The 288,358-nt window shown below is 39.1% G+C and overlaps 2 protein-coding genes across 3 annotated transcripts; both read left to right on the forward strand.

Annotated features, from left to right (window-relative positions):
* Positions 1-24,621: 24,621 nt before the first annotated feature.
* On the forward strand, positions 24,622-200,833 carry PDE10A (phosphodiesterase 10A; the record flags this gene model as incomplete). 2 transcript variants are annotated; one of them, XM_080617046.1, is made up of 22 exons in its annotated part: positions 24,622-25,513; positions 98,132-98,260; positions 130,689-130,717; positions 140,343-140,463; positions 142,387-142,436; positions 150,998-151,138; positions 153,529-153,684; positions 156,420-156,470; positions 158,466-158,524; positions 163,381-163,432; positions 167,145-167,287; positions 169,583-169,675; positions 170,322-170,508; positions 171,916-172,058; positions 174,128-174,211; positions 177,593-177,743; positions 180,181-180,336; positions 183,398-183,570; positions 185,247-185,358; positions 189,632-189,712; positions 193,108-193,196; positions 200,716-200,833. In XM_080617046.1, 22 exons carry the CDS (start codon positions 24,622-24,624, stop codon positions 200,831-200,833), a joined length of 3,210 nt encoding a protein of 1,069 aa, XP_080473172.1. The 2 variants fall into 2 exon arrangements, with proteins under 2 accessions (XP_080473172.1, XP_080473173.1); XM_080617047.1 differs by having other exon boundaries at positions 24,622-25,468.
* Positions 200,834-219,923: 19,090 nt separating this feature from the next.
* Positions 219,924-220,812, forward strand: LOC308220089 (uncharacterized protein C6orf118; the record flags this gene model as incomplete). Its single annotated transcript, XM_080615878.1, is given in 3 exon segments — positions 219,924-220,319; positions 220,441-220,449; positions 220,453-220,812. Coding segments are annotated over 3 exon segments (591 nt in total). The 3' UTR covers positions 220,639-220,812.
* Between the last annotated feature and the right edge of the window lie 67,546 nt (positions 220,813-288,358).

A 288,358-nucleotide genomic window follows, 5' to 3' on the forward strand; every position in this document is an offset into this window, starting at 1 on the left:
CGCCACTATTTAACTTTCTTCATATTTAACTGGAAGTCTAGAACTCGCAACTCTTTCGAAATTCAGTGTTGTCCTTTCTGTTCTCTGTAGAATGGCCCAATGAGGTAGTCAGTCACCTTATATAAAAATTGTCACTGTTATTGAGCTGCTTGGAAAATGTGGCAGTGCATTACCTGAAATACTTAGTTGTCTTAAGAAACAAAACCAACCTGCCTCTCTGTACTAGCTATTCCGCTGAGCCAGACAATAAGCAAAAGAAAAGAGTTGCCCAGGAAGGGAGGCTCTCGGGGTGAAAGAGTTGGATGACATGTAAAGAATGCACTGTCTCCTTGCCACCCTCTCCTTGGTGTCTTGTGGAGAGGGGCAGAACGGGCCACCATGTCCCAGAACTGGGCAGGGACTCAGGAGATTGCACGCTGCTGGCTGCATCTGTGTGGGGTGTGCAGCCCCATTACCCTACAGCCTGCAGAATCCTCTCAACGTAGGAGTTGTGGAATCATCATTTGTCTGGTTAATGGGATACACTGCTGGGACCACAATCTAAGTATTGCCAGCCAAGAGGAAAGAACATTAAAGGTTAAGAGTGCAGAAAATAGTCAGGTCACTTGCAATTTAATTTGTTGCAGAAAGGGAGAACAAAGTCCAGAAGTTTCCAGGCTGGAAGCAATGGTTTTGCCATTGTTATGGGCACGCTCAGATTTCTGAGGTATTTATTTCTTTCTTTTTTTTTAGTTCCCTGATGCAGTATTTGCTGCTGGTGGTTAATGGTTGTACTTGTATAACCACTAAAATGAATGAAACCTCTTTAGACTCTGTACATTGAAAGTATGGGAAACCAGAATCAGTCATTTAGGACGCAGAGCTGATTCAAAAAGATTGTGGGTTTTGTTTTGCTTGTATCGTATACGTAAAGAGATAGGTGCATGTACTCTGCTGCCAATTGTCACTCATTATGGAAGTTGCTGAAACTCCCAGTCATCACCAGATCTGAGTATCTGTAGCAGTTGAGGCTTAGCCCTAACATCATTCTCACAAGGTCGAAAAGCACCATTATCTTAGTTGTAAATGGTGTCAAAAGAGGGATTAAATTGTATTGGAAGTCTCTTGCAGAGCCATTAACTGGTCTAGTTTGAGGCCTTAGGTGTCAAACCTACCTTCTCCTCCATGCCCTGCCTTTCAGCTGAATTGCTTCTGAACAACTTAACCACTTGGAACTTTTAATGACATGATCTCTCTACCTGATGAAGTTGGTGAAATCACCTAATGAGGATGCAGGGAAAATGGAAATGCTAACCAATAAATACATGTGGGCATAAAGCTGGAAGACATTCTTTCTCCCTCAAGCTTAGAGTTGGCCATCCGAAGAAGGTCATACATATGTGCTGCTCCCGTCCCCACCACATCTGGGCTGCATAACTCCTATAGAGCGTAGAAATCTGCAGTATAATGCTATCCTCATTATTGGCCATGCCTGCCTTGCCAGAGTATAGGAAGCTATTACTATGGGCTTTGGCTCACAGTTGATTTACTGTGTGCTGATGAAGACAAGATAACCCCTTGTGCCTTTACAAATTCAAAATATATTGCCTTTACCTAAACTACTTCTGCTGTTTCACCTGTAAGCGTGTGTGTTTGGTAACCCTTGGTCAACCAGCGAGTAGTATCTTCCCCCACCAATGCAGCAGGACATGATATGTGAGCACTAAGAAGAGTTCAGGGAACCTAAAAAACCTTCTGCATGTCTCACCAGGAATATAATCTTGCAATGTGCTTGTCTGCTATAGGCTGAACTTGTGCATACATCCTTAAATTCATTTCACTGCAACAAAAACATTCAGAGGAACTGAAAAATATAGAACGTAGTCTCTCCACAGCTCTTTATTAAACACGGGGATCTCCAGTGATTTGTTTTAATTTGTTTAATAGTTTTGAGATAATTCTGGTATCTTCTACTTTTTGCATGTGAAAATACCTTGGGGATTCTTTGCAGAAGCTGCTTTTGAATGCTGTTGGTTTAGTAATGTGTGGGGTTTAGCTGGCTTCTAGCATGAGACTATTGCTTAGAACTTTCTCATTCTTTTGAGAGCAGTGATTGCATAGACTTAAGACAAGACAGTGCCATCTTAGCTGGGGCCTAGCATTTAGCTGCTGAGGTTTTAATTTAGAACCTTGGTTTACAAAACTAGTCTGACACGAACTATTTTCAAGTCTTAATTTTTCAGGTAATGGGGGAAAAGCCAGAAAGCAGGTTTAAAAACTTACAAATGTTTCATTTGCTAAGCTGAACACAGGATCCCTGTGCTGATACTTACTCTCTTGTAGCCAGAGAGTAAAGTGAGCCATCCACAGAAAGTCAAATTGTCTACAGCATCTCTGGAAGGAAGATCACAGAAACTCTGTCATGTGAAATATCCCAGAGACCAGGCTGGGCTGGGTGGTAGAACTGAACAGAAGTTGCTAAATCCACATGGAAAGCTTTTTGCTTTTGTGCTTCCAGCAAGTATCTTCTTGGTGCACACCATATTGTACTCCAGGTTTCGTATAAAAATGTGCTGCCTTTCGGCTAGAGATGTCAGCTTCAGTTACTCACAGCTTGGTGTAGAACAAGAGTGTTTTCTGGGGGTTGTTTTGGGTTTGGGTTTCTTTTTGGTAGGATTTCACTCAGATTGCATCCCAATATCCCTGCCTTATGCTCTGGACAACTTCCTTTGGATCACCAAGTTTAGCATAATTTTAAAACTTGACTGTTTAGTTTTTTAAACTGCAGCTCAAGCACTGTTACTATGACTTTAAAACAATAAAAAATTCTTCTTAAAATGTTTTAGAATGTCTCTGCTTATGGACAAAAGAAGAATACATAAGCATATAACAGCTATTGTCAGCTGCATTAAGTGAAGAAACTGAACAATTAATGACATTTTAGAGCAGTTATTTCATTCTCAGTTGCTGTAGTCAGCACAAAAGTTTCAAGTAGACACATGTGAAAAGCTGAAATAACCCTTTCCTTGTTCAGTTATTTCATATACCTCCATTTTTGATAGCAGATAACCGCACAATGATATTGGATACTACTTCTACGTTACTCTCATAAGTACTTGGTTTTGTCAGGCATGCTTTCCCTGTTGCAAACAAGTATCTGCTAGCCTTCTTTAATGCTATTCTGCTCTGAACAGAGAATGGGAAGCCAGAATCATCAGATCAGGGATTGACTTGCATAGGGAGGTGAAAAGTTTGATGATCACAGGGAATATGGGCACATCACAGAGATGAGTATTTCTGACAATGAAAGCAAGAACACATGATTCATTTTTTTTTCCACAGTAAAAGGAGCTAGAAACAGGGGAGGGATTTGAGGAAGAAATTCTGCAGCTGCAGTAGTAGGACTGATGCTAGCAACAGCACTCAGCATGACCTTGATAGAAGTGAGCCCATCTTTGAAATCCACTGGTGGTTTGTTCTCATTGGCCAAACCACAAGTGCTTCTCCGGCATAGACCCAGACACTTGCTGTGTGACTTGAGATGAGTTGCTGAGCCTATACCAGCTGTAGATGTCTGTGTGAAACAGCTGCCTTTGGGAAGTGCTGGGGGAGCCTTGCCTGGAGATTACAGTGAAAGGGACAGTGGAGTTCTTGTATTTGATGTAAATGGTCAATGGAATGATAAGGATAGAGCCCTCATGGCACTCTGCTCTTCACTAGCTCTAGGACAGGGTATAAACCCTGGAGATTTAGATCTCTGCCTCCTTGCTCCTGTTCTTTAAATAGAAGGCTTTCCCAACAGTGATAGTTGATGGGCTTTTTAACATGCTGGGTACAGAATCAGGCTCATTTCTTGAAACTGCTGTTAATGAATGAAGTGGATTACTTGGCAATCCAGTCCACAAGGAACATGATTAAAAAGCAAATATCCTTGAAGATCTGTTATGTTGGATCTGTTGGTTCCTTGCCTGAACCAAGACCAGGAGCTAATGCATAAAAATGAATTTGACCTGATTCACGCTTCATAATTCTGTAGTGACTCACTAATTAAATTTCACAATTCCAAGTGCACCCCCTGGCTACTCATAAATATCTCAGAGGGTTTAAAAAAATGTAGGTGTTAGTCTTTTAGGAAGATAATGTCAGTCTATCTGTCTTCTAGAATCTTTATTTGCTAAATTTTCTGGAACCGTGGTGTCTGTTTCCAAATACTTGGAAAATACTTCTACAAATAGTGAATGAGTCATGATTTTCATCTTGCATCTCTAGGTAACTCATGCTGTCATAGTGCTTCATCTCCCTCTGTCCCTAAAATATGCTTGCTTATCCCTTGTTCATGACTGTTTTTCTGCTCCCTGTGCTCTTTAGTTCATTTGAAAATGTTGTCATCATTGGTAATATTTATTTCCTCACATACAGAATAAACTGGTTCTATCTTCCACACTTTCAGATTAATGCTTGCTTTGTTATGTCTCAACAAGCCTAGTTTGCTCTCTTATTTTTCAGAGGTTTGTTATGTTTATTTCCCATGCTGTTATAATCTCAGTGGTCTTAATCTACCTTCTTTTAACTTCTTTGTTAGAAATTCCTTCTGCTGCTGCTTTTGGAAGGTTGGATAGGGCTAGAAGAAGAGATTAAGAAGTTATAATTCTACCTCCGAGTGTGATCTTAGCAAATGCTTACCGTGTAAGTTTCCCATGTGGTGTATTGAAGTCTGAAGGTGGCAGCTTTACTTGGCATTGAGACCGTGCTTTGTTTCTGTACTCCATCTTTCCATCCTATTGTCTTCCCCCATTTCCTTTCTGGAAGACATCCTTGTGTTAAAGTCATGCTCCAGGGCTCCAGCTGGCTCCCCACAGGGGTAAGAAAGGGTATTTCCCTCTGATGTATAGTTAGCAAGATGTGTCCTGAGGGTGTTTTTGCCTTCTTTCGACTACTCAAATCAGGCCACAGTTGTAGATGAGAGACCTGATAGGGTGGATAGTAGAGGGAGCTCACATTTTAAGATAACTGTCTAGTGTCTGATATTCTTATACCCCATGTGAAACTGCTAATCAGATTTGCGTCAGCCAGGGGAAAAAATGATTCTGCTGGTCACTCAGCTGAGACCTGAGAAACATCTTGATTTTCTCTCAGGATAGGCATGTGGATCACCTACAAGAAATATGCAGTCGCACCACACCTGTTTTTGCAAGGATTTGAGTTCCATCTCCCCTTCCTGCTCATGGTTTCACAGCATGGAGATAGCTTTCTTGGCTGAAGAATAAATTACTGTATTATAACCAAAATCATTATTCTCAATAGAAAGGGCAGTAGTGAAATTTAATGGCCAGTGACAAGCAAGAGGTCATGGTAGATCATCTTGTAGAGTCTTCTAGCTTTAAACACTATGAAATCTCCCTCTAAAACTGATGCCATTATTACTCCATAGGTTCGCTGGCAAGGAGAGAATTTGAAGGCAAGCATCCAGCACCCACCCACAGATTGTGTTGGCTTTGAGCCTGGCAGCTTGAGTCCCTTCCAAAATGTATCCAGGATCTTCTAGTTAGGAATGTAGCATATTGTTGGTTGTGACACAGATACAGCTGAGTTTACTCCGTGTCTTATCTGTAACCTTTTAACGTTTTCACATGGCTTACTCATTTGCAGAAGCTTTTGTAAACCTGAAAACAGAAAACAGCATGGGCTTTATGCAGCTACTGCTGTTTTCCCTGATTTAAGATGTTCCCAGTGTTGCCTCTGGGTATCCTTCATGTTACTTTCAAACCTCCAAGGGTCTGCTGTTGTTGCTTTCTGGCCCGCGCCCTTCATTTTTCTGGGCAAACCTCCCTCCAGCCTGTTGATGTCGTTCCTAATTGCCCAAAGGAATCATTGCTGAGCAATGTGAGGCATTTCCTTCCCTCTTATTAAAAAGCACCAAAATAAAACTTAGTCTTTCACAGCAGTGGCTAAACCAACCACATCTTAACACTGTGTTATGGCTACAGCATCTTGGACTGTTACCGTGAAGTAACAAGGTGTTTTAAATCAGGTTTTCATTAATCTCTCCTGTTCCCTGACATTCACGTACACTGTTTATACATGCACGGAGGCTCAGTGAAGTCTTTCTCCACACCAGTGTTCCACTCTATACTGCTTGTGTCAAGGTTTTGTGACTATGGCACTGTAGACACTGGGAGGAGACCACTGTGGTACTCTTGGCATTCCAGAGGCAGAAGTTGCTGCTAAACTGCAGTGAAGAAAGGTTAACTGAAAATGGTGCTTTTAAGGTAGTTTTCTGTGTCTCCTGTGCAGACCACTTGCTGGTTTGTTTTTCCAGAATTGCCTTGGACTAACCCAGAACAGAGGTCTGTTGTGCTAGTTTGTCATACTGCTCACAGAACAATAGACTGTCCTTGCTTCAAAGTCCTGACAAGCAAACTGGTAAATACATAGTCTAAATTAAGTCAAAAAAGGAGGACTGTTCCTGGGGTTCTGCTGGCCTAGCAAAGAAGAACACTCAGGGATGCATTGTTGGGCTACAGATTTCTGTAGTACTGTTAGAAAGCCGTATGACGCTTTGCAAGTACTTGAAATTAGTTTTCGTGGGTGTTAGCAGCTCTTTCCTGAAGTCAGATGCTTTGATTAGTTAACACCTTCTCATGACAACTACTTAATAACTGAAGATCAGTAATCTGAAAGGAGGAGTCTTGAGGTTCCTGTCAGGGTAATGGTTAGTGATAATCAATCTCCCAAAAGTTAAAGTTACTTTTCAGGTGAGAGTTTGCCCTCTGTAATACAAATTCTGGCCCATGAAAATGTCACCAAGATGCTGAAGTTATCCCAGATGTGGAAACTCCTCACCAATAGCTTTGAGACTGGCAGTCCTGGACTGAGATTTAGGTACAGAAGCAGTGTCATGGCCCTGTTTTCTTCTGCTCTGTCTGGAAGGACTCTTACAAATGAATGAAGAGAGTTAAGTCTGCAAGCCATTTCAGTCCTCTGTTTCTTCCTGAAACTACTACTACTGAAACTACTGAGAAGGCTTGTTAATAATTTTTCATTCTAGAGATGTGTTTTCGAAGTGTGGTTGCCCTCTCTTTTGGAGAAAATATTTGAAACCATTAGTGCCCTACAGGCAACTAGAAAGCCATCAGAGCACAGAGAAAGGTTTGAGCTGTACTTGAAAGAGCGCATATCACTTTGAAAGAAATTAGGCCCCTTTTCTTAAGAGGTGAGGAGTGCTATATTGAGTCTTAGGACATTAAGATCTCAGTTATTAGCCTGATCAGCCTGAAGGTGAAATGCTCTTAGTATCCTGAGATACCCATTCTGCTCTAGTTTTGTACCACTGCACTGATTTTGATGCTCTGTCTTGTGAAGGAAGTTGTTTTGATATCTTTTTGCTCTTCCTTTGCTGTTACTGAAGGTGCTAACTCAGTATTGCACTGCCAACATGCAAACGTGCTGGTTTTTGTGTTTGATACTAGTCTACTGTGTTGATGCAACCTATTACGTATTAATTATATGGTTTCAGATTGCCATCAGAGACTGCCCAAGGAATAGGTAAGAGGATAAATTGTGCCTCTCACAGAGAGGACTTGTGGTTTCTTCTACCTTTACAGCAAGTCAGGAGCCATCTTCACCTCTTTTTCTTGTCCCTGGCCTCTGCACTTTCCCTTTCCACTTGCCCAGAGTGTTTTCCCCAGCAGTAATTGCCCTTACTTGGAACATCCATAGAAGGTTTGGGTAACAGACTCACCAGAGCAGGTGTTGCACAGCACCTGGGTCCCCAAAAGCCCTCGAGTTCTACCATTATAAAAATAATCAAGCGACCTATTCTCTTCTGTATGTTAGGAGGGGAAAATAGTCTTCACAGCTCATTTTTGGGTTTATACGTCTTATCTCTAGCTCAATGGGAGAAGGCAGGGCAGACAGATGTGGTTACCTGCCTGCAAAATTTGAGCAGCACAATGGTTTTTGCTCCTGTGTTAGTAGTGAAATTCAGTGTCTGGTGTTTGTGGAAGAGGAATGTCAGATCTGGCATGGTGATGTGGAAAGCATGTAAAATGCAATTTAGAAAAGGCCACCCACTGCAGGTCTGAAGATACTGGGGAGCCCAGTTATGCTGTGTGCTGGAAGACAGCAAGAATTTCCTGGTGGATTCTGTCACGTTCAGTTGGGAGAGCAAAACACCAGCTGTTGTCAAAGAAGGGGTTATCAGTCTTTACTTCAGGAAATCACTTCTTGACACAAGCCAAATCTCTAGTTGTAATTTCTCAACTCATCCTTTCTGGCTGGTGTTTACTAAGACAGCTCAGATGTACCATCTCCAGCAGCATCTGGAGTTAGCAGGACATTTTGGTTCCATTCAGCACAGTCTTCACTTTCATCAACATGCATGGCACTTTCTGATCGAGATAAAGATGCCCTGAAAAGCTTCCATCCCGAGTTTAAAGGAGAACAGGAGGGAAGTGCAACATGGAGTGGGGGTGAGGGGGAAGAGGGGAGAAAATGAATGAAGGCGAGACTGGCAGGCATGATTACTGGAAAAACTAATTCAGCTGACTGATGCCAGTGGGTTTTCCAGATTAATGTGAATAAGCTTAAAGGCATTTTTTTCAATGTAGTGGAGGCCACTGTTTTGAGTCTCATTGAAGTTAATTTTGTGAAGGGCTATAAGGTGGGAGGAAGAGAGAGTGAATGCATGCCAGATGGGGTTTAAAAGGAGAAATCCAGGCACGGAGACAGCATGAAAAGAGCTTGCAAGCAGGCATGTGAGTGGAACACAAAGGGGCTGGAGGGAGGGGGTGAAAGGAGACAGGGAGGGCCAGGCTGAGCAGATGGAGACCAGGAGAGGAGGAGGAGGATGGGCAGGCGGGAAGAGGATTTGCTTGTAAAGAGACTCTGGAAAGTGAAAGGAGTTTGGCATTGGCTAAGAGATGGGGGAAGGGAGAGCACAGGGAGCCCCTAGGTGCTGAATGCAAGTGATGGTGCAGAGCTCTGCACCCTAGGCAAATTTGGGTGAGTCTGGGGGGGACTGAATCCTTTCTTTAGGGTCACAGCCCACTTGGCACACCTGGGGGCCAAGGCCTTGCTCCACAGTTGTGCTGAGTGCCCGGAGAGAAAGGATGAAGGTATTCAGAAGTACAAGGCGCAACCTTTATCCAGGTCTTTCTGGAGGGTCTTTCATTATGCTGCTAAGCATTGCAGCCATGATTCAAACAGTCATAAAGTTGTGAAAATGAAACAAGGCACCAGCTCCTAGAAACTCAAACATGCAGAATCTGGCAAGGGGACAACGCAGAAAGAGGAAAAGGAAAAGCTCCATGCACAAAGACATGAAAGACAATGAGATAGAAACACAAGCTTAGTAAGGCTCATACCTACAGAAGTGGAAAACAGACAAGCCTAAAAGACTTCCAACATAAAGAGCGAGGTGTAAAGAACTTCCATCACCTTTTGCTGAGGGATAGTTCCTTTGTCCTGGTAGAGGCAATGTCTGCATAAAGAATCAGGGTTAGGCAATGCAAATTGGGGTTGTCAATTTTGCCCCATCATTGGAACCCATTATTGAACGGAGGGAGAGTTTGAATGGATGGCTAAAATATAATGGTCCTCCTGTCAGCAGAGAGAGGGGGAGAGAGCAAGGTACTCACAGAATACCCTCTGAGGAAATGAATGGGAAAGACAGGCAGTAGAGAGAAATTCCTGTCCTGTGGATGGAAGAAGATGGACTGTCAGAGGGAGAGCTTCTTAACCCATCCACACCCAAGGCAGGCTGCTCTACTGGGAGAGAAAGTCAACTTTTTTTTCTGTTTTTCTTTTTCTTTCTTCTTTTTATCTTTCCTTTTCTTTTTCCTTTTCTTTCCGTTTCCCTTTTTCTTTTTGTTTTTCCTTTTTCTTTTTTTTATTGTTTTTCTTCTTTTTATTTTCCCTTTTTTCTTTTTCTTTTTTTTTTTTTTAAACCCATTTCAATTTGTAGAATCAAAATCAGAAAAAAGTGTATTTTTGTTTAGATATATCAAGTTGTCACAAAAATGTTTCCAAGTGTGACCGTGAAGTGCAGGTTCTTGAACATGAAGATGGGGTCATTAATAGCTAGCATTTCAAGAGATTCTGGGGATTTTTGTGTGTCCATATCCATGTGCACCTTTCAGTCTCTTGTTTTCATTGTATTATTCCAGACAACTTTAAATTTTATGGTTTTTTTAACAAATTTATTTGGGGTTAAAAAAAGAGCAAGTTGGGGGAAATAGCTGAACTTCCTAAAAGGTGGAGTATTTTTCTCAGCTGAGCTCAGCTGGCCTTGGTGGCCAAAACTGTCTGGTGGTAACACGCAGCTCCTTGCGCTTCAGCCACGTATATGTTGTTTGCAATCACCACATCAAGCAAATTGTTGCTTGGGGAATTACCTTTTGGATGAGTGTTGGGGTGATTCAGAGTACGTTCAGTTTTGTGATTCATGGAGCTGCAAAGGAAAACTGATGACTGGGGCGGGGGAAGAAGCAAGACAGTAAGGCAGAAAATTGATGCCCAGGAGGCATTTGTGAACATGCATGTTTCAGTTTCCAACAATATGGGACAGAGACATTTGGCATCCACTACATTTATGCTGCGTGCTTCAATCTCTACTTTTGGACAATATTTTAATGCTTTACAGAAGCACTATTACTGACATATGAACACTAATATTTTTAGATCACTTCCTACTCTTAGGTACTGCTATACCACACAGAACAAGTCAAAACAACTGTTCCAGCCAGGTACTGTTTGGGAATGTACTCTGTTCATCAGACTATATTCTGAAGTCCTTATTCATCACCTGTTCTGCCAAATTTCTTTCTCATGTGAAGTGCTGCATAGCTTTGGTTAAACTGTACATCTTCCTTTCCCCAGCATCGTGGGTTTCTTTTCCTTTTTTCAAAGTTAGATTTCTAGAAACATACAAGAAGCCATTGCAGATATGGCTGTCTGGTGGTCTTACCCTGTTCTGAGAGGGTCCACTCTTAGAGACTTCAGAATAATCTGCAAGAAATCCCAGTGAAGGCACCTGTGGAATGATCTGCTTGTGGGAGAGGATTTTTTCCTAGCCTCATTCATTGAATTGCCAGCCTAAATTGTGAAACTTTGGTGAACTTCTTCTCTAATTTCAAGCTTAAACTTCTTAGCTGTCTATAAACACCTCATTTTTAAAATACAAGTGATTCCAACAGCACGGTTACACATTGCGTATTCTAAATATTTTTTAACCGGTTATAGAGTTTTAGCATTCCTGGAAAAGAAGCAAACCCTTTAAGTTTTTAAGTACACTACACAGCCTGACTCCTCAAGTTTTTGATAAACAACCAAGTACCTTCATTGTGCACAGGTACTTAGGTATACCTCAGTATTTAGTGTTAATTATTTAGTTCTGTGTGCACAGCCATTTATACAAACACAGTGTTCACAGAGCCCTTAAACACACAAGAACAAAATGTTCCAAGGATTAAACGTGGGCTGAGATGACCTGTCAGCTGAGGATGGTCAATGTTTGTGCTTGGAATATGTAAGCATCTGACAAAACCACGATCATAATGAATGCCGATGGAGTCAAAAAGCCCATTCCTTTGGCTTCTTATGAGAAATACAACACCAAAGATTATGCCAAAAGTAAAGAAGTTCAGAAAAGTTTTTTTGAAGTAAACAAAGTTTTTTCCCAAACAGCAGGACATAGTGGTTTTAAAGGTATCTGAAAGTTGGAATTATCCCCATCACAACTCCGTGACTTACCTAATCAGATAGTGGCACCAGACTAATGACCCTTAAACAATTTCTTTGGTGTATCAACTAGAAATGGGCTTTTATATAGCGTCTGCTCCTTTTATACCACCTGATTTTCTTTTAAAAATACAGTTATGGTGAAGATCTATAAAGAAATCCCTTTCATTCAGTAGTTAATGTAGGGCTTGAAAAATGTACCTTGCATCTAAGGAGCTAGTGAAGGCGGAGTCTACGAATGTGGGCAGTTTGGTTTGGTCTCATGTGAAAAGTCCAGTTGTAATTCTGCTTTCCCTGGCTTTCTGAGGATTTTGTTTGGTTTTGTTTTCAAACATGCTTGGAAGGCACATGCTGACAAATCAGCAAAATATGACAAGTCTTGTTAGCTTTTTAAGTAATTTTCCATCTGGTAGATTCATCTTATTGGAGTGGTGGGCTTAAAATTGTTCACTGCTGCTCATTTCAAACAATTCAAACAGTGCTACCTGCATGGGGGTTCCTAAACTTCCCTCAACTTCCAACGCTCATCGAGAAACAGATCTACTCTTTGTCCTATGTAACTGCAGCAAGCACTCGCCCATAGCATTAGACTTAGGTAACTTCCAGCATTTTTTGCCCTAGAAAGAGAGAGAGAGGTTTCAGGCATAGCAAGCACAGTCTTTCCTGTGGGTAAATGAGTGAATTATCATTGTTCAGGTTGAACTTCTCATCAAGAAGACTATTTTATGGGTTGGGGAGTAAGAACATGAAGGGCCCATTAGACAGGCGTATTTCTGGTTGCCTGCATCTACTGCAAGGGTGTGGTAGGATTTACAATAGCTACTAGTAAAAGAGCTAAAAATATTGCTCTGCTTTTTCAATAAAGATGATGCAGCCTTTCCCTGGTCTACCACTGAGCTCCATGATGGTGACTTCATTTACTTTTTCATTACCTTTCTCTACATTTCCCTTCCTCACAAATTTTAACCTGCCATCTGATAACACAGCTGTTTTTCCTTTCTCTTTTTTATTCTTTCATACATCAGATTTCTAGATCTTTTCCATTCCTTCCTATGTTTATTCTTGCATTTCCTTAAAGTCCTATAGAGAGTTGAGGAAGTAATGTACACTGAGATCTCTTTTCTGTAGAGAAATACCTTTGCTGAAACACAGCTATGCTGATTTTCATGGAAGGGCAGTAGTGTGAATTAACTTTTTTGTGGTTGTTGTTACTCAAAACAAGAACCATTTCAAAATGTCTTTTGAAAAACCAGATCTGACACACAGTGTACACCGAAGAGGCAGCTGTAATAAATCCTGCTGTGGTTGGGTCATTTGTGTCCCAAAAAATGAGTACAGGTCAATGATTTGCATTGCATTTGCAGCTGCTGCTGTGTCGGTTACATTCATATTGCTGCCTGAAAGCCAACTGATCTAAGAACAACTCCAGAAGCACCTCAAACTGTGCACCAGGCTTCGACACAGGTCATGTGAATCAAATATTTTTGCTTGGCAGCATGATGCAGCAATCTCATGAAAGCTGTTAATATTGACAATGCACTAATCTCTAGATGGGAATCTTCCTTCTACACCCAGGCCAGGCCAGATATCTGATTACAGAGAACAAGTTCTCACTTACAAGAAGGTATGTATAACTGGAGAGGTGGAAGGTTTTTTAACATCTCCCTGTGAACAAACAAATAGACCAAGAGGTTATTTTGTTGGGGTTTTTTAATCAAATGAAAGGTCAATTACTGTTGCTTTCTAAATTTATTCTCAGATTAAATGAAATAATTTCTGTACATTGGATTTAATGTTTGGTAGAGTGCTCTTGCATAGGTCCAGCCAAGGAGGGATGGTTTGATCTCAGCAATGAGTGCTATTTGAAAAATTAGACTTCTGTTGAATGTGAGGGCTTGTTTTAAAAACTCTTTAGTGTCACATATAACAAAGAAAAATGGCCATGGGAAGAGGGAGAACAAAAGAGAGCAGAAATATGTTTTTCTTAAAAAAGCAGGACAGCAGGCACTAAGAACAAGCTGTGCATTGTGATCATACTCTCCATGGCAGAGACAGCAGGAGGCTTTTTAGGCATGGCTGGAGCTGTGCTCTTTGGGTGGCTACCCTGCTGGAGTAGCTTGTCTGCTTGCCTTCCTGGAAGGGCAGAGCAGGCAGCCAGGTGCCCTCTGGCAGTCTGTGGTTTTGGGGATCTGCTTACTTTGCCTCTGCCTGAAGCCGTCCCCAGCCTGGACTCCTTCCTCATACATGCGGTGGATGAGAAAACAGAGGGTGATATTGCAGGCAGAGGAACAGAGGGGGAGCGAGGATACTTTTGTGTCGTTCTTTCAATGGTCTTTTATAACTCTTTTTTAAAACTTCCTGCATAACTTTGGGGGAAAAAAAAATAACTTCTGTGTTTTTCCTCTGTAAGGCAGCATTCATAGATAATACTTCCCTGTTTTGCAGAGCTGTCAGGCAATGTCTTGAGTATTTGTGAAGTCTGCAGAAATGCTGGGTGCTGTAGACCCTCAGAGAATGAAGCACTTATAGCTAAAGGAAGGACAGCTGCCCTGCTGGTGTAAGGAAGGTTGCTTGGGGACTGAGTTGGTTTTGTACTTTCTTTCCTGTATGTAAGTAAGGGTGTGTTAGCAGAGCTTAAAGATCATAAAATCTGAGAGGCCATTGTCTGCACAGAGGGGAACTGGAGCGGATTTTGGGATGATTTAGAGATCTCTGAAGTCTGTATTACTGGAAGCAGAATGAAATGTAGCAAGTACAAAGTACACAAACATTCACCTAGGGATGAATATGGATTCTGTCTTTGAGCTCATCAGTTGGAAACAACCAAGAGGAAAGAAATTCTTCATGGCTGTGTTCACCACAAAATGACTTGGGCAACAGTAACCCCTTCCAATCCCCTAGTACTGCAACCATAATATATCAAGCAAAATTCCTCCAAAAGAGCTGGGCAAGCATTTAAGCCATCTCTAAAACCTTAACAAGAGCATGTCTGCAGCTGTAGTCACTGTACTGAGGAAAGATGAATTCCAAGTGGAAGAGGAGTACAGATAGGCTTTTAAGGAAAGACATCAGGAGAGAGGAGTTACTGCTATATGAAAGAACTAAAAGATTGTGCCTTGATTAGTCAAGGAAAATTAAGTCTGAGAAAATACTACTGCTCCTTTTAAACACCGAAGGAAAAGAATTCAGAAGAGATATTTAAAGCTAGAAGAAAGAGCTGGTCCAAAAGAAGTGGCCATGCATTTATTTGGGCTGGAAATAAGGAAGAGTGAGATTCAGAATGACCTTGTTACTGGGGCACTGGAAGCCGCGTAGCTGATATTTGGATGCCTGATCATTCTACGATTGTAGGGACTGATGTCAGGGATCAGGGGATCCCTCACAGGCCTCTGGTTCAGATCTCCGCTGACCTGGAAAAGAGTGACAGGCTCCACATGGTAGTGCCCACAGCCAGAGCCTGGCTGCTAGGGAAGAGAGCTGTGGGTGGGTTCGCCTCCTGTGGCACACGCAATTTCCTTACACCAAAATTCTACCTAATTGCCTCATTTTTGTTTTCTTCCCCCTTTATAGGTTCCTGTGGCTCCCCTTTCATTCAAAGTCTGGCTCCACAGGTCATTTACAGCTGTTTTAATAGTAGACTATTATTTTTGAGCTCCATGGGGCTGAAATAGTTAGAAAATAACTCTGATAGTTTTGCAGGTAAGAAAAATGGTCTCCAGTTTTGAGTCTGTATTGTGATAAGCTGTGTGCAGGACAAGATCTGACAGGCAACAAAAGCTAATGACAGCAAAATTTCCACTTTTCTAATAAAATCCTTTGGATTCTACTTAGTGAAGCCACATCCAATCAAACCACAACTTAGGTTAGAGTAACCACAGGTGCAGAACTCTACACAGAGCTTTGAGTTAAATGGGAGGTTTGCGGTCTCACAAAGGAACCCTTTCTCCAGAAATAAACCCAGAGTTGCTCCTGCATTAATGGCTTGTTTAGTCTGAATGTCAATCTGTACTTAAAAAAAAGGGTAATGGTAGATAATTATATCTGTGTATGTATGAGCCAGCTCAGATGTAGAGACAGTCTGGTGTAACTTGGGTGTTGGGGCTACTGTGGTATTTACTTTTTCTGCTCTTAGAAACTACAAACTAGAGGGCTTGCCAGAAGCTTTCTCAGTAAAGGGATTCTAAGTTACGGGATTCAGTGGGATCCACATTGCTGCTTCATCTTGAAAATAGTCAGACCCACTGACGCAGCATTTACGTCTCTGTAGACTGTATTCAGCAGAAGAAAGCTAAGCTGAGGATACCGTAGAGATTGCTTCAAGTGGGTTATACTGTGCTTTCTCTTCTGCTTTTGTCCTAAAGTGCAGGAGATTTGCAGAAAAAAAATAAATAAGTGTTCTATTCAAGTGAACTGTTTGCAGAAATCTGCGGGATACTCAGCTCTGTGCTTTCCACCCGTGACTGCAATACTTTGCAGTTTACTGCTTTGTATTTATTTTCTACATAAGAAAACAATCAATATTTTTAAAATCCCCATCCTGTTTGGCTAGCACAAATACGAAGCTTCCAGCCTCAACAGGACTCCTGTAAGTTATACCTATGAAATGTATCTTTACTTTCTTCCTAAGGAAAACTGATAAATTATTTGTGCTTGTTTTATTTCTGGGCTGTTTTGAAATAGCTGCTGATCCTGTATTATCATGTGGATAAGATGTGTCCTATTTGTTCTGCTTGAGTTCCATGGTCTGTACTCGATCTCCTAGTCATTCATTCAGGAAACCTGTATCAAGCAGTAGACTCTGTGGCTAGGCTGATAAGGTAAAGCTGCTTCATTTCTACCATCCTAAAGCCTCCTCTGTAGGCATCTCCAGGCTTCTGGTAGAGCACAAGCAGTTTTTCTCTTTCCTCTTACTCTGCTTCACCAGCTGACCTTTACTTAGACCCAAGGCCTGGGGAGAATCGCCTTCCCATAGCAAGTGCCAGAGCTCTCAGTGGGACCTGGGCAGCAGAAGGGCAGGAGAAGGTGTTCCTTTGGGGGAAAGACTTTAAAATCAGCAAAGAGAAAGCCCATGAGGAACTTGATGCAGCTGAGACAACAGGGATGCTGCAGCTTGGAGTATGTTTGCTGAGACATGGCAGATGTGGTTGCGTGGGGGGAAACAGTGAACTGGAAAAAAGGATGGAAGGATGGGTTATGCATGAGGGAGAGAAAGCTGTTGGAGTAACAGGGGCTGCTGGATGATGGCAAATAAGATAATGGGGAATAAGTAAACAGGTAAGAGAGAATGAATAGAAGTACATGGCAGTGCTATCTTATTTCTGGAGGAGGAGAATTGTACTGAATCAAGTAAGCTTGTCTGCAAGGGTCTAGGGTTACATACGTGAGACAGTGTTTGTTCAGGGATGATGGCAGTAATACCCCGGCTTTCTATGTGATGTTTTTCACACGTTGATATTAAAGTATTTTTCAAAGGAAATCTGTATCATTATGTTGATTCTGCAGCTAGAGAAATGCTGTCTCTGTGTGTGTATGTGAAAGAGAGGGTGGTAAAGACAAGTCAAAAAAAAAGAGGGAGAAGTGTGGAAAAAAAAGGCAAGAAGAAGATAGCAAATATGTCCTAGACTGGAATATAAAGGCAGCTGGTACATGTTCATAGTGTGTGCTTGTGTGCTGCTGAAGGGAGGGAGGTGATGTTGAATTTCTCAGTGCCTAAAGTGAGTATGGGATAGAGAACAGTTACCTGGACAATAAACTTTTCTCAGTTTTACCAGCTCACTTGTGGAGTTGAAGGAATGCATGTTACAGTGGCATCAGTCTGAAAGTCCACAAAGGAGAGCTGTGGGTGCACAACAAACTTGAAGAGGTCAAGCTTTCACTTCAAAGTCAAGCTTTCTAGTTTTCAGGACTGCAAAGATAGGCTTCTGCATAGAAACAGAACATGGATTTAAAGCCAGTCTGATTTAGAAAACATGTCACATAGTGTGTGGTTGCTAAGGGTGTGCATTTCTTTGCACTTTTTGTCTCCCTAGGGTGTTAACTCTGAAGGCTAATGATTGCATTTCACTACCAATAGTCTCAGTTTCAGGACTGACTTTTTTAGCAGATGGGGTAGGAGTAAAAGTCCTGTTCTTCCTAGCAGGTAACTTGGTAGTTACTGCAACTGAGCAAAATGGGACTTCCAGAAACTAAAACACAGGAGGAATTCAAATGAAACAGATGAAACATTGTTCCAAAAAGAAACTTTTTTCCCTCCTGAGTGATGCTCAGAAGTCCCAAAAGGGTGCTTGAATTCAACATAAATTTTATTTCTTTGTAGATGATTGTAAAGGCTGGACTCTCTTAATTTATGTTTGCACCTGCTGATAATACCAAAGAGGAATCAGCTGTAGGGTTTGGCTGAAACAAAGACTTACACTTAAACTCAGAGCTGAGATTGCTAGTCCAAGCAAAGAATTTGCCGGTGATAGGACAGTAGGATTTTTCATGAACTGTGTGTGCCATGTTGGGGAAAAGTCTGCTTGTTTTCAGGAGTTGGAAAATTTGGGGAAATGAAGGAGGTTGCAAGACAGTTATGGGGGGAAGCTGGCATCCCTGTTGGGACAGTAGCAGTGCATGGTCTGTGCTACATGCTAGCGAGAGCACAGCTCACAGTGAAGGACTAAAAGATAATTCAATATTAACTACTTCTTTTGGATTTTTCTTAAATTTGTTACATACAAAACACTTTTAATTCATGTAAAGGTTAGAGTTTCTATGTTTCAGTTGAACACACAATAACTGAATTCTCTCTAGCAGATAGCAAATTATAACCATGTTCTTCTGTCATAAAGTAACTCTAGATTTCATTATGAAAACAGAAATATAAAATTACAAAAATCCTGATAACCTTATTTATTTTTCTTGCAATAAAAATCGCTATTCCAATGCTATTAGGTAACAACAGTGCTGTTGCTTGCCATGCCAACTGTTGTGTTGCTGGCTGTTTGTGTTTCATTACTACCTAAGAGGCCCTGGTCCCAAGCCAGGATTCTGTTGTGCTGGATGCAATTCAAAAGATGGTCATTGTATTAAAGAGCTTACAGTGTTTGTGGTGCTTTGTGTTTATAATACAGCATCTTGGTAAAGAGAGCTGTTGTTGGAGTTCTAATTTATCTAGGGGGTGTTTTCTCTGGAGGAGTCCTCACCTTTAACAAAATAACCAAAGCCCAAGCAGCAGTTTCCTTTTCTGAACACCCTTTTAACAAAACAAATAAGTATCTGATCTTTGTGCTTCACAGGACAGCACAAAATGGTAGATGGCGTCATAAGGTTTGCTTTAGCTTCTTTCATAGCCCTTCATAGGACACAAATCTGAGTACAATTATTGTAAATATTTTCCCTTTGTACATAGGGTTTTTTTCAGTACAGTGTAATATCTAGCAATATGTCTGCCTGAAAATTTTGAGATTGAAAAAGCCCTACCTTGCACATGAGATATCTTCTTTCCATAAAGAATTGCAATTTTCCCCTGAAAAATAATACTGAAAACTTTGCATAGAGTTTCTTTGGAAGTGCTATGCTTTGTCATGGATGATGGTGGGTATGTTGATAAAGCTCTGAAGAACATGTCTTTCCTGGTAAATTTTCCATTTTAGAAACACACTTCTAGAGAAACTTTGATTATTTATAGCTCCAGCCCCATAACCTTTTAGCTGTCACCTTGCAGAGAAGAAAATGAAGTGACATAAGCAGAGCTGGACAAACCACTGAAAGCAAACAATATATTTATTTACTTTTTTTTTCTTTTCTATACATCAGTTACCTCTGAACAGACCTGGACTCTTTAAAAAAATACCTTGTTTTGATTTGCTGAACGAATTGCAGTTAATTTTGGATCTCACTCTATTTCTTCTGCATCTGGACTAGGTAATTCCCCAAACCACTTTTAAGATGGTTGCTAGCACATGATTGCATGTTATCAAGACTTGCAGTTAATATTCCTGTGCAAAAGAGGTGGCATGTATGAGTTTTTGTGGGAATCAGAGAAAATGGCTGATATATACCCTTTAAACAAATTTCTTCTCACGTGTATACAGTATGTAAGAAGAATCATTTGTGAAAAGAATCCCTTATGAAATAGGGTTCTCTATCAATTACTCTAAAGCCTTATAGAATAAGGCTTTATAGAATAGAAAGGCTTTATAGAATAGAATAAGGCTTTAGGAAACAATGTCTTTTCTGTAGGTTTCTAATTTGTGATAGCAGTTCAGTAGCTCAGTAATAAGGACTATATTCTGTAAGATCATTTAGCACATAATCTCTAGAAAAAAAAAGCAATTATTTTTATTAACTTTAACGGGACTTCTCCATAAAGGATTTAATTGGGGATGGTATTTACTCAGCTCTAGAGCTTGGGTTTTAGCTGCATGTATCCTTTTGCTTTCCCCACTCCACCTCTGCAGCAGGTTGCTTTCTCTGTATTTCATCATGGCTGCTCCTGCCTCACCCACATTCAGGTGGTTGGTTCCGTCAGCTCCTCTGTTGCCGTCATCCTATGTTTTTCTAAACTCCCTTTTCCCATGATCTGTCTTACTCCTCTTTTTTTTTTTTTTTTTTTTTTAAGGTGTTGATGATGCATCATAGAGGGGACTCTTAGGATATAAAGATGATGAGTTACGTAAGAGGATTTACCAGGCAAAAGAGTGGGACCAGATAAGAGATGAGTCACTGTCACTCTTAAAATGCAGCAGACAAAATGGGGAAAGAACAGGTGTTTGGTTTTAAGCTGTACTTAATACCAAACAACTGTTGTTTTAACTTGATTTTACTTTTTCCCCACAATGTTTTCCTTCAAGAATTTTGATTAATATTGCCAAATTACTGCCAAACAGGCTTACTTGCTCCTTTCAAACCAGGCCAGTTCCTCTAAGTACAATGCACGCTGGCTTTATGGGCACTCTGGCTCCTGAACTCTTGTGAAATCACATTTAGCCATGCAAATACAACCCAAGACTTTTGGTCATCATTGCACCAACACAATGTATTCATGTCAGAACCCCTGCTCCTGCTGCAAGTGGATGCATCAAAGTACTTTAATTTTCATTTCTTTGTGTTTCAGAAGTTTAAAAATCATTTTTGGGATGCTGTAGCAAACCTGTGTCATACACATAATTCCTATTGGAGTGGGTAAGGCTTTTCCAGTAAATGACTTGGGTGCACGATTAGTACCACTGTGGCATCAGTGACATCATTGCTCTGTGGCATGGAAACTGTGATGCTGACTGAGCGATGAAAAACCAGATTGAGATATACTGGGGAACAAGCAGATGTGATTCATCATTAATTTAACCCCAGGTACTGAAATGGTCACCAAGCGTATCTGACTTGGCTACAATTCCATGTATTTTACAAATATATATGTACAGAGCTTGAGAACTAATTTTCATTGTCATCTAACTTTTCTTCTGGAGTTGCTTTTGCTTGCCCAGCCAAGAAGCAGGTGACCAATCAGGTATGAATCGGCAGTGTCTAATGAACAATAACCAAATGAACAGTTTTAAACTAACCCTTAACCTGAAAGCTGCTTGTCTAGACTATCTGATTATTTCTTACAAATCAAAATGTATTTTGTCTGATTTGTTGTATATATACATACATATTTATACATGCTCAATTCATACTCCTTGTATAAATACACAGATATCCAGTTTCAGGCAGTGATATTTGAACAACTGTAGTTTGAATGAACAGCAATTGAGACATTTAGCATAGATTAGCGTAGTCAAACAGGATTTCTACAATTATAGATTGATGATGTAAAGTTTCACTAATTTGATATTGACAGAACAATTTGGGACTAATCTGTCTACAGGAGGAACTTTCATTTTTTTCAGGTGAATAGCTCTTGCTTTTTGACAGTCATTTCAGGCTGATTATCTCTTTCAATGTAAACATTTTAGTGTAAGAGATTTTCTAATGGGAAGTTGTTAATTGCAGAACAAATAGGCTGCAACAACAAAACATAATTCACTGAAGTTCTGTTTCCGTGAGCTAAACTTTCTCGAAGAGAATTTAAGCGTTTGCTGGATCTCCAGTTATCCTGCGGCAATTGTGAGATAAAAGCTATGTATGTAAAGTAAGTAACGGTGAGACTTCAGGAAATAAAAGCATCTCACATAAACAGACATATAAATTAGAAGGTTTTGATAAAGTCAAATATACCAACAGAAAATGGATCACAGAACCAGATGTAGTTTTCTGTATTTTAATTCAGGACTTTTAGGCAACGACAGATGTTAAGAACCACGCAGATGAAAGCAGTTTAGTAAAACCTGCCCACTCGGAGGCTTTTTGTTTGTTTTAGTTTTTTAGTTTGTTTGCTGAGAATCTTTAATCTGTTTCGGCACTTAAAACCTTTTGCGAACTCTGTGGATTGTTTCTCACTGTTATGAAACATTCAACTGGCTGAAAATGCGCTTGAATTTGAAACCGCTATTATTTTCAGAGGAGCATCTTATTTTGCAGCATTCCAGATAAAGTAGTATGCAAGGGCTGTAACTTTGACAGGAGTTAGTGTGTATTCTAGCGTAAAAAGAAGCCCTGAAATGATTTATATAAAACACTTGAACGATTTTAGATACAAACCAAAAGCGTAGGTTTGTATTGTTTTCAAAGCAGGAGTCGAAATTCGAAAGAGCCTAATTTTGCGCTGGAATAGGAAGATCGCGGTAGTTCGGTGAGGATTCCCACGGGCACCTGGCACCACAGACCCGCTAACGCGGCACCTGCAGCGGCAACGGACGACTCGGTGGTTTGATCTCCCGGAAGATAGAGGAAGAAAACAGGATCTCCCGTGTTTCGGGGACCCCGCTGCCAGCAGCCAAAGAAACATCTTCTCCGCGAGTATCCGCAACGGCTCCCGCGGTGCCGGCTCCCAGTGCCCCTGGGGGGGACAGCCCCGGCCGGGCGAGGACCACGGCAGTCGCCGTTTCTCCCCCCGCTGGCGGGCGGCAGCGCCGGGGGAACCGGCCGTCTACTTGAGGAGCGCGGTTCCCTCCGCCCCGACTAGGTACAAGAGGGGAGCAAGCCCCTGCTGGAACGTCCTGCCGAGCTGGGTGTAATTCGGCGTGTGCTGGCCTCACCGCTGAGCACCGGCGGATTTCTCGCGCTAGCGGTCGGCGCCCTAAGGCAGCTGTCAGCGTGGCGGCCGGGCCGAGGCTTTGAGCCCGGTGCCCCTTCTGAGGAGAAGGGGGAGCTCTGCGGCCTGGCCGCTGCCCTCCGGGCGAGGGGAGGTGAGGGCAGGGCCGGCCGAACCCCGCCTTGGAGAGCGCCACCGCCTCAGGGGCTACCCGGGCCGTACGGGCTGCCCCGGGGCACGAACGATCCTCGCTGCGGATGGGGCGGGCCGGGGCGCGCTGCTCGCTACCCTGCGGGGCTGTTACGCTGACAGGCGGCGCGGGACAACGGCTCCCCAGCGGCCGGCACCCGCCCGGCCCGAAGGCACTGCCCGGCCGGGCTGAAGGGAGCCCCGCCGCCGGTTGGTGATGCCTGGCTCCTTCTCCGCTGTCGGAGGTAAGCTCCTGGGGGCTTGGACCTCTCTCCGCCTGCCTCTCGGCAACGGCTGGCGCCCAAGGCAAAGCGACTTAGGGGCGAAAACGAAATACGTGGGGCGGGGGCTTCTAGCTCAGCCCTCGGCCCCGCTCCGCTCCTGGCCCGCCCTTGGGCTTCCCTCGGCCGGGCTTTCCCCTGGAGGCTGCCCCGCTGAGGGCTGCCGTAGCGCGGCTCACCTAGGCGCCGTGCCGCCGGGACGGGCGGACTGCGGCCAGGCTGGCGAGGCGGGGTGGCGAGGCGGTGGCGGAAGGGCCGGTGGAGGTAGCAGGACTCACCTTCAGGGGGAGCGCGCCCCCCCCGGGGGCTGCGGGACGGGACCCTGCCCGCAGGGGGACCCCGCCAGGGCGCTGAGTGCCGGCTCGACGGGCTCCGTTGGCGAACGACGCCGCCTGTGCCTGTGGAGCAAGGCCAGCGGCAGCCCCGGAGCCACGGCGCACCAGAGGCCAGCGTCTGAGGTAGCCCCTAGGTGAACTGGACGCCTCGGAGGGCTGAGGCTGAGCGCTGTGCAGCTGCAGATGCGCCAAGGGGGTAAGGGGGGGAGTGGCTGGAGGGGCGTGTGTGGAGCAAACACGTGTGATGTGGGGCAACAGGGAGGAACTGTGCATCTCCGCATGGGAACGGGGATTTGATGCCCCACAGAAACAGAGGGGCACGCTGGCACTTTCATCCCAGGCGCCGCAGGGCGCCTGCTTTTTGATCTCGGTAGATGGAAATATCTGTTTAAAATAACGAGTTCGCATAGGGAGGATGTTTTTTTACTCGCGTGTCTCTCTGCGTTCCCTTTAGGCAGCTGCGGTGCCGTCGCTCCCTTGTGCGCGCCGGTAAGGAACGGGAGGAAGGGCGGCAGCCGGGAAGCGCTGGCTCCGCCAGTGGGCGTTCTCTGGCGGCCGGGCCGCGGCTGGAAGCGGCACTGCGGTGGTTTCATCTGCCTCTTTGCAGGCAAGCACGGACATTCGGGACAGTATTTTGCCCCGCTCGAAGAAAATACAGATCGTTGCAGTTTTCTTGCTTTGAATGAGAGGTGGGAGCATGAGGAAAAGCAGACTTTAAAAGGGGATCGGAACCGCTTGGCGGTCAGTAGCGCCCTGTCCCCTCCGGCCTAAAGGGGGAACGGAAATGTGAGCATTCCGTGCGTGCGGGGAGACGGGGCGGGGAGGAAATACTGCCCGCGGGTCGCTGGAGGGAACCGAAGACCGAACCGCCGTTGGTTTTGTTTGGCTCCGTCTTTCTTCGGCTTTCCCTTTCGCTTTACTCCGGTATCTCTCCCAGACGTCCTGCCTTAAACTACTGCGAAAGGGAGGGAAGAGCGGAAGCATGTCCAACCCGGAGAAGCGGATCATATCCCGCCCCTCGGCCCCCCTGGCTGCAGCACCCGGGGAAAAGCCCGGCTCCGGCAGCCGCCCGCTCCACTCCGATGGCCAGAGCGGCGGAGGTGGAGGCAGCGGCAGGTCTCATCCTCCTCCCCCCGCTCCTGGAGGCGGCTCGGCTGCCTGCAGCTCCCTCTTTCTCCTCTTAACAACCACCAGCAGCAGCAGGAGCCGCGCTGCAGGGACAGCCTCCTCCGCCGCCAACGCCAGCATCGTCCCCAGAGCGGCAGCGGCTCCTTTCCTCGCTCCAATCCCCTCCTTTTCCTCCGTTTCTCCATTTTCCTTTTACTTCTTGCCGCCGCCTCCTCATTTCCCCTCCTTGTCTTCCTTTAACCTCACAAGTCTCCAAGGGAGGGAAGGAGGAGGAGAGGCAACGAGAGCGGCAGGAGGAGGAGGAGGAGGAAGAGATGTTGGCGGAGCAGCAGCAGCTCACTTGATCGCCCATCCAGGCGGCAGCGGCAGGAGGAGACTCTTCTGTTCTTCCTCCATCCAGGGCTTGCTGCTCCGTTCCGCAGCCGGCGGCCCCCGGCAGCACCACTCCCGGCTCCTCCTCTCTCCAGCCGCCTCTCGTCCGTGGTCCTACAATTCCCTCGGTGCTGCAGCAGCAGCAGCCCGCGGCGACGGGATTCGAGGCGGTGACGGCCCCGGCGGGAGCAGGACTCCTAGGCGGCAGCAGCGGCAGAGAGGCGCCTTCTTCTCCTTCTCGTCTCCCCTGCTCCTAGGGCCAGACATGGAAGATGGATCTAATTCTACAAGCTGCTTTAGGAGGTTTACGGACTGTTTCTTGAACACAAGTAGGTACCAGGGCGCTGTGCCAGGCGGCGGGTCGCGCGTGTCTCGTGGGGAGGCGAAGGGCTGTGTCCGAGGCGGGGTGCATGCCTGAAGGAAAGAGCATTTCTTTGTGAGTGGGGGGGAGACGCAGACACAAAGGGGCCGTATACGTGGGGCGTGCGTGGACGCATGGAGGAGCGGCCGGGTGTGTGCTGAGGATGCACGGACAAAGGGGATGCTCAGTGTAACCGAGTGCTCTTTGTGGGAGCTGGCTGCTAACGCCTCGTGGGTTTCGGCATTGTTTCGGGGTCGGACAACTCTACCTATGTGTGTGCCAGCCTTTTACTTGGTGCATGCTTAATCTGCTCAGGAATGAGACGTACAGAAATGGAGACTCCCCCCCTACTTACTTGAGTAGCAATAAGGAAGCATTATGGTATCGGCAAATGACAGAAAAGCGGCGGCGGAGGACCGAAAAAGGGTGGAATGTATCTCTTCTTCCTGCATCCCCTGTCAGATCTGTCGCACGCGTGCAAATTCCGTGTTTCTGATCCGGCTGTGGTACTGGGTGCCGCCTTTCCCGGCCGTGGCTTGTTGCGAGGCGGGCAAGAAGCCGGAGAGGAAACGTGCTTCTCGCTGGGGGCCGGCGCTGCAACGGCGATAGTGACGGGAGAACGGCACACCGGGGGCGCCGAGGCGCTCCGCGAAGGGCGCTTCGCAGCGAGCCGCTTCCGCTGCCGGCTCAGTCCTCGCCAGCTCCCACCGAGATCGGGCGCGGGGTCGCGCTCGCCCGTATCTGGAGGCGGGAGCTGGGCGAGAGCGGCTCCTCGGCCTCTCGGTGCGGGGCTCGTCGGGTGCTTTCCGCACGCTGGAGCGGGGTGCCTGGAGGTAGCGGGGTCGGCCGGCCCGAGCTGTTAAGCCGGGTTGGGGTGGTGGTGGAGGGTTTCGCATGGGCAGAAACTCCGTGTTCATATGGACTCGGTCCGGCGCCCCCTCGGGTGTCTTGCCCTGAGCCTGCCGCTGCCGCCTTCCCTCTTCGAGTCGTCTCACTGACAGACTATGCTCAGCCGGGTGGGCGCCGCCGGGGTTTGGGGCTGAAACCTCCCCGGGTCGGCGTGCCCTCCCGCCAGCCCTTCCTCATCTCCAGCGGCCCGCCGGGCAGTGTGCTGGGGTTGATGAATGACCAAGACGAGGTGCAACAGGGCTGAAATACTTTTTTCTTTTTTTTTTTTTTTCTTTTTTTTTTTTTTTAATCATGAACTCTGTTTCCTCCCCCCCCCCCCCCCCCCTTGTTTAGTGTGTGATGATGAGGGTGATTTCAGTCAGCCGCGGGGTATTTTTCCTTTGTGACAATTTCTTAAATCATAGTTCTGTGCTTTAGTCTCCCTAAACTTGCATGCAAATCTGTTAGCATACTTTTATTAGGTGGTTTTTTGGATGTAGGTGACTAGTACATAGTGTACACATGTATGTATTTTGGGGGGATATGAGAAGAACTGTGGAGATATCGGCTGAAATCTCATTATTTGTCTTTTTGCCTTACAGCTATCTTTAGCACAATAGCCTGCAAGTGCGGTAGTACTTGTTCTGTTCTCTGATGGGGTGAATAAATATTACTATGTATTTGCTGCATTGTCTTTTTGAAACTTTATTCAATAGTCGGTTATGTTACAGAGCCACGCATTTGTTTAGTTTTGAGGCCTGAAGGAAATCCTAAACTCTTCCAGTTTTTATTTTCTCTGTGTTTGAGAGGGGTAGCACGCTATCATGTGTGTGGTACAACTGATGTTTTAAAATAAGTCGTCTTGGGAACGAGGGACTAAGCCAGGGAACGTGTGTGATGTAGGGCAGTTCACTTCTATGCTAGACCAAGAAAAAGATGACACAGAAAACCTCAGTTCTATACAAAACACCATTTTAAAAGCAGTGATGAATGCAACTTAAGCTATTTTATGAACACTTGAACACAAGAGACTGGGTCATCTTTGAGTGATTATGACCTCTGACTGAAGATTTTCCTGCAGGCAGAGAAGGAGCAGAACGGTTCTTTCCACTGTGAATTTAGTGACGTCTAAGAAGACACGCAGCCCGTCTCTCTGTGGAGTCACTTTTCTGTTCTCTGCAGAATGCTGTCATGAAACTTTCAAGAACTTACATGTCTGATATCTCTACTCCTCTTTTGAATGTGATTGAAACTAGCCAGTAGGCTCAAAAGGTATTAGTGAGGTCAGACAGACATTCACATGTGTGCGTATATACATATGCATACACTTCTCTCCCTCCCTGAGTGATTGCCTAAGCCTGATTTCCTTAGGAAACCAGGCTGAAAAAAGGAGTGGAGAGAAGTCAAACAAGACACTATGCCGTTCCAGTGCAGCTACTCCAAAGAGCACTTGTCCAACTGTTGGAGTACTGTGCACAGTCCTAGATACAGTGCAGCCAGAAGGCTATTACTGTTCTGTAGAGGATGAGATCATGTAGAATAATGAAGATAATGTGCTGCATCTCATAGCTTTTGTTTCCTGAATTGTATTTTAGGTTCTAAATCATACGTATATATGCATATACACTGTCTGACTTTAAAGACAAAAATTCTAAATATTTTCATAGGGAAACCGAAGAATTCTGTAGGGAAGAGAATTGAAGTGAGCTCTCTTGGAAGGGAAATTTAAAAGTGACTGAACATAATCCTTAAAACTGGAAAACAATGAAATTGCTAGAGATGTATTCTTTTTCCTCTGAGCTCTTTTGACTTGCATGCTCTCCAGTCAGGAGTTTGTTAGAAGGTTCTTGATATTATTAAAATTTTGGGTTCTGTAATATTCAGTTTGTGCCATATCTGGCTATTTTTGTTTTTAAGATTCATAATAAAGCCCTGGACTAGACTGAAGAAACTTACATGAACTACATGAAGTGGTGTGGTGTTTTTCATAGCTGTCTACAGTCTGTAACCTTGTGTGTAACATAGTGTTTTGAGGAACTTCTGGTATCTAACATCCAGATCAGTTCTTCAGTGGAGTTCTACCGTATTTAGGATACCGCAAGCTGCCAGGGATTCCACGTTTCTGTGAAATGACTTGCCTTCAGGGGCGAATCCCATGTTCCTTCTACACTCGAGGTCTCTCAAGCTGCACGTATGTAGCATATTTTTTCTGTGTCCTGTGAGTCTGCTCACAGGTATGAGTATTTCACAGGGTGGGGGGCTTTCTGCTTATTAGAGTATTATCAGTATATTGATATTTTATGCAGTTACATTTTTATCTGCCTTTTTTTATTCTTTTGTGATGTTGCAAGTTTATCCTGCACTTTCATGTGCCAGATGCTAAGACTTCCTGATTGAGTCGTACTCTTAAGAAAGAGTAGATGTAGTCAGATCTGTAGTGTTGTGGAAGAAAATAGCAATTAAAGTTTAAATAAAGTTAAAAGTGTTTCTGTTACCTGCACTAATGGGAAAATTAATCCTGGCTTGACTCTCTTTCCTGGTCTGTGTATTCATTACTTGTAATCAGGGTTTTGTCATCCAAATGCTGATCTTCACCAATGAATCCCATGTGTAAAGGTGGACAGGGTTTGGTTTTACAATTAAATCATCCTTAAAATGTAGATGCTGATGTAGAAAACAATTGTTTCTGGTTTTCACCCTAGGGATTCTGGCTCCACTTTAATTGAAAGCAAAATTGTCACTAACACAGTGTATAGTTATCATCATAAATGATGTCATTCAGTGGCTCCCATCAGGACTGATGTTTCATAATACCACATTTTTGCCTTAATGTATAGGAACACCATGTATCCTGGTTTGAAGCACTGCCATTCTATTTAGGGGGATAACGGACTGATACAGAGGGCAAACAGCAGGGAATCATATGGAAAGGGAATGGAAACTGTGGGCACAAGTGAAAAAGGACTTGCTTGCCCAAGTCAGGTATTTCTACAAGCGGTTGCCTATAAAGCCTGCAGTTTAAATTTGAAATAACTAATTCTCTGTCCCTTTGACTCCTCAGCTCAGCTGTCCATGTTTTTCCTGATGGCTTGGGGGTATCTAGTGCTCATAGGCCTCGAGAGGGGAGGTGATGCCTTCACTCTTAACTCAGTAAGCTTGCTCTTCCTGTAAAATGGACTGTGGAAGGTGTGATTATGCGTGGTGGGATAGTGTAGGTGAGTTGGGAAATGGTTTCTCTTTGTCACTTGTGTGAGGAGGATGGCAGCCCATTTAAGATTCTAACATAAGTTTGGCGGCTCCAATCACCGTTTGTGTTCTCCTTCCTTTTGCTCATGTTAAAGTCACGCTTGTTGGTTGGACATGATGAAAACCTGAAAGCATGAGTTTTTATTTCAGCATATGCATAACGCAGTGACTCGATTTTGAAACAGTCCTGTAAATGCTCATTCCCACTATGGATCTAGGGCATATACTTGGCTTACTTGCTTTTAAATCTTCTGTTGTGCGGATCAGTAGAACAGTGCCTTTTGTTCACTTTTAACACTTTGTGCTGTATTCTAATACAAATAGTTTGTATCTAACATACAGTGTACTCAAATCATGAACTCAGTTTTTTATTTGGAAAATAAGAATGAGAGTCTCTGCATGTGTGGATTTATAAGTTGGATATAGCTTATGAAGCTCGTTGGTCGATGTTAACCTTGTGTGTTTGGTGAGGCTAATATGAGCTAATTTTTTTCTTAATGCTACTTTAAAAAGTATTTAGTTTCAAGTCATTATGTTTAATACTTTAAAATTCAGTGGTTTTTACAATATTCTAGTTTTTGCACTTTTGGCACTATGATTCTATTCTAAAAGAAAGCTAAGATCATGAAAAATATATAAAAGAAAAAAGAGCTCTTTGGGGTTTTTATTTTCTTTGTTTTTATGCTCCCTCTGCTGGCTATTTTGCTTACAAGTACCTGTACTCGAACTCATGTTACTAAATCTGCTCTTCCTTTACTTTTTTATTAAATGAGCAGCAATGCGTATGGATTTTAGTCTGTATTTAAAATTTTTAAAAGCCTGTAATTGTTAAGTGAAGAAGCACTATTTGCATGAATGGAAAATGTGACACCTGCTTTGTGGAGCCACATTTTGATTTTTGTTATGCCTTGTATTGATTTGAACTCTGAAAACGACTGAATCTTTTGATGCATTGGCCGCATTGGCCACATTGTCACAAGTAAATATAATAGAAATAACAATTCATATATTGTTCCAAAAGATTCAGTTATCTGTTTCATTTATTGCAACAAATTTATTGCCCAGCTTTGAAGAACAGCTGTGGAAATACCTAAGTAATTGTGCTATGGCTTGTTATGTTAAAAAACCCAATGTAATCTGCATAATTAGCTACAAGGCTGCACTCAAAGTATTCCGCAGATGTAATGGATAATTTCTTAAAATACTGGTTTTAGTACACTAGTATGCAGTAGTGTTAATCCAAAATTTTTGTAACACTCTATAATTCTTGGGAACTTCAGAGATTATGTACAAGGATTGCTGTATATGTTACTGAAATGAAGCCATTGCATTTCCCATGGGTGTCAGTTATGGTAAAGTTGATCAATATTTCTTGTTGATATTTCTGCTAAAGATCAAGACTTTGCTATGTAATGTGTCCTCATTTGTGCTGGTTCTTGGCTTCCCACTGTCAGAACATGAAGAGTGCCACCTACTGATTGACAGCTCCTTGCAGTACTTCATTCCTTTGCCATTTGAAGGATCTCACAGCTCACTCAGCTTCTCCTGTGGGATGTGACAAGCTGACGTGGTTGAACGTGGCAACTGTATTGAATTAAGCCTCAGCTTTTACCTCTTCTATTAAATTATGCTGGTTTTTCTTTCTAATTTGTTTCAAGGTGAGGAACAGGATTTTCATCTTGGGAGGTGGGTTTCCCCTCCACCCCCCATTGTCCCCTTTTTAAAAGCGTATGAAAAAGCTGTGTATTTCTGTGGTTTCATCACCACTTCGTGCCAAGCTGTCATAATTAGTGTGGGAGGAACCAGCCTGGCTGATGTTTGTTAGAAGACTTTGGCTTCTGCTATGCCAGACAACGTATTGATGTGTTGCACACTCAAATGAGACAGTTCAAAAGGCAGGTAACAGACTGACAATTATGACTTTATTAAAAAATTAACATTCTAAAATACTCATAATGTGCTTGTTTTTGCAGGAGAGAAGGACAATCTGGTTAAGAAGTTCTGAATTTCTGTGGTAAATTGATGAATTAATCTTTACTTCTAGTGCACACTGAGAATCCTTTATTTCACTTGGAAGTATGCTAATTATGTTGTTAGGATAAAAAAAACAAACAACAAAAACCAACCCGAACTTGGCAAGAGTATGAATTAGTTCAAAAAGTGTATAATTTACATATTTACAAGGAACTCCTTTATTTTGGAGTTCTTTTTATATATCTGCTTCCCAGCGATTTATTGCCACAGGAAGCTTTCTTAATTCCTCACTCTTCAGCACCTTTTTGTAGGTGGCATTAAGAAGAAAAATACTGTGATTCCAAATTTCATATTCTTTTGAAAAGTACACTGATAGCAAGTTTTAGTCTGGGTGAGTGAGTTTAGGAAGAAAATGTTACATCATTAAGAGATGCCAAATCTCATGGGTCAATAGGACTAGAATTGGGGTCCCTGTATCAATTGAAGGCTTTCCAAAGTGTTTCTGGCTCAAGAATACCAAAAGAGAAGGCTTTTGGATGTTATTTACTGCCTTAGAGAACTCATTCTCATTTCAGCAGTTTCTAATTAAAATAATAATAAACCCCCCTCAACATAGAAGCAGTAATAATCTTGCCTCCTTTGATATTGGGACCCAAGTAAGAGATTGTCAGGATCTGAGGCCAGTTAATCCACCTTCCTTCTGGAAAACTGTGAAGATTTAGTGCTTTCATTAGCACTTATTGATCTGATTCCTTATTTCTGTGTTACCAACCAACTTCTGTGGAGCTCAGCTGTACTTCTCTTAACAAAGTTTATTCAGCTGTTAATAATTCCAACATTCTTCTTTCCTCTTACCAGTCCACTTGCATCAAAAAGAAATCCCCTAATGTCAATCCACAAATAGTTCCTAAAGGAAAGAAAACTTTTGCGTCAGAAGTTCTAACAACTTTGTACAGAAACCTTGCATCTCTAATCCTTCTGACCCTTACGTACCCAAAATAGCAGACATTTCTAGCTGCTGACAAGCATTACCGTGTTCACCTTAATAATACTGTTTACTTTACTTCACCTGTGGAATTTCCTAACTGGCAGAAAAGATGCCCCTTTCTTTACCCTGGATTTAGTAGCATGTCTGCAACATTGGGGTGTTCTGCTACTTCAGAGAATAAAATGCTTTGCGTGAATTATAGTGGCTAAGTGTGCATCTCATTTATTCTTTTGTAGTTTTCCTCAATGCCTAACTTTTATTTCCCCATTTTTTTCTTCTCTAATGTCTTATTTTATTTACTTCCAAACTGATAAAGCTACTATCCTCTTTTCTAATGGTCTTTGACTTATTTGTAAAAAAAAAAGGTATGTGCCTTAGTATTTCACTAGTGATTTTTGTTTTCCCCCTGCACATAGCAGTTAAGTTTATAATAACTCATTCTTTTACTTACACCATATTTTTTTTGTGTTTATATTTTGGTTTTCTTTCATGCATGTACAGATACTTTGGCAACTTCTCCAGAGTGAATTCTCTCTTGGAACATTGCTTTGTCGGCTGTGTTTTCGTTGCATGGCTTTCTCTTTCTTCCAGTTGTATCTGGATTTTTGGCTTAATATTACTTGCTCCTTGTTCACTCATCAGCTTATTTTAGCTGATACTTCCTTCTTGACTGGTAAATTGTGTTGATTTTGTTTTTTGCTGTGGTGGGCCTGGGTCTTACCCTACCCTTTTTACAGTGTTCATATTTTCCCCAACTTCTTTGGTTGTATGACGGCACTGCAGTACTGTTACTCTTCTGGTGTAGTTCACTTCAGCTGTATTATCTATTTTTTTTTTTTGGTAAGACTATATTTTGCATGGCAGTTTGCAAACTCTGTCTTTGTGTTCTGTATTTGCAGTGACTCATTGTATTTCCTAATCTGCCACTGTCTGCCCAGCCCTAAGTGTGATGTCAGTAGAGATTTTTTTCCCTTGCTTTTTTAAAAGCAAACGTAGGACTGAAAGTTACTGTTTGATGTAACAGGAAACTGAACTCATCTGCTCTCAAAACAGGCACTGCCTTAGCCAGTATGCTCAGGTTTCATCATGCCAGGCTCCTGTGTCTCATGCATGTGAGCAAATCACTTTTGTGTGGATGTGTCTCACTGTTTCTGTTTCTTCAGACTTCAGTTATCACCAGAAAAGACTTCTGAGACAACTACCCTCAAGAAGCTGCTTTTTCATGACTTTTGAGTCTTAAATGTAGTTCTGTGACCTTCAGTTCATGATTATGAATGCAGGAGGGTCTTGGGATTACAGGTGTCCTTTTGAGAAGTGCATTCAACAGATGACCTGCAGTTTTCTATGTTTATAGAACAGTGCATTCCCCTTACAAATTCTATCTTAGCTTTTGTGGTGGTAGAGAGAACAGGATCATCTGGCATGCTGTAGGAACTTTCATAGGCTGTGGGTAGGAATGTGCTTGTAGATTGCCTTTCTTTCAGACCTTTTTTGGACTTTATTTGGAGCTATATGGAGTGCTTATACTTCTGAACTAAGCACAGAGAGGGCATGTGCTCAAGCTCCAGTTCTGCCCATTCTGCTTAATTTCCAGTGTGCTTCTTGGTCTAGTTTAGACAGATGCCTAACTGCCTGCATGTGTGTTGGGAGAAAGCAAAGGAGAGCTCTTCCCAAAAGGCAGTGGGAATTGTACTTGTCTCTTCTGACCTTGTGTAAGGAGAAGAGTTTAGCTTTGTGAATGCAAGCAGTGTCATGTCCCTTTTCTTTTTGGCAACAGTAAAGAACAGGCTTTGGGCTCTTTTATTGACTTGTGTAGGGACATAACCATATGGATCAGCAGAGGCATCTTTATACTGTTCGTGGCGCTAGGGCAGGCCTTGTTTCTCCAGACCAGGTTCTCGTAGCAAATAAACCCCAAGTTCTACAAAGTCCTGAGTGAAAGATGGATCCAGTGAATAAGGGCCCATTGCTGGAGGCTTACTGCCTGACTCATACAGTTATTTAGCTTGTCTGTCTTTGTTTCCTGAACTTGCTGTTTTGGAAGGCTTCTTAAAAGCTGTGGCTAAAATGCATAATTGAATATTCATAGGGGAATGAGAAGACACAAAGTCTGCTTGTTGACAAGCATGAACCAAGTCTGTGTGGTGATATAGAATCATAGAATCATAGAATAGTTAGGGCTGGAAAGGACCTTAAGATCATCTAGTTCCAACTCCCCTGCCTTGGGCAGGGACACCTCACACTAAAACATATTACATATGTTAATGAAAAATAATGGAAGTTTATCTATCTATGGCAGTAGTATTGAAGGGGTAGAAATCAGAAACAGAAAAAGAAGATTGGAATGGTAAGAGAAGTTTAACATTTTTATTGCTCAAAGGAATGTGATTACAGCAGAAGAAAATGTTTATCCTTATAGGGAAAGCTATTTGTAAACTCTGAGATGTTTCTTTTGGTGTAGATGAAAGACTTGATATGTAAATATCTCCCAGCAAATGATCAAATTTTGAAATCTTTTCACTGAAATATAAGATTTCACTGAAGTATAAGATTACATTTTGTTTAAGTGTGAGGGTTATTTTTTCTTTTTAATGTCATAAGTACTTTCTTTCTGCTTAACTATAATTTTTTTCCTCTTTTTAGAAACAGCTTGGGCTTAGTGAATCTTACGGACTTTATGAATCTTCTTATGGCTAATGTTTTAGTTTATTTCTTCACCTTTTGTAGCTTAATGTTATCATGTTCACCCCTCAGCCAACTGCTATTTGATAATCTCTTGATTATGCCAGCGGGCCATGTCATCTACCACTGTTACTGTTTGACTAGGTCACTCTGAAAGTTTTATTGTTCTACCTTGTGTATATGCCTTTTTTATGGTTTTATTTTTATTTGTAATTTAATAATTTATCCACCTTGTTCCTGTTTTTTCTAACATTTTTTTAAAGCATAGATTTGGCTACATGTAGAAAGCATGCCCCTTCTCTGTCTCTTAGTACAAATCACAGTTATATTGAGCAATATTGAAATTGTTTTGGTAAAACATAAATTACTAAGACTTAAGCTCTGTTTAAATATAGAAGTGTCCTGTGCTGAACTTCACTTTGTCATGTCAAACTGATCTGAAAGTCTGCATAAATAATTTTATATTGTCTTTAATATAATTTTGGTAGGTTTTAGACCTCTCAGAGATGAGCTCTGGCAGGTCTACTAGTGGCAGTTGAGATACCTAACCTATGCTTCTGTGCTTGAAGTCACTACCAGCTCAGCAGAAGTAGCAGAAGAAAGGCTCAGACACATTGTCTGACTTCCTAACCTGTGATACATGCAGAATGAATGTATGCCAATATATTGAGCTGTAGGCTGCTGTGATTGATGAAGGACTACAAAGGTGGCTGTAGGTTCTACTTGTGTGCTGGTAACCTCTAGAAGCAGGTTGTAAGAGGCTGTTGGGAGCAATGAGGACATAGTTACAGCACTGGCTTAATGTCCTCACACTCTTCTTTACCAATGATGCTGTGACACAGGCTGGTCGAATCCCTTTCCTGGATGTTTTTGAGCGAAAGAATAGAGATTTAGATTATACATTAGGAAACAATGAGGGTGGTGAGGCACTGGCACAAGTTGCCCAGAGAAGTTGTGGATGGCCCATTCCTGGCAGTGTTCAAGGCCAGGTTGGATGTGGCTTTGAGGAACCTGGTCCAGTGGAAGGTGTCCCTGTCCATGGCAGACAGATTGGAATTGGGTGAGCTAAAGCTTCACCTTAAAAGGTCCCTTCCAACCCAAACCATTCTATGATTCTATAAGTTCTCTGTGGAGTCAAAGGATCACCAGTGCTGATGGGAAACCAAGCCACATCAGCATGCTGTTGGGAGTTGATGAAAGAATAAATCTTCTCATCAGCATGTTGTGTTAGATCATCTTGGCTCTGCTTGGTGCAGTTACGCCATAGTTTCATAGTCACTTGAAGTTCACATAAACTAACCCTCCTGTTTAAAGAAGTGGCCTAGTTCTTCCTCCTTAAGGCTGCTGTTTCCTGTACTTCTCCCTTGTGTAGGCACATTTGCGTGGCCTCATGGTGATCAAGATTGAGGAGCTGATCTCAATTAGACCAGAATTAAAAAGGGGGAAGATACATGCCTGAAAGAGTTCATAAACTTGTGAAAATGAATTGGAAGTGCATGTTTAAAACATGTTATTTAAGGTGGACATGTTATTTATTTTCATTCAGAGATGGGTAAATAGCATGATTTATCTAATGCAGATTTTGCCATCTTGGAAGTCAGCTTTGTGAAGGTCTCTACTTGCATGCTCAGTGGCTTTTTTTTTTTGCTTTGATTTTGTTTTGTTTTGGTTGGCTTGTTTCGGTTTGTTTTGTGTTTGTTTTTACCCACCAGCCTTTTGCTTTGCTTGCCCAGTACTTTACCCAGCCCAGAATGTGCATGATGTTGATGTTACTCGGCATCTTCTTTTTTAATTTAGCAAACCCTGAATCCTTCTGATTCTACAGTGAAGGTCTTGCACAGAGCATGGATTTGCTAATTGACTTATGGATTTTTCTACTGTTAGTGCTTGCATGGAAGTTCTGTGGGCATAAAATAATTTTCTTGTACTATGGGGCAGTAATAGACCCTTGTCACTTGCAGATTACTGAAGATTGCGAAAGGGATTAGACAGAAACACAGGAATATTCAGTAGATTTGTGTATGTCAATAACTGGAAATAATGATATTCATCACCCTTACCCACCCCCACCCCCTCCACACCCCAGTGAGTGCTGGGTGAGTACAGACTAATTCTGACACCAGACCTGGAAGTTTTCTGAGCCAGGAGGTTGTCTAAAACTTAGACAACACAGACACCTCTGCCATCTTTCCAAGCAGTTGGGAAAACTGTTTCAAATTATATGATTAGACTTCACAACCTGAATTTTAATCTGGAGATCACGTTGCCAGACAACATTGCTTTAATAATCCAAGGAGAATGTTGCTATAGCTTCTTGTGACTTAATATGTTGTGTTTATCTTTTCCGTAAACAGCTTCCAGACACTGGAGATCTAGGAGCTTTGAATGAAAAACATAATGGTGTATTGTTCTTTTCCAGGCCATCAGTGAAAACAGTTTAAATGTGCTTGTATTAAAACCATGAAGTGAGGTGGTGATTAGTTTTGATTAGACCTACTTATGTTGCTGCAACTTTTCGCTGAGAGAATTGTTGGTTTAGCAGGTACAGTTATATTCATTGACAAATGGTAAGAACAGTAAGGATGACAAGTTTACCTCACCAGTGTCAATAAGACTGGAGGGAGAAAAAAAGATGAAAGAGAAGACAGAAGGGAAGATATCCTTCAGATTCTTCTAGACTGTATTTGCAGTTCATAGTTTTCTGGGAACTCACCATTTTTTCTGCCTCATTTATTGATCTTGAGCATAAGAATTTGTAGCTGTTTTACTTCACCTGTTTCAGAGCATAGTTTCTTCCTTCTGTGTATTTACTGATATACTTTGGCCATAGCTAATTGTGCTGCAGTTAGTGCTGTTCCTTAAAGAGTGAAGTATTAAGCTGTACTGAAGCAGAACTGCAATTCAGTAGTGGTATTTTTTGTTTTTGTTTTTGGTTTTTTTTTTTTGTAGATCTTTTCATAACTCAAACCTGCATCTTTGCATCAGTTGGGAAATCTTTGTGAAACTGTGTCAGAGCTCTTGAACTTCAAAATAAGTATTGGGTTTTGGGAGGAGTATTAGTAAAGGGTGAAAACAAGGGTAAATAGATAAGCATGTTGAAAATCGTACAGTGACTGTAAAGGAATGTATCTTCAGTCTAAATAATGGTTACTGATATATCCCTGTATTCAGCATGCACACTATCATTTCCATGCAGAAGCATGGATAACGGTGACTTGCTGTCTTGTACTGCTGAAGGTTATATGTGGTCCCTTACTTACTGATGTCTTTTATATTGTTTGCCTGTCAACATCTGGCAGCCTAGTCCTTCAGTTTTATCAACGGATCAGCTAATGTGCAGATCAGTGAACTTTTTGAATTTAGGCTTGGGATTTGCTTACTTAGCTTTTAGAGGTTTATTTCTAACTCACACTTGTTCAGTAATAATGCAGTTCTGAACAAACCAAAACCAAGCCCAACAGAACAACCATGTATTTATTAATTATTTTGGTAAAACACCATAATACAAATACTGTCATCTTACTGCCATAATGCTTTCTTTTTTTTTTTTTTTTTTTTTTTTTTTTTTTTTTTTTTGAGCAATATGTAATTTGGGTGCCACCCAAACTGCAGCTCTCCTATTTTATATGTCTTCATATTTTCAGCTACTTCTCTTGCATGGTCTTTCTGCTGAAACACTGGGAATCTGCTCAACTTGCATCTGTGACAGAACAAGTCAAATTAAGAGAAAGACCAATAAACTCTAAACACCAGGCAGTTTGGTGAGCATTGGATCTGAGGACTGGATGTTCCTGCTGCTTTTTTTTCTCTTTTTGCTTCCTCCACCCATTTCTTTCTGCTTAGCATTTGTGCTGCTGCTGAACCTCTGCTATCTCACAAAGTGGATGGAACTTACGTTCTCTTTCAGTGCCACTCATTCATGTCTCTCTGGTCTTCTTAGCTGCTGGTTTTCATGAACTCATCTGATGCATATATTGTTTGGTCAGATTTGTTTGCAATTAGCCATAAAGTCAAAATGTATTTATAGGGGCAAATTTTGTAGAAGGAAAGCCAGTAAGATAATTGCATGTCTTTTTTCTCTTGACCTTCTAAAGATCTGTGGATTTTTGTTGTTGTTGCATCTTTGTTAGTTCTCCTGGTAGCATTGAGGTCTATTAATGCTAATTTCTTTGGATTCCTAAAATTTTTAATGTTTTATGCAGAAGGCAGGGATACATAGCTTCTGGGGGAGAAGTCAATGATGTTTTTAGTAGCTTCTTCCTTCTCAAGTGTAATTTACCAAAGGACTCTGCAATCGAGTCATCATGATGGGAAGTGTATCTCAACTGATGTAATGCATTTGTGTTTCCTGGAAACAGAATAAAATCGCGGCTCCATTCTATTTAATGCAAGATTTGTCATTGATTTCAGTTGCCATGATATTTACTCCTATCATTTGATCTTTTTGTTGTAACGGGTTGTTCATGCTTTATGAATCTGATTTCCTGACATCCGTTCCTTAAAGCAGTGTTGAAAGTTTTTATTCATGAGGGTATTTTTACAAAATATTTTGAAATGTGGCACAGCCAAATCTGATTTCAACAAAACTTACAGTCTCTTCCTCTTCAGGCTATGCTAAAACAGGGAATCAACAGAATTGATACAGCTAGAAGAGCTAGATGCATAAAGCTGGATCAACTTGATAGATAAATTCTTCAACTAGATTAAATATTTATCTAAGGCATATTACTCCTGTCAGGAAAATATTTTCTGATGAAGATGCATTGTTTCAGTCTGTTTTGGAAACTCAAATGCATTAAGTTGAAATAGTATAACCTTTAGCCTCTCTGCTGCAACAGTATGTATTTAAGCCGAATCACTTTGCTGTATTAGACAGAATAGTTAGTGTATAAAACCTCATTTAATCTCAAGTAGAAACACATTGCATTTCATCACTTGCAGAAATGCTGTGCAGTTTTTCAAAGATTCAAACCAGAAATGTTCAATAACTACTTCTGAATGTTATTTTTTGGCCTGTGGAAAATCATAGAATCATAGAATGGTTAGGGTTGGAAAGAACCTTAAGATCATCTAGTTTTAACACCCACCCACCCACCCACCCTCCCCCCCCCCCGGCTATGGGCAGGGATGCCTTACACTATAATATGTCTTTCTCATAATGACAGTCTTGCTGATTTCTTGACAAGGTTTCCACTGTGTTGTCTTCAGAAAAAATAAGTTATGGCAATATATGGAAAAACATGAGCTCCGTGTAATACAAGTGGTTGCTCTGAATGCTAGGGGTGTCCAAATGTCATAATGGTGCTCTGATGGCTCTGTATTATTAAAAATGATGGTAATTATTTTTGTTGTTGATAATTCCCTGTGCTGTTTTATAGCCCATGATGTCAAGAAATTTGCAAGTCATGAGCTAAACCTTGTGGCAGCCTTGATAGGAAGGGAATTGTAACCAGACAGTTGTTCTTTTTGTGTGCTGTAATGCAGAAGACTCAATGGTTTGGTTTTTATATGCTTGACTCTGCATAAATCCTGCTGAGGAAAACTTCTACAAGTGGTTTAAAAACAGTAGGATAAAATGATTTTGTAAAATAAAACAAAGTATATTTTTGTAACAGCTTGAAGGTATTTATTCTGTTTGTGGTCATTTTGTGGCTGTTTGCTTTCCAGGCCAAAGATGTGTTTGCAACTCAAATCTCAATAAAACTCTCTAAACAAGAGTTGGATTCACAGATGAGAATGGTTCATAGGTTATTTTTTTTTTTCAAGTAGACCTTTTTTTTTTTAAAGTGAGGTGATGTGTCTCCAAATGCATTTGTGAATCAAATAAAGACTGGTTTAACTTTGTATTTCAGGAAAATGAACTTGAAAAAACATTATCAGGTGGTGTGATCTAATGAATAAGTTATGTTTAATGAAAGTTCTTTTTTCAGATGTTGGTATACTTAGTTCCTACTTCATAGCAATCTCATCTGAAACAACTGTCATTATTTGTCTTTTTCAGTCATTTAAATCATATTGAACCACTAGGTTTCTCATATGGCTTTTCTGTAAAATCATACATTGGCACAAACTCAATGGCATGAACTGCATTTTGTGTTTATAAAGGAAATGCAAATTAAGGGAAAGGAGGGAATTGCAACTTGTGATGGGTTTTTCTAATGAAACTACTACTCAGCTCTTCTGCTGATTTCTCCTTATGTGCATATCCGACTGAAAACAGAAAACGGCTTTCCTTCATTATCTTCTTCATGCTAAAAAAAAAGGGCCTGTTTCCTTGCTGGCCTGCAGCTTGGAGGGGTGGCGGGGATGGAAAGTCATCGTTTGCTTATGAAGGGATCGTGATGTTTTTTATGGAAGATTTAAGAAGACAGAACATTAAGTAGCTCTTTTACAAAGGGGCAGCAGTCATAAAATGCACTAGAGGCGTGTTTCCGAATCGTAAGTTGTGTTTTGGACTTTAAACAGACTTTTAATTCCCCCAGTGTTTCTGGCAAGTATTAAAAATGAGTGAAGGACAATGCTGATCCTATAACACTTGAGACGTTAGAGCATTGACATGCTTCTGATGGGATGCTGCAAAAAGGCAACTTCCTGCTTGCCCTTCAGCTAGTTGTGCAATGTTCAGGACTGAGAGTCTGTCAATATATTACTTTTTGGGGGGGGCACTTGTGGAAGTAGACTGTGGAAGCTGTCTAACAAACACTGAAAAGCTGCTGAAATAATGATTTGGGTAGAGAACAATTAATTTAATTAACTTAATTTCAGGTTTTGAAGAAAGCACAGTGGAACTGCCCAGAACAGAATATTTGACATCTGTGTATGTTTTAGTGAATTATATTTAACTGATTTATTTTTTCCCTCCTGTCTTGAAAGTGGAAGGCAAGAAGCTGCAGTATTTCAGGAAATGAATATCTGTTTTGCAGCATATTTAAGACCCCTTTACCCTTCCAGTTCAGATCACAGCAGTAGTTTATACTCAGGCACTTGCTATGTTTGACTTCGATTTGGCTGATTTTTCCTGGCTCCTTTTTAAAAGTTACAGTGACTTCCCTGTCTTTGACTCAACAGATGGGCTTCTGACGTCTGAAAATCATCGGGCTTTGTGAAAAGAAATGGTAGTTGCTGTTCTGAGGCTGTGGTGAGGAAACACTGCTGTTGGTTATGGTGAGGAGACTGGAGTCCATAATGTGGTTGCAAGCTAGTTTACCATTCTACAGCTTTTCTTTTAGTATTTACATAATTGTATGTAGACAGCAGTTGTTTTTCAGTGCTGTGGCATTTTGAAGTGAATTGCTGTGCTGGGCAGATGAAATAACCCTTCATATGACTGGTTTAGTGGTCAAAAGGAAGAAAGGAAATAATGCTTTTAAATGTGGCTGTTAAACTGGGAACTGCTAGAGCTATTGTAGTTTCACTTAGTCACCTTCTCCCTTCCCTTGATGATTTGAAGTTATGCATGGTTTAGATTTAGATTTATGGTAAATATACTTCTCTTTACTAATGTGCTGTACCTTTGCCAAGTTCCTATGCATCATTCATGTAGAAGGTGGGCAGCTGGTGGAAGCTAGAGAGGGAAATGGAGTAGTACCAAGTGCTGGGAACTGTGCTTTTTAACAACATAAACTGATCTGTTCATATCCTCCTAAAATACAGAGGTGGAATTCCTAGTGGGATGAGATGATGGCTGTGCCTTCCCTTAGGTTTATCTGCTGAAAGGGTGAGAGAGCTTTCAGTGGCTTTTCCTCCTTCCAAAACTTGCACAGTATGTTTTGTTAATTTATTCTCACCACAGCCACTTAGTAGTTGCAGTGTCTTCAGGAAGAAGGTTTTTTTTTGGCTTGTTGTTTTAGCCCATCACAACTCCGTTTCAGAAGAGACTTTTCTCTGAAAGACCAAACACCTGCCCCCATGTTGACAGCTTTTCCAAGAGAGAGCAGCTGTTCAATGAATGGGATTTGGTAGTTTTATAGATACCCATAATCTTTTTGAGAAATATCAGGAATGGATGTCTAGCAGTTGCACTTCTGTGACTGCTTTAAGTAGCCATCTTGCAGCTATTTATTGTCTTGACTAAAGCATAAAGCTTGATTCTACTGCAAAGTGTACTTCGAAAGATTAACGTGCACAGGGTGTGTTAATAAGAGGAAAACGGAAGACAGCAAGAAGGCATATGAAAGAAACAAGATAGAATGTCATGGTTTCCTTGCCAATTAGAAAATAAACAAAGCTGGAAAGACAATTGGGACATCAAGAAATGGAAGGGGCAATAAGGCATTTTCTGGCAGAAGAGGAAGATTTAAAAAATCCCAACAAAACAAAAATAGATGATGACACATCAGTTCATATTTTTCCATTGAGGAGATAATCCCACCTACTTAAGTTTCTGAAACAAATTCTGCTAGTCGTAGTTATTGTGATAGGTTCTCTTCCTCTCTTAGAAGGATATAGGGACTGCGGTGTTTTTGTTTTTGTTTTTTTTTTTTTTTTTTTTTTTACAGTGTAAGTAAGGCGTGTTCTTTATTGCAAACAGCAGCTAGTTTTCTGGTAGATGCCTTTTATGATGCACTTAGGATTTAATGCTTCCTTAATAATTTCCTTTGTCGCAGCTTAAAAAGACAAAGACTGGCCTGCCACTAAGTTTCTAGGCAGCTGAGCTGACTGTGAGAGGGGTTTCTTTGCGGCATTTCCAGCGTGAAAGAAGGATGGTATTTTTTTCTTGACCATTTAGGAAGTCTTAACCTGTTTGGACCTTGAATCTATTTTTCGTGCAATTTGAAGTATAGATTCTTTGTATGTATGTTTTCTTACTGAAGAAAACGAGTTCAACTTCAGGCTGAGCGTGGAAAGGCAAAACATCTTTACAGACACCTGAGTTTCAGAGGGCAGTGTTTCATACCAATGGTGTTCTTCAGACTTAAGGTTTATACAGTACTGGATTTAAATATTAGCAACAGCAAGGAAATGTCTGAGGCTTTACTGAAAACACAGACCACGGATTTTTCTTGCTTCTCGTTTCCACTCTGTCAGTGTTGCTGAATTTATTGATGAGTGGGTTGGGTTTTTTTTTTTAATTATTATTTTAAAAATACTATTCTTTTCTTCCCTGTGCTAAGCCCGAGGGGCCACAGCTGTCTGCCCTGTAACTTTGACTGTCATCATTAGCACTCTGTTATCTCACAGGGCTGTGTGAGGACTTTAATCTTCTCTATAATTGGTGGTGGCAATTGCAGCTAAAGCTGTAAAGGAGAAGCATCCGTTCACCTTCGTGTGAAAACGGATGATTGACGAACTCATGAATGTTTCCTCTCAGCTCTGAACCCAGTAAGTAAGGCAGAGTACCTCAGGCAGTCTAATTTCCTGGCTTGATAACAGACTGGGAAAAGAGCCATTTGTTGTCTTCGGGGTTGTCCATATATGGACAAATCTCTTGCCGGGCTAAGTAAAACCAGTCATCTTTCAGGAAAGAATAGAATGTTACAGGATTTTGGAAAATGAAGGTTTTATAAGCAGAGGTCTAGTTTAAAATAATGGATGGTTGGTTGCTTCAGTGCACTTCAGAACAGTCCGGGCTCAGGTTTGTATCCTGGAACTGTGTTAAGAGAATTGCACCAATAGATGTTAAGCATGTAAGTGTGCTTCTGCTTACCCTAGTTGTTTGGCAGCCTTTGCTTTGAGAAAGACCTGTGCTGGTGCTGGGGCAGACTAGACCTGCAGGCTTTCACTGCCTTTATATTTAGTTTTGGATTGAAGATTAGGAAGGCATTTAGGATGAAGTTAAATACAAGAAAGATTATTTCAGTCTTTGCCCACATGTGCCTATTGTTAGTTTATCACTGAATAGACCTTTAATGGTATTTCTTGTTCATTTGGAGGATGAAGCTGATCATGATCACATAGGAGATCCAACGACAGCTGAACAATTCTTCAGTTGACTGGAGAAATGTAGTGTTATTTTCTAGTCATTGAAAAAGTTTGAGGTTTATGTGGGATCTCCCCTGTTTTCGCTATGAAATATGGAGTATGTGTGTGGAGAAGCAATGAAACAGTTTTCTCTCAGATGGATCCTAAACCACCACAAATGAGCTTCTTTTAGCCGTTGTTGGAATGCCATTATCTCTGTGTTTCATCAGATGACAGACTTGAGGACAGGAAATGGGGGTGGGGTTGGGTGTAGTGTGTGAATAAGTCAAACTCATGGTTATAGATTTATGTTTTATCTACTAATATAGTTTCACCTGGTTACAATATTTTGTGTGTAATACCTTTGTTCCAGGTGTAGTAGAAAAGACCACGGTTTCTGATGAATAGGGACCACAGAAAGAGTCCTTAATTTCTGATAAGGGACTGTCTGCTTGTCCCAGTTCTTGTGTTGTCAAGCCCACAGGCACCCTGGTTAGGACATTGGTTTACTTCTGACTTAGGGTAGATCACACAGTATACAGAATAGCAGAATATCTTCCCTAAAACTGTGGTATTGCTCTGCAGGTTTGCTTTGAGTTTTTGAAGGTCTTGAAGATGATGACATTTTTTGGCACATTAAAGACCAGAGAAGTTTGCTTCCCCCTTTCCCCCATTCCCCTCCTACCTGTTATACTTGGAAGGACAAGGTATCTAAGAGAAAGTAAGCAAGATTTTGGTTTTTTTTTTTTTTTTTTAAGGGGTAGTGGGAACAGAGGAGCCGATTTGCTTTAGGCATCACTGAATATATTACTTAGATTTGACAGATGCTTGAAAATGAGTGGTCTCTCTTTTTGATGGTAGGTAGGAGTCTTCCCAAAAGTAGGGAAATCTCCTTAAATATTTTTTGTTGTCTTAGAGGTTGGGGCAAAAAGGGTCACAAAATATCTTTGGCTACTGAAAGTATTGAAGTTTCAAGAGGGAGAGGAAGGAATGGATAGAGGAAAAGAGCAGCATGCATCCTGTCTTTGAGACCTGGGTGTTTTAAGTGTTATAAAGGAGCAGTGCTCAGATTGACCGTGTTACTGGGCAGGACATCAAATAATGCAGTTTCCGTAGTCTGTAAATGTGTGGGATTCTGCAAGCTTAACTCTCTTCAATCAACAGGAGATTAATGTGGGTGGAACGCACCATTTCTGCCCTAAATCTTAAACCTCGATTTATTTTTTTTTTCCCATGCTGTAGGGAAAGTGCTTTGCTTTAAGTATTTTATATGTGTATTCTGAGCAACAGTGACTTTCGATGGGGTTTGTTTCTGTTTTGCCTTTTAAATTTAGCAGTGCGTGTTTCAGTTTTCTGGTCATTTTAATGTGCTTTCCTCTTACAGAGTTGACTTAGAACCCTTGCACAGATGTTCAGCTGTTGAAACTATTACTGCATGTTCTTGTATTTGTTATTAAATTGAAATAGCTTAAGCCTTTTTGTGGTTTTACTATTACATTTTTTTGCTAAGAGCAAAAGGCTGTGATGCAAAACAGTGTTTTGTTACTACCTTGTGCTTTCAGAAATACCTAATCACCTGTTGAAAATGATCTATAGCAAACATTGGACCACTTTTTTACTAGGTAAAAAGTTGGGTTAGGTTAGGTTCAACTAAAAAAAAACCAACTGAGCCAGACAAAATGAAACATTTTTCTTTCCTCTTTCTGTATACAAATCTCTTTGTTGAAGGTGAAGTTTCCAGTATTAGTTTGATTTTTCAAGGAGAATATGGAAACATACATGAATAAAAATAAGGTGGATGTTAATTTTATTTTTACATCTCACTTTTTTTTAATGTATAGATTATGCTTTTCTTCATACATTATACTAATACTTGGTTTGCATTAAGTAGATCAATTAAACGGTGTATTAAGCATTTCTCAGCAATCGATTGGTTGCATTCCACCTCCAGCCCAAGTACTGCAACAAGTTCATCTAGCATTAAATTGAAGATTGTATGACTTTTTAGTGAGAAGCATGTTTTAAAGAATTGCATAATAGTATTTCAGATTTTTCAAATGGCAGAAGTAGCCATATGAATGATCTGCATCTGTCCTATGTGTATTTTTTCACTTTTTCTTAGTCTTCTGCATTATATGTAGTACTTTCCAAGATTCATTCTCATTCCCTCCCTGTCACATTTACTTTCTGGAGTCTCTCTCCCCTTCTGTTTTGTGAGATCACTTTCTGAATGTCTTCCTTCTGGTGATCTCCTAACTCAAGTGTAATACCACTGCCTGACTGTTGAACTCATCCAAGGGGTTTTTTTGTTATCCAGACAGCTAAAGACCTTTTTTTCTTTCCAAGCTGCTACCTGCTGACTCTTCCTCTTCCTTATCTATTCCGTTGGCATCATTGCTGTACTTCAGTGTTGTGTGTGCAGGTCTGCTGGAACCTCTGTTGTGGTTTGAAAGAATGAGCTAGATGATTGTGCAGATTAATAAGCCTGCATCAGAGATCACTCTGAATGTCCACTCACAGCTAGTTTAAGGAGAAGAAGAACAATGTCAGTGAGGAGGTTGCTGAGGAAGAGCATTTTGGGATGCGGGCTAAGTGAGAAAACGTAAGGATTGAGGCATGGAGTAAGTGGTTTCAGCCTAAGTCTAAGAAAACATATAATCAACGGAAGAGAATGACAAAGATTTGGAGCCAATTTATATGATCAGGTTATGAAGAACCACTGACAGTTTCTTCCTATTAGAGACTCACTTCTGCCTGTTTTATGGCAACAGGGTACTAGATTGCCCATTGCTGAAGCCTCCCTCTTACGGATTGTTCTTCCCTTGGCTGACATCAAGATTTGACATTAAGTGAAGTGTGACTGGGGGCACGTCCATTAGTGTGTTCAGGTCAGAAGTGTGCTTAATGGCCTAATTGTTTTCATTAATTCTTAGTTCACATCAGAAAATGGTCCAAAGGAGCAGCATCCATCCATTAACTAGGTTCTTTCCAGACTAAACAAAACTGAGATGTGAGCTACAGCATTCTGCTCCATTAACCAGGTTTGATATATAGGGCTAGATTAGATCTAGTTTGAAATAAACCCCATCAAACTGTTAATTATGATTGTTGAGTCCCTGTAATCACCTGCTTTGGTCTGGAAATCCACTCCTGGGCAGGCTGTGCCTATGTAAGCACAGATATAATTCACAGCTAACTTTGCTGTGAAAATTCATCAGTGCCACAGGAATCCTTTACAGTGGTAGAGTGGCAGAATGGGGGACCCAAGGTGTATGCCATGGATTGGCTGCATTTTCCTGGCACCTAAGTGTTTGAAAAATGACTTCTGAAGACCAGGGTCTGCTGAAGAGCTCTAGCAAATCATGGTGGAAATAGTGTAAAATATTGCTTTAAAAATATTTTATCAACCATTGAAAGAAATTGGATGGATGTTAGGTGAAGGATCACTTTACCATAGGCCTATTCAATCTGTTCATGATTAATGTGTTTGTAAAACATATCTAAGGCTTATATATTACACTGTTTTGAGATGCTATCTTGGGTTTTGGTGATTTATTAATGTTATAAATTTGATCCTGCTGAGCTGAGCCTACTTGCAAAGAAAATCAGGATTTTTATTTTGCCGAGAAGAGCATTATGTGCTGTGTCAGAAATAGTTACGGAAAGTTCAAATAAGTGCGGTTATGAAATGCCATGACTCTGAAATAGGAAGTGTAAAAGAAAAAAAATAATGGTGTGCCTCTCAGTATTATTTCTGGTTTATAACTGATTTTGTAGACTGAAGTACAAATCCTTTGTTGCATTTGCTTTATGTATTTATACTGATTCTGATAAAAGTCTTAATTTAAACCATATAATGAGAGTTTTCTTGACAAAATCTGTGAATTTGGTGTTAGGTGTTGTTTTTCTTTTTTTTTCTTTTTCCCCTTGTTTTCCTGTATCTAGCCAAGTGCATTTTTTTCCTAATGTCATAATGGCTAATGGACAAACTTATTCTCCCTTTTTTGCCTATCCAGCCTAGCTTAAAAAAAAGTAGCCTTAGCCACCTTAAGCAGAAAGGTCTGAAGAGCACGTGTTTGTGGACTCTCCAATCCCAATTCTAAGCTGTTACTTCACACATACAGAATAATTCCAATGGGCTTCTTCTCAGGTTCCAGTGGTTTAACTTAATTTTGAATAGATCCCCCCCCCCCCCCCCCGTTAATCTTCAGACTGTCCTTTGTATAAATAAGGTTCACTTTGCATTCTCTTATCTTTTAGTGTTGTTTCTGGCTAGGTAAGCTAAATGAGAATCATCCAAAGCTTACGTTAAAGCAGCTGTTGCTAGAAGGTGTGGTGTTTGTGTAGCTGGATTACGTACTAGAAGCAACTGCTTTGGTCTTCCTAAGCAAAAGGCCAGTTCTGAGCTTCAAAGTTGGCTTCCTATTTAGCAGTGCACAGCGTCACTGGCAGGCTGTAGGCACATCCATATTTGCAATAATAAATAAAACTGAACATCGCATCCTCAGGTGGGGGGCTATGCTGATACCATTTTAATTAGATTTCTCTCCGTTTTAAGACCAGTCTGATTTGATATCTTATGCCATTGATCAGTGTAACATTATGTGTCTAACAGGAATTTATATTTGCTGTCAAGAAAATGTTATGTTTCAGCAGTGAAACACGGAACTTACAGGATGAGCTGTAACTTGCTCTCTCTGAAGTTTATAGAGAAGCTTTCCCTGGGTCCTTGGGAGCTGAGATGAATCCTTTGATGGCTACTTCCAGTTCTGATACACTGGGACCATTCTTATTTCTGTGCATGGCATGGGGAGATGTTTATAGGATGGTGCTAGCTATCTTGCTGGGAATTAATAATGTGTGTTTGATGAGAAGCCTTTTTGTTACATTTGCTGGATGGCCATATAGGACAAAATAATAATAAAAAATAAAGTATGTTGTAACTGATTCTACTCCTCAATACTGTTTTTCTATTTTTATGTTTGTAGTATATCACTGGTTTTACCTTCAGCAGGTGCAGCATATTTTCCTAGTGCTGATGTTTTATGTAACCATGGTCACAGTTACTTGCAAGGGTTTTATTGACTGATAAAAATCACTATTCTATCTTACAATGTAACAAATTTCATTACTAACTCTATAATCATCTGTAGTGCAAGCACTGACTGCACTGACAGAAACACTGAAGTCTGGTGTTATCTTACTTTTTCTTTGAGTAATTGAGCAGATCATTCAGAAAGTATCATGTATGCTGACATACTTACCATGTATTTGGTGCTCCTAACATTAGGAATTGAGTGTGTATGTGTGTGTTGAGGCTTTTGTTGGGTGTTTGTTTTTTTCTTTTCTTTGTTTACTTTTGTTCTTTTAAGCCAAGCATTGTCAGTGCTGCTCTGGCAACTTTAGTGGTTTATCAGTTGGTTTTGATATGCAGAGATTCTGATGTGAAGTTGCTTTAGGAAGTAAGCTGTACAAACACTTGTGTGATAAATGCTGTACCTATACGAGTCTCAGCTAAGTTATCCACGGCTGCCTTAGCCTCCAACAATATAAGCTAACTAGCTAGGCTTTTATGAATTCTAGCAGTGCTGAATTTTAGTAAGTCATAGAGAACACTTAACCACAGGCAATGTGACTTACACTGGTACTGTGCTGGTACTTTTTACTGTCCTTTAGCGACAGGGCAAGGGGTAATGGTTTAAACTTAAATAGGAAAAGTTCAGGTTAGATATAAGGAAGAAGTTCTTTACTATGAGAGTGGTGAGGCACTGGAACAGGCTGCATAAGGAAGCTGTGAATGCTGAGCATGTGTTCTTTAATTTTCTCTTCCAGGTTTGTCAGCTTTATATTTTGTACACACCAACACATAAAACATGTGTTTGATCTTGCATGTCCATTTCTCTAGAGCCCATGTTTTATTTGGTATTCCTAAGCCCTTCCTGAGGAAAAGCACTTCTTGCTGTCAACTGCCGAAGATAGAGCTGCTAGGCTGCACTTGACCATTATCATGAAAATAAATATGATATAAATGTTGTTCTTTCTCTGGAATGTCATTTTTTCATGTTGTAAGCATGATATACATGTTGTTCTTTATCTGCAAAAGGAATAGTCATTGAAACATTAGTTTATTATCTAAGCCTCTTCCCACCATAACACTGATATCAAATGGGGAGCTGAGAAGGGGGGCGGGGGGAGGTTATGTTACCTGAAGATGATAGATACTTAATTCAGTCTGATTTCAGGTCTTGTCTGTTTTGCACATGCTGATTTTGAAGCAGATTGACTATTGTAGGGAGTTTGCAGGAATGATGCTGTAATAAATACATAACTATAACATAGGATGATATTTAACTTGTAGCCTTGGTGATTTATTTATTTTAGTTATTTATATACTTCATGTACTTTCTAATTCTGAAAGGGTATAAAGCTCAGGTGTCTCTCTTCCTAACAAGATCTGAAAGCTCCGCCTGGGATAGCATGCTTGCTTTTAGGTGATGTTTCTAACTGGTAGAAATTTGGAAGCATACACCTATAAACCTTTCGGATGGAAGGTGGACTGCTGTGTTTAACAGTGCTGTATAAATACTACATGTAAAGAAAATAATTTAAAATGATGATGGAATATATGGGAACTGTTTATGACACCTGATTGATTTGCATTTTATGTTGAAATCTTTTTTCTTTCTTTAAACTGAGTTTAAAAATCAAGAGAAAGTAGTAATTCCACATCCCTTGCATTGTGTAACTGTTGCATGTTAGATGTTGAGATCACACTATCAGAGATTAGTAAGTGTGCACAGTCATCTTTTTCCACAAGAAATGTGTACATTGTGTGCCCAGTAAGACAGTCCTTAGGATAGCACAGTGTATGTTCAAGTAATCAGTGATTATAATGCTACCACACAGGCACAGGAAAATGGGGTTGGGTTTGAATGATGAGCCTGAAGTTGGTGTATTCTAGCTTCTGAATTCTGGCATCGTGTGAGTGAGAAATGATGGCATAAAATAGTGGTTTTGTCTTAAATTTCCCCTAAAATCACCCCGAACAACCCCCACAAAACCTGAAGAATCAGCAGAATTTAATTATGTTCCCAGTATAACAAATACTCAGATAAGCACCTTTTAAAACAGGGCCTCTTAAATTAGCAGCATGTGGCACTGCTTGTTAAAAAATGTTGTGAAGCCTCAACCCAAGCAAGTGTGAGGGGAAGCTGAGCAGAGCACTATAAAGTGAGGATTTCAAAGAAAGCATGTTCTACCATGCTGTGAGGCTAAATAACATGCTTATGAAATGCAGAGCTACCAATTTTACCATGATTTCTGTGGGACTGGATGTTTTTCCAGAGACTAACCATGCTTTGGGAACATTCTTAGTGAGGGTGGAACACCAGGACATTTCTGGGACAAGTGTTGAAGTTCTGAGCGTAGTCAATTAAGAATATCCATTGGTTACTGTTTAACCATATGCAGTGACGTCTTTATGCATAGCAGTGTATCACTTTGACTTCTGCTGTGATCCCTGTTCCTATTTTTAATCCCGCAAGACACTAGAACTAATTTAACAAATGTGCAAATGCAAAGAGTTTACTGAATTTAGGCAAGTCTGTACGTTTTCTATCACTGTTTCTTGAAATAATTCTTTACTAGTTTTGTATTCAGTGTAAGTTCCATTGAATTAAAACCCATCACAGAAAACTGTTATTTAAAATCCAGGATTTATGAAGTGATGAGTTTAAAGAATAGTGTTGGGCAGTTTTAACTGCAGTCACACAGTTATCCAGTCATCCATTTTGGAAGATTTATTAACCGTAGATTTATTTGGATAAATTGCCTAATGATTTAGCAATAATTATGAAAATAATAATTAGGTGTGATTCTTGCTTGTGTTCATTAAGTTCTATGAAGACAAGTATCAGTAAGAAAAGAAAAAAGCTAGGCAGCAGTTGGACCACTGAGGCCTTGTGCTTTGATGTTTTAGGGCAGTCTGACAAGTACTTCAAGCCAGCATATGCCAACACTGCTGCTAAAAGAGTCAGTGCTAGCATTTCTGAGATCTTCTGCTTGCCAGCTCAAGTGAGGACAAGGCAAAATATTTCCCCAAGGAAAGGAGTGTGTTGAACAGGGAGGAGGACACTGTGGGGAGAGGAGAGAATAGTTGAGAGAAGGGGAAGGGGTTCTCCAGAGATGCTGATGTATGTTACCTGTTAAGTTAGCCTCAGGCTGGGCAGAGTTAGGGTTGATCATCCCCTGAGTGAGAAAAAAAATGATTAAGTAGCCCCATGAGACTGAACAAGGGGACTAATAAAGCTTCACCCCCTTCTTCTCCCCCTTCTGGTTTTGTCTGGTTGCTCATCCCCCTCTGTAGGTGCTCTTGTATGTTGTAAGGATTTAGCTGATGCTGCAGCCTCTTTCTTAGAGGAAGCACAGATAACGCCCTCTTCTACCAAGTATTAGACAAGTATTCCTTGGAGATCTCTAACAGATGAAATCCCTGAAAGAGATTAATGTTTTTAGTTGCAATTGAACAGAGTTTAATATTTTCTTACATACATGTGCATGTTTGCAGATATGTAGATTATCAAATTTGCTCATTCCTTTTGGAAATCATGCAAAACTAAAATTGTTTCACATGGAGCTAAATTCCATGTTCTGAACTGTGTATCTCTAAATGTACCTCTTCCCCACAGTAATGCTCTTGGCCTGTGCCCCCAAATACTCTTCCTGCCATGGCCCCCAGAGGTCATATTGTGAAGACATGACATGATTGATGGTGTGGGTTGACTGGCTGCCAGTGTGCTGATTGACTATAAACCCTGGCCAGGCAAGAGAAAATCTGAAGCTTTTTTAACCATGGGCATGCCAGTTTATCCAGTTGCCAGTGATCATAAAACTTTCAGGAATGTAGTTATCCTTGGATATCTGTTGTCCTGTGTTGATTATAGTTGAAATTGGCTCATAAGCCCAGAAATTATTAAGGGGCAAAAGCAGTGAGGCTGCCAATCTGGCCAGTCAGACAGGAACTGGGCTGAAGGTGTGAACACTGCGGAGCCTGGGTGTTTGCTCCTCTAGACTCTTGCAGTGGCTCTGACTTGCACAGGATATTTCCAGACTTGCAGAAGTTTAATGGAGTGAACGCAGAGTTCGTTCGTTCTTCTTGCCTCCACTTCACACTCCCATGTTGTGGCAGTTTGTAGCCCTGATCTCAGGTTGCAGGGCAGAATGTAGTCACCGCCTTCCTGCCTGTTAAAGTGGTGAGCTGAACTGTGCAGGTCAAAGGGTGGACTATTCCTGTGATTGGAGCGGATGTGTGTTGCAGTATAACTAGTTAAAAATGCACTTATCCTGGTGTGTGACCCAGTGTACCAAAAGGAGTGCCTAGCATGTGACTGTCTGAGGACTTGTATAACACGTGAGCGAATGGACTGGAATTCTGTTAGCTTGAGAGGTAAGTCTGTCAGCAATCTTGTTTTCATTTGCCTTCCATGGTATCATTTCAGTGCTTTTTGTTGTAAGAGACAAAGCGGTCTTTCAGGCAAAAGTTATTGGTGATGTGCAGTATTTCCCAATACATTGGTGAAGAATGGGAATCACAGTGCTCAGAAGCACTGCAATGAAGTGCCTGGGAGTCTCACCCTTTCCAGGATAGTGTGTAGTGATAACCACAGAAATGGGGAAGTGGAGAAAATGTGGAAAAGAGGGTGAGTACTGTGATGAGAAGTGGATTTGTATGGTAGAACAGTGTCCTATGGATAAAACATTGATGCTATGTGTTTTAGTGATGTTTACTTTCAGCCTGGCTCTACTTCAGTTCTGTGTGTTATTCCTTGGAGTTCCGGAATGTATTTTCTCATGTAGCTCAGCCTGTGGAGCCTCCATGCATCTGCTCCACCATGGGAACCAAGGTGCGGTGAGTGGGGGAGATGAGGAGACTGACTGCAGAAGCAAACTTCTGAGCCTGTGATGTATGAACAACATGCTAGTGAGATGCTAGTGTGGGTACCCACCCCATAGGGTGTCTCTGGCAGTGCTGCTGACTTGCTTAAAAAGCTCTTTGGATACTCCTGGAATCCGCTAGTAGTCCTTTGCTTGGGGTTTCCCTCTGTCCATTGTCTGTGCTGGATCATCTTGTGTAGGCGAGCCTTAGGATGCGCACATTTCATGAAGGCCCACAGCAACAGCTTCCAGAGAGTGCTGGCGGGTTGCAGGCCGGTGGCATGGTGGACCAGCGCTCCTGTCAGCAGGCAGGAGGCAGGGCGCTAGCAGCTCCACACTGCTGCTCCGCCCTCTCCTTTCTCCTGGCTGCCCGTGAAGTGAGCTGAGTGTGGCACAGGCCCTGCGGGGTGTGCAGCATTCATGTCCTCAACCCCTGATCTGCCAGGGTGGCGTAAAGCAGTGTGTCAGAGGGGACAGAAAAGTGACGCCTGGACCCGTGAACAAGATGACAAGAGAAAGAAGGAAGGACAAATGGGTGAGGAACCAAATGCTTGGGACTTACAGCTTGTGTGCAGCACTGAATGGGCAGGTCTGGTCTGTCAAGGGAAAAAAGGATGGAAAATGAGTGCTGGGAGGTGCAGGAGAGGGAGAAGCTTTGACATGTCAAAATTGAGGGCTGTTTTCTGCTTTATATGCATTTGTTGCCTGAGTGGGCAGGCGTAGCTATTTGAGAATCTTTCAGCAGTTGGGTTGGTTTTAAAGTTAATGTGTCTGCCACTGATGAGAAGAGGTTACAAAAGGCTGTTACCTGAAACACATTCATGCTGGCGCTCTGCATTTTCTTTCCCAAAGCTTCTGTAAGTTGTAAGTTGTTTCTGTGAATTTGTAATAAATACTTTCACTTGCCTCATTTAAAGGCTAAAAAAAAAAAAAAAAAAAATTCTTTAAAACAGTTTTCGAAGTACAGTAGCTGTGAGAAAGCCAAAGGTTAGTGTCAGTGGTGGTTAGCCCTCAGCAGTAAAGTCAGTGGACACATCCCAGACTATAAGTACTACACCTGGTGACAGGTTTTGGCAGGTATTTTCAGACCACCAGAAGTTTCAAAGACAAAAGCAGGGCCAAGTGAGGTGCAATTGGGAAAAAGCTAATGAAAGGGAAAGAAAAAACCCCACAGAGCTAGCCAGATCGTGGTGGATGGAAAAGCCAGTCTTCCATGTGAGGAGAAGAGAGCTATTGCTTGAGTAACTGCATTCATGGCCTCGGCCTCTCCTAGAGAGAGGTTAGCTAGCTTTATGGAGAGATGGAAAGTATCAGCGCTTTTGGGGGGGGGGGAGAAAGATAGAGCTGGTGAGCTGAATGGGATGAATTATCCACTTTTCTAGGATTAAAAATTTTGGTAGTGCTTGTAGAGACTGTGGGACTAAAGTGAGAAACCTTTGCTAAGCATGCCTCACTGATTCATTTGTAGCTGACAGATTTTTTGCCTGAAGAGGATTCAGTTCTTGTTATTTTGTAGGAGGCAATTCAATGGCTTTGGAATTTACAGATTTTTCTCTTTCAGTTTCTACAAGGTCAGTGAAAGGTGCATTTTAAAATCTGCTGTTCAAGGTTTGTTCATGTTTCTCCACTTCAACTTTAAAAAATGTGAGAGGCAAATAAACTTAGCAAAAGGGAAAGCCTTCAGACTTTTTCCACTCCGAAAGAGATTTCTGCACTCTTTTCTTCCCCCTGCCTCTGGACAAGATGTGACTTGTCTGTTCACTCAACTGACCTGTCACTTCCATCACTGACATTTGTCTATTTTGTGTGGAGTTTATTTCTGCTGTCAAACCTGAAAATCTTGGAGGTGCGAAGGATGCTATTATTAGCTTGTAGTCATTCAGTTTGTGAACATGGGAAGCCTGATAATGCCTGGAAGAGAAAAGGCATCCAGCTGAACTGGCTGGAACTGGTTGGCCAGTGAGTGGCTTACTTTCACCTATGTCTGTAAGGGATCAGGAGCTTAGTGTAATATTAAAGGCTTGTGTGCTGTTGAATATTGAAATTGCAAAGATAAAAACCAAGGGCTCATTCCACTAGTTAAGAACTGCATTAAGTGTGTTTTCTGAACAATTTGCTTGTACTTCACTAACTTGTGCTCGGTATGCTTCATCTGTGGGAGCTCTTCCTCACTCTTTGCAGCAAATCGGCTCCAGTTGTTGGGTGGTCTCTAGCCAGTACTATGCATGGTGCATAGTGTACCTTGGGAGCCCCAGGGAAAACACCTATTTATACCGTCTCTGTGGTTAAAACACTTCTGTGTTCAGTGTGTTTGAACAAGCTACATTGACTTCTCCAGTTAGATAGTTTGTCATTAGCAAGTGCTGCTACTTTATGGGAGAGTTTTCTATGCTGTAAATGCAGAAATTGTAGAAAACAATGCAAGGAGAGTGGTATTCTGGAGTTAAAAGCCAGTTAGAACTAAAGAAAATATGGAGGAGGAAGGATGACAAGCAGTACAGGGCTGCACAGCTCAGAGAGCAGAACAGCTTGATTATGTTTTTGGAGAGAAACTTGTTGAAAGGAAAGGAAGAAATTGGGATGTGTGATGTCGGTAATCCAAACAGAAACATTTAATAAGAGTTGGAGGAATGGAAAGTTAGGGATTTTTGGCAAGGATTCCCATCTGAAACTAATATATGAGAGTAAAAACAGCAATAAATACCAGTGAAATGTTAAACATTAAATAGTCATTTCCCTTAAGTTCTGGGGCTCTGTTGAAGGTACTTCATGTGACAGCATTTGTTAAACAAAAATAATTCCAGTTTGGGATGTTTAGATCAGGCAGTGCTTTGGCTGTTTGCCTGTCAAAATGAAGCGTTTTCTAATGTTTATGGTTACACCTGTTCCATGCAGCTGGCAAACACGTAGTGTAGAAACTTATGGGTCTCGATTGTTTTAAGTAAAGGTATTTGAAATAAATAATACTTTTTTGGTTTTGAACTTCTGGCAGTGACAGAATGATAGTGGGACCAGTAACTTAGTGGATGTCTTCAGTTATAATTCGTGATTTTTTGGATAGTTTTTTTCTCAGAAGCTAATTAGAGTGTCCACAAACAGGCCTTCCCACATCGGATGCACATTAGGTGGTAACTGTAGATAACTTTTCAAAGGCTGAATGAGAAATGTTATTTTTCTGAGGATCAGGGGAAAAAAAAAAAAAAAGCTTTTAATTTGTATGTCCCAAATCTCAAGCAGGCTTGACCCTGCCTTTTGGCCAAAGAAGTTTGATCAGGGCAGGACCAGATGAGTAATGTTTGTGGTGGTTCAAGTCCCTGGCGACCCATTCTAAGCAGCTGCAGTTCCTAGTTATTGGAAAACTCAGGCTTTGACTAAGACAACAGCTGGGGTCTGGCAGGTTAGTAATAATAAGACAAATTAGCATAATCAACTTGACAATGGCAACAGCATTTAATATTGACTAAGACATTTTAATTTCCTTATTCCAATTTCGTCAGCTATAGACGGGACAAATTTGCAGTAAAATAAATCTTCTGAATACAACTCACTGTTCATTGTGTGGTGTTCAGGAGTAGCACAGTAAAATTAATTGCTACTTTATGTATTAGAGCAGGGAAGCAACTGTCAACCCCCTCCCCATCCCTCCCCCCCTGGTTTGTCCAGTCCACAGAGTTTGTTCCTTTTGGAAGTGTTGCTCACAGAAAAACGTTATATGCTATGTAGAGATGCCTCCTGGGATCTGTACTGCATTCCCAAGGTAAATGATAGAATATAAGGCAAACTCAGCTGTGAAAATAAGACCCCTAGCGTATTATTTTAAGTGATCTAATCCAAAATGTCTGATAATTGAGGGGATCACATAGCATTCTTTTTCACCAATTTCTTGATTGCGCATACTGTTCTGGTTAAAAATGAACACTGCTGGTGTTTTAGTTTAAAATACTGTATTTCATAAACTTCCAGTAACAGTACCAAATATATGAGAAAGCAAATGCTGGATATGGGCAAGTGTAGACAGAGTGCTATTTCACAGGCCAGTTTTAAAATAAATGTCAGTACTTTTGGAAGTTACGCCTGACATTTTGTAATATTTTCATTTGCTCACCTTCTGCATGTACACATGCAAAAGCAGAAGGAAGACTTTATTTAAAAAAAAAATATCCTTGAGGGAACATTTCCAGGTGAGAATTATTTTACACTAAAAAACCAAACTAATTGCTGCCTACAGTATAGGTATAATTTCATTTGTAACTGGAATACTGGAAGAACTTGCAAGGGCTGCACACAACTTTGATACTGGACATCCCATTTCTGTGCCTTACCTTCTACTAAGAACTATGGTGACTGCTGGGCTGTAAAGCTGAGCTGAGCAGGAGAATATATCTAATCTTAAACCCGCTTTTGAGTAATACTTGGTTTATTTTCTGTGTTTCAAGTTATTTTTTCAGCCCTGGTCATATTTTCCATTTTGTTGAGATATCAGAAGTTACCTGCTATGAGCAGTGTCATGGCTCTACTATGATACACAGCAATAGTTATCCTAGTGGCTTCTAAAAGCATAGTGGGTGTCACACAGCTGCAAGAGGAAAAAAACTACCTAGTGTGCATTGAGCAACCAGCGCCAAGAATAGCCCATACCACTTTGAGGTTAGATGGGATGTAGATGATAGATGCCCTTCATGTATGGTTTTAGTTTTTCTGGTTATACTGTTTTGACTGTATAAATGCTCCTAGATGATGCCACTGAGATTAATCATCAAATTATGTCCTCAGTGGCAGTTTGCCACTGCCAGGAGCACTGCTGCATATCTAATCTGATGCAACGGTAGATGTAGTGCTTTCTTTACTAACAAGTGCATCTGTATGAATTCTTGGAACTTCAGTGTTATACATCTTGCAATTTATAACAAAAAAGTAGTAGTGCTATTACATAGAAACAGAATGTCAAACAGTGTTTTCTGAAGCCTTACTAACAAGAGTATTAATACATGGTCTTTGTAGCTTTATGTTTTACTCAGACTGCATTTAGTACTCTGGAATCTACAACTGGAGAGGAATAACCACAAGTATTTGTAACTGGGTTCTTTGGCTATCCAGAGTTAGTGCATTCGATGTATGTAAGAAAATACCTCCTTGTTGGTAGTTTGCGATTCTCTCTTTGTGATAATTTGGAAAGAATCTTGACCACTTTTCACAGAATATTACTTTAAAGCTTAAATGATATGTACATTGTGAAAACTGGGTCGGCATACTTAATTCAGTGCTTTTTAGGGAGGAGGACCAATTTATTATTTAGTCTCAGGTTTTATTCTTAGCTAGTTCCTGTCTAATGGTTCTCAGGATTCCCAGCTTGGTTTGTCACTGTGCTCCAGACCTGTTTCAAAATGGGCTTCAGATATCCCATGACATTTCCCATGAGTGCTGATACTTGCACGGTGACACCTGTGTGTTTGTTATTATTATATTTAATTCTCCTTCTTGTTTTCAGCCTCTGTTCAGTGGTAGTTCCATTGAAACAGTTCATCAAGGGGCTGATTCCACAATTCACTCCCCCAGCATTGCGTCACGAAATTAATTACAGATGACCACAGGTAAAATACTGTCTAAAACTGTCCATAATCTAATAGCAGCCCTGCAGAGGCAGATCCTGCATCTCCAGAGAGCCAAAATTAACTCTGAATCTATGCTTGTGTTATTCATAGGCAGTTCATTGCAAGAACAGTTGTAAATAGTGACCGTGTAGCACTTTCAGTTTACTTACTTTTCAGCAAAGGATAGGGAAGAACAGTAACACTGTTTACATATTGAAGGTGAGATAGGTATAGATGCGTTCATATGAACCTGATGAATATATTGCTGTTTTACAATATATATGTATTTAGCAAGCCTTACATAGTGTAAAGTGTACTGCTAATGTTAATGTTAAAGAAAATAGGAACAATGGAATAGAATAGTTTCTCTTTCCATATTTCTAATAATGTTGGTATATTAAGTGTTCTTAAATAACCTAACGTTTGAGGAATTTGGGCAGTTCCTATTCCTGTCTTTCATTATTATTACCCATATAATGGGATGTTCAAGGCCAGGTTGGACAGAGCCTTGGCTGACATGATTTAGTGTGAGGTGTCCCTGCCCATGGCAGGGGGATTGGAGTTTGATGATTGTAAGGTCCTTTCCAACCCTAACTATTCTATGATTTTATATCTATTAAATGTTTGGGTTTAGCTAGCATTTAATAATTCTTTGAGATGATAAATAAGGTAATAATATGTATTTTAAAAGTTTTTTATTCAGTATTTAAGGAGTCTGAACCAAACATGCAGCTTTTATTACAGAAGTAATCTGTGCTGTAAGACTGTAGCAGTTGATCATTGTTTATTTATCAAAATATTCCAGATTTAAAGGCTAATCTTAAAAAAAAAAAAGAAAAAATAAAAGGAAAAAAAAAAGAGGGAAGCACTGAATTGTGGCAATAAAATAATTCAGCTAACTTTAACCTTCTAAGTATGAGGGATTTTTGCATCCTGACTCAATAGGATGCAGTTTATGTCATGATTTTGAGTGAAAAGAAACAAGACTCAGTCTGCTTTGCTTTTATATTCTCTCGTGGTTGATTGACTAATGGAATTATTCACCATGGATTAATCACAGTATTCAACAGCCACTCCTCCATGTGAAAGAGTTCCAAGAAAAAATTCTAAAAATACGTGAATGGCAGTAAAGATCATAACTGTCTTTTGGGTTGTTATCCACATGTTTTTCTGGTCAAGCTCATTATTGTAGTCTATTGTACAATAGTGCTAGAATAGTGCTAGAAAGCACAAAGGCCATTTTACAGGTGGGAAATTGAGATGTTTAAACGCATATGGTGAAATGCAGCCACAAATTTTGTATTTCTCAGTGTTAGAATGTCTCTCCTCAAAATTCTGGGCTTTTTCAAATCACTTTCATAGCACAGAGTGTACCTAAATAGAAAACAAACTAGCCCTTCAGGCAATCAAGCTGAAGCAGTCTCTGATGGGTACCAGAATGTGACATCTGGAATTGCTGGTTCCTACTGAGTGGTTTGGCCTTTAGAATATCCTCAAGATCTCATGGGAAAATGATGTCAGAAGTGGAAACAGAATTTTGTTCTCTAGATCAAATCTATTTTTATTAACAAAAATGTTATAATTAAGGCTTCATCATGGTTTCCACTCCCAAGTTCCTGGTTTAGATGCTCACTGCTCTCTAAAACTTAATGTTCTTTAGGTGGCAATTCCCAGGCTTTTCTTCTGGCTGAGAGTGATTATTTTGGGAATTTGCAGTAATACAGTTTTCTGAGGGAGAGGAGAAACAAGGAATGGTGATAGTAACCTTTAAAAAAGGAAACAAAAACCTGTCGTCTTTTAGCATAAAGGCCATTTTAAAAGTGGGAAATTTTGATGTTTAGACCAATATTGTGAAATGTGGGTTTGTTCTTTTGGTGTGGTTTTTTTTTTTTTTTTCTTTTTCTGTGGGTTTTTTTTTTGTTGTTATTTTTTAATGAACATTGAGTTGAATGTTGAAGCTTGTACTTATTAAGGAGATACCTTTAAGTAATTTCACATTTTGATTTGACTGCTATACAAACTTCGAAAGCTAATGTATGTGCAAGATTCTCTTTGAAGCACTATTAAGTGTATGATATGAGTAGCTAGAGAGAGTTTGCTGCTTACACAAATGTGTGTTCTCGCGTTTCACATCTCAAGATCATGCACTGGAAAAAGGTAACATTATGCTAATGTGGTCTACAGTTCTACCTTTTTGATGAGTTAGTTAAGGACTTACTAATGGAAAAAACAGAGTAGAGGTAGACATTCTGATTCTTTTTAAAACCTTCCAACTTGAAAAAAATGCAAACCAGATTTCACCAATAGAAATCTGGCTTGGAACTAAAATTCAATTTGTTAATCCTTCAGTTGGGTACTTGAGATAGTGTTAAGTTTGATAGTAGTGGTGTGGGGTTTCTTTGTCCTGTGCCCCTCCCAAACGAATGGCAAGTAAATTTTATTTTGTGATTTCCGAAACAAATTGAACTATTTACCTGTAAGCCTGGTCTTCACTGGCTGCAAATGTTTTGATACACTTGTCTTGAACGTTGAAAATAACAGTTAAGTGAACGTCTTTTTCTGACGTGAGTTATCTTAAGCATTGTCAGTTTGGGATCTAATTTCAAGTTAATGAATTTAAGATAATTTTGGCTCTCGCAAAATACTTTGAAAATACTCAATCTTCCTGCTTATTGTGAGCTTTGTATTTCTTTGTGTTTTTGCCTTCTCCTTGTGGTATAAACTAAGGCCGCTGACTACTTCAAGGATAGGACTTGCAGCAAACTGCAGCCAGAGTGGAGCCAAATAGCCACATTATTTTAATCAAATAATGCTGCAGCTTTTAATTTTAAACGTTAATTGAAAGGCTTTTTCCTCACATGAGCAAAGCCCAACGGATTATTGTTTTTCTCTAACAGTTCTGACATCACTCACACCTAAATTATGAGGAATTGCATTCCTTCTGCTGATTCAGGTTCTAGTGATGCTGCCAATTACAGCAGAGGAAACACTGGAATCCAGAGACCTGAATGCAAATACTGACAATATGTGATGGCAGAAGTTATTTTAATGTTGGTTTTAACGCATTTCTTTGTAATACAGTTTCTGGTTTTGCATTAATAAACAGAAACTTCAAATGAGATCTTGTTTTATGTTTTAAATAGTTCCTAAAAAGCATTCATGCTCATTTTTTTTTGGTGATCTATTGATAATTCTTTACAAGCAGTAAAGAAACTAGCTGTGTTTCTGTATGGGACTGTGGATTTAATCATAACAATATAAATATATGGATCAGAGCAGAAAATGTATTTAGGATTTAAAATATGTCGTTTCCTTGATTATCTCTGCAGATTTTATGCACATCTGATGTGTGTGTGTGGAGGCTTAGGAAAGTCAGCCGAATAGTACTAGTATGTCTGTAGGGAAATTGCCAGTATTTTTAAAGAGAACTTTTTAGTGCTTCTTCCTTCTAATCCACAGTGCTGTACAGTACATGTGTGCTGTACTCTACATGCACAATGTACATTCTTTGCAAAAATGGATGAACTTTGCAAGTCTAAGTATTATTAATCTTAATTTTCCTTTCCTGCATGTAATAGGACTTGTAATACCAAGTTCAAAAAATGAATACTACTCTGAAGTCATTCTTGTGTGAGAAATTTCATAGGTATTTAATGCTGGTTATTTCTATAAGCAGTATGACATTAATGCTTTCAGTTGCAGGACAGTCATTGCTAGATTTGGGGACTGAACATTGTGGTGAAGGTAAAAATGTGATTTGACTAAGTTGAGAACATGTGAGTTAGAGGTCATAATAACTGCTAGAAAAACATGAGTGAAATAAGCCATATTAAGAATGTGGCTTCTGTGGTCATCTTGCTGCACTGTAATATCTTCAGACACCTCAACAGCACTGCTGTAAAGGTGGGCTCCAACTTTGTATTTGTTAAAGTTGTTTAATTATCTTATTAAAGGTGTAACCCCTGAAATGCACATCCACAAAATAGTTAATAGCTAGAGACAAACTTTTTTACTGTTTTATGCTAATGATAATTTTAATTTCCAAACCCAATTTTAATTATTTTTGTGCAAACATTATCAGTAATGCTTTATGGGACTGATTAATATAAGACCTTAAAAGTGCAAACTGAAGCAGAATTGGTGGCAAGTGTAGACTAGCTGAAAGTATAACTTCATGTACATTTTTAATTTTGAAACAGTCCCCTCATTATTAAAATCCATAAAAGCAAATACAGTTTAATTTAAGAATAATCTTTGTCTCTTAACATGCTGTGGGGAATATTTTTTTTGTATGCAAGTGGGAATGTTTGTGTTGATTAAAAGGAGTCTAAAAGCATCTGTGTAGTTAAGCACATATGCTTAATACTTAGTAAACTTACATGTTTGACAAGCAGCTTTTCATTCCTTGTTTGTGGCTGGAGTCAGCCTAGCCTTGGAATTGAAAGTTATTACTTATATTACATAAGCTCAAACTGAGCTATTTCGAATAAAGGACAGTGTTTGCAGTACATGAGTTATGTTCGCATTTTGGGCTTAGGAAAACAAGGAGTGTACAGCTAAAGTTTAAAGTTAGCTATACATCACTTTTTGCTGTTTCTAAGAACCTGGCCTTTGCTTGTACCACATCGGTTCATTCTGTTTGCCTTGCTGTGTTCTCTTTCATATTGATGAAATTTTCAAGGCAAGACTGAGAGATGGCTTTCTTGTGGCTTCTTAAATCATGGTGTAATGAGGATAATCAGCTAAGATAAATCTCAGACAAGTGTGTTGTAGTGGCATCTTTAGAGTTTTTAGAGTTGCACAGAAAATAATCTTTATAATACAAACTTGAGCTCTATTTATGAACAGTTATTTTTGGTGTGTTTCATTTGATGCCCCTTTAGCCTAGTGGGGCATCAGATACTATGTTGCTTACTACAGAAGTATTGGATGTCTCTTCTAGTTCCTCAGTGTTAGAGATGTTGGAATCCATGCTAGACTGTGACTAGCATCACCTGGTGCTGCTCAGTTATATGTTCGCTTTGCCCTCCTTACTAGGTTCCTCTATTGTCAGAGGTTTTCACACTTCCCAAGTGTGAACTTCCCAAACTCTATTTGCTCCATGTAATAGGTAGTAATAGATGTCTATCTGCTAAGGAGGGAGGGGAAAAGGGAGGAACAAAAGGAATATGTACAGCAAAGGAAAGAGAAAACAGGGTTTCAGTCTCTGAAGAGGAAAAATACATGTCTTGTATAATAGGCCATTTATCAGTTTATGGAATTGCTTTGCTCTCTTTTTAAAGTGATGTTAGCATGAATCAAGTATAGGTCTTTTAATTTTCACCCTCTGAGTATTCTTTTTATTCTTTGTGTTACATTTGGAAAGGAATAACCTAAAAATTAAAGCTTGTCTCCTGTGTAAAATCCTGAGTGTTTGAAGTTGAATCCTGTTGTCATTTTGAACCTGAACTTTTCGCTGATTTATATGGAAATGCTGAGTGTTTCTGTTACAGTACTTGGCCTGAATTCAACTCAACTGCCTCCTCATTGTTCACATGGAAATACTTATAGCTTTCATATTAAAAAGTCCTTTGTTAAGATGCAAGACTTTTTTTTTTTTATGTGGTACCCTTGTATTGGCATAGGATTTCTTAGCACAGTGCATCTTCTGCTGTGGTTTAAAAATGGATGAATGAGTTGGCATGTGAAAATCAAGGATGTGACCAGCTTGAAGCACCCCTCAAACATTTCTGTGAATGTTTGGGGTCTCCTTGGGTCTTCCTGCTTGCATGGCTTGTCTTTCGGAAAGGCTCAAGCAGTCACCTGCGTCTGTCTCCCAGAAGAGTTCTGTGTGTTTGTCCTCACCAGACCTGCAACTTGAGTCATTACATGCTACTTTCTCAAGGTCTCAACACATTTCAAAGGATCATCTGGACGCTCTACAAACGTGTTGTTCCCAGCTGCAAACACTTGCAGCTTGGAATCCTTTTGGATAAACCACAGACACTTGAGCCTGCATGACAAATGTGTTGATTACTTGTACCTAATTGTCACTGAGCTTAGAAAAACAACCCACAAATCAAAGGGAAACTACCAGAGCTTTCAGGTCTGAAAGGCTAAGTGTTAGTTTTATTAAAGCTGGAAGGCTGACATCTCTCTATGCTTCTTGCAGACAAGGCCTTATTGTCTAAGTGAAGAAACAGAGAGGTAGTACTGCAGTGCAAGGGGAAGCATACCTTTCAGGGAAAAATCCCTACAGCCATCCCTTGGCCCGGTTTTAGGTTATTTGTCCCTGTCTGATTTGGGAGGGAAGGGCCAACTTTGAAAAAAATAAAGCCAGGTAGAATCACAAGTGTTGCTGTCCTCTAAGAAGTGAGACTGCTTTAAAAACACAAAAGCCCTGATATTGCTACGGATCAACAACATCACAGTTCTGTGGCTAGGTTTCACTAGATGAAGTTCTTACCTTTTCTACTTTAAAAACACTTTAAAAAGCATGCAAGTTTTCTTATTTTAAAGATTGAAAATGAAAAGTCATCTCTGTACAATATTTTTGATCCATTTCACAATTTCAGTGCTGCTGTGGACATTTGTGTGTAGGAGTCACTTAAAATTTCTTAGATATATCGATATGCCTGCTGAAATCAGTAATGCTTAAAATGGACACATACTGACATGTTTGTGGGTTTTAAGTTCTAGGCTTCAGCATTGAAAACACTTCTGAGAAAAAATGTTATTCTGCAAGGTGTCATCTTATGTGCCTTCCCGCTCAAAAGTTGGAGTCTGGAAAAGAAAGCTGTTAGAAGTTGCTGGCAAATCTGCTGTCAGGTTTATGAACGAACTGAAGCCTTTTTCTGATGTATTAGCGCTGGGAATGTTTATGTACCTTTTTCAGTAAAACCCTTTCTCCAGTGATAAACAGGCAGTGCAGTCTCCTTGCACAAATGAATGTCTTGAGTAAATCTTAAAACTCTCAGTCCAGAGGTCACTGTGAACAGTACAATCCCTGTGTGTATTTCAGAAAGGTGAACGAGTAAATTTTAACACTGAACTTTGCCCCTGAAGTGAGCAGCTCAGTGTCGGTTTGAATTACAGTTTGAATGTCATCACTGTGGTCATCCAATAAGGTACTGGATGATGCACTGGAGTTTGCCTTTTCTGGGCAAAAGCCTGTAAATAGAAATGGCAAAAAAATGGTACCAGATCAGCCAGCCACCGAGAACTCGTAAGAATCAGGTAGAGCCATTGTTCCTGCAAAATGGGACTTTAATTGATGTAGTTAGTAGAGAGCAATTAATAGAGTTACTTTACTAACGCCAAAATGCTATTGTCCCTCTGCATAGGGAACGTTTATGTCCATAGACTTTTCTTTGAGAGCTTATAGTTTTGTGTATGTCATCGTGCTTTCCATATCTAGGAAAACAGAGATGAAGAAGTAACTGCTTGAAATAGAGCTTTGTGGAGTTTGACTGCAAATGGCTTCAGTTCCCTGAGAGGGTATAAGCATCTTCTGCAGTGTGCTGCATCAGGTTTAGCTGTCCTGGGAAAATTTCTCCTGAAGGGAATGTTAGCTGGCAGCATGTGAGATGAAAGAATGCCCATAAACAAGGCCAGATCTCTTTAGCTGTGCTGACCTGGTGTTGTGAAGACTACAAGCAAGGGCAGCTGGCTGGGAGTGTTTTGGTGAAGCACTTCAGTTGCTAGCAAGAGTCTACTTGATGGGGTTTCTTTTGCCAAACACTTTAGGGTATACAGGTACTAAGTTTCCAGAAAAGTCCATTTCGGACATGCAATTTGAAGTTAGGTAATACAGAGTGTAAGTCTGAAACCGTATCTGTTACTTGACAGTGGTGAAGTAAAAACAGCATTGTTCATTTTAGAAGAGATTTTGTTAAGGTGGAAAAAATGAGTTACCAAGCAGCTTAACAGCTAATGTTTTTGGTATGAGTGCTCTTTCAGTCCTTCTAAAATTGTCTTGAAGCAAGATGTTTAGTTCAGGCTTTTAAGCTTATGAACTGTATTTGTGTGTGATGAAATAGGAATAGGTGTTAAAACAAGCTGTAATCTCATATTAGTTAGAACTAAAAACGGTGGTCATAATTGTGAATGTATTTATGGTGTTTTCTTAAAAGTAACCCATCAAGGTACTTTTGATGAATTTAGTGGAGGAATAAGCATTTTACCTAAATGGCAATGGATAGAAGATTCGCTGCATCCATGTGTACCTTATAATATGCTTAATTTCCCATACTGATGTCTTGTGGGGCAGTCTTACTAGCTCAGTGAAGATAAAAACGTAAGACTTATCTATATAATACTGATTCTGTATAAAAGGATTTTTTTTTTAAATCTATATTGCTTTATTTAAGGTTTAGTTTTCTGCAGACCTTCACGCAGTCAGTCTTGTTAAAATAATAGCACAGTAGACTCTTTTCTGCTCCATACTCCATGATGGAATGCAAGAAGAGCAAAACATTCGGTAATTCCCTATCTTAGATGTTTTTAAATAATTGAGATTCATAAGCAACTTAAAGTTGTTTAAAGTACAGTTTGGTCATAATAGACTCAAAATTCCTTCTATATGCAAAGAATTTTGTCCTTTTTTTTTTTTTTTTTTGTGCAAACCTACAGCTCTTTGTCTTGCCAAAGCTAACCATAAAATGAAGACTTAAAACCAGGAAAAAAGAAACCCCAAACCCACATTAGTTTTAAAGAGAGTGCACATTTGATTTCTTAGATTGTTGTTATATTTTGAGCACATTGTAAGTTTTTTTTGAGATAGTGTTTGCCTAAGTGCGTACCTTTCATGCTGTGATCTTTTGAGTGATCTCATGCTAAGAAATACTAAGAAATTTCATATGGTTAAGGAAACAGTTCTTTCCTTCAGTCCATGCTGAATCAGTCTTCAAGCTGTGGACACATCTTATCTTTAGATAAGATAACAGTTTGTACTGTATAGGGTTGTTAACATTCTCATGGCACTTCATTAGCTGGGGTATGTTAATCCTTTGTTTTGGTCATTTTAACTCACTCAGTTCTTTTCCTTCTGACTTACATTCTTTGTGCAATTTTGGTTTCCTAACGCTTTCCTATTTACAAACATAAAGCTGTTGAGCTGAATTACATGTCAAAAAACCAGTGTTGATTTATGGTCTGATGATGTTTCTTTAATGAGATAGGCAAGTTTGGGGATCACTTCATCCATCTCTTAAGGTCATTGGGAGCCTTGATTTCATCAACTGTTTGCGTAGCAGTTTGAAAACTGGGGAAACCAGTCATGGGATCCAAACAGCTATACCACAAATGTGACTATCTTTGAGCACGTGAAGAGACTCTTTTGACTTTACTATTTTGAAATTATTTAATTTAAAAATCTATGGTTTTAATCCAAACCCATCACCTCATTGTAAAGTTTGGTAATCTTTCTTGAGAGACTGCAGCTACAAGTAGTTGTCTTGAAAGACTGACAGTGTTTGAGCAGTCCTGCTAGCTGTACTGTGCCTCTCCGGTAATCTCGTCTGTGTGATTCTGGCAGGTCAGTCTCTTAACCAGAGGGCCAGATTTTGTTATTCTTTCTAGTGTTTAGGCCAACATGTCATCAGAATTTCTTTCTCTAGGATAAGGGCTATGATTGGCAGAAGTAAATTTCTTAAGTTGAAAAGGATCTGGCCATAGTAAGAAATACTGAGATACCCTCCTCTGGAGGGCTGCATTGCCTCTGCAGTGGATTCAGAATGTGGATGCAGGGTTCCAGTCCTAAACAGGAAAAAATACTATACCTGTTCTTGTTTTGTATTCTGTGATAGAAATTGGAGGAACTACTTGATTAGTCATATGAACAACATGAACAGTAACAACCCCTTTCCTGTAAATAATCTGATTCCTAGTTTTCTGTTATTTTCTAGAAGAAATAGATCCTTCTTCTGTCCTCTTGTCCATTATTTTCTTTCCTCTTCTTTCTCTCTCTGAAAGCCAAAAGCCAAAAAATCCCCTGAAAATCTGAACACAAACTTTAAAACCTCAGAACAAGAACAGCAGCATTCCTAAACCAACTTTTGTGTGTGAAGCAAGTTAACATCTGAAGCTGAAAATGAAATTGAGGTTCCTTCTTCTCTGTGCGTTATCACAGTACAAACAACAGAAGCTTGGTGGATTAGAATGTGCCAGTCGTGATGTCAGATGCTTGGTAGACATGGTAGCATTTTCATTAATTAGAGTTTAAATACAGTTTAAATAAAATATAGAACAAGACTGTGCAAGAAGTATCCTTTCTGTCATTCTTCAAAACCTATGTTGGTTGCACAGGACTTGAGGAGTGAGAAAAGTGTTATCCAAACATGGCTTTGGTCATCAACTTAATTGTATATAGCTTTGAATTTGCATTATTAGTGAAACAAATAAGCTTTCTTATTTGAGGAAAGCCACATGTGAAGAGTACATAGAGTCACTGTGTAGAGCCTGTGATCTAACAAAGCATTGACATATGACTTAAGTTTAGCACTTAAAGTGACTTTTATAAACTGACTTGGTATTATATATTTACACTGAGACTTTTTTGTTACAAAAAGCAGGGGAGGAAGAAGAGGGGGAGTTGCAAAATGCAGATATAAAGTAGGCCCTTTTTTGTACTCAAGTGGCCATGTAATGTGACAGGTATGGTCTTCAAAGATGACGCATGTTATTTTTTCATGTGTGTCTGTTTGTTGGCTAATGAAGCGCTACATCCAGTGTTTACGTATGTGTGTCATAGATTTGTAACTATATTTACAATTCGTCACTTGTGTTTTTTAATTGAAGTAGGAAGAGTACTATTTCTTGAAAAATCACACGATCTAAGAACCATGTCATCTGTAAGTCACGTGACACATGGAGGCACGTGATCCCACATGAAGTGATCTTTGATCACTGCCAGTAACTTCTGTATTTATCATTTAACTCAAAAGGGGAAACAGCATGCTCTGCCAGCTGCCAGTTCTGTATCCCTGTCTGTATGCACAGGCTTTTTGGGTGAGTACAGTAGTGACTTCATACAAGTGCAGAAATTCATTGGTAGAAGTTAAACTGCAGCTTAATGTCTAAAGGTGACATTTCTCTTGAGGTTACTGATTCTATTTTCCCCTCTCTGTCTCCTAAACCTGATAAAGCAACAACCTGCTTGACCAAAGTAGCAAATAAGAAAACAGAAAAATCAGAATCAGAAAAAGTGTCATGTTGTAGTAATTTCATAGATTTTTTTTTTCATAGCAAACCAAAGTTAGGTAGTATTTCATTCTATAGTCAGTTTTTTAAGCGTCAGGATCCCTGATCATAGATTTTTATTTTGTAAATTGTATTTTTTTTTTTTGTTTACAATGATATAAGAATACATTATTGCTATTTACCTAATAAGTAGCCAGGGCATATTTGGAGAAGGAAGTGTACAACTTGTACTGGAAAAATTCCCAAAATACACTAAACTAGCAGTGCAGATTTTATTCTCCTACTGGTAATGTTGACAGAGGCTTAGGATGTGTTTTCATTTAATTCTTCATTTCTGCTGGTGCATTTTGACCATAAAAGCATATTGCCTCTTCACATGAATGGTTGTCCCACAGAACTACGCAGTATTATTGTGGTTCAGAAAGCTGACACAGTAAGAGGAATGAAACTTAAAGCACAAGATAGTCGTATGCAGCAAAACATTACAAATTTTGATGAAACAATTTATGAAAACAGTGTTTTGAAGTAACAAAACTAGACCCTTCGTTACAGTGTGCAGAAGTCCATGACAGGCTACTGAGTCCTGGTCCTTGGCGAGGAGGTTTTCTCAGAGCTCTACTGAATCCTTAGCAAACAAGGTTTCTGTGTAAGCATTGAGCAGTTCACTTTTGTTCTGTACTGATGCTAGTCTGGCTCACTGCTGTATAAGATGAAGCGTTCTTGTAGGGAAATACCTGCAAGTAATTATAAAGATTGGTCAGGGGTACAAACACACTAATTTCCACAGATCCTTTAACAGCTTCTCATTTGTTATTGTAATTTATACCTTGTGATGCAGCTTTAGAGGTAAAATAGTGCTTAACGAAATTGATCTGAAGGAGGTGACTCTTTTGCCGTCTGATTCATACACATTGTGTAGGAAGGGTAGGGTAAGACAAATCATGTTTTTCTGAGTAATTATAATAATTTTTCAGTTTGAATAAACCTAGAAAGCAGATGCTTTACTTGATGATTGCCTTCCTGGGTGAATGTTTTTCTAAATATTAAATACAAAAGTTCATTTGTGCAATCAAGTTTTAAGCTTGGAGTTGTACTGTATCGTAAGTCTTGTTTGTCCCTGAGAATAATTTGCTATAATACATCCTGCTGAAGCTGTGCATTTGAGGAAATGATTTGGGCTGTTTAAATCTCATTTGCGATAAGAACCTGCACCGGTTCAGAGATTTCCTGGAGGACAGGTTTACCTTGATAAGCTTTTTCATGTGTATATCATGTTCCTCATTTCTCTAGCAGCCCCCTCTATGATCTGTGTGTGAAAGGGAGCATTGTGCCCCTGACCATGCACATTGTTCTGTCTTCTCTGAACCTAAATAAGAAGTTGTTCCTCTCTCCTCTGAGCTTATGGGGAAAGTGGGAGAAATCTCATTTAGGATTTTCTTCAACCGTACATGGCGCAGTAAGCCAAAGTATAATCTGGGCTCTGTTCTGCAGCCCAACCTGGCTCACAAGTCTCCTTTGACCTCCTCCCTCCTAGTTATACACACCTTCCTTCCTTCCTTCCTTCCTTCCTTCCCTCCCTTTTTTTTCCCTTTTCACGCTGTAGAGGTAGAAGTGCCAGACCCTGCAAACTGATAAGATAAGAACCGCATGATGCATTGCCATGAGCCAGGGGTCCCTACTGGGTCCACTGACGCACGCAGTCCTCCCCTGATGTCAAACAGCTGATAAGTAGCACCTTGGCTCTGGTCCCAAACCTCTGTGCCAAGAAGGGAAAAAAAAGGCTCTTTGTCTGGAAAAGGCAGCTCTGTTGAGATATTTTTTTAACATCGTGCTGCTTTTCTTGAATTCAGGCCAGAGTTCTGTCTGTTTAAACTATTTAGTATTATTTCTGAATTGTTTGGCAAGAATAGATGTCCGCTCAAAAAAGTGTGTTTAATTCATCATGCGTGATGTATATTTGACTGTACTTGCAGCATCAGACACACAATACAGCGTGTACTGTTTATAAAGTATGAGAGCCAAGCCCAAGTTACAATGGTGTTTAAAGCTATACTAAGCGTGCTTTTCAAGAACCTCATATCTTACTGTCTAACAGAACAAAACCAACAAAAACAATCACAAATTTAGACTGCATTTATAATAAAATGTCAAGATCCTAAGTATTCTATGATCCTGTGATTCCATAGTAATACATATAGGAGAATAGTACTCTCTGAAGTCCTTCACCTTTTTTATTGTTTCTGTTCATCTTTATAGTTCTTACTGTTTGGCCTTCTGTATTAAATTATAGTTTTAGTACTTCAGATTTTAAAAGATGTGCTCATGGTATTACCTTTTCTCTTGTTAATTTTTCTTAACAAAATAATTTTCTAAATATTGCAAAAGGCTAAAAGGTTTAGAAGTAAGATGGGGTCATTAACTTGCATGACTTCAAAGCTGTAATTGTAGTATTTTTAAGACAGGAAATGGAATGTGTTTCATAATCACATGCTTATTTTTGTATATTTATATAAGCCTTTTGTTTGAAAATAGTACATTCATCAGTCTATAAATGTTTCCAAATTTACATTGTTATTTGCAATTTTTCATGTTTATATTAATTTTTTCACACTTCAGTGTACTTGCAGATGTATTTATAGGAATATACAGTGACAATTTTATTTTACACAGTTGTAAAGCCAAATCCAAAACTGATGTGCCAGGATGACCCAGTTAATCACAGGTCTCAAAGGCCTGAGTAGCCGCTGCAGTGGCTACTGTTGTTGAAAGCTACAGGAGGTGTTGAAGCAGTGGCAGAATGGCGCTCACATGGTTACCTGGGGCCAACAATTGAAACCCTTATCAAGAGCTTTTTGGGAAGCTTTGTGGTCCAAGGGATTATCTCATACAACTGTTGGGGCTCTAATTTCTGTGCCACCTGAAACAAAGAGGATACGTTTGTGTGTTGCAAAGTGCAAGGTTGATGATAACTAAAGTGTCATTTTCAGTGGTGATAAAGAGAACATTAGTGTGTGTGGTATGTGTACCATCTTATACGTAATTTATTAGAATATCTGGACTCATGTTGGGCTACTTTGTGTATAAAGCCACATATCTCACTTGTCGTCCATTTGTAGAACTTCATCCATTTATCATAGACCAAAAATTGCCCAAGAAGTGTGTGTCTGTGTTTGAAATGCCAAATGTAAAAGTCTGCTGCAGGACGGCTTTTTGCAATCACAGAGTGATGCTATCTCAGTGCTGCTTAAAGTTCTGTTCTGCATATACTGCACTTGGGGCTTGCACACCCCTGACTATGTAGGCAGTGCTTGTGCCCAGCTTTCTAAATGGATAGAGCTTACAGGATTTGTTCCTCAGTGACTCTGAGTTGAACTGGATGCACAGCATTTAAATCTAAACCACAAAAATGCTTCATTTCTGTAAGGACTGGATGCATAGGTATGTTGGAAACAATGGGACGTAGTAGTCTTAGTAGTTTCTACAGTTTCTAATTAAGATGAGAATACTAGATACAGTATTCTTTGTTGTAAAAGCCCATGTTACTTCTCAAGTATGTGATTGTTTTAAGAGATACCTAAATTATGCCTGAATTGGGCATCAAGTGATCCATTATGCTTTGGGTTTTGTTTTGTTTTTGTTTTTTCTTTTGTCTACATAAGAAGTCAGAATTGGACAGCAAGGTTTAAATTACATGCAGCTCTCTTCTTGGGGAGTTATTAGTTAGGGATAAATTATGCAGTGAGGTTCATCAATATGCAGTGTTTTTTCACCCTGTACCCTGTTATAGTAGTGGATATTATTTCCTGATTGTATGGGAGGATGTCTCTTAGCTCTCTTCTGCTTCTCAGTCTGGTGGTTATAAACTTGTTTCTCAAGATAAAGTCCACAAAAAAGTGTTTTCTGGATGCTTTCTATGGAAAAGAAGGGAAAGCTATTCCTGTAGTCCTCTGATGCTTCTGGTTTTAAGAGGCTGTATTCATTGTAGACTCAGTCCTATTAAAGAGAATATATTATGAAGCATGATTTAAAAGGCTAGCATTGAGTTAGCTATTGCCAACAAAATCAAAATAGAGATCCAGATATTGTACCCATACCTGTATGTTCTCAAAATTGTCACATTTAGAAAGCCACTTTCTCTCACATCTTTTCTTTTGCTTAAACTTTGCAAGAGGAAGTACAGATAGGTACTGTAATTAATAGAGCCCAAATTTCACCACCCACTCTTGGCAAGATGATGTTTCACCCTGGGGATTCAAGAATGATTATCCCCAGATAATTTTGGAAATAACGACAATTATTAGTTTAAATCAAAACCATATCACAGATCCTCAGTGGACTCTAAATACTTTACACTCACTAAATGTTAATATTTATAAAATACAAAATAACTTAAATTCTCATTTAATCACTTAGCATCATTTTAATAATACCATGAAGAGATAATTGTGTTTTAATATAATTATCTAATTTTGATCCTTTAGCAATTTGGAGGCTGAAATGGATTTCATTATAGTAAGCATTATGACCTCATTGTCTTAAAGAAAAGCACCAGGCTCTGTACTCTTCTGCTTTCGCTATAATGATTTTTGTATTGCTTGTATTACTTAAAATTAATAAAATAATTTTCATCTGAAAAAAGGCAACTTTGATCAGTGAGATTCAGTATCTGCTTTAAATCCCTTTTAGAATAAGTCAGTTATTTAACAAGACAGATTTTTGTGGGAAGGTTGGTTTATTAATATATTTGTGTTTTATAATCTTAATACAGGATGTACAGTGTAACATGGAAGGAGTTGAAAGTTACATTAGGCAGACTAACTGCAAAAATGCACCCTTCAAAAAATAAAATAAAGATCAGAAATGGTGAGATGTAAGTTGAGCTATAGCTTGTGTGAAACAAACTCCACGATGTTCCTTAGAAAAAGCCCCGCCAGCACAGCCGGAGGGAAATGAGCACAGAAGGCTGGATTAGTGACTGTAGAAAGGTTAAGTATGACCAGACAGTTTATACAGCCATATCAAGAGAGCCTAATAGGAACATAACAGGTAAGGAATGTTTCTGGGAGTTGGGTGCAGCTGAAGCAGTAGGATTTGATGGAATTCTTCTTGATCATTTTGAGGCTCTAATTCTGTGTGGCTGCCCTCTCCCTCCTCGTCAGTATGGGGTTTTGGTTGCCTGCTGCTTCTTTGCTCTCCCAGAGCAAGCACTGTGTTCCTGTGCCTTTGCTCAGGTATGTTGTATTGCCATCCTGGGCAGTGGGAATGGCTGCTTACTGTGAGGCAGTAAGGTTGGAGCATGAGATTGCTGGGTAAATGGATGTGCGTTTTCCTTGCATGCGCTTGTATGCTTCCCCTGCACCTCTGAGAGGTACCTCCAAATTCTCATCCCTCAGGCATTCAAAAAGGATGCCAAGAATACGTGTCCATCATTACTGTTACTTGTATGTGGTAGTGGACTCTGATGATAAACTGAATGTTTCTTGTGTCCTTTTTTGCTCTCCTCCTTCTTCCTCCTATACCATTTCAGGCTTTTCTGCTTCTTGGTGTGAGAGCTGCAGTGGTGACCTACAGAACTTTATCTCAACTTCAGTGCTGTTCTGTGCATTTTCAGAAGCCAATATAATTGTAATGGGATACCTTACAAAGAGAAGAGTGTTACTCAAAGAGCAATTATTTGGCTCTTGATATTGACAGCATATGCAAACCTTCTTTTGGGCTAAATTTATATCATGTCTCTCATGGAAGAGAGTACAGTGCAAAGGGTGCATGTACAACAAATCAGTGGATGCCACCAAGCAAGAGAGAAGTTGTGAAAAAGGCATATAATTCAAAAATCGTGATAAACTGGAGTAGTGATCTGTAATGAACCAAAGTATGATAATGATAAATACAACATATGCAAATGTAAAATCAGAAATAGTTAGGTATAAGTACTGCAGAATCAGGTATGGGGATAGTAATGGATAGCAAAACAAGTAAATCAAGAAAGTATGGCAAAAAAATTAACAGAAACATAAGTGAAATTAAAAAAAAACTAATCCCACTCTGTTCACTACCGGTGAGGCTGATACACCAAAGTAAGGTGTATGTTGGAAGACCAAGCTCTGGGTGTACAAATGAGTTGGAATCCAAGGGAAAGCGACAGAAAATAAGAGATTTAGAAAACATAGTGAATTCTGATCCATCTAGAAAAGAGAAAGTGGATTGAAGGGGGCAATATAGAATATAGCAGCCAGTTTGAGAGAACTTGGTATATGAAGCAGGACAGTTGTTTTTCATAGGAGGTCACGGTATCACAAGAGAAGATGTCAGGGAAATGCTAACTAAAGAGTAAGAAATACTTGATAGTAAACCAGTATAAACTGGAATGCTTGCTACCATAGACTTTTAGGAACAGCTTTCAAATGGTGTCTGAGAAGGGATATGCTTAAAAAGTACTTATTTTTTCTTATAAATTCTTATTTACTTATTTATTTTTGTTTCAGAGCAGAGAGAGTGACTTAGAGGTTCTCCCATGTTCTGTTTCTGTGCTGTTTGCAGTGTAATTGCATCCTTTTTTTATTGCAAGTGTTGTGTAATTTAAATCTATAAAAATAAGGATTTAAATCAGGAAACTTTTTAATAGTGAAAATTAAAATTTTGACTTTATATTTTCATTAATAATGAAAAATGAATAAAAAAAGGTGAGTGACCTGCATTTTAGCCCCTTTAGTTTCTCTTCTGAGTCTTGGCAGCAAATAGGAAAATGCAAGATTATGAGATTTTAGAAATCTCCTGGTTTTTTCTTTCAGAGAACAATAGTTTAAACTTCTTTTGCAGTTTTTTTACTTCTTCCAAAACAGAATTTGGTATGTGAACACTGTGCTGTTGTTAAATTAATGTGATTGAGCAGTTAAGTTTGCTTTTACTTTCTGTTCTTTATCAAAGTGTCTTCCAAAATCCATTAGAAGGCCTTTATAAACCAGGAGAGGGCAAGAATTCGGGCTGTATTTACTTAAATGTTACCTCAGATAGGAACCTGTTGTTTACAGAAGGCACAAAATATTCTTGACCTGTATGTCGACTAAAGACAACTTTAAGTTCAGTGTCTGTCCCAAGTTGTAGAAAAATGCAAGTTGAAGACAGAGGAGGAACCGAGACAGAAGCAGCAAAATGAGCAGGCAAAGAGATGGGGTGAATATTTGAATTTCAGAAAATGAGAGATTCGACTGGGGAAAGTCTGTGAACCAGCATGTCATTTTAAAATTGTCACCCTGACAGTGGCTGTGGGAAGTCTGTGCTGGGAAAAGAGTGTGATGGAGGGGGAGGTGATAAGAAACTTACTAACTAGCATCACAGCAGAATATAACCACAGCATTCGGACTTACTGAGAAATGTGTGCATTTAATGCAGTGTATGAGGAATAGCAGAAGTCTGGGCAGGAAAAAAATTATGTGTGAATAAAGGTGTATCAAAGGAACCTGATGTAAGGGATACTGTAGTGTGCATTTGTGGTGCGGTATTGCTTCTGATCTGATGGATTTAAATATAAAGCATGAGCTTTTCTAGAGAACGCTTGTTTTTGCATATGAACTTGGTGGACATAGTAGATAGGCCACCAATGCTTATGATGCAACTGTTCCAAATAGAATGCAGCAATTCAGCAAGATGGATGATGTTTTCGGATGGTTAGTGTTCTATAGAGAGCTTAGGCTAAGTTGCAGCAGCTGAATGTGCTGTCCTGTGCTGACTGGTTTTGGGTTTGTGTGTTTGTTTTTTTTTTCCTGTTGGTGGCAAAACTATTCTTTCTTCCTTTAACAGTACTGAAGAAAATACATTAAAACAAGAAGAAGGGATAATAAGAGGTTTCACTTTAAAAGAAGGTGTGGGGTTGCAGTAAAAGGCAGGCAAGCTCAGACTTCATGGACTGAAGGAATGCAATGTGTGGATTAGAGGGAAGCAGTGATGCGACAGTTGTTTTGTCTCTATCTGTTGTTTTGTGCTGCCTGCATGTTAAAAAGAAAAGTTTTGGACACCCATGATTGAAATAATTTAAACTGACAGTTTTCCTTCTATCGTGTGAAAGCCAGAATGTTATTGCAATACTTTATTATAGCTTGGTATGAATTACCCAAATACATACAATTGGTTATTTCCATTAAGCAGTAGGATTTACAAAAAAACTGAAGGAGGTTGGATAATTGTCATAGAAATAAATGCTGCTTAGGCTTCTACAGGGCTATACCTCCTTTAGTAAGCATATTAAAGCATCTGCCATCTTTATGTGAGGGTATAATCTCTGCAAATCTGGCTTGCTTTTCCTTTACTGTTCTTAAGTCCCAAATTAAATTCCTCAGTTGTCATTCTGTTCTGTTTGCTGAAAGCGTCGGGATACTTTCTTGTGGCTGTGACATCTGTGGGAACAATTTATTCTTTTCGGAAACAGATTTCCCTTTGGTGTAAAGTTTTGATTCATATTCCTTTACCTTGTCAGAGAGGATCTTTCATTGAGAATGTATAACCTTCTGCATATGTAATATTCAATAGTATTTACAAGTGAATTCACAAATTCAGAAACAAACCGGATTTGTACTGTATCTCTATTTAATACAATACGGTTTTAGAAACATTTGTAGAATCATTGCTGTGTTTCAGACTGCATTGATTTTGCTAGATACATGTTTGGGGTGAACTGGAAAGTGTCAAAACTTATGGCTGCTCTCAGACTTTAAAGGTGATCTGAAAAATCACTAAGCTTTGAATATTCTAGTTACACTGGTTTTGGATAAGTAATACTGAAAAAGTAGATAGACTGTGCATTCAGGGCATGACAACATTACAGTTAACTCCCATTGAGTTAAGTGAAAGTTAATGGGAAGGCTTTGCACTTGTGAAAATAAGATTACTTAGATGAAGGGCTTAAAATGCTAGGATTAGAAACATCAGGCCCCTCACCATTTAAAAAACTGCATTCCTCATATGTGTGAGATATGTCATTTCGTGCAGCTCTGTGTAATACTAAGAACTGGTGTCTATACTGATCATTTGACTGGTGTTGAGCTCTCAGGATAGATGTACAAGAATGTGGAAATAAGAAGAAAATGATTGTCTTCCATGACATTTTTTTCTTAAAGGAAGTGAGTTAGTTAACTAAGGGTGGGGAATTGGTGAAGCCTGGACTCAGTCTCACTGGTATACTTGACAGCAAAGCAAAGTAAGAACAAAGAATGAAAATTAATCTCACCATGCTAAATGCCATTACTGGTGCTTTTCACATCAAAGTGAGGGAGTGAATTTTGTTGAGACTTATTCTACCCTCAAGACCGAAGTCAGCACCTACCATTTCTGGCTTGGGGCAGGCTATGCTGTAACTTCGTAAACCAGATGGTTGGTTATGAGCAGCCAGTATTTTAGCTGTGCAAACTATTTGTTTGGAAATACAGAAGACAGGCAGTACTTCAGATGATTAAAGGGACCTGACACCATCTCATTTGAAAAAATTTATGCCAGGTATGTAGAGCAAAGTCATTGTATACAGGAATATAAATACTGTTAGATGTTGTCTTAGGAATTGTAAATAATATATAAGGTTTCCGATAAGAGACATCGATGTTGAAATATTTCTTACTTGATATGAGTGCGTAGCTATAACATTAAGACTAAAATACTGGTCTGAGTTCATCTTTAAGTTTCAGGAATCTTGAAAGCTTTTAAAGCTGTATGAATTTATTTCAGGTAATGAAGTAGGAGTAATTTGGACTTCTTCAAACTTACAGGAAAACAAAGTGCAGGAATCATTTAACCTCTTTCTTTTATATGATTATGAAATTGTTATTTTTGAATGTTGTTGGGTTTAATTAGTTAATATTTATAGGACAACAAGGTGATATTTAAATAAACTATTTAGGCAAACATCGAAAAGCTGTATGTCATTTTTTTAAGATAGGTCTATGCTTTATTTTGAGATAAGAAGGTAGTGTCTTTGAGCCCTAGAAACCAAAGTTTACCCAGTGTTTTTTAAAGTCTGATAGGGTAAAATTATAGGAAATGTAGGAGGACAAAACTTTCTAGTTATTGCATATGACAAGATTCATGTTACTTAAAAAGGAGTGACATTGAAGAGCATACAGACCTCTGCAACACGTTTTTTTGTCTTCAGATGCAATCTGTATTTTTTGATTAGCTACTTCTAATAAGCCAGTCATTACACAGAGACGACACTTCTCTTAACATTAATATTGTTGTTCTGAAGTAGAAAAAACTTTCAGCATCAAGGCACCATGGTATTGGTTGGTTGTTTACCAGTAGTGCAACTGAAATAAGCTCTATGCATTTTTATATGGGTAAGCAGATGAATCTATAAAATTATTAAATGCTGTCTTATTTTGGCAAGCATAACTGTATCCTTAGTGATAGGCGGAAGTTATTCCTTTGGTAGATTTCCATCAGTTTCAGAAAAGTTCAGTTCTAGCATGTGTGTGGAATGGTTGGACGCTAGATGTTTATACAGTAACTTTCTGAAATAGTGGCCTCCTACAGTGAAAAGTTTGAGTTTCTCTTTTTAGGGTGTGTGTGGGGAGGGTGGTGAAGGGGAGCACTAGGTCCTGAAAACAGAGTAGTAGTATCTTTATCTCTGGATTTGCAATGTTTATCATTGTAACTGCAGGACATCTTTCCAGTGTGGGCATTAGATTTCTTTTAGGGAAGTGGAAAGCGTAGTCCTTTGATACAGCAATCTAGTAGCACTTCCTGGTACATGTTTAAAATAAAGGCTTAATAAAAACTGTGTGTGCCTGCAGCATGGATGTGAGTTGTTCTGGGAGACTTACTTGAAACAAAGCAAAAAAACCTGTATTGCTACCTTTTGTGAGTATTGTACAGTTAAAAAGTCACTGAATGGGGACCAGAATAGCTTTAGAAGAACAAACCAGGACCAGGGGATACCCCCAGCTGCCAGCCATATGATGCGGTCCCTGTGCTGGGATGCTGTTGCTTACTCTGCTTCTGGCTTCTTAGTGTCTCAAAGAACTGCAGCCTGCTTCAGGAACTTACCTTCTTCCTTTGCTCGAACTAGGGCTCCTCCCTGTGTGCTGGTTAAGGCAGGTCGCAGAGTTCTGCAAGTTGCTGGTTCAAAAAGCTTTGGCTGTGGAGGGTAACAGTACTACACATTTTACCTTCTCCGCAGGTATTCCTGCTACTGGGTGGTTATATAAAAAGGTCTCAGAGAAACTTCATAGAGTAGACTACATAGACTAAAATAACTTGATGGTATAATTGTTGACATGGAAGCAATGTGTGATAGGTAAGACAGTGTTGTACAATGAGCAGATTTTCAGAAAACTCTTTTTATCCTGCATCTGCTTCGGTTTTTTGGTCTAGAAAGGCTGAACAGCCCATGTGTGTGTGCAGGAAGCATCCAGTAATTTTTGGCATTTTTTGTAGTGTCTTCGTAAAATAGATGCATACTCTGTCAAAGAGTTGTAGTGCAAGTTACTTGTTTATTGAATCAAAAAAATGTGTTACTTGATCTTTTCTGAATGTGTTACATACTTGCACATTATAGATACGTGGCATCTTGGTGTGCTTTCATTCTTCCAGGGTTTTGGGCTGTAATTCACAATCGTTGTAAATCAGCAGAGATTAATAATACTGCTGTATTAAGAGATTCTATCTTTCTTCAACCCAAGCTGCCTATTCCCACCCTCATAGTGCTCACTTTTTGTGATGACATAAGGGATCATGCAGTTAGATAGGGGAACTGGATTGTGGCAAAAGCTGCTAAGGTAATATTTTTGTTTGTTTTCTTTTGTGGAGTTTTTTGGTTCTCCCCCCCCCCCCCCCCCCCCATTTAGTTTTGAACTGGTTTGCTTCCTTATTCCAGTTCTGTGTGATACCTACGCACACAGAAGCTTCATTCCCCTACCGCCTGAATACAGTCTTTGTACTCTTTCTGACCTGTGTTCGTCTTCATGCCCCTCAAGTTTGCTTCTGTCTTCTCTTTGTGCTTTCTCCCGGATTCACTCTGCCCATTTATGTATATTGAAAGAGTGGTCATGGAGCTCTTTGACCTTTTTCTGCTGGTAATATAACCAGTATTGCTTGAGCCTGCCTATTACACGAGAAGACAACTGTGCCTAAAACCTTGGAGTTGATGGATTTTTTTCATTAGTCCTTTGCTTGCTTCTTTCTTTGTTCCCTTCACTACACTCTGCCTTGCCCACCCTCCACCACCCCTTAAAAATACATAGGGATTAAGATTTCCTCAGCTGCTCTCATACTAAGCACACTTAATTATGAAAATATGTTGTGTTTACTGACCTTACTATGGTTAGATATCTTGCAGTGAAGTTACAGTATATGTGTCACTGGCATTTGAACATAAGAATTAAGGATTTGCTGGAAAGACATGCCAGGGGTCTCAGATGAGTTTGACCATCAGGTATGTTCATAGCTCATGAAGTAATTTGAGCAGTGGCAGCACTATTAAGTCCCCCAAACTGCTGTTTGCAAAATTACTAAGCCAATACTGTAACAGTGATACTAAAGGAGAAACAGTAATGTACTGTCATTTATAACTGCTTTTATCATTGACACAATATCCTTGAGAGACCTCCTGGTGCCATTTTTGTTGCAGTACAACACAAAGTCACTTTTTAGGTGTCTTGGGTACACTGGTTTTTAGTCCAGATCATTCGTGTCACTGTCAATTAAATTGTATTAAAGTTTATATGCTCCAGGCTACAGAAGTTTCAGTCTTGGAGGCTTTCTTGGAGTGAATCTGAAGGAGTTTTAATCTCTTTATTTTGTCTGATTTGAAATTTTTGAAGTTCTTTAGCTTACTTTTCCCATTGGATATTCTATGATACAGCTTTTAACTTGATAATTTTGACAGTGGATCAGTCTGTTCATGTGTTATTTTGGGGATGCCTTTAGAATTTTTCTTTTGTCATGATATAGTATTGTAATGGGCCTATTACATTCTCATAGGAACTGTTTCATTCAGTCAGCATGATGGACAGAAATCAAAATCTTAGCCCCCAGGACTGTAACACACTAAAGTGAAAATTTATGACCTGTCTTGTGGAAATGTGCCTTAATTTCCTGTATTAGAGTGTCTGTCTTGTCTGGATGTCTTTATAGTTTTAAAGTGTTTTCTGAATGTAGCCAACGGCCAAGTTCAAGAAGGCTTTAAATAAAACCAGGTTATTACAAAGCTGAATTACATTGAAAGATGAAATGATTCTTCCAGATTTTTTTTTCTGGTTGAGTACTTTATTGTCCTCACCTGTGAAAAATTTATATAAATCATCATAACAAAGGCACAATGCAGAATATGCATCCTTTGAACTCAGGAATGTAGACTGATAAGTTTTGTGGTGTTTTTTTTTTTTTTTTTTTTTTTTTGTGTGTGCGTTTTTTTTTTTTTTTTGTTTGTTTGTTTGTTTTGGTTTTTTGTTTTTTTCTAAGGTGTTTCCCAAGTCCAATACAAACACAAGGTTTTGGTTTCAGTCTCTCCTGTTTTCCTTTTCATTTCTGCTCTTCCCAGCTCTTCTCCCTCTCTCCCTCCCTGCTTTTTTTTGTTTTTTATAAGGATGCTTTCTGGAGGTGAACACATGCTAGTGAGTTACACTGTCTCCAAAACAAACAAAAGAGGGTGGGGATATGATGAGGGGGAGGAGGACCGGGAAAAGATGCAGCTGCTCATTTTTAATTTTTGAAACTTGCATTTAATTCTGTGACATTTGCTTAAGCTTTATAATAAAAACTAAGGGCCCAACTGAAATGCTGTGGTTTTGTTTTATTGTGGTTGCCAAAAGAAAATGTTAAAATAGTAACAAACAGATTATTTAGATTATTTGAATTCTTGTCTAAAATAGTATCGACGGAAGATGTTTTGCCAGATGATGTCATGTAAGTAGAGGGTTGCCACCCCAGTAAGAGCTTGTGGAAAAGCAGCCAATGGCATATGTTGTTTTTTATTCTGTGGTGCCAACATCCAAGTCAGTGAAGATATTTCCATTTATTTCACCTGCTAGGAAGCAGGAATCCCTATAGCATTGGGTCCTGTAATTACTTTCTATTGAACCTGCACTAACAGTGTGCCATCACAGCAAAGGCAGCCACCAGTAACCCAGGCTACATTAGAAAGAGTATTACCAGCAGGTTGAGAAGGGTGATCCTGCCCCTCTACACAGCCCTAGTGAGGCACATATGGAATGCTGAGTGCAGTTTTGTGTTCTTTAGTACAAAAGAGACATGAACATAGTACAGCGAGTCCAGTGAAAGGCTATGATTGGGACTGAGACTGATCAGCCTAGAGCAAAACAGTCTTGAGGAGATCTTATCCATGTGTATAGTACCTTATGGAGGGGACAGTAAAATAAATGGAACCAGGCTCTTCTTGGTGGTGCTCTGCAACAGGAGAAAAGGCAGTGGGCACAAGCTGAAACACTTTTTCCATTGTGTGGCTGTTTGAACCCTGGCACAGGCTGCTTAGAGAGTGTGGATTCTCCACCCTTGGAGATACTCAGAAGTTGATGGGACAGGACTCTGAGCAACCTGCTGTAGCTTGAGCCAGTGGTGGATTCTTGTGTGCCTCTGATTTGGTACTGAGCTGAAATACTGGGACAGTTGAACAAGTATGTTCTCACATATTTTTCTGAATGGTAGCATTAACGAAATGATATTAACACTATTAGAGAAAAACTTGTGGTTGAGGAACAAAGCTTGAAACAACGTGTGGAATGAATTGTGTTTGGGCCTTCGTTGCACAACTCTTCACATGTTAGTGAGCTCTTACCAACGTAAGTAGTCTCATTGACGTCAGTAAGACTGCTCCTAAAACTGTTCACCAGTGCAAGTAAGGGTTGCACAATGTGTCCTTGTCTTTAATGTACAAGTGTATGTAACACAGTATTTAATTATCACTTCAAACTTCTTTTACTTCAGTAGCATACTCATTGAAATATCTGAAATTATACTGCTTTTCCTAGGCCATGTTTTACTGACACGGAGATACCATTACATCCATCACCATAAAATTGAGCAGAGAAAGCATCTCTGAAAAATCATCTTTTTTCTGTTGATTTATAGAAAAAGAGGTTATAGAAAAAGAAGTAACAGAAAAAGAAAATAATTCTCTTCCTTTATTGTGTTTTAAAAAAATTGGAGTGTCTGACTTTTCTGGCAGTTTTATGGAGTGAGTGCTTTAGTTTCAGTGCTTAATTAGTCTGAAGGTAGGCTTTCTTTTCCCCACAAAAGAATTAAATAGGGATTTTTATATTGAAATGTCAGTCAAAGTTTAATTTTGTATAACGAGGCATCTTTGTATCTATATTTTATGGTAATACCTAAAGTAAGGTAAAAAAGCAATTTCCAAGGTTAATTATGGTAACAATTTTTGGTACCAACTTTTGGTAACAAATCTTGTGGTAACAACTTTTCAGATCTCAACTTTATTGCTAAAACATCTGCTGTAGCACTCTGGTTGGGTTGAGAGGAGGTTGTGTCGCACACTATAATGTTCAAGCGATAAAGACAGAATCTCTGTCACAAAAACTGATATTTGGAGACTTTTGGAAGCTTTTATTTTGTAAAACTTTTTTTCTACTTGCAAATACTGGAATTTGGTCAAGGTGCTTGGGTTAGATTAGAGACTTCTGAAACTTCTAAGATAGTGCATATGAACAGCTGGAGTTACATCTGAGGAATTGTGAAGTGTGGAAAGAATACAATGTTAGAATATAGAAAAGTGAGTCTATTCCACTTTGTAAAGGGGATAGATGGTACTCATTTGGGCTAGTGGTACTATCACAAAGAAATGATCTTTAATGATGAACTCTTTAGCAAATACATAAAACATGGAAAAAAAAATTGCTGGAAGCCGACATGAAAAGAAATAATTGTTGATACTGGACTTAGAATATGATGGGTTTTTTTGCATGATTTTTATTTTTTATTAATAGGTACACCCATTTAGTATCCATTAGTAATTTGAAGAGATTAACTGGGAAATGTGCTAACTCATCTATAACTCAAGTCTTTTATTTAAAATAAGGTGTCCTTTAAAGAAAGGTATGCACCAGTTCAGCTTCCATAGGCTTAATGACAGCCAGCAGATGACACTCTTCATGTTAATCAGTAGTCCAGGATCTCAGCAGTACTTTCTCTCTGTCTTAAAAGAAATGAACTCAAAAATATCATGGCTGAGCTTTGGATCAGGTAAGAATAGCACCTTGCAGCCTGCTCCTTGCATCCTTTCTGAAGTCTTCCACTCAACAACTGAGCAGGCTTGTGCATAGTACAGTTACAGAATCTGCAAAATACATCTTTTAAACTGATGTGTATATTTCTCTGCTTTATTTTAGCCATGACGTCTGTAAAAATGCTGGACTGGCGTGATTTGTTTTTGAAGAGCTTGCTTCCCATGAACCAGATCAAAACTTTATGGATGTGGTCATTAGATTTCCTCCTAATAGAGCTTTTTAGTGACAGAATTCTCTGGGGTTTATATCTTCTCATTTTGTAAAGGATGTTGACTGTATTTTTCTTTAAGCCTTCTATGACTGTGAGGTTGGAGAGGATTAAAAAAGAATGATAGATCTCCATCTGTGGTGCTCCAGATACAGTCCTAGTAGTACCAAAGTAGAGAACACTCAGGTGTCTGGTCTTGTTGGTAAGTAGTGTGTTATTTGACTATGTGTAGTTGTTATTTAAGAAGAGTCTTGTGCCCTGGGAAACTGTCCTAACAAGTCTACTAATAGAAGTGCTAAGATTAAGTGGGATACTTCTTGCAGAGGGAAGAACATTATGTGTTTCCTATTTAGTGAAATAACAGTGAGACTTAGCACAGGCATGTAGTATCCTTCAAAGGAAGTTTCATCGTACTGGATCTTGTTTGTGGAATAAGTTAAGTAGCATTTTAGTGAACAGCACTGTATGTTTTTACTGGTAAATAAATTACAGAGGATTTACAGAACTTCATTCATGGGAGCTCATTTGAAGAAACAAATCATCAGTAAAACTTTGGTATTAAAGACAATAAGACTACTCTCGAGGCAAAAGAGTTTACTCAAAAAGGGAGCTGCTTCAGGATCAGGTGTCAGGTGGAAGACATTACATCAGCTAGAAGGTATTACTGGAGAATCATAAATCAAGAACTTTGTACCAACACCTGTACTCAAGGAAAGAGTTAAGATATTCTTACCTTGTCTAATTGTTAGATTTTAAGTAGTTCTTTTACAGCTGCATATGGTCTTCCCAGAGATTACGTATGTGCAAGTCCCGAGTGTCTTGAGATTTTTTCTAATGAGTAATAAATGAACTGTTTTTTAGTACTTGTCACCATTGAGTTGAGTAGTGCTGGTCAGGTATGTTTTGGACAGGAGACAAGGTACCCTGGCTATATGTGTTACGCAAGAGAATAAAAAGAGCAAATAATCATAAATCATGCTGAGACATTTCTCATGTGTTTTTACTTACTTTCACTTACAAATATGTTTTCACTTGCTTCACTTGCTTGTTTTTTATGTTGATGATTATTTTTATCAGTAACCTTAAGCTAATACATAACTTTCTCCTCAAGCAAAGACTTGAAATTAATTTCATGAATGTTTGCAAGTCCTAAAGCATATCTATATTCCTTCTGTTAGTTTTTTGCAACGTGTTCAGTAATTTCCCAAATTTGGTCCCATCATGCACCTGGAAGGAGAGCAAAGCTTTATACAGAGCCCTCAATGTGTGTACTCCAGTATACTAATGAGAACTGGAGGGAAGCTACTGTCAAACCAGGAAAGGAAGTCAGAGATTAAAAAAGCCCCATGCATTAAATGATGGATGGTATTAGAGTGTAACATTATACATGCTGCCCAGCATTATGCCATTCAGACAATTTGAAGTATGTTTTGATACCCTGTGAAAAATGATTATTCAAATTAGGAATACATTCACCCCATTAAGCATATGTGTAATTCCTGTGGAAAGAGTATAGGCTTTTTAACATTGCCTAATGTGAACTGATTTCATCAACACTCTTATATGGCTTTTTGCTTTAATACTGAAGCAGTGCTCAGAGCTGCCAGTACCGTGCAGTTTTTGAGCCCTGGATTTTGGGAGACATAACCAGCTGAGTATCTGTAGATGTCTGGGGTTCAAGCTTGCAAGATGCTGGTAATATCAGAGAAAACACTGTGGAAGCTGGTGGAAACTAAAGGTGCTTATGTCCACATCTTGCTCAGATCTGGCATGTTCATACATCCATGGCTTTTCCATCAGGAATAAGGAATTTGAATTACAAGGTATAAGAAGAGGTGGTTATTGGTGTTCTTTCTGTATGAACGCATTCCAGATCTGTTTGGCTGAGCTGGTATTTCTCTTTCTAAAACTGAAGCGGTGCTGCTGGCATCCTGTCTGAAATGTTGCATTGTGTTCTTTGGGCTGCTGTACTGTAGCTGCTGCACGGGTGACTGCACTTGATTATTGGTGAAACTGTGAAGTAAATGTATACGGAGCCTGCAGTTTTATGCAGTGTCTGGAAGCTGGCACAATTAAGCAGTCATCTTTATATGAAGATTTGAAATTATAATGATAACATTTATTATATGCCCGTTTTAAATACCCAAATCAACAGTATAGTGTCTTTGTGTACCGCATTATTGTTTCTCACTGCTAATACTGTGAATGCTGGAGCTGCGTGTTGCTTTTCCTTTAGCAAAGCTGGTGGGAGTTGTAGGAGGAGGGACAAAAAACATGAATGGAGCTGCTCACGGATGAGGCTATGAACTGATTTTTCAAGAAAAGAAAAATCAAAAAGAAGTTTGACCATTCTGATTGCTTCTCATTAGTGATTATGCTTTTTGACAGACCAGTAACACCAGGTTTCACAGAGTCTGGGCACTTGGTTGCCATACATTCCTGTATACTTAAATGGATTAAGATAAAAAGTCTGACTTGAAAAGGATATTCCAAAACTGACTGTGCCTGTGGTTTTGAATCTTGATGCTTTGAACAAAGAAGCGATTGATTTAATGGGATTAATGCTTAATCCAAATGAAGCAATGTACACACATGCCTTGAATGCTTTTGCAAATAACTACAAATATAATTTATAAGATTTTGTAGAAAGATACAGAGAGGTGGTATTTGTGTAAGAAAGAGATGGGGCCAGGCAGATTTTCTGTGTGGTGCAATATATTGTTACTTACTTAGAGAGATTACGACTTTGCTCATATTTGCTGTGGCCCCTCTAATTTCTGGGAAGAGTTGCTTATTAAAGCCAAACAAGCCAATTGTTTGTTTGTTGTTTTTTTCCTTATTATTTTTAAAATTTATGTTTTATTGTTTAAATGTTAACAGATACAAAATGTATAGTATTTATAGCTGCTTCCTTTCCTCTTTAAGAAAAGCTTTCTTGATACATAAAATCCATCCGATTTCTTATATTGACCCATATATACCCTCACAATGTGTATTCAGAGCATTGGATCCTGTCCAGCTGGGTGAAAGGCATGTTATATGCATCAAACCCTGTTTCAAGGGGTTTGAGGAAAGCAATGACTGCAGTCTTTTACAGTGTAAGTTGTTCTGGGATACAATACTGAGCCTCCCTAAGTGTTAGGCTGGCTCATGAATTTTTATCCATTCTCCCTTGCCTCCCCATGTGCCCCCAGCCTGGGAATCAGAAACTTTAGGTGAAAACTAAATTTCTTGCCTAATCATGAGATTTGATTAGCTATAATGGTTTGAGAAAAAAGGCCAAATACCACAACACTAATGAAAAAATTACAAGAATTGCTAATGATGTGACTGACTCATGTTGCTAAATGGAGCAGATTTTTAAACATAGCTTTAGGCTTCAATTCTTTTCAGCTCATTGACAGTCAGTTCTGCTTTATACTGAGCTCAGTGAAGCTATTCTCAGAGGAGAGTGCAGTATGACATGGATTAAGAGTCAGAGAGTGGAGCCATTAATTGATTCAGTGCTGCACAGGTTATCTAATATCTAAGAAATGTTTTAAATATTTTAGGCACCAAGAAATCTGAAAGCAAAAGTATAATTTTCAAGTGATTTTTGGTGCCTTTTTTTTTTTTTTTTTTTTTTTTTTTTCCTGTGAAAAAGAATGCTGTTGGAGACAGGCTCAAAGGCAAGGAATAATTACTGATAATTGATGTTTGAAGGAGGTTTTGTGTCTTAGTTTATTTTTGAATTCAGCTATGCTATATCTAGGATAGTAAATAAGCAGTGTGAAGGAGCATTCTTATGTACTGCATTTGGTTTTTTAGCTATACTGTTGCATTGTCAGAATGGTTCTTGTCAGGGCATTGGCCAAAGCCAGCTTGGTATGTTCCAGGCAAGTCCAGGAAGTTGCTCTGCAGTAGGGGCAGGCCAGGAGTGGTTCCCAGCAGGCAGTCAGCATGTGTTCCTTTTCCAGTTTTCCTTCATTTTTATAGTCGGAGGTCAAGAGAGCTCAACATTAAGGGTGGAGCAAATTATGAGCCACCTGCTTTCAGGTCAGTGAAAACCCTAGACATACTCAGTTTACTGGTGTAGACAAGCCCACAGTGTTGCCTTGCAGACCATTACAATTTAAAACAATAAAGTGAGTTTCTAAGATGCTGAGTTTGGTATACTTTGTCACATCTGCTCAAAAAGCAGTTTTCCCATTAAGATAAAAGTAACAGTGATTTATGCTTTTTTTTTTTTTATGAAGTGTTGATATTAGGTTATTTTCCAAAGTGTGTTTTACTGGTGTCTCAAGAAGACAGCAACATGTAAGACTGTGACAGTGTTTACAGTTTCTGTCTCTTCTAAACCCTAACATAGACATTATGAAGATTGTGGTAATCAACAGAGTGAATATGAACGCATTTATTACATCAGTCTTACTATTCTGTAAGCTGTGTCCACTGTTATGCTTTATTCTTTACTGCTTGTTCAAAGGTACATTTCCTTTGAAAACTGTCGTCACTCATTTGAGGCTTCTTGAAAAATATTTGTGCCAGTATCTGCAAAATTACATGCTTGCACAGTAGGCTCATCTGCAACAAGAATTCCCTAATATTCTCTCTGAGTATTAGTATTTTTAGTATGAGTAATTAGTATTTTGTACTGCTACAGGTTTTCTTTTTGATTTATGAAGCTGTTTGCTTACTTACACTGGGCATTGGGATATTGCTCTGTGAATTCAGTTGATCTCTTTTAGGATTCTGCCTGATGTTATCACTAATGAAATGCTGGAGTTGTTAAAACAAAAGCTTTACCAGTAGATCAAAAGGGGAATCCAGGCTTGAGCAGGATAGGCAATCATTGAATCAGGCAGCCCGCAGTACTCACGCTGGCTTTGTATGACACACAGAAATAGAGATACATTGGAAGGTGGTGGTGGTGCTGGGGTTTTTGGTTTTGTTTGGCTTTCAGTATAAATACCAACAAGAACAGTCTGTGTAGTTAGGCTTTTGAAGGACCAGTGATCTAGTCCTGATACACTGTGGTGGTTCGTAATCTACATGAGTAACTATTCCTCTTCAAGCAGCTCTACTAAACTTGCTAAATCATCTTCAGATAAAGGTTTCTTTCTTCTTTACCCTGAGTGAAATGAAACCTGTTTTCTATCACAGGACCACTGAAAAGTTAGTTAGTTATTGAAACAGACTATCACAAATGGTTGGGTTTCTAGTTTATGTTGAAATTACTGGATTGTGATATTTAGTAAAAATATCTGTATTTTCTATAGTTGGTTTACTAAAATAAGAAAGGGGAGAAATCCACACATAATTCTGTCTTCAACTATATCTAATTCTTCTATTAATTTCAGTGAAAAAGAAACTATTTCCTGTAGTTTCTGTAGGGAAAAAAAAAAAACAAACTCAGACCTCTCCAAATCACTCTCATACATGCTCTACTGAAAGCCAAGGAGTTATTTAAAAGAAGAAAACCACAAACACCACCACCAAAAAAAAACCAAACTCCAGCCATAAAACACAAAACCAAAATTTTGGTAGACTGGCATGAGCTATGCCAAATCAGATTAAAAGCTTAAGCCTCAGGCATATGCAGCATGGAAAAACAGGGCTACTGTTTATTTGGTAGAGTGCACCAATACATCAGTTTATAGAAATACTGTAAGTAAATATGATTGTTTCTTTTGTATTATTTGATTCATGCTTCCCATGCTGAACAGCCCAGAATGAGTGTCCTGCCAGAAGGATGTTTCTCTCTGGCAGTAAAATGCCTTTTACTAATCAAGGAGTTGCCTCTTGGGTGCTGTTAGGCGCACAGGATGTCTTCTGCCCTCTGTTTTGGATTGAATTCTGCCAATTTTATATCATCCAAGCCTATAATAAATGAGATAAACAAAAAGATAGTAAGGTGAAACACTTGCATAAACTCCAGCATTTATTGAAAAGCTCTATTTCCACTTTTGCCTTAATATATGTAAGCCACAAAATGTTTAAGCTTCTTCAAAAGGCTACTTTCTAATAACGGCACTTTTTCTTAATGTTAAATTTTTTGAATTTACGTTGTGTCCTTGCTGGTTTTGGTTGCAGGTTTTGTGTCTATGGTTATATTTTTCAACACCGTAGACTAGCACTTGGAAGAACGGATGACTCTGCCTTAATCTATGTAGAAAATATGTTGAAGTTATTCCTTTTCAACTCTGCAAATATAGTTGTAAGTCCTGTCCTGCTTGCTTCCATCTGCATATCTGACATTGAAAAAGCACATCTGCACAGCTAGATTTAATGAAATAAAGAAGGGTAACTTTAAGACTGTTGTAGGGTTTCATATATCAGCTCCGTGATTCACTTTTCCCGATCCTTGGGATTGGTGTTGAGACCGGTCTTGTTCAACATCTTTGTCGGTGACATTGACAGTGGGATTGAGTGCGCCCTCAGCAAGTTTGCCGATGACACCAAGCTGTGTGGTTCGGTTGACACGCCGGAGTGAAGGAATGCCATCCAGAGGGACCTTGACATGCTTGTGAGGTGGGCTGATGCCAACCTTAGAAAGTTTAACCATGCCAAGTGCAAGGTCCTCCACCTGGGTTGGGTCAATTCCAGGCGCAGCTACAGGTTGGGCAGAGAAGAGATTCAGAGCAGCCCTGCAGAGAAGGACTTGGGGGTGTTGGTCGATGAGAAAATGAACATGAGACGGCTTCAGTGTGCGCTCGCAGCCCAGAAAGCCAACTGTATCATGGGCTGCATCAAGAGGAGCATGACCAGCAGGTCAAAGGAGGTGATCCTGCCCCTCTACTCTGCTCTCGTGAGACCTCACTTGAAGTATTGTGTGCAGTTCTGGTGTCCTCATCATAAAAAGGACATGGAACTGTTGGAACAAGTCCAGAGGAGGGCCATGACGATGATCAGGGGACTGGAGCACCTCCCGTACGAAGATAGGCTGAGAAAGTTGGGGCTGTTCAGCCTGGAGAAGAGCAGGCTGAGTGGAGACCCCATAGTGCACCCTTCCAGTATCTGAAGGGGCCCTACAAGGATGCTGGGGAAGGACTCTTCATTAGGGACTGTAGTGATAGGACAAGGGGTAACGGATTCAAACTTAAACAGGGGAAGTTTAGATTGGATATAAGGAAGAAATTCTTTACTGAGAGGGTGGTGGGGCACTGGAATGTGTTGCCCAGGGAAGCTGTGAATGCTCAATCCCTGGCGGTGTTCAAGGCCAGGTTGGACGAAGCCTTGGGTGACATGGTTTCGTGTGAGGTGTCCCTGCCCATGGCAGAGAGGTTGGAGCTAGATGATTTTAAGGTCCTTTCCAACCCTAACTATTCTATGATTCTATGACTCTATAATGTTAAAGCAGAGTTTTCACCCTCAAGTTGCTGAAATTGCAGGATATATGGAATGGAAATTAAACTCATGACATGGAAATTGAAGTCTTACTTCAGATTATCATTTCATTGAATTTTGATGTGCATATTGCAAAACACACAACCGATAAAGGTTTGAATCCAGGAAATATGTAAATTGAAGTCAAAGAATACAGACTGCATACATTATAAAGTTAAAACTATTTTCACTGAGAACACAGATCAACCTGTGCAGAATTTCGGTTGCTAATTTTACTAACTTTTTAATTCCTAGTTTCTTTATGGAAAGAAAAAGTGTGTGTTTGCAGTCTAAGGACAATCTGGAAGTAGCAGGCATTGTGTGACCAACCTGTATTGATCATTTTTCATGCAGAACTTAAAAAGCAGATACATTTTAATTACTTTCTGATGGTTAACTCTAGTAAATCTTCAAAACACTATGGTCTTTATGAATGACTCCCCAAACACGTTTTCTTTTCTTTTCAGTTTTTGTAGGTATGAAATTATACTTGCTTACATTTTTCTTAGTTGAGGAAATTACAAAGTTATATTAATTAGTCTGAGTTTTCAGTATGTGATGTGATACCTGTATTGGCTGAAGAATCTTTCTGTTTGTGGGGTGCGTGTACTTTTTTATAGATGCCTTATGATTTAAGTTTACGAACTATCACCTAAGGTTAGACAGTCAAAGTAGTGGGGATTTGTTTGCTTTTGCCCTGCTTGCTGATTATCTCCTGCTCTTACCGATTTAGGGAGAAACTTTCCGTCTTTACTAATGAAAATCAGGATGCTCACTTTGCTCTTAATTCAAGTGATCCAAATTTGGAGATTCTTGCTTGTTAAGTGGGAAAGTTTAAGGCTATAATATCCACCAGGAACTGGATTAAGAGAAAGAACATATTAGACCAGGTTTGAGCTGGTGGGGGCTGATGTGGTGGGAATGATGTGGTGCAGCTGGTGTGGGGAGAATGGCATATGTGGTTGGTGCTCTGCAGGTGGGAGTTGTTGGCTTGTGTTCTGGTATTGCTTCCTGAAGGCTTTCATAATAAACATTTGTAAGACAGTTTAAAGGCTACATTAATTGACTAGCATTTAAATTACACTGTTGCTGTTTTCAGCATGTTCTGATACTGCACGAAGAGTAAAATAGGAAAATTGATCTTATTTTATAGCACAAATACTCTCCAAAAGAGGTCAGTGTTATTCAGAGGGGAGTTTCTCTTCTGCCGAACCTACGCTGCTTTCTGTAGAGAATTTGCAATTATGTTTATATACACAACACAAGAGGAGAAAGTGTATTTAGTCATTAGAGTGGTTGTTACCCCTCTTCCCCTCAGATCTCGTTAAGGCTTTTGTACTCTGATACTTGGGCCCTCTGTGGCAGCCTGGAGCTTAGTCCCACAAGACAGGTGTGCTTCTTTCCTGTCTCCTGAAAGCGTTGGCACTCTTGGGTTCACTTCCCTGTGGCCAGTGATTTTGTTCAGGGTATTTGTGAGGAGTATGATATCTGAAGGGGCCTACAAGGATGCAGGAAATGGACTCCTTATCAGGGACTGTAGCGATAGGACAAGGGGTAATGGCTTCAAACTTAAACAGGGGAAGTTCAGGTTAGATATAAGGAAGAAGTTCTTTACTGTGAGAGTGGTGAGGCACTGGAACAGGTTACCCAAGGAAGAGGTTGTGGCTGCCCCATCCCTGGCAGTGTTCAAGGCAGGGTTGGACAGAGCCTTGGGCAACATCCCTGCCCATGGTAGGTGGGTTGGAGCTAGATGATATTAAGGTCCTTTCCAACCCTAGCTATTCTATGATCAGATTGTAATTGTATGAATTTTGGAATTTATTTATGGTGTGTTATGATCTGAGATTTTGAATCTTGCATCTTTTTCCAAAATTCATACTGGAGTTTTCTTTTTATTGCAGATACTGTAAAGGCCTTTAATCTACAATTACTTTCATATCAATATCTCAATTACTGAGGCAACAGAGGCATTCATGTGAAAGCAGTTTATATTTCTAAAGTTACTTAAGTAACTCCAATATTTAAACATTGCACTTGATTTCAGTGTTGCATAAGAGTTTTTGTTGCTTTTGCTGCCACTTGCCATGAGAATATTGAATTTGATGCTCTACGAGAAATACCAGTTCATTTCTGTCTCCTTCTACCCAATTTCTTTATCAATACATTATCTTGCATATCTTGGAATAAATACTGTTAGAGTCATACTAGTATATTTCTTCTTGGCTGTTTCTCCCAGGTAGTGTTATGTCTACTGCAGAGGCCTTTTTTTGTGCAGAGTATCTTGCATGGATATGATCTGCTTCTACTCTTTTCTGAATGGCAGCTCCTTTTTTAACTGGATATTGTTCTGTCTGGTTGTTGCTGGCATACAGATACTTTTTCATGTGAAGAATTTCATACCAATAATGTAATCAATTAATATTCTCTCTTTCAGGTTTAACAGATGAAAAAGTGAAGGCCTATCTTTCTCTTCACCCCCAGGTACTGGATGAGTTTGTCTCGGAAAGTGTTAGTGCGGAAACTGTAGAAAAATGGCTAAAAAGGAAAAATAACAGACAGGAAGGTAAGTCCTTTTTCTTTGCAGTTAATATTTAGCTTTCAACAGGTCAGTTCTTGTTTTTAGATTTTAAAAAGGAAAATCTAGTTTTGGTAAAACTAGACTGTTATAATTTTTATGTCAGGTTCTGGTATTTTTTGAAAGGCCAAATAGATTTAACAATTTTATTTAATATTTTCAGCCTTCTGGCATTTCTATTTTGCAATATACTGGTATTCATTGTGGAGGTTCAGTTTACCAATTTGAGTTGCAAATACTATTCCACCAATCTGTAATACTTGTTATATTCATATGTTTTGAGAACTTAATTTGGTTGTCTTGGATCTCAAATTGTTAAGTTTTGAATTTAAATTGTGCAGTACGTGCAGAATGTAAGCCTCAGTAACATACTGGATATACCATCTCAAAACACGTATTAATTCAGTTTTAGATACGAACAATTGATACAGAAGTTGTAAAGCAACATGTTGAATTTTGGAGGTATTTCTGTTGGGTTGGTTTAGGTATAATCCCTCACTTACATGCTCAGATAACTGTTCCTTATGAGTTGACCTGGGTTGACAAATATTGTAAATTTTGTGAGATTGTGTGCAGACATAAGATTCATGCAATTCTAACAATGATGTGAAATGTACCAGGTAAAATGCAAAGGAGTATATTATTGAGAAGGTGATGAAAGAAACACTGGTTTTACTCTGTGAATGCATTTCTCTGTGCCTGACTTCTAAGGTGCTTGGGGTTTAAGTTCTGGTGATAATTCCCATTTGAAATAGAGGAGCTATGTCTACTTCCTAGGATATAACATTGTCTTCTGCAGAATTACAGAAAAAGAAATCGGTGATCAGGGACAATAAAGACTATATTGAGGCAGATTTTTGGTGGTGATGACTAAAGAGGTTACCTGATGGGAGAGTAAAATTATGTAGCAATAGACCACTTGTTTACTACTTTCTTTGCAGTTTACAAACTGCAGCACTGCAGGATGTCTGTCATTATAATCCACAAATGCAATCAGAAAAAGAGTGTTACAGATTGAGTGACTACGTCATGACAATGCTTTTAGTAGACAGAAGAGAAGAAATACTTTGATGTTACAGGAAACAAATACTACTTATTTTAAAGAACTATGTTCCTGTGAAAATTATAATTTTCTCTAAGATGCTTGAAATCACTACAAGAAGTCATTGCTTGTTTGAAATAGTTTATAGTCTGGGTCAAGGATCTTGATGCTAAAAATGAATGAATGCTTTGGATAACATATTGGCTTCAAAAAGCTTATATTATTAAATGGAATTTATTATCGTTTGCTCAAAGTTTACCCTTTTTGTGAGGGAGAGGGTGGGTCACCTGAAAAAACATTTTTGTGAAAGTGCTCATGAAATTTTTGAGCTGACTACAAAAGCAAAGTAATGGCTGACCATTGTCTTCCTAAAGTTTTAACTTCGCTGAATAGCTGCAGTGGTGTGATTTGTCCATTCTTTTGTTAAACTTTAAACTTCTGTTTTATGGCTAACTCTCCCCAAACTGTTGGATTAAAAGTGTCAAGCAATAATCATGCTATCATTATCATTCAGCTTTATATCTGTTATCATGAAATGAGTCTTTGCCTTCCCTGCTGCTTCCTTTTTTCTGACATTGATCTTTAAGGTGGCCATATTTATCACACTAAAAGCAGTTATGCAAATATGGCTTTCTTAGTGTTGGATTTCTAGATGAAAATAAGCAGAACTACATTTAGAACTACACTTGCAAAGTGAAAAATAATAATTTAAATTAATTTAGTTTATAGAATGAAAAGGATACTGATTAGCCTTATTTGTGATTTTCTTCTAGAAAGACAAAGTCTATAGTTATATAAAATACCTCTGATAACAAAACATCTTTATTTGTCAGAATGAAGTATTTTTAAGAAAGAAACTTACTAAATGATATGCTCAGTTCATGTTATGTATGTACAAATCATACCATCTGAGTAATGGTGTCAGTGAGAAATGAGAAGATGGAACTGATTCTTCTGATGCCAGCACGGATCTATGGTGACTTAAAGTGAACGTTTATCCTAAGTCTCTTTACATCCATAGGGGTGTAATTTGCTCTTTATCTCTCTTGCTTTGGTATAGTCTACTTGACAAATGTTCACATTATGCAACATGATACAGACAGGAAAATAAGCTTTGTTTTTATTAGAAAGTTGCCAGGCAGGCAAAATGCTGTTTTGAGATCTCTGGCTTAGTCTCTGTACTCTTATACATTGGTGACGCAGAACAGTAATTAACCTATATGCAGAAATTGTGTCCTGCCTGATTTACAGGCATCCAGCTGTGTGTACTCTTCAGCCAGAAGTCAATGGGCCTGCAGCCAGGGTAGTTTATCTGAATTTCGTTAGCATGAACATAAGCTGAAAGGTCTGATTCGGACTTAAATAAAGTAAAATTTATCTGTGACTGAGATTTACTGAAATACTTAACTTTAAATGGATTTTGGGTTTTTTTTTGAAGCTCAAAGTGTTGAAAAGGGAGGCAATCAGTAAATACTCCAATGTTTAAGGTATAAATAGTTCCCAAAATATTGTGCAGTATGTCACCAGAGTGTACCAGATACGTCTTGTGTTATCACAGTAAATGTTAGATTGAAAGTCACTCATGACCAGTTGATGGTGATCCACCTGGGATTATAAGATTTTTTTATTTTATTCTTTTATTTATTTTATTTTATTTTTTTAGTGTATTGGAGAAAATCTGCAAAGGCAGCACTGGGAAGGAATGTTGCTCATACTGATATATGGATATTCACTTTTTGAACCTTGACTATATTCTACCAATTAAATGCATGCTCAAAACATACCCAGGCCTTGTATTGTTGTGCATAGCGTTTCTGAACAATTCTATTTGTACTAAACTAATGTTTGAGTTTTAAATTTTTCATATCCAGATCATAGCTGAGTTATGCAAGACTCTGAATGAAATTGGAGCAAAAACTGGACTGCTTCTCATGCAAAGAGAGTATTTTTGATTTGCTTTAGCAAGCAAAAGTTAACCAAGTAAGAGGATGTCTTGATAAAAGAAACAGAAAAGATATTTCTGAGTTCATTTTAACTCTTCTTCAAAGTCGTTTACATATTAGCTAATGAAGAAACTTGTCTACACATTAAGCCTACTACTTGTAGTCTGAGATTTGGTCTGTGCTTCATGCATTATGTCCTTGCGGGATGGTGTATGAAGTTCATAGGTCTGAAAAACCTCTTAATAAAGAGACAGTAAGAAGTGTCTTTGCTTGATCTCTAATCTTTCTTCAGGTGCTGGTGTAAGTTAGACCAATAAGATGTGTGATCTTGCTTTAAATATTTGTTAAAGGTACCTCTAGATAAAAGGTGATTTTTTTCAATGGACTTTAAGAGTTAATCTGCCAGAAGATCTTTTCTTTTCCAGATGCCTAGATACAATACTCACAAAACTCGGATGATGTCCTCTGTTTGTCCTTTTCCATGTCATTCAAGAGAAAATAACAGATGATTGTAGCAAGAGCCATAAGATTATGGAAGTTTTGGGCTCTGCTGGATATATCCTCATCTCCCAACAAATTTCTCAGAAAAATATCTAAAGATCTTAATTATATTATTTAAAACTTCACAGCCACAACAATAAGAAGAGGCTAAGCACATTGATTAGAAGTCATATACACATCTTTCTCACTGCCAATAGTGAATTTCACAGATGCCTTTCCTAGTTTTTTAGTGGTGTTTTTGCATAGGAAGACAGGATAAACTATTGGCAGAGAGTTTCTAAGGGAAAAGCTGCCTGTATCACCTCTTGGTCTGTGGGAGCAAAGTTATCAATTCCCTAAGGGGATGGCCCTCATGTTCATCAAAGTGCATGATCGTGTGCTTAATTAGTGCTGAATCTGGACACATCACAACAGCGTTATCCATTACTTTCTTCCAGCAATATGTGCCAAAACCATTTAAAGCCGTGAATAGTGGGGTCTTAAGGTGCTTTGCTACCATAAAAATGCTCTTGTTAAGTAATTCTTAAACATTATTTTTTTAAAGTTTTAAAATGGAAAATTGTATATAAAATAGTACATTTGGTACACAATATGGCACTGATTATACAGAGTCAGAGGTTAGTCTGTTAAGTGCAGCGGACTTCCTGCATTTACAGGAACCCATAATTTCATAACTGACCTGTTTTAAAAAAGAAAAAGTGTAGAAAATAGAAAATAATTGCTTAATATAATGTTAGTGTGATATTGCTGTAAAGTTTATTCAGGATGTGTAGTCCTCAAGAAGACATGACATAATTTTTCCTGGGCTTTAAAATAGTCTTAGTGTAAGTCCAAGATATTGCCATCCTAATACTAGTATTTCCATTTACTGACTTCATAATGTAGTACCATGCTGTAACCTGCTGTACGTTCAAGCAAGAAGAGAATATATTATGTAATGTGACCAAAATATTTAGCATTTTCTGATATTTTCATACATGATTTGTTGAAACTGAAAACACATGGAATTACTTTTGAAGTAATTTTACATATATTGTTTTATAAAATGTTGATTTTTCCTGTTACGCTTGCCTATATCCATTAATTTCCTGTCCATTAAATAAGTATTTGATAGATAGGCTATTGGTAGCATGATCCAAGTGATTAAATGGGTGTATTTGTTTCTTTCAGTTAAAGGACATGTGTGATCATTCGAAGTACTTCTTTTTTATTTATCATTACGCAACAAATCTGAGTGCATTCATGGCTAGTTTTATGGAATTAATGTAAGCAGTCTGGCTGACTGCTGTATAAAATGTAGTACTTCATTAGTTACTTACACCATGAGAAAATCATGCATATATCTCATTCTTGTTTTATTTTTTGTGAAACAAATGTGATAACCATGCTTGGGTTAGGAATTCAGATTAAGCCACAATTCTGTCCTTTAGCTCAGTCATTTAGCTTTTCGCCTTTTTCCGTTTCCTTTCTACTATATGCCCTAGAAGCGGGCAAAGATGGCAGTCAGATTTGATGCATTGGATGGCTTTATGGATTGGAGGAATAGGATCTGTGGCAAAAAACTTTGTCATACCCAGACTTTGAGTCTATATGCAGAAAGAGAATTTGTTTACTAATCCTTGAAGGTTAATACTAAAAGAAAAATTGGGCTAAGCTGCATCATGAAGGTGTGAAAAGAGTTCAAAATAAACTGGAAATTGCTCTTTTGTGGTGCTGCAGTTTCAGATATTAAGATATTGGCATAATGTGCTTTAAAGTTTGCTACATTCCTGTATGAGAGAAAGTAGTGAGTTTTGGAGAGATGTTGATGTTGATGATACTCCTCTATTTAGGGAGTATGTCTGTACTTAGTGTTAAGCAATACTGAAGTATGTATTTCCACAGTAAATCATACTTATTCCTTTATTTAGTTTTCGAAATAGGTAATTCATTCCTGATTTTAAATGATGCTGTGTAGAGGAATGTTATTTGTGCTCTATCTGAGATTATTAAAATAACCGTTCTGTAGTGTAGTAGTTGTAGCACTGTAGATGAAGGATTCTCAGAAGCTGGAGATTATCACTGCTGTGATAACTCCACATCTTGCTGCAGTTCTGTCCTGGGTTCAGCAGCAGCAGTCAGTTTTTTTCTTCTTAGTAGCTGGTGCAGCGCTGTGGTTTTGACTTTCGGCCTGGGAATAATACTGATAAAGCCGATGTTTTCAGTTACTGGTCAGAATGTTTACCCTGACCAAGGACTTTGTGAGTCTCATGCTCTGCCAGGGAGGAGGAGAAGCCGGGAGGAAGCAGGGACAGGACACCTGATCCAAACTAGCCAAAGAGGTATTCCATACCATAGCACGTCATGCCCAGGATGTAGAACTGAGAGTCCCCGGAAGGGCTGGATCATTGCAGGGTGGGAGTGAGGTACCGGTTGGTGAGCAGTTGTATTATCTTCCTTGTTATTTCCCTTATCATTATTATTATTGGTGGTAGCAGTAGTGATTTGTGTTATACCTTAGTTACTGGGCTGGTCTTATCTCAACCCGTGGGAGTTGCATTCTTTTGATTCTCCTCCCCGTCCCTCCAGGAGCAGAGGGAAGAAAGGTGGGGGGGAAAGTAGACTGCGTGGTTCTGATTTCCAGCCTGGGCTTAAACCACGACGAGTTCTGACATCTTCCCAACCTAGGCGAGAGGAACCAATATGGTAGATTGTTAATTACCTCCTTGATTTATAGTAAGGCTGTCTTTTATTTCATTTTTGAAATTAATGAATTAATTTCAAATTAACTTGAAACAATTAACAAATTAATTTGAAATTAACAGACATGCTGTTTAATTCTGATGCAGCCCTGTTTTGCTTGCATTTGTGATATCCAAGCAGACAGCAAATACTTGGCAAAAAGCTAGAGTGAATGTGGGAATGATATTGGTAATGCATGACTTGCACCACAGATAGTGTTGCAGCAGCTCTTCATGCTTCTGATCACCAAACCCCAGTACTTACGTATTTTGATGCCTGCCTTGGGGATTTTTTTCTTGAAATAAGACAGAAAGGATAAATCCTTCAGTCCCATTCACCCTAGTATATAAGTGGCATAATTGCTTGTCCTGTTCATGTGCTTAATTAGTGCTGAATCTGGACACATCACAACAGCGTTATCTATTACTTTCTTCCAGCAATATGTGCCAAAACCATTTAAAGCCGTGTATAGTGGGGTCTTAAGGTGCTTTGCTACCATAAAAATGCTCAGCGTCTGCTAGTGGCCAGTTGGAGACAAAGTGTTGGGCTAGGTGGTCTTGTTGGTCTGAACCAATGTAACTGTTAAGATACTGACAGGTGCTACTTTCCTGGGATAATACCCAGACTGATAAAAGTTGTCTTTGTTGTGAGTGTTTTTCTCAGGGCAGTTGCAATAATATCTGGGTGCTTGGCTGCATAGACCTGATTTGATACAGTCCTTTCTTCTGCAGAGATAAAACTGATTGGTAGACTTTTGTATGGAGTATTTTACAGTTTGCCATTTTTTATGTGTCCAGGAAGTTTACGTTAGCGTATCCGTATTTGAGAGACAGATGCATTAAGTGATGGCACTTCCCAAAACTGTGGTAGAGCTTTACATGGGAATGCCATTTTAGTCAAGATGATGAAAATGTTATGCATCCAGCACAGGTACAGAATAATTTTGGAGCTGATTTCTGGGCAGACTGTTGTGTCATTGCTTTTAAAAGTTACTTGATTGCTGCATCATTTCTTGAAAATCAATATGATTGTCAAAGTATGGTTGTTTCTTTTGTGTGTGTCCAGCTCAGTGGGGTTATTATTGTCTTCCTTGAGTTAATAAGAAAAGAGCCAGCTTAGGAGAGAGTTCATTTTGGCTGTGAAAATATTGAGGAGGAGTTAGTGAGAAAGTCTTTCTCTGTTGTGTTGTCAGGCTGTTCCTTTGGGCAGATAAAAAAGGTTAGTAGAAAGGATATATAGATCAGATAGATCAGGAATTGTTTTAATGTACAGAAATATTGAGCAGTGGCCTCTTCGTAGATAATACAGTGGCCTTGACTAGTGATGTTTGTTTTTGTTTTTTTTTTTTTTTCCCAGTATGTATCTTGCTGTTGATGCAGTTATTGGTTTTAGTCTTTGTGATTTGAATGGCCATCTCTAGCAAACTCGAAGACGCTACAAAAATAAGCTTGGCATATTAGCTGAATATGGGTCTGGATTGTTTTCTTCTAATTTGATGAAGTAAGTGAGAGTTTATTGTCTAATTTTTTTTATTTTTTATTTTTTTTTGAGTGGGTCAGGTGGAAGAGGGGATTTTTCTGTTTTTCTGGAGTTCTCCTGCATGTTTAGAGTTGTTTAGATGGTCAGAGATTTGCAGAGGGTGATCCATTAATGATGAGATGTTTGGCCTTAGGAAGGAGACGTCACTGCTTGGTCTTAGATCCCTCTTGAGCTAATTATGCTAATTATATCTAGAGCAATTATTCTCAACGTGTACTTAAATTGATGTTTGTTGGGTCTTTGTTAGGCTTGAATTAAGAGTCTGTGTTTTTTTTCTCTTTGCCTGTATCTGCTACATCAGAAAGTAAACAGCCTGTGATTTTTCTAATTTCCCAATCTTTAAAGCACATCAGGGCGTGGAGCTTCTGTTCTTACTGAGACACAGGTTTCTCATTTTTTAAGTTGTTCCTTATCAGTCTGCATTTTGAAACTTTCCAGATTATCAATGTCTTCTATAAAATGTGGGCAGTGTAAGAGAGAGAGTATTGCAATAATGGGTTTTGAGTATTGTGTGCAATACAAAACCATTTCCCTCCTATGCAAGACAGTACTCCTTAATGTTGTCTGGCTTTCACATTGCTTTCACATTGTTTCCCTCTTGTGCACAGGACATTTGGGTTTAGAGTAAAAATGAAGCCATAAAATAAAAAAAATAAAATAAAAAAATCTCTCACTAGTTGATGGACAAGCTCCTTTCTCATCGCGTGTGGAGACTGTATACGCATGTAGGCAACACTTTTTAATAATGATTAATTATGGTGATGTAAGCTAAGCTGTTTTACCTGCATTAAAATGGAGTGGGAAGATTCCCCTGAGCTGGAAGCTGAGAAGGCAATAAATAAGAACAAGGGAATAGTCACTAACTTTTATGGGACAGTAGCTTTTTAATCCAAGTGCAAAAGTATTAACTTGGGAAATGTTGGCTGGACAAGGCCTCTAATCATTGACCCATGAGGATCAAAAGACAAAGTGTGAACTAAGTATATATGTTGGCATTGCTTATTCTGTCCATTAAATGAGATTTATGTCTTTGGTAAAAGCACACAGTATGTGGTCTTGCAGTTTAATAGTCTGTTAAACTACATCAGCATAAAGAAAGGATGATTAACATATTTATTCATGGATGGTCTGTATGTGAGTAGTGAAAACAGTTTAGCAAACTTCTTGATATGTTGTCCATATATAATACATGTGTAAACATTCTGCCATCTCTTTTATCTCTGAGAAAGTAAAGGAAGTCCCAAGGATGACTGAAAATATATCCTTTTCTGTGAGGATGGCTAGTTGGGTATAAATGATAATGCTATACTCCATAAATGGATGATTTTATGTTTATGTGGGTGGAACCAAATAATGGTATTTGCCTTAACCTCGTATCTGCTACTAGTGAAGATTTTCAGCAGAAAGTGAACTTCTGAAACTGCTTTGTTGTCTTAAGACTTTAAATTTAGATTGTAAAGACAGAAAACCACAAACATCAGTATATTCATAGTATGGGCATAATGAAGATTTACCAATTTTCCGTGTCATCCGATCGTGATTTAGCTAATGATAATGGTAATTCAGTTACTTCATCCTTCAAAGTATTTTCGATTAGATAGAGTTGTAGACTAGTTGTCCTGTTGTTGTCTATCATATTTAGTGCATGTGATTCGAAGAGTGTGCTTTTCATGGTGAGTCAGATACTCATTGTATTTATCTCAATGGTCAAATGGACTGGTCAAGTGCTTTGAAGATGCAGCTTTGTCCAAAAATGTCTTCTTCATACTAAGGATAATGGATTAAATCCTGGCAATTAACTTTCAATTAGATGATAATAAACTACTCTTCTGTTTTTCTTTTCTTTCTTCAGTAAGATTCAAAGATACAGGTATTAGAGAAAAAGTCCTCATGTAGATTACTAAGTTGCTAAAAACTGGGAAGTGAACTATAGGAATGCCTAGAGAAATTTCCCTGTAGAGTCTGAGAGGTATTTTTACTTTCATAGGCTCTCTGGACAAATGGATGCATACTAGGATAAGCCAGTGTGCCCAGGCAGCCAAGAAGACCAAGAACATCCTGGCTTGTATCAGAAGTAGTGTGTCCAGCAGGACTAGGGGCGTGACTGGCCTCCTGTATTCAGCACTGGTGGGGCCACACCTCAAATACTGTCTTCAGTTCTGCAAGAAAGACATTGAGGTGCTGCAGTGTGTCCAAAGAAGAGCTACAAAGCTGGTGAAGGGTCTTGGTCACAAGTCTTACAAGGAACAACTGAGGGAACTGGTAGTGTTTAGCTTGGAGAAGAGAAGCCTCGGGGGACCTTGTCCCTATCTACACCTACCTGAAAGGAGGTTGTAGTGAGGTGGGGGTTGGTCTGTTTTCTCAAGTAACAAGCAATAGGACAAGAGGAAAAGGCCTCAAGCTGCATGAGGGGAAGTTCAAATTGGATATTAGAAAACATTTCTTCACCAAAAGGCTTCCTAGGAAAGTGGTGGAGTCACTTATTTAAAAGACATGTAGATGTGGCACCTGGGGATATGGTTTAGTGATGGACTTGGCAGTGCTCGGTTAACAGTCGGACTTGATGATCTTAAAGGTCTTTTCCAACCTAAACGATTCTATGACCCTGTCATGGTTTAAGCCCAGGCTGTAAATTAGAACCACGCAGTCTACTTCCCCCCCCCACCTTTCTTCCCCCCACTCCTGGAGGGACAGGGAGGAGAATCGAAAGAATGCAACTCCCACGGGTTGAGATAAGAACAGTTTAGTAACTAAGGTATAACACAAACCACTACTGCTACCACCAATAATAATAATGATAAAGGAAATAAGCAAGAGAATACAACCGCTCACCAACAGGTACGTCACCCCCACCCTGCAGTGATCCAGCCCTTCTGGGCACTCTCAATTCTACATCCTGGGCATGACGTGCTATGGTATGGAACACCTCTTTGGCTAGTTTGGGTCAGGTGTCCTGTCTCTGCTTCATCCTGGCTTCTCCTCCTCCCTGGCAAAGCATGAGACTCACAAAGTCCTTGGTCAGGGTAAATGTTCTGACCAGTAACTGAAAACATCAGCTTTATCAGTATTATTCCCAGGCCGAAAGTCAAAACCACAGCGCTGCACCAGCTACTAAGAAGAAGAAAAACTGACTGCTGCTGCTGAACCCAGGACAGACCCCATGATAAAGTTTCAAATGTACTGAAAATTAAAGCCAGATGCATAGGGGCTCAAAAGAATCTCATAAAGCTGAGTAATTGAAGAATAAAGTGTTTGGATAAAAATAAATTTTGACTGATCTTTGCCTCTCAGGCCAAGTTGCATGACACAAATCACATCTACAAGGCTAAACTAGTTTCCCTTTCTCCCAAATAGGATGTTGCTTCCAAACTACCTTCTGGAATGGTCCTGGTCAGACTGGTAGTCCTCTCATCTGAGTGCAAATGTTGTTTTCAGAAAGTGCAAATTAGCAAGCCATGCTGTGGGTGCAAACAGTTAATTGGATACTAGCAATGTTCAAGCCCAGCCTCCAGCCCTATTTCCTCTGATACTTTAAGCTTAGCCTGAATTAGGTAGTGCAGCTTAAGGAGCAATGCTGAGAGTATAGTGGAAAAACCAGCCATTAGAGCTTAGCAACAGATAGATAGTTCAGCCAAATACAGCCAAACAGGAAACATTGTTAAGTCATTGTAGAAATTTGCAATTATTGTGAAGGTCAGATGCTCTGTATAGTTGATGTCACCTTCTCAGGATACATAGAACAGCAAAGATGACCAGATGTGTAGAAGTCTAAAATCTATATTTCTGAAAGTTCAAAAAACAAGCAAGAAAGTAAATATTTTTTTGACATGGATCTTTTTGTTGATCCAATATGCGATAATGTACCAGTTCTCTCCGGGCAGCCAGGCAAACAATGAACTCTTTGACTAGTAATATGTGAGGGCTGAGGGAATCATTTAACCTGACTTTGTCATTGGAGAATGTATTCAGATAACAGCACACTGAGTTTGACTATGTTTAATTATTTTTTATTCATTTAGAAAATTTGAGTTAAATGAGTGACTATCGACTGATGAACCGGAGGAGATTGTAATCTTCTCTGGATCTGAGAGGGATGCATCTTTTTCTTTTCTGTGGAGACTTAAAGCTTACATGTAAGGCTTTGTGGGAAATCATAATGGGTTATAAAACTGGTGTCAACTGGTGTTGAGTAAATAACAGGTATAAATTTTATTTGTAGGACTTGTCTTCTTTAACCATCAGGACTGAAAAGCTAAAAAAGAACTAGTTGTTGAAAGAATAATCTTTTCTCAACAGTAATGTTGAGTTTGTGTTCTATATAAATTCCATGCAGACATTTACACCTGTTGAACTTAATATATGACATTCGAAGATGGTCATTTAGTGTCTGTAGATCTCGTGCTCTTTTATAGGGCTCTTGTTACTATGGTTAGCACAGTCTGAATTTTTGCACAGACCAGCGCATCCAGTTCAATTCAGCCACAAAAAGACCCCTACTCCTGATAACAGTATTACCTCTTTATAAAGCCTGCCTTGTTTGTTATGTTTACACTGTTACAACTTCTTTGATACTGCTAGCAAACTGAGGGTGATTCTTCATTCTGCAAAAAACCTGAACTGTAAAGTTTTATAATTATGATTGTCACAATGAAGACAGTTGAGAGATTTACCTATTTCATGACAGCAGAACTGAAAGGCACCCTGCAAAATGGATTGGCTACAGATTTGAAACAACAGGACGTCCCTTTTCACACAACCCATGCCTAAATTGTGAGCTCATTAGTATGAGCTATTTTAGATGTTAAAAATGTAAATGGGTTCAAAAAGTGATTAGACGCATTCCAAGGAAGAAATACTTCATCAAGAGCTGTTACATACTATGATCCTGATGCAGCCTCCAGCTGAGAGAATTCATAAGCATCTGATTGCTCTGAGGACATACTGGAGTAAGTATACTCCGTGTATCTGTAGTCTGTGCTCTGTCTCCTTTTCATACAGTGTAGTTGCTTCATCTTTTTTCATAACAAGCTGTTCCTAGCCATTGTCATAGACAACGAACTCAAGTGGATGGACTTTCAGTTTAGCAGAGTAGGGCTATTCTTCCCTATCATTATGGTTCTGCTGCCTCTCTAGGATTTATATACTATCCATTGTTAGAATTGTGAGTCAAGTTGTCTTAATATCTCATTTGAATATGCTGAAAAAGAAATTGTGTTTTTATATTTAACACACTGTTTATGGCTCCTTTTAGAAAAGCTGCAAAAGGTCTTTCAGTTGCAACACTGAAGTGTCTTTCAAACCCTTATCCAGACTCATATTGCTTAGCTGCAGTACTGAGCTAAATTATTTTATTCTTTATTCCAACCTGCATTATACAGAGATACCCATAAGAGATGATTGCAAATCTTCTTTGACTTGCGGAAAAAGAGGTTAATTCTTACCCAGTTGAAATTGCCGAGTAACACTGAGCAATAGATTAACATTTTTTTTTTTTTTTTTTAAATGCAAATCTGGTATGTTTCATATGCTTGTTTAGTTGTTCATCTAACAGAAGGGAGCTCTTTTACCAGGGTTCTTGGTCGTCACCCCAAAGTGCTATGGTTTCATTTCATTGTGGGAGTGAAAGGGAAAGAGGTGATTGTGTCAATGGGGAGCAAAGGTTAGGAAATTACTAAGGCACAATTCGATAATAGGCATGGGAGAATTAATAATAGGCATGGAAGTGTGCAAATTTTGAAGTATTTATCATAATTGGGTGTAACAGTGGCATTAAGTTTTGGTGACTGGGGTGGGGAAGTGACAACAGATTTCTAACAATTATACTAATTCAGTTCAAGTGGGTTCACCGTGAGCACTCAGAGATGTCTTCATGGAGTGCATCAGGTATTTGCATAGCAATAGAGAGATGTTTATTTCTGGGGACTTGTTGGGCACTGATTTTAAATTTACTGTGGAACACTTGTGGAGGTTTATCAAAACAACTTTTAAAGCTGGTAACTACACAGCGACCCGTCTTTTTGAATCAGAGTTGTCATGACCCAGACAGTGGATGCCTCTTTAGGACATCTTTTAGACCCTCTAGGTCTTTAGGAGCTTACTTCATTTTCAATTACTGGCATGTGCTCTGTTTGCTTTGTATAACCTAGGAAGCTGTGTCATTGTGACACCTGCTGGCTTACCATCACATACATGTTTCATGGTATATCATATAAATGTGGTTTAGGAATAATCTTGGTTTTCCCTATTACCTCTTACTTTTATTAAGCAAAATTTTAGTTCTACAAATGGTAGTGTGTTTTTACAGGCATGCACTATTACCAGATGTCTTTTCCAACTGTTCTCTGGCCAAACACATTTTTATAGAACAAGAACTCTTATCTTTCCCTCTCCCAACATGCTTGTGTTTCTCAAAAAACTTTGCTTGTTGTGAGTCATCAGTGAGAGTAAATCTCTGATATGTATGAATATTTGGGGACCTGTTGTAGCAGCCAGTTATATGCACGAAGTACAGTGAAAATGGCAGCATATAACATAGGAAAAGGGTATTATTACAAGTCTTTTCGCTTTTTTTTTCCCCATCAAAAACCCTTGGTTGCACTGATTAATAACAATTATCAAATTATGAATCAGCATGGTTTGAGCAGGTCTGAAAACAATTTAGACTCTTAAAAATGTTTGTCTTTTCCATCACAATAGGTGGCACAGGGCAGTATTTGAGAGTCACAAAAACATAGAAAATCTCAGAAATACTGTTGTCTGACCCTGTCCAGTCCAGCATCATTTGCTGAGCATTTTCAGACCTGAATATTAATGAATGGATCACTGGCCCATGATGGTAATTTTGTATTTCACAAATAAGTCTATGGTTTGAGAGTGGATGAAGTCGAATTTTGGATTATGTGCTACAAATGTATGTTTCCTCACAGAAAGGTGTATTTAAGTGTTGCCAAGTTTGGCACTTAAATATAGGGACAGAAATAAGAGGCTTTAAAACACACTTGGAAGAAATTCACCAAACCTATGCTTGTTTTCCATATGGTGTAGATTACTTGAATATTTTATTTGCATTATGACAGTGACGATGATGTTCCTGTTCACAGATGTGGATGACATGTCATCATTCTGAACTTGTCATTTGTTAGTTTATGTAGCTGTCCATCAGCTAATTATCTGTATAAATGTGCATAAAATCTTGGATAGATCTCTTAGTACTTGAGTTATACTTGTTTTTCTATACATTCGTGATGCATCTTAATGTATTAGGTAAAGTCTTATTTCAAATAATCCGACATTTTCACTGAAAGTTTTCTAAATGCCAGAATTTTGTAGTTGAGCTTTTGAAAAGCTCTATCTGCGACAGACTATTAAGAAATGATTGTCCTTTTCCATTTGAGCGCCACTACATAGAACATCTTCAGGCATTTAAATCAACACCTATTTAGATCAGCATCAGCTTCTTTGTATTTGTACCTTATTTGACTTTTGATAAAAGGGCAGAATGAAGCCTGTGTTCCTTAATTTCATCTACCTCCCTGGGCTTGTGGGGTTTTTTTTATATGTATATAAATATATTTGTGTAGTTCTAAGATTGTTGGGAGTTACACGAATTTTAGTAGGTTTTCATTTCGAGTTCTTCCATTCCTCTTTATATGTCACAGTGATGGAATGATTTCCCTTGGTTTCAAGGTTCTTTCTCTCTTGATCTGTCCAAATCATTCAGACATGGCTATCTTCCATTGTTCTTTCTGAAGATGGATTTTCTTAAAGAGTTCAGAAATTGAGACACTTACGTAAAAGCCTTTTTTTCTACAGCAGTTAGATGAGATTTGTCTCTGGGCCAGGCAGTCAGGGGCTTTCTGACTGACACCAAGCTTTATTTAATAAAGCTTTGGTGAGTTCTGACTCTGCCTCTTAGAAAATAATCTTTAACAAGGGTTCCTGTCATTACTGTTTTCGTGTGCTTGAGGCTTCATCTGTACTTCTCAAAAGGTTGCTGTGGTGACAGGGACATACATTTCCATAAAGAGAATGAAGTAAAAGAAGGGCAGGTGTTTCTTCATTCTCGCTAGTCCCTCTTTCAGGACTTCTGTGTCAGATATCACTTTGGTTTTTGAAAATGAACATGTCCAGGATGCAGACCTGTAGGAGGAACTAGTGAAAACTGGCTTGGTAACTCTTGTGTTTCCTCAAGGAAACAAGCAGATGAGGAATCTAGACAACAGTATCAACTTTCTGTTCCGACCTTCCAGTAATCCTATTATCATTTCAGTCTGATCCTTTGAAAATACCTCTGATTATTTGCAAGAGAGGGCATATTTAATTAACTGTTTTTCATCTGTCATCTTTAATCTTCACAATTTCTCCTTTTAGTGGTTGCAGAAAGTATATCTTGAGTTCCACATACATATAGACAGGAAAAAAAAACCCACGTAGGTCCAGTTAATTTCATGAATTCTACTAGGAAAGTCTAGGTTTATGCAAAAACAGAATATATTTTTTGCAGAGACGCGATATCTGGAATTCTTTGTGGCAAGTTGAAATGACCGAATTCTCATGGCTGCAAGAGAATACATGCTGAACAACATTTTTCTTCGAGTTGATCATACAAAGGTCTTGTTGTTTTGCTCCTAAAACACATCTAAAGATGAAGTCTTTGTGGCTTTGGCCAGAAAGATATTGTATGTGAAGAATAGTTATGTTAAAGAAATTGTTAGTACCTAAGCATTTACTCCTGCCTCTCATACTGAACTCATGTCTGAAGAACTCTCATGGCTTTTTTGCAAATCCTCATCTTAGTGAGTCCTTGTACAAATTCAGAATCTTACAAATTTTCCACTACTGGTTTTAGCGTTTGCTAGAAAAATTACTGCTCTGAAGATTAGTATTTCAAAGACATTGTGGCATAATATGTGACAAATGGAGCTGCTCTCTCAGTAGAGAAGCTTAAGAAAGAGCTTACCTGCTTATCCCACTCAAGCTTTTTGTAAACATCCTTGGTTACATTCCCAGTAAAGACAGGAATATGAAGCAGTTTTAACTAGTTTCAACAGAGTCTTTAAGGATCCCGTTATGTACTGAAACTGGAGCCCTTTGGGGTAGCATAGGACAGATAAGAAATGGACAAAACCAAGGGGAGTAGATACACTTGGCTGAGTAAAAGGAAGAGTGGCTTGTATAATGTGTTGCTGATGGCAGGCTGAGACACCCATCGCTTTCAACTGATTAACAGCTAATAAATCCCAACAAATATAGAGTATTTATTGTTCATGTTCATTTTCTTGCTGATTTTCATTTCCAGCTATTAGATTGATCAGGTAGGATGCTAGAGAGCCTGGATTTCTGTGGTCTTAAAGAAAATTTAATTCCCAGAATATAACAAGTTGTAATTCAAGTCATAAGTGCTATTTATATTAATATTAGCAGTTACGTTTGACAGCCTGGAGTTTCTAAAAGAATGCTGCAGTTTTATACTTGTTTTAAGGTTATGGGAAATCCTTTTGTACATCAAAATAAAGGACACTATCGCTAAGTGCTGTATGGAATGAAAAATAAGTCTAGTGACTAATATTTTAAAATAGAACTGAAGCATTTAATCAAGATTTTTTGCTTGTTTTGATAATTTCAAAATGATGCTTTATAGAAGAACTTTACTGTTAGGGTGGTGAGGCACTGGAATGGGTTGCCCAGGGAAGTTGTGAACTCTCCATCCCTGGCAGTGTTCAAGGCCAGGTTGGACGAAGCCTTGGGTGACATGGTTTAGTGTGGGGTGTCCCTGCCCATGGCAGGGGGGCTGGAACTAGATGATCTTAAGGTCCTTTCCAACCCTAACTATTCTGTGATTCTATGATTCTAACACAGGGTTCTGTAATTAAAATAATTCTTTTTGGCCATTTGTTGTGCTGTGTTTTTCTTTCGATCAAATTATGTACAATGGGGTTATGCCTAGCTTTGACCACTTGATAGATTAAATTGAAAGGTTATTCTTTAGACTCCAAATAATATACCGATATGTTTCCAATGTGAATGTGTCTTTGGGGACAGAACCCAGTCTGCACTACATGGCTGACTGCCAGGTCTTTCCAATGGAAAGCCAGGTATTATTTTCTGCTTTTACTGCACCATAGGCTGCATCCACCCTTTTATGGCATTCAGTCATACATTTTATTTTATGGCAATCTTTTGTATTAGATATTCCCAAGAATAAATTTTCTCTATCTATGTAGGTCATACTTCTCCCAACCCAAAGCTGAAACAGATAGACTTTTTTAATTCCTAAAGTGTCTTTGTAAAAATTGTAGTCTCTAGCTGGGATTTTTCTTGGAAGTGGACAGTTTTTTACCCTGTCACTGATGTTGTAGGCATATCTGATCGAATTTCATTGCCATAATACAGTAGGCAAGCAAACAAAAGAAAATTAGGGAGTAGTTTTGTATTCCTTCACTGTACCTGGGACTGTAATGGAAAAAAAAAGAAGTAAAAGTAATACTACAGCATAAATCAGTAATTGGAATCACGGGCATCTTTATAGAATAAAGTTAGAGAATCTGCCAATGTGCTGTCAAAGTGAGTTTCTCTACGTGGTTCTTTTCTTCTGGAGATTTGACTAAATCAAAACCAGGAAGCTAACAATAATTCTAAGTCTTAATCTTCTTCCTCTCCTGACTGTTTCTAAAATTTCGTAATCTAAAGAGTAAATCCCAAGTAATTTAAATGGAGAATGGACCATCAGAAGCTGCTCAGTGGTATGACTTAGCTGTGTTTGTCTTAAATGTTAAAGCAGTGTTTCAAGATTTGAAGATAGGAGTGTGAATTCTTACCTAAGCTTTTCTCTGCTTGCTGTACAGATATCTCAAACATATTTAAACTTCTTATTCTTTCCAGTAATGTCCTAGAGGAAACTAATAAATAGAAATGAATGTTGATGTAGGTCATCATACCGTTTAAATGGAAGAACCCATTAAATCTAGACATCTCTGCAACTGCTACATTTCACTAAAGAGGATGCGTGTCTGTCTCTCTCCTGCCTGAAGGTAGCCATAAGAGCATTTTTTTATTAAATATGAAAATATTGCATTTGATGGAAGTTATTATGCTGAGGAAAAAAAATAATAAATATTTAACAACCATCTCAGCAAATACAACTTCCAGTGCTTCCTTAAGAGTCTTCAGAAACTCAGGCTCTTTTAGTAGGCACCAGCTAGTCTTGAATATCCCAGTCATTAAGAAACTGAGATGCTAATGAGTCCTGTGTGCTCAGGCAGTATTTACTCAAGCCAGAAACTCTTGGTTCCCAGGAAATAACTCTCTGATTGATCTAAACCTGTACTCGGCTTCCATCCCTGGGTGTAAAAGGATATTCATCCTTTCCCTGACACTGGTCATGTGCTTATGTGGTTGTAGATTTTATCTACAGTTCACTGAGTTACTGTCACTGAACACTGCCCCAAGGGGGAGAATGCAGAGGTGACAGCTCTGGCTTGAGTTGGTTTCTGCTATTTGGTTTTCTGGGGCTGTCCTTGCAATTCTTTTCTAGGTAGGTTTGACTCTTCAGAATGAGGCAGTTTCAAGCATTCTGATCTGAGATTGCATCAGTTGTAGTAGATTAATAGGCACACATTGGCAAACAGTGGGTATGTTTTGGGTAATGGGTACATAAATAGAAAAAAAGAAGTGCCATACAATTCTTTAAATGCTGGAAAAAAATGCACATTTAAAAACAATATACATCTCCCTCTGAATCATTTTCCATGTAGGTATCAAAGTGAGGACTTTCCAAGAATGATGTGTTAGACTGGATAAAATATATGCTGAGAGTGGACAGGGTGCTTAAAGGAGTTAAACCTTAACATAGATCATGCTAATAAAAATTGTAGAGAGAAGTGGTGCACATCTGAGTAAATCAGCACATATGGGAACTGGTATGTATTAGTTTGGAGTGAAAGCTGAATTTTCAGTGTGTTAGCTAACTCTTTTTATAGTGAATCCATTTTGTCACATTTTGAAAGTGACAGGAATTTGCATCTTTTTCAAGTAAATTAGAATACTAACAGACACCACTTTACTGTGTCAAGACGTTGCTGTGGCTGCAAGAATGGCAATAGAAAGTAAGACAAGCAATTACAAATCATGCGATTCCTGGGTGAATTCTGTGTATGCTAATAATTCCAGACAATGAAGAAAACAGCAGATAAAGCATCTCAGGTATCAAATAAGCCAAGTCTGGAGCAGCATTTAAAAGCACTGACACATGTGCTTAGATGCATTTGGCTGACCTCTTGTTTATTTTCTGGGAACATCACCACATAGAGTAAGACTGAAATTTCTGTGGAGTATATTTCTACAGTAATTTAATTGTTTATTGTATATCATAGAATGAATTTTACATACATGTTTAAAGTAAATATAGTGAAATGAACAGGTTTTTTTTCTCTCAGCTTTCTTACGGACTGAAACCCTTTGTATAGAATTCAGGCTCAGAATGCATGGAGCAACTTGGAAGTCACCCTGGAAAATAAAGTTCTGTTTTACGGAGTTTTTTATGCATTTTTGTGTGCTTTTTTTTTCATTTGGCATTGATTGTCTTTATATACTAACTCATAAATGTGGGTTTATAACCGTTATTTGTACTTTTATGCTATTTTGAATCTTGCAGCTTTATTTGCAGTATTACTGTCTTTTTTGTATAGTTAGTGTTGTCTAATGACTTATAAATACTTCATTCTACTAGAATTTTAATAATGCCATCTGTTCACTTGATGGAAAATGGCAAAGCACATTGAAGCAACTGCCTTTTTTCTTGACAGCTGTATTTTTTAAGCTTACAATTTAAGTTTCCATTTTTTTCTTTAACAGTGGTACTGAACAACATTGCAAACAAAAGATAGGGTTTTGCACTAATCTTGCTTTGTGAATTACATGTATGATTTTCTTTAGGTGCAGCTTGGTTTTTTGGTAGGTAATAAACAGTATTATTTTTTCTTTTCAGTAGAACTTGTTTTCTACCATGGCAGACGTAAATTAATTGTAGACAGGTCAGTAAAGTACATCAAAGTTAGTAGCATAGAATTGCGGAATGGTTAGGGTTGGAAGGGACCTTACAGATCATCTAGCTCCATATGATGTCTTTGTCCAAGTTTTTGATCATTCTGCGATCTGTCTATCTCTCCCTGCATCTCCTCCTTTTGAAACTCTGTTCTGAAGCTCTTTTCTTCGGCTTTTCTTTCCACTTTCAGTCTTGCCTTATTTAATTATGTTAATGTTTGCCTTTTGAATCAGTAGCTTATTATGTAGTTCTAGGCTGTTCTTTGGTGTACTTTTTCGTAACTTAATCTCACTCCTGCAGTTATGTATCAAAACAGTTGGCCTGGTGTTTAGAAATGATCAAGCCCCTGGTAACCCCTGAATGAATTAGTGCTGCTGACCATTTATTGCTTGTGAAAATCAGATGGCCTTATATGTATGCCTACGTGAATGTAACACCTGAACGGATTAATTAACACAGCTCTCTTCCTTAACTACGTAGATACAGAATATAAAGAAAGTGTCCAAGAAGCAGTTACATCACGTAGATGTTTTCCAAATTCCTCTTCCAGGTAGTTGTGTGATGCTGTCTTATGTAAGAAACTTTTGTTGGTGTTGACAGAACTGTGCGGCAGTCCTGATGAAGGAAGATGGGAAGAATGATGCTGTAACTGACAAAATATGAGATTTCTCCATCATGACTGCTTCAGAACTATTTTGAAGGCATGGGGAGAAGGGACTTAGATTATAAATTACCCTTTTCATGCTTGCAGGAATAGATTTCTCAGTTGATTGCCTGCTCTCAGTGTGTGATCATTAGTAGTTCTCTTAGATTGACAATTTGGGATATAGACACAGCTCCTTATCCCAGCAGGTGGCAACTTCAGCCATGCTGAAGAGGTGCAGTTGGCTCTGGTTCCCTTTATTCCACTGACAGAAGTGGTACTTCCACTCTCTCTTTACTGCTGTGTTAGATATAGTTTATTAGCTTCCCAGCTGATTTCTTTATATATTTCCCTGAGTCCTTATTAGTATTCCAATTAATTTACTAACTGCATTGGATTTCGTTAAATAAAAAAGTACCTCAAGGTAGTTTTGTCTTGCATGAACACATCCAGTTCTTCATTCACTCTAAGCTTGCCCATTTGCATTTGCAGTTTTCTTTTGGGCGTTTCTACAATTTTTTTTTCCGTATTCTTCCTTGATATCTGTCATGTGTGCTGTGATCAGAGAATTACTTTTGAAACTGCTAGTGTAATCTTGTTCTCTGTGTGGGTGTGTCTGAGGCATATTTGCCTTGCAGCCTCTAAAAATGGAGTGCTTTCTGTCACCAAGTCTTTCTCACAGGCAGAGGTGCTGTCCCTTATCTCCCTTGCTCATGATTGAATGTTTCGGTCAGCTAGATCCTTACAATGGGACAAGCAGTTGTGCGTGACAGTACAGGCAGTCCTCTACTTGAAGCCTGTGTCAAAGTTTCTGTACTTAGAGTTGGTGTGCAGTAGATTTTTTGGAGTAATGGAGAGTGAGGATCTACTGGTAGGTATATTAAAAAATGAGAAGTGGGTCCACTGAGGTCTAGCTTCTGCCTGTTGATTTTTGCAGAATCTCTTAGAGAACCACTGGGGATAAAAGGACTGAGTAATCTGAATGCTGATGTGCCAAAGTACTTAATAGTAATAACTCCTGATGTATGAGGACTGTTAGGTGCCGTGACTTTGCAATGTGTTCTGGTGCTGAAATGCCTGATGTTGGCTGTCCCTGTGTGTTCTCAAGGCTTACACAAGACCAATCGGAGGTATATAAACAGTTCATTTGGAACATTCTGTTTTCAGCCAGGAACAACTGGTATGTCACATTTGCTTTTTAGTAAGCTCACTGTCCTATATTACATCCTTCATTAATTATTTCATGTACTAAATCAGAGATTCATTACATAGTACAGGGCCTTAAGATGATTCTGTAGGGTCACAAGTGGTGGAGTCCTCTCAACTTTGTGAATGATCATTCTCACTTGAGCTGTGGTAAATCATCATGCCTACCCATAGTCGGGGTATTTAACTTCCTTTCACTTCATGGAATGGGTTGTTCAGGGACTTGTTTAGAGATTTATGGAAATCCTAGTGCATGTATCACTGCCTGAAAACCTTTCTAAGTCTGGCCTAATACTGTACCTGCCACTCTGGAGAGGTAATATTTTGCATTTGCTGAATTGCCAGTATAAGAATCCTGAACTCCACAGCATGTCTTGGATTTTTTGTTGTTGCTGTAAAGCATGCAAAAAGATAAATTTTGTTGTTATTTGTGATTTTTTTTATTGTATAATTCCTGTGCATTATAATCATCCATAATTATAAATCTCTTTACAGTAAAACCATCTAGTTTAGAAATTCAGTTGGTACTATCATTATCTTTCATAGAGAGCTATCTGTAATTTTGTAGTTACATATTCTGTTCCTTTACACTCACTGAAGTTATAATTATTTTTTTGCTAACATTCTCCTCCTTGAAAGCTAAATGTTTCACTCATTGTGGTTGGTACTGATAAGTAGTAAATGGTTCAATCTTCTCTTGGTTTCAACCTGTTTGTCGTGTTAGCGTAATATGTAATTTTTTGAAGACTCCAAAGTCCTGAATTATCAGCACATCGTTATTCTGAAACACTCAACACACAGTCACTGAGAGCTTGATTATGATTACAAACGAATCAGCTGAAATATCCTAAAAGCAAGAAAGACTTAATTTGTAAATTTTATTCTCTCACTTTTTCTTCTTCAGTATTATTTAGATTAACTTGAACATTTTCTCAGTTTTCAATCTCCAGGATAAAATAAATAAAATACATCTCTAATACAAATGTATGCATGTTGTAGTTGCAATAGGGTTTCTTCAGAGGGATTGAAATTATTCCCTTGATGTAAATGTGTTTCACACTGGATCACTACACCCTTCCATATCATCTACACCCGTCATCTCATGCTCTAATGATCCCTTATCCTTGTTGATGTTAGCAAACGTTTCCTCTGGGGCAGTTTCTCTTGTTTCTTTTGTCAGCTGGTCTAGAGAGAAGAAAACTGCTCAGTCTTGATTTTTCTGCAGATGTTGAGGATTTTGCTGTAAAGTTCAGTACAGCATTTTTTTTCAGTGTAGTCAGAGACATGGAAACAAGAAAGTCAGGCAGCCTGCAAAGATTCTTGTTCTACTTTAGATTCTCTGTATCAGGTAAAGGCTGGAATAGGAAAATACTTTAACAACTTCAGAAGAGTCTGGTAGCTTCCAGTTTCATTATATGGGCATATTTTTTCCTTGAAAAAACCCCATATGTTTCTAAACAGAAAGAGGTGAGAATAAGTAAACAAAAAGGTAGGGATAAGAGCAAAATAGAAAGAATTAATGGGCAAAAGTATAGTAAAAACATTGGTATCTGACACTCTTTTTCCCCAAGGTAAGTGTAAGGTCACGTTTTTCCCGACAAGTGTGTCCTGGGTTCAGCAGCAGCAGTCACTTTTTCTCCTTCTTAGTAGCTGGTGCAGCGCTGTGGTTTTGACTTTTGGCCTGGGAATAATACTGATAAAGCTGATGTTTTCAGTTGCTGGTCAGAATGTTTACCCTGACCAAGGACTTTGTGAGTCTCATGCTCTGCCAGAGAGGAGAAGAAGCCGGGAGGAAGCAGGGACAGGACACCTGACCCAAACTAGCCAAAGAGGTATTCTATACCACAGCACGTCATGTCCAGGAGGTAGAACTGAGAGTGGCCCGGAAGGGCTAGAACGCTGCGGGGTGGCGGCGAGGTACTGGTCATTGAGCGGTTGTATTCTCTTCCCTTGTTATTTCCTTTATCATTATTATTATTGGTGGTAGCAGTACTGGTTTCTGTTATACCTTAGTTATTAAACTGTTCTTATCTCAACCCGTGGGAGTTGCATTCTTTTGATTCTCCTCCCCATTCCTCCAGGAGTGGGGGGAAGAAAGGTGGGGGGGGGAAGTAGACTGCGTGGTTCTAATTTACGGCCTGGGCTTAAACCACGACAAAGTGCAAGATTATCATATCTACTTGCTGTCACTGAGCTGTATGCAATATATCCTGCTCCAGAAGCTGAGAACCTTCTGAATTTTTTTTTTGCTGTTTGGGCCAACAAACCTTTGAAGTGTCCCTCCATGCCAGGGATGGGAACTTCATGGCACTGAGGTGTGTGCAGTCTGTGATCCCTTCCCTTGTCTTGTAGGGCTGAGTGTGGAGGATGGACTGTATGGAGATGTTGGGGAAGGAGGAGGAAGAGCTTTTCCTTAAAATCCTCCAGAGAGCTTATCAGTCAGCAAGAGGTATTCATGGACTATGAATGAACAAGCCAAACACAAGAGGCCTGGCAGGGTCTAGAGAATATGCAGAGTAGTACAAGTTTTTTAAATATCCAAATGTCTTGCAATGGACAAGATCCAGTGTGGCTTTCTCAGGTTGTTGGAGCTTTGTAAGTCCTGCTTTGGGTAGTATAGAGGCATAGGCCAGGTTGGAAGGGACTTCAAGTATCATCTGGTACAACCTTTCTTAGCAAAGCATGACCTAGACTAGATGGCCCAGCACCCTTGTCCAGATGAATCTTAAAAGCGTCCAATGCTGGGGAGTCCACCACTGCCCTGGAAAGATTATTCCAGTGGCTGATTGGTCTCATTGTGAAAATTTTCCTCGTGTCCAATCAGGATCTTCCAGGATTAACTTGTAACCATGAGTAACTTGTACCCATGAGTGTTTTTTCTTCATGGTCTCCTTCAGCCCTGGATCACTAAGCAAGACGGGAATGCCCTGACATTTAATTCATAACAGTGTTTGTGGTTTCCAGTGCACACTGTATTAGTTTTGTTGATCCCAATGGAATTGCTTAAGGTGTGTGTCTGGGTAGTATTTGAGCTAACAGCTATGTAATTTTTTCCTTCTCACTGAAAACACCTGCTAAACACAATAAAACTTCAACCTTTGTGCAGTATATTAGAAGCATTCAAAAGTGAAGGAATAGCTCTATTCAGTAGTGAGAGAACAGCTCAGCAGTGTCAGTGCTGTTTTTGGAATACAGCAGTTGCAGTAAACTTTAAGGATACCTTATATTTGCAACCAGCAGGACTCTGAGATGAAAAAATAGAAGAAAATCAAGTTTGATTTAACAAAAGTGATACTGAAATTGTGTTAAGACTGGATGAGAGATTTCCTTCACCAAATATGCGTGAGAGACCTGTAATCAGTTTTAAAAAAGCTGTCTACAACAGCTAGTTCAGTGAACACTAAACAGAATTAAATGTCAGGCAAGAAAAGTAGTAGATACAAGCAAAGAGATGTAGCTGTTAACTGCTAAGTATGAGAAGAATTTTAAGTTGTTATACGTGCCCACTGTCTAGTGACTGTATTCCAGTAATAAACAATGATGATTGCACCTCGTTGACTGATGAGACAGATGACCTAACCAATTTAACACTGTCTTCATTCAGTATTTGTGTTGAATAGGATATGAAGTCATAGGCTAATTACCATAAAATGTAATTGTAGACTTTCTTGGTGAAGTACATCCACTGCTGGAAACTTCTTCCCTGGTTCCAACATGATTGAGGTATATTCAATTTGAGAGACTTTTAGAGAATTTTATGAAACTTTTATTTGATGTTGGAAAGATATCATTCCACAGTTCCAGAAGCACATGCATCATCCAGGTATTTAAACAGAAGTGAGAAGGTGAGTCTGTGTTAATTATAAAATGATTTTTTTGATCGTAATTTTGCAGAAATACCCTGCTTAGATCAGCCAAAGTTGTCACATTGTGTATAGAGTTGAGAACTTTTTGTCCATGCATGTAGAAAGTGCAGAGCTACTACCAGTGTGTTTTGTACTGCTAAGCAATTTCGGAAACAAGGGATCTTCCATATGCCCGTCTGGTCTCACAAGGACAGGTGATACTTTAATACGGTCCCTTTTGGAAATTTTCTGTGCAGAATAGGTTGTCTTGCAAAATCACTCCAAATGTTTCATCAGTTTTGTGATGGCTAAAAACCAATGAGCTTCCAAATATGTAAGTTTCTTTAATGAAGTCAAATGCACAGTCTCGTGGCTCCTATTTTGTGCAGTGCCCTGTTTGCTTATATGCAAAGGAGTGTATAAAACATTTAGGACACCTGTCAGACAATATGTTTCTCTGCTTACTGTCTGCAGAAAAGTGTTGGTTCAGGGCTTATTTATTTTCTGATCCATGTTACATTTTTGTTTAAGAAGAAGAAAAAGAACTGAGCATCCTCTTTCAGGAACTTAAAAAAATATGGATTGTAATGTTGATGTAAAAAAGCTAGAATTCATGCTTTGTCCTGCTTAGGGGAAGAAAACCTAGCATGCAACCAGTGATGAATATTCCCTTTCAGTTTCTAAGTCTGTCTCTAACCAAACTGTCTAAGTTAGTTTTCTATGAAGTAACATTACAAGTGCTTTTGAATTGTGAAATAAATCGAGACAGTTTTAGGAGTTAACAGTAGTATTTAACTGAGCTACCTCAGTGAGATAGTGCATTAAGAAGCAAGAACATTTTTGAATGATGGTTTTAGTTTTCCTTTTATATAGCTGTGACAGTTGCCACTTTAGGAAACTCACCCACAGCTTAAGGTGTCTTTAAAGATCTTACCAATTCAGTGGAGGCATAAGCTGACAGATGCAGGGTGTCTAAAATAAGGATGCAGTCTGTCTCAAACAAGGATGCAAATTGCAATCACAATAGACTGACCAACTCATCTGATTTATGCCATTCTACCACAGAAATAAATTGAACCTGGTAAACTTTACTTCGTGGTGGTGAGATCAGTCTTTAACCAATCTGCACTTACTGATGTAGAGTTTCTGTTGACGTGTGGGTGTATGACACTTCTCAAGCAAAAACAAGCAGGAAAGATATTTATGATGGTCTGATTGCATTCCAACCAACTTGTGTCTTATTAGCTTGAAGGAAAAGGAGACTAAAGCATATTTTGAAAAGAAAAAATTATTAGGTCAATCTGACATCCACTGTGTGGTAAAATACTCCACGGGAAAATGTGACTGTACAGCTATCTGGGATCTCAGAAGCAGAATTAATCCTAAGCATTTGTTTGCTGTCATCAACAATGGTGGACCAGCAGTAGTATTTAACTGCAGAGAACAAAGAACAGCATAAGACCAGGGAGAAAGTGCAATATATTTTTTCCAAAAGAGTTCCTATGATAAAAATGAGAATTATTGCTTCCTAGATAAACGCATTAAGATAGCATATCTGAGATGTTGAAAGCTTGCTTTGCGTTAAAGTTGCCTTTGTGACTACTCTTGACTAAGCATCTTGCAGTTCAAGATTCACCTTTGGATTTGTTTGTTTTTCTTTTTTAAAAAGACATGCACAGAACTGCAAGTATGAAATGAGGTGTTTTGTTTTTTCCTTTCGATGTGCAAAATGAAATCTGATTTTTCCTATTAAATGAACTATTGCATCATTTAACACCCCTTCACACAACCCCCAAAAAAGAGAATTCCAAGGTAAACCTAGCCTTGTGTATATTGTGCTAAATACCAAAGTGAGCCTTCTGTGGCAGTTTTTTTTCTGTCCTCTTTCTTTTTCTCTACTTCTTCCTATCTTGCTTGTCTTGGGTTAGTATGGAAGCTTTTCCAGATGGATTTTGGTTTTAATTACCATACCGATTATTATGCATATCTGTAGTGTGCTGTGCAGTTGTTAATTGTATAGGTAGTAAACCTGAAGTATTAAAGTCTGGTCAATTGTAAATTCTTAAAACCTCTCATTCTTCCATACCTCCTTGTGGTTTCAGTAACCTCTGAAGAGAGCTTTTTAGATAATAATGTTTGCAAAGTTGTCAAGATAAAACTGAGTGTAACTATTCTTATGGGCTAGGACAGTTACCTGGTTTTGAAAGTTTAGAAAGTGAACTATTTTCTATACACTTAGTGGGCTGGACCCCACAGCTCACTGTGGAGTAGAAGAACATTATTGTTCAGCAGTAACGGTCAGCAAACTTGGTGTAAGGGGATGGGGAAGTCCTTGAAATTTAGTTCTGTTCCCCAGAGTTTCCTGTTTTTCCAGTTGTGGTATCAATGCACATTAACATAAGAGAGTTTATAACCTCAGCTCAACCAGCGTGTTCTGCTGTATTACTGATGTTTGCCTAATGCTTCTGGAGGACTAAACTAACTCTTCTCTTGTCATGTGCTGTTTTGAGCTGCTGCTATTGTGCTACTGCTGACTATCTACCTCACTGTGCATCAGGCCACATTTAGAGTCATGGTGTTGAAAGTACACATTGCTACAGCCTCTGTACAGCAGAACAGCCAAGTTAATGTTTGTATCTATAGTGATTTCAGGAGTTCATCACTTTATTTTTTGAACTGTTAAGACAGTGTTGGCCTATTCTGGGTGCCAGAACTAAATCGTATACATTTGTTGTACTACTCTGTGTTAATAGTTATGTCAGGTAGCACAGAAATTTAAGATGATCCTTCTAAATTCTGTGAATGGCATTACTACGAGCTAACAAGAATTGAGAGGTGACACTCATTCTTGTGTCATGGTTGATTGATGCCTAAGGAAAAAGTGAAGTCCAACTGAAAAATTTTTAGTGGCTAATTTAATTTAAATGCTAAAATTTTAGCATTTGTGTAAGCTCTTTCACAAACATTTTCTTTCTCCCAGGGTGTTTATTTCCCTCAGTGGACGCTTTCCCCTATCTGGCTGTTTTCCCACACAATATACCATCATAAATGGGGACCTTTATATTCAAGCACAGAATATTTCTGTGGGATTTAACTCTATAGCAAGCTGCAATTTATTGGTGTACTTAATGTCTCTGAATTTATTTTAATGGTTAATCTGTTTCTTTAAAAGCTTCATATTTTGCAGGGATAGAACTTGATTCACAAACAAGGGATTGGTGTATTTGTACCTTTTAAACAAACAGAATGCATGGCTTTTAAATAAACGAGAATATACAATTTGAGTGTATTTTTCATCCACCCCCTTTTTCTTTGATACACTAATCCTGTATTTTGGCTGTTAAAATAACTTGTGGGAAAAGCTGCTCTTCCAATGATTTTCCCTAGAAACCAAGTCATAAATGAAGTATCATGCTCTGTGCTATGGATAAAACCACACTGAAGCAGTGCCAGCACTGAGGCATCCTATCACTTGGTGTGTACGTGGGCCTTAAAGACTTTATCTCCAGAAAAGCAGTTTGATTCACTCCAGATGCACAGGGTCATGTTTTTTGCCTTTACTCTTGAGGGGGGTGTGTGTGTGTGTGTGTAAGCATTTTGCTAGACCTTTGGTTTCTTTTAATATGGAAAATTGTTTTCTAGATCATTGTGTAGTAATTTAACTTTCATCTAGATATATTAACCAAGTATTTGATGGTATTTTTTCCATTCTCCATCTCGTCTTTTGCTTTCCTCCTTCCCCTATAAATACCTTCTTTTTTTCCCTTCCACTTCATAATCCCTGAATTGCAAACCTCATCTGTGGAATTTCAATACCAAATTTCCCAAATACTTTGCTTATTCTTCTTCTGGGAAAAAGAGAAAAAAAAAGGCATTGATTATATATTTTTTGTATTCTGAAAAAGCATTGTCTCCAATAATTGTGCCCATAAAACTTACCTTTAGTGAACACCATAGGTGTTATGTTTTCCTTCCTGGTTAGCACGTTTCTTTTAACTTCGTCACAGAAAAAAATCAGAAGCTTTTTGATACAAGGACCATATGTCCATTTTCATGTATTGTACCCAGCAAAATAGGCCCAGACCTGGATGGGGACTTCATGTGTTACCTTTATTCATCTTAGTAAAAGAATGATTTATTTATTATGAACAAATAAAATATTGTAAATAAAATATTTATTATAAATAAAGGAATTAACAATGAATTGCAAGGCAGGAGTGTGACATGAGTATAACGTGAGATACACCTGCGTGTGTCTCATGTTATACAAACTAAAGCACAGTATTATATATGTCTGGGGAGTTTCATGTTGGGTTGATGCCATTTATAGCATCTTGTTCAGACTGAAATCGTGTTGTCAAGGATCTCAAAGAATAGGAAATCATGAATTGCTCTTTCTGATATTGGAGCACTGAATTTTTTTTTATGGTGGCTGAAATAGAAATGATGTAGACTTTTATACTGTGTAGTAAGCTTTAGATTGGGTGCATTTAGTCTATCCTCTGTCTGTCACTGGAAACTGCAGTAGCAGTTATGTTGCACAGTGGTGTGAAAGCCGTAGCATTGGAATAGTAGTCATTTATACTAGGCATATTGCAATAAATTAATTTTGATCCAGTAGAAGATCACTTGTATGATTTACCCATGCTTTTCAGCATATTTTCTGTTCATATCTTCTGTTGCTTAGTGTCAGAAATCAGTTTTTGGGGAAGCTCATCTTAAATGTCAAGATATGAAGAGACTTTGCTGGTGATAAAATTGAAGTACTTGTAAATGTGCCCTTCTCACAGGGCACCTGTAGATCCCTCCTTCACCTTCAGATGATTTTGAAGAAAATACGGCAGTAAACAGCATAGGTGATGCTATGCCCATGTCTGACAGAGATATCTGAAAAATCCACTCAGTAGAGATGTATCAAAATATGTGTAAATTAAGGGCCACAAACAGAAACATATGATCTTTCTCTGTGAGATTCAATCTATTTGGTGACTTAAAATTAATTTCCAAAGCATAGTAATTTGATTCCTAGTATCAAATAAAAGCTTACAAATACTTCCCTTCATGTTATAGGAGCAGCTAACCATTTCAGAAACAGCTAACCATCTGAAAGTTTCTTAAGGGTGTGTTTAAGCTGCTTTTGGTGCTGTTGAAGTGGAAGTTGGAAATTCTTACTGTGACAGATATGTTCTTGCTATATAACTGCTTTGCCTTCATTTTTAGAAATACTAGTTAGTATTTTAGCTGGTCCTCTGGTATCGTACCTGTGTTCATTTTATATATTTAAATTGAAAAAAATGCATGAGGTCTGCCTGCATTTGAAAGCACAAAACGTTCAGAGTATGTGTTTATATATACAATAATTTAAACCCTTGTAAACAATGTGCTTTTAATGTGCTATGCCAGATCACTTCAGTGATACTCTTCTGTTCTTGTGGTCACAAGGATTTCTTTTGCCTATCCAAAGAAATCAACCGGAATAGCACCTTTATCTTTAGAACAGAAAGTCTAAGTCTGCTCCCTAACTTGCTTGTGTATGTAAGATGTTGGTGGAATATGTTTTGATAGCAAAAGGGCTTTACTTCTCAGACTATGCAATACTAACAGTTGCCTTACTGGAGTTTAAAAATTAGTAGAGTGATATAGGACCTACTGGTTTAGCTGGCCTGTGAATTGACTTATGAAGTGTAGGAAAGTTTGAATTCTTATTAAGTCAGGACAGAATTCCGGAATACTTTATTTTAATTTTAATTGATTTTTAGATATAGAAGTTTAAAAGATTGTAAATGCACACAAGTTTTATGATATTTCAATTACTTTATTGAACCATGTTATAAGTGTTTCGTACAAAGATGCAGAAATTGTCTGAAGTTTAATATCTTCATTCAGTGTTGAAACTTCCCTGCATGCCTAATTGTTTGTTTTGTTTCCTTTTAGATGAAACGACTCCTAAAGAAGTCAGCAGGGTAAGTGCTACTCGCCTCTCTAAAAAGAGGTGTGGTCTTTTAGGCCTACTGGTCACTTGAGATTATTTTTGTGCAGTGTCCAATCAGGATTTTACTCTATTCCCTTGATATAGTGGATAGTTAAAAAAAAAAAAAAGGTGTATTGACTGACCAGAGAACAGTTAACAAGGAAAATAAATATTAAGAACACTTGGTTGGCTGTAAATAAATTAAAGGGTATTTTACATTAACAAATTTAGAGTTCTCCCATTGCTGTTTTCATGATCCAGTTTAGAAAAGTATTTTATGGAAACTAGGAAAATCATGGGGACTTTCAGCATAACAGCATAACCATTTAATCAGTGTTACTGCCTTGAGAGATGGCAAGCATAGGAGGAAACAAGGGAAGAAATATGCCCTATTTAATAACTGCCTTTGACATGTGCTGTGGTGTTCTTTAATTTGAAATATTTTGCAGTATATTAAATGAAATATAATCTAAAATGTTCAAAAACATATTCAGTAATGTATTCCCAGCTCTAGCCTTACATCTGATTGATCCTGTGTCCTGCAGAATATTGGTCTGTGATTGAGGACTAGTTAGGGGAATCTGTTGGAAACCAGTGCCTTTGCTGGGAATAACAGAAGATCAGCATAGGACAGTCTGTTGCCCTGAGATGCATCCAGTCAGCCTGAAGCACCCAAATGTTATTTCGTATGAGGGAGCCACTTACAGCTTTCTGAGGTGGAATCATAGTCCTATTTTGCTCCTCTTCTTGAATGTCTTGCATAAACTGTTTCATGTTTCCATGAGAAATGCAATACTGTCAGACACACATTAAAAATAAGGCTTATTGAAAGACTGCAAAAGCTGGCTGGGTGGTCTTGCTCCCAGTAGAAGTCCTTTGGAAAATACCAGTGTATGGAAGGAGTGGAAACAGGCTGGTGGTGGAAACCTCAGTTTGGTAACCCTGAGAGTGGAGGGCTGGCATAAAGGGAATGCAGTTCACCTCTTACAGCACTGCAAAAAAGAAATGATGTCTAAAATTAGTTTATTCAAGCAGGGTTTGTCCATATATGTGATGTGCTATAGTTGTATAAGGGTGTTAAGAATTTAGGTGAGAATAGTATGGTTTAGTAATTCATTAATTTATAACAGCTTTTTTTGGTCATCCGTTGGTATTCAACAGTTACAGCAGTTGAGTAAGTGTATATTACAACTATAGTTGTGAGTGTAGCTAAAGTTTATTGTTATCAGTGTATCTTTATATATTGTTCTGCCAGGTTGGAAGGAGTCTTGGGTGGCATGGTTTAGTGTGTGGTGTCCCTGCCATGCAGGGGAGTTGGAACTAGATGATGGTAAGGTCCTTTCCAACCCTAACTATTCTATGATTCTATGATTTCAAAGTAATTAAAGATCTACCTAAAAATCTTAGAGCCATAATTATTTATGTGGAAGAAAATTCCTTTTATTTGTCATTAATTTGGTAAATAGATTTTTTTTTTACCTAAAATTCTGTAAAATGGAGTTAGAAAACATATCCAGGTTACTACATTAGAGCTATTTGAGGCAAAAAAAAAGCAAGCTCTGGAACCCTGAACCCCCCACCCTGAGTCTGCCCTGCCAGTCATCGTCCCCTCTGCTTCTCAGGCATGCTGGTCCCAGCCATCTCAGCCTGTCAAAATCATATATATTGACATAAGAGTTTTCCTGAAGATGAATGGGTGTCACTTGAAGTCCTGGAGTCAGTGGGGTGCAGGTAATATTTCAGATGATGCTTTCTGCATCGTTTTTTTGGGGAGTTTTAAGCTGTCAGTCATAGTGTGTACAGTCATGATGTGCACACTGTGTTGCTCTACTTTTTAAAGAAACATACCTGTGGGCACTTAGTAACGCACCACATTGTAAATGAACGTTTGTTATAGTAGTTTTGAATGATGCCATATATTATAATGTAGACCCTTGTAATACATTATCTTTTTCAGTAGCAGCTCAAACAGATGCCAGTTTAATTAAAATCTGAACATAAATTAAATTTGAATTGGGAAAGTTCTGTATGTGAGTAATGTTTTTCAGACAAAAGGCATGTTCATGCTGACTGAAGAATTATGAGTTTTAAGGTCATTAAGTTACAATTTAAATTTCTGAAAATGTCTGCAAGAGGCAGCTTATATCATTGGGAAGCAAGAATAAAGGCTAGTGAAAGTAAATTTACTGCAGAATTAAATCACCAACTGCTTTAAAGTATTAGCAATGGACCAAGGTAGAAATATGTTGAAAAAATGTGGTTTTCATTGATAGTGAGTTTTTTTCCATCTTTCAATGTTGGGCAGAGTGACAACATGAGAACATTCATAGTCATATGCCCTGACATTGGTTGGTTCAATAGTCTCCCTTTCTGTTGTGCTTACAGAGAACAACAGCATTAAATTTGGGGAGGATATTATTTATTGAATTTCTTTAACCTCTTTCTCCCCCCCAGAAAGCCTGTCCTTTTTTCTTTATAAACATACCTATTAGAGCCCTGGGGCTCTAAATACTGAACTTGTCATTCCGTTCCTTTTTTTTCTTTTAATCAGCAGAATGCAGTGGGATGAATGGTGTCCAAATTTTTTGGGGAAAAATAAAAATAAATCTTGAATTATTGGAAGGAAATGTCTGTATTTTTCAAGGGCGTATATTGCAGTTTCACACTTTGAAAACTGAAGAAGTTCTGAAAACTGCAGTGGTATAGGAACTGCATTTTTAATCTTTTGCCATTTTTAGCAGCTTAGTAGGAACGGGAGAAACCTTCCACATACATTAAATTTTGAGATTTGTAGAACAGAAAAGCTTTTCAAAATTTATTGTCTTTAAATCTGGTCTGCTAATGGCAATTTCATCAATGTTTTGGTGTTCAGAAGTTACATGTTAATTTACCTGAGAGTGGCCTGACATAATATCTGATGTGAAGTGGAGGAAGGTTTCCCCATTCCTGTGGACTGTTTTTGGCATAATAACAACTCTGGTTGCATCTCATAAGCATCTGTGACCAAACAGTGAACCTGTGAACTTTTTTCTGCACGCTAGATTCCAGAATTTATGAAATACATGTAACTGGAGACAAAATCACCACATGATATAGTATTGGGAGCATCCTTGGAAATGCTGAGTTTCTTCTGCTTACTTATTGTGCAAATGTGTGTTGGCTGATCCCATTCATCCTAGCTACAGAAAGGGTTTTCTGGACAGAGGGATTTCAGAGAGAAAACCAACTATTGAACTCTTTTGATGAAGCACACTTAAGCTGAATTTTATACTTTGTTTTTGCTGGTTTATCCACAAAGGAAATGAAAATAGAGGAGTGTGAGTTTGAATACTAAGTGTGTGTGTATTCATGTACATCTAGACTAACGCTATATTTCTTTGACAGTATTAGTGAAAACTGTGTGCATCAGAGACATGTTATTCTTTTCAGTTGGCAAAAATAACCCCATTCCTACATGAACTATAGCCAGGATTTTGTTCTACGTGCTGCTAAGTTTCCCATGATCACTGTGTGCTCTTTTGTACTGCAGATTCTGAAGTTTAAACAAAAATACTTCATGTTCCCGATATGATCACAGCGAAATTAGCTGTTGTTCATTTTGCTTAATGACTTTCCATTCCATGTTTACTTGAACAATACTTCCAGTGAAGCTGCTTTTTGGCAAGTACCTTTGCTTTGTAAACTCCAGTGATGCCAACAGCAAATCACTTTGCAGAAGTTTACCATATAAACATCACAAAATTATTACCTAGCAAGTGACTAGCTCATTTATAGTACTTTCTTCTTGGAAACAGGAATAATACTTTAATCCTCTCCTTTCCCCTTTTTGGACTTGGAGCTTTTGGCAGCTGCCTTGGCACCAGCTAGCACCCAGCACAGTTATGTCACTGACAGTTACAGAATTAGCAAGTGTGTTTTCAGTAAATAGTTGCAATAATTGCATGTATCTTCACCATGCAACTGATAATAAAAGTTTTTGCTTTTTATGACACGTTGGCAAAGCAAGCTCATTCTTTGTAGTATTTCCTTATTAAAGATGTGATTTGAATGTTTTCACACAGTCTCAGAGCTGAAAACTGCAACGAATTAATCAAAAAGTTAGAGGAACTAGAGCAAACATACATATTTAGCCTTTAGGAGTGATGGCATTGCACCCATTGTCATGAGAAGATGCTTGTGCAAGCTGATGTCTTTATAAAGAAAATCTTGTGGATACTGTGGCGATGATAAGCAACAGTGGTAGGAAAAGGAGGAAGTTTATTTTTAATTTTGTACATGATGTCTTTAGAGTGCTTGCAATTCAAGTATTAGGAGGGAATGTGATTTTATAAAAAGCTTTTTAAAAAGAGGAGCAGTATTCAGCCTTGTCAAGTTAAAATGAAGCTCATTATGCTATTTTATTATATAACCTAGAGAGGTGATATAATTGAGATATTAATGCAGTTTTATGAGCCTTACAGTTAATAACAGCTTATATAGTTACTTCTGTGCAATCATAATGTTCTTTTCTCATAATCCAAGCCTTTGGTTTTTATTATGTATTTCTCCTATTACTAGTGAAGCAATTTGTTTCAGTGTTGCCACTTGATAACAGAGAGGGAGCTGATGGAACCATTAGAGTTGTATGCCACTGAATGGGGGCTATTTAGCAAGAAGCTTCTCCTAGGGAAGGTGTTCACCATCTCTCCAAGTCTGGGAAATCACCTATGTAAACAGACTGTGAAACATGTGCCTTCAAAACTAGTGAACCCTTTCTGTGCAGAGTGAGATAGCTGATTTGAATATTTTGACATAGTAGGGCCCATCCCGCCAAATGCCATCTCGTATTTTTCGTTCTTTGCTTTTGTCATGAGCAGTATTTGGTGTATGAACAAACAATTCACCTGTGTACAGTGTCTCAATGTTAAACTTTATTTACTGAGCAAGTTCTAGCCCATGTCCTCTGCAGTCAAAACAAGAATAGACGTCAGACGAATTGTGTAGAAGCAGTTTTCTCTGAGGCTATGTAAAAGTATTAATCACCTCAGTTAAGTCTGCTCTATAGCTTCTTGCTTTTCAGTGTCCAAGTTTAAACAAAACTGGTTATACCAGCCAATCCTGATTACCCCTTCTGGGTATTTTTTAGAGCAGAGAGATTTTTTTGAGCTTCCTGTCCAAGCTTTCTGCTCCTGTGAAAGCCAGCTCTGCACTGTAAGCTTGCTTACAACACTCTGTCCACTGTTAATTTTCAGTCTGAGAATTTGACATCCTTTGGCTCAGCATGTCCACCTTGAAGCAAAGTAGCAGTATTGCTCCCTTTCTGTAGGTTTTCTTTGTGGTGTGTTTTTTTGTTGGTGGTGGTTTTGTTTGTGTTTGGGTTTTTTGTTTTGTTTTGTTTGTTTGTTTGTTTTACTTTTGTAATGAATAAAGTCCAGATCCATGTTTTTGTTGTTTCACATGTGCAGTTTAGATGTGTTTTCACTGTTAGTAGGACACAGTTATCCCTTAGTTATCTGTGCCCCAAAATTAGAAACACCAGATTCTGTTCTAGATGTGAACTAGCCATCAGTGCAGCTGTGTGTACTTTTCCCAGTTTACTTAATGGTTTAATTAAATATTTATTTATTTATTTTTCTGCAAGCATTTCTTTCTTTATACCCATTGGTGGATTAAAATGCTTGATGCATGCTAGAAGAGTTGGTCCCTGCTTTCCCAAAAGTCTGCTTCCAAGGCATGTTGATGTGACAGGTCAGCACCTTCTCCTGTTTCCTGGGCAAAATGCCTGTGCTGTGCTTCCACACTGAGCATGTAACTAAACAGAACTTCACAGCCACCTCCTACAAGAGTTACCACTCTGGCCCTCATAACCGTGTGGTCAGCTACAGGCCTCCTCCATTAGTTGACAAAAAGCTCTGTCTTGTTCTCTCTCACATCCTCTGAAACCAGCCTAAGATGCCTAAATTACAGATGAAAAATAAGCAACATCAAAAGGAATCTCTCTGATGTGGCCATTTGCCCCCATGTTTTATGGCTTTCAGTTTGGTTCTTTTGGGTTTTTTTGGGTTTGTTGTTTTGGCTTTTTTTTTTTCTGGTTGGTTGGTTGGGTTTCTTTTCCTAGCCTCATGCAATGAAATTCTGCATCCCCAAAGTACATTTGGCCATCTCTCTCTGCATTACATGGAATTTGGGCTTTCCATTTATTCAAATTCCTGCTAGCCTGTGATAATGTCATATACTACATGGTCTGTAAAAGGTCATGTTTCTATTGCAGAACCGGGCAATTGTTGCTGTGGAGAAAGAGCTCTGTGGTAGGGAGTATTACTTGTGAAGTTGCTCTTCTCATTGCTATTCAGAAGACATTGTAAGAAGTTACAGAGAAAACAGATCAACTTCTGGGTTATGTTGGCATTTATCGACCCTGTGCTGTATTAATGAAGGCTTTTTGTTGCAGTAGAAGGGCTTTTTCTTTTCTGCAGGAGCACAAAATGCCCCTGGCACAGCTACCCTGTAAGCATGAAAACATGGAAATCAATCTTCATTTCAGTTTGTCGTACATAAAATTTACCTTAGTCCTTGAATATTTTAATTTTTTTTTGTGTGTGTGTGTGTCTTAATTGTTCAGGATGAATGCTTAAAATTCATCTCATTCTATGATATTTTGGTATCTCCTCTCATGGAATAAAATGTTTATGATTCTCAGCCCCTTTGTTTATATCCAAGTCACAGCACTGTTCGTAAATCACTTGTCATAGGCTGCTGTCTTCTGTTGTACCACAGATGCTAAAGACAAATAACCATAGAATCATTTTTAGATAAGTCCTGCAAAAATGCCCTTCTTTCATATATATAAATTTGAATATGACTATTTATAACAGGATTTTCCTTAATCATTTTTTTTCGCAGCATTATAATAATATGCAGCTACTAGAAATATGATGCCAGTATGGTAGTGGCATGATTAGTGCTAAACCGTTTTTTCATCCACTTGAATTATTTTAATGTAATGTCACTGAAATTCAGAATTTTACAGTAAGTATGCAGAAATACTTGTAGACACTGAATCTTAAATAGAAGGAAATCAACAATAGGAAGAATTAAGTAAAAGGAGGTGAGTATTAATGATGTTTAAATTGCAAACTAAATTGTTACAGTGAATTAAGAAACAGTATTTTCACTGTATCTGATGACAAACAAGTAGTCTTTTTTCCACCAAGTGTGTTGAATTTTTTTGAGGAATTCTTTTCCTAAAGTAAGTTTTACACCAGATATGCACAGGTCTGTATTAGCAACACATTGGTTCTAATGATTGTCAGTAGTAGAAATCTGTTGTATTTCAACTGGATGTATTACGCAACTATCATTTTTTTTAGTACCATGGATGCATGCAATGATTTGCCCTGCTTACAAAATGTTTGCAAGCATATGTTGCAGAGGTGAGGATAAAGGGCACATAGCTTATTATGTAATTACTATGCACGTGGAACTGCGGCTTGATTATAGGAAAGTTGTTATTCTGCAATGGCTCTTATGCCAGTGGGCTCATTTTGATGATGCATTCTCTTAAAGTATTAGCTTTAACCTTTGAAGATTTGGTTTAATACTGACTGTGCATCACAGGTGAAGACATATGGATGCATTTCCAAGTTCTGAGATGGCATTTTTCCATGTGATAAGGCTCAGTGCATGTGTGCTTGATTAGCTATTGTTGCTTTATGATAGGTGGCTACTCACACTTTTGCAGATATAGGTTAACATGTATGAATAATAGACTCTCATTCACCATTTTCCTGTTATATGCCTACTTACAGCTATATCATAAGTCTAGAAGTTCTAGTTTAATGAAACTATGCTTTGTTTTCTCCCTTTGAAGAATCATACAGTAGTAAATGTGGGGTACAACTATGGGGACAGTCAGTGGAAGCTTGCCAGGGGCCATACGGTGCTAATGATTATAAAGGTGTGTTGTATTGTACACTCCAGACTTACAGCAGATTATGCATGTATGCAGTGGGACCTTATATCACTGTAAAAATTTATAACTGTCACATCAATTCATAGAAAGAATTATTAAATGTTAAGTTTGTTATACATTGTGAACATTTTGGGTACCCTAGGTCTCAAATGTTCTAATATGTCCATCTGCAGTAATAGATTAATACCACATGATGTATTAAGAAGGGGTTACAGCAAAGATTGCCATTTTAATATCAAGATCAAGATCTGCTTAATTTAAAGGAATCAGGAATTGATATTGTAAGCAAGCACTTGGGATTTTTGATGGTGGCATTTGTTGGGTTGTTGGGGATTTTTTTGAGATGAAGAAGCCGAATGTATCCTAAATATATATGACTGTATGCTCTGTATTCATGACATAGTGTGTTGTGCATAGAAATGCATTAAAGTAATAGTTGGAATAATAGCATGGAATATATTGTAAGTTACATGTGAAATCCATCCGTGTCACTTGGTTTACCCCAAGTTACAAAGAAGATCTAGAGAGTTACAGGGTGGAGTTACATACATACACGTGAGCATGGGAATAGTGGGTAGACTGTGGTACTCTGAACTTTCATGGCATTTTCCGTAGTATTGTTTACATTAGTCTGATCTATATTATATTTGGCCCTGAAGTGTGAATGAATTGAAGAATAAGTCTTAGTCTTTCAAGCAACGTTAATATGTGTAAATATTGTCAGCTTCATTTTTAGTTTAATCAACATAATTTACCGTATCACCAAGTTCAGTAAGTAATTGATCATATTACTTTCTTCAGTTACCAAATTACCAGTTTTGGGCAGGGTAATGAATCTTTACTTACTGCCAAGTGTTGCTTTCTCTGAAATTATTGTTCATCATCCTGTCATGCTACACACACACATTTACTGCCCGTTTTATCAGTCCTTCAGGGTTTGGGAACTGGATAACCAAATGCAGCTGGGCCCTGGAAGGGAGGCTGCATCTCCTTTCCTGTGGTGTTTTAGCCATCTCAAGCTGTTTCATCATACTAGCAACCAGTACCCCATTGCTCCTATCTAAATATCCTAAGTAATTTGTATTTTCTTTCTGGCTTTGTCTGTCAGCTTCAGTTGAAACAGATGCCTGTTAGGCCACAATGGCTAGTATGATTTTTGACTTGTGCAGTTTCTGTCCTTCAGTCTAGTGATGGTAATTGCTGAGCTCCTTGAGCTACCACCTCAAAGTTCTGGTGCTTGGCACAGTTCCGTCACTAGGTTCATGAATTTGAGGTGGAAGATGCTGTCAAAGTCAGCTAGTTGCAACTTTTTATAGTGGAGTTGGAGCTTAAAAGAAAGGTGTTGAAAGTTGCTTACCTTATAATTGATGCATCCCTCAGTCTCTTCATGAGACATTGTCATGTGATCTTGCCTAAGTTTAGGTGATTACTAATTGCTCAGTGGTGTACTCGGTACACTGTGAACAAATGTCTAATGGAGCATAGACTGGAGTGCCATGTCTCTTGCTTGGCAGTGACCCACTTCTTAAGACAGCTGGATTAGGACAGTCACAATTGGCTTGGTGTTGAAATACCTTCGTATTGTTTTTAATGCAGTTTGGTGTTTAAAACCTCCAAAATACATCTGAATTGTTCTAAAATGTTCTTCTCATCTTTGCTTCCGTAGTACCAGGATACAAATATGCAAGGTGTAGTGTATGAATTGAACAGCTACATAGAACAGCGCCTGGATACAGGAGGGGATAATCAACTACTTCTGTATGAACTGAGCAGCATCATAAAAATAGGTAAGAAGGAGGATCAGGTATCTCTGAGCTGTTACTTAGTATCTGTGCACAGCATATTTCTCATGTGGTTTAATTAATAAAGACAGGTATTGAGTGATAATGGTGCTTTCTTTGGATGTTGTCTCAGTATGAGCTTATTTTGCCTTCTGTCCCTCAGTGAATACCTGACTGCACTTCAGTGAATTTCATCTTTGGATAGAGTTTTGTATCAAATTGCAGAATTAGAGCCTCCCATTAAATGAACCAGAGTAGACTGTTCTGGTCATGATGGTGTTGCAATGTCAACATTGAAAGTAAAAAAAAAAATCTATTGGTAATATCACTGCATACTTGAACCCCATTTGAAACAAACCTGAGATGATACTGAAGGAGAACATGTCTTTTGTGTGATTTCTAATTACATTCAGCTGTTAACCGTTATTTTTTCTATCTGATGTAAATACCTTTTGTGATAAGAAAATGCTATACATGATCAAAAGTTAAGAAATAAAACAAACAAAATTTCCCGATTAGAATATAAGTGTAATTCAGTTTCTTTTTAGCCTGAGTGGATGTACTCAGATTTCAGTAGGAAGTAACAGTAGCTTTGTTTAGTATAGCTCTCAGTCAGCTCTTCAGAAAGGTTTTACTGATCCTACTACTTCAACATCTTGTAATGATGAATTCTGGTTTATATACATGATGTATTTAAAAGGACTGCATCTATTTACTGATTTTGCTTAAGTGGTTATTTGGATAGTGATGTCTAGCAGACAGCAAATCAGACTGGATTTTGTTAATACACAGCAAGCAAAAAGCTATAGGAGACGGGGTCTGCTATCTTTCACAATTTTTTTTTTTTTCTTTTGCAAAGCAGATGAGTTTGGGGTTTTTTTAATACTATTTCCTTTACAGTGCTTACTTGTCTGGTAGCTCAATATGCTTATGTACTGCATCTGAAGGTTTTAAAAACTGAATGCAAATTACCATGCCCTGAGCTCTTACTGCTGTTACAGAGTTGACAATAAGCAAGTAACTACACAGTGGAATTTTTTCCTATTGTCAAAGAAATGCAGAAAGCCAATTGATTTAATCACACACAAGTCTAATCACTCCCCTGAAATGTACTAAATGGATTCTTGTGTTCATTCATAAAAAATGAATATCAGATATGTGCATTTACTGGTTAGAATGTTTATTAACTGTTGGAAAGACAGACAAAGTGTCAAAGTCTATTGTGTAAAGCCAGATAAAAGGTCCCTATTCCCCTATCCTCTTCTGATTTTGAGAGTTTTCATTTTAGCAATAAGTTATGACGGGTGGTTGACTTCAAACTGTTGAGTCGTTAAGGAACATGGCTTTACTCTGTTTCACACAGCAGTCTAAATCTTTCATAAACCAGACAAATACGAACTTTCTAGTGTGTGTCAGTATTTTTAATATGTGGCAGGTACAGAAAATAGAAACTGTTTTGAAACACATTTTTATGGCAATATTTGCAACATTTTATTTTCCCATCATTTTCTATCCTAGGGGAAAGACGAATATAGCTTACCATCTTTGAATGGTATTTATTTTACTCATGGAAATTATAATGTTATCTGACTGATTATATTGTAAATACATGTTCTTATGTTACTTCTATACTGTCGTATGAATTAATTCAGACTTACAGACGTTAGGCCTTGGAATAAAAGTAAGATATTTTAAGGCATTTCTAATTATCTTTTAAAATGTAGTAAATGACAACGGGGAATATTATCTCATACCTCAAATTTTGTAGAGTCTGGGGAGTTTCAGGGGACACAGCAACAGAACTTCACTTTTAGAATTGTAGATGTTTGTCCTAAATGGAACTGAATCTGTGGTTTCACCTCAGAGATCTTGTGTAAGTTCGATTTCCCCCTGTGAGTACAATTATTTCTTTTATTATTGCTTTGGCAGCTACGAAAGCTGATGGATTTGCACTGTATTTCCTGGGAGAATGCAATAATGTAAGTACACTGGATTAAGATGCTGCTTTTAAGTACAATTACAAGTGCATTTTCCGATTTGACAATGATACTTTGATTTCATTTTGCATGCCACTTAGCAGGAAATATTACCTGAGTGCTGGATAACACCTTTATGTTATCTTTATTTCTGTAAAGTAGAAGCTTATTGAACATACTAGTAATGAGAAAATGTTTCCAGCATTTAGATCCTTGGCCTTTTAATTTTTTTGTAATGATTTAGCAGTCATGCTGTTGTTACTCTGACTGTTGCAACTTAACTTATGATTTAGCCCCATTATTAATTGTCTTTAACAAACAGAAAACTCTTTGATTTAAACTCTGCACAGCCTGTTCTTTTCATCTAGTTAACTCTGAGGATTTGGTTTTTTTGTTTTGTTTTTTTTTAATGCTGTCATGTTTTCTAGTAACTGCCAGCTGCAACTTGATAGTGAGAAAATGTAAATTTTAGATGTAGATTTTAGTTGGCATAAAATAAATTGTACTTTTAAAATTTATGTATGAAATCAGATTCTGGTGCTGTAACTTGAATAACAGGGAATCGAATTTTTGCTATTTTGTTACTTGGCATTTAAAACATATTTAATATTTTTCCTATCCAGAGTGATTTGTACAGTTACCGTTATACAAGACTTTGTAGTTATTTTGAATAGCTATCAAGAACAAAAAGTAGTTTATACTTGTCAGTTCTGTCCATATAAAAAACACAGTTTGTCAGAAATTTTATATTTTTCTTTGGTTCAAGAAACAAACTAAACTCTTCTTACTGAAAAATGATGAGAGAGGAAAATATTTTTCTCATTGTTTTTTTCCCTTACTTTACACAGGCAGCTTTAATAGTTTATTTTTTGTGTAGTCCATTAGCCATTTCTTTTGCTCTTAGTGGCATAATTGAATTCAGAAAAAAGGGAAAGAATGACAATTTTGAACTAATGGAAACAGGATTGAAGATGTACAAACCTGCAGGTGACTTGAGCCTTGTCTGAGAATATTTTTTACTTATTAAAAAACGTAGTGCCTAATCTGAAGGATGTAGAAGGCTGCCCATACAGAAATTTCCTAAAAGAAGTGGAAGTGGGTTTTACATGTTTTTCATTTAATGATTATTTTGTCTAATAAAGTCCTGTAAATTGAGTTCTGTAAGTATGTAGATAGCATACATTTTTTTAATAACTGTTTGACTGAGGGGTGTAATTTAAGTAACGTGTTCACCCGTTGTGAATACAATCTTCTCATTAGTAGGTGACAGTGTCCACTGTCTTGGGTGGGGGTGATACAGATGGTCACTGGAGCTTCCTTCTGCTGCCAGAGGCAGTGCTTGGTGGAGGTTCAGCCATCCATCCCTGCATGCTCGTCTCTAAATGTTTTCTAAAAGATGATAGTAAAATTAACTTTACAGCTTGAGACCTAGAGGATTCTTACTGCGGTGAGATTTTTCCTATTAGATTAGTGTGCCATAATATGGGTTTTCTCCCAGTGTTCTGATGCGTTGAGGGGCCTGGGGGCTTTCTGACCTCCTGCATTTTTTTTTTTTTTTTTTAAATAGCCTATTAGGCAGTTGAATCTATTTGCTTCCCAGTATATAGCTTTCCTGAATAAAGTTCCAACCACTAAAAACACACATTGACTTTATTAACCACTGCTATGTAGCTGCATCTCCCAAAATGGAATGTTCTTCATGTAGTTATTATAGGGACCGATCCCAAGTCCTTTGAAGTTAGTGTGAGATTTTCCATTCACATTAGTGGGCTTTGAGCCAGACTCATGTTTGTAGTCTTGTAACTAAATGGTAATGCATTAGCCTACTTTCTGTAAGAAAATGCCATTGAAAATTAATTTGGATATCTTTGTCTTTTTGAATATTTAATTTAAAGGACGTGTCTAAGTGAGATGAATCATTGTTCAGCAAATACTGTCAATATCTTTTTATTTATTAAATATGTTTCTTTAAATGTGAGCAAAAAGGTACTGCGTAGGATAAAATGGCAGAAAGGATCTAATTGTTTAAGCTGAAGTTTCAAAAGTTATAAAAATTCTTCTCATTAGTCTGAACAAAATAGTTGCTGAACACCTATGGCCACATGTTGAAGAATGGCTTCTATTTTTTGGTGGCTTAATTTTTTGATGTTTGGTTTTGTGGCTTAAGTTTTTTGCCAATTCAGCAAAACTAATTTCCCACCCCTCCCAATCTTAGCATTTGGCTTTTTGTTTGTTAGCTTGAGAAGTACACTTGAATTTGCTGGTATTTATAAAGTCAGCAGCCTCAGGTTTCAGAACTAGACCTGATGTAGCAGTCGTTTCCACCATGCTTTCAAAGACATAATTTGTGCCTGAATACAGCTTTTCTAGAGTGTCTGTGCATGTCTTTTTGAAAATTAGATCCTGGAAGGGAATTCTGTATGAGTGGAGGAATCCTGTTAATAAGTAGATACCTACTTTTTCCCAAATGGTTTTCTAATGTTTAGCAATGTGTATTCTGACTATATTCTGTAAGGGAACTTAGGATCAAAACTGAAGCAAAAGCATTAATTCTACTTTGTTTCAGTTCCTGCTATAAACATGTGTAGGTATAGTTGTGCTTGTTTAAAGAAATCAAAATTTGGGAATCTTGGTGAGTGTTAATTTCTATCTAATAAATCATTTGTGTCTGTGGGATAATGCAGTTATGCAAATAAAATTATTTACTTTTAAGGTATATTACAGTTATTTTGCAAATACTATATAGTGGAGACTGGAAACACTTCCAAAGCAAACAAGAATGTTTCACAACTCTCCAGCAAAGGACTTTATTTCAGTTTTCTGTTTTATTCCTTATGAGGATGAATATATAGTTCATAATTCTCATGTCACGACTTTAATTAAATATAAACTTCAAACATGAGTTAATTTTTTTGCTGAAATCCTTGTAGTGGATGTAGTGTGTGTGTAAATCCATTTTCTAAGTATCATGCTAGCTGATTTAAGCCCATAAGCTGACATCTTTACAAGACAGTATTTCTAAAACACTTCTGTCACAGCTACAGTTTCTAACGTACTATTATATTATCTGATTCTTCAGATGCTTCTTGTTTAAAGTCCTTTCTTGTGTGATTCACCTCATGATTACATTGTGATTCCTACGTAGAGATGCATGACTTTGAATGTAATAGGCATACACTTAAAGTAGCTGTTCCGAGGTCTTGTGTTGCTTGCTTCCTGAAGCTGCAAATTGTGTTGACAAAGAGATCATCCTTCATTCAGACAGAAGTTTCAAATAGCTTTATTGAAAGAAATAATTATGTGAGGCCACAAATATGTGCACGTACTTTGTGCTTCAGGGTGTATTTTATTAAGCTATTCTAGAATTTCTGCTCATACTGAAATTGTTGCAGCTTGATTTGCAGTGCCACCTAGTGCATTGACGGGGTGGGTGATTTGAATTATTAAGAACCGAGGAAAAAACATGTGCTTGCTAAATGCCTCAGGGTCTTGTGCCAGGCTGAGGTGCATTATTTTGAGTATGTAGACATCTTCACTGAAATTTGAATCTTTTAAACACGTTTCCAAGTGAAAGCCTTCTAGCTGAAAGTCAATCCAGAAAATCTTGGTCTCTATCCTTGAATTGATTCTAGTATCATATACTCTTTATATATATAAAGTGGAAGAAATCTGTTGCTTTCTTATTTGCTCATGGATAATGATAGCAGAGAGGGAAAGCTGTTGATGATTTATAGTGTCTTGAGTTTAACTTTGAGTTAATAAATTACCAAACTGAAAGAAATCAGATAAATAACTGTCAATATATATTTTAGTGAATTTTGTTCTTGTTTCATTTAATATTTGGGTAAGCGGACTTGTGGAATATGGTCATGATGAATATACTCTAGGTAGAATGTGGAACTAGTTAGAAGACTAGACAGAGATTAATTGCTTGTGTTTCACTATCAGAATACCTGTGTATTCTCATACATATGTGTAAAATACCTGTCAGGAGGTGCTGATGGTTTTGTGTTATGAGACTTGAGCTCCTGCTCCTCATAATTTATGAGGATTTTAATCTACTTGCTCTGTCAAGCATTAGATTTTGAATAGAAAAAAACCCAAATTTGTGGGGCCAGGTTACGACAGGATGAGAGGATGAACATCAGAAATTTTTCATGTGCATGCTTTTAGCTGCTCAAAGTGAAGAGTAATGAAGGTTTCTTCAGCCACAGTAAAAGGGGTTCAAGGTAAATTACTTAATAATTTTGACAGACTGCATGCATGGCACCAAGAAAAGAGCAATAAAAGCCATGGTATTTTTTGGTTTATTTGTTATGTACTAATTTTGTTATGTATCTGAAAGCCAAGTTTGTGTGTTTAGCTGTGAATTGAGAATGCTGTCATGTTGCTATCCCTCAGGAGCTGATTACAGTGGACATCATTCTGAGCTTGTGTAGACTGGAAGACTTGTTAATACATTAGCATTTTAAAAAGAAGTAAGAGATTAAATATATGTTGCCTATACCTAAAGTACCTATGAAATATGAAAGGGTGAATTTTGTTACAGCTCTCTGTGTTCACCAGTGGTTGAACCTTTTTATGGTTGTTACAAGTTTTGGATTTTCTCTTTTGTTTCAGTTTGGATTTTTTAAGCACATCTTGCTCCCTGTTGTTATGTTAAGGCCATTAGTGGGTTCCAAGCCACACTGTCACGTCAATCAAAATTCATGAGTTTTTTTTTCACTTTATCAAAGTGAATCAAGAGATGAAACAGGGGAGAAGGAATAATTGTGAAGATTCTGGGCCCAGCTGGAACAGACTACCGGAAAAGAAGCACCTTGTACTCTGAGGTTCCAACAAGGTATAGGAGGTTTCTGGTGTCAGGCTGCAGTGTCCCCTGCCTAAAACTACGTTTAAAGAAGTCCATCACCATATGGGGCTTGTTGGAAAAAGATTGGTCATAGTGTAGTTGAGCTTCATGTAAGTAAGGAGATTTGTCTGTGTTTGGAAAGATGGGGAAACAGGTCAAAATAGGGAATTGCAGGATCTCTTGGGTCACTGTGTTCCAGAATGCATGAACCTGGAAGCTCTCAAAAGGTTTGCTCTGCAAGTGTTTGCTCTTTTTTTGGTTTTTTGTTTTTTTTTTTTGGTTTACCAATCCCAGAGTGACTTTCTCACCTTGGTTGCCTTCTTCCTCCTCAGCAGCAGAGATACCTAATTCTCTGTTTACACTAGATATCTATAACTTTTACCAGTCGATAGACCATGACATTACTGTATCATTAAAGATCTATTCATGTTTACCTGTTTGTGATACTGACATACATTCTCACTGCAGGTGGTTATAGCAGCAAAAGATACTGTGAGCAGTGCACAGGCATCCTGCTGTCTCCTTAACCTTTTTTTTACCTTATCTGTATAGTGTTTGGGAAATTATGGGACTTTATATTCTCGCATTTCCTTTATTTATTGACTATATATTGTTTAAGTTGTGGTTAAAGATCTCCTAGTTCTTTATTTTGATTATTAATTGCTGTTAGGTATCACTAACATAAATACAAACTGTTAGTCTCTTTCTGAAGTAAGTTGAGATTTGGGAGAAAAAATACCATGCTTGTTCAGTAGAGCTACTCCATGGAAGGAGTGTCTTTCCTTCCAGTGCATGAGATACATGAAATAAATATGCTGAAATGACTTGTCAGAGCTAAAATACTATGTGGCAGCTCTATTTTCTCTTTAAAGGTAGTTTAATTCTCTAGCTGTAGAATAATATTAGCCAATGAATAACTGGATGAAAACCGCTTCTTGTTTTGCTGAACTTTTTGAGATTGTCTGACTTTCTGTTTAAATAACAGGATGAATACTGAGTTACTGATTTTGTCAGAATCTAGTGTTTTTCTCACTAAATGAACTCAACTAAATGTCCTAACCATTGGACTGCTGGTTTTGCTTGGATAGACTTCACTCTTGTTTTGGCTGTGAATTCTGTACTTTTCTTTGACAATTTTGATTGACAATCTCAGCATAAAGTTCAACTTCCTCCTTCCAAAATGCGATTCATCCATCACAGCTAATGTACCTTCATTGCCACAGGAGTACCTACATCTGGTGCGTTATGTTGCATCTCCTTAGTTTCTGAACATTTCTGTATGTTCTTTCTGAAATTGTTTACTATGTTTTATAATGTGCCTTGCATGTTTGCAGGATAAAGAAATTATAATTATGAGAGGATGCATTTCAGATCATTGCTTCATTTTCTACAGCTGACAGTAGATGAATTTTCAGGTGCAAAATGTACCTGTAATATTCCATGCTAGAAAACAGCCCCTGTTTAGTGATTTACTTGGTCCCATAGGGTCCAAATTGGTAACTGTTGATCTCGGAAGTTTGTCTCCTTTCTTTCACACTTGACTTTTCTTCATCTTGTGATCCATTTGGCTCACTCTAAGCCATAGCGCAAGGCATTCTATAGGCTATGCAGTGAGCTGTGAAGTTTATACTCAAATGGTAATTGGAGCCTTAGCTATAATAGGTATATTAATAAAAACTTTTTATTGTAGTTTCCATCTATAAAATGAGGATAGCATTGCCACCCAACTTACAGGGGAGTTGTAATAATGCATGGTTAGTGACTGTGAGGTACTTGGAATACAATGGCATAATATTTAAATAATACCAATTCCAGTATCATGCTCCCTGCTTACTGCTAAGGCACAGCTGAAATCTTACTTAAACAACTTAAAAGTTCTTTGTTCAGCCTTTCAAAGCAATACTACATCCTGAGCTACTGGAATCTGGAGTGCATGTGCCTCTGCCTCTGTCTATTGTTATAGAAACCTTTGTGAATTATAAACATAGGAGGCAGATTAGTTGTAATTCATACTAATTGTCATAACTGTTGATGCTGTAGAATCTTGGGAGCTTGACCCTTGTAGCAGCCCTAATGAAAGCAAAGTCTGATAATAAAATTAATCGGTACAAAGGAGTGGCACATAATGTGACCTTTCTTACCAAGAATGGTAGTAGGACTTCATATGGTGGCACTATCATCTATCTGTGGTATTATTTGTGTAAATAATAACAAAATAATAAAAATTTAAAAAATCTGTTTTTCTGGCAAGGAAAGTTTTATCTTAGTTCATATGCTTTAAGGTCATAATTTAAAATCATATAGCTATTTAGCAGTAGAATTACTAACTACAGGTGCTTTCTATACATTTTGCTGGTCTTACAAATTTATTTGGTGAAATAAACTGGATCATTGATTATAGTAAATAAAAAAACACAATTTGCCAAAAGAAGGTGAGTCTCTGAGGTGGTGCTTTAGTTGTATTAATACTAGGAATGTATAAGGAGGGATGGCTCAATACCTTTGAACAGTAAGCTGGAGTCTTGAACATAGAGATATGATCTCTGCTGTTCCAGCACTACATGTAATCTTTGCTGTGTCATTTATTCTTCATGTGCCTGAATTAATTCCCTTTGTGTTTAAAGGGTAATAGCTCTGAGTGCTGAATAGGGTGTCACGGTGGTAAATTTTGAGAGTCTGTGGTCATCTGTAGCTTTAGGAGACACGTAAATTGATGGATATAATGAGACAAAGGCAGAAAAATGAAACAGAAGTTGAAACTTCTTGCTTGTAAAACGAACTGCTCCTGCTGATTGCATGGGAGACTGTTTTTTGTGGTTTTGTGATTTTAAAATTAGTTGTCACTAACAGACTATTGCTTTAAAGGTTGTCTGGGGTGGGGTGATAAAGGAGAATTTTAAGGAGACTGTTTTCCAGCATTTTACAGTTCCATAAAGTTTATTTTTCATCCAAAAATGAGTAAAATTTTAGATTTAAAGAGGGTTTGCAGGTCTGACTTTTATGTTTAGTTTTCTGTTTATAAAATAATGTTTGCAATCCCATTCATTCTCATAGTGTTATCTTTTTGTTATAGAACAATTATCAGATGTTTCTGGATGAGTTTAATGGTATGAATGTCAATACCTGACAATGGTATGAATTGTCAATACCTGACTTTTCAACAAATGGGACACTTTCAGGCAGGCAGCAAGTAGGATGTTGCTTCTAGTACAGGGGATGTAGACATTCACTTGTATTTCAGGAAATACAGTGTTAGGATGATTTTGAAGTTAGCTTTCCTTAGGATGAGGTAAACAAGAAATTTAAAGGTATCTCTACTTTTTGAGTAATTTCTATTGAAATAAATGAGTGCGTCCTACAAAACAAACAAACCAATTTATCTCTTTTTGCAAGGTAATCTTTTCTTTTGTGAGTCTTTATGTGGTGTACTGTGTGTTCAGGGTTAACACAGTCCAGTCCTGATGTGATGACATGACTTCAGCAGAATAGTTATCTGCTCTGAATGGTGACTTTAGAGCAGGATTTCCTAAGATTCTAAAACAGTTAAGTGGAGTTCATCCAGTTACTTCTCATTGTCAAAAGCTGTGTTTCTCTACATTACCTCCTTTAGCAAATGCTTTACACTAAGTAGGTAGCACAGTAACTCTGTAAAAGTAACCAAGCTTTCTAATTGCATTCTTTTATACTTTTTTCTTTTTTTCCTTCTAACTAGAGTCTGTGTGTATTTACACCACCAGGAGCTAAAGAAGGACAACCACGGCTCATTCCTGCAGGGCCCATTGCACATGGCACTACAGTATCTGCTTACGTAGCCAGATCCAGAAAAACGTTGCTAGTAGAAGATATTCTGGGGGTAAAAAGCTTTTTTTTTAATGAGATGATTACAGCATGTTTTTAGAATGAATGGTTTAATACTGAAATGTTTATTGAGCTGAATGTATAACAATAGAATTTACATCTGTTTTGCTACAAAGAAAATAAAACTGAGTTGGATTGGCTTGATGGAATAATTTCAGAATATCTTGTTTATTTTTAAGTTGTTTTTTTTTTATTTTAATATTTTTTTGGTTGTCAGATAAGGGAAGTAATGGAGTAATGGTACCATAGTCACTTGGAGAGAAAAAAACCCCTAACAGTCAAAACTCCTGTCCTCCTGGTCTTGAAATACTCAGTGTGCTAATCCCAATCAAGATGACTTCTATACAGTCAACCAAAGTTTAATTAAATTATAATGCACAGCTCACGCTGACAGGAATGTCAGTCAGAATTCTGGTTATTAGACAGGCTTTTGATCTCTGCTTACACTAGTGTAAAGCTACAATACTTAAAAGTATCGGTAGACCTACATGAAAGGCACACTAATGTAAATGGTATCAAAACTCAGGCCTTTGTCCATTAAAAGGGTTCAGAAAATCCTGAGGTGATATTCTGATAAATCTTGGTACTCTGTATGTCTGTCCTTTTCATTTTTTATTTTAAACTTTATGCTCTAGTCACATCTATACAATTGTACAAAACTGGTGTTTAAACTGTCCTTTATGAGAACACTTTATGATCAACTATGTAGGTTATGAGAACACCAAGGAAGTTTAAATTCTTTCCCCTTTTCAGTGTTTTCTATCCTTTGAGTTCTGTCCAGAAAAACAGTCTTTGGATGCTGTGGCCAAAATTGGACATTGCTGTCTCTATTTTAAAAAATATTTGTTACAAAAATGTATGACCTTTATTGGCAAAACTCAGGCTATAAACAAAATACCAAATGCCTAATATAAGTACACTTAAGCAGAACCACAAATGCAAAAGGCAGAAGCCACTTTTCCCTGTAGTAGCAGTCAGTGCTTTCTCTGGACTGTATAGATTTTATATGTTTTTAGTGTTTTTCCAGTCACATATAGGGCTTGATTTGTTACTGGCAATTTCCAATTAATGTCATTATATCCTTGTATCAAGGCTTGTATGTTTTGATTTTACGTTCATAATAAACTCGGTAAGGGGGAGGTAGTGAGGAGGAGGTTTGAGCTTCGTTAGTTTACAGTAGCAGTGAACTGTTGACTGAACAGGGAGATTCATTTGGGTGACATGGTTTGCCTTCATGTGATTTTAGGAGGATCTCAACACTGGCAGAAAAGTGCTTACAGATAGACTTGCCAGCCGTGTCTGGGGGGCGAAGGGACAAAATTAAAACGTGGAAGCAGACGGCTCATGTTGCAAAGTGCTTACCACTCTCCTGTGCCTGTCATTTGTTCCTAGTGGTTCAGATTGATTGTCATCTTAGTAATTAAGGTAGAGATTACTCGCTGGTTTTTTAAGAAAGGAGAGATTTTAATCAGCCTTGAAGGAGTGTCTGTCCTGGTTAAGCACAGCCTGCGGGGAACATCTGGTACAAATCAAGTACTGAAGGACTGATGTGCACCAAAGTGGGTCTCCCACATTTCACATTGGCTAGTTACTGCCTTACTAACTGTAACATCCAGGTGGTTTCTCAGGTGTTCGTGAGTTTTCCTACATGGGGAACTGAAGCTTTGGACCTTCCCTGTGTAGATGAAAAGTTATGAATTTGGGCCTTTTATAGCAGCTGGTAGGATTATTTTACCATTTGTTCTTATAACTTTTCCACTGGTTTATTCAGGATACATAAGCAAGAGGAGGAAGATTCTTACTCTCAAGTATAATTTTGGGGGACACATTTTCTTCCTCAGTGGTTGGTTGAGGATTGTAACTTTGTATAACCGAAAGCCTTAGCCTCAGGTTTCAATTTTTGTTCTCTTGGAAGCACTGCTGTCTCCTTCAGAACCCTGAAATCTGAGCAGCCCACTTGATTACAAATGCTTTGGGTTTTTTTGGGGGGAAAGGGAAGCGGATGGTGAGGTCGTGTTGTTAGTTTGGATTTTTACTTAATCTGGACTGGCATTAGCAGTGAAGTGCTGGTTTGGCTGCCTGTGAGATCAGAGAAAATGTATTATAAAAACAAACCTAAAGCTGGGTCCAGTATCACAGCTAATTCTGACTTGACATCAATAAAGTTATCTGTAAATGTAAATTAATGCTGACTTTTTAATTGCATTTTTTTTTTTTGTAGATGTCTTAATACTGTCTGTAAATCATGCTGAGATAAGAAGTTTAGTGAATTTTACCATTTTCCTGCAGATTTGATCATCCAGGAGGGGGAGGCAAATGTCAGTATATCTTTCATATTAATGTTGTGACAGTTATGTTTTATCACTTTATGTTTACGTTTCCTAGGATGAGCGATTTCCCAAAGGTACTGGACTGGAATCAGGGACACGTATCCAATCTGTTCTGTGTTTGCCAATTGTCACTGCAATTGGTGATCTAATTGGTATCCTGGAGCTTTACCGTCACTGGGGCAAAGAAGCCTTCCACCTTAGTCACCAAGAGGTGAGCTCATGCCTGGCCTTTACCCACTTCCCCACAGTGGTCAGCACTTCAGGATCCCCATTCCCCCCAACGCTCTTCTCTCACTCTTCTCATGTGTTTTGTACTTTTTTTGTACTTGATTGTTGTTCTCATTAAATGTTATTTATTGAAAAATAAAGCCCTGATTTGTATTCTCAGGAGGTAAAATGAACATATTCAAGTACAAGGACACAGCAAGAATTTTACCTTGTGTTCTTTTGTGGCAAAACAAGTTCAAGATTACTTTATTGATTATAAAATGAGTACAGAGTTGTTACAGAAGTTTATGCAGGAGCAGGCAAATGAAATATAAGTGTAAATAAGATGTCAAAACCCAAAATAACTTCATGTAAAAAGGATGCTGACAAGTTATCCTAAGTCTCAATTTTAACTTTCCAGCAAAGGCTTTATTTTGCAATATGGAAAGATTTGGGGGTTTTTTTAGTGGGCTTTTTTTGGTGTGGCTTCCCAAGTGAACGAGTCCTATTGTAAAACATAATGTTGCAACATTGTAGCACAGTATAGGAAGTCTCAATCCTAGGTCTCACAGGAGGGGAAAGTGATTTTATTTTAGAACAGAAGCGACGTAAAGAGATTTCATGTGTTTGCATTCACAATCTTAAACCTACGGACACCAAGTTGTATGTGTCCAAGAGGTGTTTCCAGGAATCACACACAGAGATGCACATAGTCTTTCCAGGGCCTTTCGCTGGGATGACAAGGAATGCTGGCTGTTGAGTCCTTATGTCTCCTGGTTTCTTCCTAGGTTGACAACCATGTGCTGGTTTTGGGTCAGCCTTTTCTTTAGCTTTTATGAGCTGGCATCTTCTGTTTCTCTAGTCTATACTGTCTCTTTGAGTGTCAAGATTTATTCACTGTCCTTTGTCTCCTGACCTAGATGTCCTTAGAAACTGTTGATTACAGTATCTAGATGACCTGCTAAAGTAGGTGCCATTCATAAAGCTCTCTTCTGCCTTTTTTTTTTTTCCTTCCTTCTGATGCTTCCTCCTCCCAATACTCATAACCATCTTCCTATTTCCATAACTGTGCTTTATGCTGCATGGTTTATTGTATTTATATAAGGCCTCTGTAGCTACATTGTTCATATGTGTCCCTTTGTCAATCCAAAGTTATGAGTTGTTAGCCAAGTACAAACAAATCTGATAATGGAGCAGATGTCTCAAAGGCTATCGCTGTATTAGAAGTGTTATAAGTGCATCTTGGTTCTTGTGTCTGGGTGAGGATTCTTGTTATGTCCCATCTACACATTAAGGAAGTTCATACATTAGGACAAATGTAGCATTCTTTTCTGTCTGTACCCTTCTCCAGAGAAAGGAACCTGAACACAGAGGTTAGGACAAAATGGGGTGACTTCTAGCCATGTCTGTTGTCTCGACAGTGGTACTAGATGTGCCATAGAACAGTGTAGCTGTGCTGAACAGGAATTATTCTTGTGAAAAGAACAGAAAATGTGCAGACAAGAGACAGTAAAACTAGCTCTTCCAAGGGAGGAAAACCCAGCAATATTTGTCAACTGTATATTCCTTTTATCAGTAACCTGAGTAGCCTAGCATACATGTGATGGTCATACACGTATGTTAGTTGGGCAGTCAGTGTTGCTTCAGCCTCAGTGTTAAACCTGATATTTTTCCACCAGATAAGTAGAGGTCATGGTAAGGAACTGGATTAATATGGTGGTGCCAGTGTCCCTGCTCACGGAACAAACAACAGGTATTCATACAAAACCAGGCTTCATTAATTCTCCTGCTTACATGCAGTGTTTTATTTTAAAAATTGTTCTATTGTATTAATCAATCTGCAATTCAGATAGGTCTCAGACATGCATCGTTCTGTGTAAATATGTGTCTTTTCTGCTGTATGAAATACCATCTGTAACTGAAGTTCATGAATGTACTGCTAGAAAAAGACTGGCTGCTAAATAGAAGTATTTTATTAGTAAATTATAAATATTTAAAGGTCACTTTCTGAGTGTTCTGAAGCATTCTTTTCATTTTCAAGTTTCAGGAAGTCTTTGGGTACTATTAGCAGTTTTTATAAAATGTGTACAATGTTTTCTGTTTGGTGGTGGGGAAAGTATGTTAGGAGGGTATGCAGCAGCAGCCCTCTTGTACTTCTGTCCTCTGTGTTCCTATAAAGCTCCCATGTTTCAAGGACAGGAGATTATTCATGGTAGCACATCTTTGTTAACTGCAGTTTACATGCCATTTGTTTGAAATGTTGCCTGGAAACTGTCGTACTTAAAACACTAGTCTTGAGCTGAGGGATCAGGTCTGGTTCTTCTGCCACTGAATGGTAATGATTGAAACAGTGCCTGTTTACAGCTGGAAATAGCTGTGGCTCAAGAGATACAGCCCCAGAAAGCTGTTGCGGGATTTTTTATTTCTATGGCAGATGCCTTTCAATTTTTAAAGCCCTTGGCTTATGAGACGTTTATTTTGATGTTGTATTTGTGAGCTGATGGATTCCCAATACCGCTTCTGAAGAACATTTGCAAGCATTTTCTGGATACTGATTTTGTGGCTGAATGTGCCTTACTAAAATTGAAACACTTGCTAGTATACCAAGACTTCCACAAAATAACCATCTTCCTAAAGCCTGTCTAAAACACCTCAGTCAATTTACTTAGCAGCTGGATGGGAGAAGACAAGAACATTTTCAAGGTTTCTTCAGAGTTAGTTTCTTCTCTTTTGTTTCAGGTTGCAACAGCAAATCTTGCATGGGCTTCAGTAGCAATACATCAAGTACAAGTAAGTGTGAGTGGTTTTTAATTTTTTTTATTGTGTAGCCCTTGTGCCTTAACTTGACTAGTAGGAACATGGATAATGATCAAATTTAAGTGGACATCACTATTAGAACATTGATTCAAGCCCTTCCTTGAACCTGGGAAAAATACACTAACATTTCAGTGTTCATTATGCTGGTTTTCCTCCCTTGCAACTGTGGATCAAAACAAAGACAAAAACCAAAACCAAATCTTTAACAAAGCAGTTAAATAATTGTTAAAGCAGAATTATAACAACTTTGCAGATTTTTTTTTTTTTAGAGAACTGCTAGGCTAAGTGTTTGCTTCTCTTCTGCTTTAGTAATCAGTTTGAGATTATTAGGTACTGCTGGCTAAGCCTGCTTTAAGCAATCCTTGCTAGCTGCTTCATGGACCTGTAACTGCTCCCACGAAGGATGCTTCATGCTGTCCCTAGTCGGGTGCTTAATGAAGCACCACACAGTGCAAGCTGCTCTAGCAAACCCCAGCAGCTTTGCTAATAGGTTTTATTACTTCTGCTAATAGAAGACAGCAACTCTGATGCTAAACATATTCTGTCAACTCACAGAGGATGCTAAAATAGATTCTTCTGTCAATTCACAGGCAGAAATTCATGGTGTGCTTTTTTTCAAGGTGTCTTTTATACATTTGACAGAAGACTTGTTGAAAACTTCCTGCTTTGCTTTTCTAGGCTCTAGTATTCGGTGCTGGAAGTCATTAACTTTGGGATGATCATTCAGCCAGGTTTATTTAGGCAGAATTAGCTGGCATAGACTATCGTATGACAGTAGAATTGCAATTACGTGCAGTTGTAGCTTCACTTTGTGACAGTGACTCCCTCTTAAACCAAGAAATCTTTCACACCTAACAAAATAAGGCAAGTTTAGTTTAAGCCTGTTCAGTGGTCATTTTTATTTCATAGAATCATAGAATAGTTATGGTTGGAAAGGACCTTAAGATCATCTAGTTCCAACCCCCCTGCCATGGGCAGGGACACCTCCCACTATTTGTCTCCCTTCTGCTAAGCAGAAGGCTTGTCTTCCCTGAGTTTTTTCTTGAGAAGAATGCAAGAGTTTTGATTGGCATTGGGCTGTACCTAACTCAGCTGGGCTTTAGGAAGTAGTTGATGTCAAGGCTTTGTACCTAGGTTCCTAATTATATGTATGAGTAAGGCCTGTGGATGTATTTTATCATATTTTGCATGTTTGTTTATATCTGCATTGCACAGATTAAAGACACTACTAGTTCTGAACAATATTTATTTATATGAAAGGTACAAACAGTAGAAGCTTGTGTTCTTTTTTTGACCCCAGTGCTTGCTGTAGTAATCTACAGGTGTACAATTGTACTTGAGATACAAAGTATGCAATTAGGTGAAGTAAAAATGCAGTTCAGAGCTTTGCTTAATCTAACACTTTGCTTCTAAGATGCAGTATGCACACTGGGTTTTGTGTTCATATTCATGCTGATTTTTCCAAAAGTTAAGCATATATTGTCTGCTACTTAGTTTACGTAAATTTGCCTGATGTCAGTCTTCAGTTTCTACTTTGTCAGTCTGCAGTTGCTACTTTGCAACATGGAAAAAAGAGTAAAAGTATGGTAAGGAAGAAAGCAAACAAAGTATTTTACATTCTTAGAAGAGCTGAGTGTCTGGATAAGGAAGTGTCATTAAGTTGATTCTTTAACTACATTCAGTGGCAGCCTTTGAGGCAGCATGAACAAGTGTAACAACCAACATCTTTTTGAAGAGTCATAAGAAAGATGTTGATTGAATTTAATAGTTCTAACTTGGCAGCTAAATAGCTAAGATTGAAGCCCAGCACACAAATAGAGCTTTTAATTTCACATAGTGATGTAACATAAGTATATACTGATAGTGGTAGTTTTTCATGCAAATTAAATGGCTAGAGTGTGTGACTTCAGCTTCACTCTGACTTCAGTGTTCTTCTGGAGCAAATGATAACGTAATCTGTGCTTCCAGGTGTGCCGGGGGCTTGCCAAGCAGACTGAACTGAATGACTTCTTGCTTGATGTATCAAAGTAAGTGTGATTTGCACTATAATCTCATCAATTTACTAGATGAGATTTTCTCTGACTTTTCCAATCTACCTGTGTTTTATACTGTAGCTCACAAGCAGGTGTGAAGGCACATGTTGGAAGGTGTGGGTGGTAGTGGAACATACTTTGTTAAACTTTTTTTTTGGTGGTGGTGCATCTGATTTTATCTTACAGAATTTGTTTATAATTGTGGTGTTTTAGAATCATAGAATAGTTAGGGTTGGAAAGGACCTTAAGATCATCTAGTTCCAACCCCCCCTGCCATGGGCAGGGACAACTCACACTAAACCATGTCACCCAAGGCTTTGTCCTACCTGGCCTTGAACACCGCCAGGGATGGAGCATTCACAACTTCCCTGGGCAACCCATTCCAGTGCCCCACCACCCTCTCAGTAAAGAACTTCTTCCTTATATCCAGTCTAAACTTTCCCTGCTTAAGTTTGAACCCATTACCTCTTGTCCTATCACTGCAATCCCTAATGAAGAGTCCCTCCCCAGCATCCTTGTAGGCCCCCTTCAGATACTGGAAGGCTGCCATGGGGTTTTCACGCAGCCTTCTTTTCTCCAGGCTGAGCAGCCCCAACTTTCTCAGCCTGTCTTCATAGAGGAGGTGCTCCAGTCCCCTGATCATCCTTGTGGCCCTCCTCTGGACTTGTTCCAACAGTTCCATGTCCTTTTTATGTTGAGGACACCAGAACTGCACACAATGTTCCAAGTGAGGTCTCACGAGAGCAGAGCAGGGGGACAGGATCACCTCCTTCAACCTGCTGGTCAGGCTCCTTTTGATGCAGCCCAGGATACAGTTGGCTTTCTGGGCTGCGAGCACACACTGAAGCCGGCTCATGTTCATTTTCTCATCGACCAACACCCCCAAGTCCTTGTCCACAGGGCTGCTCTGGATCTCTTCTCTGCCCAACCTGTAGCTGTGCCTGGGATTGCTCCGACCCAAGTGTAGAACCTTGCACTTGTCATGGTTAAATTTCATGAGGTTGACATCAGCCCACCTCACAAGCGTGTCAAGGTCCCTCTGGATGGCATCCCTTCCCTCCGGCGTATCAACCAAACCACACAGCTTGGTGTCATCGGCAAACTTGCTGAGGGCGCACTCAATCCCACTGTCCATGTCACCGGCAAAGATGTTGAACAAGACCGGTGCCAACACTGATCCCTGAGGGACACCATTCATTACTGGTCTCCAGCCAGACATTGAGCCATTGACCACAACTCTTTGTGTGCAGACATCCAGCCAGCTCTTTATCCACCAAGTGGTCCACCCATCAAATTGATGTCTCTCCAATTTAGAGACAAGGATGTTGTGTGGGACAGTGTTGAAGGCTTTGCACAAGGCCAAGTAGATGATGTCAACTGCTCTACCGCTGTCCATCATTTCTGTAGCCCCATCATAGAAGGCCACCAAATTGGTCAAGCAGGATTTCCCCTTAGTGAAGCCATGGTGGCTGTCACCAAGCACCTTGTTGTTTTTCATGTGCCTTAGCATGCCTTCCAGGAGAATCTGCTCCAAGATTTTGCCAGGCACAGAGGTGAGACTGACTGGTCTGTAATTCCCCGGGTCATCCATTTTCCCCTTCTTGAAAATGGGGGTTATATTTCCCTTTTTCCAGTCGTCGGGAACTTCACCTGACTGCCATGATTTTTCAAATATGATGGCCAGTGGCTTAGCAACTTCATTTGCCAGCTCCTTCAGGACCCGCGGATGGATTTCATCAGGTCCCATGGACTTGTGCACGTTCAGGTTCTTAAGATGGTCTCGAACCAGATCCTCTCCTACAGTGGGCCTAAAGTCTTCATTCTTACAGTCCCTGTGTCCGCCTTCCAAGACTTGGGTGGTGCCGTCAAAGCCTTTGCCAGTGAAGACCGAGGCAAAGAAGTCATTAAGAACCTCAGCCTTCTCCAAATCCACGGTAGCCAGTTCTCCCGATATCTTCTGGAGGGGGCCTACGTTGTCCCTAGTCTGTCTTTTATTCGCTACGTACCTTTAGAATCCCTTCCTGTTATCTTTAACATCCCTAGCCAGGTTGAATTCTAACTGGGCCTTAGCTTTCCTAACCTGGTCCCTAGCTTCCCGGACAACATTCCAGTATTCTTCCCAGGCTGCCTGTCCTTGCTTCCACCTTTTATAAGCCTGTTTTTTCCTTCGAAGTTTCCTCAGCGGCTCCTTATCCATCCAAGGAGGTCTCCTGGCCCTCCGGCTGCACTTCCTTCTAGTTGGGATGCAACACTCCTGAGCTTGCAGCAGGTGATGCTTGAATAACAACCAACATTCTTGGGCCCCCCTGCCCTCTAGGGCTCTTTCCTGTGGAATCTTACTAAGCAGGTTCCTGAAGAGGCCAAAGTCTGCTCTCTTGAAGTCCAGGGCAGCAAGCTGGCTTCACACTCTTCTCACTGTCCTGAGGATCTCCAGTTCGACCATCTCATCATCTCATGATTTCCTTGGGTTTTTTGTCTGTGTTTCCTCTCTTCTCTCAGAGTTAAACATGGCCCTCTTTCGAGAAGTGAGAAATAGGATTGCCATCTCTTTTGCTGGCTAATTTTAGAAGGCTTGAAAGGACTTTATGAAAAGTTAGTTAGCTTGCTTCAGCTTCCTCCCCCCCTTTTTGTGACATGTAGGTATATATACACACATGCATAAATATACACACTTAGGGATATATCTGAAGAATCAGGGCTGCCTGATTCTTCACAGTTGTTCTTTCCCTGCATTTTTAGAGATCTGTTTTCATTTTCAAAGACTGTAAGTGCATGTACTATGTTTTCTTTCAGTTTCTTGTCACAATAAATGCAAGATTAAATTGGAAATACAAAAAAAGTGGAAAAGCTTAGGCTTAGAGTTGCAAAGCCAGTTTAGTGTCTTACGTGATCTGCTCTTCTTTCATCCCTTTTTTTTTGTTGCTGCTATTAGCATCTTTAAATAGTAGGGATACCCAATAAATTAAAAGACAAACCAGAGTTGTACTTTTGGTAAATCACAAACTAGAGTGTTTAACAGCATTTTATCTAACTAGTTGGTTGAAGAATTTCTAAGTGCATCACAGAGGACTGATGATACTGTGGAAAAATGAGATGTCTTGAATTTTTGCTGTTACAAACACTTATGTGGGTCATGATGAACAATTCTCGAGCTGATGAGATTAGAAGACATCCAAGATTCCTATGCCATTGCTCAGGAATGCAGGCAGCCTGACCCTGCTGGAATGAGGAGTGATACACCACAGGGAGGAGTCTACCCCTTGCAAGGACAGCAAGCTGGTTGTATCCAGATGTTTTTCCTAGCTTTTTTCCTCAGGGATGGCCTTTATTTTTTATTTCAACTTCAGTTCAGAGTGTGTCTCTTAAAGGACACTCTCAACATTCCCTTACCAGAGCTACCCTCTTGCTGCAGTGTCTTGCACCATTATGATCCTTTCCAGGGTGCTCTTGTGTTGCTAATACCTGTACTGAGCTAGTTTACCAGAGAATTCTGGCTTAATCTGCCCAAATTTATGGACTTGCAATTTACTCTTGGTATGTACTACCAAGATTGTTTTAAAGCTCTTTGTAATTATTTTAGTTATTTAAGATAAAAAACCACAAAAAATACTGCAAATATTTAATATGTATTTCTATAAGAAAATATTTTGCATACAGTATTATGAATTCTAGAATTGTTTAGTTTTAACAAAAAAGAAACCCAATGTTTTGAGCCGCAAAATTGGGATATCATTTAATAACAACTTTATGAACTTCTTGTAGGTAAAGTCTTGCACTAACGAGAAAATACTCCTCTTAGAAATGGTCTGTACTTTTTCTTACATGGAAAGAGACTTTCCTATTCAATAAGGAAATTGTTAGCATGCAATGTCACTGGGACATGTTCTGTAACATTTTAGAAAGGGCATAGCAAGCAGTGCTCCACCTCTTCATGTCCATGACAGTGTAAGACTAGCATATATTTCCTTCCACTAGGCCCAAACAGAAGTGAGCTGTGTATATGTTCAAGGCCATGGGACAATATCTTTCTGTCTGCAGGGAACATTGTAATCCAAGGGCTATTAAGACTTGGCATTTGGAAGGTTTAGACTTCTTTTACTAATAAGTTTGACCTTTCCCTTTCAATGTTCTTGACTGTCCTTGGACAGTTACCGCTTTGCTATGAAACTGAAATACCTTATTCTTTTTTTTTTTTCAAGTCACAAGATCAGTCTTTTTCTGCAACTTCGACATGCTGCACCTGGCTTGACAGAGAAGACTCAATAAGAGCTTTTTAAGTTGTTGCCTTTTAAATAGTGTTAAGAATTGTATAATAGGATGTAAATTTAGCTACAATACGTAGTTTCCATTAGTTCTTAGTACATAGTCCTCTATGTGTGAACCTAATGAGATATTTTGAAAGCATGCAAATAATACAATAAGCAATGGAAGAAATGTTTTCTTTAAATATTTTGGATTGCTTTTCTTTTCCTTTTTACTTGTCCTTTTAAAATTGCCAGTGTGTAAAGGATGCCAAGGCATTTTAATACATTCTTAGTGTTGCTCAGCAGGGGCCTATTTAATCCATGGTAGGCAGTTTGCTAGTTTTTTCTACGGACAGAATTCCACATATAATGGAGAATATGCTACAGTTCTGTCATTGTCCAATAATGACCTAAAGAAACAGAGCTAGGACCTTTTCTCAATTCCATTGTGCTATAGCATGCCAGTCAGTGATTTTCAAGATGCAGAAGTTTGTCCTTACGTATTTGTGCTCCACTGTTAAGCGGTTGTGACACCAGAGCCCACAACAGCCATTTGAGAAGTGTTTGCCTAAATGCCAATATTTACTAACTCCTCTTTCTCTGCAGAACGTATTTTGATAATATAGTTGCAATAGATTCTCTACTTGAACATATAATGGTAAGTTGTCTTTTTCACTTCTAAGTTTATTAGTCTTAGTTATTAAGGCCCTTCATTCTCTTTCCCTTGAAGTAAGGCATTGCATCATTGAAATGTATGAGCTGTTTATAATGGACATGTAACACAAACTGCATTAACATCTCTATATGGAAGAATGTGGCAGAGGTCATCTTGATATTTCATTCATTTCACAGCTTTCATAACTAAAGAAACTGTCTCTGAACTAAATAGTTACTATTGTATTTTAGAGAAGGCTTGAAAATTGTAACAAAAAGCTTTTGTTTTCATTTCAGCTTATTGTGTTGATTCTTTTTTCCTAAATTCAGTTTGCTACATGCTACAAAACACTCCTGAAAAAGTTATGGTCTGTAGAGGTCAGACATTACTCCTAGAGTGTTTGTACCAGTTGCTGAATGAGATATGCAAGACATAGCATTCTTTTTACTTTGCAAAGGTGGCTGCGCCCATAACTAGAGTGACAGATTCAGTCAGTATTTTATAAAAAAAACCCACTAAAACCAAGTCTGTTGAAATAACTGATCAATGAATTAAAGTACGGTTCAGAAATACTATGTTTCTGAAACAGAGTTATTTTCTGGATAGTGCTTACAAATACTGGTTGTTTATAGCATGTTTTGAGTGTTTGATACATGAGTTATGCTTTTTAGCTTTAGGAACATTCATTGCATAGTTATTGTTTTTCATTAATGTAAATCTTCATCAGCTCTATGATACCATTGTTCCAGTTTGTGTATTCAAAAATTACTCTCCAACAGTACTCCAATACTTGCTCCAATCTTCAAAGTGATATTCTTAGCCAGACTGTTCAAAAACAACAAACTTCGAATGCAAACAGTATTGAAGTGGTTTTATTTAGAAACTTGAATTAGTAATGGAAAATATTCTGCAGTGTTTCTTATTCTGGTTAGTACACAGTCAAGAATTCTGCACACAGGACACATTTCTGAACATTGACTTTTCCAATTTAAATGAACTGCTTAAAAATAGCTTAACATTTAAAAGAACTGGTATAATATAACATATGACATTGGGAACAAATATTGATATTCTTCCCTGTTCTTTCACTATTAATAGGGGTCTGGTGGAAAACACAGTTGGCAATAAAATATGCTTACTCTTCATCTTCTTTTCCGTGATTCTGCATTTTAGCCTGTATAGGTATTTTATACTCTGCTTCCTTTGTAAGCTGTAGCAGTTGGCTCTTTCTTGGGCCAATTAATTGAATTAGATGTTTGCACATTATTGCCATTTTATGGGAGTGTGATTTTATCATTATGTGGCTTATTCTATGTCTCACAGTGAGAAAAGAGTAGAATCCAATTTTATCTCACTACTTCACCCTTTAGTGATTGCAATGAAAGCTTTGTTTGTTCCTGTAATAAGTAGTACAGGGATTTTAGCATTCTTTTTAGTTTTCATTAAAATCTCTCAACACAGGTCCACTTCAGATCATGCTCTACCATGCAGTTACTATACTTTCTGAGCGGATAAGATATATAGGAGACATCTGAATTGGATAGAGCAGGTTCTTGAACCTGACTGGTATAAGTTCAGACAATGATCCTTGTTCAGCTTCGATTCACTCTTTCCCCTTGTTCTCAGTCCATCGTATGTTGAAACATTTCAGTGAAGAGCTACTGTGTTCTTGAGATGAGATTCTGTTCTGATAATCAGTAGTGGCTGCCAGTTGGCTTTGCTAAGATGAAGCTAGTTGTTTCAAAGTGTGATAGATACCATGCAAGTCTGTTGCTGTATTGTGGCACTTCCTTGACTTCGGGTGGAATGGGCTTTGGTTATTTCATGTAGTTCAAGTTTCAGCTTTTGTGAAAGAACTGGCACTGGCATTAAGAGGACACAGCCATTTCCTATTCTGCTGCATAGAATAGGGCAACACACAAAGGCAGTTCTAATCTTTCCTATTTGTTTGTTGTTACGTATTACAGGCAAATTTAGATTTTTTAGAAACAAACTCTAGCCACTACCTTATGTCTGTCTTTGCCGTGTATTCAATACCAAAAAGCCAAAAATATTCTTAGATCTTGCTATATCCTATCTATTTAAATCTAATAAAGATAAATAATCATAGAATCATGAAATAGTTAGGGTTGGAAAGGACCTTAAGATCATCTAGTTCCAACCCCTCTGCCATGGGCAGGGACACCTCACACTAAACCATGTCACCCACGGCCTCATCCAACCTGGCCTTGAACACTGCCAAGGAACGGAGCATTCACAACCTCCCTGGGCAACCCATTCCAGTGCCTCGCCACCCTTAGAGTAAAGAATTTCTTCCTTATATCCAATCTAAACTTCCCTTGTTTACGGTTTAACCCATTACCCCTTGTCCTGTCAATACAGTCCCTGATGAATAGTCCATCCCCAGCATCCTTGTAGACCCCCTTCTGGAAGGCTGCTATGGGGTTTTCACGCAGCCTTCTCTTCTCCAAGCTCAACAGCCCCAACTTTCTCAGCCTATCTTAATACGGGAGGTGCTCCAGTCCCCTGATCATCCTCGTGGCCCTCCTCTGGACTTGTTCCAACAGCTCCTTATGTTGAGGACACCAGAACTGCACACAATACTTCAAGTGAGGTCTCACGAGAGCAGAGTAGAGGGGCAGGATCACCTCCTTTGACCTGCTGGTCATGCTCCTCTTGATGCAGCCTTCCAGGAGAATCTGCTCCAAGAGTTTGCCAGGCACAGAGGTGAGACTGACTGGTCTGTAATTCCCCGGGTCATCCATTTTCCCCTTCTTGAAAATGGGGGTTATATTTCCCTTTTTCCAGTCGTCGGGAACTTCACGGGACTGCCATGATTTTTCAAATATGATGGCCAGTGGCTTAGCAACTTCATTTGCCAGCTCCTTCAGGACCCGCGGATGGATTTCATCAGGTCCCATGGACTTGTGCACATTCAGCTTCTTAAGATGGTCTCGAACCAGATCCTCTCCTACAGTGGGCCTAAAGTCTTCATTCTTACAGTCCCTGTGTCCGCCTTCCAAGACTTGGGTGGTGCCGTCAAAGCCTTTGCCAGTGAAGACCGAGGCAAAGAAGTCATTAAGAACCTCAGCCTTCTCCAAATCCACGGTAGCCAGTTCTCCCGATATCTTCTGGAGGGGGCCTACGTTGTCCCTAGTCTGTCTTTTATTCGCTACGTACCTTTAGAATCCCTTCCTGTTATCTTTAACATCCCTAGCCAGGTTGAATTCTAACTGGGCCTTAGCTTTCCTAACCTGGTCCCTAGCTTCCCGGACAACATTCCAGTATTCTTCCCAGCCCACTTGTCCTTGCTTCCACCTTTTATAAGCCTGTTTTTTCCTTCGAAGTTTCCTCAGCGGCTCCTTATCCATCCAAGGAGGTCTCCTGGCCCTCCGGCTGCACTTCCTTCTAGTTGGGATGTCCGGATGCTTTTTCTTTTTTTTCTTTTAGCAAACATTTGAGCCTTTAAAGGTATTCCCCTAATTCTTAGAGAAGAACTCTCTAATTTGCAAAAAAAAAATACTGAATAGAAGAGACACTTTCATTTGGAAGTGTGTCCCAAAAGATTGCTCTGAAGGTGGATGCTCCTTCAGATTTTCATACTGGATAATTTCTCAAAGCTTGTAACTACTGGAGAATTACATTTTTATCAGATAAATGACTGAAGATAATCTAACTCATGACCATTAACTCTAGTTTTCTTTTTTATCTATAGATATATGCAAAAAACCTGGTGAATGCCGACAGGTGTGCACTCTTCCAGGTTGACCACAAAAATAAGGAACTGTATTCAGACCTTTTTGATATTGGAGAAGAAAATGATGGGAAACCTGTCTTCAAGAAGACCAAAGAAATAAGGTAAGAGTAGCTAGCAGAAGAATGCAGTTTCATTGTAACTACAGATGTGTGGGCATTTTATTACCCAATCTCTGTGCCTATCTGCAGGTACCCTGACAATACTTGTCATACTGTGATATCATTCCCACCAGGACCCGCCTCCAGAAGGTAGTACTTCTGGGAATGACATTGCAGTGCCATCGAAACAACGTCTCTGAAGCTATAACGTCACTCCTGGAAATGCCGTCTTCCGGAGGCGGTCCTTTTGGAAATCATGTTGGGAAAAAAACAGAGGTGTTCTGAGGTAGGTAAAGGTGCAGGTAAAGGTGCACCTAATCCATAGTCTGCCAGTATGGGACTTTTTTTCCCAAGAGGAATTGAATTTGTGCAATTCAAGCGCATCCAAAGCAAGGAAATCACAATTTATACTTCTTATGGATGGATTAGGCATATGTAGACTTTAGCGTGGACAGGTCATTAGTTTTGAAGATTTCAAGTCCAGTAGTTTAGTTTACTTCTTCTCATGTGAATTCATTTTCAAACATTTAATTAATTGTGATTCTGATGTATGCTTGAAGTGGTGGATTTGAAAATGTAAATGGGCTTGAAATGAGCACACAGGATTCTCTGCCTAAAACTGATGTGTATTTCTGCTTCATGTTGCAAGTTACACCATTTTCACACACATGCACTTTTTTAATGAAAGAGGCAAAACAAAGTAAATATAACATATTTTCACTTTCAAAAATGATGAATCCTTAATAGATACAGGTTGAGACATGCACCTTCTTAAAAAGAAAGAAATTTATGACTAAATATCCTGCACTAAAATTTTGTTAAAATACTCAGCAGATTTTCTCAGATTTTTTGTTATTTTCTTCTTATACGTTTAAAGTTCTAGGCCTATATGAGATGTGATTCATGTCTTCACTTAGACTCCTTTAGACAAACTTACTCCCACTTACTACATTGTGTGAGTGAGAATGGAAAGGAGTCAAAATTGCTGCAATTTACATACTGACAAGTTAGGAGGTGGTGTGAATTAAAGAAGGTGACCTGCTTTAACATGCACTTCATACTCCTCCTTGATAATTGTTTTATTTTGCTTATATCTCTGTCTTTTCTGTGTGAACATTATTGAAATGTTAACTCTGAGTGCAAGGGTGTGAGCCATTTCACTGGTGCTGTATACAGAAAAGAAGTACAACTTTTAGGTATCTGTAAGAAAGTGACGGAACACTGGAACAGGCTGCCCAGGGAGGTTGTGGAGTCTCCTTCTCTGGAGACATTCAAAACCCGCCTGGACACATTCCTGTGTAACCTTATCTTAGGTGTTCCTGCTCTGGCAGGGGGATTGGACTAGATGATCTTTTGAGATCCCTTCCAATCTCTAACATACTGTGATACTGTGACTCTGAAGCAGTCAGTCATCAGCCTTAAGCTGGTGCCGTGTAGAAGCCAGCAGAAGAAACAAACTTAAAATCAGATGTGCAGGTGAAATCCTCTCTGCTTTGTTGGTAGCTTCAGTGGGGGCAGCATACTGCCTGGGTACCTTTAGATTTAAAAGTGTTACATGTGTGATTCTTTGTACTTATTTTTCTCCACAAATTCTTTTGTGTTTGTATGTCATAACTGTTTTATGTCAAAGACTTGAAAATTATTTCCTCACAAGACAGACTTGTAGACTTTTCTGATTCAATTCCAGAATGTTTGTTGTGTTTAACTTTCTTGGAGCAATTAAGGGATGCAGTTAGTACCATGGCATTGTTTGCATGTCATGAGGTGAAACAAGTTGGTTGTTCTGAAGTGTATGTGGGAAACACATGTAATATTTAGCTTTGAAGTCTCTGCTGGTCTTTTCCCAAAGTTTATTTTATCAAATCAACCTGCCCACCCCCTGAGGAAACAAGCTCATATTGCCTATGATATGTCTAAAGAAACAACGAATATGTAAAAGCAATGATGAAATTAGTAGCTTGCAAAGGTAAACACAAATCTCAGGTTCTGTACAACTGTCATGTTTGTTAGGCATAACACTCAGGGTGGTTGAAGACTTGGAATTTTTGTCACTAAAATGGTCATATTATGGCATCTTTTGTATTAAACTATGTAGCTATATAAAATGTTTTCAGAAAGTATCTGTTAATATGTGCTTTTTTATTTTATTATTTACTACTAGCTGTTGTCTTGTAAGGTTTTTCTCCTGAAAGCATCAAAATGACGCTGACTGGGGACAAATATCCATTACCGTGCCCAAGACAGACATTTTTCCAGGTAGCTCATATTGTGGCTAACGCACATTTTCATTTTCTGCAGATTTTCTATAGAAAAAGGAATAGCTGGTCAAGTGGCAAGAACTGGAGAAGTCCTTAACATCCCTGATGCCTATGCAGATCCACGCTTTAACAGGTAGGACATTATTCATGGGAGGGGAAGACAGCTCACCCCACTGTTTACTTAAATTTACTACTTGAAATTTCTTATTAGGATGCATTCATGGAGCTGTGATCTTCTGAAGAACAGACAACCTATAAATATCTATTGAAACGCTTTAACCATCAAAGATATTTTAAAGATACAAATAAAAAGAATTATTTTAGTCAAATCTAAATCTAATGGAATAAAATCTAGTTATTTTTGCTATTACAGATTTTTGCCCAGTTAGGTAGATTGTTGCTGATTTTCTTCCTTAGCCCCCCTGCAACCTGATTAGTTTCAGGGGAAAGAGAAAAAAAAGTTCACTAACAAATAGCATGCCTAAGTACGTGAATATATTCTTTAATTTTATGAGTAAGCTGACTGTACATTTGAGGAAGCATTAATTCTTTTATCTTGAAAATGGAATTTAATGGATTAAAAAGTTCTTTCTAAATACGGCACATTAGATGGAAATATTTGAGAACTTTGGAGGTGAGCTTGTTGCAGGTACTAATTGCAACTACTTTAAAAACTATTTAGTATGTTGTACATCAACACTTGTGAAAATCAAGGAACAGATGTTAATTAATAATATGAACTCTTTTATTTTTTTTTCTTTCCCTTTCTGTCTCTCCAGAGAAGTAGACCTCTACACAGGCTACACAACCAGAAATATCCTGTGCATGCCTATTGTAAGCCGAGGAAGTGTAATAGGTGTTGTGCAGATGGTGAACAAAATAAGTGGAAGTGCCTTCTCTAAAACTGATGAGAACAACTTTAAAATGTTTGCAGTCTTTTGTGCTTTAGCCTTACACTGTGCTAATGTAAGTTTTATTTACAGTTTTTTAAGCTGTTGGTTATAATAGGAAGACTCAGAACCCTATTTAAGGATTTTGATGTTCCAGATTATTAAAATGACTTAAAAGTCTGTTTTGTTGAATTAAAGGGGAAACAAAAATCATTGAATTCTTTGATGAATAATTGTAATTTTAAAGGATGATAGAGATTTGTTTGATACTTTCTGGAATAATTGTACTCTGTATACATCAATTTCATGTGGCTAAACTGAGAGGGCAAGCTATGAAATGTGAATTATACCCGTCTGTCATCTCTTTTCTATTAGAAAGTATGATTCTTATTTCCTTTAATAAATTCAGATAATATGTTTTACAAATTTAACTGGGGGATGGAGATGTTACCCATTCTCTCGGTTCCATGTGCTTACTATTCAAAGATATCAATTTAATACGCTGTGCTACATATTCATAATTATCCATGCTTCTAGATAAGTGTGGATAGCTACTTCTGTTTTCAAACCCTTTATTGTCACAAATATTACTATTCCTGTAGGTAGCATAAGTAATTTAATGATCATTAATATAAGTATAAAAATGCAATAAATGCAATAAAAATGCTATGCAGAAGAAATGTTTCATATTCGTGGGTGGTAAGATACAATTCAATATCAGTTAAGTCTGGTGATTTACATTAAACCATTTTACCAACATTGTGCTGTCATTATACTGGGGCAGCAAATTTTACTAACAATTATTTAAACTTGTTCCAGATGATTCAAGGTGGGTAGAAAAGCCTGCATATAAATGACTCTTGGGACTATACAATCACTCATTTGCGTGTGAGTTTGCTCTTTTTGAATGGTGAATATTACCATTCAGAGCATAGTGCTCCAGAGGATTGTATTTACTAGTAAAATTGTTGTATTCTCACTCATTTACAAACTATGCCTTGCCTTCAGCAGCTGTCTGAACCTCTTGATCATAAGTGTACTTATTTTTTTGCAGTTATTGCACAGTAATGTAAGTATGATAAACATGTCATGAACTTTTTACTGTGCATAGGTAGCAGTTATTTATACCAATAAATAGCTGAATTCATGCAGTGGCATGTGACCAGTTTTCTTTCTGTTAGTATATTGCAGGGGTCTGAGCTCCCTTTCCAACTCCTGCACTTAGATTCTTTTTCTTCGGAGAGCTCTGAGCCCTAGACTTTACCTGAGTGAGTAGGTGAAGAATTTTTATTAGAAGGCCCAGTTTTCCAGTAGTACTTAGTTTCATATAATGTTACTTTTCTGAAGTGTAAAATTGAAGAGCTAGAAGCACTAACATTTCTGCAGATATAAGAATAAGTACTTTAATACAGTACTTTAATACAGGAAAGAAATGTTTTTCCTTTATTAAAATTTGACATTAATGAACAACTTCCCTTTTCAGATGTACCACAGAATTCGCCATTCAGAGTGTATTTATCGTGTAACAATGGAGAAGCTATCCTACCACAGTGTTTGTACAGCAGAAGAGTGGCAAAACCTCATGCAATGTACACTGCCTCCACATATTTGTAAAGAAATTGAACTGTAAGTATCCTTCTCATATAGCGACAGTTGAGTCTTTTATCAGTCCGTAAAAGAGGTGATTTTTTCTTTCTTGCCCTTAGTGTGTATAAAACCCCTCCTTACTGGAGGGTTTTTATAGGAAGAACTTATTATTGAACATATTGAACCATTAAAAAATATTAGGAGTTTTTCTGTAGGTTTCTTATACTTAATTACCCATGAAGAAAATTTATCTGTCAAAGATGTAGAATAATACGTACTCAGAATGCTAGATTTTTCTCAGGCATAGGTAGTTACAGTAGTTGCTTTAAGCATTAGATTATATAGAAGGATTGTAGAGTTGAGCTTTCTTTCTGGTAGTCCTAAACAGCTGAGAGCCAGAGAGAAGGCTGAGCTGGAACATCAGTAGTTAAGAACAAATGCATGATCTCATCCTCTTGTATGTATTTTAGAATAAAAAAATCAGCTCCTTCCTGGGATTTTCTGGGTTGTGTGTTTTGGGGTTTACTTTGTTTTTGGGGGTGGGTGTCTTTGGGTTGGTTTTTTTTATTTGCTTGGTTGGTTTTTTGGTGTATGTGTCTATTGTGCATCCGCTTGTGTTTCTTGAAGGATCGGAAAATGTATACAGATCTCCAAACTTCTGAAAATAGTTCAGGTGCTAGAGTTTAGAGTTGTGGCCTAAATTTGGAGGAGGACTTCCCATCCAGCTTCTGAGGCTTTCTCTGAAATAATTCAGTTACTTCCAGTTCTTAAAGATCTGCTGTGTGCTGAAGATGTACCTCTATCTGTATTTTGTCAGTACTCGCTCAACCCTAATGCAGGGAGTCATCTTAGTATTTAGTCAGTGTTTCTGGCCTAGGACAATATGTAGTAACCAGGTACCTAAAACCAGAGCTTGAGTCACAAAATCTAAGCTGCCTATGTAAACCTAATCTCCAGAGCTGGGTCACTCCTGTGAGGCACTGAGCACTGTAGCTGTGAGTGAGCAAAGGATGAAAGCGCATGCTAACAGGGACCGCTTGCAGTTAAAGTTCATTACATGCTGAAGTGATTTGCTAGAGCACCAGAGTATTAGCAGCTTGCACAATTATACCCTAATAGAAGCTTATTCTATGCAATACAATTTCTTGTGCTTTGTTAGATGATATTATGTAACCCACCTCCTCAGCCAAAAAAATGACTTTTACTTGCAAAGATGACAGGTTTCATTCTAAATTATATTAGCATCCTTTAGTTCAAGCAATCTGAACACATTTAACCATTTTACAAGCAATTCACCTACCTTCAGCTCTTCTTGCACCTGCTGTACTGTTCAGTATGCCATGTACGTGCAAGCGTTTAGCTGGGTTCAATGGAAAGTAAATAGAGGACTTTCAGCACAGCAGGTGCAGGGAAAGGGGTTAATTAATAATCGAAGGACAAACAGTTCTGCTGAGTTGGTTCCTAATATTAGGCCTAAATGTTGATACCGGGAGAGGGAAGAGGTCCTCAGCTAATGAAACGTATCAAATACAGTATTAAATGTTTGATTTTTGAGGTTTGGGCTTAATTTCTATTAGCTACTGAAAGCTGATTTTTTTCCCTCTACCAAAATTAGAGCGACACTTGCCAAATTTGTGATAGAAATTATTTAAAAAAAAACCCTACTAAATATATTATTGGAGACCACATCTTTATGACTCCTGGGAGGAAAGTCTGGAATCTTTCAGGAATGCCTGTAAAGCTCTCATAATTGTGAAATAAAGATCTTTGTACATTACTTAAGCAATGATGGATTCTTAAATAAAGACCCGTGTTTCTATTCATTAAAGCCAAAGGCTAACTATAGGCTAACAGTTGGACTTAGTAATTTTAAGGGTCTTTTCCAATCTAAATGATTCAATGATTCTATGAGGATAATTCCATTGACCTTAGTGGAAATATATTAACGTACTGGAAAATAGCTTCTTATTGCTGGAAAATACATCCTGTAAAGTCAGTTTTCCGTATATGTTCAGAAACAAGTGAATGCTGTTGGATATACATTACCTAATCATTTTCACTTGGTTTTAATATTAATGAAAAAGTGTTTGTCCTTACTTTCTTCCTAGATACCACTTTGATATCAGCCCATATGAGGACGTCTGGCCTGCCATTTTTGTCTACATGGTTCACCAGTCCTGTGGGACAGCCTGGTATGAAGTACATGTTTTATTGCTTTAATTCTGATATTTATGTGTTTGTTTGCTAGGAAATTTTGAGATCATTATTTTCTAATTCAAGGTCTTATTTTCTTTGGAGTTTATTTACAATGGCTGGTCTGTACAGGGCAGTAATACACAGGCTGCATTTCTTATCCCAGCTTCTGGGTCTTCCATTAATGAAATCTGGGAACAGCCAGGTGTCGTGGTTTAAGCCAGGACACCAGGTAAAAGAACTCATGGTATCATCCAAAGATTGGTCCTTACAATGTATAGAGGTATTGGTTGGTTCTGAGATTATATTGTTGCTCAGACAGAAGATGGTGAAGATACTAAAGTCACTCTTGCCAAAAAAGAGAGGTCCACGAATACTGATTTTTCAAATTCATAGTTGCTGAAATTAATATATTAATGGTTGAGATAGTCCACGGTTAGACCTTCTCTTACTAGATGAATCAGTTATTGGAATCATTAGGCACTAATTATGGAAATGAATGATTTTTCATTGTCCTTTCAGTGTCCATTGTCATTACTAAGCTCAGTAGTCTATTGGCTAAGTATGTCCCATTGCTGAAAGAAAGGAGCTGCTCCGAATAATGGAAAAAATCTACAGATAGGCCATTGAAAGGGCAAATACCTTACTGCAAAAAGAAGCAGCATTTAGGAAGCAGTTGCTGGTGACTGTGGATCTTAGTAACTGGATGAATGTCCATGCTTTCATTACAGTCAAACCTGAGGGTCTTTCTGATGTCTTCGTCAATACTGCAGAATACTTATAAATACACTTCTCTACCGTTCAGTGTAGTTAGCTTGTTTCTGTTCCTAACTGAATGGTTGTGGATGCAGGATGAGGGTTCAGATTTCCAGCTGAGTTCTGTTCTTTTCCCTGTCTCCCAGTGTCTTTCTTTCAAGGTGTAACTTTGGTGGAAATATTTGCTTGACATTTTTCAAGTGACCTTCAGTTTTCACATGTAAAGTTAAAGAAACAAAAGTGAGGAAAATATTTGAAAAGGAGGCTGATGGGACTGAACTTACATTTAATTTCTGAAAGAAGAAAACTTCTCAATCCCCTGAAACAAATACAGCTATTTTAAGACTAAAATTTGCTTTTTAAGTATTGAGGAGCAAGGTTGTGCCTTTAAGCATCTATGCAATGTATAACTGTACTGTCCGTGGAGGATTTTGGAGAAAAATCTAAGATAATCACTACATTTTCTTTGCTTTCATGAAGAAAAAATCTTTTACTACTTTAATCAAGCATGGAAAATACAGCAGTGGAGGAAGTAATAGTACGTTGATGTATCGTTGATACCTCATAGTAACCATAGAGCATTATTGGATATAGATGGAAGTGACTGTTGTGATATTCTGAATTATGGTGTACTATTTTAAACAGTAGTACTAACAGTTGTTCTAGAACTGGCTGTTTTAACTCTCTAGAATGAAAAAAGAAAGCCTAATCTTTTTTGAAAGGCTGTGCCTCCATTTTCAGTAGTGTCAAACTAAGGGTAAGAAGAATGATTACCTTCCTCAGCACATAGCCATAGAAATATGTTTTTTCTGTCTAACTGGCTCCATATAGCAGATGTGTTTACATTTTTATATATAGGTCACTGACATTCAGCTTTGTTTTCTCAGCCCACATGTACTACAAAACTGGAACATTAATGTCACTTCCCTGAGTTATCAAAGAAATTATCAAAACGTAGAGCTTAAAAAAAAAATAATTAAAAAGTCAAACCACAGTAACGGGATAAAAATGAGAATAAAGAAAAGCTAATGTGTTTATGAGAGAATAAGTCAGTGACTTAAGACTGGCTTCTTCAGTTCAGTTCTGGGCTGAAGTGTAGTAACTCCTTTTCACCCTGGGCTCCTCAGATTGGGCACTTTAGAGAATTTTACCTGATACTTAATCTGTGCCCGAATTTACCATCTTGTCGTGGTTTAAGCCCAGGCTGTAAATCAGAACCACGCAGTTTCTACTTCCCCCCCCACCTTTCTTCCCTCCGCTTCTGGAGGGACAGGGAGGAGAATCAAAAGAATGCAGCTCCCACGGGTTGAGATAAGAACAGTTTAATAACTAAGGTATAACACAAATCACTACTGCTACCACTAATAGTAATAATGATAAAGGAAATAACAAGGAAGAGAATACAACCGCTCACCAACCGGTACCTTGCCCCCACCCCGCAGTGATCCAGCCCTTCCAGGAACTCTCAGTTCTACCTCCTGGGCATGACGTGCTGTGGTATGGAATACCTCTTTGGCAAGTTTGGGTCAGGTGTCCTGTCCCTGCTTCCTCACGGCTTCTCCTCCTCCCTGGCAGAGCATGAGACTCACAAAGTCCTTGGTCAGTCTAAACATCGCTGTTATCAGCTCTGTTCCCAGGCCGAAAGTCAAAAACACAGCACGGCACCAGTAATAAAAATGACTGCTACTGCTAAACCAGGACACATCTGTAAACAAAAAGTATTCAGCTTTCATTTCAAAGGAACATAAGTAGATAAAGTCTATTAGAGATTGCACAGAACTCTGGTACTACGGACTGTGAACTGTCTCAGAGGTGTTTTTGATGAGCACATAAGCCAAACATAGCAATTACTTTATCACTGGTTTTTATTATTCCTTAGTGAGAAGGTCTCTTGATCATGGATTAATTTTGCTTTTCTATATTAATAGCTAAAATATATATGAAAAATCTTTCAGAAATAGTCTCATAAATGCTGTAGATTTGGGGCATTTTTATGGTTTGACTGGCGATTACTTAATGAAATACTGTTTGGTGAAAATGAAGAAACAGTGAAATGTGAATTTCTGTTCATTTGGCCAGACCAAAAAAATAAAATCTTAGTCCTGGGAAAAGTAAATTTTTTTTTCGTTATGTCACTATGCAGCATCTCAACATCCTTCATTCAAAACAAGTTATGCATTTGTCATTTGATTGTAATTTTAACTTAAACAGGAATATTTCTTCTATATTACTTGCCTAAACCCTCAAATTTTCTGTTTTGATCACAAATGCAATTTTAAAATTGTCCATTAGATAGGGTTTCACTATTTGGCAGGTTGAATAGATAACTACTTAAAGAAACCACACTTCAAGTTTCTGGGAGCAGGAAGGGTTATACAGTTGCGTTGCCTGAGCTGGGTAGCTTGACTTATGTTCCACAACTTTACATGTTAAACTAAGAGCATTGTCTGGTACACACACTCCTCTGTCCTTGCCAAAACTTGAATGACTCTTGTAATCAATGAGTCATCCACAATGAGAGTCAGTCCTAGCAAGAAGAGTAAATGAAAGAGTATCTATTCTCCTCTCTTGGTTATATTTCCCATTGTTATTTCTTGTCTCTGAACAAATTAATTTCTTTCTAGCTTTGAACTTGAAAAACTGTGCCGATTTACTATGTCTGTAAAGAAGAATTATCGCCGTGTGCCCTACCACAACTGGAAACACGCAGTCACTGTTGCACATTGCATGTACGCCATACTTCAGAACAACCAGGGGCTTTTCACTGATCTAGAGGTAAGTGAAATGACTATATCAGTTACTAGACCTCATCAGAGGTATTGGCCATCACAGAAGTACATTTTCTATGCTAGAATTTTGCTGTCAGCTTAGGCAGAGTGTATTAAAGGTCCCTGCAGAGGAACAGGTATGAGTAGAAAGCGTGAGGAAGACAAGTTATTCAGATTCTTAATCCTGGTGTTTCCTTCACGCTTTTCAGGTCTGTCCACTGAAGACTTAGAATAATTACATTTTAATGTACACTATAAAGCACTGTCACTTGCTTTTTTGTTTCTTTTAATTATGGTAGGTGCAACTGGGAATGGTGTCAGTTATTGATACTACCTAAAACTTCTGACTGGGAGAACCTGTTTTCAGCTGTGTACAACTTTGCCAAATACTAGCTATTTGGGCTGTAGTTTTCCAAGCTGTGTAACTTCCTCAAGCTGATTCATTTCTATGATTCTAAGTTTGAAAAGCCAGTATTCCTTTAACAACAAAAATCTGAGGATTGCAGCCTCAGGGCTCTGATAACATTCAGTACTAATTAAGTAGTAAGCACCATCTTTTTGGAGATGCAGAATAAGCAAGGCAAGGAGAGCAAAAGAGGCAGCTTTTAAGAGAGATGGAAACAGTTGTCGTTCCTTGCTAAACTGCCAGTCTTTACTTGTTTGAATGCCTTATCCCAATCTGTGCTTCAGCTCTTTCTAGCAGTCTCCTTTCCTGAGACTGGAGATTAATTCAACAATAAATCAGGGAACTGCTGAAGCAAAGTTTAGGGAACGAGGATGAGCTGGTCTCAGGTGAGGGATGATGACATGACCGTCCATAGACTTAAAGATGGGAAGAAAAGAATGAAACACTGTTAAGGGGGCTGGTTTAGAGGCAAGTGGATCCAGCAGTTGGCAGTGGTCGAAGAGTTCAGATCCAAGCACCGACAATAGGTACAAGGTCAAGAGCACTGGTATTAGGCATTGTATAATCCTGAAGAACTGAGACAAGAATGACTTCCTGGGAAGTGGAGACAAGCTAGACAGAGAGAACCATCTGGTACAATGATAAGAATGGTAAGACTGGAAAAAACAAGAGTTGCAAAGGATTCAACAGGAGAATTAAACCTGTGGGAGAGGACCAAAAAAGCTTAAGTACCCACTACATCTAACATGGAGCACAAAGGATTCTGAAACTCTGATTTCTTTTGCTGTCAGAGACTGTCTTTCAAGTCTGTTGGTTCCATGTCTTGCTCCTTCCCATTGTAGTGAAAAGGGGATACCAGCTTCCTACAGCTGGTACTGCATGATTTCAAGTAATACAGGTGTGTTATGTACCTAAGAGTTCCACTTCTGCTGAGGATCTGTATGGACATGTGCTGCTGCATCATTTTTTTTTTGTTATGTGCTTTTTAAAAATACACTACCTGAGATGCAATATTGAAAAGATGTCATTAAAAATTAAAGTGAAGGATTTAAAATAAAAATCAAGGTCCCCAAACCAGAAATACCATTAGGATTGCTACACCCTTAGTTCTGCATGTTGTATATTTGTGATAAAATCTTAAGTTACATTGTTTGCTGGTTTTCTACAGAATCATGTGCCTCTTAGTACACAGGTTGGATGTTGCTCACTTTATAGGTAGTTAATTGATGTTCTTTTTCTGCTTCATTTTATAGCCTTATCTGTGTCACCAGATCCAACTATAAGACAGAGCTGTTAAGTCTATAAAGACATTTTCATAATACACCATGCTGACAGTGACTGCTTCACAAACATTAATGAGTGTGTTTTCAAAACACACCTGCTGTGTGAAAACCTATTGGAAGTGTTCACGTATTTTATGTGTTTAAAGAGAGACTTCAAGGACTCCATTTCTGCAGGATATTAGGACTTAATTAAATAAAATAAATCAGTTCCCATCTTACTTTGTTTGCAGTTGCCATTGCCCAGCAGTTCTGTGTCTCACACTAGTGACTTCCTAGGAAAAGTTGAACGTAGGAGACTTGTTCATATTCTTCGAGGAGTGTTGCAGGGACACGTCTAGCATTGGACTTTGGTGTGGCTGCCTTGACCAGAAGATCATACAGCTTATGTATTTCCTCTCCCTCAATAACTGCACTTTAATTTTCTTTTAATAAAGTCAGTAAGGATTCAGTGAGTAACCAGAAGTTCTGTTTAAAACTCAGATTTCTTCCTGAAGCAGAATCCCTCTGATAGCATGTGGCTGTGCAACAGTGTTTTTAAAGTTCATAATACATGAAAGATTTGAATTACAGTTGGACCAAGAATTTTAATTCAGCACGTCTTCACTTTGTGCTTCTCACAATTTTAAGGAAGTTTCTCCATGTGCTTCTTGAAGGCATGAAGTGTGAGGAGTGCAGCTTTTACAGTATTTTGGGAAGAGAGTGACATCTAGGGGCAGGAAATATATCTTACTTGTTTATCTCAAATTTTTTTGTAGCGCAAAGGTCTTTTAGTTGCATGCCTGTGTCATGACCTGGATCACAGAGGTTACAGCAACAGCTATCTTCAGAAATTTGATCACCCCTTAGCTGCTCTGTATTCCACGTCAACAATGGAACAGCACCACTTCTCACAGACTGTGTCCATCCTGCAGGTAGGATTATTGAAGTCATATCTTCTGTGCAGTAGAGTCCAGTGATGGAAATAGAAGTCACGTCACTACCCAGTAGATTTTTTGAAGCATGCTTGTTTTAATGTCTGGATTGTAGTGCTCATTTAGAAGAGTGGAAGATTTATTACAGCAAGTCAGGTTCCACAATTAGCAACCCAAGCGTTTAATAATAGTGCAAAACATAGCTTTTCCAAAATCTTGATGTTATAAAAATAATCAATAGGTATTTGAAGGTATTTGTTTATGGTCTTCCTTTGGAGCTTTTAGCTTCTGGGTCAATGGGGTTTTTTCCTATGATCATATGGAATAGGAACCTTGAAAATGAAGAATCAGAGTTCTCACTTACTCAGATATTTGCAGCACTAAGTGCTTCCAACAGAATCTTCAACCATCTTGAAATTCTGAATGAAAACTCAAGTACTGGCGAAAGCTGGCATGAGAAGCTTGAAAACCTGCTGTAATAAATTCCATGCACATTAAATGTGTGGCATGAAGGAGAGAATGTTAATTTTGCATGCATGAAAAGTCTAAACTTTTTTCATTATGTTATCATCTGTTTTTTTGTTATTAAGGAGTTCAGCTGAGTAAGGTAATATTGTATGAAAGAGAGTTCCTAATATAAGGTAATGTGTCTGTATGTTTAATGAATAGAAAGCTACAAGAAAGAATGCAGGCACATCTTGGGAAATCCAAGTGTGCTGCTGACACAGACATTTTCTCATCAGTGAAAATTGTTTTCATGCTCCATTAGAAGAGTGAGAACTCCCACCTATGAAACCACTGCCACTTCATAACATACTTGTGCTCACTGGTTTTAGTTTGCCATGCACATACACAGTGCACAGCCTTACCATGCTACTGTGCCACTAATTTGTTGTTAACTTTTCTTTCTTTCTGGTCTTTCAGGGGGAAGATATTTATTTACTTAAGTACCTAATCACCTTTTAGGAAAAATACATATTCTGTATTGTATTCAGAAGCACATCTTGTGATTATGGTTTTAGGTATCATGTACATTTTTCATCACAGAATGGAAGCTTTATCTTTGTATGCTCCTTTCATGTAGGAGGGTGTAATTGAATCCTTCAGTGGTGGTATGGCATTAGATTTTTCGTATTCATTCTTCATGTGAGTTTGTGCACAGTGAGCAAGTTCCTCAGTCATTAACACTTCCCTGTCCCACTATGGCTTCATGAAGCAGACTTCAGTCATTTTTCAAAAACCATTTTGCATTTTTCCTGGAGAAATCTTGTAACCAGTGAAAGTCCCATTTGCCAAGATAGCAGGGAACCCTTTTGCTTCCCCACTATCTCTAGACTTGGCCATCAGTGTGAGTGAGGAAAGAGGTATAGGTGGTCAGGGCTGTAAGGTGGATTCACACACTACCCAAGTGATCTGTTATGGTGGTTAGTAACCTGCAGTAGTTTTCACTGTTTGAAACCTTATAGCTGCTTTGCTCATCCGCCTGCTGTTCTAGTGTACACCATACTGACAAATACAGAAGATTCTATTCACTAGCTTTAGCTCAGCAGGGAAACAATAAAATCTTAGCAGCTGTACTTTGTATGTACTACTCAAAGCCTAAGTGATGTGCTCAGAAATGTCAGCTTCTGTCAGTACTTAACAAAATCAGTTCTAGGAGAATGAACAAAAGCTGTCACAGTGATCTTTTTGATAGTACAGCTTCTAAAGCCTAAAGAATGGAATCTAGAATATTCTTTAAATATTAGGAAGAATAGCCTGTTCTTGTGCTAGGCAGAATGGTTGGGAAGGAAAAGCTTCCCAGAACCCTAAATAATGAAAGCTAGTAGTAATTGCCTGCTCTCAAAGCATTGATGATGGGTTAAAATGTTCTGAATTTGTTTCTTAAACATCATATTCTATGGCTTCAGAGTGTGTCAAAGGAGCATTGAGACATAGAGGGATTGTATTTTCTATTTATTATTCACAATAAATCTACATGTCCAAGTAAAGATGTTGGAAAATGACATTTATGTTCCGGTTGGTGAGAGAAACCAAGCCTATTTGTACCATATAGGATTTATTTTGAACAAATTATGTAAATGCTTCACAAAGTCAGGGAAACTTTTTTATGAGCTTCAGCCCAAATGCCAGTTAAATGTCAAAACACATCTGCATTTGATATATTCTAATAATATTTTCTATTTGTGAATATGCACACCTTAATATGGCTGGCTCATTCTTTCCTGTTTTTCTCTGTTTCCTCTCTACAGTAGGAATACTTTTGACAGATTGCTTTCCAAATCCTAGAGACAGCGAATAGTGTTGACTTTTCGAAATGTGATACAGCTTCATGAGTGATCACAGTACATGGATATTGTCAGTTAAATGCGCAATAATACATACTGGAAATGGAAAAGGGATGACAGTGGCATGTTGCAAGAGTAGTGGAAACCATTGTCTTTAGTTTATGAGTCAGTCAACTCATGGTTGAACAAAGCAGCTTTTTCCCCTAAATGTTCGTATACATTAAAATATTGTAATTAACTTTATTTCTATAGAGAAAATTGTATCAGTAAATGCAGCAATTTCAGGCACATTTCATTTGGAACACGATGAAAACAAAATTATTTTGGTACTGTAACTTGGATATTTCCTCATCTGTATTATGTGTTATGTAGTATTGAAATTGTACTTCAGAGTGAGTCAGACACTCAGTTTATCAGCTTGGCAGTGCAGCAGTACTCTGGATCAGGATTGAATCACAAGTTCCCAAACTAATAGGAGTGCTGTGTCTGTAGTGCTTATAAATCAGAGAAGAAAATGCTAGCATTTTGCTCTATTAATACCTTTAGGCTTCAGAAGGTCAGTCCAAAACCAAATCAGTGGCTTAGTCATAAGTTCCATAACAGCATTTAAAAAGGAAAGATAAAAAAGGGAATTTCAGGCTGTCAGTATTTGAATTTATAACAGAAATTGTCACTGGGCTGTAAAACCATTGTAACCTGTCTCGTGAAGACAAGACTGAAATCATCTCAGAATTAGAGCTTGTGCTTTTTATTGTTTTTTTACTTTTTCATAGCTGGAAGGGCACAATGTCTTCTCCAATCTGAGCTCCAGTGAATATGAGCAAGTACTTGAGATCATCAGGAAAGCCATCATCGCCACAGACCTTGCCCTGTATTTTGGAAATAGAAAACAGCTTGAAGAGCTGCATCAGACGGGAGCGTTAAACCTTAAGAACCAAGCACACAGGTAAAGCAGCAAACCAGTATTAGATCGCTATGGCATTAGAAAGAAAAAGCAAAACAAACAATTCTGTGTACACAGCAATTTTATTACATATCACAACTGTGTTTAAAATTCCCAGTACATGACAGTATTTTCCATTATTTTATATTTGCAGAACACTGCCTTTGGCTGTCATCCACACAGTTCAGTGTCAGATTTTCTGCAGAGGAAAGTTAGTGCACAGGCAGTTGGGTAGTGGGGAAAAACATACAGTGCAGTAATACTTAGATTTATTTTTATGTCAATATTTTTGTTATTCTGTCAGCATGCTTTTTTGGAAAGAATTCTGCTCAGATCTCAACCTTTGTGAGTTAACATAGCTCTAAGTTTTAAAAATGTACAAGTGCCTGTTCATAAATACATGGTTCTCTCTGTCCACGTAAGCAAAATATAGTGCACTCTGGACAAGAGATGTGTCTCATAACAGACTTCATTAAAGTGCTCGTGCAACCCTTCAGAGCTGCTTTCTTCTGGAAAGTGGATCCTGTCATTAATCTAATGCAGAGGAAAATTAGGCAAAATAATGAGTCATGATTTTGATTTCTTTTCAAAAGGAACTTGGGTACTTGAGTCTTCTTTCAGAAGAGTTCTACAGGATTTTGCCAGTAGTTTTGAGTAAATTATTACAAGACTATAGGAAGGAGAGTTTTTAAATGCTTATTTCCCAGTATAAAACTGAAGCTTATCAGAATTGAGTAAAACTCAGGATCTTTAAAAGGTGAAGATATAGTAGCTCCTGATTATGAAATGTACCAGAAGTTTTAGATTCAGGGTTTGTAAAATTTAAATAGCATGACAACTAATTAGAATGTGATTGAATATTCTTTTAGGTTTATATATTTATTTTTTTTTAATCTTATGTCCTCAGAGCATTTTCATTGCAAAGCCAACATGCTCAAAGACAGGACATCAGTTGGTAAGGTGGCTAAAGAATCCAAGACGTCTAGTTGGTACCTATATGTGCAATGAAATGCTAAATCAACATTACGTGGCTGGTCAATTCTCTTTCTTAACTTAGGGGAATAATAGCACTTTGGCATTTATCTATCAATTATTCTGATAATGATTATAATCCTACTGATAATGTCCACAGTTATTCTGTGGACAAATTTGTCGGTGTATAGGATGGAGTTATGTATAGAATTCTTGTTCTGTCAGGGTTGGAATTCGTTCCAACAAAACAATGACAGAGTACCTTGAGATAGGTTCAGAAGCAGTTTTTCCTCTTGTTTGGACCATGTGTTCCTTTCTCTGTAAGCAACAAAGAAATGCAGCAGTAGGAAATGCCATCTTTCTTTTTATAGGCTTGTACTGTATTTTCAGAAAATTAAGGAGGGGCATGTGAGTGTTTTAACAGACAGGCATTCTTGTGTACTTTTCTGTGAATGGGATTGTGCAGATGATGGTTAATGAACTCAGGTTGCAAACAGTGCAGAGATACTGCAGGGAACATAATACGCAATTTGTGTGATGCCTTATCAATGAATCATTAGCAAGTGAGGAAGAAATAAGCAAGGTGAGGGAAATTTTGCAGTATGTATACTTTAATGCCGATTGAACTTAGGAAGGGCAAACAAAAGCTTTGCAGTGTGATCATTAATTCTTTACCAAACTTACCATTTAATCTCATTTTATTTTAGAGATAGAGTGATTGGTCTGATGATGACGGCTTGTGATTTGTGTTCTGTAACAAAGTTATGGCCAGTTACCCGGCTGACGGCCAATGATATATATGCGGAGTTCTGGGCTGAGGTATGTGTTTCTTTTGGTTACTCTATTTATAAATGGAAGTATCCAAGAAGAAAAAAGCACCCATAAGTATTTTTCAATCAATATCTTAGTGTGCTTGTTTTAAAGAGCGTTCAGTGGTGCATGCATGTGTTTTGTTGTTTCCTCTGAAACTATTCAAAGAGCTGAGTTAGGTTCGTAACTTTAGGCAGCATTTTTTCTCCCCATTAAAGATGGATTTAGAAAGTAAGTCCTAACATAAAGTGACCAAGCAACAGAACACAGAATAAAATCTTTCAGGTTTTTTGAGTCAATTTTGTAAAGGATCTCTTTGTATTCTAGAAATACAAAATATGAAACCAGCTTCCAGGTCAGCTGCCTTGAAACGTATGTGTAAAGGTGTTTTGAGGCCAGGAAATGCTAAAGCAAATATGACAAACTTTAAAATTGTTCTGGCCATTTGAATTTTCTTTGTGAGCTAGCTCAACAGCTGGGTTTCAGGGAGAGCTTATTTTTTAGTATACTGAAAGTTACTCTTCAGATAAGATATACTGAGAATTGAAACAAAGCATTGAGCTGTGCTGATGTAATCATGTTTGTAAAGAAAGATGCAGTCTCTCATGTGTCTTACACGGAGGAGTAAATGTTCTAATTGTTTAAATTTTGAAGTAGAAGTGACTACTTTGGGGAAGAGGAATATGTTGTGAGGGTGTGGCATAGACTTGAACTACACAGTTTTGGAAGATATGCTGTATTTTTAGAACCCCTATTGCACGTGTGTATGCTGAAATATTGTCCTTTTCTGTGATGTGCCCTGTGGAAGTCTGCAGAATTCAGTGGGCTTATTTCTGTTTTGCACAGATGTGCAAAAATGGACATCAGACCCACAGAGTTGATGTAGCATGCATATAGCATGGAGGTTGTTGTCCTGCCTGTTGCATGTTAATTATGAAGCTCAAGGTGTGCATGGCTTGTGGGTGGCTTTTTGTGAATATTCACATGTTCCCATTAACTTATTTTTGAACAGCTTGGACAACAATAAAATATTGAAAAATGCAGACTGTATAAGCTCAAAGATCTAGTTTCAGTACTTACTTTCTAAAATGTCAGCACTGGAAAGTGAGTGTTCTTATGGGTGATAAAATGGAGGTATGATGTTGATGTGCCCCACTGATTACCTACTCAACTTTTTTGCTTACAAATAAAAAAGTCTTTTTAATGTGAATTTTGTGAACTCAGTGGAGAAGGAATGATCAAACTGATTTTTCCTAATCAACAACTGGAAAGGTGGAATTATGGGCCTAATTGACCCTGCTTTACTTTAACCTGTTTACAAAAAAAATTCAAGGATGAGTTAGTAAAAGTTATATTGCTACTTCATGGAGCACATGTCAATTAGAAGTTATTGACAGAAATTGAATTGTTCAATTAGTGTCTTACTGAATCCTCTCTAAGAAGAGGTTGATTCACACATGGTAGAAATTTAATACATTGTGATCCACTCAGAATGTCTGCCAAATCCAGCCACGGGTCTAAATACTTCCAGAAATTGGAAAGCTGGAGGCAGATACAGAGAAAACCCTGGGAAACCTAAACTGAAAGGAAGTTTAGGTTGTGTTTCACTGTAGAGACTGGGAAAAAAAGGTAAACTCTAGAAAAGTATACTTGACAAGATTAAATGGTTAGTTCTAAAAGTAGGATAGAAAGTTGCTTCTAGTTACTACTTGAGTTCATAATCTTAATATCAGAGTGGTTTTGTATTTCATCTTTGTGTAATCATTAACTAAAACAATAACTGCAGAAGAGGTTGCAGCAATTTTTTGGTATGCCACACCGATCTTTTTTCATTGATCTAAACCCAGTATAGCTAGGGTTTCCAGCTAAGATCTGCCTTGATATCACTCAGCATGAAGCTTTCCCACAGTACTGCAACTCAAGCAAAATAATACATTTGCCCATTTATTATATAGGATTACAAGCTTGTATAAGATTTAACTGCTGCGATTTAGGGTTTTTGGTGAGATATGAGACACTAGGCAGTCGTTAAATGGTACTTTTTTAAGAGACTTACTAAGCCACTTAAAACCGTACTGCAAGTATGATGCAACTGCTTAAAACTTCAACTTTCTGATCATGATCGTAACTGTGGGGATAAAGCCAGTATATTTTATAACCGTGTGTCATATAGGTAATTGTGGATACTGAGCACAAGAAAACACTTGTTTTTCTAGTGCATGTGTTCCATCTAAATGTAATACTTTTCTACTGTGAGGGTGGTTGACCAGTGGCACGGATTGTGGAGTCTCCATCATTGGAGATGCTTAAAACCTGAATGGGCACAGCCCTGGATCACCTGCTTTAGGTGACCCTCCTGGGATAGGTGTGTGGAATGGGTTAGATGATCTCAAGAGGTCCCTTCCAGACAAAACCATTCTGTGATTCTGTGAAACCTTTTACTTTAAAGGTGAAATGGTGAACATAAATCTGAGCTTTGTTCAGCTTTGGCGTAATCAGTCAGAGGCTGAACAGCTTCCTCAAAGCTCTGGTTTCAAGTGCTTCTCAGGCACTTGATACTATGTTAATAAACAAGCTTAAAATCATACAATGCTAAATGGTTTAGTGTTGAGGTTCTTATCATTGAAACAGTGGTAGCTGCAGACAGTCTTGAACCAGTCAATTGCAGTACTTCAAGCAAATAAAAAAAAAAAGAAATTACTGAGGGCATATAAAACCAAAATTTGTCTACAGTTCCTAAATAAGAATCCACTGTGTTTCTGTGCTTGGAATTGTTTCAAGCATCTTTTTATCAGCTGAGAAACAAGGCCTTTCCTGTTGTTCCTTTTGACAGTAAAATGTGTGACAGACTAGACTCAATGATTCTAGCCTCTCTAACTAGGTGAAAGAAATCTCGTTGGTTAATTGAGAAGGATCATAGTTATAGGTGGTGTTGAGGCAAGTATACAAGAGTTGAATTGACTTCCAAAAGCCTCCATTTTTCCTACACTCAAGGTAGCTGCAAGACAGTCAAACAGAAAGACACTTTTCTCAGACCAGAATCAATTTATTCTATTGTGAACTTCTCTTCGAGTAAAGGGTCCAGAATCCTCCCTTGGAAGGGCATGTTGGCACTTGAAACGTGGTTTGATAAAAATCTCATGAGAAAGATGTAATAAGTTGTATTCTGGAGATGCCTTCACTAACTGTAGCAGAAACATGGAACATGGATTTAGGGAACATCCTAAGCTTTCAGATAGCTAAATCTTTGTAAACTGGATCTCACATTAAAGGGCACAGATAAGCAAATACTGTATGTGCAGTTATCCTGTATAAACTTTCTCCCTAACTAAGCCTCCCCTACCCCACTACCAAAACCTCACCACGCAACCCCAGTACGTAAGGTCAGCAGTTTGAAGATCACATTGACTTTGGAATCTCAGACATGAGCAGTATCCAAAAGCAACCATTGCTATGACTATAGCTGCCTTGATAACCTCAAGATTAAACATCTGTGTTGTTTTGACTATGCCATTGAGGCATAAGACTTGGAAAACTTCAAATTGTTACAGAAAGTAGCTAGCTACTTACAGATTTTTAAGAAGTAATTGTGCGCAGATCCAGCATAGGGATCAGAAATGTGTTGTAGCTGCTCTGCTGGTAATGGGTGAAACATAAGGAGACACCTTTCTCCTGTTCATTATGTGTGTCTGGTCTTTGTATATACTGTGTCTTTCCCATGATTCCTCTTATAAATGGAGAGGGATAATGTACTTAAAGAAAAGAAGGTTGTTTGATAGGCAGCTTCTTCAAAGCAGCATGGTCAGAAAGGATGGATTGTTGACAAAGCAGGCACATTGTAAATCTCTTTGTTTTACTCAGCTTTTCATTGGATGGGTAAGTTGTGTTCTACTGGTCATTGTATTATAATGCTTTAAACAAGTGATGCTTTGAAAGATGAGAGTAGCTACGAATAGAACAGAATAGAATCGAATGAACTGATTTCTTAGACTTTATTCTTCCAGTTGCTTTTTATTATGGAGACACTCTTGGAAACAAGGAAAATATGTGTACATTGGCTCAAAACCTTCGTTTTCAGAATCTGCTAATTACATTTTCATTTAGGTGAATGTATAAAACAAGCCCCTCCTTAGGCAGATTTCTGGCATTGTCTTAGACTGGTACCACACATTATTTTAAATTCTGGATTTTTAGAGTGACATGCAATAGACAATGGAAATCAATTGAGATCTCAGTAGCCTTGACTTTCATTTTGCTAATCTCTCTCTCTGCTTTTCTGCAGGGTGATGAAATGAAGAAAACAGGTATTCAACCTATTCCTATGATGGACAGAGACAAAAAGGATGAAGTCCCTCAGGGTCAGGTATGAACTCTCTCAGTAAAATGATACGTTTATAGTGTTAATAAAACATGTATAGAAAAAACATTTTATGTATTAGTGAATACTGCATTTGCTGTTGGGTTATGTGGGCTGTTGAATTCTGTGTTCTGCAAGCCCAACAGGGTTAAAATTTTATGTAGCAGTGGAAAACTTGTTTTCAAATGTTTACATAAATGAAATGTGTTCTTCGCTGCTGTCACTTGTTCCATTCTTTGTATTTCTAACTCTAGCTAAAACCATAATCACCTATGATTTTGAGAAGTGTCAATAACACTTTCTCAACTTAGTAAGTGGTTACTTCAGCCCTTAGCCTAAGAGGTTTTTCTATTTTATCCTGAATGCAAAATGAACTTTGTCACCTGTTCCTGATTAAAATATTCAGGTTCGTATTTCAAAAGAATAATGTGGAGAGTTTCTTGAGGAAAAGCAATAAAGGGTGTATTACTAAGAGCCTCAGTTGTCTGTTTTTCAAAGTATTTGGGTACTGATGTTCCTGTGCACAAGTGTGCTGAAATCACAGGATCAGCTAGGTTGGAAAAGACCTTTAAAATCATAAGTCCAACCTTTACCTCAGCATGACTGCTTTTTTTATGTTTTCCCCAGGAGCAATGGTATTCTGTAAATATAAACTTGAGGGTCTTAACTTTCTGGGGTAAATGTAAAAGGTAGCTTGTCCTTTGATTATCTGAGCAGAGAAAAAGAAATTTAATTTGTGCATTGTGCATTCATATCCATATATATATATAAGGTTGTGGGTTTTTTTATTTCAGAGGCCTCTGGTGCTTTGTCAGTAGTTAGCACTCACAAAGCAATAATATTTAAAATAGAAACTGCAAAGTGTCACAAAGTCACTGTAGATTAATTACTCGATAAGTTATTCCATAACAAGACCATAGAAATTTTTGTATTCTGAAACTTTACTTTATGCGCTCTACCATATTTTAGCATAAAACCTCTTAACTTTGTTATAGTAAGGAATTTGCAGTTTATGTACTAAATTTGTGTTTATTATAAGCCTAAAAAGAGAAGAAACATTTTTCTGCATTTGGTTTATTTTTCCACACACTATATTAGTTATGATTGATTATCTTGAAAAGTACAAAATATTATAGTGTACAGTAATCTTGGGATTTGTAAAGGAATTTTTAATGGGGTAAAAGTACAGATCTAAGACATAAGCAATTTTTTTTTCCTCTTTAAAACACAGTAACTGTTTTTGCAGGTACTGTCTTCATCACGTTCTATTTTAGCTTGTGCTCTGTTTCATTATTCTTAATAGTATAACAGTAAAATATTAAGGAAAATAGGGTGCTAAAAGCCAACTTCAGTAGTATAGTTGTAGCTACTGTATCTTAAAACAACATTACAGGAAAATGCCAGATTAGGACATATGTAATTCTGTGTAAGCAGCCATTCCTTTGTTTCTGTAGAGACTGAAGAATTTAATAAAACATTGTCATCCATTTACTTGGACTCTAACAAAAAGAATTAATTAGTATTTTTATGAAACAGTTAATTTCAGAAAAAAAAAAAAAAAAAGATATTTTCCTCATTCCTCTTGCTTATGCATCTTTAGGATAAATATACACTGCCTTTCCTGCAGTGACTTCAGTAGTTTGCTCATAGCTGAGTGAACTCTAGGCTTTCTGTCTAGCCACATCAAGATGGAATAATTTATTCAGACAATCCAGACCTTTTACAAAAGTCATCTGTGTGAGTTTGCTGTGGTCGAAAATGGAAACTCTTGGAAAGGAATGTTTTTAATTAGCTTGGCTTTAACCAGAACCTAAATCCACTGAGACTTTTGGGGGTTTTCCTCCTTCATTGTTGTCCATTTTAACTTAAAAGCTTTCAGCACCTTAAAAGAAACACTTTATTCTCAATACTGGGGTTCCAGAGAGAATGTGGTTTGAAATACATTGCAGATTAACTTAGGTTTAAATAAAAACAAAACAAAACAGACAAGAACAAACACATAGGGAGAAAACAATGCACTATGTGATATAGCAAACTTTGTCAATGAGCAGACGTCATAGCTGTGTGCAGCCTTGCCTTCTCACCAGCTGCAGTTTCTTTCTATTGGCTACATCATAATTACTTCAACTCAGGCTGTTGGGTTCTTAGGTCAGAAAATGTATCTTCTTTTTTTTAAGTATAGAATGAACCTGGTTACATAGCATTATGGGAGGAGCCTCTGTATTCAGGGTGGTGAGGACAAGAGTTGCTCTTCAATTTCTGAGTAAGAGACTTATCAATTGCTTTGGTCACAGTACTCTACATGGTATTTCACTAAAAAGCATTTAAAAACTCTGCCCAAAGAAAGGGATCATACTGCACTACTGTAACTATCATAAGAATCTGGCATAAGTAAGTGGTGTTGTAATGGATTTGTATTTAATCTGTCATCTTTGCTAATACCTAAGTAGCATTTTCTAAAAATTCCCTTGTGTCATGACAAATCAGCTGTGACATGATAGCTGTTATAAGCCCTTAAGCCTGTAGGAATCTGATTTAATTAAAAAGGTGCTCATTTGATGTTCCCTAAATAGATTTATTTGATAATGGTAAAAATATATCACTGGACCACATACATGAAAAAAAATTGCGAACCAATTATCGATCACAGTTCACACCATTTAGAAACTTTCTGAAGGTGAAGAGCCCCTAGAATCTCAAGTAAATTGTGCTATCGAATACATACTCTGGAAGACATTGGAATAATCCAGAATCTGACGGTAATTGGGCAATGCTGCATAACTTTTCTTAAAAAACCAAGAAAAATCATCACAAGAGTAATGTTGGTGCAAATGGCAGAGCAATTTCTCTATATTTCCTGCCACTATTGACACCAAAAAGCCAGACTGATCCTGAGCAAATTAATTGATTCAGTTGAATAATAGAAGGTCCCATAGAAAATCTGTTCTGAGCAGCCATATTATTCATAGAATGGTTTGGGTTGGAAGGCACCTTAAAGATCATCTTGTTCCAATCCCCTGCCATGGGCAGGGACACCTTCCACTAGACCAGGTTGCTCAAAGCCCCATCCAGCTGGATTATGTGGACTTGAAATCTTTCCACTCAGCAGAATCTCCCCTGTACTCCACAATCCCATGCTGTGCTACAGAACGGGCCAGCTTCAGAGCTCATTGCCTCTTCAAGTGATAGAAGTCATAAAAGAGAGGCATACAAGCAATTTGTAATTGCCAAAGACTTCATAATTAATGTTTCGTTTCAAAATATTTGGATGCAAATGTATGAAGTACTAACAGAATTAGTAATTAAATGAGTAGTCAACAGCTTTGAGCTAGCTGACTGTTAATTTTCAGTGTTGTACTTTGGCAACGTTTAACTGTTGTTTTCATTGTTGTTTTTTGTAGATTGGGTTCTACAATGCAGTAGCTATCCCATGTTACACCACACTTGCACAGATCTTTCCTCCAACTGGGCCACTACTGCGAGCATGCAGGTGAGTAAATCTGCAAGTTTTTGCATAGTGTGTAGCTTGGATAAATTAAAAGCAAACATACTTTGCAAGTTTGACTGAAAATACAGACTTAAAATTTTATAATTTGCATTCAGATAACAGGGATATGCATCTTGCATTAATGTGTTCAGAAACTCAGAGGCAGCAACTACTGACTGGGATTATCCAGTGCAGATCTATAGACACAGCTGATTAAAATGAGTTTGATGCTGAGAGCATTTAGAGAGAAAGAGGTTCAGTGTTTATGTAACCCTGTCCAGGCTGGTTCAGTGCAGTTTCCCTCTGTGTCCTTTTTACTTCAGTGTGATTCTCACAACCAAGATTGGCTAGAATTTTGTTTCATTTAAGAAAATGTGTTTAGGCATGTGTTTTTATTTCATGTCAGAACATCTTTATTAAAAATCAGGAAAAGAAAGAACCCCAGAATATTCAGTAATTAGGAGCATAAGAGTACCATTGTGATGTGAGAGAGACAAGCGTAACTTTGTCCTATCAATCAGTTGGGATGTAGCTTGAGACCTTCTGGGGGAGAAGTAAGAATCCTTAGCCATTTGGCTGCTTTTACCTTGAATTATGGTGGATCTCTTAGTAGGTTGTTCTGTCCGATAATTATATCCTGGACCTTGGCAATCTTTCCTGGCAAAACTTCTGTTGAAACCAGTATGCTTCATGAAGATGTTCCACTTTCAGGTTAATCAGTATTCTCTAAAGAAAAACAGTTGGTTCGTAAAATGCCAGCAATCTTTAGTCACATCCAGGGAAGAGGCCTGTTTGTTTATGCTCTTACCTCTCTCATAATTGCTTTTTGTTTTGTTTTGTTTGGCTTTTTTTTCTTTTGTGGTACTTAAATTCAAGCTTGCACTGAACTTTTTCCTTTTCCTGTATGGCAGATCTACCTGCTCTGTCACTTTCCTGATCTTGTGGACTAAGTGATCTGTGTGAAATAACAGAAGGATGCCCACTATATACAAAATGCTGTGAAACTGGTCATAATGATTAACAAAATAATTTCATTCGCACCCAAACACTGTTTCACATAGCTGTGAGAAGAATATGTAGGTCTGTAGCAGTGAGACAGAGGACTGTCTTATGATAAACAGTATCTAGGAGCCATCTGTAATAGTCACCTCCCTCTAAGGTCCCACTGCAGGGCAAGGCTGTGAGATCCTTAGATAGATATGGAGGGAATATTCAGTAGGATTAGAGGCTATACCTTTGTAGTTATTACATTAATGTGACCACAGCTGGAACCCTGTGTAGCATCTATACATTAAGAATAGACAGGAACACTAGCAAATAAGAGAAGATTAAGAAAGAGCTTAAAGCATGTTTTGAGATCATAGTAGTGAGAGACTAAAAAAATTGGACATAATATATTTAGTTTATCCTAGAGAATAACTATCAAAATCTGTAACTGTCTTCATAGTATATTTTTTGATTAGACAAAGCTTATTAATTTAGCACATAAGGACTACTTGAAGCCCAAAGGTTCAAACAAGGAATATGGCTAATGTCTTTTTTTAGCATTTGGAATAATGTCAGTTGAAGATTTTAAAGCAAGGCTAGGCATACTTTTTAGATGTTAAAAGGATACAGGTCTGAGGAACAGTCACTGTAATAAAATTGACAAGGACTATCTTTTCTAGGCAGTCAGGCTAAGTAATCCCTGTAATATTGTCTTTTGTCATTAGAAGCTATGAAAGTAATAATGTCTGGTAAATAATGGGCAGTAATTTGTTACCCTAAACTAAGTAATATGGAAGTATTCATAAGTGTGTGTTGTAGTGGTTCCATCAGTTACAATATAGCATTAAACTCTTCTCTAGTTTCAAAATGCCATGGAGTTTGTTAGTAGCATAATGTTATCAATATTCAAATCCTGTTTTGGAATTCAGGCTTACAGTACAGGGTAGGAACGTGTACTCCCTGTGCCATGCTGACCTCATATATACGTGTTGATAGTTTGATTATATAGATAATTGAATAATATATACTCTGACAAATAAAGAAGAGTTGCTTTCAGTGCAGTCAGAGAACATGAAGTAAACTACAAAACTGCTTGTAATGCTTTCAATGCTTTCAGTGCTTTTTTTTTTTTTTACAAAGTTGTGAGTCATCCAACTCCTTTATTCAGAGGTAGTCCAAGATTTTGGAAGTTTTCTAACTTTTTTCTCTTTTTAATCCTTGCTTGAAGGCTTTTTGCTTCAGCAGTATTGATGCTGGAAGCTAAATGGTTGGTTAATCGATCGTGGAACTGGAACACAAATTGTGCTTTGTGTAACTGTGTTTTCAGTCAGAAAGAGTTTTATACTGTTGTCATGGACTAAACAGCATCAACTGTCATACCCACCATTAGAAAAGCAGTAATGCTTATCACAAGTTATTTATCTCTACTCAAGCTAATAAATATTGTCAAACTGCTTTATATATGTGAAAATCTTTGTTTCTTTTGTATTCCTTAATTGTCAACATCCAGGTGTACTTTTACTCCCCCAATCAGTATCTGCATGCTTTTAACATGAAAATGTCTTGCAGAGTCTGTATGATTAATAAGCTTAGCGCTGGATATCAGGAAAGTTCTGTTACTAGCACAATCAATTGGGAGGTCTTTCAAATGGATTTCTATTTATTATAGAACCATTTGCATAAGCCCGCCAGTACCTTTGGTTAGATGTTAGCATTGTTATTCTGCTTAATGGGAACTGAAGCTTAGAGAGGCTAGGTTGAGTACTTAAGGCTGCGCAGCATCTTTTCCTAGGAGCCGGGTTCTGGGAAGACCCATATCCTTTGATTTCTAGCCACATGGATATACAAATGAGGCATATTTGCAAAAGTGTTTTGTTATACTTAATGGTCCATCTTTCAGTTTTCAGCTTAGGAGATTTGAAGTTGAATGGTAGAGTATCAAGCACCCGCACACGTATGTGCTCTAGGTGAAAGGTTCTATGATTCTGAAGATGAAGCATGAATATCTTTTCAGCAGTGGGTTTCTCTGTGAAAGGTGTGATGTCTGAAATAAAAGCAATCAGACTCCTGGCAGAGACTTTATGGCCTTTTCAAGTTTTAGATATGATGTTTGTTTTTTGGTATTCAAATTATAGTTATAATACTTACACTCATGAAAGGTACACTGGCACAGTCTTCAGACTGGGCACAGCTCTGTACAGACATAGCTCCCCACCTTGCTCTTGTGCATTCCGTAATTTAGATTGCACTGGGGCATAGGTGTGTGGATGTGGTTTAAGATCTCTGTAAGACTAAAGAGCTTCCTGGAAATCCGCACCCTGGCATAAAGTCTTCTGAGGAGCAGTTTGATGGTTTTAGCTTAGCCTTGGGATTACCCTCTGCTGTCTGAGGGGGTTGAGGAGAAAGTGTTAAGAGTTCAGACTAGGAGACGCAGAGTAGGAAGTCAAGTACACAGAACTAACTTCAACTCCTTGATTACTAAAACATATGTTATTGCAGGGTTTAAGTAACTCCAGAGTGTTTCAAATAGTTGATTTTGCACTACACCTGTTTTTTTCTTTATTTTTGATGGGTATCTGTTATTCAGTATGATGAGAGGAATATAGCCTCATTCCCGTTTGATGATGCCTCAGCTGCTGACAGAAGAGATTTGGAATCACCCCTTCACCAGCAGTGCGCCTTCTTGGAACACCACATTTAAGCTTCCCTGGAAGTGTTCAAAAAAATGTGCAGATGCGGCACCATGAATGACATGGTTTATTGGTGGACTTGGTAGTCCTGGGGTAAAGGTTGGGCTTGACGATCTTGAAGGTCTTTTCCAACTTAGTTGATTCTGTGATTCTGAACTTAGAATCATAGAATAGTTAGGGTTGGAAAGGACCTTAAAATCATCTAGTTCCAACCCCCCTGCCATGGGCAGGGACACCTCACACGAAACCATGCCACGCAAGGCTTTGTCCAACCTGGCCTTGAACACCACCAGGATTGGAGCATTCACAGCTTCCCTGGGCAACACATTCCAGTGCCTCACTACCCTTACAGTAAAGAATTTCTTCCTTATATCCAATCTAAACTTCCCCCGTTTAAGTTTTAACCCGTTACTCCTTGTACTGTCACTACGATCCCTGATAGTCCATCCCCAGCATCCTTGTAGGCCCCCTTCAGATACTGGAAGGCTGCCATGGGGTTTTCAGGCAGGCTTCTCTTCTCCAGGCTCAACAGCCTCAACTTTCTCAGCCTATCTTCGTACGGGAGGTGCTCCAGTCCCCTGATCATCCTCGTGGCCCTCCTCTGGACTTGTTCCAACAGTTCCATGTCCTTCTTATGTTGAGGACACCAGAACTGCACACAATACTCCAAGTGAGGTCTCACGAGAGCAGAGTAGAGGGGCAGGATCACCCCCTTCGACCTGCTGGTCATGCTCCTTTTGATGCAGCCCAGGACACGGTTGGCTTTCTGGGCTGCGAGCGCACACTGAAGCCGACTCATGTTCATTTTCTCATCGACCAACACCCCCAAGTCCTTGTCCACAGGGCTGCTCTGAATCTCTTCTCTGCCCAACCTGTAGCTGTGCCTGGGATTGCTCCGACCCAGGTGTAGGACCTTGCACTTGGCATGGTTAAACTTCATAAGGTTGGCATCAGCCCACCTCACAAGCGCGTCAAGGTCCCTCTGGATGGCATCCCTTCCCTCCAGCGTATCAACCGAACCACACAGCTTGGTGTCATCGGCAAACTTGCTGAGGGTGCACTCAATCCCCCTGTCCATGTCACCGACGAAGATGTTGAACAAGACCGGTGCCAACACCGATCCCTGAGGGACACCATTCATTACTGGTCTCCAGCCAGACATTGAGCCATTGACCACAACTCTTTGTGTGCAGACATCCAGCCAGCTCTTTATCCACCAAGTGGTCCACCCATCAAATTGATGTCTCTCCAATTTAGAGACAAGGATGTCATGTGGGACAGTGTCAAACGCTTTGCACAAGTCCAGGTAGATGACGTTAACTGCTCTACCGCTGTCCATCATTTCTGTAGCCCCATCATAGAAGGCCACCAAATTGGTCAGGCAGGATTTCCCTTTAGTGAAGCCATGCTGGCTGTCACCAAGCACCTTGTTGTTTTTCATGTGCCTTAGCATGCCTTCCAGGAGAATCTGCTCCAAGATTTTGCCAGGCACAGAGGTGAGACTGACTGGTCTGTAATTCCCCGGGTCATCCATTTTCCCCTTCTTGAAAATGGGGGTTATATTTCCCTTTTTCCAGTCGTTGGGAACTTCACGGGACTGCCATGATTTTTCAAATATGATGGCCAGTGGCTTAGCAACTTCATTTGCCAGCTCCTTCAGGACCCATGAATGGATTTCATGAGGTCCCATGGATTTGTGCACATTCAGGTTTTTAAGATGGTCTCGAACCAGATCCTCTCCTACAATGGGCCTAGGGTCTTCATTCTCACGGTCCCTGTGTCCGCCTTCCAAGACTTGGGTGGTTTTGTCAGACCTTTTGCCAGTGAAGACCGAGGCAAAGAAGTCATTAAGAACCTCAGCCTTCCCCAAATCCAAGGTAGTCACTTCCCCCGATAGCTTCCATCCCCAAGTTGTTTGGAATGTAGACACCAGCTGCAGATAATAGCAGCAGAAGCAGCCAAGGCAGTATGTCAGCATCAGGATTTTTATTTTGAGAGTCTCTGGGCATTTACTGCAGACACTAGGAGCCAGGATTTCAGTGGGAGCACAAAGGCAAATGAATCGTATTATCTACATCTTTAACATGAACCAACCACAAAACAACAAAAAAGTACCAGTCCGTGATTTCTCTGAGGTAAGGTAGCATATGAGAATCGAGAAGGTTTCCCTGTCTGTTAATTTATTCCACATTTTTAAATACTCTGTTGTCATTCTGTGTAGATCAAAACTACCAGCCACCTGCGTTACAGTGTTGAGAATGAGTGTTTTGTAGCCCACATACTCGGGTCTGCTAAAGTGGCAAGTCTGTGATAGTATATTTATTTTGGGGGTGAAGTGATTGATTTTTTTTTTCCCTTTATTTCACACCACATAATTTTAAATAATTTTCCATGTCCTTTCAGGTCTCTCAATCCTTGCTGAAATTCATATAATTTTAAAATACTTTGTCTGTAATTCCCCTCATTACTTTTCCAGTGTCAGGAATGGGGCCTAGAAGTAGTACCAGTTCAGTGTTTGTGATCCTTAGCGCCTGATTTTATTAGCTGAGGTTCAGCCCCATGTTAACGCTGGCTTCATGACTTCCACTTGCCTAGAGCGCTGGCAAAGCAGGTTTCCATCTGCCTGCAGAAAATCGTGTAGGTGTTCCCCTAGAGGGCACCAGCTTTCTTCGATAGACTCCATCAGATGCTGCCGTCCCCCACCCCCAGAAATGCAACATTTTCTCTTACCTGTTCACTGTGCTTTCAGCTCATTATCCGCTGTTTTATCAACAACTGTTTCAGCAAAGCTGTGACATAAAAATCAGAAGAGCTCTGCCACATAAATTCCTATGAAATACGATAATATGACACATATGATAATAAGACCTTAGTAGGTTTATCATCCTGTTTGTTTACTGAAGACGTCTAAGAACTGTTGTTTTAGTAACTAAGTATCTGATAGTATGAAATGGAAACTCTTGAGCTTGCTCTCTTTCTCTCTGTGCTTGAAGACTGAATGCTATATTTGACCATAGTTGCAAGTATGGTCGCCTACTGGGTATCATCAACATAGACTTCCAAATCACTGGAGCGGTACTACTGTACAGCAAGTAAGATTATGGATCTGAGCTCCTGCAGGTCATTAGAACATTACCAGTTAATTTTTCCATCATTTTGTGGCTTGTGAACCAAAATTCAGACTTGGGGGTTGTCCAGGCTGTGAGAAACTAAAATTTGTGTCTTGAGGTAAGGGTAATCTTTAAATGTAGCAGATTGACAGTATCGTTACTACATTAGTAACTGAAAGTTGATGCTATGATGTTGGCATGCAATATCTTACACACTGTCAGGCAGCCCATGTGCAGGAGTTTTAGAAGGCTTAATGCACTTCTGTCGTTTCCCAGGAAGGAAGTTTTCTTGCAAAAGTCCTGATCTCTGGTGGGTTTGAAAAGGGCTGAAGTATGCTGTGGTAAAATCCTGGAAGGCTGCTTGTTTCCAGACTGCTGTTTTAGGATCTCTACAGGCACGTCCTTCTTCGGGCACAGCTGGGTTTTCCATCTAGCCATGAGGGCTAGAAATTTGTAATGGTGCTAGCCTCCAGCTCCAGAGCTTGTTCCAGGCAATGTGCAAGGTTGACTTATATGTAGTCAGCATGTGTACAAGCCATACAGAATTACAGAATGGGATAACTGAAAGTGAAAGATGAAATAATGTAAAGATGGTAAAAGCTTGATGACATACAGGTACTTGTATACAGCACAAAGCTACATCTCACAGTATAGTACAGCAGACAGTATTGTTAGGAAAAAAATCCCAGTAAAGCTATGAACAGTGCTTTACCTCTGACTTTTTTGCATCTCCAGGGACAATCTCAACCAGTGGGAGAAAGTAACAAGAGGTGAGGAAGCCTTTATATGGATTCCTTCCCAGACCCTTCCTCCTGGGACCTCAGATTCACTTCCTGTGAAGATTGATGACTGAACAGCAGCAACAAATAGCTTTAACCTGAAAAACATCCCTTCTTGTTTTGGGGATTGCTTTTTGTTTTGTTTCATTTTTATTTGGACAAAAGAAAAAAAAGGAAAAAGGAAAAAGAAAAGCTACAAAATGTTAACTAAGAGGCAGATCTGCCTAGGAAGGTAACACCCATGGAGTTACCTCAGCTAAATGACTCTGGCAGCCAATCTCCTGACCTACACCAGTGACACACCGTGAACAGAGGGAAAACAACAAGCCAGAAGTTTTGGAGTCAGCTATCAAAGGAGAACTTACAACTTGTGAATATAAAAGACTGGCCTTATCTCATGGGCTACATTGCTGAGGCCTTAATTTAAAACTGATGGGGGGGGGGTGTGGGGCAGGGAAATCTTAGGGGGTACTTCTAAATTGTATCTTTCTAGTAAGGGTTTCAATGGTACTTTTATTATACTGTACTGTGGCTGGCTTTAACACCAGTGTCACTTGGGAGTTCTTGGCTATAAATAGAACAATATACCCATTGCTATTGTGAATGTTTATGTGTGATCTACTTGTAATCAGTTTGAACTCCAGCAGAATCCTTGGAGACTATAATTCATGCTTAGGTTACAGTGAATTCTCTTGCTGCAAACTAAAGGAAAACCAACATTCAGGTGAAAGTTTTAAAGTACTTCATTAAGCATCAAGCATCATGGTGCAAATTGTCACTGACAAGGCAAACATTGAAAGAAGTGGTGATGGTGCTTTGTTCTTCAGAATGATTTGTTAAACCTAAACAACTCCTTTCTTAAAACACTGGAAGTACTGGATATGAGAGTTTCAGGGTGGAGGTTTTGTATCTTTAGTGACAGAAGCGTCAGATTAAAATTTAAATGTGACAGCAAAGATTTCCTTGCCTAGCTCACGGTTAAGTAGTCATCATCTTTATTTCTACCTGCTGAGTTGTATTTGAAAAGGTATTAGAGACATACCTGAAATATGCTATCTGCTGGGAGCAGAAGCCTTGTCAGAAGTCTGATAAGAGAGGTTGTGGTGCCATCACAATAAATCAAAAAATGTTTTCGTATTGACTAGCTTTTGTGTTGCACAGTAACACTGTATGTCTTCTACTGCTCTTTTTCCCCATCCGGAGATGAGTGAAATTAGGAAACATCTCCATTTGTCTGTTTGCTTTTTTCCCCTAGTTCAGCAAAATTTCCAGGATTAGAATTGCCTTTCTTAGAGGAAGAATAGCTGACTGAAGAAAAGTACTCTAAAATAGTGTGTTTACAGTTCTGTGCTGACAGGTGGGCTTCAGCCTTACAGACTTCTGCACAGACTTTAAGACCTTACATTTAATGCCACTCTTTTCAATTTAGTGCAATTGTACAGAGTATGTTTCAACAACACTTAATATGCCTTCATCTTTTTCTTAAAAATAAGGAGAAAAAAATTTCTTTGTATTAATCCACACAGTAGGTGAAAACACTGTCTTTGTAAACCTTTCACATACAGCCTATACTATATGCTTTTTTTCACAGAAAATACACTCTCGTTGTGGCTTCGTGAGAACATGGCCATTTGTGTAACTGCAACAAATAGTAGTGATTTTAAAGACAGAGCACAGGTTCTTTTTTCCATCTTGTGTTTGTTGAGCTGTACTGCTCTAAGCATGCCATCTTACGGGTTTCATGTAAATGACTTGGATTCTTGAGTTTTGCCTTCTGTTATGGTCGAGCACATACCAATATCTGTACATGTGTGCAGTATGTGATAGATAATCACATCATGTATAAGTGCACTGGAGCCTTTGCATAGATATCCTAGAGGTTAAGAATTTAATATGAAGTTATTTTAGTTATACGATACACATTATCCAGCAGCAGCCCCATAAGTTTTTTTCCAGATTGCTTTACCAATTCTAAGTGCAAGAAATTTGTTGCTGACCACAGCAAACTATTTTGGGGAAAAAAAACAAACCCAAAGAATTAAAAAATGGCAGGAAGCAATTGTACCAAAGTAGAATGAAAAGTATCTCATGCTGTGTCCTCTGTTTTACTCCTTAGCAGTTCTGGTTTAGCTAAATCATGCAGATGAAACCTTTCATCTGCTAAGAACTCGAGACATAGTCACAGTTCCTAATTTACATGGAAATTATCTATACCTATGGTGACTTCAGAAATACTCCCTGAAATTCAGATACCCCCAACAACTGAATGGAATCTTTTTCCTTCATAGATTAAGTATATTTTCTGTTGTTCTCCCTCTTTGAATGCTTATCGTGCAAGCATTGCATAAATATTCCTTATCGCTCTGTGTTGGTGTGTATGGAAAGCTTTTAATTCAGCTTTTACTCATTGATAGTAAAGATCACTGCCTCTGTTACCATTCAAAGTATTTGGCAGTATCACATAATATTTTATGTTTCTCTGCCAAATTTGTCAAATTGGCAGTAAGTTATTCTATTTATGTTTAAAGCCGATCAGATATTGTTTCTAATGTAGAACTATCCAAACCACATTAAGTATATGTTTGCTAGAGTATAATGTCTGTTAGAATGAAAAATTGTGGCTCCAGAGGTTGTGATTTAGTTTGTTTTCCTGGTGCATTAAAGGAGAAAGGTCATGACAAAATGTTACTCTTTGCTAGCACCTAGACCAACAAAAATAGCCCACAGAGTGCAGATTATGATACGTATTGTTTATTGTAGAAACAAACTTACACCTGGACTTCCAAAGTCAAACCCACCAAATATGAAAATTTTGAAGCTGCATTTAAATTTTATGGCTCAAATCATTGCTCAACATTACATGGTGAGATTGAATTGTTCAAAATTCTGGACTTGACCTCACAAATACAGTAAAACATCTCTCTCTGTAAGGCATCTGGCTCATGAAGTTAAACTGCCAAAAGCCATTCTTCCTTACATTTTTATTCTGCTAAAATTGATCTTGACCAAGATCAGTAAGAATGTATAAAAACCTAACAGGTCTCCCCTCTCCTAGAGGTGTTAAACTTTATACTGCCAGAACTGCTTTATTTTTGTTATTAATTTCAGTAGTTTTTCCCTTTTTATTAATTTCAATATTTTTTCCATTTGAAGACTGGACTGTTTGAACCTGTGTCTGAGCATTTCTAGTGTATTATGAAGTGATGCCTGAAAGGTATGCACTAAGTGAGAAAAATAGTTGACATAGCATGATACTCAGATGTTGCATATTGTATTACAGCACTGACAGAAATTCCAGTGTTTAATTTATGAATTTTGGACAGTAGTGCAACATTCTGCTGTAATGGTTCAATTCATGGCAGTATTATTTATTTAGTAAGTGCCCATTAGAGAAGTGCAATGGGTGGTTTTTTTAGTTGAAGTATGTGGTAAAAAAGTATTTACATTGGAGGGGACATGCAGTGTGTAATTCATCTTTTTATGTGGCACAGACTTCTTTCATGTGTTTAAACTTAGAACAGTGTGATCAGTTTGCTGTGACTGCATTTAGTGTTAAAATTGTAGGGATAGCAAATAGCACTATTCATGTTAAAAACTAGATTGTTAGATGATCGAAACAATTATGACCCTCTTGAAATAATGCATTTGCCTCAAACACTGTGATATAGGAACAGTTCTGTGAAGTGGAACAATTAATTCAATTAATTTATTCATTCTAAACACAGAAAAGGCTTTCTGTACACTACCACAAGAAAGCTCACGTTCAAACTTTAGGTTATGAATCCCAATCTAGCAAAGGCACATCGTAACTCTTGTTTTGCTTTCTGACCAAAAACTGTGCTCGATTGTAATACGGGTGTATACTCTGTCAAAAACCCTAAAATAATGGACTGCTTTCTAGGGTAGATCAAACTGATTTGTAGAGTAGTTTCATATATATATTCAAAATTCAGGTTGGGCTGTTATGTGAAGAAGAAAGAACTTCAAGGTAACAACATTCAACTTTACTACATTTAGTGAGCTGAAGAAATTGTTTTATATATATATATATTTACACACACATATATATATATATGATACATATAAACTATCTTTGTAAAAAAACAAAAATATGCAAGTGCAATAATTTAAAGAGGTCTTAACTTTGCATTTATAAATTATAAATACTGTACATGGTGTGTAATTTTTTTCATGTATTCATTTGCAGTCTTTGTATTTAAAAAACAAACCTAAACCTTTACTATTACGTTTGTACAATAGAACAGTAAGCATTTATTATGATATAGTTACGTTGTAAATAAATTCACAAACCAAACAGCCAGTACATATGCATATATGGGTGTCCTATTGTGAAGCCTGTTTTTGCTTTTACTGCTGGCTTTAGCACAGCAAGACTACTTCTGTGGATATGTAATTATACATATAAATATATGTATGATACATGAAATATATTTAGAAATGTTCATAATTTTAATGGATATATCTATACATATACTTTGGTGTGAATATTAATGAATACAGAGGTTTTTAATATTATTTTTCATGTTTATTTTTGCTATTATTGGGAGTGGAAGTGAGGGATGGGAAGTGTGTGTACATATTGTGTGTTTATACCACAAGTAAACCACAGGAGAAAGGGATTCAAAACATAATGAAGTCCTTTAAAAAGGTAGTGCCTGTAATTGCGATTTACTGCTTATGGTGTGTTTTCCCAACATAATTTAATTCCTTATCATCATTATTATTATTATTATTACTTATTGCAAGTTCACATTTCCACGAACTGCAAAGGGATCCGCTTTGCCATTTGTCCTTCTGTTGCCAGAGAGCTTACCTTGCTGTTGACAGCTACTTGCATACAGATCCTTACTTTGCCAGTGTCAAATGGCAGGGCAGCTGATGCAGAATCATTTGCTGCCTTTTGGAATCATGGAAATCCTGAGATACTGAATTGTAGAAAAATAATCCTGCACCCAAATCTTTAAGGTTTGCCAGTCCAAAGTGATATAGGGTTTTGACGGCTCCCAATACCCTGAAAATACACGGTAGGTTCAGGGAACTATCACGCAAAATTCTGAACAACATATTAGCAGATAATTATGAAATAGGGAGGAAAAAAAAAAAAAGGAGGAAAAAAGTGTATGGATTCCAAACTTCCCTGGTCTCCCTCCTCACTGTAGGAATGCAGCATTGCTAGGATGACTTGACCAGAAACAAGTTTCCAGAGCAACTGGCTCAGTTTAACTACTGCATGCGGTTGTCAAAAACAAATATTACAAAATATACCTGGGTCTGTGCTGTTGTGACCAGCCCACCCAGAATGCTCTGTTTGCTGAAAGGGATGTGCTGCTAGGGCTAACTTTAGTGATTAAATGGAAACTGCGCTGACTTCTAATGCATGTTTTTAGTATTTATTCATTTAAGTTAAAGCTTTACAAATTATTTTGAGGGACAAGCAATAGAAGAGGAATGTTTTTGTGATTGCTATTGATTTCGTCCTTTCCACCTGTTTCTGTATTGTTGGCAAGGCTCTGTAGGCTGGAGTCAATTAATGACTTTCTGGTCAAGCTTTTCAAATTGATCACAGTCGCATGCTTTTTTATATTTTTGTGCTTGACATGCAGACTTAGCTCTTGTAACACACCACAGTGCTTTGGCATTGATGGTCACTGCCTAGTCAGGATGTTTCTTTAACATTTTTAGCCCTTTTTTATTGAAAAATGCCACCAGAGACTTAAAGAAGTCAACCCCTGAATATATTCCTATGCAGATTTTTGAAGACATAAATGAAAAAGGACCTTAACTGAAGCTCACTGAAGCCTGGGGAGGAAAGGAGTATTTCTCTTGGTTTTGAGGATCTTTGAATTATGCTTGTTTGAAAGTATCCAAGTGCTCTGTAAAATCAAATGCTCATTTGAGTCAGTTGTGAAGGACACAGACTTCAATGACTTTCAGCTGCTCAACAACTGTTGGAGGTTACCTCATTGTACTTACTTTGCTTAAGACAATTACTAAGGAGAAATTACTCTTCTTCAATCTATAGTCCCTCCTTCTTGGATTATTGAGAAAATTTTATTCAGGGTGTTTTGGTAGTGTTCTAGGAAAAGCTACCTGTACTGTGCACATTGCTTACGAAGATGAAGGTCTTTGCTTCTGCATCAAGAATGAGTTACAGAGCAACGCTTCAGAAGGTAGTTGGTATGTGTGCATCAGACCTGTTATTTAAAAGCTTTCTAAAATAAAGGAGAAACCCAAGACTCAAGAACTTCAGAAAGAATGAGTTATACCAGGTAAAGTTTTCCTTTAATGTTCTTCTGGTTTGTAACGTTGCTGGAATGACTGAATGATTTTCACCATAGTGGCTGTTACCTGGCATTAATTACTCAGCTGGCATTAATTATTTTTCTTTTTTACAGCAATGTAAACCCTGTGAATATAGGTGAGATGTTTGTAGAGCTTACATAAATACAGGGTTTCTGTATTTATGCTGCTCATAGAAGCAACATAAGTTGTTAATAAATGCTATTTAATAAGCATATGGAAATGAAAAAATAGAAGAAAAAAAAAAGGCCAAAAAAACTCCCCTTTTGGAAGCACCTCATTGAGTCAGTATCCGGTAGAAGCCAGTAACCTAAATGGGGAGAGAAGATGCAATGGGACAGACTGAATTCCTTTCTAGAGCTTGTCAAGTTATCCTGAAGATACACTGGAAGGGAATATTAGTTTCACTAGTGTTACTTTCAGCTCAGGAAGAAAAATGAAATAAATAGGATATGTCACATTCTGCAATAAGATAAGAAATCAAATACAAATTGTGTAATTCTCCACATGACTCTACAGGGTTTATCCAGATCTTTCACATGCTTTTTCATGTGTATGTATGTAAAAGCACACATTTTTAAAATGTGCAATTATCCGACAGCCTGTATATACATATATATATAAAATATGCAATATATATATATATACACACTGTGCAACACTATACTTGTGTTGCATTTGGTGTCTTTCAAATACAAGTAGCCTAGAAGAAAAATGTAACATAGCAAGAAATGGTGAGAGGGAAGTGCTTGTGAAAGATCCATTAGAGAGAGTAATACTTCGAAGAAAAAAAACCTTTTTACTCTGAGCATAGTTGCATTTAACTTGATAATAAACTGCCTGGGTAATAATTCGCTAGGTTGCATAGACTCCAAATAGCTATTATGATTGTTGGAAGTAATACTTCCACTTGTTAGTAACAGGCTGGGAACACACAGAAACAGACTTCATAACTAACTATGAAAATAAACTACCAAAAGAAAAGCATTGGTGTTTTAAAATGTTGGAATGTGGAGAAGTAATTTTCTCAACTACTTTTACCATGTGGCAGATACCCAGCTTGTTGGAAATGGAGTGTTTGCAGGGCAGAGAAAGCTTTAGGAGAGCTGCAGTCACTTTTCTCTCCTATAGTCTCATATGAAGCCTATGTAGTATGCACCTCATTTAGCACTGACTAGAGCAACCTAACCCAGAAACTGTTCTACTTATCACTGTCACCACGTTAACAGGATTGGAGGGTGCTCAGTGTGACTGAGTCCTCTCTGCCCAGGAAGAGGTAAGTACCATTGATAAGGTGAGCTCTGCCAATCACCAAAACAAGCAGTAAGACACAACCAAACCAAACATACCCCTGTGCAGCAAAGACTCTGGGGTGGGAGTCCATGGTGTTGGTCATCTCTGCGTCCAGCAATATTAACTGGTAGAAATCCATAGAAGCAGAACTGTTGTGAAATCCTGCCTGAAGGGCCTGAGCCTGCACCATGTACCCAAGCAGGTACCCTCTGACCTGTAAGGTGATGAAGCCTGGGTCTCCTACAGGCTTGCATTATTATTCTTAGGTTTAAAAAATCAAGTTGGGTTTTCTATCTTTCCACGTAACTGAACTTCTCCTCTGTTTCCTGTTACAATCCATCTCTTGCTGTGTTTTGGCTGTGATACACAGACTCCAATATTCTGTAGAAACTGGCCAGCAGAATGAGCAGTTATGGGGAAAACCCCAGTTCTCTCTCTCTAAACAGCCACCTCTTTTATAAAACATGGCACTTTGTTATTTTTGAGACTGTACCCCTCTGAAGTTTGGATGAAATCAGCCAATATATTCAAAAGCTTTATGGGAGACAGTGAAGGTGCCAGGGAGTGGGGGGTCTAGTCTGATACTGCTGGAAAGCCACCTAAGATACCCGACTATGCTTTACAGTGTAAACTTTTACTTCAGAACTATGGTAAAGGAATAAGATATATTGAAGTCCTTCATACTGTATGTGTATATTTGCCCTGCAAACTAATTTTTGGCATTCCTAATGCACTAACTAAACAATGCAACTTGCCTGCAGGTTCTCAGGACAAGTCTGTGCTTATCTTGGCTTTTCCTGCTGAAGATGCACTATGTAGAGATATTTTATCTCTGTGTGCACTGGGGAACAGCTAAGTCTGTGTTTCAAGACTGACTACAGCAATGCTTTGGACTACATACAGGTTATATTTCTGGTACTAAAGCGTGATCATCAAACTGGGATGGAGACAAACAACTAAGTAGCATGTATTGTAAAATTATCTTAGATTTTAACTTGTTACGGACTTCTGGGTTTTTTTTAGGATTTAAGTTTAGAAGCTCTCTTAAATCTAATTGTGGAGCCTGCTGGTGTTGACACCAGCCTTCCCAGTGGTGCTAATGAGACTGAATTCTCTGACGGTTGAATAGTTGGACTTCGGTGCTGTCCCCAGATACTGTAAACACTTTCTGATGGTTGGGCTGTATTTAAGGGCTCGATTTTGTCCTTTATATAAAGCCTGCCCTGCACAGCAGAAGGGTTTGAATTATCCCAGTCCTATGGCAAGCCTCCTCAGCCTCCTGCTGTTTCCCATCTAGAAATTCCCATTGCAGTCTAGAGCCTTCAGCTCTGTCCTGGTGCAGGTGGAAAAATTGGACCTGGATCCTGGCTGTGTTCATGAAGGATTTTTAGAGAAAGGTCCTGCTGACTCCTTTCATAAAAAACAGTCTTAGAGGGGGCTTGGGACAGGTGTAAATGCCTAAATCATCATCAGTCCCAAAAGTACAATGTCTGTTTAGCCTCTGAAGGTAGCAGTGTATTTAGTTGGTAGTGACCTCAGAAGACCTATTGAGAAAGCGTCTGCCCTCATCCTGTCTCTTCCATACACCATAGGGCTGCCTCTGCTTAATGCAATGGACCTACACGATCCCTGAGCTGTTCTGTGGATCTGAGCACAAGGGGTCACCCTGGCTGCCAGTAGTCTGGCTCAGGCCCCTCACCAGGGCTTACAAAATGAATACGTCCAACCCTTCAAATGGACCCCCTGCCCTCTGGTTGATCATGTCTTTTTATATAATACCAGTACGAAATTAAAGTAAATGGAATTCATGACTGTGACAAAGTACGTAACAACCATGAGATATTTGCATTTCAGGGCATTTGAGGGGAAAGATAATATCCATAAAACATGTAGCATTAGATGTGGTTCCTTGGCAGCCTTTTCCGTTGTTCATTGCAAACAGAAGTCCCACTGTAGCACCAGCAGTCATGGAAGGAATGCTGCCACTTCTTTTTCCCTTACACAAGCATAGTTTGAGAAGCAGGAGCAAAGGCTGAGGGGTAAGACAGGCTTTGCAGCTTGGCGCCTACCTGTATCACTACTAACAAAGCTGTATTGACTTAGATTTGTGGTCACCGTACAAAGGAACGCTAGCTGGGAATGATCACTGCTGGGTGCAGATGGGAGATTTCATGTTTATTCTGAACTATAACTGGGTCCAACTGCTTTGTGAATCCTCAGCATAAACCCAGAGATTCTTTGGAAGGAGAAGCTTGAGCTGCTGTGTGCCAATCTGCAGGGTGGATGTCAGCCCAAGAGACAGACTTCAGAGTCAGGCAGGTGTGATGGTCAGTGCCATGGCTGATGTTTACTGAAATGGTTGTTATGTAATTGTCAGGAATCAGGCATGCAGTCTGATATCGCTCTGACTTCTGGAGAAATGGATTTCATTAGGTATGCTTGTAGCATTAACACACAAGAGTCAGTATGGTTATTCGGTTTGGGGTTTTGATTTGCATTTTTTTGTTTTTTGGAGTTGGGTTTTTTTTTTTCTGGGGGGGAGGTTTTGTTTTTTTCTTGTGGTTTGGGTTTGGGTTTGGTTTTGTTTTTTTTTTTCCTTGCAGTTCTTCCTTTCTGCCTGCACTGGGAACAAAATTATGGGATTTTTTTAAGCTGATGCATATGTAATGGGACAATTGTGCTAAGAAAATAAGGCCTTGGTCATGGTCCTAAAGCCGGACAAAATGTGCCTGTTGCTTTCTTCAACTTAATTTCTCATGCACTCTCAGTATGTCATCAGCTTGTCTCCATTTTGATTCAGCAACTTGATGTGGGTCCAGAAGTCTGCTCTGTCGCTCATGAAGGCTCAGCTTGTCTGTGGCTTTGCTACAAATCAAGATTTTAAGACTTTCCATAATAAGTTTTCTTTCACCTCTTCTGTAGGCCATTTACTGTGTGGTTTTGCTCCCTCTTTGATTTTAAATGTAACCTGTTGCTGTCCTCCACACTGCACCTACCCAACACCTCAGGTCAGTCCAAGGCTAAAAATCTTCAGTTTTGCTGACTGCTGTCAGCAAAAAAAAGCAGGAAGCCCTCTTTCCTCAAAGGTTAAAATATTTTTGATACATAATGAAAAGACCCAGTGCTCTGTCCATGTTTGCACTATGTTTTTTGGAGGTTAAGCAGTGTGGAGGTAAGAAACAAACATTATTGGAGGACTTGATGTCAGGTCTCTGTCCTTCTTTGTGTTTGTAACACCTGAGTCACAGGGTTGCTTTAGAAACAGATGAAGCCTCACCCTACCAGGTGGTGGCCAAGGTCCTCTGCACTCCTGTGTTAACAGGGAGGGTGGTGCAGGACTTGGAACATGAAACCACAGCTTTTTCTTCAAATGGTGTGGAGGGTGGCAAATGGGGATGAGTAGCAAAGAGAGGGAGGCAGGCAGAGGAGGGGTAGGAACCAACTCAAGAGGAGTCAGCCTTGTCTGAACAGGAACCACAGCTGCCCAGCTAGTGCATGGTGTGGTGCATGGGTGTTGAAAGGACTGGTAGATGGTGCTGTGAGCCTGGGAGGTTTTTAAACAAGGACATAGGATGAAGGGTATCATCACTGAACTAAAAAACAGCAAACATGCCACTCATATTCAAGGATAGCAGGGGGAAAGGAAGAAGTAACAGCCAGGCACTGCATCCAAATTAATTGACCTTTAGCTACTTGAGGAACATGTACATTCAGGACAAATTTTGAGAGTAAATCTATTTAAAGACATGGAGGGAACAGAAAATAGAGAGGGAAGTTTACCAAAAATAGGACATGGTAGAAGAAGTGCTTCCCTCCTTTTCTTCCCTTGGTAACTAATGCTTTGGGACAAGGTGTTGGGTGTCTGTGGGGGTTTGAAATAGTGTCAGTCAAGCCATTCTTAGACATACTGGAGAAAACAGTAATTAGTGCAAGAAGCAGTAGTAATTAGCACAAGAAATAACTGGAGAGATAAAGGGGGTATCCCAAAAGCCTGCCTGGGTGCACTGAGCATCCCAGCACCCATCCTCCAGGATGTCACAGTCAGGTCCATGAGGGGTGGGTGGCAGAGCCTGCTTCCAGCCAGGAGGGCTGTGTCAGGCTGACCTCAGGCTGGGGAGGGGATGGTTTATAGCTGGAGGTTAAGGCTTGTGCAGGAGCAACAGGCACCTATGGTAAATCTGGGGGCCCTGCTTGTCCTGGTGGACTGGGAGGCAGCCAGTCTGTGGCGATGGATGGGGCCTGTGAGGCCTGTGATGAGAGCCAGTCCTGGCTGAAGGGCCAGGTGGGATGTTTGGCATACAATGAGGAAGCCATGAGGGACGTAGTGGGTGAGGTCTTACCTAGCCTGCAGCAGATGTGTGGACTTTCCATTGTCAGGATAAGCCAAGCATTGCCTGCATGCTCCATGCTGGTGAGCAGGGACTGGCATGGCACATGCTGCACAGCCCCCCTACTTAGTGACCTTGTCCGAAACCACATGCCGGGCACACGTGTGTGTTTCGCCGTGTACCCCAAGTTTCCCCGACACCTGGGAAGCCATGCTAAGCCCTATTGAGATGCTTTGTCACGCTTCAAACCCTCATGTTCTGTAGGCAAAAATATCCCTCTGCCTCCTCAGGAGGTGTATCAAGAGGAGAGATGAAAATGTAGTTAACATCTCTTCCACTCTGCAAGTGCCAATTATGTGGGTTTTTTTCTCAGATGGTCTAGTTTATAAATATAGCTAACTAAATTCAGAGTAACTGTTTTCAACCTGCATTTAGCACTTAAGTGGGCTGGTTCTATTTTTGGGCTGAAGAAGCATTTGCGTGCCTCAAATCCCATCTAAGTTCTTCTAACTATATCAGCCAGTCTAATAAAAGAGATCACCTCTTCCTACAGACCTTGCCTTACATCCTTCAGGCACTGACTGCAATAACGCTGCTGCTTCTTTCCTGTTGCTTCTCTGCCACCTGCAGTGCACAGCTTGAATGCACAAGACAAAGGATGAGGGGAAGCACATGAGGGTATTTCCTGACTTTACAGTCTGTTGCATTTGTGAGCTTAAAGACACTCCTGGAAATACAGCAAGATCTAAGTTGGAAGGTACCTCTAGAGTTTGCCTAGTCCAGCCCTCTTCCATGCTGATCCAGTGCTCAGGACCTTATCCAGTGGAGTTGCAGGTACTTCCAGGAAGATTTCACAGCCTCTCTGGGCACATGCTTCAGTGCTGAATCATTCTTGTTGTGAAGATTTTTTTCCTTACATTCAACCTATTTTTTCTTCGTTGCAACATGTGGCTGTGGCCCCTTGCTCTTTCACTATGCACCTCTGAGAAGAGGGTTTTTTCCTTTACTGCTCATTGCATTGCGAGACTGTAATTTCCTTCCTGCCTCTCCTTAGTGGTCTCGTCTCTTGGCTATACAGAAATGTTTGTCCTTGTGTGCCCAGTGCTCCAGCCTCTTAGCAGTCTCAGTGTTCAGCAATCTCTGCAGGATTCTCTCCAGTTTGTCAATGCCTTCCTTAGTTTATAGGATCCAAAACTGGACACCATGGCCTTACCAGTGTGGAGAGGAATAAGCACTTTCCTTTGCGGGCTATGCACTTGCTTATGTAGCCTAGTATGTCGTTATCTGCCTTCACGGCAAGCCACACTGCTGTCTCTTGTGCAACTTGCCCAAAAGGATCCCTCAAGTACTCTTCTGCAAAGCTGCTACCTATCCAGTTTGTCTTTAGCATGTACTGCTATGTAGGGATAGGCCATCCAAGCTGTAGACATTTCACTTCTTATTTTTGACCTTTCAGAGGTTTCTGTTGGCCCATTCCTCCAGCTTGACAAGGTGTCTCAGACTGCTTTTTCTATCCTCTACTTTTTAAGCATGTAGTTTTCCATCCTCTTGTGCTTATGTTTATGCTATACAGACATGCTCAAAGACCTAGCTCCTCCTTAGAGCAGTGTTTCTTTTATTATAGACTATAGAGGCATGATGGGATCGGTTTTTAGAAGCAGACTACTGTTGCTTGCAGTGGAGATAATCTTGGAAGGGCAAGGGCCTGTGCTGCCCAGCATGTTTCCCAGTGCCTTTGGAAACTTTCACTTTCTTATAGGCCTCCCACTCACCACCAGAAATTATAATGACAGGATGCAGACCTATCCCCTAGCAGGAAACACGGCCATGAGGTGTTCACCTTTGCTATCTGCTCATTTATGGGGTCACTAACAAGACCAATTAAGAGAATTTCTGCTCCTGAACTGTGTAAGAAAAACATTTCATAACAGACACTTTGCTTTTCTTTCTCTTTGTGCCTTACCTTGTACTTTACCTTATTGCCTATCCACTTAGATTTTAAAGCTTCAGCTTAAATGAGGACTGAACTAGAGGCTGCTTCTGTGTTGAGGTTTTCAGACTACCATGATCTGCCCAGAGAGGAAATGAAAGGACAGCATCTGAGTATGAACTTATCCCTAGATAAACAGAAGCTCTAGACTTCTATTCAGGGTCATTCCAGGCTATATTCTGACCGGGAAAACACAATTACTCTCCTTTTCTGCCATATACCTAACCAGCCTACTGTTACATTTCTAGAATAGATTTCTAGATAATGTCCACAAGATGGTTTTGTTTCTGTTTAAAGACAGAAAATAGGAGTGAATCTAATTGGCTAGGCAGATCCTTCTCAGTAGCAGCTGCCACTGCTTCTCCTCTACTCAATGTGCTGCAATATGCCTTTCTGTCCCATGTTTCTGTGAAAAAAATCATGACCTTATTATCATGCTTATTTCCATCCCTCCAGTGCAAGTCAGTCATGGGAACAATTAAGCAATTCTGGAGTTAGAAGTGACAATTAACAGAGAAACAAAGGTAAGAATGGAGTGGCAGGAAGGGAAAATTAAATGGGCTCTTTTTCCCCCTCCTCTTTGCTCCATGTATCATGCTTTTGTTGAAGGAATAATATAGTTCTGCCTTATGAGATGTCAGTTTATAAAATTTACTCTGTAGTACCTAAAACCTACCCATATCCACACATTTTCTCCTACTTCTCCCTAGTGCTCCTTCTTCCAGTGAACCAATCCATTTAAATTTATTACTTCTTGATATGTAATTCAAGGCTCCGGCTGCACTGTATTTAAATATGAGCTTCAAATACCATTTAATAGCTAGGGGATTCTGTGGGTTATCATGCTGTCTAGGCTGACAGGTCAGGATTTGACTTTCTGGCTGTATCTATCAGTCTCCAGTCTGTTTTCTTGGATAGCAAGAGCAGCTAGGGCTCTTTCTTGGCCACAGCAGGCTACTCATTTGGAAACTGGAAAAAGTAAAGCATGCTCTGTAACAATGAAAGTGGTTTTCTATACTCAAACTCCTAAAGTCTTTCCGGTCATGCTACAAGCATGTTTTCTGCTTTATCTCCCTCATCCAGTCTCTTCTTCAGGCTAAATTAATTCTTCCATCCACCTACACTTTCTTCTCATTTATGGGTTCAACTCACTCTTTTCTGGTATCCTCCAGCTGTTCGAAGCTGTCCGAAATCTTTCCTGAAAAGCAGTGCCTGAAACTGGGCAGAACATTTGGCTGAAGCCTCTTCTGTGCCAGGCGGACTGACAGAATTCCCACTTGCTATGTGTTGATCACATCCCTGTATATGCCAGAAAGCCGTTTGTCTTTTTCACCATAATGGCACTGTTGATTTGTGCTGACCATGTCATTCACCGTATTCCCAAGATATTTTCTAAATGGTTTTGTACTAAGCCAGCTGTTGCTGGCCACTGGGCAGCTGTTTGTTTCTGCACATATCAAAGTTCATCCAGCTGTTCTCAGAATTTTCCAATTTATCAAGAGCGTTTTCAGTTCCAATCCTGTCTCTAAGGATGTTTGCATCCCCTCTCTATTCCATGTCATCTGCAAATTTAACAAGCATACTGTGTATTCCATCATCCAGAGTGTAAACAGAAATGCTGGGAAAATTAGATGCAGATTCAGGATGAATATAATACTGCTTGGTACCTCTTCCATTCAGACAGGGAACCTTTGTAACTGCTGTTTGAATATAGTTTTACAAAGTTTTGGTTTGTTTTTATTTTACACCCATGCTAAACTCTCTCCACCTTCGTTTGTTCATAAGAATGCTACACAAGACCGTGCCAAAAGCTGAAGTAAAGTTAAAATATGTAACACCTACTGCTTCTTCCCTGCACTAACACTCTTAAACCATCACACTGGCTCCTCATTTGTCGTCTGAGTGCTTAGAGCAAGTTTATGTTTTTCCTTCTCTTTTTCTTGTTGGAAGTTGAAGGTAAAGTTGCTGAGCTTTTACTCATCTCCTTTCTCCCTTCCTCACTTCTTTTAAACACTGACCCTGTACTTATGCTGTTCCCGTCATTGGTGGCTCACCAGTCCCCATCTGTCCATCTCGAAAGTAACTGCTAACAAGACTGAGACTGTTTCAGGCAGGTTTTCACATCTGTTAGACAGATGTTCATCAGGTTCAGCCAAATTATCAACACGTTACTCTTAAGTGCTGTCTAAACTGTTCATTCAGGCTATTAGTTTTTTTAATGTTTATTTACTCTTCTCTTGTTGATGTTACCTGTACCAGCCACCTGCTCACCTTTTCAGTGATAATTGAAAGGAAATGCTCAATTTGGCATTTTTGATCTCCTTTTCCCCTTTCCCTGTTGAGCAGGATGGCTATGTTTCTTTGCTTTTCCTATTAACGTTAATGCGTTCAACTCATGGTGTCTTGTACTGTTAGAAATGAAGAGGCAGTGGTTCCATGTGTTTCTGTGGGGGACTCTATCCCTTCACAAGGAAACATGCCCTGCCATTTTACAACTGCTGGACATAGGTTGTGACTGTATCAGCATTGTTGGCTCGCTGGTTCAAAGCCTCCCCTGGCTACAAGCCCTCCATATTCACCACAGGGCAGACTGAGCTTGTCAGGAAAAGCAGTGGTGTGCTGCTAATACAGCAGATGTACAAACTGGCTTTGCTGGGGAGGCAGAAGAGCCTAAGAGGAACCTGCTTTAGACACGTTAGGTTGTCACCATCTTGAGGTGAAGCTAGCTGCACTAGGGAGAAGAAGTAAGAGCCACTTGGAAATATTAACTTACTGAAGCTGGCCTTGCCTGTTACTAGCACTGAGAGAAAATGCCACTTGGGCATCCTGGCACATGCTGACAATTAATGCAAATGTACTCTTGCTTTTCTCATTAGCTTTCTCCTGGGCTGCCATTGGGTTTGGAATGTGGGATGTTGAGGTCAGGCTGTGCCCTGACCTTCTAGCATGACTTCCTGCAGGCTTGAGTGTCTTTCATACGTTGTGTGGGTGTCTGGCAGGGTGTGCAGCTGTTTTAAGGTTTTGTCCAGATCCCTGGGGTACAGAGAGCTGGCCTGAGCACCAACCTGCCCTTTGATTGCTGGCTGGTTTTTGTCTCAGTGAAGTACTGAAAGGACTTACATTGTTTTCACGCGAATTCCTGTCCATTTCGAGACAGCTCACAAAACCTCTTGTCTTCCTAATTCTGCTTCTGTTGTCTTCACTGCCTCACCCCCCAGGAAAACAAGGTCCTCCGGGACCAAAGTACCTGTGCGCATAAGCCTAAATACTTCTAAATACACCAAAGTGCAACAGTGGCTCATTTATTAGGTTACTCTGAGCTAGAGTACAAATATTAACAAGAATTACAAAAAGTTTTCATTTTTGATGGCAGTCTCTCCACTTTCTCTTCCCCACAAAAAGAATCAATCAGTGGCCCACCTTCCAGGAAAAATAAGGAAAATCAGCCTATCATTTTTCTCAAGTGTTAGGATCATGGTGGTAACATTCTGATGTTATCTGAGTTTATTGCATTATTTAACGCTGAGTGAGTAAATGGATGACAAAGTCATTACCAGCACAATTATCACCTACTTATCAGCTGTTCTGTTTGTGAGCCTTCTGAGTCATGAGGGTGACACAGAATGAACTATGCCATCTTCATCTCAAAGAACCTATGGTCCTAAGGCTGAGGCATATCAATGGGCATCTATTCCTGGTAAGTATGTTCCAGGAATATCATTGTCAATATTGTAATCCAATGTGTCGATCAAAGCACCATGACAGTTTGGCCGAAATTGTCGCTTTTCTTTCATAAGTAAACTTAATTTTGAGTCAAAATTCTTTTTAATTTATAATCACTCAAACTGGTTTAACACACAAAAACCAGGGACCTGGGTAAATGCTGTGTATAGTTCTTTCATTCATGTCCAGGTCAGTGGAACTCAAACACCCCGGTGACAAAGAGGCACATGCTGGGCTGCATTAAGAAGAGTGTTGCCAGCAGGCTGAGGGAGGTGATCCTTCCTTCTGCTCAGCACTGTTCTGGAGTGCTGGGTCCATTTCTGAGCTCCCAAGTACAGGAGAGACGTGAGCATACTGGAATGATTCCAGTGGAGGGTTAAGGGAAAGCAGTTAAGGGCTTGGAGCATCTGATGGAGAAGCTGAGAGAGCTGGGGCTGTTCAGCCCCAAGAAGAGAGGACCCCCTGAGTCTTCTCTTCAATGTGCTATCAAGGTGTATTTATACCTGACTGGAGGAACAAAGAGGATGAACCCAGGATCTTCTCAGTAGTGGCCAGTGACAGGACAGGAGGCAATGGGAACAAACGAAAACACAGACAATCCAATTTTAACACAAGAAACAACTTTTTTCATGGTGAGTGTTGTCAAATGTCAGAATAGGTCACCCACAGAGGCTGTGGAGGCTCTATCCTTGGAAATAATCAAACTCCAACTAAACATGGCCCTGAGAAGCCTGCTGTAGCTGACCCTGCTCTGAGAAAAAAGGAATTGCACTAAATGATCTCCAGAGATGCCTTTCAATGTCAGCGCCTCTGTGTAACTAGAGAAGAGCAAACTATCTTGACTGAGATGACTAAAAGAAGGGTGAGCCTACCTTACAATACTGTGTTTATATGCAAACAACACACACTGAGCTTGGGCTAAAGGAGGAAGGCTGAGAGGAGCCATGACTTCTTTCTATAAATTACATGAAAAAGTAGATGTTAAGGGAAGAACTACTGAGAGTAAAGAACTGCCACAAGATTAGCAGGTATAATAAAGTATTATCTGACTATGAACAAAGACTTAAAATTAGGAAGACTAAGTTTCTAAAGCAACACACCAATAAAAACACTGAAAGTTTCTGAACGGGATTATTTAACATACTGTAGAAAGGAATCTGCCTTAGGTCTAGTGTTAATGATCAGGCAGAAGAGGCTGCTCTCTCAAGCAGCAGAATTTACAGGGAGATCAGGGGGAAATCAGAGACTGTGTTACTAAGAAGTGCAGGCAGAGGCTGAGCTTCGCAGGAACCCACAGGTGTCTTCAGGTCTGTCTGATTATTTGTACACTGCTGTAGATAAAAAGGAAGAGAGCATATTTTTGTAGGCCATGCCTGTGTAAAATGCTCTTTTCTAAAAGTGGAAGAGTTTTGTTCTGCTGAAAGTTTTTGTCATCTAAAGTTTTCCTTTTTAAAGCATATTTTGTCTTTCTTCTTTCTTTTAAGTGTGTGCTACAATGACCTGTTTCACATGAAGAGAAACCATCAAGTGAGGAGCCCGACTCATCTCTTAGGTAGTCTAGAAATGGCCTATCAAACAGATGTTAAACTTTACACCTCTGGACACATAAATCATAACAAGCTTTTTAAGCCTTCAGAGAAAATAAAACAGGGACAATGGTACTTTGCCAAGAAGCAAACTAGTTTCATGACAGAAAGAAATCAATTCCCAGCTGAAAATAAGAAAGCAAGGAAGATGAAAAGATTTTCAGGTAACTTTTGTTCCAGCATTCTTCTGCTTCCAGCACAGGCTGAATCTTCTTCCCCTAAAAACAGACGTCCACAGTCACCTGTAAAGGGTGATGGTGCCCCAGCAGATTTTTCTTCTCTTCTGGAAATATTAAAGTTGAAAGTGCTTAAAAAGAAAGTAGGAGGGAACTGACAGACTTATATGTGTCTCGAAAGAGATGAGTTAGATGTGTCAGAGTATAGTGCTGAAAAACAAACCAGTTAAGAACAGCTGACAGTGAGTTGTGGAGCTTGCCAAGGAGGAATACTAGTTCCTACCTTCATACTTGGCTGGTATGACTAAAACTGAGCAGTTTAAAAAGTTCCTACATTCCCAGAAGGAGTTTGTAGCAAAGCATGAACTGTTACAGAATGATTTCATAGGGAGCGAAGTACCAGAGCAGCTTGTAAGCTGGCTAAGGCAAAAAAAAAAAAAAAAAAAAAGATGGAAGTGTTGAATATTACAGGAAAATGGAATGGGTTTAGGCAAAATCACCTCTTTCTCCTTGGAGAGACATGATCCCATGTGCTTGCTTTGTTGCACATTTGTATGCGACACCTACTATGTTCTTCAAAACCTGGAGCCCAAAGCCGTTTGCCATGGTTTACCCTTCCCTCCATCATCACGTTGAAATGTGCTAGGTGTACAGTAAAGTGGGATCTTTCAAGATAGTGATCTATGTGGGGAAAAATCACTGTTGGTCAGCAGCTCTGTAGGAACCACATATTCAGCATCTTGTCCTGCAGCACATTTGAGATAATTTGCAAAAGAAGCTACCTTCTCTATATATGTTGTAGATTATCTGTTTATGCACAAACAGTTGCTGCACTCTCATGGTGGGTGGGATGGGGAAGTGAACTTAATCAGTCAAGCATGTACACCTTGCAGAAGTTGCTTGAATTACTGCCCTGGGGAAAGCACTAGCAATCTTATCAGCACTCAGAGCCAAATGCAGGAGTGAGAGTAAGATACTGGATTCATATGAGTAATGGAACTTAATGAAAGCAGTTGGGGTTCAGCAAACTAAGAAGCGACTAGGCTAGTGTGGGCTGGAGAACTGGCGTTTCATATAGAAGAGAGTAATTTTTTAAAGAATTTGTCCTTCACTGTGGTTCTTATGGCCAGGTTTTCATCTTCTGGAAGGTGTCAGCTGATTTATCAAGACTGTTTTGTAGAGAATTAAGCAGTGATGCTTGCAGGACCAAGGAAGAGGTTGACAGAGAAAACAGAGGTCAGGCTTGACTGAAACAGCCATCCCAACCAGAAACTGGCAAAGAAATGATCAAACAAGTGAGGTATTTCTTGTATACCTCCAACATGCTACCACAGTTTTTCAAGAACAGTTACGCAGAATAAGGGAAGTGAGGCCACAAATTCATTCAATCTACTTGTGGGTATAACTCTTGGAGAAGCTGCATTATCCATGTTCCACGGGATTCTACAAGGTATCATCTGCCATACAGTTAACCAACTTGCCGAAAAAGCTGGCTACTTCCCACCTTGGTAAATATCCCAAGCAACCTTTCTCCTACGCTTCTGGGCTGAGACGTCAGAATAAAAGAAGTAATGGGAGAAAACAGAAGATGCAAAATGCAGTATTATAGCAGGATAACAGCTCGATCTTACGATTTCAAAAGCATTTTTTTTCCCAGAAAACATTTCCCTCAGAAACAATCTGAATCAATGCAATTTCTGTGAGGTAGAGTAACTCTGGTACAAAGTTTAGTAGAAAGCTGCTAACCAGCAGTAATGGCAATCTGCCCTTTGATTAAATGGTCAAAATTTTTATCAGCCTTGGTTTGAATTAAGTATATTCACAAAATGAAAAACTGCCATTGTCCATTATCTACTGAAGAGGCTTGTTTTGAGAAAGTTAACCTTAGGAACAGAGCACTTTGAAGTGAGGCCAGCAGCACTCTAGAGAAAAAGTTGCTGTGACAGAGGAATGCACAACACAAGTTGCCTAAGAGACCTTTTCTTTCTCCCGCCCAAGCTTATTACTCACAGCTAGTATGTGTAACCATGAGATTATAAGTGTATGATTTTAACTGCTGTATTCCTTAACGGAATATTTATATATAATATATATATTATATAATATATATAATTATTATTATATATTATATATATAATATATATAATATAATAACATATAATAATGTTTCTGAAGGTGTTTGTATATGGCCTCTCTGAGCTAACAGTTGATTTAAAGTTGCTTTAAAGAATACAACATGCTCTAAGGACAACTGCTTCCAAGCCTTGAGATGATCTGTTGAAGTCAGTAGAGATAGTCAGACTAATTTATACTTATGGAAGGATTTTCTGTAAAGGTTTAAGCGAGATGTTCAACAATAAGTTGAGCTGTAATGTAGTAACTGTCTTCTGCCACACAAATCTGTGTCATCTTTGTTTTCTGCTAGTCTTTTTGATGACTAGTGCATCCTACATTCTCGTTGAATGTGAGCCGCCTTCTTGCTGATGATAGAAATACAGAATTCATGTTGTTAACATGACTTGATGTGGATTCTCATGATATTTCTCACTGCATACTGTCAGGAGAAATGGCATAAACTTCAACAAAGTAATACATTCTGACAATAACTGGTTTAGAGCACCTTCTGTATGTGTAGGTATGTAGTTGTTAATTTTGATGATAGTACAGGAGCGCCAGAAAATCTGTGGCTGTGATTCACTCCATTTCAAGTGACTATAGGTTGTTGAGGAAGTATTTGAAGATATATGCAACAGCTTTCTGGTATTTGGTATTTCTAAAGGAAATTAAGGTAAGAAATATTCCTAAACTTTAGCACATAAGCTAAATGTACATTAACTATTGTTTTAAATGTATTATCTCCCAATGCCTTTTGCCAGTTTTTTTCCCTATGCATCTGAGACATTTAACCCTTTTTAGCTACACTGAGGAAAATTATTCTTCCGGGCATTTATGTTCCTTATGAGACTTTTCTCTGTCTTCTTGCTCACACATTAAAACCAAACAAACCTAATGAACTTTGTGGGCTAACAGCATCATTCATTTGTCTTTATTCAATCACTTTGGTCTCACAGGGGGTATCCGATTTCCTAATTTTTGCTCCTTCTCCAACTGTACATGGGAAAGTAAACAAGAGCAGAATATGGACGTTTTAAGAGCTATGCCTCTATAGAAAGTTAGTTTCCGATCTGCTTAGTCTTTTGTGTTGATAGCATTAAGGCAGGGGGGCGAGCCCCGAGGGGGGCTCTTGCTTCTGGAGCCAAGTGCCCGGCGCACGACCCGCTTCGGGGACAGCGGCAGGCGGGCAGTTTGACTGAGGTGGTACACCTGTCAAAGCGTAACTCAAGTGTCCTAAGGCGAGCTCAGGGAGGACGGAAACCTCCCGCGGAGCAGAAGGGCAAAAGCTCGCTTGATCTTGATTTTCAGTACGAATACAGACCGTGAAAGCGGGGCCTCACGATCCTTCTGGCTTTTTGGGGTTTAAGCAGGACGTGTCAGAAAAGTTACCACAGGGATAGCTGGCTTGTGGCGGCCAAGCATTCATAGCGACGTCGCTTTTTTGATCCTTTGATGTCGGCTCTTCCTATCATTGTGAAGCAGAATTTACCAAGCGTTGGATTGTTCACCCACTAATAGGGAACGTGAGCTGGGATTAGACCGTCGTGAGACAGGTTAGATTTACCCTACTGATGATGTGTGTTGCAACAGTAATCCTGCTCAGTACGAGAGAAACCACAGGTTCAGACCCCTGGTGCGTGTGCTTGGCTGAGGAGCCACTGGTGCAAGGCTACCATCTGATGTTTGCTGGAAGGACTACTCAGCAACCCAGCCACAGCCCAGGAGGTTCCTCCAGTGTATGGATGATAACTTCCTCATCCAAATGGTGGATGAGCCAACCAGGAGAGGAGCGCTGCTGGATCTCATCCTCACTAACAAGGAGGGTCTGGTCGAAGCAGTAAAGGTTGAGGGCTGCCTTGGTTGCAGCAACCACGAGATGGTGGAATTCAGGATCTTGTGTGGTAGGACCAGTACAATAGCAAGTAGAATTGCAACCCTGGACTTCAGCAGGGCAAACTTTGGCCTTTTCAAGCAATTGCTAGGGGAAATCCCATGGGCAAGGCTGCTTGAAGGTAAAGGGGCCCAAGATAGTTGGTTGACATTCAAGAATTGCTTATTCCGAGCTCAAGAGCAGAGCATCCTGACGCGTAGGAAGTCAAGGAAGAGGACCAGGAGACCTGCGTGGCTAAATAGGGAACTGCTGGGTATGCTCAAGTGGAAGAGGAGAGTTTACAGGTCATGGAAGGAGGGGCTGGCCACTTGGGAGGAATATAAGGCTGCTGCTAGAGGATGTAGGAAGGCAGCTAGGATGGCTAAGGCCTCCTTAGAATTAAATCTGGCGAGAGGGGTCAAGGACAGCAGAAAGAGCTTTTTCAAATACATAGCTGATAAAACTAATGCCAGAGGCAAGGTTGGCCCACTGGTGAACGGGATGGGTGCCCTGGTGACAGAAGATACAGAGATGGCAGAGTTATTGAATGCCTTCTTTGTGTCAGTCTACTCTGCTGGAGGCAGTCCTGAAGAGCCCTGTACCCCTGAGACCTCAGATGAAGTCAAGTCACTGGAGCAGTTTGCCTTAGTCGATGAGGAATGGGTTAGAGACCAGTTGATCAATCTGGACATCCATAAATCCATGGGTCCAGATGGGATGCACCCGCGGGTGCTGAGGGAACTGGCGGAAGTCATTGCTAGACCACTCTCCATCATCTTTACCAAGTCTTGGGAAACGGGAGAGGTGCCTGAGGACTGGAGGAAAGCAAATGTCACTCCAGTCTTCAAAAAGGGCAAGAAGGAGGACCTGGGTAACTATAGACCGGTCAGCCTCACCTCCATCCCTGGGAAAGTGATGGAACACCTTATCCTTGATGCCATCTTAAGGCATGTCAAGGATAAGAGGGTTATGAGGGGCAGTCAACATGGCTTTACCAAGGGGAAGTCATGTTTGACCAACCTCCTAGCCTTTTATGAGGAAATAACATTGTGGATGGATGATGGCAGAGCGGTGGATGTGGTCTACCTTGACTTCAGCAAAGCATTTGACACAGTCTCCCACAGCATCCTCATAGCTAAATTGAGGAAGTGTGGTCTGAATGATCAGGTAGTGAGGTGGACTGTGAACTGGCTGAAGGAGAGAAGCCAGAGAGTTGTAGTCTATGGGGCGGAGTCCAGTTGGAGGCCTGTATCTAGTGGAGTGCCTCAAGGGTCAGTATTGGGACCAGTATTATTTAATATATTCATCAATGATTTAGATGAGGGAATTGAGTGTACTGTCAGCAAGTTTGCTGATGACACTAAGCTGGGAGGAGTGGCTGACACGCCAGAAGGCTGTGCTGCCATCCAGCGAGACCTGGACAGGCTGGAGAGTTGGGCAGGGAGAAACTTGATGAAATATAACAAGGGAAAGTGTAAAGTCCTGCATCTGGGCAGGAACAACCCCAGGTTCCAGTATAGGTTGGGGAATGACCTGTTAGAGAGCAGTGTAGGGGAGAGGGACCTGGGGGTCCTAGTGGATGGCAGGATGACCATGAGCCAACACTGTGCCCCTGTGGCCAAGAAGGCCAATGGCATCCTGGGGTGTATTAGAAGGGGGGTGGTCAGTAGGTCGAGAGAGGTCCTCCTTCCCCTCTACTCTGCCCTGGGGAGACCGCATCTGGAATATTGTGTCCAGTTCTGGGTCCCTCAGTTCAAGAAGGACAGGGACCTGCTGGAGAGAGTCCAGCACAGGGCAACTAAGATGATTAAGGGAGTGGAGCATCTCCCTTATGAGGAAAGGCTGAGGGAGCTGGGTCTCTATAGTTTGGAGAAGAGGAGACTGCGGGGGGACCTTATTAGTGTATATAAATATATAAAGGGGGAGTGTCACGAGGATGGAGCCAGGCTCTTCTCAATGGCAAACAATGATAAGACGAGGGGTAATGGGTATAAACTGGAACACAAGAGGTTCCACTTAAACTTGAGAAGAAACTTCTTCTCAGTGAGGGTGACAGAACACTGGAACAGGCTGCCCAGGGAGGTTGTGGAGTCTCCTTCTCTGGAGACATTCAAAACCCGCCTGGACACATTCCTGTGTAACCTTATCTAGGTGTTCCTGCTCTGGCAGGGGGATTGGACTAGATGATCTTTTGAGATCCCTTCCAATCTCTAACATACTGTGATACTGTGCGGGCTTATGACTGAACGCCTCTGTCAGTATCGCGCCTAGATGCTCGATGTTGTGCTATTGCGTCATTGGTCGCTTGAGATTGACCCAGGAGATGACAGTCTCGTTCAGAATGCAAGGGTAAAACCCTTTCCAAATCTTCATTAGTGAAGACATGCCTTCCTCATAGGAGAAGAAAAACCCCTATCTTCAAGCCGGGGCTGATGGAGCTCGTCTAGCATTGTAAGGTCTTCCATTTAAGAGAAGGACACTCTTACAAAACCTATGACCTGAGGACTTTGCTGTCACCGTCCTAGCTATCTAGGCTGTGGCAGATAAACCTCAGGTGTAAAGGGTGGGGCCAGTTCTGCACACGCTGCACCTCACCTAAAAAATCCATTGCGCAGGCTGGAAGGGTTTACTCACACTTGCAAAGCCCTGTAGCGACAGGCGAGGGTCGAAACGGCAGGTGACAAGGTGCACTGGAAGCTGCAGGTCCAACCATGCCTGTGGGCGGTTCAGGTCTTTGGTTGCTCGAGCTTGATCCAGGAGATGACAGTCTCGTGCGGAATCTTCCTGATTGCCTATGCAGCTTTTCTCCAATCAGTTTTGCCTATTCCATTTGCCCTTAGTCAGCGTGCTTGTAGTGAGTGTGGGTAATGACCTTCCCAAATCTTCATTTGTGAAGCCAAGCCATCAATCATATAAGCATCATCATGTTAATGAAGAAAGGAGAAATCACAAGGAATTACACAACTCTACAAATCACTTGCAAATGCAAAGACCACGAGACTGGAAGATTTAGCACTGTGAAGAAAGGTGAATTAGAAATTGCTCCTCTTTGGTGGCTCAGGAGCAGGCTAAGTTTTCAGTCTCTGCTTTCATTTATTAAAATTAGAGCTACAACTGTGTGTGTGTGTGAAGTGTTTCCCTCAATTTTTTAATGGCTGACCAGCAAACCAAACTGCATAGCTATAAGCACTATCTGATTTCTGTTTTAGTCTGTTCCTAGTTCTGCTTCTGGCACTACTGGTGAGACGAGCCTTTCCATGTATCCCAGTGTTCCTACTGTGACTTTATGCCTTCTAGTTAACTATAAAGGAGCAAGCCTCTTTCTTCTTGCAGTGTCCCCAGGTTACAAGACAACAGCATCAATGCGATACCCGTATTTGTACTTGCACGAATGCCTCTGTGTGTTCCGGAGAGAAAAGCAGACAGCTTTTGAGACAGACATGAGTCCTTTCTCAGGTTTCCCTTAATGTACTATGTGACTTACACCAATAGACATCAAACATCTGGCTTCCACTGGAGCACTTTGACAAAAGCATTATAGAAAAAAACCCCAAAATGCATAAAACCCCCCAAAACCCCAACCTTCACTATTTATTTTTTTTTTTATGAAACTTTAGCCTTAATTATTAAATCCTTAAAATGTCTGGGGAGGGCGAAAAGATCAGGCTGTCACTTAGTGATGAATTATTTTCCCACCTCTCACTTTGACAGTTACATGTAAGGAGTGATAATTCTCATCTGACTTAACAGGCAGTTGCTTATTTTTTTCTTTCTGATTTTTCACTATGCCGAAGGATGGCACTTGAAACCCTTCATCTGGGGACAAAATATATTTGTTTCTCCTCTTGGGCACTCAGGACAGTGGTTGTGGAATATAACTGAATTCTTACAGGTGAAAAATGAAGTTGCATTCTGATTCTGCACACTGTGACATGGTGCTAGGGATTTGTCATTGACTCTTCCTGTAGTAACTGAGGGGTAGAAAAAGTTATTCCTCCATATCTGTTGACAAAACAATTACCCATTAATTTATACGCAAGAAAAGGGAAGAGGGGCAGGCATTGCAAGCATGAAATCCCTCAGAAAGAAGAGCTAGCTGGTTAAGTAAGTGTGTTGTGCTGAGAATGACATTGGCAGAGCCAAAATCCAAATGGTCACCTCTGGGTTTTGAACAAACCCATGAGTGGTAGCATAAGTAAGCCTTCTGTCACAGCACAAAAACTATGATTTTCCTGGAGCCAAACTGAAACATGAATCTGTAATCTTTTGACTGTGTTAAACATTTTTTGATGCTAAATGTTTTTCAGTGGGTTCTCTCCTCTCTATTTATTCAGAGTGAGTATGAGCTGTACATGATAATGCTTCTGGACACTGTGTAGCATAATACAAGGTAGTATTTGGTTGTCAATATTAGATCATTTCCTTGGTGATGCTACAGAGAAAATAAGTATTTGAAGTCAGATATGGGCACTTCCTCACCTTATCTTTGACATAGGAGATCTAGTGCTTGCCCTTTGCTTCATTGCTGACAACAGTTTCTGCAGGAGAAACCCACAGTAGACAACTCTGAGACAGCAGGTCCTGTAAAATAAGCAGAGCATTAGCTGAATAAGCTGTGCTGGATTTCAGAAGTAACAAACTTACTGTCTTTCTGTTTCCTCCTTGGTAGGGCTGCATCAGGTTTTGTGCCAGCTTTGCTTCAGAAATGCTGCTGTACAGAGGGTGACACTGGCCTCAGGCTGCCAGTAGTGCCACACACCCCTTCTCCCTGCTTCTCCACCAGTGACAACTTAATTTTGACAAGTGTAGAGGTACCAGGAATGATGTGCTTCACTATGGATGTAGAAAGTGAGCACAGAGGGATGTCAAGCCTCAGGTGCAGAGCCATCCCTGACTGGCCCTGCCCAGGCTTCTTTAGAGCCTCTTCACACCCTGCCCATGGCACAGGACCCCATTTTAACCCAGTCTGGATGTGTCAGCCCCTGCCCATTTCTCTATCTTATCCTTTTGTATCTTTCCTCTTTTTACATTTCCTACTCAAAAACTAGCCTCTTCTGCTCCTGATAGCTTTTTAGGCTGGTGTTCTCCATCAAATCAGAGCCAATCCTTCGGATTTGCTCTGAGGATTTCACCTTAGTTATCCACTCTCTTTGGCACTGAGCTGGAGAGCTCTTGTGTGATATTGACAATCTGTTGAAATGAAAATGAAAGGTAATGATGAATGTGGCACAGTTGACAGCATAAGTGCTTTTTGTCTAGGATGAGTAACGCTGCTCAGTGGCAAAGTACCTGAAAAGATTGTGCAAAATGAGGGCTTTGCATTAGTCTGAGTCTTCATATTTACTGGCTGTAAATGTGAGAGACATGGAGACATGGAGAGAATCTTCCATATTCTTTTCAAGCTGTAACAAGCCTTTAATCTATTTACAAATGGAAAGAACTTAGAGTTTAGAATTCAGTGACTCTAAAACTTGCCATAGGGTTTTTTTTTGTTCATATCTGGCCATATTAGCTCTTAGTCTCACAAGCAGCTCATTCAGCAGCTTTCATCAGAACTGAACTTTACTGAAAATGCAATTTTAAAAACAGTGCCAGAACCTGTAACAAAGGAAATAAATATTCTGTGACATGACTTCACATTTTACTCTTTTTCATGCATTCCTATAGACTATGAAGGCTTAAGACAAAGGGGTGGGAACAGGATCTTCAAAGGCTCCAGAAATACAGGCACCCAGGAAAGATATGCAGGTTTTCATGAAGAAAGCCGGTACTGCTGTGGAGAGAAACAAAGAGTAAGTGTGGCAAATGCTGTCAACCCCTCTAGCAGCAACTACATGGGTAAGATAAAGCAAAACCAAGTAAATAGAGTTACTGAAGTTTTTTAAATGTTGGATCTCGGAGGGAAGGCCAAAGGATTAGACCTTGTAAATGGCACGTTCTAGGCAAAAGTCCTTCTCCTTTCTTAGTATAGATTTTTTATTACCTCCCTATCTTTTATATCAATCACACTGGGAGACATGGTTTAGCTCTGAGCAAGACAAGTGTTTTCTTTTGTTATTCCTGACTCACCCCCACCAAAGAGCTTATGTCATCACGGAGAAGTCTCCTGAACACACAGGCTGCAGCCTGCATTATTTTATTTCAGACTGTCACTTTTGCTGGTATGTTGGTTTTGTTCCCTGTTATGGAGGAAACAAAGCTTGCGCTTTTGATTGCCTGTGTCCTGTCCTGTAAGACAGGACTTGGTTTGACTTCCTTCCTTATTTTGACTAGCTTGTTCTCAGACTTTCTGAGGCTCCCTACCTTTTTTGTACTGACCTAGTGTTTCCATGCCTCTGTCGTGTGTCCCTGATCTTTTATATCACAGCTTCCAAATCTCCTTATTCCTGCTCCAAGCCCTGATCTGACCTGCTACCCTCAATGTTTGACTTTACAGTTGTATAATTTTAAAGCTCTAACCTTCAGGCTTGAAAAACGAAGATATTAAGCAGGAAATCTTACCTACCAACTTTCCTGTTCTTGACCACTCTACTGTCTGAACATGAAGAATTAAGAATTCACTCTTTCACTAAGCTGCTGGTTCCGCTTTGTACTCATGCCTTTTTATTGTAAATGTTACTGTAACTAGACTAGATTGCTTTAGAGGACTTTGCTGTCTTTGCAGTTTTTGTTTCCCGTGTATTTAGTGTGTACACATTACAATTATTTACACTGTGCTTTTGAAACACAGTTTGGGTGATTCTGCAGTTAAGATACTAGAGTGTGAGACCCGTGTTCACTAAGTTTTGCTAGTGTAAACAGGAAGATAATGAACAGTGGCCCAGTACTTTACACATCTATACTTGTCTAGAAAGAGAGAATTCATGTTATTGTGGGATAAAGTCAAACAGGCATGAGCTTAAGATGGATCAAGGGCATAGTGTGGAATATCTATAAAACACATATGTGCAAATTTTATCTAGGCTGCAATGATTGATTTTTGTGCAAGCTTTTATAAATATTTTAGACGTAAAAGTGAAAAATATGACATTTTGTCTTCTGTCAAAGGACTGAAAGGGGATAATGGTAAACACCCTAGGATAATTTAAAGGAGTTCCTGAGGGATTTGACAGCTATATATAAAAATCCAATACCATATAAACCTGTCCAGTTCTGGACAGCAATCTGTTTCCAGAGAAGACAGGGAATTTGCACTACTCTAGTGCCATTTTTCTAGCTTTGCACAGAAACTAACGATCAAAATCTGAGTCGTTTGCATGCATAAGGTGCTACTGGGAGCCTAAGACCAAGATTTTCCTCTTTCCAAGGACCATCTGTAGTCCTTTCTATGTATAAGGAAACAATCCTGGGATAGTGGGCAGCAGAAAAAAATTTCATAAAGTCTTTTGAAAACTTTTTTGTCTTTTTTAATGTCTTTAAAACCCCCCAACATTGGTTAGCAGATGTTAGAATATCTGGTAGGATTTTTGAGATCTGATGAGAGGAGAGGAAGTAAGAATACTGAACTATATGCAAAGAACTAAGCTGTCCACTTACATTATTGTGTTATCTATGTGTCTCACTATGTAAGAAGTGTATAGTTGCTTCAGTATTTTCATTTAGCAAACAGAGGTTTCCCCTCTTAGAAAAAGAAGCTGACGTTTTAATGAAGGGAGAGAGTGATTGATTGAATCCTGTTTGGTCCTCGCAGAGAGTCAATTCTTCCCTATTTTGTGTCACTGAGCATTCAGACCTGGAGTCACTTTGCTGTAATTCAGTGAGCTTGAATTATGCTCTGTTAGAGTAACACTTGGCCTCTGGATGTGTGTAATAATCTTCATCATATGTAGTAACTAGCTGCTCACATCTAACTTTGTATATGATATCGAAAAGATATTTCTGAAACTGTTGTTCTCATTTGTTCTATTCTAGACTGACGAATCACTTCGAAACAGCTCTGTGGATAAGCCAGACTCCAGAAGATAAAACAGGTGAGGAATAGGACAGTTCTGAGTCAAACAGAAAAGAAATATGGCACAAATTATGGCAATAAGGTGTTCTAAATTGTCAGAAGGAAAGTCAACCAAAAGTTACCTCAGCTGCTCTGTTTTTTCCTGATCAAAATGTGCTGTCATCTAATGAAGTCAGATGACATCTTTCTTATACTACTTTCACTCCAGGCCTTATCTGAAACCAGTAGATGTCAGTGGAAGACTTTCTAATGCTGAAGAAACCAAGCGAACTGCCAAATCATCTCTTTGAGTGTGTGACTGATTCTGTCACTGTCAGATTCACAGCGCTCTGGTGCGTTGAAGATGTCTCAGGGGATGGTAAATGAAACCCTTCAGCTGGCAGAAATGTGGTAACTAGATTTCATGCTTATCATGAGTAGGTTAAGCCCTGAATCACGTGCTTTTATGTGCCCTTCCTAAGTTTCTTTTCAGCCTTCACTTATCAGTTCTGGATGCTCGAGTTATCCACACAATAGTCCAGTCTCTCTTGGATGCTTGCTGGGTACTTTTGTTCAGTAATAGCAATGAGGTTTACAGTTTCTTTATGTGCTGCTTAAGAAAGGAATGCCTTTTGATAACGCTTTTGGTCATGGAATCTGGATTGGGACTTTTCAGTCAGATAAAATACATAAATCTGGAAAGTTGTGAAACAGCAAAAGGAAAAGCTGACTGATAATGAAATAGGAAATCCTGAAAAATGCCATCAGGGTAGAGTATAGTATAACTAGTGTGGCCATAATATACCTGCATTTTATGCCTTTATTGAAAACCTGTACTCAAAGGATAAGTTTTCTTCCAGAGTATGAGAACATACCAGTTAGCAAATTATAATGTGGTAAATAAGGAAATAGCTGTTTAAATAATGATATAAATGCCTTCTGCATTTCCTCTTTGAGGAAAGAGGAAGATCTAAATCTGCTTTTTGTGCAGTGTCTCAGTGTCCTGCTCCAGGTTATGGGCAGTTGTTAGCTTCACCATGGTCAGCGCCTATTGCTAGCTCACTTTTACAAACACATCTTCAGTAAGAATAAGCTTGAATAATTAAACCAGCTTCTGGGGTTTTTTTTGTTGCTTTGTTTTCTTTTCTTTCTCCCCTCAGCAATTAAACTGGCACAAATTCCTTCCTGGTGTAACTGTCTTTCTGTCAATGAATGTATGCCTGAATGCAGCTGTCTGGATTATGTATGTAGCATGGTACAGGTTTTGAATTCCAGAGTTTAGCAGCCAAACACTAAAAAAGCCCGTAAAATCAGTCATTGGCTCTGGGTCTCTCGCAGGACTAATGAATAAAACAATCAGAACGCTCTAGGACAAGGCATATCTGAGGAATAATTTTGCATAAAATGATCTAAGAGACATTTAAACAATGGGTAAAGGTTTCTCCCCTTCTCCTCCCTACCAGGTACTAATTTAAAAAGTACTTACTCAGTTAACCTCAAACTTCCCCTCCCAACCTGCCTCAATTACACGTTGAGGAATCAAAACCAGTCAAGTCAGAAAGATATAAATGTTGCTCTTCTTCTTTTTGTGTTACAGCTGTGTTTAGAAGCCCAAGCCAAGAAATTTGGGCCAAACACACTAACGTGCTGGTACAAGGCTCTGCAAATGTTTTTTTGCTGGTTGTTTTGTTTGGTTGGTTTGGTGGTTTTTTGTGAGGTGCGGTGCTTTGCGATTTAAAAAGTATTCAATCCAAGTTAATGTGAAATGAGAACTTCCCAGTTTTCCCAGTGGAAAAAAATGGAGATCTGGTTATTTAAAAAATGGAATGTAATATTTTCTTAATCTTTTCTAAAAAAGAAGGCATTATTTCCTTCTTTCCAGGTAGCATTTCTGAAAGGCTCTTCCAGGACCAGTAGCTATTCTGATCTGCAGCAGGGGGATACACTCTCTATCATTTTCAGTGCCTCACAGGAAAGGACAAGATTTTTGAGAAGCTAGTGGCTCTTAGCCCCTGGGACAGGGAATTTCAGAAGCATGGTCAAGCAATTGTCTACATGAAGATGTGCACCACTCAATTTGGGCTTATGCTGTCTTCCTCCAGCCTGCCTCACTTTTCATCAAAGCTGTCTGCTCTCACTGGATCTATTGACTGTGCACTGCACCACAGACCAAAGGGAGGCAGAGTTGGGTCTGGCTGCCCATGACAAGCTGCTTGGCGAGTAGGAAATTTAGATATCCTGGGATCACAACAGGCAGTCTTTAATCATCAAAACATCGTCATTACCCATCACAGGGGCCTAGTCCTGAATCTGACAGTATGGCACAAGCCCATTATGTTGCCAGTTTGGCTAATGAATTACCGCAGGCTCAAAAGCTCCTCTCAACTCCAGGGCAGCCCCTAAGTCACTAGGATTTTGTTGACCTGCTCACTGCACCAGTCAGACAAGACAGGGTGCACCATTAGGAGTTCTCATACAGCAGAAACAGACCAGTTCTTCCTCTCCCGATTCTCACTCCTTTTGCGGGTGCCTTCCCTCCCTCCTTCCTTCCGCTCTCTGCCTAGTCTGCAATCACAGAGCCTTGGAGATGTAACCTTGCACACTGGTATCTTTCCTGGCTGCTTTGCTTTCAGTAACTCTCCTTGCAGACAATCACCAAGAGGTGCACCAAGTTGTGGGAGACAGATAAAACAGCATGTCAACAGGGAAAAAAAGTAGTTTATTTGTATTAGTCTAAACCCTTGGAGCAAGGGGCACTATTATTCTGCGTATGTAGCTTCCCTCATTCCCTAGATGAAGAGCTGGCAAGACCCTATAACACAGCTCAAGCTGCAGCAGCATGAATACTGACAGGCTGCAGATGAGCTGGCTGACAAGCTGGGTAAAGCTGAAAAGGTCTTTGACTCGAATAAGAACCTGGCTGGGCAGGAGCATGAGCTGGCCATGCAGGATCTCATAGGATCATGTTATTGACTTGTTTTAGTGAGGTGAGTGGGTGAGGTGACAGTGAAGTTGGTCTGTAAAATTCTGAAGTGCATTTTCTGGACTCTCCTAAGGGAGTGCAGCATGTTTATTCTGCTCCTTGCATACTATGCATCCATGTTATCTGTTCTCTGTGCTGAGATGCAGTGATTTCCTCCTTGGCTGTATTCCCATTGTATCTTGAGCCTGACTGTATTTATGCATGAAGTGCTAAAAGGCCTACATTGGGGTGACTGTGAAAGGTGAGGGGCACATCTTGTGTGCCAGTGTTCAGACTGGTGGAAATGAAGTGTGGGTACAATGGGTGTGTGTGCCAGTGGAACTGGGGACAATGTTGTGGGTGCTCCTTGTCTCTACTGCTTGGTGTGGTTAACTCAAGCTTGTACCTTGGTATGCCTACTGAAAGCACTAGATGCCTTAAATGCCTACTGGCTTTCCATTGCCTGCTCTGTCCTTTAAATTGTGTCTGTATTTTTATATTCCCAGAAACACGCAGCAGACATAAGGTAGAGAGGCTAGCACAAAAACCATTTTCTGTTTCTGAACAGATTGAATCTATGAGGTGTAAAGTTCTTGATTAATGGCAGGAAATGAACATCAGACAGTCCTCATTCCCTTTGAAATTCCATTTCTAGATGCTAAAATAACCGAACAGTACTGCAGATTATTCATTGAGGTATATAAATGACCATAGCTGTGAACATACTGCAGACACAGACAGGAAGGTCAGCACTGTGTCTGAACTGAAAAAGAGGTCTGCGATGGATTATTGGTATCAAGTAATTGATTTTTAATAAAAGTACAAATATTAACATGAATACTTGCTTATAGAATAAGGTTGTTTTGGTTTTGTTTTTTTTTTTTGTACTTCACTAGGTTCCATCATTACTGGTTGAGCTCTCTTTGCTGTTGGTGGCCTACAAATCAAGCAGTGAGAGACAGACTTGTATTGAATGTTGGGCAATCCAAGGTACAGAACTTGCAGAGATTTGTTTATGTGCTAAATTTTGCATACTTTGAGCAGACTGTGTGAGGACCATTTAAATAATAAAAGTTAGATGCATGCAAATTTCTGCAGGACTAGTGCATTCAGCATTTAAAAACAGGATTCCTTTTCTACTGACAGTTGTGCAGTTAGTTGGAACTAGCACATGATCTCAATAAAGGCACTTTTAACTTGTCCTTGTCACTGGTTATGCTGATAAGTGTTCCAGCTGTGAGAAGTGAAGAGGTAATTTCATGCAGCTAAATAGACACTAAAAGTACAGTCAGTATGAGCAGGGAATAATGTGTCAGTCTTAATGGTGGGCAAACAGCGGTTGTTTACATAGAGCTTGTGTTTGGCTAAGCATCTGAAAGGTCAAGCATTTTTCCAACTTTCTGTCCCCTGGAGCAGAATTATACCTGTTGACAGGACATCAAATTAATTAATTAATTGTACTGAGAAGAAAACAGAGCTGCCAGAAAGTCACAGGAAAAAAAACCCCATAAAGTGAAAAACATGAAACAGTGAATAAACATCAAAATTGCCTATTCTGTATTTCTCTTTTCACCAGTTTGGCTATAGGTACAGCCATTGTGGTTTTGTACTATGCCTGGCTGCTCTTAAATAGAATGAGAAATTTTAAATCATTGGTTTTCCTGCCAGATTTTCTGACCAACCCTGTGCTCCACTGCCTAAGAGTACAAGACAGAAGTCTGTCACTTGTTTATAAAGCAATTAGCAGGCCTCCAGAGGGCTTTGGGGGAGGAGGAGAACTCCTGGTTCATTTAGAAAAATTAACTTGGAATCAAGATATTAAAACAATGAATAGCAGCAATTAGTCATGACAACTCCCTTTTATTTTTTTGCTGGCAAACAGGAGAGCTTAGGCTCCATGTGCCTTCTGAGGCACTACTGTGTACGCTCTGCAAGATATGCTCCCACAGCATAACAAGTGAGTACATGAAATCTGGTCCTCTGGAAAAATATACGCTCTGAGAGACTCCTTTCTTTGCTTTTTTAAAACAAATATGAATATTCAGAAGATCTTTAAATATAAATTGCTATTTTCCGGAGTGTTTATGGGGGGAGGGCTGGGCTCTGTATTGTAACGAAGAAGAACAGCCAGCAGATGGCAATGTTGTATAGTTGTACCAGCAGGAAACAGCCACATGGGCAAGAAAGGGAAACCTCTGATAATCCCTAAATTGCCATGAGGGAACATGGAGCGGCCTCTCCAGGCCTTCGGAGAGTTTGCCCTCCAAGCACACTTTGCCTGAATGCCTGTGTAGGCTTACTGAGGTTTAATTCCTATTTGTAACAGCAATTCAAAGTTTAAAGCCCCTCATTTTAAAGGGCAAGCCCATTATCATTTAAGAGCAATCTAATTAAACTAGTGCATTTCCATATTCTTTTAAAAACATGATTTCATAATGCTACATAAGTACAATGTGTTCTTTCCCACACAGATTGCAGTTTTAAAAAGATAAGTGGGTCTGATGCATTTGCGTTTGCTGGAATGTTGTGTGGCAATTTAACTGATCTGTTGCTGCCTTTTCGGGCTTAAACTGCAAAAATCAGCTCATCAAACATGCTTCTCCAAGCCCAAATTTAAGTCAGTAATTTCCCAGAGAACCCACTGTGGTTCAGGCATAATGCAAACTAGTTTATACATTAATTATCTTCACCAGGTCTAATCCCAAATCACTAGAAAGTTTCTCTTTGGCTGCAGCAAGTTCCGGATTATGCCTGCTGTGTGCTAGAAAGTCAGAAGGAACTGGTACTGCATATATTTCCACATCCTTTTTTTTTTTTTTAACTACTGTGGAGAGCTATTAGGGTACTTTGATCTAAATACGTAAATCAAAGCTGCAAAAGCTTCCTGCTTCCAAAAGTACTTAAGGCACTGGAATGAGGTAAGAGAGCCTGTGGTAGATAACTCAGACACAAAATCCATGGAATAGCTCAGCGTAAAGAACTTGGAAAGACTTCTGTAAAATATAAGGAGTAGCAGATGTCTTGAAAGAAGAAAAATGAGTAATAGTTTGAATAAAGCAATTTTTTGTTCAGATGATACTCCGTTGCATACTCTGAAATCTGAAGCTCTGTGTTAGTAGCCAGAAGAGCAGGCGTCATTTCAGACGTTAGTGAAATGTGAAGTACAAAGCTCTCTGCATCCAGAGTTTAGTCTAGCAGCTTTATCTAAAAGCCAGAAATGGACATGTGTGCTGAAAGACAAAATACAGTTATTTGTATCAAAATAATTGGTTTAGCAAAAGCAATGCTATGAACACTCTTCCTTGTTTACATGATAAGACCTGGTTTTGCTGTCTGTTGGATTTCCCTCAGGGTATGAGATTGGCAAGAAGTGAGGCTCTATGTCAAACTTAAAGACGTGTGTAACTTAAGATGTAGTGCTAAATTAAAACTCCTGTCACACAGGAACTACTTACTAAAATTTATGTCAAGGTTAATGGAGTAAAAAGTATTGGAGTATTTTAAATGCTGATCAGACATGTTGCCAATCAGTATCACTGCAGATTTTTTATTACGTGCTGAAGGATATTTCAATGTTTCACAACATTTATGTCTTCTTTACAGGAAGTTAAAGGGAATGCCACAGAAATTTTAGATAAATGGAGAATCCCTCGGGAAATTTAAAGGTGAGACTGAAATATTCAAATATCATTGTTGGTGTGGTTACACAGAAAATGTTGGATGCATGGAAATGCTGGTTGAAACAACTGGCTAAACCAAAGTATGTCAGATTAGTCATTAATAGCAGCCATATTCAAGTTCTGGTTGTAGAGCACACACAGTAGCAGCAGGGAGTCATAATCCGATATTATAGATTTGACTTCAACATAGACCAGAGTGTTAAATAAGAAAAAATAACAATGGGAATTATGCATAGTGTTTGATTAACAACTTTGATTGCTTCAGTTTTTTAACAGTACAGGACAGACACATTATGGTACTTGTTAAAGCCTTTTAAGTTTTCTGACAGTATCCTGCTGATGTTTTTTTCACACCTTATGTGGGGTTCAATCCATTGTCTGTTCTGACGTTACTCACTAGTGCTAGTTTTGGTAACTTCTTTGTGAAGTGGAATTTTTTTATATTGGAACTGGCTTGCGAATTCTAGGCTTGTGTGCTTTCAGTATTTAGGTTTAGCCCAAGACTGTTTATTGTTGCTGTATTTTTAATGTTCCATACCCTTGTCTAAGAACCCATCCAAGCTGAAACAGCATAGAAGAGAGGCTGTCTCTACTTATTCATTTACTGTTAATGCCACAAAATGTACATTACTTAGATAGGTATAGTTTTCAATGTATGTGGCATAGCTTCAGATTGGTTCTGAGCTTGTAGTGCTGCTCACAGGTGTGATTTTCATACCTGCAATACAGTTTTACAAAAACTGAGCAAATGTCAGCCATAACCAAGGCTCTGTATGAGTTGAAAAAATGTATTTATAAAATAGCTGAAAAGTCTGGTTTATTGTCAGAACAGAAGGTAGATTTTCACTCATGAGCTCTGCTATTGTCCTACAGGCATTTTTGCACCTACAATCTTTTGGTATAAGAAATCACTGAATCAAGTAATGGCAGGCTGCAATCAGTTTAATTCCTTAGTTTGCTGCATGCCGAATTTGTTAGTTTATATTTCCATGTCTAATGCAAATTATTTAAACTATCACCTGGAGGTGGACATCACAGATTAATAAGAGGCCTGAGTAAAACACAGAAAAACATCACTGACCTTAGTGAATTTTGGGTCAGCCTTTTAGGTTTTCAGACATTAAGCAGACACTATGGAATGTCTCCTGTTGTTATAATACAACTTTAAGAGAATGGTTTCTCAGATTTAGATGGCAGGTGGTGTTTTGTGCTGTAGGGCCCAGAACAGTCACTGCAGGTTCCTGTTGTGTTTGTGAGCTATACACTTTAATGCAGTTCTGATACTGTTGGTAAAAAATCTAAAATGATACTTTACAGATTCCAAAGAACAAGATCGACTAATACAGAAAAGAATGATTCTATTTTCATCTTACTGCCAACATTTGGTGTTAAAGGGTGTATGTTTTATTTACTGACACAGGCAGATATTTTTACTTTTAAATTGTGTTAGGAAGGTAAAAAATTTTTTTTTTTTATTCAAAGAAGGCTTGAGTCTTAGCAAAAAAAGAACCTTGAGCTCAGATCTTATGAAATATAAAGATTTTCAATTCACTTTTAGTTTAAAGTAGAAAATTATTAATTCTGGGAGCCTATGGTATCCTAAAATTAAGGTAAAGCTTCATTTAATTTACTGTTTCTGGCTCTTTCACTACATTGAGAACTGGCAATGTTAGACTTCAAAATGTAGCTGTTGTAGACTTTTGTTGGCAGATGGGGGCAGCACAAATAGCTCCCAGCTCAGGAGCTGCTATTGTGATCTAAGACCACTAATATATGGTCATTTCATGAACATGGAAAGTAGCCCACTTTATGTCCTGAAGTTGTTGCCTATTATTTTGTTAAAATTTCCCTGATAGATTCATTGATTAAACTTAATGAGAGGGAGGGGAGGAACTGGAAGAGAACGACAGTAGAGCATGATATCTAAATAAACAGTCTCCCCACAAGCAGCATGGAGAGCAGTTACTAGATAGTGGTATGTGTCTGGCCTTCTGTTTAAATTTGTAAGACTTGCTTTGCCTAGAAGATTTAGAAATTTACAGCAATCCCAAAATTATATGAAAAATTACATGAAAGTGTGTTTGTTACTGATAGTTACATTCCCTTCAGGAGCTGAACATAAGTCAGAGTAGCTGAGGTGGTAAGACTGACACGAAGGACCTGTATAAATAGGAGAGTCTTTTGATCCTTCCCTTCAAAAAGCTGTTGATGGGTCATGGTCTAAGAACATGCGCAACAGGAAAGGTGCAAGTAGGATGATAAGACATGATCACACTTGCATCTGCTTACAAATTACAAAACTGTGCATGAACCTACCTTCTGTTATTTCTTTGGTTTTGAAATGACAGTTGTCGTGACCTGCAGGTCAGATATGGAACTTAATAGATAAAAGTCATAGTCATTTGACAGACCAAACTTGGAAGAAAACGAAGCACAGTTCTGTCTGAGAGGATAATAGGATGTATTTTGTGAAAAGTTAAAATTTAGGAGCATTATTGATGCAGAAGAATTGATCAGACAAAAGGCTATTAGAAATAAAACATCGAGGTAATTAGTAGTAGATATAGTGGAATACAAGGTTAATTAGTCTAATTTGTATATTGTTAATTATTGAAAGTAATCAGCCCTGGGATACTTACAAAAGCAGTCTCGCTATATGTTTTTAAAAAGTAACAGAAAGACTTATATTTGGCTTCCAGCAGAGCATATGTATAAACCTTTTAAAGATGCACACTGTCTTGGGATATTTACATGATAAGAAGCTTTATAAAACAAATGTCCAAAATTCTGACCCTCTCCCCAGTGTTATGTATCACATCTCTGGAGCTGACGTTATTCTCTGTCTCCAAATCAGGGAGACTGAAACATTAACAGTAGCACAGGATTTCTGAATTGCAGCCTATCTTGAGGCATAATTAAAAGAGGACGTCTAATTATCTGAAGAAAAAACTGTAGTATCCTTTGCCCTTAATGCACACAAGATAACTTAGATGACATTTAATTAGAGGCAAAGCATGGATTAATACCTATTCAATATCTACGGTAGAAGCTTCCCTCTGGTGCTAAGAGATTGTCCAGTGAATTGGGCAAATATTTAGCCTGTGTCTGCAGCTAAATAAACAATTTGCAGCAAACAATTTACTTAGCCAAATTTCTACTGTTTCTGAAGCAAGAAAGTGATTTCTTTAGGCTTAGCAGCTATCTGATGAAGAGCTTTTTATTTTTAGTGCTCTTTGAGAAATTAAAAATATTCAGAATACAAAAGTCTGAACAGTATTGTTTAGCTGTAAATGAATGGATTAAGTCCTATGGTTTTGTTTTCCTGGTTAGATGGCTGTATCCACAGCTGTAGTTGAAGTAGTGAAATTCCTTGTGAACTTCTGTTCACATTTATATTGGTCAACTGCCTCCCTCAGGACTTTGTAGGAGATGGCTAGAAAACAACTACAAGTTGTGATTGAATAGGTTCTTTTTATTGTGAGTAAATATTTATGAGGGAAAAAAAGCCCTGTATTTATTTTTTGTTCTTAAGTCATATTTGGTCCATGCCTGAGTCCTTGTAGGACAGGAAGGCAGCAGTAAAGCAAGCTATGCTGTGGAAACAATGGCACCCACACTCTGTATTAAAAAACCTTATGGACAAGTGCCCTGGATTTAAACCATCCTTACTTTCAGTGCATAATACCAGATCTAGAAAAGGTCTCTCTCTTGGTCTCTGTTCTTTAGAAAGGTGTAGAGGTGGACAGCCTATCTTTATGTTTTCAAGCTGCTGCATCCAGCTGAGAACAGGTTGGTGGATGGTAGCTTTCTGCCTGGATCCATTCCAACAAATTTCTGTCATATAGCAAGATGTTAGGGAGGATAAATCTTTCCTCTGTAAGAGATGAATCTTTCTCTATAAGTACTCTCAAATTCCCGAAGTTATGAGCTGGTCTTAGTTCTTTTTGTATGGCTCCTAATAGAGCTCCTAATTCCCCAGTGCTGCCTATGTTTGCCCTGAGATGTTGGCTGTCACTGACTTAGATCTCAGTTTAAGCTCGGTGGCTGTGTTGGTTGTATGCTACACTTGTTTTTAGGAAGATGTGGGAGCTAACAGGAGTTTTGCTACCTTCTGCCAGAAGTACAATATCCTTACCCTTCTTCCTCTACCTTCCTTCTGGCTCAAGCTGTCTAAGGTGAGAGACACATCAAGTCCAAATTCTGGAGCAGTGTCTGTGGTATCACAGCATTTCAGTACCTCACTTGCGTTGGACCAGTACCAATGAAGCACTACTGCCCCTGTCTTAGGCACAGACATCTTAGAGCATGATTCCAGCTTGTCCTAAAAGATCCATTTTAAACTGTTTTTATTTTATTTTATTTTAGACATGTAGCCACTTTATCGTGTCTTCTGAGGAAGATCATAAGAACATGGATGTCTGGGGGAATTAGCAATGTTCCCCAGCTAAAAGTGAACTGTTTTTTGTTTGAATCTGCCATCTTCTGCCATTCATGCTACTAGAGGGCAGTTAAACAAGTCATGATGAAAAAAAGAAGAGAGAAAGACAGTAGTATTATCTTCATGATTTGATGCCCAAGTTTTCATTTGGCTGTGGAAATGTGCTATAGAATGACATCGTCACCAAGAAGTGAGAAGGATAAGACTTTCTATAGGTAACAAGAGTAGTCAAAATTATAACAGTGTCTGTTTAAAACAGAAAAAAAATGTTGAAAGAAAGCCAGAATCCCCCAGTAATATCTAATCTGTGGAGTAGGAAAGGAATGTCATATAGCAATGTCATATACAGTGCTGGTTGCTGAAGACAGCATTCTGTGGAAAGTGCTTTCTGAATTTGGGCCTGTGGTACCAGTTCCCATGTCCTTAGAGATGGAAAATTGAGAGCTGCTGCAGTTTATGACTGCCCAGGAATGTACTCAATGACGGTAACTTAAAATATTATAGCCACAAAGTCCCAAATTCCATATTTAAACTTTTGGCTTTTTGTTGTTGTTTTTGCTTGTTTGTTTTGGTTTTGGTTTTGAGGGAGAACTTATTTGAACTTTCTTCAGGGGTCAATGTATGCATTCATCTCAATATAAACAATATAAACAAGTCATTGCCCAAATCTAATCTATACTCATGTATGAGTACTGATTAGTATTCTGTGAACAAGAATATGTGTTTTGAACTCACCAATTATTACAGCAGATTTTTAATAATTCTCTTCTTCTTGTAACACTCAATTTATCTTTATTGCATTTATGAAATAAATGTAGGGGCTCCCAGAAGGTGAATGCAATATTATTTTGTGCTCACCTCTCATCAGGGACTCTGGCAGAAGTTTACAAACATCAATTAAGTTTCATCATGCTGCCATCTGGGAAATAACTTTTCTTACACCCATGTTACAGATGGATAAACAAACAGGAGCTAAACAACCTGGCCTGGATTATCTAGCAAATTTGGAATAGAGTCCTCACACTGTCTCCCAGTCCCACACTTGGGCCTAACCTGTGAGCATGCTGCCACATAGTTTATTTATATATTGAAACTGTTTTTAATGAACTAAGTTACCTTTTTTTTTTTCTTCTGAATCATCCAGAACTAGTCAATATTTAATTTTGTAAAGCTTTCACATATTCAGGCTAGTATTTATAGTTAAATATACTGTTTATCCTCACCTTTGGTTGCTTTTAATCTGTGTATGCTGCTAGCACAGGATGATAGCAAGCAAAGCACAAATACTTCTTTGTGGTTTCTTTGAAGATGTATTGCCACTGACAACAGTGGCTTTTGGATCACTTCCCCATGCTTATGTTATAAATTGATGTCTCCAGTTCCTTAATTAGTTGTATTTTTCCTTGCACAGAATCCTTTCCATTTTCTAATGCTTTTATGGTGGCAGTTGGTAAGGGATGCACGAGAAGATGAGGAGCTGTTTTATTCTGTTGCGGATTCTTATACACTTATTGAGTCAGTCTAGACTGATTACAACTTCCTTTTTTTATTTAATTTTTTGTTTTTATTTTTCATTGTAGAGCTTTTCTTCCTGTATTGTTGATAGCCCCTTTCAGCCAACAGTGATACATCAAATTGTGGGTGGAAATGAAAGCTTCTGGTTACAATTGCTCTCCTTCAATTTCAGCTCTAGGTAATTAAAATTTTCATGTGTGGTTTTGGTTTTGTTTTTTTTTAAAGTCATCTCAGTTCTGCTTTGTGTGTGATATTTATTATAAAGGCAGAAGGACCACTACTAGAATAGTCACTCTAGGACACTGGAGGATTTACTTCCATATGAAAAATGGGTCATACTATTGATGTTCCTGGAATTAGTTCTCCTGGGGAGATGGTGGTGCCAAAGAGAACTTAGAACGTTACTGTACTGATAACTTCCAAATTTTAGGGACAGCCTCTCAGGAGAAAGCCATCCTTACTAATCTATGAGACTTAGAAATGCCTACTGGTTCTTCTAATTTTGGCACTGAGATGGACAATCATTAAAAAAAGTGGGTAGGTCCACTATGATAATTCTTTTTGTAATAAAGAATTGCAAAAATTCTTTATTATAAAAATAAACAGTATTATTATTTGAAAAATATGTCAGCTTATACCTCAAATATTAGCTTAGGGAGCAGTCAGTGGAGTTCTGCTATTGAAGTGACTAGTTACTATTATGTCTGTTCCCAAATGAAATCCAGTCATATGATGCATGCATTAATCCCAGCAATGTCACTGTATATAGTTAGCAATGTTGCCTGTGTATAAAGGAATATAAGTTAACAATGTGAAGAAGACCCACGTAAGGGTTTGAAACTGCCCAGACTGGCCTTTTGCTTTACGAGGGACTAGCAGTCTCTCAAGCACCACAGCAGTCACTAGCTGACTGCTTGCCATCTGGGCAAGTGATAATCATAGCTAATCGTGCCCAGGGGACACCAATGCTTCCAACGCAGATGGGAGCAGCCAGGGGATGAAAGATCAAAGGACATCTTTTAAGAAAGAAGTGATGGGAAAAAGAAGATTTGAGAGAGAAACTCTGAGGGGTCAAGAAGAAGCAGAATATAGAGAATCCCAAATCAAATCCTCTTCTGTTTAAAAATTTAATTTCTCTTGGTTGTGCTAAGCAACTAGACGCTGAGACTTTAGCTGTGCATATCTAACAGTGTATTCCATATGAACCTTTAGAGCTAACTGAAGTAGAAAGTTCTTTTTTTATCTTTTATTAAGTTTTTCTGTAAGTTTTGTGATTCTGGTCTATGTAGCTTCTGTCAATAAATTTTACATTTGACTTATCTTGGCTTGATTTTCGATTGGTTTCAGGGTGCTGGTAAACGCCAAGATCAATTACTTCTTCTAGGTAAAAGGAATCTTAAACTTCACTGCAGAATTATTCTTCTTTTTTTTCTTTTTTTTTTTTTTTCCCCAGTGTCCAGCAAATCTATTGTTCTTGGTTTCCGAAAAGCATCTCATCACCTGCCCAGCTGCACGAGCCAGTTTGCAGCTGGATGATAGGTGTCTATGTGGAAGAAGCCCCTTTTGGCTAACAGCATTAACTAAGTACAGAATAGCATGACCCTCAAAGAAGCTGGTGGAATACCAACATTTAATTTACAAAAATTTGACAAAATGGGTAGGTGATACTTAGTCTTTTTCTGGGAAGAAAAATTTAAAAAGCTATTCTTACCTTGCTAGAGAGGATAAGCCAAGGAGGGCATTTTTGATAAAGGTAAGAATGGAAGAATAAAATATCTGAGGTGAAGGATATTAAATGAAGTATTAAAAGATAAAAGACACTGCTCTGATACGTTCTGTAAGCAAGAAATCTGTTCCAGACCTGGAAGGAGTTTAGCAGAAGAGAGCCTGAAGCAAATTTCAGAGTTTGAACTGAGTAGAAAATCCTATCCATGTTCTAAAACACAGATGCACCCACAGTAGATACAGTTCCCAGAAAACTGAGTGTCATTTAGGATGTGAGCAGTTAGTAAATCATGTGTATTCTAAACAGTTTTCTTTACCTTAATGCTGAGTCAAGGAACTAACATAAAGCCATCTTGAGACATAGACATGGCCCTCCTCTTTTCTACTGTGCTTATAATAATTACAAACATTGTAGTGCTTATAATACAGACACTATTTCTAGGATACTAACTTACTGTAAAGTGGAAACTAGTGAATTTTTTCTTTTGCTTATGTTTGTACCTTTTATAAAGTGTCTTTAATTGTGTCCCCTTTTGCCTATATGGTTAATGTTTTCTACTAGTGAATACTCAAGGTCTTGGTAGAATTTTCCACAGGGCCCTTAGAAAGGAACACTTCTCTCATTAAATCTCAGAGGGGCAGATCTCCTAATTGGATTTGAAGGGGTACTGTTGGAACTTTCATTAAATGGAGATATTTCTTTTTAGAAACAGAATTTGGTTTTTTCCTCAGATGTATTTTTCTCCTGCCCTCTGAAAATCAGTTATAAATGCCATGTAAATATTCTTTCATTCCTGTTCTATTCAAAGAATTAGAAATTCTATTGAAAAAATAATGATCTCTAAAGACAAAATTATTTGCACTGTGATGAAGACAACACAGCCTTGGCTATTTTTTTTTCCTCACGCCATTCTATAATATGTCAAACCGTCCTTATCTAGCAAGCTCAAACTTGCGAAGTTCTTTAATCAAAATAGGGAGCTGGGTTCCTAAATCATGGAAACATAGATCTTGAAGAGTATTTATGAAACTTAACTCAGTCCCAACACCCGTCTGACCTATTCTTGAAATCTTAAAAACATAGAGGGTGAAGTAGATTCTCATCCTCTATAGATTGCCTCATCTTTTCTTTTGATTCACTTTCCTGACTGCTAGACATCTAGAACAGTTTTCTGAAATGCAACTTGAAGTCCTAAGAGCCCACCTGGCTGATTTCTTTGTTCAGTCCTTGAAATGGGAATTACTTTTTAATGAGGTATCAGCTGTGCAGTTTGATGGAGGAGAGAAGACTGCATCTTTCTCTAAGTGAAAGGTCATTTAAATCATAAAAAGGACCAAGGCTTCTGAATACTCACTGAAATGGTTTGTTCTAGATAAAAGCAGAACCCTTTCTGTGGCAAAACTGTCACTACCATACCATCAGTAGTAGGATTTAATTCACAAGTTTAGTATCATGAGCCAAATGATGCAGAGAGAAGACTGTGGCTATTGCCAAATTGTGCATTATAACAGTCAAACAAGGGGTGACCCACAGAGGTAAATTTGGATTTTGGCTTGAAGAAAACATTTGTGAGCAGGATTCATTAAAAGGTGGAGAGAGTCTCCTGAGATGGCTCTTGTTGTAGGATTGTCAATTTGTACCCATTTTGTAACCCTCCAGGAAAAGTTTTTCTTTTCACTTTCATGTTATCTAGTGCTTGCCCTTATGCATGACTATACAATGTCACAGTGTTTTTTTCAATTCTGAAGTTCTTTTTGTTGGCTTGTCTCATTTATCTCAGGAAACCTTTGGTACCACTCATAAGAAAAAAAAGGTAACTTTGAGGATGGCAAATAACCTTTAGCAGGCAAAAAAGGGCTTACTATTCTCTACTATCTTAAAGCAAATGAGTTCAGCTCCTTAGATCTTTGCAATGTCTATCTGTCCCCTGCCAGTGACCTGTTCTATATGATTGCAACTCCAGCACAATATTGCTTAAAATGAGCAAGTAATTCTCCATTATTAGCTGCCAGGAATGCATTTCTTCTATGTTGTTTTTCTAGTTAATTAAGCCTTTATCTAAAGTGATTATTTAACCTAGAACAGTTGGTGTATTCAATCTCTCTTATTTTTTCCAATAAATGAAATGCAAGAAGTGGGTAGTAGTGATAAGATATTGTAATTAACATTTAGTTCTGTTAATTAAAAAAAAAAAACACCCAAACCCAAACATAGGATGAAATTAGTCAGTTACTGAAGTGAATTTAGACTGAAACATGTAAAGTTGCTTGTGCATGCAGTGAAAAGCTAGGTATTAGGTTATAATCAGCTGTCTGATAATGTGAACAAAGTGATGCACTTCTTGATGTCTACATAGAATCATCTGTTTAATTAGGAGCAGATTCAAGTGTCTAAAATCTCCTCATCCCTTCTTCTCCTAGGTTGTCCTCCCCATTTTCTCCCTTCCAACTATTTGAGGTTTACACCTTTGGTCTACAGTCATCCTGATACCCACAAACCATCCTTTCTCCATGCAGACATTTGCTTCTACCTTCACACACCTTCTGCTTGCTCAGTCCCTCCTCCCTATTTCAGTGGTCACACAGGTGCCTGCTTTCTGGGGCTGTCCATGCCTCCAGCTGGCCTATAGTCTGGATCTGCTCCAGAAGAGTTTCCTTCAGAGAAGCTACAGCTGTGTTAGATAAAAGGACAGCAGCACCTGGGGAAGATGGTAATACAGGGGAAGAGCTGTGTGATTACCATCAGTGTTTCCTAGTATTAGGTCTACATAGCATATATTTAAGGTTGTAATGTTTCCTCTTGAAGTATGTCTGGCAGATGTGATCTGTTATGAGACAGGACCAAGCTGGAGAACAGGTTTGTTCTGAAGGTATGATAATCCCACAAAAAATATAATGAGAAAAATGTGCAGTTGTCAAGAGCAAGATGCATTAATGAGAACATCCATATCTTATCGAAGCAATATAAAGTCAAGGTAGAAAGCTGCTTTTTGGGAAGAGGTAGGCTTTTACACAGAATAGGTGCACTTGTATGCTCCACTATTTTAAAAAGAGTATTCATGCATAAGTCTGTCTTTATTATTTTTCTTATGTGAAGTTAGGAGTGGGGAAACAAATTCAAATCTAAATAAGAATCCAAAAATGTTCTCAAATCTTTGTGAGTTAGCAAGTGTCTCTTTTCTTAAGTAAGAAACAATAGGTCAAGAGGAAATGGCCTCAAGTCATGCCATAGGGGAGGCTTAGATTGGATATTAAGAAAAATGTCTTCACTGAAAGGGTGGGAAAGCATTGGAACAGGCTGCCCAGGGAAGTGGTTGAGTCATTGTCCCTGGGGGTATTTAAAAGACATTTAGATGTGGCACTTGGGATATGGTTTAGTAGTGGACTTAGCTGTGCTAGGGTAACAGTTGGACTTGATTTTAAATAAATTTCCAATCTAAACAATTCTATGATTATTTGCGTGCCAAATAATTACTGATGTTTTAATTAGATGTTCTAATGGTAATGAGGATGGGAAGAAACATGTTAGAAAAGGAAAACCCATGCAGATAAGGTGTGGTGTGCTTCAGTCTGCATAATGGGAAGAAGGTTGGCAGCAAGAGGCATAAGCAGAATTATAAATGAGAAGTCTTCGCCTTACAGAGATGTCAGAAGCTGTTTGCAAAAAAGCAGGCAAATCACTTTTTTCTCTTTGTTTTTCATCACTCGAAGTCCTTTGGTGGGTTTTGTGAATCTTTTCAGTGATGTCATGGGGAGGTGGCGCTTCACCATTTTATTGTTATGTGTGTTGTAATTGGGTTGATGTTCAGGGGTTCATTGTAGCTACACTGGGTTGCCTTGTAGCTACATTCTGGAGTCCTGCAAGGGTATGTGTTTCAAGAGGAGATCTTTCCTCTCTATCTTGTTGTTATTTTCTTTTTTAAATACAGCAATTCCTAGCTTCCCTTGGGGCAGGAGTGTGCCTGTGTGTGAGGGGAAATCTGGCTACAGTGTACTGCTTTTGGCTTGTTTGTAGCTTTCTGGAGGGTAGCCTCTTTTTAGGATTTCTGTGTGTGCCTGCCACTTGCGATATAGCTTACCAACTCGTTTCCTTGTCTGCCATGAGCTGTTCCCATCTTCTGGCTTTTGGCAGCGGCTGAGCTGTCACAGTCCTCTCTGGACAGCAAAATGAAGCCCTGTGGACTGCTAAACTGTCCAGGAGCCTCCTAAAGAAGCTAACCAGTTCTATTCTGGGCTGTTGGTTACAGTGGAGCGGGTAATACTTCTTTTAATAAGTGTTTCAAGGTGAAGTTATGAATAACATTGAATGTAATTGGATATTTAGGAGCAGTAATAGGTTTTGAAAAGTTATTGTGTGGTCTAGGTAGCTGTCTAGGACCTGTAAATAACTGGTTTGAGTATCTCATCTGCAGAGATGCTCAGGAGATCTGCTTTAGGAGAAGGGTTGTGCTGAGGTATTGCTTTCTGCCTTTGTGTGTGAAATTAAGGAATTTCTGGCTGCTTCCATGAAAAAGCAATGGCAATTTCAGTAAACCATGACAATTTCATTTCTTTACCTGACAATTTGGAATTAAAGCTTAGTTTGTGGTGATAGAGCAATACACTACTGCTAACACTACCACTGAATGGAGAACAGCAGATGTTGTTTTATTCACAGTTTTAATAAGTTTTAAGCTAAGATCTAGTTTCTGTACCATGCAGATATGGACAAGTATAATGCTGCCATCTGTATCTATACCTACATATTGTCTCAGTGTAAAAAGAAAGGCATTTAGTAGACTCTCTTCATTGCTGTCTCAAGGTCCCATGTTTTTTGCAGTCAGTTTGCTAAATGCTGCCTTTTGTTATTATTGCTTAGTTGAGAAGAGGATCAGGCCTTCTAATCACTAGTATGCTTTAATTTTGAATCCCAAATCCCTGCTCTGAATAAAGTAGTAAAGACACCTGAACTCTTATTTTTCACTGCAGGTGAATGCTCTAGATTATAGGGTATTCTGCCTCAGTTGCCTTTATATACATATATATTTATTTATTTTTTAGTTTTGTTTGTTTTGCTCTTCTTTTGTTGTTGTTGTTGCTCTTTGAGGTTTTGTTGTTGTTGTTGTTTGTTTTGTTTTGTTTTTGAGCTGTTCCACTTTGGGTATTGTACTGAAATATTTTTGGGTATGAAGATGAGAACCCAAGTGTCCCAATTCCAAGCTATGTGTCCCAGTGATCAATTATTTACTCTCCTGCACTTGGTGATCCTTTCGGTATCTCATCAAAGAGGAGCAGCATGCACAGGAGAGAGTACTGTCATGGCTAGGATGTGCTCCTGTGCTGTGTATGATGCAGCTCTTTCCAGGTAGAGGAGAGAGCTTATACCTAGCCTCCAATTTCCTCACCTCAGCCAGTAATTGCCCAGCTCCTTTTAGCCTGAAAGTGGGTACTACTTTGCTTCCCCACGCACCAATTGGTGTGTTAAGTATGCCTGTTGGGTTGTGTTTCTCAGGTGCCTGAACACCTATTGTGTGAGTTCCTGATATAAGCAGTGAGGCGTCTGCATAGGTAAGGCGATGGTGCCATTGGCTTGCAGAGTAGCAGCATTTCAGGTTTTGCTTGAATTTCTAGAAACTTCTGGTGTCCTAGGTACCTAAATGGATTATGGAGGATTTTTGGTTACTCTAATCTATGGAGGCACCTCCTAGTTTGCCTAAATGACACCTTTGGCATTCAAGTGTGGATTGGTATTTCCCTGGGGCTGCAGAGTGTCTGCAGTAGCAGTGTGTGCTGTTGGGTTGTATGCTTTGAGCTTTCAGCAAAACAGCAGGAGTCCTTAGCTTTGTATTTCTTTATTTACAAGCCTTTGGACAATAAGAAACGAGCAGGAAAAATAGTAGGATACTCATGCCAAAATAGACCTTGAATAATAATAATCTGATTAAATGCACCTTAAAACTATTTAGAAAAACAAGGCTACTGGAGTGTTTAGGTCATCTTATTTATTTTGTACATTTCAGGCTATGTATCTATCTTAATCCTTGCAATCTGAGTTCAGCTAAATAGTTCCATCACTTAGAAAACTAAAATACTAGCATGGCCCTGGCCTAGACAGTAGCAATCAAATTACTTCATGTCCAAGATCACTTTGATATAATGAAGTTGCTTAGTATGATGTGGACACAATTAACTTGGTGGACTATTTCTATCTCCTCGACTGAAACATATAAAACCTCCCATATTTCCTTCTGACCTCACCATTTTGGAGGCTTCCTCATTGCTATTTTAAAATACCTTGCAAAAAAGCCCCAGAAAAACTGGAGAACATGTAAGTTAAAATAGCAGTATTATTACTATAACTGCTCTATCTAGGTTAGCAAGGGCATGCCTCTGTGCTCTAAGAAAAAGGATTTTCTATGAGAATTATCCTATTGCTTCAGATATTTTTTCACTATGCTGGTATGGATATTTGATATTGTGCGTGTCCTTGGTTGATCAGCTCTTCCAGGAGAAAAAAATATACACAGTGCATAGTTTCTGTCTTGTATGGGTGAATCTTTGTATACTTTTCTGAAGTGTGTACAAGCATGGAGGTGAAGGGTTACTGAACAATATACTGCCATTGTTAAAACTTACAAAAGACTTTATTTCTTAGTGAGTGTGTATTGTGCTTCACCGTAATTCTGAGTGAACTTGAAAGGTACCTCTGTTATCTTAATAAATGATGCTCTTTGCTGCAAAGTCAAAGTATATTTGAATATAAAGGCACTTAAAGCATATTTATATGATCTTGGGGCAACCTCAGGAAGAACTTCTAAGGCTATAAAGCTTAAGCAACCAGCCACCATCCATAATTGTGGACTTCTGTTATTAACCCCATGACCAGAGTACTGCTGGATTTTGAATGAGATACATAAAGTGTTTATTGAGAAAAAATAAAAATGCATTCTCCAAGCAGAATGTTTACCTGTGGTCTCGCAGATTGGCTTTGTGAAACAAAAGAATGGAAAGATCAGCCTGCTGGAAATACTGGCTGCAGGGGTGGGGGGGTTAAAAAAAAGACAATAAACTGCAGCTGAAAAGTATTGTCAGACAAAAGAAATTATGTTACATCTCGCCTACATTTGTATAAGAAAGTTTAAGCAGATAATTGCTCTCTTGAACTTCTAACTCCCTGTAGAACTGATGCCTGGAACTAGGATGAATTTATGTTTCGTTACAGTAACATTCATGTATTTCTTCCAATTAATTGTCATTTTTGTATAGATGGCTGAACAAAACCTGTTATTATGTCTAGTCAGATGAAGTATTTGCAGTGACATATGAAACTAGGCAAAATTCTATTTCCAACTCCTTTGTAAGTAGGCCTTCAATGTAGTTATTGCAACAAACATCTTTACCACCTGACACTAAATTGTACAATGAGGCCATGGAGCAGTGGGGGAAAGAAAAGTGACAGTGCTGTAACTGTGAGAGATAATACAGGTGCAGGTACGTTGATTGCTATTGTCTCAATTGAGTGTAATCTTCACCCATCTGAAGGCTCGAAACTGATACTGATGTTCTAAGTAAGACTTCATTTCTGTCCAAGCATTGTGCCAGCAATCTGCACTGAGGTAATCTTGTTCTTTCTTTTTTCTTGAGACCTCACAAGCACCTGAATGATTTTCTTCCACTCCTCCCCCCAGTGCACCAATGTTGTTGCAAAACTGAGGATGCTCTCTAGGAGAGACAAATTTTATTTTATGTGTGTATTAGACCTAAGAAAATTCTTTATTTTTTTTTTTTTTCAATTGCTTTTGACTTGATTACTTGTTGTTGTGTGAAAAATGTCTGCTCTCAGGAGAAAACTTAAGCCTTTCTCCTCAAAATGCGTGCTGTCAGCTGGAATGTTTCTATTCAGCCGTCCAGCCATGATGTGCCAGGAAGCTGTAATTTTGCTTCTTATTCACTTTTTCTCCAGTATGGACATTCCCAACAGGTGTAGAATCCCACACCTTATGAAGGTCATATACTTGTTAAGTGTGGAAATGGTAGGGCATGCTGAATACTGAGGCAGTCTGGCCAGGGAGTGCGGTTATCTGCTAAGGATACCCCCTAAGGCACTTAATTAAGACTCCCAGCAGGCAACATCTGCATGAAAACCATTTCAGTTTTGGTGGAGAATAGTAATTTCAGCTTTCTGATGGATTTTGCTCCCCTCCCCTTGGTAAAACTCTATTCTGTAGTGTATATGTAAACAGACCCCATGGTTTCCATTAAAAACTTGCAAATTTCCTTTAGAAGTATGTCACTGCAGTGTTCTCACCACGTCTAGCATAAAGAAAAGTGTCAGAACTGTAATGGCTATCACTTTCATATGCATGTGTGCCTTAGCTACTTAAGGGCAAATAGCTTATGCTTTTCTAAGTAGCATGTAGTAGAATTGGCCTAGCTCCTGTGTGGCAATATTGTGTGGTGTTTGTTCAGTTGCTAGCTTAAAGGTATTATGGGGGCAAAAAATAAAAAGAAATGAAGCTCCACAGGCAAAGCAATTTCTAAATAGTATTTGGACTATTATACTCCAGACTGCTGATATAAGGTACCACAAGCTATAGCCATTTTTGCTGTTCTCTCCTGTTATCCCTGATCTTAGCAGTCCTTAAAATCCTTTTTCAGTTCTTTCCCACACTCATCTTTAAACTTTATGGGGATTTTTAATATCAAAAATGCAAGTCAGAGAAGTTAATGTTCTAAAGCCTGGGGTGGATGATTACATTTGCTGAAAACGAAGCTCAAAATGAAAGACTAATTCAAGTAACAATAATGTTTTCCAAGCGTCTCTATTTCATGTCACAGGTGGCACAGCCTGCTGTTAGAGGTCCCAAAGCACAGTTTTCATACAGGTTGCAATAAATCACACTCATATGGTGACGAGGGAGAAAATTAACTAAGTGAGGTCACTTGAGGAGAACAAAAAAGCCTCAAAGGTAAAATGTAGTGGTTGGCACTGATCTCCCTTGGGAAGGGAAGAAATAAGGGAAGTTATCATCTTCTTACTACTGAATTGACATACTTGGCCAGAAATGGGTATGATTTTTAAGCAGTAAAAACCCCAAAGATTAGCAATGGCAGGAAGCCAAGACAAAGTATGAAAACCACCTACAAGTAGGTTTGTAAGTGCCAGGGAAGTGGAATAAAAAGAAAGGACCATGCTGTTGGACTTGTAAAACTTGAGAAAAGCCTGAATAATCACTGGCGATCTGCACGCCCACTATTAGCAATAGTCAGTGTACCTGAAAAATGTGTTAGCTTACACACTTATTTCTTTTCTCTGTTCATTTTGCTGGAAAAAACATGGCTCTGCTGAGTTCAATAGGTGACTAGGCACCCATACTGCAGATACTTATGATGTATAATTAAATAAATAAGTCACGAAGCAGGGTTGATACTTTACATCCTTCCTCACATTAATAGTTTTGATAAGGGTTATTCACATGGCTGAGACTTCTGAACTTAAGCTTTGTATTAGTGAAAAGCTGAGGCAGAAAATTCCCCTTCCACTACCTGTGAGCATGTATCTGGATGTCATGGTTTAAGCCCAGCGGGCAACCCAGAACCATGAAGCCGCTTGCTCACTCTTCTCCTTCCTCCCACCTCTCTCAGACGGATGGGGAGGAGAATAGAAAGAATGTAACTCCTACGGGTAGAGATAAGAACAGTCGAGTAACTAAGATATAACACAAATCACTACTGCTACCACCAATAATAATAATGATAAGGGAAATAACAAGGGAAGAGAATACAACTGCTCACTACCTGCTGACCAATACCCAGCCTGACCCGAGCAGTGATCTAGCCCTTCCAGGTAACTGCCCATAGTTTATATACTGGGCATGATGTGCTGTGGTATGGAATACCCCTTTGGCTAGTTTGGGTCAGGTGTCCTGCCTCTGCTTCCTCCCAGCTTCCCCTTCTCCCTGGCAGAACATGAGACTCAGAAACTCCTTGGTCAGGCTAAACATCACTGAGAACCAACTAAAAACATTGGTGTTATCAGTGCTGTTCTCAGGCTGAAAGTCAAAACCACAGCGCTGCACCAGCTACTAAGAAGGAGAAAAATGACTGCTACTGCTGAACCCAGGACAGTGGAAAACCAAGTTAAATGTAAAACCAAAAAGTAAATACTTTGTTATAATGTGTGTATTCTTTGCCAAGATGTTTCATAGCCATAGCCTCTTCGCCACCCTGGTTTAATCGGATTTTTTGTACACGTGGAGGTTCAAGGCAGTATTGTTTTCTCCTTTGGAAATGATAACATGAATGACTGTATGAATTAAGAAGGATGTTGCTTTAATTTTGATCACATCTTCAATAGCATTAAGCCCTTAAAAATTATATAATATCAGAAAAAAAATTATTTCTGAGAAAAAGTTTCCAAGGACATCTTACAACTTCTGCCTCTGCTGTACCAGCAGCTGCAGCAAAGATGGTCTCTTTGTCTTCTGGGTGAGTTGTATGTAGATTTTAGTAGAGAAGATTGGAGCACATACGGGCTCTGATCTGCTGCAGGGGCAGGATCTGAGTGTTCATTCCTGCCAGCTCCAGGCCTGGAGGATTTGAACCTTTGGTGTGGTGAAGATGTCATAGAAGCATGGAAATGATGACAAAGTTTCTTGCAGAATCTGGTGTTAAAAGGCTGCTGCTGGCTTGGTTTGCTGTGTTATGAGACACAGACCTTTCTGTCAACCAGCATATTAAGGCTTGGAGAAGTCCTGATGTTTGGGTTTTTCTGATTATTGAAAAAAAGTTGGTTTTTTTTTTTTTTTCAAGTGTCAAACCTGTCCCTATGTCAGCCTTTCTATATTTTCCTTTATTTTAAATTTAACTTAGGGAAAAAAAAAAAGAAAAGAAAAAAGAAATCAAAGCAACACTTTCAATGCAACAGTTTCTTTTACAGCTTGAAAATTATTAACTCCTATATTTTCCTAAGTGTAAAAATGTCTTCATGTCCAAAATGACAGGTACTCAGATAGGTGGTATATGTCAAAAAAATCTGTGTTATGGCTTGCCATTTATATAAGTAGCTGTCTTTATTTACTTGTATTCTGCAGTATCCTGTTTGTTAACAAGTTATTTATTTTAAATTGAGTGAGTTCCAATTACAAGAGGTAGTAATGCTTTTCTTTCAATGCAAGGCAAATTAGTAAAAATCTGAGCTGAAGAACTAGTTATAGCAACAAATCTGTATGAAACGTCTAAGCAAAATGATGGAATGTCTTGGAGATCAGGAGATAGAGAAGGTTCTTGGACAAGAAATTCATTGGGGGATGTCAGTGACGTGGACTACATGTGGCTGGGGAACTCCCCTACCATGAGCAGTGGGAAGGCACAAGAGATGCTGTGATTCATACATGATTTTTCTTTTCTTGTACAGCTTCCAAGGCACGTCCTTGTCAGTGACAAGGTACTATCCTAGGTGGACCTCTTATTTAACTGGGAATGTCAGTTTTCATACTTTTAGAGATACTAAAGCTTAGTTTGGATCTGGACCTTTCGTAGCTGTTTTAAATAATATTCTGCCTAAGCAAGACAGTTGTTTTCTTGCAAGTTAGGACAAATGTAGGCTGAAAACCAAGCAACTATAACTGTCTTTCTAGAAAGCTCTGAGCTGGCTTAGTATACACTCTGCACAGAGTGTACATACAAAGTCCTTAAGATGTGAAAGGAATAAAGAGGAAACTATTTATACTTTTACAGCTAAAGATATTTAGTTTTACTCTAGAGTCACTCTGATACTCCACAGATGCTGGCGTTTGCATAAGCATAAATCAGGTTTGCTATTGACATTGTCTCATCAGGGAACCTGCCTCATAGTCATGAATAAAAAGAAAATTCCTGGCCTGGTTTCATGGGAAGTTTCACTGTAAAGGTTTGCAGGACTTTGTCCTTGGACTCTGTAAAATGATATTGCACCCTTTTAAGCACGTGGGTTAGGTGCTGGCTAGTCTGTGAAGTCCTAGAAATTTAATGTTTCTATCTTGAGAATTTTAGTTGGTTAGTGATATTTTAGTAATATAATATTTGGGTTGTAATTGCATTTTGAGACTACTGAAAGCTAAAATTCAGGAGGTGTAATTCAGATATTAAAGCACTGTCTTGAATAATCAAGGAGACCACCTACTAGAAATGAACGGAATATCATCCTTTTCAGGTTTTCTCCTATTTATAATGAAACAATCAAATGCTTCTGTCAAAATATTTCACAACAATGAAAGCAAGAGATGTTGATCAAGAGGAAGCAAATATTTCACTTCTTATTAACTAGTGGGGAAAATCTTTTATCTTTTGTATTAAAATCAGCCTGAGTTGTTGATAGCTGCAGTAAAGTCTGTATTGCGTTATTGCTGAATTTTCATTAAATGTATGATGTTTTTAGAACATTTTTCAATATTGAAGATTCCAAATGTGTTTCATGGCTGACAATAGGAAAAAACTTATTTTACTTTGAGTTGTGGTAGAAGATAATAATTTCTCACAAAAGAAGAATTCTGAGTTTGTTACCTTTACTGCCTACCTTGAGAAGACAGTTTCATACCTTGTTTGCAGTGTTGTAATCCAACAGGTTATGGAGACCAACTTCTTAAAGACAAGATTTAGGATGAAATATTGTATTTGAACAACTTGTTTTATGAGGTAACGTTTGTAATGAACTGTATCAATGCTCTGTGCCAACTAGTGTTGATCTGAGGTATGAAACCTCTATTTCACGCTCAACAAGTTTGAAATCTTCCTCTTGCACTGGAAAACTTACTTCAGTGACTTTCCTTATCATCTCTTTAATACTTCTGACTTGACAGCAGTTTGTTTGCGATATCCAGATATGATACAAAGCACATTTCAGAAAGAAAGAAAGGAGTACTTCAACTCATCAGACCAGAATTCTGCGTTTCTAAAGGTAGCAGTATAAATTTTTTAATGCTGTGTGTTTCTTCTGTAAGAAGTCCGAGTTTTATTCACTGTTGATTGCTTATTAAGAATAAATGCAAAAAGCCTCTAACCAAAGCCCAGAAGTTTTACTTAATGTTTCTTCTTGTTTCTTACTTTGGTAGATTTAACTGACGAATTTGAAAAGATCTCTGATGATTAATCATACTAGATTCTGGCTTTAAGGTGGCAAATTCCACTGCAAATACCTCCGAGTACTTTTTTTTCTTTCCAGGTTGATTATTTCTCTTACATTTAACTCCTTCCCCAGCAGCACCAGCATCATCCTCTGCTTTCAGGTTTTCTTTGCTGATTACTTGCTTCTACATCTGAAGAATATGGCTACTGGGTAGGACCTTCAATACTTTTTTTTTCTTTAGCATTGTTTTAGTATTTTCAATACTGCTTCTGTGTGTGTAACCTTCTGTGATGGCAGGTGAATTCTGTCCTGGAGTCACACAACCCAGGGAATAATCTTCAACGCTTCCTGACAGTTCTGCAGGGACTGAGGTTGCGTAGCTTTTTTTAAAAGATATCTTTTTGCTGTTACACTTTTCAGTTAAGAGGTTGAGGGAGGTGATTTGCAAATGTATATTATCAGAGATGTATGTGGGCTATGGAAGTGTAAGACACAACAGCATTGGTGGAGTGGTATTTGTAAATGTTTTAAACTATATTTCAGACGAAACTCCCTACATGTCTATGGGTTTGGATTTGGTAACTCTTGCCTTATGGTTCTGTGGTTAAAATAGTTTTGCTACTTATACCAAAAGCATGTAGACTACTTTTATTTTCCCCCATGTGTTTACCACTCTAGGCTTTTTCTAAATAGGCTGCATTAATTAGTCCACTAACTGTTATTAGGCAGAAGTACTTCTGGTGTCATCCAGACTGTGGAGCAGCCTGTATGACAGTTCATATCCACTATACTTCATTTTGCTTAGAAGTTGTTGGGCTTTTTCTCCTCACCACACTTTTGAGGAAATATTACTTCCCCCAACCCAAGAACTTCTTTTATGTGAAGGTGCTGGCACAAGGAGCTGTGGGATGAGGCACGCCCTGGTTCTGCCAGTGGGAAACCTGGGCAGAAAGGCATCAAAGCCACGCTCCACATACTGCCAGGTAGGGTATAGTAGGGTGGTAAGGAAAGAGTAGTGTCACTGAAAATAAAGAAGTAAATCCTGTTATGAGTTCTCATCACTGTTAGCTTTTTCAGGAAAGCAAAGGCAGCAGGATCTTTTATTCACTAAGAACATATGCTGCTTTTAATGGAACAAATTGCGTACATTTAGTCAATGTGGCACTTAGTTGATTTCTGGATAGGAGTTAAACTTTTCTGCTTAGCTATTTTACATTTATTCAAACATTGTTTAACAAAATCCGTATGCTTTGACCAGGATCCTCATTAACGTTTTTGAATTCCATCCCTGTCATGATATACCCCTGAAGTATAGCATTTGAACTGTGTATCCATAAAGTCCAATGTATGTAAAATTTTCATTAACACAGGAAATTCCAGTCTGTTTCCGTACAATCATTTTTTTGAAAGTGCATTAGCCCATAGACATATTTTATGCTTATTTACTGAAATTCAAGGCAATGAATTGCTGTTGATTACATTATTCAACTGTCAGTTTGTTTTATTCCTTCAGAGGGTGTAGGGGGAAAGCTCCAGAAAAGTCTGTTGTAAAGGCAGCAGTGCTCCTGCTGCATTTATTCAAGCTTGGGCTGGTTATTACTAGACTCACATGAAATGGTGGTGCTGTGATACTTTGAAGAGCAAGGAAAAAGAGGAATCAGCTCCTAGCAGGGAACAAGAAAGTTACTGCAGGATTGCATTTTCTCTCTTTATACTGAAATCTGCACTCCTGAGTGTAGAGGCATTTAATTTGAGCCTTCTTTCTCCAGAAAAAAACCCGCTTCTTTCCTTTCCCCTGATTTGCTCTCCCTTTTCCATTCCAAACTATCTCTAATACCCATTTTTAATTCTTCCATTTGGGATACAACTTTGTACTGCTGCTGCAATCATCATTTGTATTGCATATCATTTTTCACTCTGCTCTTCTCTCTGTGTCTTGTCAAACACAAGCCATATCTTTTCTCTTAGGGCCTAACTTTCTCGCACCACTGAGAGCTCGACTTCCACCTCCAGTTACCATCTGGAACCAGAAGTGCCAGACGCTTTCGTACTAATATTTTAAGTTTTTTGGCAAGTATTCCGTGCTGTCACCTGTTAGCGCAGGAGCTTGTGAGCAGTTCCAGTGTTCTCTTCCACCAGTGTGAACTGACCTCATTGCTCTCTTTCAAATGCCTGCTTATAGTTTTCCTTAAAATTCCCTAATGCCTACCAGAGAATTGACATGGGTTGGGCTGTGTATGGGCTGGCATCAGCTGTAATGCGGAGCGCTGTTTTCTCCTTGCTTTGATACCTTTGCCCATGTACCCCTTTGCTTGCACTCTGACCCTAAAACTTGGAGGCTGATGCTCTATTTTCTTGTCTGCCTGAGCTATGGGCTGTTATATTCAACCAGCAGGCTGGTGTGTGAAGGCAAGATGGGAAATTTATACCACAGCTATTGGGAAACATCCATCTTTTGCCTTGTTATATACCTAGAAATTTAATTTTCCTCAACGTTTTCAGTATATAGGAATCAGAAAAGGCAGTTATACACCAGTGATACTCCAAAATTAATTGTATGAGTACATAGGTTTTAAAATAGATGTGTACCAAGATGCTATAGTGATGGAAGGCTCTCTTTTGCTCTTTGATGCAAACAGTAGTGTCACTCAGCTGTGTGTTCAATACTTGACCTACAAAGGTGGGTTTTTTCACCCTTGTGTGCTGAGTGTCCAGGATCCTCCCAGAACTCCTATCAAAACAGCACTTCTCTGTGTTCCCTTCCCATGCCTGTGATCTTTGTCTATTGTCTTAATAAACTTATGTTTGATTTCTTTTATATGGGATATATATATCAAATATATGGGATATAGATCTATAAACTGAAATCTGTAGTGAAAAGTATTAACTATTCTTAAAAAAATCTTGATTTAGGCTGATAACCAATACAATGACAACCAAAACATAAAAATTCCAGTTATTTTGCAAGTGTCCTGGGTTCAGCAGCAGCAGTCAGTTTTTCTCCTTCTTAGTAGCTGGTGCAGCGCTGTGGTTTTGACTTTCAGCCCGGGAATAATACTGATAAAGCCGATGTTTTCAGTTCCTGGTCAGAATGTTTACCCTGACCAAGGACTTTGTGAGTCTCATGCTCTGCCAGGGAGGAGGAGAAGCCGGGAGGAAGCAGGGACAGGACACCTGACCCAAACTAGCCAAAGAGGTATTCCATACCACAGCACGTCATGCCCGGGGATGTAACTGGGAGCTACCCAGAAGAGCACGTCCTCTTTTCTGTCGGGCTCTTTTCCGGCGGGCGGTATCGTATTCTCTTCCCTTGTTATTTCTCTTATCATTATTATTATTGGTGGTAGCAGTAGTGATTTGTGTTATACCTTAGTTACTGGACTGTTCTTATCTCAACCCGTGGGAGTTACCTCCCCATCCCTCTGGGGCGGGGGGGGGTGGGTGGGGTGGGGAGGAGTAGAAACTGCGTGGCTGACTTGCTGACTGGCTTAAACCACGACAGCAAAGTAGTTTCTCATACCTAGAGCTTCCTTGCACCTAGTTTTTCAGTCCAAGAAGAAAATACTTGAGAGATATATTCAACAATGAACTAGGGAAAAGAAGAATAAAATCTCTTTCCTTATCCCAGATTTCAGAAGGACATAAAGAGACTTGTATGTGCTGTTTTAAAATAAATTATAATAAAAATGCTATAAAAATGACTTCTCTCAGTCATGTTCTTCACAAAAATGTTAGGCTTTTTCAAAGGACTTTTATACTTTTGCCATCTAAATGTTAGTCAAACTCTTTAATAATTAAACACTGATGGCTAGAAAAAATATATTAATTATGCATCTCCTAGGCCACAGAAGAAAAGCTATTTTATCAGGCTACAAAATGATTTAGCATGCATAAAATTTAACATTTAATAATGTCACCAAGAACATTTATTTTAAGTGTTTCCATGTTCCAGTCCTGTCTAATTAATATTTAAGCGTTAATGCACTAGTTATGCTCTTTTGTTTCTTACTCAGTGCAGCTGAAGTTTTTTGTTTAGCATCCCTTGGCTGAAGCTTCAGCAAGCCATTCAGTAAAACAGACTGCCTGGTGTAGAGCTGAGGATCCTAAGATACCTCAGAAGCAATGTTCATGAAGAATGGTCATGAGGAATGCGTTCTGTTACAGACAAACATGAGCTATTTCATATTATGAAAACAACCAACCAACGAACCCTAGAAGAACATTTTGGAGGTATTATGTGAGTTAAAGAAGGTTACATCCCTCAGAACTGCATTTTCATGTATAAGGAATTCTTCCCTGTGAGGGTGATGAGGTGCTGGCACTGGCTGCCCAGAGAAGTTGTGGCTTCCCCCCATCCCTGAAAGCATTCAAGCCAGGTGGGATGGGACTTTGAGCAACCTTGTCTAGTGTGAGGTGTCCCTGCCCATGCAGAGGGGTTGGAACTAGATGATCCTTTCTAACCCAAACCATTCCATGATTCTATGATAACTACAGAAGCAGTGGAGACAGTTTTGGCTTGACTAGCATTTGAAATGGGGCAAGTTTTCTAATGCCTCTTAAATTTTAATTCCTGAAAGACATGGTGCACTTAACAGTATATTAAAAAGCAAAGCTGAAAGGGAAGCCCTTATGGTGAGCAATTGTAAGCTGTTAAAGAGCAGAAACACTTGGTTCTAAGTTGAGCAATGTATAGACAAAATATAGATTGAGCTGGATGATGTGTTTCATAGTCATGTCTATGAGTCTTGGCCTTAGCAAAATAAGACCAAATGTTGTATCTTCGGGGGAAAAAATACTTCGAGTGCAAAACAGTGACATCTGAATGGAACAGAAGTGCCAGGGGTAACTGCTGCTTTGTCAGTTAATTTAATCTCCACATCCCTCAGTGGCATGCAGTCACTGACCAATATTTCACTGATTGACACTGATATCAAGTAGTGGTACCATCAAGGAGCCTAAGTAACCCAAAGCAGTGTTAAGATACTGGAAGCCCTTAATTTATTCCCTTCTGAAACTTTTTCAGAATGTTTCTCTTCACTTCCCTTCTCTATTTCTTCACTGTTTATCTTTTCCTTCCCTGCAGACATCTTGGAAGTGTGGGAAGAGTCCTACATGCTTCACAAACTCATTTGTTCCCTTTATTCAGGTGCAGCCTTTTATTAAATAATCCATACAGGCTAGATAGGGTGGATACCTCTGAGATACCACCCTTATGAAATATACTTATTGGGTAGAGGAATATTGATAAAAGCTTCTTGTAAGATAGATGCAAAATGGCGACCTCAGACCTCTGTCAGCATCACAATGACTTGCTAAATTTTCTAATAAATAAGTAAATATGGAATTCAATTAAGAGTTGTGTAGATGGAATGAGGTACAAGCATTCACTGTAAGGACAGCTGAGTTTAATGGTAACAGCCACAAGAGTAACTTGTGTTAGACCAGTATTGAAGGAGTACTGAGGGCTTGTATAAAGCACAAAAAAACCGAGAAAGAGTATAAGAAGGAAAACTGTCAGTGCACAAGATGCATCAAGAGGGGCTGTCAGTATGAGGCCAACTCATCTTTACCACATGCACGTTTGGTTGCTCTTGGCAGCATTTTGTGTCAGAACATGGAGGCGGTGGAAACTTGCTAGACTCTGAGTAAAACCTATTTGAAATGCAAAGCTAGCAGTTCAGTGCCAACGTTTCCTGTCTCCTCGTGGTCACAGAACCAGCAAGTAGCTGAGGAGGTGACTTGGCTCTTTCTCAGCTTTCTTCCTGGGCCCTCAAACCTGTCTGTGGTCTATATGTGGAACTGTAGTAACTTTCATTCTGCTCTCTGCTCTTGCCAGGCCAATGAGGACTTGCCAAAGACCATGGTCCTATGCTGGTATGCTGTTGTGCTTTAGGTAATGACTGCTACAGCTGAACTGAGGACATATGTCAAGCTACAAAACTGGGGCAGTGGAAGTGCTGCTGTGTGCCCCACTCTGCTGCTGTGGGGCCAGTGGGAAGCTGAGGTAGCCACTGAGACCAGACTTACCAGAGTACTCATTCCTCTTCTCCCTGGCAAAGCCAAACCACAAACAATGAGGCCAACAGCACTGGCTAAAAGTTTAGAGTATCATCGTAGAAGAGCTTCTCTCTTACTACACTAGTTGCTGTGCCATTCAAGTGGAAGGTTGGCCTCTGCTGGCAAGTAGTGTGCCACACCAGCACCCCATATAGTGTGTAAGTCAATGCAACCTCTTTATGATATACAGTTCTCAAAACAACTGTTAGATTATTTTTCAAAGATCCCTACATTGGCATTGTGGGAGCTTGGACATAAGAGTTAAAACCTAGTAAAGTATCTTTTTGTGAGCACAGTCTTGGATCTGGTGTGAGGTGCTATGTTTTATTTGCTACCTGTTTTTCAGTCTTGGAGCTAGATGTTTGATTTTATTTCCTTAATAAATCAATTTAGATTTTAATGCTTAGACTCTGCTGGGGGTGACCCCAAGGGGAGCTGACAAAACTGACGTTTTTTTTTGTTTAAATGAAACTATTCTAAATACAGTGATGCATAATCCTTGGCAAAACTGTTCTGTGAGGTTTGTAATGGTCTGGAAAGCATCTTCTGCCAAGCTACAAGTCTACTATATGAGCTAGCACTGCTGGATTGTGATTTCACTGGCATAGAAAGAGCAGAACACAGATACCCCTTCCTTACCCCCTTGGAGACACCAGACAGCTTCCAAATCACTTCACAAGGTTCCTTCACCTCCAAGATCAGCAGTGAGTGTGGTTCCTCATCTTGTGAATGCCAGCAGCATGGCTGAGTCTAGTCTGTGGAAGGGACCATGGATCACTTTTTAATTCATTTTTTTAAACAATTTATGTAAATAAGAATATTCTCTTGGTCAAAGGAGAAAAAAAACCCCCACAAAATAATGGTTAAGGGGATATAAAATTCCATCATTCTTTCTCTTCCACCCACCATCTCCCCCCCCACCCTTTTCTAATGAGATGGTGTCCTTACAGAGTCTTTGGCATTACAAAGAAGTGGTGCAAAGTCAGGGCTAAAAGGGGCCAAGAGCTGGGAAGGAGCTGAGAGGGGATTCTTGGGAAAAGACACAAGTGCTGTTGCTAAGGAGCGATCTGAGCAAGCTGTCTGCTTTGTAGATCCAACTGCAGCTCAGAGCTGCCAGCCTCTGAGTCAGTTTTGGACATGCTTGGGATTAGTGAGTTTGCAGTTTGCGATAGGCACGGCCATGCCCTTGAGGAAACAGATAGCAATTCTGAGCTTGATTTCACATTTGTTTCTGCTGGTCTCTGAGATGTCTGTGACAAGAAATGCTGCACCTCTGTATGCGCTGGTGGGAAAAGAAAGAATAAGGAAGACAGCTCTTCTGCTTGAAGTCTCTGCTCTTTCAGTGCATCTCTAAATCCACTATTATTCTAATGGTTTTTAGTGCTCTGCAAGAAACACAAAGCTGAGCCACTGATAAGGTTTTATCTACAGGTAAACATTTCCTTTCACTGTAAGAAAACTAAACTTTAGGGACCTGTGAAGGAATGATTTCCTTTTCCTCTCCACAGATTTGATGAGCTTTTAGTAAGAAAGTAGTGGTGAAGAGAGAGTTGAGGAAGAGGGAGCAGAGAGATAGCATCTACCTATCTGCAAATAAAAAATGCATTTAGATTTAAGGAAGGCAGCAAGCAAAGGGATGGGACTTGAGCAAGTGGAAAGCTTTGATGGCTTTGAAAAGCCTTTTCTTTATTCTCTTAAGCTAATTGTGTCACTTGACAGGCTGGCATCAGGGTACAGTCAAATTCTGACAGGCTAATTTGAGCTTGTGGTTCCAATGAAACACACATACGGCACTCATTATATTTAGTGACAATCAGTGTCATTTTCTGCTAAAATGCAGGCAGCTCAATACATTTATTCTGCTGCCTATCTGAAAATGAAGCATGCAACGCAGTGATGAAGGTGAAGCAAAAGGGTTAGGTCAGGGAGTCTATTTGTACTCTTGATAATGCTTGGGGTCCAGAAAGAGGGTGGGAGGTTGATGATTAAGCTGCTCTGAGTGAGACTGGGAGACAAGGAGACAGGAGGATAATTGCCATAACCTGCCATTTCATGTGGTAAACAGAGAGGAATTTTCCTTTCTGCAATTATTGAGCTAGGGATTGAAAGGACTGGTAACAAAACTATCCCTTAGCAGAGGCTGCTTCCTCTGAAAGTAAGCACAAAACCGTTCATTGTTGCCTAATCTTAACTAACTGTGGGGAAGGGTATTGGGAAAGCAGCCAGCTAGGCTCTGCACTGCTGGAAGACGGCAGTCTCAGCTATGAGCTGCCCTTCAAAACTGAGTAAGTTGGACTGCAGGCACCCTGGAACAAACAATCATTAGTATTAAAATTCTGCAATTAGAAAGAGAAGTGATAAATAACGTACAAGAAATAAAACCTTAACATTTATTGTTTTGTGTGTGCTACTAATCTGCATTTACTTTATGTCACCTTTGTATACATGCTCCAGCAAATTTGATTTGGGCCTTAAAATTACGAGATAAATGCCTCATGAAGGCATAGGGAAGAAAGAACAATTGTTCAGTGTTGGCTCATGTTGTTTATAAGTGTACATAAATTTTGTTAACTTGAGGTTAGGACCTGATCCTCTTTATTTAATTGTTTTCCCCACATCACCTCTGGTTGATGCTATAACCTTAGTGTGGTTGTGCTATAAATCTAGTGAAGTGAAGACTCCAGGACATTGTTCTTTCACTTTTCTGACTTTTAAATTCTCTTTCACTAGGAAAAGTATTTTTCTTTTGAAGCAGATGCAGCTATTCAGTATGACTGTAAAACACCCAAAGAATTTACTGTCTGAATCCTTACTGCACCAAATTAAAAAAACATGTATGGCTTGTAATGCTGTTACGAGAATTTGATTTTTTTTTTTTCTGATCACGATTGAGGTTTTCATGTAGAGCAGAGGCAGCTTGTGCAGAGACTTTTATCCTTGACCATGGCTATGTTTGTTATGATTAATACTCTGATATTGTCCTAAAAAGATGAGTTAGAGATGTGAAAGGCCTGTTTGTCTGGGGCTCCTATCTGTCCTTCTATTCATGGGCATAGCTGTGTGTCAGGAGGGCTCTACTTTTTTTTTTTTTGTATAAGCAGAGGGGTAACGTGACTAACAAAGATGCAAGAAGTCTGCACTGAGATCTATTCTGGTGAATTCATGTGACATGGCAGCCTCTAGCTTTAGCTTCCAGACTTCCAGTCTACTCTTAGCCTGGGTTTGACAGTTCACGAAATTTACTTGTCACTTTGTGGGGAGGGGAAAGAGAAACTTACATTGAAAGTTTGCAGGTAGATTTCACTGAAGATACTTAGATCCAGAGTCTGGCTTTGAGCTGCTCTTACTACCAGTGGCAGGATTTATATTTGGTCCCTAAATATTTGTTTGTTTTCCAAAAGCCATTCCCCAAAAGAGTAACTATGTTATAGAAGCTGAAGACAATGTAACTGGTATCTTACCTGGGGAATTTGATGATTTTCTGTAGGCTTCATTCAGTTTTAAAGTATTAATGCGTTTCCTTAAGATACATCTACCTTTTGCAGCAACACAATCTTGCATTTATCTACAAGGCTCTGTTGATTATATGATAATATGGTGATGCTGTCATTCAAAATGAAGATCAACATTTTAATGCTAATGCTCTGATTTCAACTTTGGAAAGAAGCCTGTGCTTCACTCCATCAAGGCAACTTCGTATGACATCTGTCACAGTTTGGAATTGATCCAACTAGGTGTTATGTTGTAAACACCTTGTTTCGCTGCCAGTGTTCAGAGGCTGAGATGTAATTTATTCCAATCAGGATGTACTTTGACAAGCCAGCTGAATGGGATGCAGCTGCGGCTGTTGAATGTTTCCATCCTCCTCTGCTTTTCAGGTTTTCCCAGACGTCATAATCTTCAGAGCTCCCCATACTAGCATTGCAGGCAGCTCTTCCAAGGGTTAGGAGGAAGTGGCAGTGGAATGAGCTGGAAGGAAATGTAGCCCATTATGTTCATTATAGAAGGACATGGACAAAGGGTTTTGATTGGAAAAGCCTTCTCCACTGATGAGTAACTAATTCACTTCGATACTGAATCTGACACTTATTGTGCATTTCATGAATGCTTTAAAAATTCTATATATGGAAAGACATTTTATAATAATGTGACTCAAAAACAGTGAAGCAATAAGCCTCTTAAAACCCGAGATTCTACCTGAGCTGAAATTATGTTGGTTTTGTTTTGGAATACAAAAACTTTGAAAGCCAATGTATTTCCATTCACTCCACAAACCTAGCAGGTAATGAGAATGACAGGAGGCTTCACATATCAAGAGATGCCTGTCTCCTTAACCACTCCTCGATGCCAGCCAAATTTTTGCTGGATAACTTCATAGGGAAGCTTAGATAACTTTATAGGGAAATTTTGTCCAGTTAGTTTGTCATTGTCCTTTTTCAGCGAGCTGGCAGTGGAGTTATTCCACGAGGTCGTCCGAAAGTGTATTAGTGTTAAATAGTGCATGAAGCTGTCTGCATCTTTTGAAACTCAGCTGTTGTGTCTCAATAACTAAAAAAGGAACAGTAAAGCTCATCTATATTTTATTTAGCCACAAGTGTCATACAGACTACTACCCTATCCTCAGCCAAACATGTATGCTTGGGGTATTCTGTACTATGGATTATCTGACTATCCAGTTAACTTCCATAGAGCTCTGACTTTCTCACTTATTTGAAATGACACCAGAAATAATTTCTCAACTATTTGTTTTCCCTTACAATGGCTAGTTTTGTTTTATAGTCTCTATAATTCTTTTCTGTAGTCAGTATTTTTACTTCAACAGTGAAGTAAATTGGGAGAAAGGGAGACAGAATTATACCTTTGTTAAAACTGAGCAAGTGAAATTAGAGATGGGTCTTGGGATTTTTTGACTCTTGCAGCCTTTTTTGCTCTGACTGCTAAGAAATAAACTTCGATTTCTGAACTAAACTCCATGTATCAAACATCTTTACAGTGGGATTAATGCTTTTGCTGTTCTTTCCATGCTCTTTAATTGAAAGAAAAAGTAAAGATCTTCAACAGGCAAAAAATACTTTTCCTCTTAGAGATCAAGTTGCAAGAATGAGCACAGACTGTAGGGAAAGACAATATTGAGGGGCCTTTTAAGTCATTCCTGGGTTCCATGATGTCCCTAAGCAGACCTGGGGGTGGATAACATTAAATTTATGACAGTTTCTCTATGAATGCTCCATCTGTACCAAAGGTCTTCTCAGCTGCAATACTTATATGCTGCTTTGGGGCTTGCTCTGAAAAAATCTTTTGTTGATGGCTGTTAGGTATTTATGGTTCCGTCAGTAAAGGGCAGTAACAGAGAAAGTAACTTCTGGTTTTGTGCTAATGAAATATCAGATTCTAAAAGTTTGTCCATGAATTCTCTGAGCAGACATAGCATAACACAATGCAATGGAAAGTTTTTGAGGCTGCCTTATGTATTTTACCCAAAGGGGCCTGCCACTAAAGTTTAAAAGATTATGTAACTATGAATATTTGGGTAAGGGCCAATTGGATTGCCAAACTGCCAATTAATGTGGCTTGCAATGATAGCTTCTGTGATTCATACTGTAGTTTGCTACAGAGCTGATTTGGGCTATCCGTTCATTTCACACAAACAGAAACTAGGTGGAAAATAGTGAATCGATAGTTACTTCCTAGCTTTTCATAGCCTTCAGGTTCTATTCAGACAAAGCAGAAAAAAATTTATTCCATACCAAGTTCAATATACCATTATTATGCCATGCTCAATATGCCAAATATTACATAGTTGTGATGTGATTCAAGTCATTGGTATAATTCTATGACAATCATCATACACTTTAGAAAAAGGCCACTAAATATGCACAATTCAGCCAAGATAAATGACATGAAAATTATATTCTGAAGGACTCCTTTCTCAGCTTATAGACAATTGCTCTGCTCAAGGGCACATGGCATGTAGTGACTGTTTTTAGTACTTTAATGTGGCTTACCTCCTCCTACTTCAATGTTCTTTAATATTTCCTGACACACAGAGCCTCATGAAGCTGCAAAATAAACTACACAGAGATTTCTGAGACCTCATGATGTATTTTGCCCCAATATAAGATATCAATCAGTTGTGTGGAGATGCTACTAAGTGGTTTTAAAAGGCAAAGTATCTTGTTCATTCACAAGTTGCAGATTTGCATGAATGGAAGTTTTAATGTGATCGTTCAGAGTGGCTCCAATGAAGCAATTCTGCTGCTATGCATTAATCTATCTATGGTATGAATAATGTTGCAGGCTGGTGCAGCATCATATTCGATGTTGCAGTGGACTCACATGATAAATGGTAGGTTGGGGTCTATGAAAAAAGTGTCAATCCTTTTACTTCCAAAAATATATAGTAATACTCACTGCTTCCTAAGAGTCTATTATCTGCTGTGAGGCAGTTTTTTATCAAAGCAGGCATAGTACAGCTTCAACTACAGATTCTTTTTTTTCCCTATCATTGCCTCTTTCTGTTACTTCGTAGCTATCAAGATGCTTATGATCAACACAATGTTTGTACATGCTTATTGTTAGGCTACATCTTTTGTATTAGGCTAATCCTCTAGAAAGTGATCTTTCGTAATGTGTCAGAAGCTGCTCATGAATGTTAAGCTGAGAAAGAAGCCTGGAACAGAAACTGTACAGATGTAACAATTCTAACAGGACTCTAATCCTATGAAGTGACTCACCTTACATCTGTGGAGGAACTGAGGGATAATTGTGCAAAAGCTGGTTTGATTTTCTCTGTCATGTTTCTCTGCACATACTCCTTCTGGCCACAACTAGTAGAAACAGCAGTGTGATGAAATAGTGACTTTAAGGGGCTGGCCTGGCTAAGGTTTGGTTAGCACAGGACATACTCCAAAGAGACACAATCAGACATTCAGATAAGTCCTGTTTTCAGATTTCTGATTTTCGGGAAACAGACTCTGCTGATAGTTTTATGAGTAAAAGCAGACCAGCCCAAGATTCCCTAGCCCCATTTTCTATTTGCTGGACATTTGTTCTGACCTTGCTCTCTGGCATTTGTGTATTGCTATAATCTCATTGTGGGTCTAGACTTTGCTGCTGACTCTCAGTGTCTTCACAGACTTGGTCTGGCATGAACGTCTTGTCTGAGGGTTCAAGGAGACCTCATCTCGGCTTTCATTATAGCAGCTGCTGCTGCTGCATGGGGGTCCTGCACTGCTTGGTGTTGTGGTGAATACTGGGCACCAGCCTATCCTCTTGGGTCACCTAATGAGGGCAGAGGAGAAGTCTTCTCGGAGGCTCTGGCTCATTTTCGTGTGCAAAATAGCTCAGATTTGTGAGGGTCACTTGTCCATATTGTTCTCTGAATTGCTACTCCTGTTCAGGCCCTGTAATCTGGCTTCAGCCAACCAACTACTGGTTGCACCTGAAACAGCTTTCTCTTTCTTTCCCCAGAGGGCCTCATCTCAGCAAGTTCTTGCTGTTTCTGTTCTTAATTTCTGTTCTCTTGATCCTCCACCAGTCAGTGCTTTGGAGTAAAAGCTGTCAGGGCAAGTATTATACAGTCTCCATGAGGTTTCAGACCCTTTCCTTCCTTCCCCCTCCTGCCCCAACCCTAACCTTAAGAACCTTTAACTAGTGTTGCTGCGTAGGGACCATTGGTCTCATCATTCACATGGAACAAAGCATTTCTAGAGAAGGCTTTCATCTACCTCCAAATATTTTAACGTTATTTCAAGGGCCATATGCAGGAGATGTCTGGAAAAGCATCGGCATTTGCTCTATCAATCATGTTCATGCTAAAGCAAAAATAACTGTTGAACTCAATGTAGTTACTGCATATCCACAATTTCGTTAATGAAGAGAATTTCTGTTGTTTGGCTTCTTGATGTTTACCTGAACCTTTTGAGGTTGTATCTAAAATGGCTATTTAGGTCTTCAGCTTTTAAAAGCTGTTTAGGTTTGTACGTATCCCATGAAATCAGTGCCTTTGAGGCTAAAAGACCTTTGAAAGGACTGGTCTTAACAGGTTAGTCTAATTGTCTTCTCACGTTTTTGCTTGCTTTCTGCTTTTTCTCAAAATCAAGTATGATATTTAAAATTGGATTAAGTGGATAGTTGATTATTTTGATTATTTAATTAGTAGCCATCTCAAAAAGCTCTTCTGCTCAGAAAAGAAGACCTTAAAATACAAATATGCTTAAAAAGAAAAACAATAACACCCACCTCCCCAAACTCAGAAAGGTGACTTAGATCTGTGCAGTATCTTGACAGTCAAGGTATAGTATTATCCATTATAACATTACACTCAAACTTCATCTCTATATCCTACCTGTGACAGCTTAGTAGCAGCTATCCAGTGAAGAGTTTTCCGTTTACTAGTCAGTAGCAGACTCATACAATTGTATAAAAACCAACATTGTCTTGAGCATTCTTCAAAGGGACATTGTTCTTAACAAATTTACTTTAGATTCTGCTTTGGGTTTCAGTAGAAATAAATATTAAAGGCTTGTGATTAAAGGCCATGCTCAGCATTGCATTCAAGAGACATCAAAAGGCTTTGCAAAGGAAGAGGTAAAAGATTGAGGATTCCCTTGTTGACTGGAGGGCTCAGCTCCATTGAAACAAATTAAATTGGCCTCTAACATGGCATTTCAGCTGTGTGGCCATGGAAGAAACCCTCTGTTCCTCCTGCCTGAGTCTTGATGCCTGCCTGTTTCTGACCTTTTCACTCCCATGCATGACCCTGTTTGGGGTAGGTGTAGCCTTGGAGGGAAAGCCAGTGGTGGCTGCAGCTGAGGCAGAAAGGGCAGCCCTGTAACATTCGGTCCCAGGCAGGGTTTGTTCCAACCTCCTGATATGCAGGGCTGGGCCGTACTCTGTGATTGTCAGTCTGATATGAAGATGGCATGCTTGGTGAAGCAAGATATGCCCAAGGCTTGATGTTTCACCTGTAAATCCTGCAATGTGTTTTAAAACCAATTCTCAACACATCATCTTTTCAATAATCCCTTGGTAATTGATCAATACTAAGAGCTCAGTTCTGCCTCTTCACAGCTCACATTAAAAACCCAGCCCTGGAAATCTTGGGAGCTTTTCTCTGTCCTGCAAGAAACTGAATCACACAGGAGGACTGGGATGTGAAGCAGGGCTGTGGTGCCGTTGTTGCGAGTCTTGTTATTAATGACACGTGAGACATAAAAGCTGCTTTCTGTAGATGGGCTTTTCTGCAGTACTGGAGAAAGAAGAAGGTGCTTAAAGTAAGGCTCGTAGGCTGGGATTGGGAAGGCCTCATTTTGGTTTGAAGGTTAGAATTGTTTCTGTAATTTCAATGAAAGAAAGAATCACACCATACTGAAGAGAAAGAATCCTTAATGTGCTAACTAGGTTAATGGTCAGATAACTTGCTTTTATCTGAGATAAATTTTGAAGGTTGACTGTGGTCTTTTGATCCAAAAGATCTGGGAAAAGCTGTTATAGAAATGATGGACTATGGCAGTATCCTCACTTTTTCTTCCAGTACCTGTGGTTTAAAAAGCTTTGTTTTGGTTTGGTTTGGTTTGTTCTGGAGACTTGTAGGTGCCTGACTGAAGAAAAGGATTCATTCACTCCTGACTTCAGTATCTAAACTCTAAAAAGTGATCAGGAGTTCAGACATACCAATCTCCTACTGGTTTGTTGCAAAGGGAATAAGCTTATTAATTCATTTGTTTGGCTTGGTCTTCTAAACTGACATATTGGCATAGATTGGGTGCTGATTGCAAGTTCCAGGTTTTGCTGTGGTAACACAATATTCTCGCAAAAGCAGGAATTTCAAGACTTTGTCTCTAGGTGCCTGCTTCATCTCTTAGTCTCCCATAATGGCCTCTAGTACTGGAACAGCTGCTTCTGTGCGTATGCAGAGGTTTGGAAGAGTTCTGCTCCATATGGAAAACCTGCAGTTCCTTGGTGTTACTAAGCCAGATTTAGAGGGCTATTAGCATGGTGTGAGCACAGACGTTGGTTGTAGCCAAACTGGATCCGAGATGACAAAGCAGGTGTGTACATTGCAGAAAAGAGAAATAAAAAAAGTAATTAGTGAGCTTTTTGATAGCATGATGAGCTTACTCTTGAACCTTGAGTGTCTCATCTATATGTTTTGCTGCTAATGAAATTGACTTAGTCCTAAGTTCATTTGTAGTTCACCTCTCCAGAAAGGGCTTTGCCTCCTTTATAAGCCTTCTTTCATTGCTTTACAGCTGAATGAATTCATACTGATGTTTCATTACCAAGCGAATAGCATAAACAGTAATGCGAGATAGAAACTTTGTTGTTTTAAATTCCATTAAGCTCCTCAGTTTAAAAATTGTAGCCCTTGTAATCAGATGTTCTGAATGGAAATACACCGTACTACATCTGTTTAAGTCTGTGTAAGTAACCACAAGGCTGGCAAGGCACTGACACAACTATTGAAGGGCAGAGGAAGGGGGGTATTCAGTTGAAATCATGTTTCAATCTACCAGGTTTGTTACATTAGGACTTGAATAGCACTGCCTAATCAAATGCTTTACAGATATCATTTGCTCAAAACAATTCCCCATTTAATGACTAGTTGTTGGATGCTTTGTATATCTAGAAGTTTCTTTTTTCTTATTTTGAGAATAGTGTTATGGTGTTCAAACTATTTGATTTTATCAGTATTATAATATCTTGAGTCCAAGTGACTGTAATTGGAGACTTTTTTCTTATACCACCCAATAACTACAGAAAAAAACCCCAAAATATTTTGATTGCATGCTTAGACTGAACAAGTGGAAAAGATAATGCTCTAGTGTTAGCCTTTAATGAGGAGAGACTCCCTTTTTAATTCTCTTATAAAATGCCATTTTTAATTGCTTTGTGCAATTATCTGTTTGTTTTTAAAGCTGTTTTTCCAGGCTTTGCAGCCTTTTGCATTTTTATAAAAGCTACAGCAAGTCATGGAAGTCTGAAGAGGAATAAGTGATGTGTTTGTGAAAAAGTTCTTTTTGTAGGTTAGTAAAGGCAGTCAGGATAAGCTTGAGGAACACAGCAAACATATGAAAGAAAATTTGAGTAGGAAGTTAATTTCATTAGCTTTCAGTACACTGACTACTGTATGATACTTTGAGAAATATAGCACTGGTTTTGGTTCTTCTCTACATGAGTTTTCAGTGTGAAGCAGTGTTATTACAATGAAGAACGCTAACCTTGTATCTGCATTTGTCTTAATTTCCTTCTATACTGCAGCTTTTATTTATTATATCCTTTATATTCAACAACACTATAGTTAGTGTTTAAATGTGCAGAGAGCAATGGGGAAAAAAGAACATACTATGGAGGAGCATTTACATCCACTGATTCTAGTGGTTTATGCTTAAAGTTACACTGAACTGAACGTTCTTAAGTTTGTGAGCTAAAAGGTGGCAGCCCAGGTGGCAGAATTAATCAGAACTGCTTAAATAAGAAATTCTTAGTTATTGCTCTTTCATTCTGAAGCACTACTGGTATCAATTTTGGGTCAAGTTATATTACAAGCAGAGGTGTGTGGGCCTTGAAAGCAATGTATATTGCCCTGTGTTATTGAAGCAATGAAGCATGTTAACGTATCTACTTGATTTAAAAAACCAAAACAAAACACCATGCAGATCTAAATTGTGTGGAAATTGTCTGGAGCCAGATTTCATACAAAACCATGTATTGGTTTAACTGCTAATTATGCAAAGCTAATGAACCCAAAATATACCAAATGTCAAGGCAGAAATACAATCCCCAGAGGAAGCATGGGGCACTGTAGCAGAGGGCTGGGGAAGAGCATCCCTTATAGAATGGGTGGTGGTCTGGTACAGGGCCCAAAGTGTATTTCAGGTCTGAAAGAGTAAAAAGCTGAGGGAATCTACTATGCAAGAAACAGAGCACATTATACACAGGGCTCCATAACATTACTTTAAAGTTACTGAAACTATGACCTTTTATTACATTTGTCTCCTTGGAATTAGGCACTCACATTGGATGCCAAAAAGAACTGTGGTAGGTTAACCTTGACTGGCTGCCAGGTGCCCACCAAGAAACTCTCTTACTCCCCTTCCTCAGCAAGACAGGGAGAGAAAATAAGATTGAAAACACCTTGGGTTGACGCAAAAGCAGTTTAGGGGGCAGCAGAAGAGGTGGAAACAAAGAAGAAAAGGAGATTTATTCTCCATTTCCCATCAGCAGGTGATATCCAGCCACTTTCTGGGAAGCAAGGCCTCAGCATGTGTAGCAGCTGCTTGGCAAGACAGAAGCCTTAACAAATGTTCCTCTCCTCCACCACTTACTGCCCCTTTTCTCTGATCATCTATTGCTTATAATGATATAGTATGGCATGGAATTTCCATTTGGTCAATTTGGGTCAGCTGTCCTGGCTGTATCCTGTCCCAGCCTCTTGCCCAGTCCCAGACTACTGGGCTTTGCAGGCATGTGTGGGTAGAGAGACATCCTTGAATGCTGTGTGAGCACTGCACAGCAATAGCCAAAGCATTGGTGTGTTATCAACACTTTTCTAGCCACTAGTGCAAAACAGCACTACATGGGCTCCTATGAGGAAAGTTAACTCCATCCTAACTGGAATAAGTACAGCAATAAAAAGAGACAAACAAAACCAGAGACAACCCTGAGTAGGTGATTATATTTTTTTTTTTTTCAAATTTATTTTTTTGAAACGTGCATTTAATGCTCTGGATCCACGACTTTGCCAAAATAATGCTGCATCTGTGTTTGTCTTAATAACCTTTGATTCAGCAAGGCTAAATACACTTGTTACTAAAATTGTTGCATGTCACTTTCTAACCAAACTACTACTTCTCACTACTGTGAGATATTCTAAGTAATCTTCACTGGTTTATAGCTTCATCCTTGTCTGCAGATAAATGGATTGGTTTGGACAGAAGAGTGAAAAAAAGAGTAAATTTCATTGCCATTTGTTTCCTGGAAGAGGTCTTGAATTCTGAGCTTACTCTTTGCAGATACTAGCCTGCATGCACTAATAATTGCTGCTGGAAAACAGAAAGCTGTCATTGCTGTGTGACATTCAGGTCTGCCACCTTGGAACAATAAATCTTTTCTCACACAGCTGCCATAACAAGTAATCTATTTTTCAGTCAGAGAGTCAGGTATGGTTGTTGTCTTACCAGATGTAGATAAATCATTTCACACTACCCTGCTGTGTTGTTGGTAATGGGAAGGGAAAATTCAGGAGATATTCTGTTGACAGTGTGAAGTTTTGTCAGTTTTGCCATTGTTGTTGCACAGCTTTAGGGTGAACAGGGAATTTAGTAGAGGTCTGTGTAACTATTTCAAAAGTTCAGGAATCTCCTAATTCAGCATTCAGCAATTGCTGTAGCCATCTGCTTGTCAAGTCCTTGTAGACACTCAGGCAATTCTTTCTACCTTGTCTATAAGACAGAGCTACACAGTTGTATCGAATTATTACCATTAGCAGAATTTCTCAAGAATTTAGCCAAAGGCATGCTTTTGTCAAATACAACGCTGAAAGTTGTCTTTCATATCACCAGCTGGTGGTGATCAGTTAACATTGCTGATCAGGGCCTGCAAATTTGCTAAGGTAGAGAATTTTCATCTTTAAATTCTAGAGCGTATCTTCAGCTGAGATTAGCTGACACTTCCTCCAAGCTGTATGCTATCGTCTGAGAAACCTGGCCCTTGATCTGCTCTGTAACTCTACTTATTCAGTGTTGACGTGTTTTATAATCCTACCTTGGAAATTGAAAGCTTGACTGTTTTACGGAACTCTGGCTAACAATTGGATCTGTATTAAAAATCACCCCTGCCAGTGCTCAGAAATATTTTACTGCTGCAAGAAAACTTATGAACATTCAGCTGATTGTGGACATTTTGTCAACAATGCTAGGATTTTTAAACTTTTTAATATACTTTCCTCCCCTCCCCCTTTTATTTTTATTTATCTAGAGGATGGTGCACTCTGTGGCTTTCAGGGGACATACGTAACAATAGCCATGCAAGAAAAGAGGCACACTATGAAAATAATTGCATCAGCACAGTCATGGAGTAAACCCCGAAGGTGAAAGAAATCTGTGAATTAATTTCACTTGACAATTATAACCATGCACAAAACATACTAGACTTGAAGCAATTTAATTAGTGAAATTAAATAGTTAATCCACCAATGCAATATACACTCTTATGTTTTATTTCCTCTGCTTTACAATAATATACACTGTTGAAGGCCATAGTACTACCTCAGACACAATGCCAGAATTTTCTCTTTCTAAATTACTCTTTTTTACAATTTTTTCCTTTCCCAAAGGATTTCACAAACCTTTCATCTAGAACAGTACTTTTGCTACAGGAAAGTATCTGCAGTTCTCCTTCAGGCTGCTAGATGGGCAATTGTTGGACTGAGTGGTGGATAAGGCTCAAAAAACCTGATGAAGAGAGTGGGATTACAAGGTTAACTGCAGAAGAGCTATTTCTCGACAGAAAAAGCTATTTACTTTTCAGATGCCCATTACAGAGAAAACTAAGGAGCTATAGTTCAGTTTCAGGTATAAGATTGTTAAAATTAATGTCATTGGCATGTAGTGTTGAACTTGATCCTTAGTTGCTCCTATAAACAACCTCAGGAAAGCCAAAATTGGATTTAGCAGGTTCTTATGGAAATTCATTATTCTGTACATATGGGGTTTTTTTAATTAAAAAAGTTCTATCCTTCTTTTGTGTACATTTCATCTGTCCTTCCCTCAGACTCCTGCTGATAATTCCCCCACACACACTTTCCCCTCCACCCCCCTGTCAGATGCTTGTATAGCTGCTTATTGCTTAACCAGCCAGATCTCTCATTCACAGTTATTTGGGTTACTGCTCTTTTGCATGATTTTCTTTTTCTCTCTTTTGTACCATTAGTAAATTCTTCAGTAAGTGTAGGAAAATATTTCCCCTTGAGATTGTAAGGGAATCTGGGATTAAGTGTTTATAGCCAATCTATCTGCCACAGCCTGTGAATCCATTAAGACAGACCTGCATGAAAGGTCAGTAAAAGTAACCTTTTTCAGCTTTACTATTCCTTAGTCTCATTATGTACCTCAAAAAGTTGTGTTTTCTCTTCTGGTGGAGGTAGCTGTATTATAATATCTGTTTATAAATAGGTCTTAAATCATCTGCAGGTGGATAAAGGATTGTCCCTGAGAACACAAAGGCTTCATGCAATTTCTAGAACATGCATTTTGACCAGTTTCTCAGAATTGGGATCAGTGGAGAGAGGGACACTAATGAGGCTCATCTTACCAGTGGGTGATCCAAATCTCTAGTGTCTGATATCTCTGCAAATTATTCCCTTGGGCACCATCTTTATGTAGTATCATCTTTATTGAACAACGAACAGTATTTCACAATATAATGACTCTTTCCTGAAAACTTGGAACATTCTCTAAATATAGGACTACTTGAGTGAAGCCGCTTAAGTTAAAGTAGTGTAATTTACTCGTTCTTAGGCTAGGCTTTCAGTATGCCCTTGGAACATTAATTTTCTTAACACCTTTCATATGTACACTTTTGCTTTTTCCTTTCTTGGGCTTAGGGACTTTTTGCAGAATTACAGTGTAATGAAAACAAGAGGATTTAAAGTAGAAGTTCAGTGCATTTTAGTGTGATAATAGATTAATCTTACCTTCAGGTGATCAAAATCTGATGTCAGATTTAAGTTAAAGCTCCATCTGCAAAAAGTCTGTTCAGTGACTGCATGTTGTTTAACTGTAGTGCTGGTGAGGTTTTGCGGTTTTGGTGATTGTTGTATGTTTGGGTTTGTTGTTTCTTGTTCTTCTTGCTTTTCCAAATAGCACTTACGGTTGCAGAATTTTTGGTGTAAGAGACTCTGATCTTCACTGTTATATGAGAGAAAATCAGGATAGAATTTTTCATACAATCATGGAATCATAAGATGGTCAGGGTTGGAAAGGACCTTACGATCATCTAGTTCCAACCCCCCTGCCATGGGCAGGGACGCCTCACACTAAACCATGTCACCCAAGGCTCTGTCCAGCCTGACCTTGAACATTGCAAGAGAGGGAGCATTTACCACTTCTTTGGGCAACCCATTCCAGTGCCTCACCACCCTCACAGTAAAGAACTTCTTTCTTATATCTAACCTGAACTTCCCCTGTGTAAGTTTAAACCCATTACCCTTGTCCTGTTGCTATAGTCCCTGATGAATAGTCCCTCTCCAGCATCCCTATAAGCCCCCTTCCCATACTGGAAGGCTGCCGTGAGGTCTTCATGCAGCCTTCTCTTCTCCAGGCTGAACAGACCCAACTTTCTCAGCCTATCTTCATACGGGTGGTGCTCCAGTCTCCTGATCATCCTTGTGGCCCTCCTCTGGACTTGTTCCAACAGTTCCGTGTCCTTTTTATGTTGAGGACACCAGAACTGTACACAATACTTCAAGTGAGGTCTCGTGAGAGCAGAGTAGATGGGCAGGATCACCTCCTTCGACCTGCTGGTCATGCTCCTCTTGATGCAGCCCAGGATACGGTTGGCTTTCTGGGCTGTAGGCACACACTGCCGGCTCATATTCATTTTCTCATCAACCAACACCCCCAAGTCCTTCTCTGCAGGGCTGCTCTGAATCTCTTCTCTGCCCAACCTGTAGCTGTGCCTGAGGTTGCCCCAACCCAGGTGTAGGACCTTGCAAGTGGCTTGGTTAGACTTCATGAGATTGGCATCAGCCCACCTCACAAGCGTGTCAAAGTCCCTCTGGATGGCATCCCTTCCCTCCAGTGTATCAACCGAACCACACAGCTTGGTGTCATCGGCAAACTTGCTGAGGGTGCACTCAATCCCACTGTCCATGTCACCGACAAAGATGTTGAAAAAACCGGTCCCAACACTGATCCCTGAGGGACACCACTCATTACTGGTCTCCAACTAGACATTGAGCCGTTGACCACAGCTCTTTGCATGTGGCCATCCAACCAGTTCTTTATCCACTGAGTGGTCAAATTGATGTCTCTCCAATTTAGAGACAAGGATGTCATGTGGGAGAGTGTTGAAGGCTTTGCACAAATCGAGGTAGATGATGTCAACTGCTCTGCCCCTGTCCATCATTTCTGTAGCCCTGTCATAGAAGGCCACCAAATTGGTCAGGCAGGATTTCCCCTTAGTAAAGCCATGGTGGCTGTCACCAACAACCTTGTTGTTTTTTGTGTGCCCCAGCATGGTTTCCAGGAGAATCTGCTCTGTGATTCTGCTAGCCACAGAGGTGAGACTGACTGGTCTGTGGTTTCCTGTGTCATTAATTTTCCCCTTCTTGAAAATGGGGGTTATATTTCCCTTTTCCCAGTCATCGTGAACTTCACCTGACTGCTGTGATTTTTCAAATATTTCATGGTGGGTCTGCCATTCCACTTGCAGAATAAAATGTTCTCCATCATGTGTGATTCCCAAACAATGCTGTAATTAACACAAATGAAAAGCTGATATATCACGGTGGTGGCAAATATTCACATGCTAGAAGTTCAGAACACGATCTTCTTTTTAATTTTTTTTTCTTTCTGGTCAGGTATTCAGCTACAGATTTGGCTCTGATTTAAGGAGGCTCTTGGAATTCAGAATATCTGAGTTGATTAAGCAACATGATTTGTCACATGGGTTGTATTTTTTGTTTGCCTTTTTTAATCTCATCTTTTCACCAGGGAGACAATTTTTTGTGAAGAGGATTGCCTTTGAAGGTTCTGTTTTGATTATTTTATTTATAGCAGCGCTGTAGCTGTGTAATGTAGGCTTCCCTATATCTGGACAATCTGCAACTATTTTAATTGCTGAATGTTATTTAGAACTGGATGTCATCCTTTATTCATTATTGCCTTGAACCTTCTTGTAGAGCTGTTTTGTGAGTATTTTACATTTCTTTTGTGCAATAGTAAATTATTACAACTTCTACATGAGGTGCAATGTAGTGTAAGTGCAGCTTTAGGACTACAATCCCATTCTATGTCGTATTGGAAGAAATGGTTTAGGAGTTCTGTCTTTGAGCTAACTTACAATTCTGCCCTAGTGCTTGGAGGGGCTGTCCTCATCTAAAATGTTATTTTCAGTGAATTCAGTGAATTTACATGTACTTCCTATTAACCAGGTTCTGGAGAGGGTTAATCAGGTTCTGGAGAGGGATCTATTTGCATTTAGAATCTGCGGTTTATTTGGAGCTGGGGCTGGTTTTGTTTCTGTTTGCCCTGAAGTTTCTGACAAGATCACAGTCTGAAATACAAGGAGTGGAAAGAAAGATGCTTGTGTGACTACAAGTGAAAATATAACTCTGAATAAACTTAGCACCACTATTTATGAAAATGTATTTCTGTTTCAGTTGAATGAGAAATAACGAGGAGCAGGAGTTTCTGTCTTCATCACAGCAATGTGTTTTAAAATGTTTTATAATAAAAGCCCTGCTGTTCATCTAAGAATAGCAACTGTGTTGTACAGTGTGACTAGTGGAATTCCTGTACAGAAACTGTCACTCAGCAGCCTCCTGCTACTTGAAGTGTATGGCCATGTATAACAAGATTTTGGATTTACAGCGTAGTCATGTGGAGGACTTTTAAAATATGGTTTTAATATTGAAAGAATAGACTGGTCATGAGTTTCAGATGTGTTTATATCTTTAGCTTCACTGCCTGAAACTTCAATTACTTAAAGAAAAAAAGTAATCAAATATATGGGATATTTTAAGCTTTCAATTTAGATTTCCTAGGGAAAAAAAAAAATAGAGCATATCTATGAAAGAAGGGAGGATAAAGAAAGAAACATTGGATTGGAAAAAGCTGATGGAGGACAGTAAGGGCTTATTTTGATTTGTTCTGACTTTATGAAATGTAGATTTTACAGATATGTTGAATTTATTTTGCTGTATTAAAAGAAATAAGAACTCATCAGTTACAACTGACCTGTATATTTTAAGCAGTCTGACGCCATTAGCAAAATGCAGAGGATTTTCTCTTGCTTTTAATTTTATACAGCTGTCTCATGAAGTGTGCATGTTGGAATCTCTTTAATTAGAGATCCCAAATACTAAAAAAATTGTTATTTTATGTCAAGTTGTCAGCTACCTTCTTCATTATCTTCACCTTTGTATGCCAAATGATGAAAATGAACAACTTCTATGCAACCTTGTAAATGTTATTTTCTGCCTGCTCTGTCATACTCTGCCTCACAGATACACATGGCACAATCCTCAGTCAATGCTGTGTTTAGTACAGCCTATGAGAAAACATTTTGCTATTTTCTTTAGGAAAAAAAAAAAAAGAGGCAGAAAACAGTTTTCAGAAGTATATCTATTTTTTTTTACCTTCCATATTCTTTCATACAAGGCTTTAAAGGAATTCTCACACATCCCCAAGGCTTCTGGCATTAAACATTGAGCTATGAGAAACCTACCAAGTGGTCTCTGCAAAGAGACAGATGTATGACAATATTATGGAGAGCTTGTAACTGCAGCAACAGCAAGCATATGTGATCCTATGGACAAGTTTTTTCAATAGTCTATTCTCAGAGCACCGTAGATGTAAGTTTTGTCCTTTTTATGCCCTCATTCTTGGTGATCAGCTAAGGATTTGGCTGTTGCAAGATGGATTTGTGTGACATAGTTTGTGTGACAGACACTGTTCCCCTCAAGTCATCATGTAAGGGAAGAATTGCTGGCTGTAGTCACTACAATCCTGCCTGTGTGCTGCTCACTCCATATTATAGGACTCCTGCTTAGGTATGGGCACTCTTTTTGCAGGGGGTGAGAGGAAGCAGGGAGGCCTTCATTATCTGTCCCTCTAGTTGTTTTGCTGTGTCAGATCAGTGAAAATTAGGAGACTGAGTCCTGGTTTGGCTGAGGACCACACATCCACATTTGCAATGTGGTGTTGAAGAAGCAGCAGTCTCTCCACATGGTGTCAGTAAAGCAGAGAGCCTGTTTTGCGAGACAGTTTGATATATTTGGCATAATAAGCCCATGATCACAGCTGACATACATCCATTCAAGGGCAGGGATGTACACAGGACCTAGTTGTATCCAATTCATTATAGTACCAGTCAGAGTCAGGTCTCAAGGCTGCTTCTGAGCAAGGCAGGGGAAGGAAGAGGGGGTTTTGTCTTGTTCCACTAAAGCCACCAGATGATGATGAACAGTCTTTCTCCTGACAGAGAACAGCACAGGAGGCTGTGTTGCAGCAGGCATGCAGAAATCACCCACTAAGGTCAGTGATGACAGTGCTTGCTTTATTTGGGTGTGCATCAGCTTTCACTTGCTCTTTTCATAAACACAGAAGAATCAGATTAGAGTTTGGTTTTTAATAGCTGAGTATTTTTCCCCTGCCTTTAACCTCAACTCGCCATCTAATCCAATGCTGCCACAAGCCTCACTCTGGGACTGTCTCTTATTACCAGAAATGTTGCTGATCACAGAGGAGAGATACAGATCAGCAAAATGTCCCATTCCAGGAAAATCATGTCATCAGCTCCGGGTTGTGAAGCACAAGTGCCTTTACTGCTTAGCTACAGGAAAAGTAGATTTTGCTGTGACATTTCTACACAGCTGGAAAATGTTAGGGATGGTAATAGCAGTTTTTTAATCTGCCTCCCTTAGTTAGGACTAAGCTCTTCCATCTTTTTTTGGAAGACTGAATGTAATTGCTAAATAAGGATTATTAAATGATAAAGGAGACACAATGAAAATGCTCCTTACAGCAAGCAGCCTGCTCAAGTTGTGCTGTCAAAGGGTGATGGGTCACTGCTTCTAATGCTGTATCCCAGCCTCAGGCTGTATCCTCAGGCTGCATCATGGGCCATAGAAACCTAAACCCTCCCAGCTTCCTTGGGAACCACAAAAGCCAAAAACCATGTGCAATTCAGGGGTTATGCTCTTGCTCTTCAGAAGCTGAGAAGGTTGTCACTGCTGCAGACCCTGGCAGTGGTGGTGTAGAAGCAGAGATGTTGAGACCTTCTAATGTTTCTGGTAACAGCAAGGTTTTTTTTTTGTTGCACCTTTGAACAGAAAATACCAAATAGATAGGAGAAAATGGGATTCCTGACCTGCTTTTCAAATTTTTGTTGAGTGAGTGGTAATGAATGTTTTAAGGATTAGTTTTTATGGTGGGATGACTTTCAATGGCATAAGCCTGGACAATGTAAACTAACACACTCCTTGTGTTTATGTTGGATTATTATGTTTCTGCCAGGTTCTTTGGTACTCTTTGCTCTGCTAGGTAGTTAGGGACTTTAGGGACTTACGTTACGGCACTAGCCTTTCTTTCAAACTTTGCTTGCTGTGTAAGAAAGGTAAGGACCAGGGAAAGCTTTTTGCCTAGTTCAGACTGCTTACTAAGTATGTCCTTGCATGAAGAGCTAACGTAGGGTGCAGGGCTGGAGAAGAAGAGGAAGGGGTGTTTAAGGGATACATTGAGGGAAGACCTGAAACACTGAAATTATTCCAGGTAATGTTCTGGCCCAGAAGAGGAAGCAGGTTAGGAGGCTGATTTTGGGAAAGGGTTGGTATTGGCACAGGAGCCTGGAGGTCTCTGAGAAAGCATTATATTTTTGGGGAGCAGCTCAGATCAGATATTGAAAAAGAGGACTAAAAGTGGCCTTAATTCTCTTGCACCCAGGAAGAAGGTAGTAAGTGGTCAAAGACTACATTATGCAGGGTAGAAAATGCTCATTCCTGATTAAATTGATTAAAAAAGACAAATGGACATAGTAACCACACAGTTTACACTTGGGTATGCTGCTTGCTCACAAATGTTGAAAACGTTCATTCCAGAGAGTGGATTCTTTCTTGCTTCTGTCTTTGCCAGTTGATGTGTTCTAGGGAGCTATTCTAAGAAACATCTTGCTATGCTTTTTCTGATCTAACCTCTATTCTAGCCATAGTAGAGGCAGAACTGTGGACCAGATGGATGTCTACCCTGAGCTGGTAAGACCATTCTGGACTATTGTAGTGGAATGCAAATATCAGAGTTCCACAGTTTGGATCTTTTTCTTCATAAGGACAGACCAACAAAACCAAAAAGTCATAACAATGTGAACTAAAGCATCATGAGTAATCTCAGTGCTATGTAAAACACAATTTTCTAAGACTTTTTGAAAGTGAAGGAAAATAAAGTACATCCTGTGTTGTTGGCTTTTCTAGTGTACTTCAGCATGGATGAGCTTAAAATACCTCTTTAAACTAGATAAAGAAGCATGTTTACCTTAAATGAGGAAGATAAATTTCTTTTTGTCAGAAATGCTCAGTTTAATTCCCATGAAAATGCAGAAATGGATAAGTGGAGCAATTTTTTCTACAAGATGGTGGACATTGCCTAGGTTATTGGTATAACATGAAGCATAAATGATGCGTGACTTCTAGTTTGACTACTTGAATGTAGTTCTGCCTAAATTCTTCTCTCTGGATTTTGAAACAACAGAGGGAGGGACGAAATGCTAACAGAAATTGCAGGAAAACACTCTAGGATGTAGTTTCTGCAGCAATTTGAATGAAAGGTGTGGGATTTGTGTGTTAGTTCAGAGCAAGGAGCTGCTCTCACAAAGAAAGCAATCTGTGTCTATCACAGAGAATAAATTGTGTGGGCTGTCAGTTCCAGAAGCACAGTCAGCTTTGACCAGAATTGCTGTACTGCATCTGACGAGTGGATTTAGCAGTTTCTGGGAGCACATTTTTAGTACTCTAGTTGCAGACCTGAGAGACTGCAAGGGAAAAACCATCACAGCTTCAAAGAAAGGGATTTTCCAAGGGACACCACC

This window comes from Psittacula echo, assembly GCF_963264785.1.
Source record: "Psittacula echo genome assembly, chromosome: 4".
Taxonomy (NCBI): domain Eukaryota; kingdom Metazoa; phylum Chordata; class Aves; order Psittaciformes; family Psittacidae; genus Psittacula; species Psittacula echo.